The sequence below is a fragment of the Mytilus californianus genome, unplaced genomic scaffold, assembly GCF_021869535.1.
Source record: "Mytilus californianus isolate M0D057914Y unplaced genomic scaffold, xbMytCali1.0.p SCAF_15, whole genome shotgun sequence".
NCBI classification, from domain to species: Eukaryota; Metazoa; Mollusca; class Bivalvia; order Mytilida; family Mytilidae; genus Mytilus; species Mytilus californianus.
The window spans coordinates 6,545,626-6,824,180 of record NW_026262637.1 but is presented as its reverse complement, the minus strand read 5'-3'; the positions used below and the strand labels follow the sequence as shown (position 1 = coordinate 6,824,180).

At 32.3% G+C, this 278,555-nt stretch overlaps 10 protein-coding genes across 26 annotated transcripts; 2 read left to right on the top strand and 8 right to left on the bottom strand.

Moving 5' to 3' along the window:
* Nucleotides 1-15,019: 15,019 nt before the first annotated feature.
* Nucleotides 15,020-21,261, bottom strand: LOC127725289 (uncharacterized). The gene is made up of 4 exons (XM_052232210.1): nt 20,197-21,261; nt 19,363-19,460; nt 17,714-18,838; nt 15,020-16,922 (listed from the first exon to the last, which is right to left on the bottom strand). Exons 1-4 carry the CDS (start codon nt 20,355-20,357, stop codon nt 16,123-16,125), a joined length of 2,184 nt encoding a protein of 727 aa, XP_052088170.1. The 5' UTR covers nt 20,358-21,261; the 3' UTR covers nt 15,020-16,122.
* A 2,877-nt stretch (nt 21,262-24,138) lies between these two features.
* Nucleotides 24,139-56,309, bottom strand: LOC127725292 (uncharacterized). Of its 7 annotated transcripts, none has more exons than XM_052232216.1 (5): nt 56,181-56,309; nt 45,733-45,831; nt 44,591-44,725; nt 36,165-36,230; nt 24,139-26,853 (listed from the first exon to the last, which is right to left on the bottom strand). In XM_052232216.1, the coding sequence occupies exons 1-5, from the start codon at nt 56,206-56,208 to the stop codon at nt 26,669-26,671; spliced, it is 513 nt and encodes a 170-aa protein (XP_052088176.1). In that variant the 5' UTR covers nt 56,209-56,309; the 3' UTR covers nt 24,139-26,668. The 7 variants fall into 7 exon arrangements, with proteins under 7 accessions (XP_052088176.1, XP_052088177.1, XP_052088180.1 ...); XM_052232217.1 differs by having other exon boundaries at nt 45,733-45,828; XM_052232220.1 differs by having other exon boundaries at nt 56,150-56,293.
* An 8,049-nt stretch (nt 56,310-64,358) lies between these two features.
* Nucleotides 64,359-70,288, bottom strand: LOC127725288 (dentin sialophosphoprotein-like). Its single transcript, XM_052232209.1, has 2 exons — nt 69,697-70,288; nt 64,359-67,372 (listed from the first exon to the last, which is right to left on the bottom strand). The coding sequence occupies exons 1-2, from the start codon at nt 70,246-70,248 to the stop codon at nt 64,568-64,570; spliced, it is 3,357 nt and encodes a 1,118-aa protein (XP_052088169.1). The 5' UTR covers nt 70,249-70,288; the 3' UTR covers nt 64,359-64,567.
* Nucleotides 70,289-73,225: 2,937 nt separating this feature from the next.
* Nucleotides 73,226-81,587, top strand: LOC127725293 (uncharacterized). The gene is made up of 5 exons (XM_052232222.1): nt 73,226-73,304; nt 75,119-75,253; nt 75,674-75,754; nt 79,976-80,077; nt 80,953-81,587. The coding sequence occupies exons 1-5, from the start codon at nt 73,293-73,295 to the stop codon at nt 81,094-81,096; spliced, it is 474 nt and encodes a 157-aa protein (XP_052088182.1). The 5' UTR covers nt 73,226-73,292; the 3' UTR covers nt 81,097-81,587.
* An 11,825-nt stretch (nt 81,588-93,412) lies between these two features.
* Nucleotides 93,413-111,472, bottom strand: LOC127725290 (GATA zinc finger domain-containing protein 14-like). The gene is made up of 6 exons (XM_052232212.1): nt 110,892-111,472; nt 107,637-107,837; nt 104,135-104,178; nt 101,985-102,717; nt 101,631-101,735; nt 93,413-97,779 (listed from the first exon to the last, which is right to left on the bottom strand). Exons 1-6 carry the CDS (start codon nt 111,213-111,215, stop codon nt 97,687-97,689), a joined length of 1,500 nt encoding a protein of 499 aa, XP_052088172.1. The 5' UTR covers nt 111,216-111,472; the 3' UTR covers nt 93,413-97,686.
* Nucleotides 111,473-119,045: 7,573 nt separating this feature from the next.
* LOC127725284 (acetyl-CoA carboxylase-like) lies at nt 119,046-216,470 on the top strand. Of its 11 annotated transcripts, none has more exons than XM_052232180.1 (56): nt 119,046-119,154; nt 127,860-128,048; nt 129,044-129,061; nt 133,168-133,297; nt 134,431-134,569; nt 135,345-135,454; nt 137,065-137,146; nt 138,491-138,589; nt 139,147-139,358; nt 139,658-139,867; nt 140,474-140,647; nt 141,412-141,573; nt 142,041-142,204; nt 142,820-143,074; nt 143,447-143,528; nt 144,207-144,277; nt 145,523-145,663; nt 146,128-146,256; nt 147,117-147,423; nt 148,379-148,498; nt 153,850-153,950; nt 154,826-154,914; nt 155,818-155,942; nt 157,829-157,942; nt 160,759-160,872; nt 162,924-163,013; nt 165,574-165,692; nt 170,348-170,368; nt 175,545-175,694; nt 176,148-176,265; nt 177,143-177,256; nt 177,667-177,723; nt 179,864-179,905; nt 180,275-180,412; nt 182,571-182,648; nt 188,949-189,038; nt 189,397-189,468; nt 191,328-191,419; nt 191,710-191,821; nt 192,399-192,554; nt 192,840-192,986; nt 194,110-194,241; nt 197,555-197,692; nt 199,353-199,473; nt 199,867-199,964; nt 200,542-200,652; nt 201,963-202,106; nt 202,584-202,707; nt 205,386-205,482; nt 205,831-205,927; nt 206,168-206,303; nt 207,235-207,412; nt 208,631-208,898; nt 211,016-211,186; nt 212,798-212,928; nt 213,280-216,470. In XM_052232180.1, exons 2-56 carry the CDS (start codon nt 127,870-127,872, stop codon nt 213,392-213,394), a joined length of 6,984 nt encoding a protein of 2,327 aa, XP_052088140.1. In that variant the 5' UTR covers nt 119,046-119,154; nt 127,860-127,869; the 3' UTR covers nt 213,395-216,470. The 11 variants fall into 11 exon arrangements, with proteins under 11 accessions (XP_052088140.1, XP_052088137.1, XP_052088139.1 ...); XM_052232177.1 differs by lacking the exon at nt 170,348-170,368 and adding an exon at nt 166,539-166,583; XM_052232178.1 differs by lacking the exons at nt 119,046-119,154; nt 170,348-170,368 and adding exons at nt 125,312-125,349; nt 166,539-166,583.
* Nucleotides 216,471-236,268: 19,798 nt separating this feature from the next.
* Nucleotides 236,269-237,756, bottom strand: LOC127725294 (uncharacterized). Its single transcript, XM_052232223.1, has 3 exons — nt 237,686-237,756; nt 236,878-236,946; nt 236,269-236,576 (listed from the first exon to the last, which is right to left on the bottom strand). Exons 1-3 carry the CDS (start codon nt 237,725-237,727, stop codon nt 236,337-236,339), a joined length of 351 nt encoding a protein of 116 aa, XP_052088183.1. The 5' UTR covers nt 237,728-237,756; the 3' UTR covers nt 236,269-236,336.
* Nucleotides 237,757-245,241: 7,485 nt separating this feature from the next.
* LOC127725291 (uncharacterized) lies at nt 245,242-255,518 on the bottom strand. Its single transcript, XM_052232213.1, has 8 exons — nt 255,398-255,518; nt 255,179-255,214; nt 254,612-254,688; nt 252,488-252,559; nt 248,449-248,545; nt 247,110-247,207; nt 246,311-246,376; nt 245,242-245,588 (listed from the first exon to the last, which is right to left on the bottom strand). The coding sequence occupies exons 1-8, from the start codon at nt 255,417-255,419 to the stop codon at nt 245,460-245,462; spliced, it is 597 nt and encodes a 198-aa protein (XP_052088173.1). The 5' UTR covers nt 255,420-255,518; the 3' UTR covers nt 245,242-245,459.
* A 4,248-nt stretch (nt 255,519-259,766) lies between these two features.
* Nucleotides 259,767-260,660, bottom strand: LOC127725949 (uncharacterized). The gene has a single exon (XM_052233254.1). It carries the CDS (start codon nt 260,646-260,648, stop codon nt 259,767-259,769), a length of 882 nt encoding a protein of 293 aa, XP_052089214.1. The 5' UTR covers nt 260,649-260,660.
* A 10,670-nt stretch (nt 260,661-271,330) lies between these two features.
* Nucleotides 271,331-275,789, bottom strand: LOC127725890 (uncharacterized). Its single transcript, XM_052233213.1, has 4 exons — nt 275,714-275,789; nt 274,623-274,805; nt 273,217-273,307; nt 271,331-271,765 (listed from the first exon to the last, which is right to left on the bottom strand). The coding sequence occupies exons 1-4, from the start codon at nt 275,778-275,780 to the stop codon at nt 271,564-271,566; spliced, it is 543 nt and encodes a 180-aa protein (XP_052089173.1). The 5' UTR covers nt 275,781-275,789; the 3' UTR covers nt 271,331-271,563.
* Nucleotides 275,790-278,555: the final 2,766 nt, after the last annotated feature.

The following is a 278,555-nucleotide window of genomic DNA, read 5'->3' as shown; positions in this document are numbered from 1 at the left end:
TACGTGTTGAATTTGCTTTTTTATAGTATGAACTTGTTGTATGTCATTTAGTTATAACAGTCACTTGTTGAATGTCCTTTATTTATAGCAAGTACTTGTTGAAAATCCTATTGGTATAGTAGGTTCTTGTTGAATGGCCTATAGATTTAGGAGTTACGTGTTGAATATCCTATAGATATAGCAGGTACTTGTTGAATGTCTTATAGTCATAGCAGGTACTTGTTAAATGTCCTATAGTTAAAGCAGGTACTTGTTGAATGTCTTATAGCTATAGCAGGTACTTGTTGAATATCCTATCGGTATACTAGGTTCTTATTGAATGTCCTACAGATATAGTTGGTACTTGTTGAATGTCCTATAGTTATATCAGGTATTTGTTGAATGTCCTATAGTAATAACAGGTATTTGTTGAATATCCTATTGGTATTGTAGGTTCTTGTTGAATGTCCTACAGATAAAGCAGGTACTTGTTGAATGTTCTATAACTATAATAGGTAATTGATGAATATCCTATTGGTATAGAAGGTTCATGTTAAATGTCCTATAGTTGTAGAAGGTACTTGTTGAATGTCCTATAGTCATAACAGGTACTCGTTGAATGTCCTATTGCTATAGCAGGTACTTGTTGAATATCCTAAAGCTTTAGCAGGTACCTGTTGAATATCCTATCGGTAAAGTAGGTACTCATTGAATGTCCTATATATATAGCAGGTACGTGTTGAATTTCCTTTTTTACAGTAGGAACTTGTTGAATATCATAGTTATAGCTGGGAGTTGATGAATGTCCAATATAATTACTAGGTAGTTGATGAATGTTCTTTACGTATAGCAGGTACCTGTTGATTATACTATACCTGTAGCAGGTACTTGTTGAATTTCCTATATCTATAGCAGGTACTTTTTGAATATCGGTATAGTAGGCTCTTGTTGAATGTTCTAAACATATAGCAGTTACGTGTTGAATTTGCTTTTTTATAGTATGAACTTGTTGAATGTCCTATATTTAAATCAAGTACTTGTCGAAAATCCTATTGGTGTAGTAGGTTCTTGTTGAATGGCCTATAGATTTAGGAGTTACGTGTTGAATATCCTATAGCAGGTACTTGTTGAATGTCTTATAGTCATAGCAGGTACTTTTTGAATGTTCTATAGTAATAGCAGGTACTTGTTGAATGTCCTATAGTTATAGCATGTACTTGTTGAATGTCCTAAAGTTATAGCAGGTACTTGTTGAATTTCCTATATCTATAGCAGGTACTTTTTGAATATCGGTATAGTAGGCTCTTGTTGAATGTCCTAAACATATAGCAGTTACGTGTTGAATTTGCTTTTTTTTTAGTATGAACTTGTTGAATGTCATTTAGTTATAACAGGTACTTGTTAAATGATCTATATTTATAGCAAGTACTTGTTGAGAATCCTATTGGTATAGTAAGTTCTTGTTGAATGGCCTATAGATTTAGGAGTTACGTGTTGAATATCCTATAGATAAAGCAGGTACTTGTTGAATGTCTTGTAGTCATAGCAGGTACTTTTTGAATGTCCTAAACATATAACAGGTGCTTGCTGAATGTAATATAGTTATAGCAGTTACTTGTTGAATGTCCTAAAGTTATAGCAGGTACTCGATGAATTTCCTATATCTATAGCAGGTACTTTTTGAATATCCTATCGGTTAAGTAGGCTCTTGTTGAATGTCTTAGACACATAGCAGTTACGTGTTGAATTTGCTTTTTTATAGTATGAACTTGTTGTATGTCATTTAGTTATAACAGTCACTTGTTGAATGTCCTATATTTATAGCAAGTACTTGTTGAAAATCCTATTGGTATAGTAGGTTCTTGTTGAATGGCCTATAGATTTAGGAGTTACGTGTTGAATATCCTATAGATATAGCAAGTACTTGTTGAATGTCTTATAGTCATAGCAAGTACTTTTGGAATGTCCTGTAGTTATAGCAGGTACTTGTTGAATGTCCTTTAGTTATAGCAGTTACTTGTTGAATGTCCTAAAGTTATAGCAGGTACTCGATGAATTTCCTATATCTTTAGCAGGTACTTTTTGAATATCCTATCGGTATAGTAAGCTCTTGTTGAATGTCCTAGACATATAGTAGTTACGTGTTGAATTTGTTTTTTATAGTATGAACTTGTTGAATGTCATTTAGTTATAAAAGGTACTTGTTGAATGTCCTATATTTATAGCAAGTACTTGTTGAAAATCCTATTGATATAGTAGGTTCTTGTAAAATGGCCTATAGATTTAGGAGTCACGTGTTGAATATCCTATAGATATAGCAGTTACTTGTTTAATGTCTTGTCTTATAGTCATAGCAGGTACTTGTTGAATGTCCTATAGTTATAGCAGGTACTTTTTGAATATCCTATCGGTTAATTAGGCTCTTGTTGAATGTCTTAGACACATAGCAGTTACGTGTTGAATTTGCTTTTTTATAGTATGAACTTGTTGAATGTTATTTAGTTATAAAAGGTACTTGTTGAATGTCCTATATTTATAGCAAGTACTTGTTGAAAATCCTATTGATATAGTAGGTTCTTGTTGAATTTATTAATATTAAAAAATATTTATTAATATTAAAAAATGATTTATTAATATTAAAAAATGATTTATTAATATTAAAAAATGATTTTTTAATATTAATAAATAGGATCTATTTTTTAATATTACAAATTATTTTTTAATATTAATAAATCGAATATTTAATATTAAAAATTGAATATTTAATATTAATAAATAAAACCCATTTATTAATATTAAAAATTACCTATTTATTAATATTAAAAAATATTTATTAATATTAAAAAATCGATTTATTAATATTAAAAAATAATATTTAATATTAATAAATGATTTTTTAATATTAATAAATAGGGAATAAATTCCACAACGGCTTGCCATACTATTGGGACGAATTGCAATGCATGCGAAGAGACGTGCAATAATAACTGGAAATCCTTTACAATAATTTTATTTCTCTCTTCAAAGAAGATAAATATATATATACCTGTACAACATTGTGTACTACAGGATGATGTACTGGAGTCCGTATACCTCGACCCAAAAAGACAAAACCCCAAAAAATACCAGCTACTACAGCATCTCCTTGTCTTTGTCCTTGTACCTGAACCACATGACCTTGAGCAGGAACTCCAGCCTGTCCAGCCTGAAACTTCACTGCATCCTTCAACTTGAACTTATTAAATAAAGAGAAAGCTTTAAGAATGATCTGAACTATTCTGTTACATTTATTTGTATATGCAAACCTTTTTTTTCATATTTCAAGAATAATTCAGAGAATATTTTTTTTTTAAACATGACATTTTTCATGCTGGTCCTGGTATCGTTTCGAATCTCACAAAAATACTCATATCGGATTGAGAGCATCAACTCAATAGAAATTATATTGTTTCAGTAAGTCTTGCAAATTATACATGGCTTGTACAGATATGGATTTTGCTCGGTCTTCGTCAAAACGTAACTGTGACGATATAAACATAGAGCATGATAACCAGTTATTTTCCCGCGGCAGTAATATGACTAAGGCAATCTGAGGTTATTACTAATGCAAAATCAAAGGATTCCTAGACAAATATGTAATCACATCATGTTTCTATGAAATGGAAAATTTTTTCTGTTTTAAACGTTTGATGAGTATTTTGTGTATAAGTTGCTAAATTATAGAAGAAAACATATTTTGTTTTTCTGCAAAAAAAAACCACACAGGGTATATTGGAATATATCATTTTCGTCATTAAGTGTTTACTTTTGACGTAAAAAAAAGATTCTTCTAGATTCATTAAAATAAAACTAATTTTAAAACTTTCGTATAAGTATATAACTCGTAGCCAGTTATGATAACTAGGAGAGGTCACGTTCCCGGCAAAGTGCAAAGACCGTCATGAAATCTCGTTTGACTAAACAATCTTTAAATCGAACATTAAAGGGGCATTAGCTACGAGATATAAAAAAAATTAAGATATGATTTTGTTTCGGTTCAATCATTAATGAAAGTGAAATAGTGAAATAATAATTCGCTTTTAGCAGCCAGTTTGGTTCAATTTTGTCAAATTAAGCTAAGAAACATCGCTGTTGAATTATTTACTTTCAACCTCATTGAATCCGTATTCATGTGACCTTCAGTTTAACTCCTTATCGAAAGATGGGTTACACAAAAAAGGCGTGTTCAGCTATTAAAACGAAAAGAATGTCAACATTGAAAGTGAAAACAGGGTCAACCATTTTTGTTGGCTGATTCGATCCACAAAACTCATTCTTATACAGGTAAAAACGATGATTAACATATTAGTCTAACCTTTGATATGAAATCAAACAGATCTAGAAAAATCCATTTGCACGTGTTCGCTATCTCAATATTTATGTTTTTATTGGGTTATATGACCGTCGGCAGTCTTCGGAGGTCAACTCGATGGTTAACTAAATGACGTCTAGACAAAAATACACACAAAATGTTGACACATAGTATCGAGTCCATGCATTGTTGATTGTTTATTTTAGACTTTTTGAAATCTGGATATACGAGAAAAGTTTTTAAAACAGCGAGCCGGTGTCCTTTAATCTTTTTGAAAGCTATATTTGATTTGCATCATATTTCAATGAACTGTTGTACATCGGAGAAGAATAGGGAGGTACATGTAAATTTCTTTAATCTGTAAATCCTGAATTTAATTATTTAATGTACATTTTTTTGGCAATTTATTCCTTTGAACGTCCCGTTACATATATCTCCTAAAGCATTTATACATACTTTTTTTTTTCATTATTGTTTTTTTCTTTTTTTTCAGCGTTCCCTTTAAAGGTAAATCTAGGCATGCATTTCGGACGCACTTGTTTCTTTACTATCACAAAGTAAGTACCGCTGCTGTAAGAATCACGAGTATAATTGGCCGGTAGTCAGTGCCTCGTCACTGACATGATTTATTAAGACAACAGTAATTTACCTATGTTCAAATTTCGTGACTCGCTAACGAAAAGACGAAGATACCAAACAAAAACCGAGAGAATCGCATTGACTCAAAAAGGAGCGAGACCTGGTATATCTACATATCACATACATGTTTTCGTTGATAGATTTTTTAAAATATATAAATGAGTAAAACTAAGGTTCCAACTCCCTCAGGCAAAGATGAAATTTTTTCGAGAAATAATTCACGACAAATATGCTTATATTTCATTATATCAATTCAAATCAGATTTATGTAAACTTACCATTAAATATAACAAAAACAACTATAACACTGCACAGGTGGCAAAATAGTGTCGTCATTGCGAAAACAATACTTGAAATAAATGCTAAAACTTAAACCAGCATGTACTTATATATCTATTAGAACTTATCAGTTGACCAAAATAAATTAACTTAGTTGTTGTTACATAATCATGGTAATAAAGAATCCAAGCAATATTTTCGAAGGTAAAGTATTGTCATTTTTTATCAATCTTTGTAATCGCACATACAGCGGTAATTAAAAATTGTTATGATTATATTTCTAAGACTAATTAGTGAGAGAAAACCCCTTTCTTGCCTTTCATTGTATTACTACAAATTAAAATAAGTTAATTTTTATAAATCAAAAATCATGCATTTTAGAAACCCTTCTGTGATAAGATCAGATTTTGTTTTTAATATAAATGGTGAAGTCATTGATTATGTTTCTAGCTATCAATATTTAGGATTAGTATTAAATGAATTTTTAGATTATAAAGTTATGGCAAAGGCAGTTGCAAAGTCAGCAAGTCGGGCATTAGGCCTTCTTATAGTAAAATGTAAAGCACATGGTGGCTTTCAACACAATATTTTTACCAAATTGTTTGACACTGTAGTTTGGTCAGTCATCAATTACGGCTCAGCTATTTGGGGTACAAGTGAGTTCTCCTGCATCTCAGCAGTTCAGAACCGAGCCATGAGATTTTATATGGGAGTTGGAAAGTATACCCCCAATGATGCTGTTACAGGTGACAGGGGTTGGAAGCTTCCATATGTTAAACAGTGGTCTAACATTTTAAGACACTGGGCAAGATGTACAAAAAATGGATAAAAACAGGATAAATTATAAAGTATTTATATGGTCAATTAGAAAAAGCAGTTATAAAATTAAAAATTGGAGTTATAAAGTTATAGATATGTTGAAACTTTACAATATGGACAGATTTTGTAATGTAGATGATTATATACTGGATAAAAATATAATTTATCAGTTAGAAGTTAATATTTTTGATAATTATAAAACTGAATGGAGTACAAGGCTTGATTCTTATGGTCAAGGAAATAAGTTGAGAACTTATAAATTGTTTAAATTTTCATACTCTACTGAACAATATTTGTTGCAAAATATACCTATTCGATATCGCAGTGCATATGCGAAATTTAGATGTGGAGTAGCACCTTTAAAAATTGAAACTGGTCGTTACGAAAGATTAGATTTAGATAAAAGATTATGTTTCAATTGTGATGATATAGAAGATGAAAAACATGTACTGTTAACATGTCCATTATATGAAGATTTAAGGCAGTCTTTATTTATTGATATAATTCAACATAATAATATGTTTTTAACTTTGTCAGATGATGAAAAATTTATATTTTGTTCAAAAATGAAAATGTTTGTAGTTCTGTTGCCAAAACCTGCCATAATATTTTATTGCGACGAAATAGTATCTTATACTGTTAAAAAATCATTGTTATTTTTTATGTACATGTAACAGGTTTTATCCTTGAATGTGCATGGTGATATTGCACTTTTATGTTTTGTGTAAATAACAAAATTATGTTTTAATTCTGTTGTTTTATAATTGTATATAACAGTCTCTCATAGTTCTTTTAAGAATGGCACATGCATTCTAAATTTTTATATTGTGTACTTGATATTATAATGTGTTTATACTTGTATGTATGTGGTGAGACTTTAATAAACAATTGAATCTTGAATCTATATTTTTCAAAAATTTCAGAAAACGCCACATGCTAAGAATTTGCAGATCAGCATGGGAACTTTATAAATGCTCTTAAATTTTTAGAATATTATAGTCTATCTAACCTTGAACGTCTTGAGGATTTGCATTAATTTGGACAAGTTTTACGTGATTTCATTTACTTTTACTTCATTGTCCCTACACGGGTGTCATTCGGTTTATCGAGAGAAGTGATCGTGAAAGAATACCTAACGGTGGTCAAGCATTGCGATTGGATCGTAAAAGATCTGATATCGGATCGTGAATGTAATTAAATGTAATTTCTACTTGAAAATCTGTGAAAAAAATCGCTGAATTTTCAAAACGCGGAACAAATCCGAAAAAACAAATATGTCTGTCAAATTGATTCAACTTTCTCAACAATACAGTGTAATAAGATAAAGAAAATATGCAGTACTTTATGAGGAAATACAAAAGGCGCAATACATGTCTATTGGATTAATTAAAAAAAACACGCTTTTTGTACCTATAATGGTCACATTCCAATATACCATGATATATTTGAAACTTAATCTTTGGTTTGTCTGATAGAATAGTAAAATAAAAGTATGCTCTTCCCTTGAAACCGTTGACTTGTTTATGAAAACCTTGAATTTTGTTGATTTTTCATCAAACTTGATCGTGAAAGATTAGGCAACGCATTATTTTGATCGTGAAAGATAAGGCGTGACCAGACTTAATAATCAGAAAACAATATTTCTTTTACCAATTGATATACTTGCAGCTGATGGAAGCGTGTAACTTTTTTGATAAAAACCAACATTAAAGCTTTCATTTTTTTATTATTATTTTTTTTGTGGCCTGCACCGACACAAACTAACAAGGTACAAAGATAACGTTATTTCTAATTAATTGTTTGTTAAGTCATTTCACAATAGCTAAACGTCATTGTACCAAACTTAGTGGGTAAATTTTCATTCAACGTACTTCAACTGGGATGCCCAACTTGAACTGTAATTTAACCGATTAAGTTCTATTCTCAATCGTGACAACTTTTACTGAATCTGAACTGATATGTCTAGCGATATCATACCTTTGTCAGTTCGGGTGTGAAAAATTCAGCTCTAAGAATCGGTCTAGTACAATTCAGACAGACCTGTCTGCTTATCGCCACTATTTAGACAATACTATGGGTATGCAACGTTTAATCGCAAAAAGTTAACCATCAACCATATCTAATAGCGAAAACAGCATATTTCACTAACAATATGAGATTGAACGATACCCATACAACCTTTTGTGTTACAGTACTTTCTTAAGTTCTATATATGTATTTTTATATACAACGTAGCAGATGTGAAATGATTGCCAATGAGATAACAATTTATTACAGAGTAAAGAATACCAGAGCACAAATGCTGAAATGTCTTGTCTGCTTTAATTATGATAGTATTACGTTGAACGTCTGTAATAGTAAGGGTTTTACTAGAAGTGTCACATACGCTTAAGATTATCAATGATCCATAAAAAAGAGGCCAAAGTAAGATGAACCATGCCATACAGACCGGTACAAACATCCCGTACACCAAATATAGTGGTTCTGATGCTTACACCTACCTTAAAAACTGACAAATCTAAATTTAATGTTTGGCCAATGAATTCGGAACATAAGGTCGAAAGTATATGAACCCTGACCGACAGTCAGACATAGACATCTTACTATCATTCAATATATCAAATACAATTAAACTATTGCTTTTAGTATCTGATAAACTGACAAAACCATGAAAACTTATCAAAGACCAATGAACCATGAAAATGAGGCCAACGTCATATATAAAACATGCAGACAGACATATACACCATACAAAAAATACAGTGGCCCTATAGCATACAGGTATATAAGCAAAAGACCAAAGTCCACAAAATAAACATTGCCCAGTGATGCATGATAATGAGGTCAAGGTTAGTTGAAACCTTTCTAGTCGAAAATGTACACCTTACAATCATAACTTACATCAAATACAGTTAACCTATAGGTAAACGAATCCGCGATACAGACTTGACCACAAAACTAAAACCTTGATCTATGAAATAAGGCACAGTCGAGGTCTGAATATATTAATACTTTGAAATGCTTAAATTTATTGAGGATCTTCGCTTTATAAATACAATGGGCATAAAAATGAGAAATGAAAATTATTAAATTTGTATAAGAAAATAAAACTTATGAAGGTCGGACAAATAGACTGATATTGCTATAATTCACCTAGTCTGTGTGGTATTATAAGATAATTGGATCAAATGGCATTGCACGATTATAGCCATATTCACCAACAAAAGAGACCCGGGTTAGTCATGCAAATCTAGTTTTTTCTATACCAATAACAAATATAAATTATCATATAATTGAAGAATGATTTGAACGTCTTCGTAGCATCAGATCTTTCACGATCCTTTTCACGATCTTCAAAATGCGGTACGTGATCTTTCACGATCCGAAATATCAATTTTGTGTAAACATTTCTTTTGTTACAATTTTTTTTATTATGCTTTCACAAACTCACTTTGAGAACCATTTGATTCATTCAAATGAAATGACCTTTTTTGTAGAAAAGTAGTTTAGTCATTCGATTTATGAAAAAAATCATGTTTGTTTACATTTTTAAACTCATTGAAATGTCGAGGAGCAATCTGCCTTTTGTAGTTTTGTAAACACGATGTACTTTTAAACCTGGATTTTCTCACATACTGGTCATAATGTTGAACCATTTTGACAGACCGTTTTATTTTGTTGTAAATTTGTCCGTGTAATTAATTGAATTAGATTAATAATTGACCTTGTATATTTCTTCTCGATAAGATTGAATTCACGATCCTATACAAGAGCTTTCACGATCCAATCGCAATACTTGACCACCGTTAGGTATTCTTTCACGATCATTTCTCTCGATAAACCGAATAACACCCGTGCCCTAGGTTCATCCCGAAATGTTGGTTTACAAGCAAAGGAAATATTAATGACACTTTATTACATGGAACACGACAAAATATATACGCGGTTCATCCGAATAACGCACCACATTAATACATTATATTCCTGAAATTTTCCTCTGTCGTTGTTCAAATGTTTGTAAATGCTTTGTATTTTAATGATATTGTCTACTACAAATAATTGACGGTGCACAGTGAATTTGAGATGAAATATAGCAATGAGTTTTGCTTTGCTTTGGGTTTCTTCAAACCGGTAAGAATTTGTCATTTGCAATTTATGCTAAGTAACTTTATTTGTCATTCCTGTTTTCAGGGTGGAGAGACAGGGGATTGGTGTAATGTTATCCGCCAGAGATTTTGTTGCGTTACAATAATAAATTCGACTGGGCGTTCTGGAAGTAACCTCATTTGCTTGAAATCAAATTTGTATCCCCCAACAGTAACCCGCTTAACACCTGTACCGTATACATATATGTTTTGTAAATAAAGATACCTTTATAAATCCGTACGATCTACTAAAACATACTACAGTTAGTACATTTCTGAATATCCCAATTTCTACTAGTAGATATTTGAAATTTTGATTTGTACTGGATTTTAATTAGTATGACACATAATTCTAATTTCTACAACTAGAAATTATAATTGCAATTTGTATAATTTGTACTAGGATTCTGGATCTCCATGAATTCCAATTTTTACTGTAAAATTGAGAATGGAAATGGGGAATGTGTCAAAGAGACAACAACCCGACCATAGAGCAGACAACAGCCGAAGGCCACCAATGGGTCTTCAATGCAGCGAGAAACTCCCGCACCCGGAGGCGTCCATATATGTAGCATATATATAACGATTCAAAACCATGACCTTGGCAAAGCTCAATAATCTAGGTCTGATCTGACCCAATATATAACAAGAGGCTCCTATGAGCCTGAATCGCTCACCTGTAATTTATTGGTATATCTTGTATCAATGATTATTTTGCTATGTAATGTATATTAATGCACGTTTAAAAAGGCCTTTAACAGATCATCATAAAATTATAAAACATTGGTAAAAATCATCTATAAGGAATCATTTAACATTTTCGGTCATGTTGACTTATTCGCAGGTCTTACTTTACTGAACATTTGCGCTGTTTGAAGTTATTCTCTATCTATCAGTTTCTCCGAAAACAAAAAAAAATATTTCAAAAATCATCTTTCAAGGCCAATAACTCATATAAGGTATGATTGACATTTTAGGTCAAGTTGACTTATTTGTAGGTTTTACTTTGCTGAACATTTTGCTATTTGAAGTTTCAGTTTATATATCATAGTTTCTGAGCGAGAGAAAAAACTTTAAAATTTAAGAAAAAGTCTTTCAAGGGTAATAACTCATATAAAGGATTAATTGACGAATTCCGTTCTTTGCTTTATTGTTAGAACTTACTTGGCTGAACATTTTTTGCTGTTTTAAAATTTCTCTTTATCAATAATAGTTTTCAAAATAACAACCAAAAACTGAGAAATTTCATAAAAACTATTATTTCAGGGGCAATAACTTCAAATTGGGTTGTCCAACATCTTCAATAATAAATCTTAACTAATTGATTAACTTAAATAATTTTTGCTCTGACTGCTTTAGTTTTTTATATATAAGCTAATACTGCATTTTACCCCCATATTTTTATTTTTAATCACGGCAGACATGTTTGTTGACTGAATAAAATACACAAACGTTATAGATACTAGATACCATAAGGGTCATTCACCCCAAGTTTGGTTGAAATTTGTTCAATAGTTTCAGAGGAGAAGTTCTTTGAAAAAAAATACGGTGACAGACAACGACAATGGACGGCAAGTGACGATAATAACTCGCATATCCAAAAGGGTCAGGTGAGCTTAAACAAAGTTCAACTTCCTTACAGTCTAAATCGTCTCTATCATAGTACTTCGGTACTGGCATGGAAAAGACAGAAATATTGTTATAAAAATGTGTCGAAATTTACATCTGGTGGAAAAAATTGGTACCGTTAATGTTATTAATACCACTAGGTTGATACCTCTGCTGGTGGACTGTTAGTCCCCGAAGTATCACCAGCCCGATAGCAAATACTTCGATACTGCCATGAAAATACAGATATTGTGTTATAAAAATTTGTACAAAATTTATTAAACTATTTTCCATAAATGAATATATCTCCCCCATACAAAGCTCTGATTTCTTGCCAGACTTTGGCTATTCTTTTTTTCCTTTTATAAGCTCTTCATATTTTAATAAGTTTTAGATTTTCAAATATTTTGGCCTCGAGCATCACTGAAGAGACATGTTTGTCGAAATGCGCATTTGGTGCAGAAAAATTGGTACCGTTAATGTTATTACTATCACAATGTCATTACCTCTGTTGGTGGACTGATAGTCCCCGTTGGTATCACCAGCCCAGTGTCCAGTAATTCGGTACTGGCATGAAAATACGGATAGTGTGACAGTGTTATACATTTTTTCTGTTGATATAAGAATAAAGAGATGTGGTATGATTGCCAATGAGACAACTATCCACCAAAGATCAAATGGAGTGGATGTAGCAATTATAGGCAACAAAATGGCCTTAAACAATGAGAAAACCCCATACCGAATAGTCGGCTATAAAAGGCCACGACTTTGTCGTATTTGAACAAGACCCTCTTGGGTAGTCAAGGTCGTTAAAAAAAACCCTCGTCGTCGTATTTGAAACACAATCACATTTTTACTCTTTTTCATTTAATCGATGTTTAAGCTTATTAAACATGTAACATACTTCTGGTGGTAAGAGTTGTGTATTGAGTTCTGTAATAAGTATTTATTACAGATAAATGATAAGTATGGTAAAAATACACTGTTAGAACAAACATATATACTTAAAATTTTGTTAATTGACATAATTGAGAAGTTTGGTTATTTGGTCAATTGAGATTGGCATGAAAAAGGAAAAGTTTCAAGTTACAAACTCCACCTTTGTTTTCTATTGTTTATTGATTACAGACGACAAGTTATATGTAAAATAAAAATAAATGAATAAGAAATAAATAATCATTTTATTATAGTGTCACATATTTGATCAAACAATATATATATATATATACAACATTCATAATAAAAACAGAGATAAAATATCCAGCCTTAGAATAGATTTATGAGACACTTTAAAACATATTATAACATAAGCGGGATTGGAGAGTGAAATAACTAAAAAATCATTCAGTTAATGCACTCCTCTAAAATAACCGAAGTGAACTCACTCTAAGATCAAAGGAAATATTACCATTCATATTACAATCTAAATTGTATTTTTAGTACTCTTACTAAACAACATTTAACAAAGACAAAACTAGCAAGCAAATTAACTAAGCTAATGGCAAATTTACTTGAGTATAACAGTTCAAAAGATATTACTCATTTTTTCAGTTCTTTTTGTGCATATATTCATACACTTCGGACGTTCTGGGAACTTTTATTCAGTGGCGAACACATCTACATACATTTTATACTAGTTTGTGCGGTGTTGCCAAAGGAAAGAATATGAACATTTAAAATCTTAACCATGCTTGCTCCCATTGTTCCAATTTATGTAAGTCTGTTGAAGGGTGTGGCAGTCAGTAAGTGATGATACTGATAAATACACAATGTATCATCTGCAAAGAGGCGAACATTACTTTTGAGGTTGTCTGGCATGTCATTAATGTAAATAAAGAAAAGACATGGACCAAGAACAGAGCTTTGAGGAACGCTACTTGATGTGTGACTGTCAACTACCACTTTTTGAAATCTGTAAGATAACCATGCCTTAATCCAGTCTGATGTTTTATTGTTTATACCCATGCATTTTAGCTTTAAGATAAGTCTTTGGTGGTCTACTCTATCGAATGCTTTTGAGAAGTCCATAACAACTATGTCAGTTTGTTTACCGTTTGCCATATAATCGAGTATTTGTTGTGTGAATGTTAGTAGTTGTGTTTCACAGCTAACTTTTGATCTGAACCTATGCTGCAGTGGGTATGGTAAACATGGTAAATTATAATTATCTAGATGTTTCATTATAGATGATTCAATAATGTGTTCTAACGATTTACTAAGAATACAGGTTGGGGAGATAGGCCTATAATTTCGGGTTCAGATTTTGCTCCTTTTTTGAATACTGTAACCAACCATGGCCTCTCTCCAGTTGTTTGGTACTGTGCCTGTATTTACTGATGAATTAAACAAGTCAGATATTACAGGTGCAGAGATTTCATGGTGTACTTCTTTTAAAAAATGAGGTGATATGTTGTCTGGACCAATTGCTTTAGATGGGTTTAAGTTTTTTAGTAATTTGGATGTTCCTTCTGAAGTGATATTATTGATTTGCTTCATTTCAAATGTGTGTGTTGTTGTTGATTCTAATTATTTCAGTTCACAAATGTGTGATAATTTTAAAGGTTTAGGTATGGTAAGTGCTGAGTGAAACTGAGAGTCAATGCTTCAGCCTGATCTTGAGGGTTTGTTTTTGTTATACCATTTACCTTTAGTGGTGATACATCTATGTTTTCACTTTTCTGTTTTTTATGAATTATCAAAATTTCTTGCTGGGTTTATCTTCCAGTTTACTGTCTTCAATTATAATATTTTCTATATATTTCTTGTATGATTTTCTTAGCTTTTAGTGCACTAGGTGTTTTAAAGATCTGTAATTTTTGATAATATCTGATTTATGCTCTGCTTTTGTTGATTTTAATTTCTGATATATTCTGTCTCTTTTTCTTAGTAGTCTCTTTATTTCTAGTGTTAGCCAAGGAATATTTAGTTTTTGTTTCAATATTTTAGATGGAATATTTTTGTCTGCTATATGTTGTATTTTTTTTTATCAGCAGCCCCTTTTCTTCTGTAGTGGTGTTTGTTATTCCCAGAGAAAAGTATTCATCTTGGAAGTTCTTCACTTCTGTACCTATTTTGTCCCAGTCTGCTTTTTTGAATTGATTTATTTTTCTACCCATTTTATGTTCATTTCATGAAAGACAATGTCATGGTCTGATGTTCCAAGACTAGGTAGTGTTTTTATGTTTTGTACAAGTTAAGGTAACAGGTACGTAAATGGCTTGTCCACCGATTTTTTTAAGAAATTGTATGCACGTAGAACTTCTAAAAATAAACAGAAAAATTGAAAAATTTGAGTGGGTAACCGTTCTAATTTAAAAGTTACAGTCATTTGAAAATGTTAGAATAACACCATGAAGTACATAGACATAACGTCAAATTTACGCAAAAAATAAGAAATTTCAAGCTTAATTTAATCTGCAGTTAAAACCATTCCTACAATTTTTCTATAAAAATTAAATGTTTTTATGATAGAATTTTCCTTTCCATTGATATATAATTTTCCTATGGTTACCGGACTCTCTTTTTATATATCAGCCGTTGAAAGGGTGTTGCTGACTGAAAAAAGATAGAAATTACATGACGTCGCCGAAAAGGATTACGCAACGTCAAGTCTCAATCAGCAGAATCGTCACCAACATAGAAATCTTGTCAAATAAAGACAACGACCGCTACATCAAGGTGTCTCTTTGATTATAATGACGATATACATTCATTGATTATATTTTCGACCCGAAAATACATGAAATATTTGCTGCTGCACAATAAGGGAAACGAAATGTACCAAAGTCGAAAACAAACTGACAATGCCACGGAAAAACTGTAAAAAAAAAACAAAAGACAAACAGTAGTAAACAAAACAAACATTTCTTTTACCTGATCGTTGCAGAATAATTGAATAGTCATCAATGTGCCGATGGACCGTCGTACGACGTAGATGTAGGTCACATATATGTATTGATAATTATGTTTTCAATGGCACATGAACACAACACAAAAAAATAAACACATACATCGAGCCCAATAGTACTGATTTAATTTTTCATCCTAAAATTAAATGGTGTGTTTAATATTATAAAAGCAAAGGGGATACACGTAATTGATAGGTAAAAACCCAACACAAAAGATATTTTGGAAGTTTGATGCAAATTATCATTTCTCTTTTCTCTTATCCGTGGTTTTGTTCAATTAATCTTAGTGAAAATTGTGAATTGATGCAAATATTTTAAAATTGTAATGTGTTTCGTCTAGAAACTAAACGTGTAATACAATAACAAAAGTATATGCGTTCAGACAATGTTTTTTCTAGTTTTTCAATGACATAATGTGTTCTGAAATCGAGTCTAGTATCTTCTTGTCTTTAGTAACTCGGGGCTTCCCGTCAAACTGTTCGGTTAGCAATTCGCGTATGCCATCAACACCTCCTCTATTTCCTGCAAGGATAAGATGGTTTAACCGTAAACCAGATCTGGCAATTTTGTTCAGCATTGTCTTTGAACAAAAAGTAGATGGCATGTTGCTAAATGTATCCAGTCTAGATTTAGTTAGCTGCAGCTTACTGATCATGTTTACTGTGTACTGAACAGAGAAGCTGTGTTTTTCTAGAATTCTTGGAGAGACTTTTAGCGTGTTGATCAGCTGTTGCAGGGATTGCACATCGCCAATGGCATTGTGTGCATCATAATTTATGCCAACAATATCTTTTACAAGTGATTCCTGGTTGTATGACTGCTTATTTGTCTTTCTGTCTGGTAGTAGTTCTTTAGTCAATGATAAGGTGTCAATAAATCCACCGCATTTTAATTCAAAATCTTTCATGATATTATAATTTTGTAAAGCCTTAGTCAAAATTCTGGAATCAAAAATTTTTGAATTGTGACCAATCAAAATGCATTTTTTGGGAAGCCAAGAAATAAACTGTTTAAAAATTTCACTTTCTTCGTCCGTCTGCATTATTTCCCCGTTTTTATACAAAATTAAACCACTTTTTGAAAATCCGGTTACTTTAGAAGCAGATGGCGAGATACGCTGACCGGGTACCATATACCGATTATAATTTTGGTTGTCATATGCTGCAGCTAATTGAATAATATCACAATCAGTACCTGAAAACGAAACAATTCAAAATAAGTCTTTGATATTAATACTTACAAAATTGCCGTCCTTTCATTCATCTTACGATGCACACAGTAACAAACTACAATCGTTTATATTACTTAGCAATACAAACGGAAACGCATACAGTCCCATGCAGGAAAAAAAAAACATTTGTTGTTTCCCGTTATACATGATAGCGATTCCGGTTGTGAAGGGTTTTTTTTTTTCATCTTGTAGTCTCCTCTGAATTTCTGTATTTCAGTTAATTTCTCTATTTATTCTTTGTTTTTAATTTATTTCTTCTAAATACTGTAACTATATATATAAAATCAGAAATAAGATAAATTGATTTATTGAAGAGACAAGTGTTATTAAACGTGCAGAGGTGCATACATGTATGCATAATGTTAAAGACATGTGATATTATTACTATATTCAAACTCCTAAGTATTGATATATAAAAAAAAACACTAAGAAATTTCATATACTGTGATACTATAAAGATTTCTAGTAATATACTCAGGTCGTATAGAAACGCAACACATTTTATTCCAAGTTGTCTTTTGTCCCTTTTTGAATGACAATACGAAATATAAAATATTATGCCTACATGTAACGTTAACAGACTGGTCTCGCTTGTTTATAAATTTCCGATTAGTCACCTTAGATTCAAATCAAAGAAGATCTGGCTGTTTAAATTCTTAATAAATAAGAAAATAACCTGTAGCCGAAAAGGGATAACGATTCTATTGACAATATAATAAAAGAAAGCCAACAACAAAAACAATTAATTTCTTACCGAACCCTGTAGTTTCAAGGTCAAAGTAAACAAATGTTTCGTCTTTCAAAGACATAGGATCTTCCGTCACTTCTGGTTCAGGATCAGGAATGTGTGAAATATCTTCAGCATTCTCACTCGATTTTGCTGGTGCAGAAATAGAGGTAGCATATGTTACGCCTTCTCGTATTTCTTTGGCCTTTAGATTCAAGTTGAATTTTCCCTTTTTGACAAGTCTTTTTCTCTTCGCCTCCCGGGTACTTGCATTTACTTTGTCATGCTTGCGCTTTTTGTCTATTTTTGCCGTATGCATTACTGTAAATTTTCCAGGTGACAATTTATGAGCTTCATATACTTGTGGTATATAAGAACGACCTTCGTTTTTCTGAATTACTCCCACGCATACTCGGAAAGGAAGGGATTCACTACTCCCAAAATGCTTTGCTTTTGGTGCCTTTAACGCGATTATTTGATTTAAGGATTCGTTTCCTTGCGAGCTGCCACAGTTAGCTAATTTATCTGAATTCTTTGCGTAAGTATCAAACAATTTTGACAAATCGGCAAACATTTCCTCTCCGTTTAAATTTTTGCCATATGGAAGACTTTTATGTTTGTAATTTTCTGGATCTTTATGGTAGTTACACCACGATAAGTCACATTTAGAATGGTCACCAAAAGAATGGGGAATGATTGAATAAATATTCTGGCTCAATTGTTCTGCACGGTTCTTGTTTTGGGCTATTGCATAGTCTAAATCTTTTGTCAAGTAGCTTATAGTACTAGTTGACAATTTACCTTTGTGTTTTTTATGTAAGCGGTATAAGTCACTAACAATATTTTTTCTTTGGTGATTTCTGTCTGATCTTTTAACAATGTCAGAATTAATGTTTTCTTTTAGTCTAGCCAGAGTAGTGGTATCGTCATCCATTATTATACAGGAAACTTTGCATCCTTTGCACTGCAGCTCCTGCACCATCTCAACGGCTAAGTTTGACTCCATCGACTTTGCACTTCCAGTATGATTTTTCCTACAATCGTGATGTCCATCTCCCTTTTCATCCACATACATACATTTTCTGCAGTCTGCTGATTTAGTTCCTTGACTCACACATTTTCCAGTTTTTTCACCTATCATTGTAGCATGACCTACCAATATAATTATAAGATTAATTTAAAATCGATAAGAATTTATAACAGCATTCTTATTGAAAAATATATATCAAAAATGAAAAGAAGAATTTGTCTGGGTACACAAATGCCCCCACCCAAAGCTTTGAAATATTTGTGGTTCTCAGTAATGTTTATGAGATTCATAAAATTTACATGAGGCAAACGTAAGATAGAGTGGGGAAACGAAAACATTTACAATTTTCCCATTTAAAAGGGGGCATAACTCTAGAATAGTAAGCGGCTCACTGCCTAAATTTGAACCCTGCATGTCTGCAAATTGTTGTGTTCAACATTGAGGATTACTTTTATTAAATGTGGGTGAGAAGATTGTGAAAACAAAAATGGGACGGACGGAAGGACGGTCAAGGGTAACACTTAATTCCCCCTTTGGCTAGCCTCTAGGCATAAAAAATCATTAACCAAATAAGAAGCGTTTTTTCGGGTGTGAGGAGTGGGCTCTGTTTTAGCTATTTATCGTTTTCCAGTGCATATAGGTATACCTGTCAAGCTACTGTAGCTTCTTCCACTTCCTCTTTTCTGCCAAGCACCATCAAAAGAAACTGTTATTGAAGTTCCATTTGAATGATCATCTTCATCTCTAAAAATATATGATTCTTGTTAATGGGCCGTTTATATAAACAAGGTTTATTTAATCTTACAAGCTGGCAATCAGATTAACTTTGTTTTCAATATATCTATAAACTATCATCCATTTTATATATTATTGATTGTGAGGAGATGCCTGGATCCATTATATATATTATTGATTGTAAGGAGATGCCTGGATCCATTATATATATTATTGATTGTGAGGAGAAGCCTGAATTTCGTTTGATTTTTTCATAATACTGAACCATTGACACTTCAAGATTTAATTTTAGATGTTCACCATTTGCAATGATTTATTTCTTCATAAAGACATTTTCTAAAATTGGTTAATTACTATAAACTAGAGACACCACTATCCCAAGTTTTGGGAAGGGTAAGTGCCTTCAAACAAGTTTAACCCCGCCACCTTCTGTATGTGCTTGTCCCAGGTCAGAAGCCTGTAATTCAGTGGTTGTCGTGTGTTGCTGTGTTACATATTTGTTTTTCGTCTATTATTTTGTACATAAATCAGACCGTTAGTTTTTCTCGTTTGAATTGTTTAACAGTATTTCGGGGCCTTTTGAGGCTGACTATTCGATATGGGTTTTTCTCATTATTGAAGGACTTACGGTCTTATACATGCAGTTGTTATTTTGTGCTATTATGTCTATCGTGGAGAGTTGTCTTAGTGCATGTCAATCATACCACATCTTCTTATTTTTAATAGATATAAAATTTTGAATTACCTGCTTAAATCTATTTCTTCTTGTAGAGCTTTCTGACAAGACATTTCAGCACATTTTTCTATGGATTTGCCGATTTCTCTTTCTCTTATCTTTAAATTCTTAACTGCTATTGGGGGGATGTTAATGCCAGCAAGGAAATTGACTGTCTGGTGTGGACCCATTCCTGCATCTAAATAGGCTAAACAAAGATTTCTTTCATAAATATCCGATTTATGTAATAAAATTTAAGTTTATTGGAAAGACATTTTAATAAAATGTTCGTACTTAAAAAATACGTATCGCAAAAAAAATAAAACCTCTAATTCTAAATTCTAATTGCTACATTTGTATACATTTTTTACTGAAATCGCAATAACTAGTGACATAACTTTTCCTATTTCAAAATAAATTAATCAATGCACGCACAAATTTCTGAATTTTCTGTATACTATATGAACTTGGCTTATCATTTTATTTTTGAAGCGGCGGTAAGGGATAATTTTCGTGCAGCGGAATCGTAATTTTCCCTTCTCGTATTTTCATGCTTGAAACTCATTATTCATCATATTTCTTTCAAATTGAATTAAAAGAAACGTGTAAACTTTTTTGTAATAAATTTTTGTTTATTTTGAAAGACCATTTTACTTCCCGTTTGTCCGTGCACAATGTCATCCCAATTTCGATTCGCATTCAATTTTCTTTTCCTTTTCTCTTGCTCAATTACCCTTCGGAAGTAATTTCCGACATTACATTTTGTAAATTTCATTTCACGCAACAATTTAAAATTCTTGTTCAATATTTTTAGTAAAAATTATTTGTTTTAATCCTATTTTTTTCACTCTCGGTACTAGCACTTTCCACTTCTATTTATAGACCATATTGCGGACGTGAAAGAAAGCACTGTAAACAACGGTTTTTTATTTGTATGAACATCCAAATGTTTATATTTGTGTGAGAAAATGATTGTCTAACACGAATGTCAAATCAAGAATAATAATTATTAAGCATATAAAAGAGTATTTCCTCTTTTTTGTTAAGAGTTGAATACCTTCAACCGTTGACAGTTGTTTTACTTTTGAGAAACGAATTTATCTCTTTGACTTTGTATGCAATATTGTAAGTGTGAGTCTTCGACTTCAAAAATTAGAATGAAAATAAAAAAAGTCAACGTATTAGTGTGAGCTTTAATTTGTTATTGTGTGTATATGCAAGTGTTTGTAATATTCTTACCCATACTACACTTTGTATTCACGTCCCATATCAACATTCCCTTTTTTGAAGTCTCTGATCTGTGCCGTTTACCAGTGTTTATTAAGTTTGTGTAGGGACAGCTACCACAAGGTATATACAAAATACTTCCGAGACCGTATCTTTGTTCTTTTGAGCAGTTGTGTAAAAATAATGGTGCATAGCAGTCCTTGCAAGCTTTAAGTTGGTCAGCTAGTAACCCCAACTCAACCACTCTTCGACCATCACGCCATGCCAAGTTACTTTCATTTTCTTGGGAGGGAAGCAATGTTTCACTCGGACAAGACATTTCACTTACAATAACTACACTTTTTGTTATATTTTGATGAGAAGAATTGAATACTTTTCCACCGAATTGACCATTTTTCCGACGAAGCGGAATATCTTCCGACATCTTGGAAATATTTTTCTGGTGTAAGGGGGATAACTCTCATAACAACGAACGCAAATTTTCCCGTTTTCCGTTAGAGGCGTTCATTTACGTACCTCTCACCTTAAGGCTGATTTAGGTACAACAGATCTAGTGTGTTTTCCTGTCTTGTTGGTATATGTACCACCTGTTCAAGATTATGGTCATTCATGATATAAAAAAAGTTGTTGTATGTATTTGTGAATTTGCAATTGGGTTTTAGTTCTTGTTTGACCAAGTCATATTTAGGGAGGTTGAAATCTCAAAGTAGTCAAATATTACTGTGTGTTGGTATTCTCTGTAATAATCTACTTATTTCATTGATACTATCAGTATCGTTTTCTTGTGGTTTGTAATAAGCCCTAATATAGATAGCTTTTACTCAGATTATATCTACTTTTGCACATAATAGTTCACAGTTTGTGTCTTGTTCTGATGACAAGATATCAACTGATATTACTAAGAAAACTTTCTGCATTGTGAGTGCCTTATTGATTGTTTTACTCTTTCTGATTGGATAACCTTAGTCGATCTTACGTTTAGCTTGATTCGAGCGTCACTGATGAGTCTTTTGAAGATGAAATGCGTGACTGGTTTACAAAATCATCAAACTGGTATCTTTGATGAGTTTTTTAATCCTAATAGAAGGAAAAGCTTAGTACTTAGCAAAGTTATCAAAACACAAAACTTATAAAGTATGATGTCGATAACAATGAACATAATTGTGCTTGATCGACGCTCATATACAATTGTATAAAAGACATGAATTATTGGAGACTTGAACATTCTAAAACGAAAAGTTTTATACAAATAGTATACAAATTTGCCTTTTTAATTTGGAAGGTAGCATGAGGATTCAGTTTTGTTTGTAGATTGTTTAGAATGACTGCAGTTAAATGTTTGAGTCATATTTTTACTTCTGGATTTTAAACCCATATCTGCTATTGTTACAGTACTCTGCTTGTAGTCTTTTCATTATCTTCTCATCCTAAAAATGCATGAAACATTTACCACTAGACATAAGCAAACAATCAATCTTTATCTTCTTTTTTTCTCACATAAAACAAAATTGTATTGTATCATTTTATTCAGAAATGAGGCCTAATTATTTCCCAGTTTAAAATATCAAATAGTGCTAAGCTTTGGAAACATAACTGTCAGGCAAAAAAAAGAGCATTGAATTATCAAAGTAATGAATTTTCAAATCCTTATTAACCAAGGGGAAGGTGATCTTAAGCTATAGATTCTTTACAGTTTGAGGTCCAGTCCATCCTATCTGGGTAAATATAGATTGTGATGAAGAGTTTGTACCAGCAAAAAGCTTTCATTTCAAATGTTAGCTGTTCAGATACTTTTTTCCTTGTTTTCTGTACTATTCTATGCATTTTGATTTTTTCTTATTCTTTTTTCTTGAAATGGACACTGATAAGGAAGTCCTTACTTCATAAATTCCAATATTGAGGTCACAAACTGGTTGATTATTCACGTAACATCTTTCAATTAAGAAGTTTTTGTGACATTTATATTATTGTGAAAAAATTGTGACAGGAAGTTTCACTAAAGAAGAAACTCACATTTCAAATTTTGATGGTATTATTTATATGCAACATTTCCTGAAATTGTAACAATAAATCAAGTAGTTTATGAAAGCTGTGGCTATTTCAATAAAAATATCATAACCTTCTTTACCCTTTAAAGCTGTTTGAATCCGAAAAAGTTTTTACTATGTTCCTGGCAACTTTTCAATAGAATGATAGTCATTTGAATTATCTCCCCTTCCCTGTTTATACCAAGCTAAATTGTCTCAATATTAAACAATTATATCAATAATAAAAGATACAGTCCTTATGGTAAAGGTCTTATTATGGCTCAAGTTACTGTTAAATAGGACTGATGAAATGCTCAAAAAACTTATTTGGCCTGGACAATAAATCTTTAATATCAAGATGAAATGTGAATCACATATGGGTTTAAATAAAGATAAAATAAATCATCTCCAACAATACTTCTATGAAAATTGGTATAAAACTAATGCTGAGAGAAAGTTTCATTGTAAACCATTACATTTGCAAAACTACAAGCTCCATGCATGAAATGATCATGCCATGTTCTGAGTAAATCAACGATTGTTCTGATATATTGGTAACAGTACTGTACTATAGGACATCTTCATCTTAAATAATTCATAGATATTGCTAACGTTTAATAGCAGTGCATAAAGCTAGAAATTATCATAAAACAAGAAATAATAAAAGAAAATGGTCTCATTATAGGAACTAAATGCAACTAAAATAAAATAACTAAAATTTGACTGAAAATTCTGTTTTATTTTCTTTTTACTACTCATGCAAAAATTACAACAGAACTTTAATTAAGTTTAATACAACAAATTAAGACTCAACAAATGCAACTAAATTATGCAAAAAATCTTTTGTCAGAGTAAAATTGCTCTGAAGTCATGAAAATTTTAGAATGACTTATCAGTTTTTTTGGTGAAAGGAACGGGACCACTGATTCGTAAATATATATCGTGAAATAAACCACCTAAACACAAAACTAATGTAAAGCAACATAAGTTTGACATTGTTGAAAAGAAGAAAATTATTTGAAGGTCACTATATGTAAAATTTTACACATTTGCACTTGGATATCTTTTTTTCTAAATATCTGATCAGTAAATCTACTAGATTTAACATCATTCAGCAATATTTTTAACACATTTCGATATCTTTATATTTATTTTAATACTTTTGAAAAATCATGATTTAAAAACAAAAATTTAAACAAGATTTAAATTCATCTTTCTGAAAATTGTTCCTGTGAAATAAAAAGATTTAATATTAATAAAAAAATATTTTTAAAAATATTTTAAATCAATAAATTACAACTTTTATTCTCAGACACAAGAAATAAATGCAAAAAAGCAGAAATAACAACATTATGCACGTAAAATAATTGCAACTATTACAGATAATTGCAAGTCATGAGTAGTATATTTCACATCAAGTGAATGTCTACTGAGAAGAAAAATAAATGCACTATAGTTATTCATAATTTATTCATTACAATAAAAATAATCATCTACCTACACTATCATCATATCAAATACAATATTTTTATTCATTATATAACCAGATTTCCAGTGACTATTGAAGACAAACTTTAAAACTTAACTTGCAAACTTTGAACAATTGTAACTTATGTTTCAAAATCTTGTCTTACATGACAAAGTTAGAACAAAGATAATGAATAAAGTTTTGTTTTTATTGAGCACTTCAACATGTAAAGAAGTTTCTTAATTTATACTCATTTTAAATATTAACAATATAGGACTGATACATTAAAAACACACATGTCAACAGATAACATCAAATATTGGGTACACAAACTTTATATTTTTTTCATTTGATATACCAGGGCTGACTATTTTTGTAAAACATGGTCTTTTGAAACAAAAACGAACTAGCCATTAGTTTCAAAAATATTTTTTTTATGAATCAGTCCCATGTCTTGAGCATAGCACTTTCAATCATAGCAATGGAGTTTTGGCAAGGGTGGGTAGTTATTGTTGAAAGACATTAAAATTGTCCTCTGTAAAATATTAAGAATGAATGTAACAAACATTGTACACAAAAATCAGATCTCTTTCCTAATATCTAGATGCATATCAATCCTCAAATAAAAAATATCAATTTTATCTAAAGTAAAAACATGAAAATTATTATCCTTATTTAAGCAGAACCCAGGTAATGAAGAATTGAAGCTTAACTAAATGAAAAGCATATAATACAGCTAATAGGGACTTCAGTCCACTACAGGTCAGCTAAATAAATAGATGGGCAATATGTAACGAAGCAAACATCACGTCCAAGACTTGGAATCACTACTTAAAATTTGACAATACATCTTATTGAACATTTGATTTTAAACTACTATAATTGTGTATCTTTTCTATTTTAACAAAGCTTTTATCAAAAAACCCCAAAAAAAATTAAATCTTAAAAACACCTAATACACATGTATAATTAGGGTTGGTGATTTTCTAGTCATGGTTCAGGCAAAATTTCTTGGTGAGTGCTTCATTTTATGATTTTAACTTTTTTTGTTGCTTATCAAAATGAATCATATCACCATCATAACTCATATAACCAAAAAATTACATGTTTTTCATAGGACATTCATTTGTGGATTGCCTCTTTAATGTGGAACTCATAAAAATAAGTACCCTAAAATATATTCAAGATAGATGAAAATGAAGCAATTCAAAAGGGGTATTACATTATGGGATTGGCATTGTCTCAGACATAACTGATTAATACTGGCAACATCTGAAAGGAGGTTGAAACTTTGCAATACAATGTATACAGATTAAAGTTGACTTTCTGTGTTAGTTCATTTAATCATTGATCTATCACAGCTTTCTATTTTCTAAAATAAAAATTGAATGTGTAAAATAACTGGAAATAGGCTACTGAAACTTTCAATTTTCAATTTATTGCAGGTTTTATCTGCATAAAAATATTATTATCCTGTAAGACAGTAACTGTTACCCATCATGTGTAACTACAAACAGGGAAGAAGTTAACATATTGCCTTTCAAACCAATGCCCATTCAACTATTCTGTGTTTTACCTCCAGTCATTAAGCCAGTTCTTAAATAGCACATGTTTTAAAAAAAAACACTTTTTTACGACTAGCACAGTGAATAGTAGTAGTAATGTCAAGGCAGAAACCTGCCAACATGACTCGGTACACTTGGTGTCAGAAGTACACTGAAGTATGTTTAAGTAAACCGAAATGATTATCTGACAATATTAAAGCTACTAAATGTATGGTTCACCATAATGAACTATCTTGGTTGCCCCTTGCATTGCCGAACGGACTAAATGGTGGAGAGTTTTTAGTACTGTTTGGGGTACCATTATAAGAGTTCATGCCATTGTTTGCTGTTCCAAATGAAGAATAACTAAATCCTCTCTTCTCATAATTCCATGATTTGTTTGTTGAGTTTGCTGTAGATCCTGTAAAGATAAAATCATAATTATTGCAAATACCTTTGGTCAACAAGATTATGATGTAGTCATTTATAATACCCTTTTATGGGAGAAAGGTAGTTGCAATTTGAAATTAATTTCAAGGTATATATATATATATATATAAACGCCTAAAAAGTGTACACAACAACACCAATAACAAAAAAAGGAACTATAAATGTAATTATTTATAAATATTTCGGATAACAGATATCCTTCATCAGTAAATATGATTGTGATGTTGAATGAATCATATATCAGTCTACTTAGATTAAACTATACAAATCTTGAAATTTATACAATAAAAATGTCAAACCGAACATCAGGTAAGACGCTTGCACAATTCTAAATATGTGTTAAACACGACATAGGTTATATGACTAATTACAACAGAGAGTTCAAATATATGCTTTAAATAAAAATAATAATGTGCGATATGAACTAGCACAATTCTAAAGCTTTAACGGTGACGACAGTTATGATGTTACAAGAACGATTGCGTCAATAAGAATTCCAAATAAACAGCACTGAACGATCTAAATTTGTAAATATTTCAAATTTGACAACGGTAGAGTAGTTGCAACAGAGTCTGCGTATTTAAACATCGCAAACAAACGGCCGTTAAAATATAATAATAAATTTTGACTAAGGTTAACTAGTTGAACGTGGCTTGGTACTTTTACATCCCTCAAAAAATTAAGCAATTTAAATTGGTATATTCAACAGATTTATTTTAGAGATGAGTAAGGTAAAGAAATAGAAACAGAGACTGTAATAAAAAGTAATACAACCCAAATGTGAAGCACTGCATGGAGTCGAACTACATCTTTTCATTTATCCCATTTGGTGCCAAAGTTGTTAATTTTCTTATCCAAAATCTTTCCCGAGTGAGTCTATCCTCCCTAGACCAAGCAGAGTTGTGGTCAATGATTGTAATGGTCAGTCGATTGAGATCTGCCTTAGTGTGGCCAGGGGATCTCAAATGTCGACTGAGAGGGAGGTCTGGCTTGCATTGGTAGTCGCTACGATGACCATTCATTCGTTTGTGAAACGGCTGTTCTGACTCGCCAACATACTGTTTACCACATTTACACTGTAGGAGATACACAACATTTGTAGTCTTGCAATTTACATTGCAAAATATGGTGTATTCTGTACCAGTGGAGTGACTGTTAAAAGTCTGGGTAACCAGTATTTGTTTGCAAGTCAGACATCGTTTGTTTCCGCAACCCTTGCAAGAGCCCACAGACGAAGAGCCTGCTTGAGAGGATAAATCAGCTCTCACCAGCAAGTCTTTAAGGCTTTTGGGCCTACGGAAAGCCAGTACAGGTGGCTCGGGAAAGATCTTGGATAGTTTAGGATGTTTTTCGATTTCTTTCCAATTTTCGCGGATTAGGTGAGATAAGTTGTCAAATTTTGGATGGTAAGTCAACACAAAAGGCACCCTCCTGTTGACCTTTTTGACTTTATATTGTAAAAGTTCATCTCGGCTGATGTTGTTAGCACGAGAAAAACCTTTATCAATGTCTTTTCTTTTGTAGCCCCGATGTTTTAGGTGACCGCGAAGTTCTTGTAGTCGTTTTTTTGCAATATCGTTGGTGGAGCAAATCCTTTTTATTCGTATGGCCTGGCTGTAGGGAATGCTCTTGGTGCAATGTTTAGGGTGACAACTCAAAGGAGATAGATATTGATGTTTGTCTGTGGGCTTGCAATACAGATCTGTAAATATGTTTCCATCCCTCACTTGCGTTGTAGTGTCAAGAAATGTGATCTTAGAGTCAGAGATTTCATATGTGAATTTTATTGAGGGATGGGCATCGTTGGCATGTTGAATGAACAAATTTAGTTCTTGTTCAGTATTATCCCACTTCATGTCAATATCATCGATAAATCGGAACCAAGAGAGGGGTTGATAAAGAGAAGAATTGAGAATTCTCTGTTCTAATTTCCCCATAAAAATATTGGCATAAGACGGGGCCATCTTTGTTCCCATTGCTGTTCCATTAACTTGGAGAAAGTGTTCACCATTGAATGTGAAGTTATTGCATTGTAATACCAAAGTTAGAAGCTGGATGAGACATTCAGTCGGTGGATGTAAGGTGTTACGAGAGTTCCAGACTTCCCTACAGGCTTCAATACCATCGTCATGGGGGATGTTAGTATAGAGGGAGGTAACATCAAGCGAGACAAGGATCGTTTCAGGTGGGAGAGGGTTCAAAGATTCCATTTTCTTAAGATAATGTGTTGTGTCTTGTATATAGGATGGTAAATTTTCCACATATGGTCTCAGATGAAAGTCAATAAATTCTGATATTTTCTCTGTAGGGTGGTCATTGGCGGAAACAATTGGTCTACCTGGATTATTGACTTTATGTATTTTGGGCAGAAGATAGAAACGCCCAGGCTTTGATTTTTCAGGTTTTAGATATTCAAATGTGTTTTCATCAATATGTCCCTCTTCACACATGTTTTTCAGGTTTGTGGTGATCTCTTTGTTGAATTGAGGGGTGGGGTCAGAGTCTAATTTCTTATAAAATCTCTCATCAGAGAGTTGACGTTCTGCCTCTTGAATGTAGTCACATTTGTCCATGACGACAACAGCGCTACCTTTATCTGCTGGTTTTATTATAATGTCGTCTCTGTTTTTAAGTAGCCGCACAGCTTCATTTTCTTCAGACGATAAATTGTTGAATGTTTGGGAAGTGGCAGTGGACAGATGTGTTACGTCGGATTTAATTTTGTCAATAATATGTTCTAAAGTAGCACATTTACTGGGTTTAGGAATCCATGAACTTTTTTTCCTGAATCTGGGAATATCGACATCCTCTTGGTCGTCATCTGAGTCGAGATCACTTGTGTCACTATCAGTGGTACTTTTTGTGGTGTCCTTAGAAAAATATTCCTTGATTCTGAGGGATCTTGCTAAATTGTCTAGGTCATCCTCCAAAAGTATAGAATCTATTTTGCCCGGCGTGGGACAAAAATTAAGACCTTTTGACAGTACCTTAGTCTCGGTCTCCGACAAAGCAACTGAAGACAAATTGACTACAGTGTTTGTAGAGTTCATGCAACTTTGTTTTTTTCTCCTGAATCGGCGATTCCGGGATTTTTTTCCGGTTATGATGGTACGATTGAGAGTTAAAGTGGTCTGCTCTCTTACAACAGTGTCTAAAAGTACGCCGTCTCGTTTAAATTTATTAATTTGTTTTTTGTGTAATTTCCGGGATTCAATGCGCAAGATGTCATGGAGGCGCTCGTTGATGGTGAGCAATTCAGGACCGGAAAGTTCTTGGCATGATTTGTTGTAAAGATGGTTATAACTAGTTTGTAAATTTAAATGTTTATGAGACGCTTCAGCGTGTAATAGATCCATCAATTTCACGGAACTACTGTGGAGAATATTATTCCATCTATCCATAAATCTGATAGATTTTTCACCGGTGGTAAGGGGTGAAGCTTTCAAAATAAGCCCCATCGGAACAATACCCTGAGACAGATAAGTTTTTAAATTTGATACATGATGTTCGGTTTTAACTATTTTAAGACTCAAAGCTCTAAGCTTTTTAAAAAAAGACATAGTTTGCCTGGTGGTAAGGCTGTAAGAAAAATCGGATCGCGTGATAAATCACTCGATACAGACTAAGAATAAAAATATATATAAAACGTCTGAATAATAGTCAACGATTTTTCCCACGAGGGCGCTGGATCGTTACGAGTAACGATACACGTACACAATAAATAAATTATATAAACGCCTAAAAAGTGTACACAACAACACCAATAACAAAAAAAGGAACTATAAATGTAATTATTTATAAATATTTCGGATAACAGATATCCTTCATCAGTAAATATGATTGTGATGTTGAATGAATCATATATCAGTCTACTTAGATTAAACTATACAAATCTTGAAATTTATACAATAAAAATGTCAAACCGAACATCAGGTAAGACGCTTGCACAATTCTAAATATGTGTTAAACACGACATAGGTTATATGACTAATTACAACAGAGAGTTCAAATATATGCTTTAAATAAAAATAATAATGTGCGATATGAACTAGCACAATTCTAAAGCTTTAACGGTGACGACAGTTATGATGTTACAAGAACGATTGCGTCAATAAGAATTCCAAATAAACAGCACTGAACGATCTAAATTTGTAAATATTTCAAATTTGACAACGGTAGAGTAGTTGCAACAGAGTCTGCGTATTTAAACATCGCAAACAAACGGCCGTTAAAATATAATAATAAATTTTGACTAAGGTTAACTAGTTGAACGTGGCTTGGTACTTTTACATCCCTCAAAAAATTAAGCAATTTAAATTGGTATATTCAACAGATTTATTTTAGAGATGAGTAAGGTAAAGAAATAGAAACAGAGACTGTAATAAAAAGTAATACAACCCAAATGTGAAGCACTGCATGGAGTCGAACTACATCTTTTCATTTATCCCATTTGGTGCCAAAGTTGTTAATTTTCTTATCCAAAATCTTTCCCGAGTGAGTCTATCCTCCCTAGACCAAGCAGAGTTGTGGTCAATGATTGTAATGGTCAGTCGATTGAGATCTGCCTTAGTGTGGCCAGGGGATCTCAAATGTCGACTGAGAGGGAGGTCTGGCTTGCATTGGTAGTCGCTACGATGACCATTCATTCGTTTGTGAAACGGCTGTTCTGACTCGCCAACATACTGTTTACCACATTTACACTGTAGGAGATACACAACATTTGTAGTCTTGCAATTTACATTGCAAAATATGGTGTATTCTGTACCAGTGGAGTGACTGTTAAAAGTCTGGGTAACCAGTATTTGTTTGCAAGTCAGACATCGTTTGTTTCCGCAACCCTTGCAAGAGCCCACAGACGAAGAGCCTGCTTGAGAGGATAAATCAGCTCTCACCAGCAAGTCTTTAAGGCTTTTGGGCCTACGGAAAGCCAGTACAGGTGGCTCGGGAAAGATCTTGGATAGTTTAGGATGTTTTTCGATTTCTTTCCAATTTTCACGGATTAGGTGAGATAAGTTGTCAAATTTTGGATGGTAAGTCAACACAAAAGGCACCCTCCTGTTGACCTTTTTGACTTTATATTGTAAAAGTTCATCTCGGCTGATGTTGTTAGCACGAGAAAAACCTTTATCAATGTCTTTTCTTTTGTAGCCCCGATGTTTTAGGTGACCGCGAAGTTCTTGTAGTCGTTTTTTTGCAATATCGTTGGTGGAGCAAATCCTTTTTATTCGTATGGCCTGGCTGTAGGGAATGCTCTTGGTGCAATGTTTAGGGTGACAACTCAAAGGAGATAGATATTGATGTTTGTCTGTGGGCTTGCAATACAGATCTGTAAATATGTTTCCATCCCTCACTTGCGTTGTAGTGTCAAGAAATGTGATCTTAGAGTCAGAGATTTCATATGTGACTACATTCAAGAGGCAGAACGTCAACTCTCTGATGAGAGATTTTATAAGAAATTAGACTCTGACCCCACCCCTCAATTCAACAAAGAGATCACCACAAACCTGAAAAACATGTGTGAAGAGGGACATATTGATGAAAACACATTTGAATATCTAAAACCTGAAAAATCAAAGCCTGGGCGTTTCTATCTTCTGCCCAAAATACATAAAGTCAATAATCCAGGTAGACCAATTGTTTCCGCCAATGACCACCCTACAGAGAAAATATCAGAATTTATTGACTTTCATCTGAGACCATATGTGGAAAATTTACCATCCTATATACAAGACACAACACATTATCTTAAGAAAATGGAATCTTTGAACCCTCTCCCACCTGAAACGATCCTTGTCTCGCTTGATGTTACCTCCCTCTATACTAACATCCCCCATGACGATGGTATTGAAGCCTGTAGGGAAGTCTGGAACTCTCGTAACACCTTACATCCACCGACTGAATGTCTCATCCAGCTTCTAACTTTGGTATTACAATGCAATAACTTCACATTCAATGGTGAACACTTTCTCCAAGTTAATGGAACAGCAATGGGAACAAAGATGGCCCCGTCTTATGCCAATATTTTTATGGGGAAATTAGAACAGAGAATTCTCAATTCTTCTCTTTATCAACCCCTCTCTTGGTTCCGATTTATCGATGATATTGACATGAAGTGGGATAATACTGAACAAGAACTAAATTTGTTCATTCAACATGCCAACGATGCCCATCCCTCAATAAAATTCACATATGAAATCTCTGACTCTAAGATCACATTTCTTGACACTACAACGCAAGTGAGGGATGGAAACATATTTACAGATCTGTATTGCAAGCCCACAGACAAACATCAATATCTATCTCCTTTGAGTTGTCACCCTAAACATTGCACCAAGAGCATTCCCTACAGCCAGGCCATACGAATAAAAAGGATTTGCTCCACCAACGATATTGCAAAAAAACGACTACAAGAACTTCGCGGTCACCTAAAACATCGGGGCTACAAAAGAAAAGACATTGATAAAGGTTTTTCTCGTGCTAACAACATCAGCCGAGATGAACTTTTACAATATAAAGTCAAAAAGGTCAACAGGAGGGTGCCTTTTGTGTTGACTTACCATCCAAAATTTGACAACTTATCTCACCTAATCCGCGAAAATTGGAAAGAAATCGAAAAACATCCTAAACTATCCAAGATCTTTCCCGAGCCACCTGTACTGGCTTTCCGTAGGCCCAAAAGCCTTAAAGACTTGCTGGTGAGAGCTGATTTATCCTCTCAAGCAGGCTCTTCGTCTGTGGGCTCTTGCAAGGGTTGCGGAAACAAACGATGTCTGACTTGCAAACAAATACTGGTTACCCAGACTTTTAACAGTCACTCCACTGGTACAGAATACACCATATTTTGCAATGTAAATTGCAAGACTACAAATGTTGTGTATCTCCTACAGTGTAAATGTGGTAAACAGTATGTTGGCGAGTCAGAACAGCCGTTTCACAAACGAATGAATGGTCATCGTAGCGACTACCAATGCAAGCCAGACCTCCCTCTCAGTCGACATTTGAGATCCCCTGGCCACACTAAGGCAGATCTCAATCGACTGACCATTACAATCATTGACCACAACTCTGCTTGGTCTAGGGAGGATAGACTCACTCGGGAAAGATTTTGGATAAGAAAATTAACAACTTTGGCACCAAATGGGATAAATGAAAAGATGTAGTTCGACTCCATGCAGTGCTTCACATTTGGGTTGTATTACTTTTTATTACAGTCTCTGTTTCTATTTCTTTACCTTACTCATCTCTAAAATAAATCTGTTGAATATACCAATTTAAATTGCTTAATTTTTTGAGGGATGTAAAAGTACCAAGCCACGTTCAACTAGTTAACCTTAGTCAAAATTTATTATTATATTTTAACGGCCGTTTGTTTGCGATGTTTAAATACGCAGACTCTGTTGCAACTACTCTACCGTTGTCAAATTTGAAATATTTACAAATTTAGATCGTTCAGTGCTGTTTATTTGGAATTCTTATTGACGCAATCGTTCTTGTAACATCATAACTGTCGTCACCGTTAAAGCTTTAGAATTGTGCTAGTTCATATCGCACATTATTATTTTTATTTAAAGCATATATTTGAACTCTCTGTTGTAATTAGTCATATAACCTATGTCGTGTTTAACACATATTTAGAATTGTGCAAGCGTCTTACCTGATGTTCGGTTTGACATTTTTATTGTATAAATTTCAAGATTTGTATAGTTTAATCTAAGTAGACTGATATATGATTCATTCAACATCACAATCATATTTACTGATGAAGGATATCTGTTATCCGAAATATTTATAAATAATTACATTTATAGTTCCTTTTTTTGTTATTGGTGTTGTTGTGTACACTTTTTAGGCGTTTATATAATTTATTTATTGTGTACGTGTATCGTTACTCGTAACGATCCAGCGCCCTCGTGGGAAAAATCGTTGACTATTATTCAGACGTTTTATATATATATATATATATATATATATTGCCATGTATTATAATTTTTACTGCACCAGGGGCCCATTTTGACAATTAATGTCTCTTCAGTGGTGCTCAAAGCCTAAATAATTGAAAATCAAATTCCACCAAAAATTTGAAGAGTGATAAAACCAAAAATTACCTAAATAATAGCCAAATGCGGACAAGAAATCAGAGCTTTGCCTGAGGGAGATATATTCTTGAATTTAAAATGAGTTTTAAAAATTTCATAACAGGAACAATATCATTTAAACAATTAGGTCATGAATATTAATATATAAATATGAAATATATACACAATAATTTATTGAACTTTAGTAGATAATTGTCTCATTGGCAGTCATACCACATCTCCTTATTTTTATACAAAGAAATATTAAGGTAAACGTGATTTCAAATTATTAACACAGTGCCATTTTGTGAACCAAGATAGTCCTCTGTTTTGTTTTCAGATATCCTCATGATATAATATTGAACTGCCTTATGCAGTATTCAAAATACAGATATAAAATCAATGACTACAAGGTATTGTTTATACTTGACAGTTTATCAAATTTTGGATTTTTTATCCTGTCTTTCACATAGAAGTTTCAATGGAAATCTTATATACAATACATAGAAGATTATCAAATATCCTGTTCACTATAATGAAACTGCTATGCATGACAAATATAGAAGTTTAATTATATGAAGCATATATAATCTTCATTGAACTTTCTAAACAGGGAAAAGAGGGGAATTTTAATAATTAGCTATAAATAGAGGACATAATACTTATTTAGATAAAGAACAGATCAACTTTGAATTGAAACATTCCTCATACATACATGTGTTAAGCTTAGTAAATTTGTTTCAACAAGTGTTGCTGAGGAGTAACAGTTTAATTGTGGAAATGTATATATTGAAGTATATATATTGTCTGGGTTCGGTTTTTACAGGTTTCACTGTACCTTGAAGTTTAATACATTGGTTGTCCCTATTGATTATGAAGAACCTATACATACAAATTTATTTTCCTTATAGATACAAATTAGCCAGGTACATAATGTATATATATATATATACCTAATACTATTCATAAAGCCAAGGTCTATTATTTACCTGTAATTAGCTGATTTTATTTCTTATCTTGTAAATATCATAACATTATGGTGAATGAAACACTGGTTTATCTCCAGTAGAATGACAATTAAATGCAATGAAAACACCTGACACAAGCTTTCTTTCTCTGTTACAATTTCTATACATTCCATTCATTTCTAATGAAACACAATACATCATATAAATTATAAATTACATAGTTGTATCATTTCACTCACCAAATTGGTTTTCATTTCCAACTTTGAAGTTTGATCCCCCAAAGTTTGATGTCAAGTCATCTTTACCTAAAAAAAATTTAAATTATAAATAGTTTTGAAAAGGTACGTCTTAAAATATTTGCAGCTTCAGCATTAGTTTACTGAGATATTTTTTTAATAACAAGATGGATACACCTGTGCTTGTACCACTCATCTAGTGAAAAAAATAGCTAGTCTGCTAATGAGAACCTTGATATGCACCTACTCGTCATTCTTTGTGTTGCTGATCATTTTTACAATTTATATGTTAAAATCTAACTCCTGTTGTTTTTGTGATTAGTCAAAACTGCAAAAAGTAGTAAAAATCAACATTTCAGGGAAAATAACTTCAAAACAAATTGTCAAATTTTCAGGGTAGACAGATCTCATCATGCTGATTACAATTCACACTTTTCACCTAGCATCTCTAGTTAAAAAGATAACATAAAAAAACAACAAAATTCGAAAAAAAATATATTTCAGGGGCAATCACATTGCTCATTAACAGTTTCGGTATTTGCCTATAGAATACATATTAAATTTAAGGGATCATCATTTTCAGATAGGATTATAGCTAATATTTCTCATATATGTAATATTAGTTTAACTTTCTATATTTACAACACCTGTATTTATACAAACTACTTACTATAAAACCTTTTTTCTTCTTAACGTTTTGTAATCAAATTAAAATCTAATTAAAGGATAAAAAGTACCCAGCAGGGATCAATAAAATATATTTCTTATAAAATTGTAATACCATAGTTTGTTTAGGATTATTCTACTGATAAAATGCTGACTAATAATGCAGATTAAAATTTGTTTTTGACTAATCCTTTCTATTGAGTTTCTTCCACACACATAAAGTAAAATTGAGAATGGAAATGGGGAATGTGTCAAAGAGACAACAACCCGACCATAAAACAGACAACAGCAGACAGTCAAGGATATAACTCTATAGGGTTATTAGAGAAAAATAACATATGTTTGTTACTGTGGACTAAAAAATCAAAGACCTGTGATAACTTATGCATGTATGTTACATGTTTCAAAGGGACAATACACATCATTAGTTTTGTTAAAATGTTTACAGGTTCTATTGATATTGCTATTGTCTTTATGTATACTTAACTATAGAAAGATATAACAGTTCATATTTTGACAATCATGCATAGTTAACACCTATGTTATTACAGAAAAAATTGGCCTGTAATAACTAAAGGGTGTTATTACAGCTTCTCTATATCACTCCAAAGCATTTGCTCAGACATACCTCATGCTTAATTACAATTTATTTTAATTCATTGTAAGAAATAATAACCAGAGCATGTAATGAGGTTCTGCGCAAGCTTCCCAGTAATTCCCAAGTGTCTCATATAATAAGTTGCATGCCTTTAATAACTAAGCCTTGTTATTACAGCTAAGTTTATCACTTAAAAGCCTTGTCTTATTGATTTACCATGGTTAATGATAAATGTATTAATTTAATTCAAAAATTAGTTATCAAGGCTATGCATTTAGTTTCTGCGCAAAGTTTCCAGAGTTCCCTAGAGCCCACTAAAAATTAAAATGTTGATGATTTATTTTACAAATAACAAACATATGTTATTACAGATTTAGAAAATTTTAGATTTAAAGAGTAGACAACTCATAAAAATATCTGTAATAACACATGCAAGTTATTTCCTGTAATAACCCGATAGAGTTATATCCCTGACTGGCAGAAGGTCACCAACAGGTCTTCAACGCAGCGAGAAATTCCTGCACCTTCAGCTGGCCCCTAAACAAATATATATACTAGTTCAGTGATAATGAACTCCATACTAAACTCCAAATTGTACACAAGAAACTAAAATTTAAAATAATACAAGACTAACAAAGGCTAGAGGCTCCTGACTTGGGACAGGCGCAAAAATGCGGCGGGGTTAAACGTTTTCTTCACATTTGTATGTAGTGGAAACTAAAATGAAATGTTATTCAGCATTATACTTTTAACTACATATATTTTTTTTTCAAACCAGATAACGTAGTAATTAAGTCATGATGACACAAATAGCAATTAAATAAAACACTAATATATCAGAAAGGGCCTCACTTGCACGTGAGGCACATTTAAGGGATGACTAAAAAATGTGGTGCACACTTTTAAATGTTCACCACATTTTTTATGACAGAAAAAATATTACAGTCATTCCTTATAATTCAATTCCAAATTCCTTTTTTAAGGAGTAAATCATGAAAAAAAATGTTGATGACGTCACAGTCACATGACAAAATTATGTCTATGAGATGATAGACAAAAAACTTTCAGCCAATCAGTAGACGTGTTACATCCAAAATTAAATTATAAACAAATAATTAGCATTAATGCAAACAAAGCAATTTAGCAAATATTCTGTATAGCATATGTCCACTAGCAAAAGACTGGCACATCCAAGTCATTGTGGGTAGTTTAATTACATGATCAGTTTGTAATATATGAATAGCAAAATAATAAGTTGTCAAAATTTCATCCAAGTTCTATAAATAACATGAAGAAATTTTATGTTATGTTAGAGAAATGTTGTTTCCCCAAAATCTGATTTTAGATATGGTGGCCAAGAGATCTTTTTTAAACAGGAGTAGAGGGATATTTGTTTACATCAGAAATCATTTCATAATATATTCTATTGAGATTTCAAGTTTCCTTGAAATCTGATAACTATTTTTGGCAGCCATTTTGAAAATGTTGGCAGAAGAATAAATTTTGACAACCTGAAGTAATTAATGATATCTTGTTCTATGTCCTAGTTCTATGAACTTTTCTGATGTTTTTGGCATCCATTTTAAAGATGGCAGCTGACAGATGATTTATCAGTTTGACATCAATAAATTTGGAAAATATATAAAAATATATAGCATATAACTTCTATATATGATTCTACCACTGCATTGAGTGTGATATGATATTTCTCCACTCAAGCCACTTAAATTTTCAAAATTAAAATTGCAAGGCTCGCAGAGAGTTTTAAATATTTAACTAGATATGGACACAGTGTTTTCTATTTGGCATTTAAGCTGGGTGTGCCAACCACCTTCTTTTGAAAGCCAACCACCTTTCCATTTTAGGAGGTGGTCGGCTTTTTTTTTCAAATTTCGGATATTTTTAGGTTCTGCACTGTAAAAATTTGAATACTAATCGCGCCTCGCTGATTTGTTTTCATTGACAAAAATGGCGGATCGTCAAATTTCAATGTTTTCTATTATTATTCGAGGGAAGAGAAAGGCAGATGACGATGGTGATAAGAAAAACTTTAGGCAAAATAAGTCAACTAAAATGGATAGTTGTATTGAAATTGTTAAAATTGAAAAAAAAGTATCAAAACAACGGAAAAGACACGCGAGCGATCGAGAAGGTAAACAGGTTGGGAACAATCCCCTAATGAGGGATATTCCTTAAATGAGTGACAAGATGTCGTCTTATTGTTGAAGAAAAGAAAAAAGAAAAACTAAGATTTTTTAACTTAAAAGGGGGAAAACTCGTTATAAAATCCAATCAAATCAAACTGTTTATTATTCCAATCAGGGTCCCACAGGGGGCATTTACAATTAACAATAATTTATGATAGTATAACTATAAGCAACAAACATGAGACATTATACAGTTATGTAATATTTGGAACAACTTTTCTAAAAGAGGGTCCCTTTTTTTTAATGATAAAGTAGATATAAGTCCAGGATTATTACAAAAATCTTGGATATGTTTTGACCATATAATACCAAATAGATGTATAGTTCTTTGGAAAAAGTTTCTGTAAATGAAATAAATATGTGCTCATTTGTATCTCTTGAAAAGTATCCTTCATAAAAGGGATAGTCATTACATTGAGGGGTTGTTCCCAAGCTGAGAAATATGAACAGGACTTTAAATGGCTAATCGTCACAGAAGAAGGATGTTACTGTTCTGTGTACCAAAAATACAGCACTAAAGCAAGGAATAGGACAGAAACTTGGCAGGAGAAGGGAGTCCTGCAAAAGCCATCTGCTATTCAATTCCATTAAATGTGAATACAATACTAACCATTCTTTTTGTGACAACACCCACAGTAAAAAAAAAAACGGTTGGAAAAGTATAAAAAAAATAATACGACCGGTTGCAAGTGATTTTTTCAAAACATCCATCTGACCTTAGTGAAAAATGGAGAACACTGATGGACAATGCCCCCCGCATATTTTAGATTTGACAAACAGTGATGTTGGCATACAACTTGAAATTGTTACGCTGTCTGTAAGACACAAATGATGCCCCCACCTGACCATAGGAAATTATAAATTTAACACTATGTATGATGATGTAACTGTAGGAGGAGATAGCCGGACAAACCATGATCTCTTTATGCAGCTAGTACCAAAACTAGAGGCTCTCAAGAGCCTGTGTCGCTCACCTGACTCTACTTTGGTTTTAGAAATCATGTAAAGATAGATAAAAATCATAACAGATACCCAAATAATGATTGAGGCCAAATTTTGATTAATATTGGTCCCGTTATTTAATAAAATATCCTGGTGGCCATCTTGAACAGTAAATCGGCAACAAAGTAGCAACACTTGGTCAGCACTTCATAAGGAACATTCATGCCATGTTTGGTTTCATTCCATTCAGTGGTACTCTAAAAGAAGACATTTGTATGTATTTCCCATAGGGTCCTATGTTAAACTAAGCCCCCCCCCCCCCCCCCCCCCCCCCCCCTAGCGGCCATCTTGGATGATGGATCAACTGCAAAGTAACAACACTTGGTCAGCAACTCATAAGGAACATTCATGCCATGTTTGGTTCAATTCCATTCAGTGGTTCTCTAAAAGAAGACAATTGTATGTATTTCCCATAGGGTCCTATGTTAAACTAAGTCCCCCGCTGTCGGCCATCTTGGATGATGGATCGGCTACAAAGTAACAACACTTGGTCAGCATCTCATAAGGAAGATTCATAACATGTTTGGTTTCATTCCATTCAGTGGTTCTCTAAAAGATGACATTTGTATGTATTTCCCATAGGTCCTTTGTTAAACTAAGTCCCCTGCTGTCGGCCATCTTGGATGATGGACCGACTGCAAAGTAACAACACTTGGTCAGTACCTCATAAGGAACATTCATGCCATGTTTGGTTTCATTCCATTCAGTGGTTCGCTAAAAGAAGACATTTGTATGTATTTCCCATAGGTCCTTTGTTAAACTAAGTCCCCTGCTGTCGGCCATCTTGGATGATGGACCGACTGTAAAGTAACAACACTTGGTCAGCACCTCATAAGGAACATTCATGCCATGTTTGGTTTCATTCCATTCAGTGGTTCTCTAAAAGAAGACATTTGTATGTATTTCCCATAGGGTCCTATGTTAAACTAAGTCCCCTGCTGGCGGCCATCTTGGATGATGGACCAACTGCAAAGTAACAACACTTGGTCAGCATCTCATAAGGAACATTCATGCCATGTTTGGTTCCATTCCATTCAGTGGTTCTCTAAAAGAAGACATTTGTATGTATTTCCCATAGGGTCCTATGTTAAACTAAGTCCCCCGCTGGCGGCCATCTTGGATAATGGATCGGCTACAAAGTAACAACACTTGGTCAGCACCTCATAAGGAACATTCATGCCATGTTTGGTTTCATTCCATTCAGTGGTTCTCTAAAAGAAGACATTTGTATGTATTTCCCATAGGGTCCTATGTTAAACTAAGTTCCCCGATGGTGGCCATCTTGGATGATGGATCGGCTACAAAGTAACAACACATGGTCAGCACCTCATAAGGAACATTCATGCCATGTTTGGTTTTATTCCATTCAGTGGTTCTCTAAAAGAAGTCATTTGTATGCATTTCCCATAGGGTCCTATGTTAAACTAAGTCCCCCGCTGGCGGCCATCTTGGATGATGGATCGGCTACAAAGTAACAACACTTGGTGAGCACCTCATAAGGAACATTCATGCCATGTTTGGTTTCATTCCATTCAGTGGTTCTCTAAAAGAAGTCATTTGTATGCATTTCCCATAGGGTCCTATGTTAAACTAAGTCCCCTGCTGGCGGCCATCTTGGATGATGGATCGGCTACAAAGTAACAACACTTGGTGAGCACCTCATAAGGAACATTCATGCCATGTTTGGTTTCATTCCATTCAGTGGTTCTCTAAAAGAAGTCATTTGTATGCATTTCCCATAGGGTCCTATGTAAAACTAAGTCCCCCGCTGGCAGCCATCTTGGATGATGGATCGGCTACAAAGTAACAACACTTGGTCAACACCTCATAAGGAACATTCATGCCATGTTTGGTTTCATTCCATTCAGTGGTTCTCTAGAAGAAGTTCAAAATGTAAAAAGTTAACGCCGACGACGGACGACGCCGGACGCCGGACGACGGACGCCAAGTGATGAGAAAAGCTCACTTGGCCCTTCGGGCCAGGTGAGCTAAAAATGACTAAGTCCAACTACCTGTCCTTTTTAGCATATTTAAAAGAAATCAAAATCCTGTGGCCATGCACACCTCCATTATGAATATCCTACAAAATATTAAAGCTATGTACCTCCAAAACTGTAGGAGGAGATACATGAGATAGCTGGACAAACCATGATCTCTTTATGCAGCTAGTACCAAAAAAATAAATATGCCCTCCCGACATTTTGTGGCAGGGGCATCAACATTTAACTGTTGAGAGTGGAGAAATATCATACATGTCATATAGCACAAAATTTGGTGGTGGAATCATTTTTTCTAAAGATAATGCAGACAAACTTAATCTTTCTTTTTTAATGATCTGCAAAAAGATGTGTTTTTTCAATGTGACAACATCAGGCATAGTTGCCTTTTTTCGTGATGTCACAATAGGAAATTTAGTGGTTCCAAGCAAGAAAATTGACATCATAACTCAATGAAGAACTGAGATCAAATGAACCACGTGTTGATTAAAAAAAAAATTAATCAACAGGTTAGAAAAAAGCATAAATCAGCTAAGAATAAGAGAAGTATTTATATATCAATTGGTAAATCCTAGCTCATAAATATGTTTTTCAGCATTTGTGAAGTTTTTACCTCAAATTTTTGAGAATGGTGACCGACAGAAACAATTTAATCAATATGGAATAGCAAGTTTAACCTCATTATCAATTTACATAGAAATCTTATTCTTTGCACAAAAAATTGTTTCTTAAAATTTTAGATTGTTTAACAAAATCTCAGTTTATACCGCAAATTTAAGGATATGGCATGCTGACCATCTGGATGGTAAGACAGAGTTATAGGGCCCCTTATTCTTTCACTGTTCCTTTTCATAGTTTTAATCAGTATGAATTAATACTTCATATCCCTTCTTCCCATTACATTTATTATTTTAAGTGTAACAGTGCAATGTATTTATTGCTTCTTTAACCTTTTCATGGTGGTGAATTGTATATTTATGCTATTGGGAATCCCCTATCTGATACAAAAAACATCAAATATAAAATTTTATTGTCTTATTTTAATACCAAACAATATAAATTGTTTGGTTGTAATAAGCTTTAACTTCTATATGTGTCATGACAGTATTATCATGATTATATTTCACATGATAAAATTAAAATAAACCTCATCTTCAGATCTGTAGATTTGATATTCACACCATACAGTATGATCAATAAGTTCACATTAATGTTCAGAATTTAAATCTTGGTCTATAGTTTGGTAAATATTGAGATTTAGGACAGTGAATCTTTATGAGTACTAAGTATAATGTATGGTTTGTAGCATGAAAGTAAAATTGACATTAAAGATAACCTTTATAGCATACAATAAGTAGGAGAAATATATTTTACTTTTGATTTAAAAAAACATGCAGTCAATAATATTTATACAAACTTTAAAGTTGTCTTTAAATGATTTGTATCTTGTAAATTACTGATTAAGGATAAGAAATAATTCAACACATGAATGTCCAAATGTTTGCTTTAAACATTTGAAGTAATTCCAAAGGGAAATTATAAACAAATATTGTTCTCATGTAAAGAAAATCAGTCAAAATAGATCTTTTCAAGGACTGTTTACTTAGTTGTCCTAACAAAGCCTATGATATACCTTTTCATATATACAAAAAAAGTTTATGTTTGTATATTAATAAATTGCCTTTTCACATGCACCAATCCAGGAACTTTAGAAAGGGGTTTCCTACTAGAGAAAAAAAAAGAAGCAGTTTAAATCTTGCATTGCAAAAGGCCACCACCAAGACGCTGCAGAGAGTTGTTGAATGTGTTCTTTAACATGCCTAGACCACAGCACTCTCCATACATAGAACAGACAACAGTTGAACCAAACATCACACTGAAAATTAAATCTTGAACTCACGTGTTACTAAAATACCACAAATGGTTATTTTCAGAAATAACCACAGTGAAAATTCATACCTTTTACATTCCCGTATCTAGAGTAATAAGTATTGTTTGCTTTCAGATTAAGTCCATCTGTAGAAGGCTTTATATTTTTTCCTAAAGAAACATTTTTCTGTATACTCCATACATCGTCTACACCAAACTGTGTTTCTGAAATAAATGAGCACAGCTTATACATACAAGTTATTATTCCTTACGCTGAAAGTAAAAAAACTTAGCAAAGACTGAATAAGAATAATTAACTTAAAATAGGCCATCAGTCTTTGCTCTTACTTCTAAATGCAATGTGCTAAGCAGAGAAGCAGCAAATACCAAGTCTTTGGTTTGACCATGCTGGGATTGAACCCAGGACCTAAGTTTTGGAAAGTATTTGGTCTACGTGAACAGAATATAACAACTATTCTTTTTTTCTTCCTTTTTTTTTTGCAAATAGTTAATTTGCTTCATGAAAAAAATCCTTTACAGACATCGAACTCAAAGACAAAATCCCTCAGATAAGTAGCTATTATAAGGTGGCAGGTCTGTTCAAAATATCCATAATTTTACTAGGCATTCTCTTTCTTGTGACAACTCCTAATCAGAAAAATGTTGATGTTTTTAATGCTTATGGACTAAAACATGTCAGTGATTTTTTTCATAACTTTTGTCTTTTAAAATCATAACTCAAACATTTCGTTATCCATTTCTTTTTTTTTTTTTTTTTTTTTTAAATAAATGATTAGAAAGTGACATTTGGCATTTTCAATTGTTTTGTTATTTGAAATATATATATATATATATGCTGTCTCTTTTTGTTGTTTTTTCACATATACCAGTATGTGTGTCGAATGAAGTGTTAACGGTAAATTGTCAGTTTTGGGTAAACTTGTGTAGGTGGGTTACTGGCATGACTGGCTCATTTATGTCTACATCTCCTTTTTCATTATTTCAAATACTGATCTACTGTGGTCATGGATATTTTAACAGCTTATCACTTCTATAACTTATGGGGCAATGTAAGGGGCATTAAGAGCTAAGCTGCCTTTTTAGAATGAGTTCCTACTAATGACTTAAAAGAGGTCATCACTGAATAGCTGTCTCATTGATATAACTCCATATTTAATTTAATTCATGTAAATAAGTATGTCAACCATCAATATATGACTTATTTAAAGTACCTCTAGGAGAGGCCTGTTGTTTACGTGGAGAAAATGTCCATTGTTCCTCTTGGTCTTCTTTCTTTGGACCACTATACAGAAACTTCTTTGTATTACCTGCTAAGTAAAAAAACACGTTAAAGAATCTGGGACTTCTGACCACGTCAATCACCATTTGTCATTATACATGTACCTTCCAAACAGTCTGTCTGAAGAAAATTATGTTCGACAAGGTTTTTTTTTAACAACCTGGACTACCCATGAGGGTCTTGCACGGTGGGTGCAAAGTTGACAACTAAAAATAATGTTGATGATGGGAGTTTTTAACGACCTTGACTGGCTATACAGCCCTTGCATTGTCTGAACATAATGTTGCAATATTGACAGAATATCTTAAATGACAGCTAATGTAAAGACTTTCTATTTGAAGACAAAGCTTGAAAGAAAACTGAGTTACAATGCTTATCCACTATCATCAATTCACAAAGTTATTTTAAGAAAACCTAATTTGACAAATATATCAGAAAACCTGTCTGCAAGGAAGACAACTCTGTCTGTGTGTAAATCACATATTGGGAATTGTAATGATAAATGTATTCAAATTTTGTTTTTTTTATCACAAGTCGGTGAAGATACATGTGTTCACATTAATAGAATGGAAAAGAAAAAACTCGACCAAAAATCTCAAAGCAGGCTAAGCAAACACATAACCAAATATGTTGGCCCTATTTGTTTGGTAGTATGTAGCTAAAGCTAATTTAACCACATGAACATAATATAATTGTATGCTTTGTCACTGAATCAATATCAGTTGTATTCCTTATACAGTATAAAACTGATAACATTATTTTGGTTCATCATTGATTTTACCTCTTGACATAAAATCTATATTCTATACTTTATAAAGTTGTTATTGAGTGGTTATGAAAACACTCACTTCCAATATCTACATTCTTTCTTTGATTATAAAAACAATCATTATTTTTCTTTTCCCTTATACATGTACATAGTTAAATTTAACCCTCTTAATGAAATCAATATATTTTATTATGAGAACTTCTTAAATTTAGAGTACAGCAATGCAAAACTAAGACCCCAACATGTGAAAAACAAAATGAAGTGTATACAAGATGAAATTTTTCAAACATTTCTAAAAGATAAACTTTGTTGACCTTAAGATTATTGGTTTTCCATGTCCTGTTCTTGCTAACTCATTAATTAGTCATTAACAATTCCTAGAATTCATACTTATTTGAATTATTTCAAGTATTTAGTTCAAAATAAAGGACCAATTAAAGGCAGAATAATTTTTTTCTACATTTGAACATATTTCATGATAAATTATAAATATATCAGTACAACCACATCAACCTTTTATATGAAAAAACAAGGAACAACTAGATGCAAATTATATGTTTAACAAAAGGAAGGGCGCTTGCTTCTTTTGAAACATCACAAGGACTTAATGGGAAACATTTCATTTTAAAATAATGACATTCATTGTACATTTATACACATATTCACTAATCATTTTTGTTTTAACTGAGGTTGGATTGTAGGTCTTGGACTTTCAAGGTTCGTAAAATACTCTGCAAGGCTCAAGCACTTTTAAAAGGAAGCAAATCAAAAAGGCTGCCCGAAAAGGACATACATAATTAACAAATACAATTTTTTTTTTTAAATGAAATATGTTAACATGAAGTACATATTGGTTTTAAATTTCTGACTATAAAAGCTTAATTACCAATGTATAGATCTTCAATACAAGAAGGAAATGGCCATTGTACGGACTGAAGCTCATAAAAAAGAATTAGCAACAGTAATTTCATGATAAAAATCTTTGACTGATAATGAGAACTATAACAATGTTAACTTTTTTCGATAATGAGTTTTTAAGAAATCAATTTACCTTTATTATATCCTGAGCTAACAGTCATTATCGACATAACTAGTTTGACAGGAACTATTTTGCTAAACCATGTCCGTCTTTTTAAATTATTACTTCAAACTTTATAACAAAACCCTATTTATAATTCCTTCTCAACATTTAAATGTTTATGGATTAAATCAATTTAATACCTATAACCTGTGACTAAACAATTGCAAATATTGCCAAAAACATTCAACAAAGCCTGTTGTCTTCAAACATGAACATGAGGGATCAAGTGCAGCTAAACTTCCTTTACAGTTTGTCCAATAAGATTTCTATAAATGACTTTGTTGAAAGCAGATAGTACATATGACATGTCTCTAATATATTTTTTACAATTTTATAATTAGGACTAATGCCAGGCCTCGCAGTCATAAAAATTTGGAATATGATTATCATACTCAGAATTCAACCTGCCAAAATGTTGGATTTGATGTTTCGAACACAAATTTTGTACTTTGATTACTGAGTAAAGGTTTATGACTGTAGGCCCAGATCTATAAGTTCATTTGGCTCCAAATAGTAGGAGAGATCACAGGCACTTATCCCTGTAGCTAACTATTAATGCACTAGAACTAGAATTGAAGTTCAGAAGATCCACATTGTCTACACTGGGAACAAGTCCCTATATCGAAGCATCAAAATTAAAATTCATTTTACAAAAGCAATTTGAAGTGTAATTTTCTTTTGAGACCCCAAGGACTGGCAGGTAATGGAAATCTAAAGCCTATAAAGAAGTTTATGTATTCAGATAATTTTTCTGTCTAATTTATGCACATTTTTTAAACATTTCATAGCCATAGTAAAGAATTTCAGAGGGTTTGTCTAAACCCTAATGTGAGATCACAAGCTAAGTTGACGTTGCAAGCTGAGAAGAAAAATATGTATAAATGTAAATGCTTAATAATGTACTTTTAAAAAATTGATGGTGAAATAAGCTACAATAAAGTTGATCTCTATTTCAAGGCATACAACATGTTTCTGAAATATTTTACTTTGGTCACAGTATGGATTTATTGATTGATGGTGTTTAATGCCACTTTCAGCACTATGGACTATATGGCGGAGGAAGTCCTAGTGCCCAGAGAGAACCACTGACCTTTGGCAGTATGAAAGTTCATCAGATAAGTAAAAGGAACTGTATACATAACATATACATGCATGCATGTATGTATGCATGAATTCAAAGGATAAAAAACAAAACAAACCATTGATGGCTTTAATTCCTCTTTCTAAAATATTTTCTTTATATGTTATTACATATTTTAAGTTAGAACCCTTATAATAACTATTAGAACTACTGTAAACTGTGTCATCGTAGTCAAATGCTAGAGTTCCTAATGCTGACTGGAACCATTTACAATAAGGATATTTACTGAATTTGAGAGGGTGAGCATCAAATTAATAATACTTTACCTACTTTTGAAATTAAAGTACAAATATGTGCAAGATAGTAATTTCTGTTTAATTTTAATTTCAGTTAAATTTATAACATTGTTGTAAATATTTATGACATGTTTACTATTCTGGTACATTGTAGGTGTTGACTGTCTATATACAATAAGGTTCAGGCTATTGTCAATAATCATAATGGTTTTACAACAATACTAGTACATTTTGTGTGTTGTAAATACATTGTATGTAAGAATTGACAGTACAGACACATACAAGATTTTACATTCATGTAAAATTTTGTATCCTCATTCAAATTTACATTGTTCTAAACATATTTATTATTAAAGTTATACAATCAAATTTCAGACAACTTTTACTGTAACCATGACCACATCCTTATACATAATTTGTAAGTCCAAAGATTATGCATGACACCTTGTAAGCATTACGTATCATTCCTATTAAATTGTTGAGTTTCTGTCTGAGGGGCAAACATTTGTAAACTATCCACAATTAAGTGCTAAACTACATGTATCTGATATTTATAAAAGATCAATTAGTTTAAATACATGTTCTTTAGCTTTCTATTCTTATTTAACAGAAGCTTAATATTTCAATATTTTCTTCACAACTAAGAGCTTTGACATCTGACCTAACAGTTCAGAGTTCTCATCATTGTTGAACACTATAATGACCTATATATACATGATAGATGTGGTCATTCTGTCATTTGGTATTAGCTGGATATATTGTTGACATTCACATAACATATCTTTATTTCAGCTATAAAAATAAGCATTTAGGAGATGTGGTATGATAGCCAAAGAAACAAATATCCATCAGAGACCAAAGATGAAACAGTTTACAATTTGATCCAAATACTTTCTCTCCTATTTTACAATCAAAACCTATACCAACACCATAGATGTACATCTATGCTATAATATACTAGAGAATATGACAACCATTTGAGGACTAGTGGAGAGGGTTGTATCTCTAGTCCACACTATTAACTAGTAAACTATTTATACTTGCATTAATACCATTTAAGTTTAATTATTTTAATAGTATTAAATCTCAATATTTAATCTGTAAATCATTTCAAGACAAACATTGTTTTTGAATTCTGTTTATACAACAATTCATGAGCTAAAGTCTGTAGATCTAGATGTTGCACTTTAATAATTATAAATGCTTTGACTTGGATCATTTTTGATTATTTTTTTTCGAAAAATCGATATAGACATTCCAATTAAATCACTTTTTCACTTAATTATAAAATCATTGGTTTTCTATTAGATAGGCTGAATCTAAGGTCAGACAAAAAAAATTGAACTATTATAATACCTTCATAAACACAACATAACATTTATTGTTAATCCAGTAATTTTTTTTTAAATGAAACATTGAATACATCAAATTCATATAAAGCATAATTATAATTCTTAATGAAGCTCGAAACTTATTATTTTTTTCCAAAGGCTTCACTCAACATTGAAGAACAAATGAAATAATTTGCTTTTCTGTTGAAGGAAATCAATCAGAAACTGATTCTAAGATTTTTACATTAAAATTGATCAATAAAAATACTGACATTGTAATTATATCAATTAAAGCCAGAAATTGTTAACTTTACCTTCAGGATCCATCATAAGATGAGTTTAAACATGTTAAAATTATTCCCTTTTCTCCAATTATATATATATATATCCTTTGTGACAACTATCTATTTTCATTTAACACATTACATTGTACCAGATTTAATATGATTAATACAACACAAAATACACAGTTCTGAAATCCAGGTGTTTGGATACTTCCTATAAGAATTTCTTCTAATCAGTGAAGCACAAATGGATGGACACACTGTGACGTTTCTGTTCCGATCAATAAAACACGCTTACTTTTGTCATATATAAGTATATAGGTAAATAGACCGTTTATATCAACAACTTTAGAGAATTTATAACATTTAAATTTCATACAGGTAAAATGATCAAATGGTCTATTTCAACATGTTGCTTTGAAATTTGTGTAATTAAATTACAACATTATACAAGGGTCTATAAACTTTGATATGAATTATAGTTAAATGATAGGGAAAACAGGATGTCAAACCAAAGTTCATCCTCACAGTCTTCAATGTTTTTATTAATCAATTATTAGTTTGATGTTGAATAGATATAATGTTTTCATTGTTTGATGATATAATAATTATGGATTTTCATTTTGTCAACAAAATTTCAACATAATTGAAATCCAATCTAATTAAAATTAGTTCCCCACACTTATGGCACTTAATTGCTCCTCATTTTCGTTCAGTTGGTTATACATTTGTACGTCACACGACATATAAACAACCAAACGAAAATGAGGAGCAAGTGCGGAGAACTAATTCTATTAATTAGATTGATTGAAAACCTGTGATTAAAATAGACAAAAAAGGTCAATCTCAAATTAAAACTTTAAATTTTAGTCCAAAGTAAGGCCAAATAAATTTAATAGAAAAACAAAGGATATGGGGTATCCATCCATGACACAAAAATCAGTACATCAGAGGCGGATCCAGAAGGGGGGGGTTTCCGGGGTTTGGAACTCCCCTTTTTTTTGACAAACAATGCTTTTGAATGGGGACATACAATGTAGTGTTGGAACCCTACTTTATCCTGGGTTGAAACTTCCCCTTTTAAAAATGGCTGGATCCACCCCTATACATGCACAGCAAAAACACACAAAAAGCAAGGCCATTATCACATTCCTTCCTTTTCTAAGTCATTATAGGGCAAACATGTAACAAAATTTACAAGTAGGACACACCTCACAAATTAGTTGATGTCTCTAGTTTAGATTGGCAACAGCTTTACGTATAAGTTTTGTCCAAGTCTGATGAGAATAAAATTAAAAGTGCTTATCAAACCATTTTAACCTGTTATTAAGGTGTTTAATTGTCAACATTACATGAGAAGGATTATCACTAAACTTGAGATTCCCCGCCTTGTCATACAGTAGGAGGGACAAAATAAGTTGGAAAATGGGATATCACTACAAACACCTGAAATTTTAATTATAAATGAACAAAGTAAAGATACATGTACTGCTCAAAATGCTTCAAGTAACTGCAATGTCTTCAATGGTAAGAACTCTCACAACTTCATATTGACAAAATAACAGGAGTATGTTCATTGGAAACCATGCCCTGTTTAAAAAAAAGTTCACAAAGTTGATGTGACCATAAATTCATAGTAAACTAAAACATCAACCTGATATGTGACCTGATATGCGACAGATGAACAGACATACAGACTAGAAAACAATATGCCCCCTACTATCGTAATTGGGGCATAAAAATTATTTCATCCCAAAGGACTTTTATCTTGAACAGATCACCATAAAATTAAAGAGATACAAATTACAATACTGCATACTCCAACAACAAAAGTCACTGTTATATTTTAGCAGGGTACATAAGGGGTGACAAGGCCAGTCACGATATGTTGCTGTCAGCAATGTCCATTTATTTGTTCAATAGCAGGAGTACTTTAAGGTAAGATAAAGCCTGACCTCTTGTCTGTCCCATGATATATGTTTTCTGCTATATTTTCCCAACTTATTAAATTTCAAAAACAATAAATAAGTCAACAAGCTAAGAATCACATGGTTGACTGGTCTATTTTTCTTTTTATAACTTTCTAACATTCATATTTTGTTATTTTACATTACTGCAATTTTATTTGAAGAAACAAGCTTTAAAGATTTTCATATCAATATAATCTAAGAAGATGTGGTATGATTGCTAATGAGACAACATTCCACCAGAGACCAAATGACATAAAGCTTAGCAAACTATAGGTCACTGTATGGCCTTCAACAATACACCTTATTGCTATTTGTCCGTTATCATTGGCCATAACAGATATATTCCTGTTAAATCATGACGTCACAAGACAAAATGTTTGACCCAACAATGCAAAAGTGATTGTTGTATGACGTCAATAGTTCAAATGTCGCAGATTCCAAGATAGCGATAAGTTCTATCAGCAAAACCATTCATGTATACACTGTTATATTTCACATTTAATTTATAGAAAGAATTTGGGAAACTTACATAGAAATAATCCTTTATTCCTTGCATATCAATGAATATTGTATATTTTAACATTTATTTATTTATTTTTACAGTAAATCAAAATTATTAATTACATGAATTAACTTAGTCTAAGTCCAAAGTACAGGAATACAATTCAAAATTTATATAACATATTATGACTAAACTGTGAGGTATCATTGCATTAAATACTAGTGTTAAATTCTACCGTTAGATATATCTCTCTGATTAGAACTTGTCAGGTGAATAACACCAGGTCTAGTCAGAAATTCAATCAGACTGAATACAATAAAAATTATCAATTTAGATCTGTAACATTAAATGGTTCTTTTGAAATGACAGGGATAATTGTGTTTGATAAAAAGACCTATCTGTTTACAAATCTTCATTTAAGACTTAATGGTCATTTAAACTAAACCACACAATTTATCTGTTTAAATTTATATAAATATGCATTGCATTAGATATCAAAATCAGAATGTATAAGCTAGTGTTAACAGCTCAAACTCCTAAGTTCATACTATACCTATTTTTTTTTAATTAGATCACCAGAGCAGAATCCAAACATTAATACATTAAAGGATTGTGATGAAAAAGGCTAGTGTAATTTACTCATCGAATTGCACAGATAAAGCAATCACCCGCGGGCCGTGTGCATGAAATTGAAATTTCAAAAGTAATAAATAGAAGAGCCTTTGTCCCTCACCCAGGTCTATGTGAATCTTGAACAATGAACACTCTCTAACATTGTGGACTAGCATAAAATTCATGACTGTCAAAAACACAAAAAAAGGGCAATCACTCCTTTAAAGAGTTTACTAACGATTACTGCAAAATTTAACTTAAAAGTAGATCTTGTCTTGCTGATCATTTTTGCTTTTTATAGTGTCTATCTATCTCTTTAAGTTTTCAAGATAATAGGCCAAAATGTAACAGTAAATTTGGTCCAGTAGACTTTTTTTCCTAGGTAATCAAGTCTATGACCATGATTTTACTAGGAATGTAAGTCCCAGGACAAAATTTCCTAGAAAAATAAGTCCCTAGCCAGTAAAATATGTCTGGCACTTTTATTCCTAGGAAAATTGTCCTAATACTTGTTTTTCCAGTAAAATTATGATCATGGACTTGATTACCTAGGAAAAAAGTCTGGGACACGTTTACATTCAGGAAGCAAAAAAACATATTTTCTTAGTTAAGATTGGAAAGTTTCATTAATTTTTTCCTATTAAAATATACATGTAGGGCATGGACGTTTTTACCTAGGAATATTAATGACATAGACATGTATTCCTAGGAAAATTAGTCTGGTGACATGAATTTTATTAAAATATTAATGCACAACTCTTGAACAATATTAAAACATAAAAATTGAATTTCCATTGTTTACATGTAAATAATTTATTTCATTAAATTTTACCTTTTAAAATAAAGGACATGGACGTTTTTATCTAGGAATATTAATGACATGGACATGATTTCCTAGGAAAATTAATCTGGGGACATAAATTTTATTAAAATATTGATAGATATGGAACCTTGTGGTACAATGTCAGAGAGATCCATACACTAACACACAAGTTATGTCTGGAAGTTACAAAAATGCTTATTTTTGGCCCCTTTTTGGCCCCTAATTCCTTAACTGTTGGTACCATAACCCCCAAAATCAATCCCAACCTTTCTTTTGTGGTATTCAACCTTATGGTAAAATTTCATAGAGATCCATTCACTTAAACTAAAGTTAGAGTGCGAAAACCAATGTGTCTTTAAACGACAACGCCAACGTCATACCAATATGACTTTGCGGTCGTATAAAAATTGGAATAGGCATGACATTTTGAAGTTAAAAAATAGTTTTCAATGTTAAAATACAAATATTTTCACATTTTTCATATTTTGAAATGCTATAGTCTGTTTCAAAAATGTACTTTTATACGAAAATGGTTTCTTTTAAAACTGTTGTATAAAATTCACCGTAGCAGTTACATATTGAATCGGTTTTGGTATCAATATAATCAGTACTTGATGACATATAAAGAATCATTGGAGTAAATGGACATTATCTTCAGATCTATCCTTTTTAGCAGTACCACATTTACTAAAAAAGAAACAGGATTTTTTTTTTCATTTTTAGACTGGGGTCTGCACCTCAAATAAAAAATTGTGAAAATTCATAGAGTAATGAGAAAAAGTTTTGAGGTTGATATATCTGTGGCATATATGTTTGTGCATCTTATGGACCATAAATTGCATGATTTTAGAAAATATTAAATACTGTATAGGTTACAATCAACCATTAAATATTATGGGCGCAGCCATTTTATGAAGATAGATAACATGGTATTCAGAATTAAGGGTATGGCTAATCCTGATTGGTCGATATGTGCACCCGTTATTTTTTATTAATAGAGACTTTCTGCATTATACCAAAGGCAAAATAATATATTTTCCTTAGCCATAACGGAACTGAGATGTCTTTTCTACGCTAAGATGAGACACATGTTTTTAAGTGCAGAATTGATAGGCAAGGGAGATAAGTACAAATTACGTTAAGAAAAGCCACGGAAACCTATATTTTTTGGACCAAAAAATACTGTCCGAATAACTTTTCTTTAATTGTAGTAAGGTTTCGTTAAAAAAATTAACTTTCTAAAGTCTCTATCTCAAAAAAGGCTATCATTGTCACCTATGGGGAAATTAATAGTTTATGTATTGTAATCTTATTAAAAGTTTTTCCAAATATAATGAATTTCCCCCTTTAATCATTCATGGCTTTATAAGTTAAAAAGGCAATTTTTTCTTTTTCTTTTCTACAACAGAATATATCTCTCAATTGGTTGTTTCCAACCTGTATTATATCAGAATCAAAATATTTTTCTTTGAAGAAATTTAAAAATGATGGTGACCCCTGTTTTTACAGAAACAAGTGCCTGTGACTGTGTATCATAAGACATAATCATAATCATATGGTGACTTATTTTGGTGTATTTCATAGACGTATAGTGTATTACTGTGACAAAACATTCCGTAAATTGATCATACTATTCGAGGGGTTGCCGTCGTTCCTCATTTATGGTATAAAGGTCTTTCGTTAATCTGTTAATTTGACATCATCACCAATATACCAATCGTCTGCCAAAGAAATCTGCCCTTGTCATGAGAACGAGGCAAATGGAGTTACTTACCTTTACTTAATCGCGGTTCTCTTCCTATATAAAAGTATACAGAGACGTCCTGTTGGTATGGGTAACTTTTTTGAAATGTCAAATATTTCAATGGGGTGCAATTTCAGGGAGGTAGAAATTTATAATAATAATAATAATAATAATAATAATAATAAATTCTTTATTTTCAGAAGGTTACACAGTTAACAAAACAGTTAATCCACCCCGTGGTGTTCTAATCTACATATAAGAATACACAATTTCTAAAAGATAATAATACATAAACAAAAGGGTAATAAAGCAAAAACATACTACACTGCATACAAGAGCAAATATATAGTACGGGTAGACAATTACAATTTACTTAAATAAAAAGTATATTTGTAGTAAAATTGTTACATTAAAACTGCGAAAAGTTCTCTTCTTGTATTTTCAAGAGATAAGCTTGACATTTTGTTTTAAAAACATTTATACTTTTACTTTCTTTCAAAGTCAAAGGCAAGGAATTCCCCAACAAGGTTCCAGAATACATAGATGTTCTTTTACCATTATTAGCTTCATATCGTTGAACAAATATATTATTTTGGGAAGATGATCTAAATGCGTATTTATTAACAACTGAACAACTTGAAAATAGTTCAGATAAATATTCAGGTGCTAGATTATTCATACACTTATAAACCATCACTATCATAAAATATTTAATTCTATTATAAATGGTAAGCCATCCTAACTTTTTAAACATATCTGATGAAGAGATATCAAAACTTGCATTAAAAACGATTCTTGCTGCCCTCTTTTGTAACTTGTATAATTTGTCAATATTAGTTTTGAAGCATTTCCCCATACAACACAGCAGTAGTCCATAATTGAAAGTATGTATATCTATTATAATATAGTTTGAGATTACTTACTGGAAGATATGCTTTTAGTCGGCCCATAAGATGCAGTCTGCTTACGATTACTGCACAAAGTTTGTCAATTTGATTTTCCCACGAAAGAGATTTGTCAATATGGATTCCTAGCCGTTTTTGATTATGAACGACGTCTATTATATGTTCATCATCAAATTTGATACTTAATTCTGTTTCTAAGATGTTTTGTCTATTAGAACGAATTAACATGAACTTAGTCTTATCTCTATTGAATATCATATCATTATCATTACACCAATTCATAACATTACAAAAATCTACATTCATAAATGCATTCAAATCTGTTACTGATGGAGATGACTTATATAATGTTGTATCATCAGCATAAAGTTCAGAAGAAACATTTCCAAGCACAAGAGATATATCATTGATAAATATTATAAAAAGTGTAGGTCCTAGTATGGAACCCTGTGGAATTCCTGACTGAACTTCTCTGAAATGAGATTCAATATCATTGATCATTACCTTTTGAAATCTTCCTAATCAATGAGATTTAAACCAAATTGAATCAATAGCATGATCATCAGTGATACATTTGTAATTTGCTCAGTAAAATATGATGATTAACAATATCAAATGCTTTTCTAAAGTCTAGAAAAAGAGCACAAGTTAAATATTCCCTTGCATTTAAATAAGCCATGCATCAATTAATTTAAGGAGGGCAGTGTTACATGAATGTCCAGATCTAAAGCCCGATTGCAGCCTTAAAGAAGCTTTAATTTTGAGAAATATGCATATAGTTGCTTAAATACCAATTTTTCAAAAATTTTGGAAACGGTTGGGAGTATGGATATTGGTCTATAATTGTTCATATCAGGTGCATCCCCACCCTTGTGGAGAGATATAAACCTATAGCTTCCTTTAGCTTATCAGGAAAAATACCTGTACAGAGACTTAAGTTAACAATATGTGCAAACGACTCAGATACAATTGGTGAAGATAGTTTAAGGATACGCGGTCCAACTTCATCAAGCCCTGTTGACTTATTTACATCTAGTTTAACAAGTTCATTGATTACTTCAGATATTGAAACAGAATAGAGGGAAAAGCAGACATTTTCTCTTATCATGCTCTTCACAAACGATATGCTAAACTTACTATCTGAAGAGAAAGTGGTTTTGGGATTAGGCACTAATTTATGACCTATAGAACTAAAGTGATCATTAAGATGTTCAACAATATCTGTCAAATTCGTAATATAATCATTATCTGTTTTAAGACTGGTGATGTATTATTTTTGCCCGAGTGATTTAGATCTTTGAGGTGTTTCCATATCTGTTTGCAGTTGCGATCGGTTTTAATCGCATTTTTAAAGTATGCTCTTTTAGCAATGTTTAGATGACCATATTTTTGAAGAGGTCAAATTTCTGTAGGTTTTGTAGTTTTCCATATCTTTAATCTCTGTTTATTCTAACTTATTATATGTCAATGGGTCATACATGTTCATCTGTTAAGATGTCTGCTAAAAAAAACTGTGTTCTGATTTTTTTTATCTCATATTATGAATCATGGGTCCCATGAGGTTAACATCTCATTGAAATAAGATGTCACGATAGCCGGGAAATATATATAAATGGGTTGTGATTCTCTTATGAAATATATAAATGGGTAGGGATTATTGCATAATTCAATATATAAATGGCGTGGGGGGATTACAAAACCCAGTCGGACATCTGCGCCCGAATTTGTAGGTTGAGACCCCCACGTGATAAAAAGGTAACATATTTAACTCATCAACAGGAAGATACGGAAAAGTAATTCCTGGACAGATTACAATTCAACTCATTACAAGGTAACTGGGACTATTATACTAATAATATATTATTTCCCAGAACGTAATAAGAACTTTATTGTTACAATTGATACGATTGATCACAGCTGATAACCAGCTGTCAACTAAGTCAACTCATATCAATTCCTCGATCTTTACAATAGATACGATTAATCAAAATGGATAACCACAAATCAACTTAATCAACTCAATTAAAATTGAAAACTCTCAATCGTTACGATATATACAACTGATCGCGATTGATTAACAAATATCAACTAAATAAACTCAGTAAAATGCAAACCTCGATGGTTAAGATATAGAAAAGATCGAACACAATTGATTACCAAACATCAACTCAATATAAATTGCAAACCCTCGATCATCACGAAATTTACGATTAAGCACGATTGATTATCAAATATCAACTCAATCAACTCAATCAAATTTGCAAACCCTCGATCGTTACGATTGATCACGATTGATTAACACATATCTATTCAATCAACTCAATAAAAATTGCAAACTTTCGATTTATACGATTGATTACCAAATATCAACTGAATTAACTGAATTAAATTTGAAAACCCCCGATCGTTACGACAGATACGATTGATCATGATTGAAAATTAAATATCAACTCTATCAAAGCAATTAAAAATTGCTAACCCGCGATTGTTACGATAGATACGATTGATTTACAAATACCAACTCAATCAACTCAGTAAAAACGTGCAAACCCTCGATCGTTATGATAAATACGATTGAACGCGATTTTTCAACAAATGTCAACTCAATCACCTCAATAAAAAGCGCAAACCCTCGATAGTTACGATAGATTCGATTGAACAAGATTGATTAACAAGTATTAACTCAGTCAACTCAATCAAAATGTTGGTAACACAATTTAGTTTTACAATTTTACTAACAAATATTTCTTTCCTGTACCTTTTTCGAAAATGTATTACAATATTCATTTGTCTTCACATAACCTTTGAATTGAAACTGATCGTAATGTTGGTACTTTAATAAGAAGAAAGCAATGGTATTTTTTTTTGTGATTTAAGGGCATACGATACAGTTACAGGGGAGGTAATGACATTGCTAACGTAATATGTTATTTTTCGCGACGTCAAATGGCGACATATGGGGAAAAGATGCATTTTTTTTTATTAATTTATTTCCTTTTTTTTTGTGTTCTATTATTTTAATTTTTTCTCTCTCTACTACTTTTTTGCCACTTAATTTTTCTGTCCAATTTATACAAATGTTGAAATAATATGTAATGTATGCATGCTCTTATATATTGTATTGTTAAATATGTTAAATGGAGAAGACTTCATAAGTCTGTTTGACTTGTGTCTCATCCAATTTGTGTTTATGCAAATAAAATATGTTTAAACTTAAACTAAGAATCCAGATGCATTTAATCATTAACTTGAAAACGAGTACATGGACCCTTCTTCTTAAAAAGGACATTCGATTTGATACTGTACGAAGATTATTCGTTCCAATTTTTATGAAAAAACAACGATGAACTTTTTTTAAATTAGATAAATATGTAGCAAAAAATACCGTCTTTTACAAAAATCATGAAATTTTAATAAAAATGAATTATTTTCAAAGAATTATTACACAAATTAAGAGCATGTATATATACCTTTGTAAAGCAAATATTCCAAATCTTTTTACAAAATTCTGCATGTGTTTATCTTTTGAAACAAAAAAGTTAAATATGTTAGTCCAAAGGATAGAAATTTCCAACAAACCGAAATTTTAAGAAAGTTTCTAAAATTTCGACCCCATTTATCTTTAGATTTAGCACTCGAAGGTATAATTCTTTTTTGAATTGAATTGAATTGACTAAGCAATGAATAGAATTAAAAGTTAAACTCCTTAATCATTATGAAAAATTATATAAATATAAATTTGAGAAAATAGATAATAGCAGTAAACTTCTATTATATAAAACATTAAAACAAAGTAATAAAATAGAAACATATCTGAATTCTAATATATTTGAAAATAGACGTAATATCACTTAATTAAGATTAAGTCATCATAATTTATTAATAGAAAAAGGGAGAAACCTAAAAATCCCTACGGAAAACCGGTTGTGTCAGTCCTGCAATACAATTGAGGATGAAAAACATTTTCTTTTGTATTGCAGGAAAAACGCTTCCATTAGACCAGTTTGTATTGAAAAATTAACAAAGGCTAAAAGTATAGAAATTTTAATAGCCTCAATGAAAATGAAAAAATGATAAATATTCTTTGCCCATCAACACAAAAACAGGTAGAAAGCATAGGTTCCTTTATAAAAAAGTCATTGGCACTAAGGATAGGGGACTCATATTTGAATTTTGAACTATTTTCATTAGTTTGTTTAATATGATTATACATGCTTTTTTTTGTCATTATGTTAATGTTGTTTTTGTCACAAATCGTATAAGTTGGTTAAAAATAAAAGTTTGATTGATTGATTGAGTAATTTATTCAAAAAGTCTATGCAATCGATTATCGAAAACTGTATATATATACGTGTTCCCTCTTGCGGCCAATAGCCTTTCGGATGAAACGCTTGATGTAGCGAGCGGAATATAACGACTGGTTTATTCTGTCGCTATTGGTTACATTTTTACTAGACGTGTAAATATTGTTTGTTCGTTTTCATCGTGACGGCCACTAATTTCTGTTGGCGTCCGTAAAACATCAAACAGATGATGAGTGAATTAGAGCTTGAAATTTGTATAGAACCCCGTCTATTGTTAAAAACTGTGTGTTAATTGCACTCTATATTTTGGTTTTTCTTGTCGTTGGTTTACTGTTAAACTGGCGTATATCCCTAATCTCCTTTTATTCATATTCAACTTTGTCGTTAGGAACACTTGGTTTTTGTTGCTTCCTTTTAAGCAACATTATGGATCGCAAACTCTGAAATATCCGAAAATCAACATGAAATAGTGAAAAATGGAGAGTACACAGTGAGAACAGTTATCTCATCTCTTTTTTGTAAAGTTTAATTCTTCAACGAGACTCAAAATGTTTTTTAAGTCGAGGTATGAAGCAGACACACTCTATATTGGTGGTATCTTTTATTTCAAGTTTAATGGGATAGATGCAATTATCAACCCGTACGAATAAATGGACAAGTCTACAAACAGAGGATCACATAATGTTCCCTTAGGAATGCATACGTCTTTACACTAAATCCATTGGGTGTTGGATGTGTACTGATTGATATTTTAGTCTTAGATGCATGTTTTTTTTATTAGTTGTTATTGGCTTAAACATTGTTAAACTAGCTGTCAGTAACTGCGAGTACTCCCAGATCTGTACTGACTTGGTTTCTTTCTTGTTGTGGGAGGTATACGTACCCTGCCACAACCGGTCTGTGTTTTTGTTAGATGTATTTCTGCTTTGTATCGATCGGATGAGCTAAGCCCTTTTCAACTGATTTTTATAGTTTGTTCCTATGTTTTACTGTTACACCACTGTCCCAGGTTCGGGGAGGGTTAGCGCCTTCAAACTAGTTTAACCCCGCCACATTCTGTATGTGCCTGTCCCAAGTCAGGAGCCTGTTATTCAGTAGTTGTCGTTTGTTGCTATATATCATATTTGTTTTTCGTTCTTTATTTTGTACACAAATCAGGCCGTTAGTTTTCTCGTTTGAAATTTTTTACATTTGTCATTTTGAGGCCATTTATAACTAACTATGCGATATGGGTTTTGCTCATTGTTGAAGGCCGTACGGTGACCTATTATTAATAATTTCTATGTCATTTGGTCTCTTCTGGAGAGTTGTCTCATTGGTAATGATACCACATCTTCTTATTTTTATATCTACTGATTAAGTTTATTTTCCAGTGAAACCGGTGCTGGAGTAGTCTAACATTGGATGCCACATACATTATTTGACATACCAATACTTCCGGACAACCTGATATTCCATTTCAAGAGGATTTAATGATTATTTAATTTTGAGTTTTAACTTACATGCATACTTTTTAGGGGTTCAGTCTTGTATCAATCATCCACATTTGTATCAATCATCCACATTTGCTCCTATTTAGTCGTGCAATCCACATACCCGTCAATGTGATCATATAGAAAATTATATTAGGTTCTAATGATATAGGACTTATATAGAGACTCGTGGTATTTTGGGTTAGAATTATGACATTGGTAATACGACAGCTTGTACTTTTCAAATTTGGAGCGATATAACTAAGAACATCGAAAATGCAGCAACTAGTAAGAACTGGTGCATGTATATTCTTGTTACACCTCCACTACACTATCTAATTAATTTTCATCATTAAAGCCAGCGGTGGATCAAGAGGGGAGCGAACACTTTTCAGTGCCAGTTTTAAGTACATTTTTCTGAATGTGTACTACTCTTTTTTTTTCAGATGGCCCCTGCGATCCTACTTTTTAACCTCCTTGGTTTACCTGGGTTATATTTTTATTGTAACTCATATCACCGCCAAGTTATACCAGCTACTAACACTACTAACAGCAACAACAATTAGTGCCATACCCCGGTATTGGTTTTTGTATTATTAATCTATTTATAGAATTTTCAATACAGAAATAACAGTGCTTGCACAACTGCAGAACATTGGGAAGAAGTGATACTTAATGTATTCAGTACCTTTCTCGACTTCTCAAATTAGATATTAAATTGAAATATTATATAGACATATATTTTGTAAAAGACCGTAGGCTTTTTGGCTTTTGCTGTCTAGTTGACGTATACTCAAATAGTCTTTTATTTATAGTTTAAGTGAAGTTTATTGTGATCTAGGTAGATTTGCTCAACTGGAGTATATGGATATGTAGCTGCTCACGGGTCAGAGTAAACGGATATGTAGCTCATCACGGGTCATTTAGTTGGAATAAAATATAATTGAGAGTGAATTTTCCCCTTAAGGATTGTATGTCTTAAAGATAAGTCAAACTTTTAACAGGTTGATGTGTATGTCTTAAAGATGAGTTAAAACTTTTAACAGGTTTATGTGTATGTCTTAAAGATGAGTTAAAACTTTTAACAGGTGGATGTGTATGTCTTAAAGATGAGTTAAAACTTTTAACAGGTTGATGTGTATGTCTTAAAGATGAGTTAAACTTTAAACAGGTTGATGTGTATGTCTTAAAGATGAGTTAAACTTTTAACAGGTTGATGTGTATGTCTCAAGTCATATTCGGTCAGTGATCGTCTTCAGTATTGTTTTTCCATAAAAGGAATATGTTTTATAAATTCAATCGTCCCTTCAACTTGTCTAAACTTGTGGAATGTAGTCTACACCGTATGTTTTTGGTATTTTTTTATGGTTGAAAACTCAAAATGTATCAGTCAATAGATGTTTATTTCTTCTGTGAGCTTGAGTTGGTTGATTGCTGTCTCATTGAACTTTTCCTGTATGGTGTCATTATAGTCACCAATGCACTACATTAACATGAGTTTAAGTGTTGTTTTTACCGCGAGTTTTTGGATGCATGATTTACAAAACGATTTTAGATAAATAACTATTATTATTAATATATGAAATTTAAAATTTACACTGAAGACTCGCTATCAGTATCACTCTTTTCGTTGTATGAATCAGTGTCATCAAAGTTTATTTTAGGACTAGCGATAACTTTTGTATTGGTTTCAGCGTCATAAAAGTTTATTTTGGGACTACTAATAACTTTGGAAAATCTTTGCTCTACCTCAGCATTTACGGCAGAACTAGATAACGCGGTATCTGTCTGTTTTTCATATTCACCGGGTTCGCTATTAGTATCCGAGATAGAAATGACATCGGACCCAACATCTGATTCCTCTGGTAACTCTTCAATATTTGTAATCAGCTGAGGATTTGCAGATGTATTGGTAACGTAGGACTCATGCATGAGTTCATCTGGATCTGATGAAACTGATATCAAGTCATCATTAGTGAGAACATCATATTCATCATCCATATCATCCATAGACGAGCCTAATTGCTTATTTTGAGATTGGTCCTCAGTATGGATTCCACCTGGCTTCGTCATTACTGTAAACGAATCGTAAGGAAATTCTGTTTGGTTCTGCTGAAATATTGGCGGCGGGGATGCTGGAATCGGAGGTGTCGGGTGATTTTCACTCATGTCAGATTTGTTTTCGCTGTCGCTGTCAACGTTTGATATCGAATGGTCTTCGAAAACATTATAACTATCATTTGAATTTTGTTCAAATGTTGGGGGAGGTTTTGTTAACGGTAATGGAGGTATTGAGGTGGCTTCAAAGGTGGAATCAGCATTTATATGTTCTTGCCTGCCATTGGAAAATGACGCAGATTCATCGCCTGAACTGGCATCTGCTACGTCTATTGGTGTCTCTGTCATAACAAAATCTGAAGAAATCATCGATTGAAAATTTTGTAAATCTGGAGGTTGTATATTTGGCAATGGCGGTATAGATGTTAGTTCTTTATTGTCATTTTCTTTGTTGCCGTGTTGTCCAATAGTCTCATTCATATTATTTAGATTTTCAAATTCATCCATAGAACCGTTTTCCGATGAATCAGAAGTACTAACCGATTTTACAATGGGTTCCCTGGAATCTTCTTGAGTATGCAAATATGTTTGATCGATACCTGTATCGTTAATCTTGGTAAATTCGTCCGATTTGTGACTATCTGTATCTTTTTCTGATTCGCTATCATCGGAAAAGATCCTAGATTTATTTTGATTCACGGCAATTTTCTCATGGACGTCCAATTGATCAGAAGCAATCGTTCTTTTTTCTTTATTTGCGCTAGCCATAACTACTGCACGTGATTCAGATTTGGCCAACGCTTGAAGCAATGAAGGCATTTCACTTACTTTGATGACTTTCTTAGTTTCAACAAAATCATTTTCATTGTTTTCCGACCGACGAATTCCAGAATTGTTTGAGTGTGTTTCAACAAAATTTTCATCTTTGACGTCAGACGAATTAATACTAGCAATGCTTTCCTCATCTGACCCAAGTATTTCGTTTTCCTCAAATGTAACCTTAACCTTTTTCTTCTTTCCTCCTTCATCAAATGAACCGTGAATTTCTTTGCCATCAATTTCGTCTAACTGTATTCCTTCAATATCGATGCCCTCTTCGATGATTTCATTGTTTTCTGATCTCATTTCAAAATTTTCGTAATCAGCATCCGAATTGTCTGAATTGTCAACCTGATCTGTTGTTTCAACGATGATTTTGGTTGCATTATTTGTGTCCGATTCATCAACAGTAACAATATCGTATTCGTCATTTTCATCTGACAACTTTTTTTCGGTTTTTATTGTTTCCATTTCCTCATAATTTTCTTCGTCATCTCTTGATTTCGTTTCCACGTAAGATTGGTCTGGTACCGAATTTTCTTTTCCTTTCTTACTTGAAATAGTAATGTTTTCATAAGTTCGTTCATCGTTGCTTTCATCATCGCTGGTGTGCAAATCGTTTTCACTTTCAACGCTTTCTACAGAAACTCGAGAAATATTCTTTCTCATATCAACATCTACTGATATTTTCTTCTTAGTTTTATTGCTTTCATTTGTGTTCTCGCTCTCTGAATCTGCCTCACTTAATGCTTCTTGTAAAAACGCAGACATGACTCTACTGTCTGTAGACTCCGTTGACATCACGGAAATTCTTTTCTTCGATCGTGGAGGTTTCTTTGGAACTTCGTTTATTTCTGTTAAAGACTCGGCATTTTCATAACTTGTACTAAAATTTACAGGCTGTAGATCTCTATATTCCATATCCAATGATGGGTTATCATGGCCACCATCTTGTTCACCACCTGAATACGGGGCATCATATGGAACACTCCTGACCAATGATAAGGTCGATGTCTTTTTGTTATACACCGGATTTTGAAATTTAGAAAAGTTTTTACCAAGAACCATACGAACGGGATATTTTCGCCTGTACCATTTATAAACTACAACTCCGATTAATGTCAAAATTAGAATAGGAACGACAACCCCGACTGCAATAGCGGCTGGAGATCCGCCTTTCTTGTTTTTCGGTAGTGCGGCGCCTATCTGCTTCGTTGTGTTTTCCGTTTCACTTGTAAAGTATGACTCTGTCGACAAAACCTGGTGATTAGTTATTGTATGTATGGTGTTGTGTTGACTTGCTTGAGCCTTATGACTGGTTACAGTTAGTTTATTGTCTGTTATTGTAATATATTGACCTGTTGTTGCTGTAAGATGTGATAATGTAACAGTACGTCCCTGCTTACTCGTTTGTGTTGTACTAGCAATTGTGTCTGTTTCGGTTGAACCCTTTGAGAGTATGGAGGTCGTCAGCTTTGTTGTCATTTTATTATTCTGTGCTGATGTGTTTTCAACTGAAATCTAAAAAACAAAATAGAAAATGTAAAGGGGCATTAACTACGAAATATAAAAAAAATATGATTTTTTTTGTTCAATCATTAATGAAAGTGAAATAGTGAATAATAATAATAATTCGCTTTTAGCATTCAGTTTGGTTCTATTTGGACAAAATAATCTAAGAAACATCGCTGATAAATTATTTACTTGCAAGTGAATAATTCGACCTCATTGAATCCGTATTCATATGACCTTTTGATTCGATCCACAAAAACTCATTCTTATACAGATAAAAACGATGATTAACATATTTATTTAACCTATAATATGAAATCAAACAGACCTAGAAAAATCCAATTGCACGTGTTCGCTATCTATTCATATCTATATTTATGTTTATATCGGGTTACATGACCGTCGGCAGTCTACGGAGGTCACCTCGATGGTTATCTAGATGGCGTTTAGACAAAAATACACACGAAATGTTGATATATAGTATCGAGTAAATTCATCGTAAATTGTTAACTTTAAACTTTTTAGAATTTGGTTATACGTTTTAGTATGTTATAAATCAAATATGAGAATTTGAGTGAAATAGGGGAACATGAATTTGACAGCTAATGTCCCTTTAATATTCATGAAATTTTCTAAAAGTTCATAGCTTCTTACTGTTAGAAACTATTGTCACACGAAGGATATGAGCAAAAATATAATCGCTTCATCTATATTAAATTGATCCTAAAATTATCAGAAACAACATTTATTTTGATGACAATTGGCCATGATTTATAATCAATTTTTAGTGCAATATACGTGATATAATGAGATAAAAAACTTTTTATTTTGCTATCCGTTTACCTTTATGCGAGCTATATGACAATTGAGTAACAACGCTTTCAATAGAAAATGAAATTTGTCAATCCAATGTACAATTTTCAATATTTTTGTTTTATTTGAAATATTTATCTTCTGTCTGTTCTATAATAATAAGCCTGTCGAGACTTCTGTCAATTCACATTTTAAGGGGAGGCCAGGGGGGTGTGTATTTGAAAATTATCACGATTTAGAAAATGTGGCATTTGAAGTTACAAGATTAAATTAACAGTATTTGGAATATTTCTGGTCATTAAACTTTTCTATTCAGTAAACGGTATACTATATTGTATAGACATTTGTCCATTGTTGAAAACCATTCGTTGACATACATGTCTGTTGGTGTTTTGTGTCGTTGTGTTGCCCTTTGATTGGAAAATATATGATTCTTTAGCATAAAATCGACCAAAAGATATTCGCCTTGCTCCGCTCGCCGGTATATATACCGTTTCCTTGAAGTACGCCCCCTTTCATAAATCATGGATCTGCCCCTGGGTGTTGACTCACTGACGTATAACCAAGACCTTCTTTTATTCACGGTTTTTCGTACAACATTTTTGTGGTTCTTTTTCTGTGTGTTTTCACTGATCGAAGTACTCTACTATACTCCTAGACCTGCATTAAAGAAATTTACAATGAATATCTGTTGTACTTTTATCTATTAATCTCTTTACTGGTTGATATGGCAAATACGGGTAGGCGTATAAATTATAGATATCTGTCTGCTATCTTTCATATCAAACATGAACGGATTGCTCCCTTATATTAAGTATATCTTGTTAAGTTCGAATCTGCCCATTCTTGTCAATATGGATTTTATCTAATGATTTTTTTGTAAATACAAGGAAGTGAGGTAAACGTCAATGAGACAGCAACCAAACAACACAAAGGATAAAGAGTTAAAGTCCCGTATTTATGGCACCTGTCTGTAGTCGAAAACTGTATGTTGGTGTAATGTGTGTCTTATGGTTTTTTGTGTAGTTGGGTTGCTGTCTCGTTGATATTTACCCAAGAAATCTTTTTATTCATATAAAATAGTTTCAGAGCATCTATTCCAAGATCGATAAAACTGTATGGACCAGTTACTGTTACAGACTGACAATTATGATGTATGTTTAGTTTTTTCATAGCTAAAAATGTTGGAATTATAATTTGTTTTGTCAGGTTAATGCATATTAAATGTTTTTTCGTGTTGTTACGAAATCAGTGTAATAATAAAACATGTTATGACTGATTTATTTTATCCGAAGTTAGTTTTTCAACCAGGCCTCGTCAAGTCAAAAGAAAAAAAACATTGAAATACCGCTAAACTGAACAGGTTAAATAAGAAAAAATACCGGGGCCAGGGAAAGGGGGAGTCAAGACGTATAAAATTTCCACTACGTTTTCTTTATGGAAAGCATAGCTGCACTAGCAATCAATTTCCACGTTAATGGATAAGATAATTAGTCCACATATATGTAATCAATATTTACCTGAGTAGTATTAACAACATCATCAACATCTCTCTTATCTCTGTCATTCCATGACATCAATGGAGAATCCTGGTTTCCATTGTCACTTAATGATAAATCCTTTGAACTTACTGTATGCCCAAGTTCATTGTCCACTGGAACATTACACTTACATTTCACACCGAGCCCATTTCCTCTACAGAACAATTTTATTCTATACTTTAGTAATCCCTTACTGAAAATCAAAGAGATGCAAGAACGGTTTAAATAAACTTCGATCGTGCTTTTTGTATTTTCCAAAAGAATTGTGTTTAATTTACTGGCTGTACTGGAGGAACGTGTGCAAACAAAATCCATCCAAACATTGCGATTAGTTCCATCACTGACACATTTGCATTTTAATGATTTAGTTGTTTTTATTTCATTTGAAGTTATGCATAAGCAATTATCTGTTATTTGGTTCCTGGTAATATTTTTATTCATGCATTGAAAACTGTAACAATCCTTACATCCATGGTTTTCAGATATAACTAAAGTCTTTAGAAACAAAAGAAACAACCATTTCGGGTTCATTTCTGAGGTTCGTCCAATTCATCAACCATCCTATGTACAGTATGCGCTGACGAGCAGTGTAAAGTTCGAATGATATCATGTTTAAAGTGATAATGTTAATTTTATTATCAATTAAGACCACATTTTACTTATATTTGGTGGTGTGTATACGCGCATGTATTCGGACGTAATGTAAGAAATAATTTGATTGCATATGGCACTTTTTCTACAACCTTATTGCAGTTTTCTTCTGACTCCTGTTTCCCTATAGACATCTGATTGTCCCATCACAGGTGACCATATTGCATATCGAATCCTAGTGGTATTTTTGTGTTATTTGTCATGTAGTCTAATTACGATGATAAATAATGTTTACTATATTTAGTTTGAAACATGCTGTGACAGAACAAATAACAAGCAACAACCAATCTGTCAAATTGGAATTGAAGATTGTTGTATATATGGGGCTAACATTCTGCCTTACAACAGGTTCACGTTATACACTATGGACTCCCGTAGAGTTGTTCAAGGTGTCCGAGAGGCATTCACTTGCGGAGACTTGAGCACTCTCCCTACACGAGGTGACGGATTAAGCGTCATCATTCTGACCATACATGGCTGTGTATTTGTATATCCCGCCCAGCCTGAACATGCATGAAATATTTGCCACTGGACGTTAAACAACCAACAATCAATCAATCAACCCCGCCCAGCCAAAACGAGCGCCTTTATTCATCATGCCCTTTTTAAATTGGACGACGCAAACCACCGTCTACAAGTAAAACATATCTTAAATAATTTGCACGGCCCAGCTACCAAGAAGATGCCCAATAACTTAACCAAGGACACAAAAAGACAGCACATAATTTGGAAAGCATGAACAAAAGGTACTCGTTACTATAGGAAACTCATTAGGTAACCAAAACAATTGTTTGAACACTGACGCAAAAGGAAAGAACAAAAACCCACTCAAAACAGGTTTCATGAAGTTTATCCATAAACATTTACTTGATACCAGCATTCATGATTTGTTGAAGGCCAGGTAATCTGTATCTGTATATGGTTACGTAGTGCATGAACCGTTCGCAGTTGTCTGAAAAGAGAGCAGCGAGATGTAATCCATCTGTTTGATGTCTCCGGAGAGCCCTCTGTTGTCTACTATCCTCCAGGTGGTTTCCCCACAGAGCCCCCTGTTGTCTACTATCTTCCAGGTGGTTTCCCCACAGAGCCATCTGCTGTCTACTATCCTCCAGGTGGTTTCCCCACAGAGCCCTCTGTGGTATACTATCCTCCAGGTGGTTTCTCCACAGAGCCCTCTGTATAATACTATCCTCCAGGTGGTTTCCCCACAGAGGCCTCTGTAGTCTACTATCCTCCAGGTGGTTTCTTCAGAGAGCCCTCTGTAGTATACTATCATCCAGGTGGTTTCTACACAGAACCCTCTGTAGTATACTATCCTCCAGGTGGTTTCCCCACAGAGCCCTCTGTATAATACTATCCTCTAGGTGGTTTCTCCGGAGAGCCCTCTGTAGTCTACTATCCTCCAGGTGGTTTCTCCAGAGAGCCCTCTGTAGTATACTATCCTCCAGGTGGTTTCTCCACAGAGCCCTCTGTAGTATACTATCCTCCAGGTGGTTTCCCCACAGAGCCATCTGTAGTATACTATCCTGCAGGTGGTTTCCCCACAGAGCCATCTGCTGTCTACTATCCTCCAGGTGGTTTCCCCACAGAGCCCGATGCTGTCTACTATCCTCCAGGTGGTTTCCCCACAGAGCCATCTGCTTGTCTACTATCCTCCAGGTGGTTTCCCCACAAAGCCATCTCATGGCTGTCTACTATCCTCCAGGTGGTTTCCCCAAAAGCCCTCTGCTGTCTACTATCCTCCAGATGGTTTCTCCAGAGAGCCCTCTGCTGTCTACGATCCTCCAGGTGGTTTCAATCTATTAGAGTTCTTGTATGCAATGCAAACAACGAGTGATTCTTTGTTTCGATTTGGTACTGAATAGTGTGACAAGCCTTCGAATGTTTTGTTTCTTGCCGTTCTACAATGTTTGAGCTTATATAGACACCAAAATATTTTTATATGATCTGTCTCTTATTCAAAATTGATCGTAAGTTTAGTAAAATGTTTTATTCTACAACCTTTTCGTTGTTGGGTTCTCGGGGAAAACACTGTTAGCTCTCAGACCACTTCTGAGTCACTTGTCTAATTTAATTGAGCAACCAACGACAACCACTGAATTACAGGCACCTGATCTGGGACAGAACCATAAAGAAAGTGGCGATTTTAAACATGTTTGTTACCACTCAATCCCTCCAAACGTAGGACGGTGGGTTATCAGCACAACATAATACCAGAAGTATTCGTTACCTATTTTTTGTTTTACTGTTGTTCATATAATAACATATTTTTTTAACAATTAATTATTCCGGGCCGAAGGCATTTATTGTTGAATTTTATTATTATTTTTTGATGATGTTGTACCCTTTTAGACTTGTAAAAATTATATTTTGTAGTGTACTGTATCATAATTATATGATCCATTGCCCCGTAAGATTTATCGTTGGCTATTATTCAATCATTTAATATTCCTGGATTAATATATATCGTAGCCTAGCTGTATACATTACAATGTGTTTATTCCAATTAACGTCCTTCAGGGAGGCAATGACAAAGATACAATCATAATTCAGTTATACAAACAATACAGTAAAAGAATACAATAGAAATCCTTGTTTATTTTTTTTTCTAAATTATTTTTTTCATTGTGTTTTACATTTTCGCACGCAATCTAATTAAAATTTTATTAAAGCAGCAACCAAGCATAAAAAAGAGCGACTGCGAGGATTTTATTTTATTGATATTTTTGTTGATATTGTATTACTTGCTTGGTCTTATCTTGAGTAATCTCAGTTTGGTCTATCGTCTAAAAAGTGGGCGCGTTTTTGTCTATGAATTTTTAAAACTACCACCAAATTACTACATGTATGCGCATGACAGAAACTCATGATTTAACTTCCTGTAATTTGAAAACAAAAACATCATGTTTTTTAACTTCTAAAACATGCCGAAGCAGGTGAACACAGCTAATCTTACTCAATACTTACACAAACATTCACAATTTAGAACATGTTTACTTTAAATGATCGAACCGAATCTTCCTTCCCTAGAAAATAAAATCGGTGTCAGAAGAGAATTTTGAGAAAAAAAGGAGAGGAGGCTGAAAGTATAGATTATAACATGCCCTTTCCATATTGGCCCTGGTATCATCCCGAGACTCCCATATCGGCCAGAGGCTTTAGCAGTGCCAATATGGAAAAGACATGTTATAATCTATTTATCACATATTTAAGTTCTGCAGAAAAAAGAAAAAAATGTTCAATTATAACAATTTAATGAAACATAACAGGTAAAATCTTAAACGTTTTATCACAAAAGTGTTATCAATAGACCACTTTCGAGTTCATCCTTCACCGGAAAAAACTCGTCAATTATGCGCGCCTTTATGATGTCATTTACCAGATAGAGGGGATCGCCTGTATCCCTGCACTATTAACGTTCATCAAGCGTCTTAGTGATCGTCATTGTGCAGGATAAACTAGAAATAATGTTTGTTTTGTAAGTACTTAATCACAATTCCCTAATGACAGTAGTGCTGATTGTCAATTATGAGAATTTAATTTGCCGAATAATTCGTGCAATATAGCATTATAGTTTTCCAGCCACTTGCTCAACATTGGAACGGAAGTGACGATGCCCCTAAACGCACGAATGATGTTCACTAAAACCAGAGTTTTTGACGGAAATGCATCGAACTCGAAAGTTGTCTATTGTTGTTGAGGATGCAATGACGTCACGTCATTTGGAGACAGGGCACAATAACCAATAACCTCTTAATTGCCCAGTGCAATTTTGAGGTTATTACATATGCAAAACCCAACGTATTCGTAACAAATATGTGATAAAATATGCTACAATGTCACTGATCAGTATGGCACCTGGGGAATGTGTTTGTGTAATGAAGGGGGCCTACCATAAAACCTTAGTTGGTGATTATAGTGTTTTTCAATACACAAGATTCATCTTCAGCTGGTATGCTTTCACAAGTTCCAGTTGTACAGTAAATTATACTCCACCCATGGCATAATCTGGAAAAAGAAATATCTATATACATCCTAAATTAAAAAATATCATAAGGACATAAGAGCTACTGTTCCGCAGATAACCTTTGGTAACAACATAGACAACTTTCAAATGTGTGCACTTTCCCATGAATTTCCTATGTCACTATGCTTATGGGCCTAACTTATGCTATTATGTCACAGTAAGAGCCGATTGTTCGATGACATCATTTAAGCTGATTGACCTCAGGTCTACACATGTAATCATTCAAAAAAATAACTCTTAGTTTATGGGACTCTTGACACATTTGGCCTTCATTCTACTACATGTGTACAGTAATTGAGCTAACTTAGGACAGTCATAAATCTTCTTTGTCAGGAGAGGCACCCATACTCTTCACAAAGTCAAGAAGCATACAATATCAAACGTCTAACCCTTAGTAAACTCCTTTTCTCTCTTTTAATTCACCTCATGGTTTTCAGTGTAAGTGTCCAAAATTACCACTGTATCAGAGTTCTTAACTTAACCTTTATACAGTCAATAATCACTCTTTGGATTTGGATCTGGGTATAAAGATAATTAAGATAGGATATAATTGCCAGTTTTTTATTGTTGATTATTCTGTTTAACTTCCTACATTTTAGTCTTCAATTTGAAGTTTTAAACAAATGAATGTTTTATTTAGATTTGTACTTTACATTACACATTTACATTTGTCATTTTACGTTGCACACATTTGTTATTTTACATTACACATTTACATTTTAGGACCCCATTGGAGATTTGTGGGCAGAGAATGCATTACATAGAGTTGTAACAGTAGGTCAGAATGTCTATCTCAGAGCTGCTTCAAGGAAGGTTGATTGGCCCGAAAATAAACCAAGTTGTCACAGACCTATTGAGGTAAAAAGTGTAACAAAAAAAATGTTTGTCTTTTTTCATACCTTTATGTTTTCAGAGGAGCAGGATATTGGTTTTTTGTACAGGATGTATCTTGTTGAGTTTGCCTGAAAAACACAGAATGTATTACATATTAAGCAGTCTAATATTTCATCAACAACTCCTCTACCTTTTGGGAATATTTTGAATTGAAAGCAGAACATTGGACATTTTTACAAAAGTGTTTCACTTCATAATGATAAAATCTACAAACACATGACAAAATGAAATTATGGACATTTTCTTCTTGCAATTCAACTTGTTTCAAAGGACGGTATAGTTGATTAGCCTACATTTAAGGAAAATAACACATTCATAATTGATTACATGTTTCAAAGAAATTTGCTTAAAGTAAGTTAATCCTGCATTGACTTGATTTTGTAGGAATCGTCCTCATACACCAGTATAGATGACGCCTTTAGTACTATCATACAATTCATGTCACAAACCTCAAGGCAGTGTAAGGTGAGTCATACACCAGTATAGATGATGCCTTTAGTAATATCATACAATTCATGTCACAAACCTCAAGGCAGTGTAAGGTGAGTCATCATTTTTCTCTTCTTTCTTTTGAGACCATGCTTAAATGATTATAAATACATCATCATAGTTTTAAATGGAAGAACCAAAATAAGTATGTTTTTGGTATAAACCTAAAAATGGTTTCATCTTGCCGCAATGACTTTAGTGAGATCATTTATTTATGAAATTTGTTACAAAATGTATATTGTCCTGTTTAAGAATGTATGCATTTAAGGGTTTGATGCTATGTTCTCTGAAAACTGGAAAAGGAATGAAATTTTATTTCAGTTGACAGCTTGTTTGTGGACAAGAAATACCATTCAAAGGTGTGCAATTAATCAGAAGTTGCTTAAAAATGTTCAAAGAAATAGAATGAGTCTGATTAGTACCTTTGAGTATGTTTTTACATTTTTGGTAATTTTGTAGTGTAAATTAAAACTCAATGTGACCATTTTCAATTATCTATGGGTTAAATTCAACCATTATATGCTTTAATACCACACATATATATATATACATTTATTTCAAAATTGAACAGTGTCAGGTGTAACATTGAATGTTTCCTAGATGACATTTACTTTAAGAATTTCTCAATACAATGACAAGAATTACAATTTTAAGTATACTTTCTACCACTTAAGAACAGTCTTAAACATTATATTCTGTTTTAGTAAGTATATCTATGTAATAGGACTTGATTTACACTAGAATTTCCTCAGAGGTTGCAAATTAATAGGTTTGCAAGATGAAAAATAAATTGAATGTCTCTATCAAAATATTTATATATATTTTATATTTGCTATCCACTCACCAACCCAACCCATATACTTACCATGCATACTGGTTGTGTCATTGTGACTAATCTCTATATGATACATTATTTTAGATTTCATTTTCAGAGATGCTATGATACCAGATATTCCTTATATATATATATATGGTACATGTACTGAGATGATTTTTAGTCCCCTACCAACAAAGTCGAAGGGGACTTTAGGTTTGCACTCCGTCCGTCCGTCTGTCTGTCTGTCCTTCTGTCAGTCCGGCAAATCAGCTTTCCACACTTTTTAGCTCACCTGGCCCGAAGGGCCAAGTGAGCTTTTCTCATCACTTGGCGTCCGTCGTCGTCCGTCGTCGGCGTAAACTTTTTACATTTTGAACTTCTTCTAGAGAACCACTGAATGGAATGAAACCAAACATGGCATGAATGTTCCTTATGAGGTGCTGACCAAGTGTTGTTACTTTGTAGCCGATCCATCATCCAAGATGGCCGCCAGCGGGGGACTTAGTTTAACATAGGACCCTATGGGAAATGCATACAAATGACTTCTTTTAGAGAACCACTGAATGGAATGAAACCAAACATGGCATGAATGTTTCTTATGAGGTGCTGACCGAGTGTTGTTACTTTGAAGCCGATCCATAATCCAAGATGGCAGCCAGCGGGGGACTTAGTTTAACATAGGACCCTATGGGAAATGCATACAAATGTCTTCTTTTAGAGAACCACTGAATGGAATGAAACAAAACATAGCATGAATGTTCATTAGGAGGTGCTGACCAAGTGTTGTTACTTTGTAGTTGATCCATCATCCAAGATGGCTGCCAGCAGGGGACTTAGTTTAACATAGGACCCTATGGGAAATGCATACAAATGACTTCTTTTAGAGAACCACTGAATGGAATGAAACAAAACATAGCATGAATGTTCCTTACAAGGTGCTGACCAAGTGTTGTTACTTTGTAGCCATTCCATCATCCAAAATGGCCGCCAGCGAGGGACATAGTTTAACATAGGACCCTATGGGAAAGGCATACAAATGACTTCTTTTAGAGAACCACTGAATGGAATGAAACAAAACATAGCATGAATGTTCATTAGGAGGTGCTGACCAAGTGTTGTTACTTTGTAGCCGATCCATCATCCAAGATGGCCGCCAGCGGGGGACTTAGTTTAACATAGGACCCTATGGGAAATGCATACAAATGACTTCTTTTAGAGAACCACTGAATGGAATGAAACAAAACATAGCATGAATGTTACTTACAAGGTGCTGACCAAGTGTTGTTACTTTGTAGCCGTTCCATCATCCAAAATGGCCGCCAGTGAGGGACTTAGTTTAACATAGGACCCTATGAGAAATACATACAAATGTCTTCTTTTAGAGAACCACTGAATGGAATGAAACCAAACATGGCAAGAATGTTCCTTATGAGGTGCTGACCAAGTGTTGTTACTTTGAAGCCGATCCATCATCCAAGATGGCAACCAGCGGGGGACTTAGTTTAACATAGGATCATATGGGAAATACATACAAATGTTTTCTTTTAGAGAACCACTGAATGCAATGAAACCAAACATGGCATGAATGTTCCTTATGAGGTGCTGACCGAGTGTTGTTACTTTGAAGCCGATCCATAATCCAAGATGGCCGCCAGCGGGGGACTTAGTTTAACATGGGACCCTATGGGAAATACATACAAACGTCTTCTTTTAGAGAACCACTGAATGGAATGAAACCAAACATGGCAAGAATGTTCCTTATGAGGTGCTGACCAAGTGTTGTTACTTTGAAGCCGATCCATCATCCAAGATGGCAGCCAGCGGGGGACTTAGTTTAACATAGGATCCTATGGGAAATACATACAAATGTTTTCTTTTAGAGAACCACTGAATGGAATGAAACCAAACATGGCATGAATGTTCCTTATGAGGTGCTGACCAAGTGTTGTTACTATGAAGCCGATCCATAATCTAAGATGGCCGCCAGCGGAGGACTTAGTTTAACATAGGACCCTATGAGAAATACGTACAAATGTTTTCTTTTAGAGAACCATTGAATGGAATGAAACCAAACATGGCATGCATGTTCCTTTTGAGGTGCTGACCAAGTGTTGTTACTTTGAAGCTGATCCTTCATCTATGATGGCTGCCAGATGGGGACAATGTTTAACAAAGGACCCTATGGACAATACATACAAATGTCTTCTTTTAGAGAACCACATACTGAATGGATTGAACCAAACATGGCATGAATGTTCCTTATGAGGTGCTGACTAATTTTTGTTACTTTGAAGCTGATCCTTCATCCATGATGGCCGCCAATGGGGGGACTTGCTTTAACATAAGACCCTATGGGAAATACATACAAATGCTTCTTCTAGAGGTGCACTGAATGGAATGAAACCAAAACATGGCATAAATGTTTCTTATGAGGTGCTGATTAAGTGTTGCTACTTTGTTGCTGATTTACTGTTCAAGATGGCCACCAGGATTTTTTATTAAATTACAGGACCAATATTAAACCAAATTTGGCCTCACTCATTATTAGGGTATCTGTTATGATTTTAATCTATTTTTACATGATTTCCAAAACCAAAGTAGAATCAGGTGAGCGACACAGGCTCTTGAGAGCCTCTAGTTTTCTTCATGCTTGAAGATATTGATTTGATATTTGGTATATTGTTTTATCATGACAAGTTACAGATCAAGTTCGAATTTTGTTCCAGTCTGATAATTTAGTCCAGACTTATGGACCATAACTCTGGACCATATCTAATGTTAGAGTACTATGTTAAACCATATTTTTTGTACAAAGGGAGATAACCTTTTTTAAAAGACATTCATTGTTAAATTATTTGAAGAATTTTTTAGCAGGTTTGTTTGTTATTTAGTATAAACTAATTTTCTGAATGCTATATATATATAAAGAAAAATTTATTAAGAGAAATCCTTTAATTAGATAATAATCTATTTTTATTAATGTATATATTTCAATACATTACATTGTGTAGATAAATGTTGTTGACATTTTATAGATAAGTTACAAATCTATATTAGTTTGTGACAAATGAAAGAAAAATATTTGAAACTATTAATTATATTTAATTATAATTTGAAAATAGATAAACACTGTATTACATCATATCTAATTTTAGAGAACTATTAAACATATCTAATGTTTTTTTTCACTCATATAATCAGTTTTCCACACTGTTTTTAGTCATGCTTGAAGATATTGACATGATATTTACTTTTTGTTTACACCATGACAAGTTATAGAACAAGTAAGCATTTTGTTCCAGTGAAACGAATTTTTACCCGGTAGGGGACTATGTATTGCCATGCAATACTCTCAGAATGCTTGTTCGTTTTGTTTTCAGAAATACTATGATACTAACAAACCAGTAAGAAATAGCTGTGATTCACAACACTGTAGAAGATTCCATAATCCAGGATATAGTGCAATACAGAACAGTAACCCTGTATGTCACAATAGGTTATAATGCTTACAGAAAGTGTACAGGAGTTAATAGTAAAATATAAAAAGTTTGGCAATAAAAAAAGATTTAAAGAATGGTAGCCATTTCATGTAATCATATCTTTTTTTCAGGCCAAATCTTTCAACATAATTATTAACTTAAATTTGAAACTTAGAAATTGAATCCTAGCAGTTCAAAAGGAGGACATATAAACTTAATCAATATGTACCAAACCATATTCAAAAAGTAAAAACACAAAAAAACTACATGAAAAACTAAAACTAAATCAACATGAATCTGAATAATGGAACTGATATTTTTGAAGTGTAAGCAGTTTGTATTCCACTAATGACACCGTTTGTTTCACATTAAAGTCAGGTGATAAAACTAGTTTTCAGATTAAAGTCATGAGGAATACCCCAGCAAAAGAATTATCATAGGCGGATCCAGGGGGGGGGGGGGGGGGGCCTGGGGGGCCCGGGCCCCCCTTATGTAGGAAAAATTTGGTTGATTATATAGGGAATCACTGAAGCATGACTGGAGCGGCCCCCCCTTATGAAAAGTTCTGGATCCGCCACTGATTATAGAGCATTTGAAGGAAGAACCCCAAATAGCCACAGAGTGTTTTTTGCTATATATATATATATATATATATATTTGGTCTTTTGGAAAATGTTGTTTGTGCTGTATTTAGACACCTCTACCAAGAAATTTGTTTTGCATGCACACGTATAAAAATTGCGGTTTTTATCCAACGCAATCATAGGTTTGAATGTTGTTTTCAATTTAGACTTGTATATATATATATATATATATATAAATACTTATTGTTGTATTATGTTATTGACCAAATAAATAAATTTGTGTTTATTTTTCAGCTGCAAAGAACAGAAGATGTACATGTAGTTGTTCAGCCTGGCACTTACTCTGTTACTGCAGGATGTTGGGGTCAAGGTCAACATCAAAAACATGTAGTGCATGTCAACAAAGGACAATCAGTTGACCTTGACTTTTGCTTGTGATAATATTTTCCTTATTTTTAGATATATTTTAAACCATTGTCTACAAGAAAGAAACTCTTTTCTCCCATTAGTACTATTTAATGGTAATATGAAATTTAAATCTTTAACGTTATGAACTGTTTGAAAATTGTGCTATGGTGGAAGGGTTTAACATTAGATATTCATTCAACGTACTCTCTAAAGCAAATAATCAATGCATTTTTATCTAAAATTCTTACTTGCAATATATGTGTGTTCATTCTTCTAGTCATATGGGTTTTGCACAACACTATAACACTACCAAAGTTTGTTTATTAGCTTTTACCAGTTAAACTAACTTGGAATGTTTATCTTCTCTGCGTTGAACCATATATTTTTTTATATGTATATAAATGTATGTGTTCAGTGAAAGGATAATCTTTTTGAAAAGTTTTATATATTTTATGTGGTTTTCAAGTTTATTGTTTTTATATACATTTAAATGAGATTGAAATAAAAACGTTTGTCTATTATTTGAATGTTATTTTTCAGTCCTTTGTTTATAGAATAAGTGTATTCTACAGACAAGGTGTGTAACCTTACACATTTCTAATTTACTTGTATCAAGATTAAAAGTGGGATGGTTAGGGGCTTAAAAAATAGTTAACACTGTCAAATATTCATGTGTTAGTCCCAAGTCAGGAACCTTGTTTTAGATTGACTTTTGTCAAATTTCAAGGTTTTTTTATCCTTTAGGGAATTTGTTGTGGCAGTCTCTGTTAAATTTTTTCACAACTGTTCTATATTTGGATCTTTTTTGATGAGTCTGCGACATTTATGTTGTAAAAGCGAGACATAGCAATCCTAGATTCCACCAACATTTAGGTTCAATCTGTGATTAAAGTTTTTTTAGATATCAATAACTTTGTCAAACCTACATGGAATTTTATGAAATTTGGACAGAAGCTTGTTTATGATCAAAATACAGTATCCAGAGCAAAATTTTTGAAATATTTATTTTTCATTTTTCTGTATTTTACTAATAAATGGACTTTAATAGTTTTTTTTACAGTTTACATTCAGACTCAGTCTGAGGTAAAAGTTTTAAAGTCATCAGTAACTTTGTCAAACCTTCATCGAATTTTATGAAATTTGGACAGAAGCTTGTTTAACCAACAGACAGTATCCAGAGCTAAATTATTAAAATATTTATTTTCCATTTTTGCTGTATTTTAATGATAAATGAACTTGGATTTTTTTTTTACAGTTAACAAGTAGATACACACTGGAGTCAAAGTTTGTTACACATCAATTACTTTGTCAAACATTCATAGAATTTTATGAAACTTTGGCAGAAGCTTTTTTATGATTAAGAAATTATGTCTGAAGCAAACTTTTGAAAATGTATTTTTTTTCATTTTCAGTATTTTTCTGATAGATGGACTTTGTTTCTTACAGTTAACATTTAGACAGTCTGGGATTAAATTTATTTGACATGATGAATTTGTAAACCTTCATGGATTGTTAACTTGGGCAGAAGCTAATCTTCAAAACCAAGAAATAGCCTCTTAAGAAAAAGCTTGAATTTTTGTTTTTAATTCTGTATTTTACTGATAAATGAACTCACTTTTTAAGTCAACATTAAACTTTTACACTGACAGCAGCAATCGCAGGCAAGACATAGAGATTACAATCCAGCGATGCGACAGTGTTAACTATTTGTATAAAGCATTATGTTTCAGAAGGTAGAAGACTTGGATGCTTCACACCTTGTTTCCAGCTGTCATATATGTCCATTGACCTTAACTCAATTTCATAGTTCAGAGACTGCTTTAAATAAAAATTCGAGTTTTTTTGCCATGTGAAGTACTCACATATTCTGAGTAACAGAATAACAATATTTTGTATTTGGGATTCTTGCAAAGTTTACATGTCTGCTAAAAGGGTTCACCTGACCTCCATTTAATTTCATGGATCAGTGATCAAGGTTGAGTTTCACTGTCAAAAGACGGTATCTCAGATACTATAAGCTATAGGTCAACTATATTTGGTGTGTAGACTGATTGCAAGGTGTACTTCATTTGCATCGTTCATTGATCAATGTTAATTTTTTGTTGTTTAGTCAGTTTCTTAGATACTAAAGGCAATAGATCAGCTGTATTTAGAGGAAAGAATTATAGTAAGGTGTACATGTCTGTCTTGCAGGTTTCATCTGACCTTGACCTTTTTTATGGTTCATTGGACAATGGTAAGTTTTTGTCTGGCCTGTGACAAGACATAGGGATTACAATCTGGCGGCAGAGGCAAAGGCGTAAACTATTTGTCTAAAGCTCTATATTTCAGAAGCTAGAACACTTGGATGCTTCATAGATATAAGAAGATGTGGTATGCGTGCAAATGAGACAACTCTCCATCCAAGTCAAAATCTATAAAAGTAAACCATTAAAGGTCAAAGTACGGTCTTCAACACGGAGCCTTGGCTCACACCAAACAGCAAGCTATAAAGGGCCCCAAAATTACTAGTGTAAAACCATTCAAACAGGAAAACCAATGATCTAATCTATATAAAAAACGAGAAACACTTATGAACCACATCAACAAACGACAACTACTGAACATCAGATTCCTGACTTAGGACAGGCGCAAACAATTGCAGCGGGTTTAAACGTTTTAATGGTACCAAACCTTCACCCTTTTTCCGAAACAATAGTGTAACATCACAACATAGAAAGACACACTATAAAATATCAACTGAAATAACTAACTCACTCAAAGGACATATTAACACCAGTGAACATACACTGAACAAATAATTTTGATGTATGCAGATACCTTATGTTATGAAGTTTCTGCCTGTTATGTGATCATTGTCCTTGACCTCATTTTCATGGTTCAGCCACCTTCTGTTTTTTTTAGAAAGTGAAATACTCTCTTATTATGAGTAATAGGATATATTTGGTATATAGGTTCCTTGCATGGTCTACATATCTGTCAGGTAGGGTTCATAGGACCTCAACCTTATTTTATTGATACATGATCAAGATTAAATTTATGTGGTTAAGTCCATACCTCAGATACTTTAAGCAGTAGGTCAACTATATCTGGTGTATGGAATGATTGTAAGGTGTACATATCTGACCGGTAGATTTCATCTGACCTTGACCTCAATAGGATGAAATTTGAAAAAAATAGGCAGGACAGGAGTTTTGAGAAAAAAAAAAGGCAGGATGAGATTATTTGCAAAAAAAAAAGGCAGGATGACAATTTATGTAACAATTTATGTAAAAAAAAAAGTCAGGATAAACTAAAAAAAAAAGGCAGGACCGAATAGAGTGAAAAATAAAAAGGCAGGACCGAATAGAGGGGAAATAAATGGGCAGGACAAAATTTTTCTTCCTAGCCCCCCCCCCCCCCCCCCCCCCCCCCCCCCCCCCCCCCCATAAAAATCAAATGGTAGCTCCCTTATGTGATACTTGTAGTAAAACCTTTATATTACAGACTTTCAACATGAATTCAATCATCAGTAAATTGGGCGAGACATTTCAGCGTGTCCACTCTTATTTCAATTTGGTCTATTTCACTTATAATATAAGCAAAAGGGCCACTACATTTGTTCTATGTAATGATTGTTAGGTGAACGTCTGTCGGGCAGATTTCACTTGACCTCAACCTCATTTTTCATGGTTTATTGGGCAGTGTTAAGAAGTTTTCATGGTTTATGTTTATCAGTTACTATAGGCAATAGGTCAACTATAATTGGTTTATGGAATGATCGTTAGATGAACATGTCTCAGTCTGTCTGGCAGGTTTCATCTGCCCTTGACCTCATTTTGATGATTCATTTGTCAATGTTAAGTTTTCAGGTTCTTATATACTACCGGTATAAGCAAAAAGTCTACCATATTTTTGTGTATGGAATGATTGCATGGTGTTAATGTTGTCTGGCAGGGTTAATTTGACCTTAACCTTATTTTTATGGTTTATTGGTCAATTCTCACAATTAGATCGGTTTCTCAGATACTGTAGGAAGCAATAGTACTCTGTATTCTACCCAAAGGGTGACTTGGGAAAAGAAATATGGTCTCCATTGGTCTTCCTCCGACCGGCAGTAAAACCATCGCCAAAGTGGGGCGTCCGTTTGGCTGTGCGGGATGTACAAGTTTGCAGCCACGTCCGGTCAGAATGGGGACGTTAACTCCGATGCCTCGTGTAAAGAGAGTGCCACGCTCTTTGTCCGTAAAGAACCCTTGCAACAACTCTTTGAAGGGTCCGTAGGTGGCCTGATGCAAGGCTAAATTTCTGTCCCTATCCAATATACCATCATGGTAGTCCAAATTTCCCAGACCTTCATCCCGGACGACTTATATTGCAGGACCTACCTATTGTATGTATTGTTATAGTAAATTTGTTCTCGTTCTAAATATGCATGAAATATTTGCCACTGGACGTTAAGCAACCAACAATCAATCAATCTATATTCCATGTATTGTATTTAATTCAAACATGGTCAGTAAAGCAGGCGAGATATTTCAGCATGTGCATTTTTGCATTATTATTTTTAGAGATTTCTGTATATTGTTGAAGACCTTAAGTTTTACCTCTAGATGTCCTTTATTTTTTTGTGCGTAGTTGCTGTCTCATTGACGTATTCCACACATCTTCGAAATCTACATCGCATTTGATTCCCTTATTGAGGGCATGAATTCTCCCTCAAATTGTTAAACCTGTGGTTCAGTATGTCACCATTACAATATTTTTTGTCGAGCCTGCGACTTCTGTTGCAGAAACTGAGACATAGTGATAGTGATCCGGCGGCGTTAACAAACTTCTTTAAAGCTTAATATTTCAGAAGGTAGGATATCTGGATCCTTCATACTTTGTATATAGATGCCTTATGTTATGAAGTTTCCGTCTGTCATATGTCCATGACCTTGACCTCGATCATTTTCATGGTCCAGCGACTATTGAAAAAAAAGTTTTTAGTATTCTTAATTTCTCTCTTATTATGAGTAATATAATAACTATATTTGGTATGTCATACCTTGCAAGGTCCTCATGCCTGTCAGACAGTTTTCGCCTGACCTTCATTGATCAGTGAACAAGGTTGTGTTTTTGTGGTCAAGTCCATATCTCAGATACTATAAGCAGTAGGTCTACTATATTTGGTGTATGGAATGATTGTAAGGTGTACATGTCCAACTGGCAAGTGTCATCTGACCTTGACCTCATTTTCATGGTCCAGTAGTTAAAATTAATTTTTTGTCTCGCCTGCGACGAAAGTCGCGGAAAGCGAGACATAGGGATTGCTTTTCCGGCGGTTACGGTGACAGCGTTAACAATTGTTAAGTTTTCTGCTTAAGTTTGTTTGATAGGAACTACTTGTGACAGATCATTGATATTTAATATAAAGTTGCATTACTATCAGGACATATCAGTTTGACAACTATTTTGAGGCCCTACCCCCTAGGACATGGTCCAGTGACTTTGAATTAATAAGTAATTTTCAATGTTAAGTTTTCTGCTTAACTTAGTTTGATAGGATCTACTTGTGACAGATCAATGATATTTTGTATGAAGCTGCATTTCTATCAGTTCATATCAGTTTGGTGACTATTTCGAGGCCCTGCCCCTAGGTCATGGTCCAGTGACTTTGAATTAATAAGCAATTTTCAATGTTAAGTTTGTCTGCTTAAGTCAGTTTGATAAGAACTACTTGTGATAGATCAATGATATTTTGTATAAAGTTGCATTACAGGCAGTACATACCAGTTTAATGAATAATTTGAGGCCCTGCCCCCTAGGACATGGTCCAGTGAGTTTGAATTAATTAGCAATTTTCAATGTTAAGTTTTTCTGCATAAGTTATTTTGATAGGCTCTACTTACAATAAACAACAATATTTTCTCTAAAGTTACATTACTGTCTGTACATCTCAATTTATTGACCATTGTCAGGCCCTGTCTACTAGATCATGGTCCAGTGACTGAATTAATAAGCAATGTTGCTGTCCATCAGATTGTATTTTTCTGAATTTTATGCCGACAGGCAAGACATATCTCTGTGTCAACATATTATTGTTTTGGTTTGTTTTTCTAATACTGTATGCAGTAGGTGAACTATATTTGGTGTATGAAAACATTTTACGATGTATAGTCAGTCTGGCAGGCTTCATTTGACCTTGACCTCATTTTTAAGGTTCATTGGTCAATGTTAAGATTTTGTGTTTTGGTCTGTTTTTCTTAAACTATGAGTTATCGGTCAACTATATTTGGTGTGTGGAATGATTGTAAGGTGTACATGTCTGTCTGGCAGGGTTCATCTGCCCTTGTCTCATTTTCATGGGTCATTGATTAATGTTAAGAATTCCTGGTTAAGTTTGTTTCTTAGATACTATATGCAATAGGTAAACTATATTTAACGCATAGAATGATTGTAAGGTGTACATGTATTTCTCCTTGATCTTGACCTCATTTTCTTTGATCATGTTAAGTTTATGTGATACTTATAGTAAAATTTCATATTTAGGAATATAGCATAAAATCAATGGTCAGTAAAGCAGGTGAGACATTTCAGCGTGTGCACTTTGTTTATAATTCAACACATTTCTGCAATATTTGAGTCACATTGACCTACTAGTACATTTTTCATGGTTTGAATTATATGAGATTCTTTTTTTTTTGTTAGGACATAGTAGTTTGTTAAGACACCAGTGTGGCACAGGATTCTTCTATTCAATATCACTGTTATATAGTTTAACACTCTACCAATGGACCCCAGAACAGTTATTTCGAAGTGCATTTCTTTTAGATAAAAAACGCAAATCAAACAAGAATGTATCCTTAGTACACGGATGCCCTACTCGCACTATCATTTTCTATGTTCCGTGGACCGTGAAATTGGGATCAAAACTCTAATTTGGCATTAGAATTAGAAAGATCATACCATAGGGAACATGTGTACTAAGTTTCAATTTGATTGGACTTCAACTTCATCAAAAACTACATTGACCAAAACTTTAACCTGAAGCGGGACAGACGGACGGACGAACGAACGAACGGACGCACAGGCCGAAAAACATAATGCACCTGCTCTATCCCAATAAGATGAGTTGGTTGACCGTTATGGAATATCCGTTTCACAGACGACAACGCATATGTTCCTATTGTCGTAACTACAATCCAGTCCCCTTTTCACAGAATATGACCTACCGAATAAGACTTATCAATGGGTTTGTACTAACATGAGCACCATGACGGGTGCCATATGTGGAGCAGGATCTGCTTACCCTTCCCAAGCACCTGAGACCACCTCCCGTTTTTGGTGGGGTTTGTGCTGCTCAGTCTTCAGTTTTCTATGTTGTGTCTTGTGTACTGTTGTTTGTCTGTTGGTCTTTTTCTTTTTTAGCCATGTCGCTGTCAGTTTGTTTTCGACTTTTGAGTTTGAATGTCCCTTTGTTTTCCTTCGCCTCTCTTTAACAGTGTAGTGTACTACTTTTTGGACAAATTATATCGGCTCTAAATCAAAATATGGACAATTTTGCATATTTCACAGGTCAACGAGATGTCAATCAAATTGACCTATATATACGAAACTGGATACAGGTAGTTGAAAAAACCTTTACACAAACATCTTTCAAGCCAAATTATAGAAAATAAAGCAAAAACCCGATTTCATGTCAGGTCTCCTTTAAGGGGGTTAATAACGCAGTTTTGCAGCTTCAGACAAATTGTTAACTATTTTTTTTCCTTTTTAAACTGGACCAAATCACTACTTTAAATTCATGCCTCAAATTTTTTTTACATGTAATTGAATCCCCCCACGATATAAAGAAATTTATTTCGAAGGTGTATGAAAAAAAATTACAAATTAAACAGACTATTTTTAGACTACGAAAATTAAGTGATGATAACTGTGTCCCCGGACCTACTACATGAAGGTAACTGATACCCTATGTACGGCTTGAGTGATTGGTTATATTTTGTGTAAAATATGCTACTGATTGTAGTGATGATAACTGTGTCCCCGGACCTATTACACGAAGGTAACTGATACCCTATTTACAGCTTGAGTGATTAGTTATGTTTTGTGTAAAATATGCTACTGATTGTAGTGATGATAACTGTGTCCCCGGACCTATTACACGAAGGTCACTGATACCCTATATACAGCTTGGGTGATTGGTTATGTTTTGTGTAAAATATGCTACTGATTGTAGTGATGATAACTGTGTCCCCGGACCTATTACATGAAGGTCACTGATACCCTATTTACAGCTTGAGTTATGTTTTATGTAAAATATGCTTCTGATTGTAGAATATCAATCTTTCACAACAACTATTAAATATCTCCTCATAAAGTATAACACATTTGTAACATTTAAACGACTATAAAAATGAGGAGATGAGGTATGATTGCCAATTAGACAACTATCCACCAAACCATGCACTTGGCAGGTGTGTTTGACTAGGATTGCTAGTTTTCCTGCGGAAGGTCATTAGTCCTCTCTGGATATTCAGGCTTCCATCACCAATACAAACTGGCAATCATGATATTGCCAATAGAGATTATTTGTGGAGTTAAACACCAACAATTAATCAATCATCAGAATGGTTGACACATACATGTTTGCCAGATGTTGTTACAGCCACTATAGGGAGTTGATGTATCAATAAAAACTAGAGAAGATAAAATGAGTTTTATTAAATTACTACAGCCACTATAGGGAGTTGATGGACCAATAAAAACAAAAGAAGATAAAATGAGTTTTATTGTGTTACTACAGCTGCTATAGAGAGTTGATGGACCAATAAAAACAAGAGAAGATAAAATGAGTTTTATTGTGTCATTACAGCCACTATAGGGAGTTGATGGATCAATAAAAACAAGAGAAGATAAAATGAGTTTTATTGTGTCATAACAGCCGTTATAGGGAGTTGATGGACCAAAAATTCGTAAGGGTTTGATTGTAAGAAGCTTCTATCCAAGTTTGGTAAAAATCCAGGATGGTTTATGAATCTAATAAATGTTTTAAAACTTAAACTGCAGACTGTATGTAATGTTAACTGGAAGAAACACTAAGTCCATTTATAAGTAATATATGGAAAGACAGGAAATAAATTTTTTACAAAATTTCCTTCTAGATACTAGCTTTTGATCATAAACAAGCTTCTGTCCAAGTTTGGTACAAATCCAGGACAGTTCAAGAAAGTTATTAAAATTTCAAAAACTTTAACCACGGAGTGAATATTTGTGGCCGCTGCCGCCGACGGAATGCAGGATCGCTATGTCTCGCTTTTGCGACAAAAATCGCTGGCTCAACAATAAAAACAAGAGAAGATAAAATGAGTTTTATTGTGCCATTACAGCCACTATAGGGAGTTGATGGACCAATTAAAACAAGAGAAGATAAAACGAGTTTTATTGTGTCACTACAGCCTCTATAGAGAGTTGATGGACCAATAAAAACAAGAGAAGATAAAATGAGTTTTATTGTGTTACTACAGCTGCTATAGAGAGTTGATGGATCAATAAAAACAAGAGAAGATAAAATGAGTTTTATTGTGCCATTACAGCCACTATAGGGAGTTGATGGATCAATAAAAACAAGAGAAGATAAAATGAGTTTTATTGTGTTACTACAGCTGCTATAGAGAGTTGATGGACCAATAAAAACAACAGAAGATAAAATGAGTTTTATAGTGTTGTTACAGCTGTTATAGGGAGTTGATGGACCAATAAAAACAAGAAAAGCTAAAATGAGTTTTATTGTGTTATTACAGCAGCTATAGGGAGATGATCTACTAATAAAAACAAGAGAAGATAAAATGAGTTTTATTGTGTTGTTACAGCTGTTTTACAACTCGAACACATTCTGTTTCACAACCATCATTTATCACAAACATTAAGTGCTACACAACATCGTCTATATATCTATATATAGTGATTCACATTAATTGTTTGAACACAACTAAAAATTGTTATAAACTCCTTTTTTCACATGTATCATATACTACATTTATGCCATTAAATACACTAATTGCCCACAGATGTTAGCATATGAAGCTACATGAATAAAACCTTGTTTTATCTGAAATATTTAAGAAATATTATGTTTGTACAACAAGACTGTTGCCGAATCAAATTCTGCAGACTTTTGGGTAGTTATGATTTAAATTTGGTTAAACCTCACAGTACAGCATTATGTAAATATTATTTCATTTTACTGATATTAGGATTCAATTTTGTGTTCTCTTCAAAATTTGTAACATATCCAAACAAGCATGAAAAAAGTGTCACTGCAACATGTCGACACTTGAACCTTCACAGTGTAAATATCAAAAGAAACTGGATACAGTACTGTGCTTGACATAGCAATTAGCTGGATTTAGTAATATGATTCTCTGTTCAATGCAAAAAGTCTGATTTTCAGCACCTTAAGCCCTTTATAATTGTGTTTGAAAACTGTAAGACATAAGAAAAAATTTACTGTCAAACTCATTACATTTCTCACAAAAGAAAATTTTAGTTTAAAAATTATTTTCCAAATTGGTTGAACAATAAAATTTCACTGTACTGACTAGAGAAGTATACAACATCAGCAATGATATTTCTGTTATAAAAGGAGTCTTGTCTTCCATTATAAGAGAATGATAAACAACAGCCTTAAATTATAGTACAAAATCTTAAATACTGAATGTTAACAAGTCATGGATAAATAATACCAATAGTTCCACATTGATTAACATATAAATATAATTCTGATTACATCACAGATTCTGACTGGTTATTGATGGAATGATTTGTATGGAATTCTGTACCAATAATTTCTCTGTACAAATAAATCACTATCTATAATCAATTCCTACCTTTTTATTCATTCAACACAATCTGAGCATATCCATACATCAGGAAGATTTGTATATTTTTTTAAATTTTTTTATACTCAAGAAAGAATGTGTCTAATAAGCACATTAATAAAACTTGAACTGCAATAGACGCCAATATGAAGGGTAGATAAAAGGGAGACTATAATCTTAAGACCAATAAGTATTTAAAAATACATTAAAACATAGATTATTTTACTGGTCTTATGTTTCACTTGCATTGGGAATTTCTGAAACAAATAATATTAAAAGCATTTTAAGAAAGGACTGAGCTATTGGTAACATAGATCTTCATATAAATTCCACTAACATCCTTAAATTCCTTAGAATGACAGATTTTAGATGACTAAAACAGAGAGTTATGCTTTATTTAGAATTCTGTTAGTGGACTGCTGTCTTTGTAATCAGGTATATTCCACATATCTTTAATCACAAACATAAGAAGTTAATCCCCAAAAAAAACTCTTATCCAGTTGATTTGACCATTTCCAGGGTCATAAATTTAATTATATTTGTTGGCCAATAGTTTGTATGCCAATACAGTTGGATATAAAGCAGAGAAAAATTATCATCTAAAACGGAAAGATAAAGAGGAACCTATTGACTATATGCTGCACTGAAATTTTTCCTCCCAAAAGATTCATTATATCAAAGTAGCAACTTTATCTAAGTCAATAACTACACAATGCAATAAAATGTCATTCCAGAGGTACACAATGTACCAACTTTCATTGATTCTGATGAAATAATTACCCTTCCAAAATATACATCTACCCATTGACTGGTTTTCTTCTTGGTCGAAAAACAAGGATTAAGAGTAAAACAAAATTTAGATCCTTAAATAAAAGTGTTTTTACAGAACTACGTTTTATCAGCAAATTGTACATTATCCCTTTGAAATTACTGCCTAATGTTTTTAAGATCATGGACAGGATTTGATACTTGAAAATAATAGGCAATAACGTCATGTATCAGTGCAGCAACATCTCTTGCACAAGTCCATCCGCATCAATTTATCAATGAAATGAATGCGACTTCATTCATACAACCGAACAACTATCCCAACGTTATTTTCTACGCGTAAAAGTAGTTTTACTAGTTGTTTAATTCTACTTCATATTCTCAACCAAAAAACATACAGTTAAGACAAATTGCTGATTAAAAGAATAATGGCATTTTATTTCTTGATACTGACTTCATCAGTTCGAATATCAGCTCAACCTAGCGCTCTCGTTTGATATTCCAGCTGACCAGGTCAGTATCAAAATCAAAATAGCCATTATTCTATATAAAGTAAGTAGATGGTAAGTGAGTTGGATTTGATATCGGACATTTTACACACTATCACAACTATTATAATCACAGTGCTTGTACATCATGTTAATCATGTAAATGTTCAACAAAAACAAGCAAACTTAACATATAAACAATAATTACTATAGATAGAAAAAATTGCATCATTCAAGAACACATACTACTTGCGTTAATCATTTCTTTATTAAAGAAATTTTAGATTAAAAAAAAAATCAATTTAAAATCATATGCTGGTATACGACTTATACTAAATTTTTCAATATCAAATGTTCAATTTACACACTGTTAAGGTTTTATTATTTGTCAAGTGCTAATTGCTTTTGTCATTCACTGAAAATCTGTGCAAGGTATGAAAATATGGAAATGAACACCAAGGACTGTACAAAGAAATTACAAAACAAATTAAGTATACAGAAAAGTACTTTCACAGCAGACTGACACTCAAATAGCCATATGTTACATTAAAAATAACAGCAGTTCAGGTTTAATGTAACACTTTTTTTTAAAATCTCAGATCAACACCAAAACTGTTTCTTTTAATAATTTAAATTTTAAGTTGTATTTGGACTAAAATCTGTGTATTTGGAGTTACTCTCCATTGTATGATCAAATAATTGTAGTTTAACTTACACTTTCCAAATATTGTTTTGGAAATGGTCCTATTAATAACAATATATTAACTTTTTTTAAAACAATACCTCAGCTTGTTGATGATGATGGGGGTTTTTGACTACCCATGAGGGTCTTGCACGGTCGGTATCTCAGCTTTCACTGTTTTACCAAAGTAAACCAAAAAGTACAATCATATTGTGTAGATAAATAAATACTTTTATATTTTGCTGAAAAACATTTGAAAAATAAGAAATACATTGTAAATTCATTCTTTCAGTTTCACAAAAGGAAACAACATAAAATACTATCTAATACTAAGAAGGTTAATTAAACAAGCAAACAAAACAAAATAGCACTCAATTCTGAACAAATTTTATATGTAAAATCAAAGTAAACAATAAGAAAATCTAACACTGAGTAAAATGTCTAATTCCTACTTCTATTTATTAAATGAAAATTGCTAAGCATCTGATGAGCAGATTATAGACCCTGAAAGCTACTAGGTAGCAAACTCTCTAAAGGCAGTTCTAGAGCTAATAACCCTACAGGAGTTATGTCCCCTTGATATGTAATGTTACCTAAGGCTTAAAGCCAAATAATGAAAAATATCTTAACTACAAATTAGAATGAAAACAAAAAAGAATAATGCTCCGAATGTTTTTGGTAAAATGTTATAGGCATTTTGTCATGCCTAAAATATAAATGAACAACCCTATTTTTATATTTTTTGTAGATGGAGGGGTTAATATGGAAAAATGGTACGTTTTATGTAAAATATGCACAGATAAATATTGACAAACATTTCTATATAATAAACAGTGTGATACCGGCGTATCCACAATTGTGTTTTACAGAGCTTCCTCTATAAATCTCTGTTCAATCTACAGGTATTTATTTAGCTTCCTCTTAAATACTCTTATTCTGATTAAAAGGTGTAAATACTTACTGACCAACTCTATTGTTATTAATAAAAATATGATCAATGTAATTAATTAGATGCATGTATATTGATTTTATAAATAAACCTAAAAAAGTTAATACTGTAGATTCATTTATTTTCAATGGTATCAATTTTCGTGGTCTGGGGAAAAAAATGATTATTTGGAGGGTTTTTAAATGATAGTTGTTAAATCATTTCCAAATCAAAGTAACTGAACATTAGTATTTTGTGGAGTGTTTAAATTTATGGTTTTCCCCCCATTACCCACCAAATCCACAAGAATTGATATACCACATATCATGATGAACCACAGTTATTAATATATATGTTTTTGGAATGTGTATAGGAACATCTTATTGGTCCCCATCTGTTCACGATAAAATGAAAATATGATTGTTTTAAATCAAAACAAATAAAATGCATTTTCCACCTCTTTGTTAATAACAAATACATGTATAGCAATCAACTGAACCCTTAAAATACAATACAATAGAAAATATGTTTAATAATACAAGATGGTTTGATAGAGCAGAATGACTATAATCTGACTGTACAGGAGACAGTTACAATGACTAGTCAAAGATTACAAAATAAGGGTTCATTCAACCCTTACAAAATTATCTTCTGACAACACAAAAATTAATTTCATACTGCCTCTTCACTCAATTCTGATTAATAAAAACAAAATCGTAAAATATTTGTAGGTTTTGATGTAAATGTATTCAAAAATGATATTGAATCTTAATATCATTTTATAAAACACAAAAAAAAAAACTGGCCTGCACAAGTAGATAAATGTCCTAATCCAAAAAGATTTTGCTTGATTAAATGTCGAAGATGTATCAAGTCTGCCAAAATGTGATGACAAATAAAAATAAATAAAAAGAATGATATGCTGAAATCTTGCCTGATTACCAATAACAACTGAATTTTATGTTCAAAAGTTTAAGGATCAAAGCCTTTTCACAGATATAACAAAACAGTAATAACTGACCAATGAAAATAAGGTCTAGGTCAATTGAACCTGTCCGATTGAAATTTACACCTTACCTTTATTCAATACACCAAATATAGTAGACATGTCTATTACTTTTAGCATCTGAAAAGCCAACATAATCACAAAAACTTCCCATCAAACAATGAACCAGGTAAAACAAATTGTGTTAGTGAGTTATTAATACCTTACAACCATTAAAGACTGATCAAATATGGTTGATCTATCACTTAGAAATAATTCAGATTTTGCCAAGTAAATCATTATTGATTACTGCACCATAAAATACGGACATGCATACCTTGAAATGCATTTATAAGTTACTGCCATAAAATATCAAACAATATTACAAAATAGAAATAAAACAGCATAATAGAGATTCATGATAGAGATTAAAATCATTCAAAAATATCATTCAAAAATGAATCAATTGATTTTAGTTATTATATTTGAAAAAAGACAGGTTAATAAGCTATCTTCCCTTTCTTCATGGAAGTTATGATATGATGCTTTGAGTTCGTAAGAGAAAGAATGGAAATATTTTGCTCACATGCTGAAAACCTTTCATTTATTTAATTGATCTATCAATGAGATACTCATTAGCACAATATTAATTGAAAGCCTAAGGCTGTTGGACTGTTTCTCCACCAGTAAGACAATAGTTTGGTAACATGCTAAAATCTATGATTGACATTATCATATACATGATACATGTATAACTAGTCATAACTAGAGGCTCTAAAGAGCCTGTGTCGCTCGCCTTGGTCTATGTGCATATTCAACAAAGGGCACTATACAACATTGAAGACGAGAATAGAATTCATGACAAAAATCTCTGTCTTGTTGATCTTGAATTGCTGATCATTTAGTCTGTTTAGTTTCTCTGTATCTTCTTTAATTTTTGCTCAAAACAAAAAAGAGGGTACAAAAAATCTAAGGGCAATCACTCCTATAAAGAGTAACAGTCTACTAACTATATCGTCAAAATTTGACTTGTTAGTAGATCTTGATTTGCTGATCAATTTTGTGATTTAAAGTGTCTATCTATCTATTATAATTTTTATGATAAAAGGCAAAACGAAAAAAAAAATGGTGAAAATCGTCATTAAAGGGCAATAACTCTAATAAGGAAACGTCGGATGATTTCCTCCATAGTTTCTTAATTGTAGATCTTGTCTTGCTGATCATTTTTCCTCATTCAAGTTTCTATTTATCTATTATAATTTTTAAGATATAAGGCAAAAACACAAAAAATTGGTAAAAATCGTCATCAAAGGGCAATAACTCTAATAAGGAATTGACTGACGATTTCAACCATAAGACTTATTATAAGAACTGGTCTTGCTGATCATTTTTGCTATTTAAAGTTTCTCTCTATCTATTATAGTTTTCAAGATAATAGGTAAAAAGGAAAAAAAAAGGTAAAATTTGTCATTTAAGGGCAATAACTCCTGAAAGAAGTCGTCTGACAGTTTTGACATATGTGAACAATTGGTAGAGCTGAACATTCTGAGCATTTTTGCTCCGTTAAGATTTTCTCTATTTATAACGGTTTTCAAAATATAGACAAAACTTGTATTTTACCCCTATGTTCTATTTTTTGCCATGTCGGCCATCTCGGTTGGCAGGCGGAGTCATCAGACACATTTTTAAAACTAAATACCCCAACCAATGATGATTGTGGCCCAGTAGTTCCAAAGGAGATTTTTGTAAAAGTTAAGAGACGATGATGGACGCCAAGTGATGAGAAAAGCTCACTTGGCACTTTGGGCCAGGTGAACTAAAAAGCAAATATCTTAAAATAGCTGACAGACACTGATTCATAATAAAGAGGAAAAAAAGTCTATGCTTTGTAAACTGATATCTATCTACTGATTCCTCAACTGGTATCAAACTCTTGTACTAAGCTGTGAAACTGTTCTAATCAATGCATGATTCTCTACTTGTAGTTTCTGATAGTCCTCGTCTAAGTCCTCAAGATCCTAAAAAAAATTTGTTTTCTATTTAGTATGTTTATAAATAAATGAAAGAACCTTTGTGAGCATGCTCACATTAAACTCCACGCCCCTAAATTGTCACTCGGCAAACAACATCTCACTATAGATTCCTAAGTTCAAAGACACATAACTCTTACAAAAGTCAACTGATAAAAACTTCTTGTGGATATGCACAAATCCATATTATGTCCTCATTAACTACAAAGTTTCATGAAATTCTGTTGTGTGCTTTCAGAGAGTTGCAATAACAAACTGTTGCAGTAGTATATTAAGGTCAAATTCTAATTTCAAAGGGGCGTAACCCCTAGAAAAAAAATTGAATCATAATTTCCTATGTACAGACAGACAGATGGACGGACGGACAGACAGACAGGTCAAAAACATTATACCCTACCTAACTTTGTTACATGGGGTATAATAATCAATTATTATTCCTCAGTTAACTACAGCTTCAGAGTGACTACTTCAGTGGCGGATCCAGAAATTTTCATAAGTGGGGCCCACTGACTGCCTAAGAGGGGGCCCGCTCCAGTCACGCTTCAGTGATTCCTTATATAATCAACCAAATTTTTCCCCAAAAAAAAGATGGCCCCCCCCCTAAATCCGCCTCTGTACTTTGTGGAACTGTCCAAATATATTATTCATTAAGAAGAGTTATCATTCACATGTCCTGAGGAAATGTAGCATAACTGATTAAGTATCTATAGTAACCTTGAACAGGCAGAGCTAAAAAAAGAACAGTAATCATAAATATGTCCTTGTGGAAAATAAAACTAGAATATAAGACTAGCTATACAGAAGTACAATTGTTTTTTTTTTCTCTATTGAATTGATTCAAATTTTGTTATGCCAGGGACTCTTATAGCTTACTAAAGGTATGGGTTTTGCACATTGTTTAAAGGCCGTACAGTGACCTATATTTATTTTCATCCTCATCCTTTGGTTTCTGGTGGACAGCTGTCTAATGTGCGATCATACCAGATCTGTTTATTTTACCCCGTATGATGGTTGCAGGGGACATAGAAATTCCGGTCTTGTTAGCACTCCCACAAGTACAATTCTTGTCAGATTTATATAAAAATTATATAGGTTAATATAGGTTTATATCAACAATGTCTACGACAAGTTAGAAAATCAGTGCTGTTCAACTATTTTTAAAAGAGTTATGGCCCTAGGAAATATAAATTTTATGGAAAATTGCATTAAACACTCTCACTGTACAATTTTTGCCAGAATTTTTTCAAATTTATATCAAAGGTATATATCAGCAATGTCTGACATTTACAAAAATCAGTGCTGATCAATTATTTTAACATGAGTTATTCCCTTTGGAAATATTAATTATATCAGAAACTACATTGCATTTGCTCTCAAGCCTTCATTTCTCAAAGATATTTATAAAAGTTTAAAAGAACAAAAAAAATATTTTATTTTAGTTATTCCCTTTAGACAGATAAAATATGTGCAATGCAGGGAGTATTGGAACTCTGTTCTTTTATTTATACTATTTATTTGTATGATGATTCTGCTTGTAATGTTTCCTTTTATCCAGCAAAACCACAACTCTGTTTGACCTTTATTAATGCCTGATTTACATTAACTTATAATTGAAAGGTCAGTTGTTTTACCACATGACAGGGTACAATTAATTACTTCTCTTGATTGACAAAAGAAAGGCCCAGCCTGATTCCAATTTCAATTTTCATTCATATTATTGAATAATTCATCTTGATCTGTACTAATCTTAACTGACAATGTAATCATGAGGTTTTTACAATTTCCAGTGGCATGGCTGCAGTGTAGCATTGTAAGCATGTGCTTACAATTATTTTAAGCAATATTTTTTCCCATAAAAATTTTAACGAAATCATTCAGCTTCTGCTGCTCACAATTTATTTTCTAGTGGCTATGCCATTGATTTCAGCATACAACATGTATAAGCTTAAATGAAACAAGCATTCGGAGAGTGTTGCATGGCAACAGATACCGGCAGTCCTCTACAGGTTAAAAGTTCATTGTACTGCAACAAAATGCTAACTTGATCTATAACTTGTCATGGTGTAAACTATATAACAATTATCAAATCAATATCTTCAAGCATGACAAAAAAAGAAGGGAAAAACTGATTATTTGGGTGAATTTTCTTAGTCAAAGGACCATAACTCTGCACAAAATCATCAGACCAGAACAAAATTCTAAATTGATTTGTAAATTGTCATGATAAAACTATATACCAATTATTAAATCAATATCTTCAAGCATGACGAAAAAAAGGGTGGAAAACTGATAATTTTGAGTGAATGTTTTAAGTCCAAGGACCATAACTCTGGAAAAATCATCAGACCGGAATAAAATTTGAACTTGATCTGTAACTTGTGATGATAAAACTATATACCAAATATCAAATCAATATCTTCAAGCACGAAGAAAAAAAGAGTGGAAAACTGATTTGCCGGTCTGACAGATGGACAGAGTGCAAACTTAAAGTCCCCTTTGACTTGATCGGTAGGGGACTATAGTTAGGAGAAAAACTATCCCTCAAGTTTTTTTTGCAGCCACAAAATCCAAGACAATAAAGTACAAATGATTTACATGCTATATGTAATAAGGAATTTATAGTAACTGCAATTTTATTTCTTATTTTAAAATGATTTTTTTTTTTTGCACATCAGTGTAACTCAGGTAACTATATTATAACATACTATAAACATGCTGGGTAATGGGTTTAAATTCTTAAGGCAAATTAAGATACACAAATGATCATTTATAAAAGTAAATGGTGACATATTCAACCCAAATTCACAAAAATAAGCGTTTTCATAAAATAAGGAACAAACTGAAGATTAAACAAGAATTTATATGTAAAATAAAATATCATGAAATAAATTCTTTGAGGAGTAAGTTAAAATTCAGCCTTTTATTTTTAGATTTTATGGCTATACTTATGAATGGAGTTTAAATTCATGCCAAGACACTCTATCTTTTAAACTGCATCACAATTAAAATCAATGTCAAAAACTTTTCGTCTATTAAAATCCATGACAAAGAGATGTTTACTGTTAAAATCCATGACAAAAGATGTTCACCTATTAATATTCATGACAAGCGATGATAAAAATGTTTTGTTTTTGTGTGTTTTCCTGGCATATATTTCCACAGCAGGTCCTCTTGCAAACAATTCTATACTTATATAGACACCTATGCTATTCTATCTACTTTTGAAATCGTGTGATTCGTGTTAGTTTATCATCTCATTGGACTACAACACTCAAAATGTTGTCACGTTTTTTTTTTTCCTTTAAAGATTTGGTAAAACCATTTAGACTTTTCAAGCAAATTAAAAACATATACTTCTGAAATTTTCTTTAAGAATGCCGGACAGCATTATTTCAATATACAGGTGTAGCTTGAATAATAATTGTTTTTCAAATGATCTTTTAGATCCTCTTGCAATTTAAAAATTAAAAAAACATAATTTAAATAATAACAGGTCATGCTAAAGCTGACAACAGACTAGCTTACCCATTTACATCCTCTGGAATTTAAAAACAACAAAAACTTAATTTGAATTTGTTGAGAAAATTGATAATCACAAACTGTCAAGTTTTTCCTTATTTTAATCAAATAAAATTTTGTATTTAAAGATTAATTAGGATGTTTTATTTCCTGCACCACTAACGTCAGGTTATTCTCCATTAGTTAATGCTGATGGTGTGCTGACATTTGAATTCTGTATTATTGCAGCATTTCCTATATTTTATTTCAATCGACAAAATCTTATAAATAGATGCAAGTATTAAAATAACATTACAAAGTAAGAATTGAATACATGTTACCTTGTTCAGACAATAAATTTCTCGTTCTAACTCAACAATTTTCTGATCTCTGTTTTCTAACATAGATTTCAACTGTCTGTTTTCTTCTCTTTCATCATCAAGTTTCTAAAAAATAATATTGACATAAGTTAATATTCAGTTAACATGGTTAATAAAATAGATAGTTACATTTTCAATGGATTAAAGGTATAGATATACATTGTGTATGTTCAATGGATTAGAGGGGATAGATATACATTGTTTATTTCAATGGATTAAATGATATAAATATATTTTCAATGGAACAGAAACTTGCTTCTGTAAATTAAGCCAAAAAGAATATCAAATGTAATGCAGTATTCCTTGCAAACAAACCTTTTCTAACTTAGTCTTTTCGTCTTTGAACTTTGCTCTTTCCTCGTCCAATTTGGAAGAAGAGTCCTCAAAATTATGTCGAGGATATCGTCGTTGATTAGAACTATTCAAATTCTCCATGAACTTTTCACGGTGATGAGATCCTGTTTGGTTTTCTGTGTTACCATGGTTACTACGATATGAAGGTGGAGATTTGGTTTTAGTCTCCACATCATGTGTCCTTGATTTGCCATCAAGGTCACGATACGTGGAACGAAACTGACTGGAATCATGATATGACTGTTTTTGACTGTCCTTTTCTACATTTGACTGTAACTTGTTCTCTTGGTCATGATTTGACTGTGGAAATCGTGAAAGCACCGAGGGAAATGATTTAGGTTTATTTGATTGCTCTGAATCTTTGTTCTGGTTTTGATTAGCCGCAAATGGGAATCGATTTAACACAGTATGAGTTGTTCGAGTGTCATGATCACTTGAAGGAGATGATTGTTTATTCGTCCGTGGTGACTCCCATAGAAGATTGTTCCTTGGTGAACTTGGTTTATAAGACAAGGTTGGATCAGAGGGGGAAATCCTAGAATATACAGAATTTGGAGGACGAGAGGTTTTTGGACTATAGGTGTTTGAATCTGTTGATTCTGATTTTCCAATGACAGATAAGTTGGTTTCTGAATGACTGACTGTACTGTCGTAGTCCTGGTTATCTTCTAAATCTGCCTCAAGATCTGAAGGACTGAAAAATAAAAGGTAATTAAAACTACAAATTAAAAAAAAAAAGATCATGGATCTGTCAAACAGCAAACTTGCAAAACAGGTCCTGAGGACAGAAAGATACAAGAAACTATCACAAATAACTAGACATCATTGAGATGGGAGCCATCTCTGTGGGCCCCCTGTGAATAACGTGTGGAAAACAATTTGTATCTTTACCATAGGACATGGGGTTGTCATATGAAACCAAAGTTTTTGACCTCGACCTTTGACCTAGGAAGTTGTACATACATTATGACACACCCTCTGGTGTTGGTTCATATACATATCAAGTATAAACTTTGAAATCATAACAGTTCTCAAGATAGAGAGCAGACCCGATCTTTACCATAAGACATGGGGTTGTCAACTGAAACCAAAGTTTATGACCTTGACCTTTGACCTAGGAAGTTGTACATACATTATAACAAACCCTCTGGTGTTGGTTAATATACATGTCAAGAATAAACTTTGAAATCATAAAGGTTCTCAAGACATAGAGTGGACACGATCTTTACCATAGGACATGGGGTTGTCAACTGAAACCAAAGTTTTTGACCTTGACCTTTGACCTAGGAAGTTGTACAAACATTATGACACACCCTTTGGTGTTGGTTAATATACATGTCAAGTATAAAGTGTGAAACCATAACGGTTCTCTAGATATAGAGCGGACATAATTTTTTACAGACGGACGGACAGACTTATCACTATAGGGCGACCCGCCATTCAGCGGGGCCCCAATTAGTTTAGAGTATTGTTGGTGCCTAACTATAAAACTGTATGCTTTTTACTGACATTTCATATTTATATAAATGAAAAGCATTTTTTTGTAATTGAACATATATTAATTGTTTGCCTAGCTAAAAAAAGATTATCAGACAGCTGAACAAATATAATATAGTTACCGTAATCAATCTGATTACGTAGTGTAACTTCTTTATCATCCTGCCGACCAAATGTAAAAACAAGTTTGCTGAACATGTGTTTATCTGTTTTTCTAGACAGCTGACCAACAATGACCAAGATTAAAATTCTTTTTTCAGACCCCTGACTCAATGTCAAATTCTTGAATCAAACAGCTGTCCAAGTGTTAAACTTTTTATTAGTATTAGACTACTGTTTGTAGAATTCTCTATCAATCCCCTGACCAAGTGTAAATTTATTCCTAATGTGCATCATGAACCATGACAAGTAGATCACAGTGTTCAACTTTCAAGTAGATGTTCATCAAGTTGAAATGATATCACAGTTTAATTTATATTGTAGATACCACTTTTAAATAATTTGCATCACTTGTGTGTGAAGTCGGGTCATGTTGCCCTACAAATAGACTATAAAACCATATATTGAGTCAAACTTAAAATTACAATAAGAATGCTCTAGTAAAGAAACTATACCTTTTATTTCTCACCACATTATATGCACTTCTGCCACCAAATCTCTGTAAAAACAAGTTCATATGTTATAAATATGACATACAATCAAAAACCTAAATTTTATTTTCCTCAATGTTTATGATAAATTGACGTTCATTTCATCTTCCTTTGTGGCAAAGTGAAAATAGGTACTGAAAGTGACTGATTCTTTGTAATCTTCAACAAGTTTTCATTTCTTGCTGTTTTGCTTGATTGTACTTTATGCTAAAATGCTATATTTTGATTGGTTAATATGAGGGAGACATTTTACTCTATCTCATAGCTCAGCCAAAGACCATTTTTTAGTGTCATTTACGGTGCAGACCAAAAATGGCTGATATAAAAGACAATGAATTGAATTTACATCGATAAAGACAATGCTCAAGTTTAAGCCTTTTTCATAGGCTATCAACATTAAATAATAAATGTGGATTGTGTCCATGCATGGACACAGATGATGACCCCGCTTGCATATCATATAAAGATATAAAGGGACACAACTGAAGAACGGTAAAAGTGACTCTACTTAAATTACAAATCTCTAGAACAGTAATCAAAGTGCTTGTAAGCACTGAATGGTAAAGATTGCTTTAATTTATCAGTAGGAAGTAAAATTGAATATTGCATTGTATAAAGCATTGGTTGTAGTTGATTCAACTACCATCATGCACAACGAAAGATAACTCCAATTTTCAAAGAAGACTTTAAAATATTTTTAGAAATGATGGGTAAAAATTGCTTTAATTTATCAGTGGAAGGTAAAATTAAGCATTGCATTGTATAAAGCATTGATTGTAGTTGATTCAACTGTAATCATGGACAAAGAAAGATAACTCCAATTTTAAAAATATTTGATATTTAGAAAAAAAAAATGAAAAATTCAGCAATTTTTCCATTTGTAAAGGGCATAACTCTAGAACAGTAAAAGTTACGGCACCAAAATTCAAACTTGATCTGTATATTGTGGTAATAAGCAATGTGTATAAGTTTCATAACATTTGGTTGAGGCAAACTTAAGTTAGAGAACGGAAACCAAAAATTTAGCAATTTTTCCATTTGTAAAGGGGCATAACTCTAGAACAGTAAAAGTGACGCCACCAAAATTCAAACTTGATCTGTATTAAGTGGTAATAAGCATTGTCTTTAAGTTTCATAACATTTGGTTGAGGCAAACTAAAGTTAGAGAACGGAAACCAACTTTGGGACATACGTACGGACAGACAAGGGTAAAAATTAATGCCCCCTCCGCTATGGCGGGGGCATAAAAATGCATCTTTCTTTACCTTGTTACTTTTCTAATGACTGTACTGGACATTGTTATGTAATGAAGTCTTATTCAATTATTTTCAATATAAAATTTAAGAGACAATAATGACAGAAAAATTAAATAAAACATAACTGAGAGAGTTTTAGAGCAGATTGCTTCCCCTTGAAAAAAACATTGTTTACCTTGGCTTTGACTCGGTTGACAACATTTTCTCTGGGTAGATCCTTGTCCAATGACTGGCACATTTGAGATAGTTAACTGAGCCAATATTATAAGGCAAGTCCAATGATGACAATATAAGTCACTTCAGATAGAAGGGAAATTACAGCAACTACCAAATAAATTCAGAATGGAAACAGGGAATGTGTCAAAGAGATAACAACCCAACCAAAGAGCAGAAACAGCCCAAGGCCATCAATGGGTCTTCAACACAGTGAAAAAATCATGCACTCGGAGACGGGCTCCAGCTGGCCCCTAAACAGTAATGTTTACTAGTTCAGCGAAACTGTACGTCATCCTAAATATTTCTATTATTAAATCCGCCCACTTTTACAGGACATTTTACTTGTCAATTTTTTGCGACCAAATAAGATATATATTTCAGGACACTTTATCCCTACAAACATATCGGTATGTAACACAATAAGGGACTGGGAAAGCCTTGTATTCACAATGGTGATAACAACACAATAAGTGACTGGGACAGATTTGTATTTACAATGGTGATGACAACCTTAAAGATCCTGATGTACTAAAAATTGAACACTTCTGACCTGATTTTATCAATGACCATTTAAAATGTTTAACATATGGACAGTTTTGAATGATTACTTCATTACAGGTAGCCTGATACAGGTAAACACACCTTCATCTGTTGTTTCACTCAGATAATAGTATTAGTCACACTTGTTTAACATCATTTAAATCCATCAATTTCTGGCTATTCAAAGTATAACTTACTTTAAAGGCATCAACAAAAATTATTGATATAGAGGTCATGACAACAACTTTCATACTTATTCTTTACATTACATTACCAGGATTATAATCCGATAGAAATCAACCTTATATATGCAAATGAATATCAATACATCTGTTAACTTATTTCGGGTTGAAAAAATCTTTATGCAAAGTCTGTACAGTAACTGTTTGAAATTTGTGTTGATATAAGAACTTTACAAAACAGACTAAAATTCATCTTTAATTTCGTATTTGAATGTTCCAAAATCAATCAAAGTCTTATTCGTGTACATTTATACCTGCACTTGCATAAGGTCTATTTCTATCCGACGCAGCTAATATAACTTGTATAGTTTTGTTTTGATGTTGTATTTGTCATTTATAATCTTGGTATTTCAGTGGGGCTGCTTTTTCTGGACTGATTTTAATTGTAAAAGTAAATGGTCTTCATTGCTACAAATTTTATGCCTTAGCAATAATATACATGCTCAATTTCCTTTTCAAATGCTTTCAAATTCATGTAACCAATTTGATGATGTTCATAAATTTACTATGAATTTTGGACGCTTATCTTTAGTAACGTTGGAAAACAATGTGATTAATAAGGATGTGTTATTATAAATTTGCCTCTGTTTCTGTTTTGTATAATAAAAAATAAGAAGATGTAGTATAAAATTTTGCCAATGAGACAGCTCTCCACCAGAGACCAATTGACGTAGAATGTTAGCAACTACACTGAGGTCACCATGTTTTTTTTTCCTTTAAAAACTGAATAATAATCACACTAACCTTGACTAAACAAGCATGCATCATGTACATGTAATACAAGTTATAAGTTTTATCTGAAAATATATCTAGATACTTTAAATACATTCTGAGTGTATATTATATAGCTTGCTGTTCGGTGTGAGACAAGGCTCCGTGTTGAAGGCCGTACTTTGACCTATAATTGTTTACTTATTTTACACATTGTGACTTGGATGGATAGTCGTCTCATAGTCACTCATACCACATCTTCTTATTTATATCCAAATTGATATAAATTGTGCAATGCATATTATTTGCTGTCATTTTTTATTGTTCGATACTAATTATACCTGTTTAACATGTGTATGATGTGCATAGGGAGATAATCAAGTCATATAAAAAGAAAGCATAAAGCAAGTTCAGGAATTTGTACAACATGCTCACATATATATCCGTAAATTCTATTCTTATATCAAATTACCATGATTACTATCTCCAAAAAAAACTTACATCAGAGGGAGATTGAGGCTGATTATCATCTACTCTTTCATTGTACAATGCCGCCTTACGTGCCACATCATTAGTTCTGTGTCGTCTTCCCTCGACTGAGAAAGCCTCATTATATGAAGTATTTTTTTTAGTTTCTGATACAGTTTTAAGTTCAGTTCCCTCTTCCACTATATCCTCATCATCTAATGAATCACCAGTGCTCTGTAATAACAATCAGACAAAACAAATGATAAACAGTTGGTAAGGTATACAAAAGGTCAAACTGAGCTGTTTTTTCCTGGATAATGAACTACTTAGCTATGTCAAACCATATGCAAGTTATGTCATACCTACAATACCCTTCCCTTTTCACGAATGTGACTTACCAAATTAGACTATTTACCGGATTTGTAATAACATAAGCAACACGACGGGTGCCACATGTGGAGCAGGATCTGCTTACCCTTCTGGAGCACCTGAGATCACCCCCAGTTTTTGGTGGGGTTCGTATTGCTTAGTCTTTAGTTTTCTATGTTGTGTCATCTGTACTATTATTTGTCTGTTTGTCTTTTTATTTTTGGCCATGGCGTTGTCAGTTTGTTTTCGATCTATGAGTTTGACAGTCCCTCTGGTATCTTTCGTCCCTTTTTTATGGGGTAAGGGAAACAGACTTTGATTATGGTAAAGTTACAGGTGCATAAGGCTTTCTACAGTTAAGTTTTCATCAAAGGAGAACCCTGGCCCGGCAAATATCAAAATTCTGAAGTCTCTGCCCCAGACAACATACAAATGACTAAATTAGGTTATTGATATGACAATTTTTAACATGTCTATCATAAACAGGGGTGGATTCAGGATTTTAAAAGGGGTGGCACATTTCCAGAAAATTGAATATATACCACCAAGCAGAGTGAGATGATTTTTTTTTACCATCTAAGGCTAAAAATTATATATTTCCGAAATTAAAGGGGGTATACACCCTCCGTGCTCCCCCTGAATCTGCCACTGATAAAGAGGAAATGGTTTCATGGACATTTTTCTGACAGCATCATTTCCAAACTCAATGTATCACAAATAACAATATATATATATATACATGTATAGCTATAGGTACCTTATGTACCACCCATGTTGAACCTATAAAGTATAGACCACAACATTCTTAAGAAAAACCAATAAATCATCTAATTAGCATAGTTAATTGTATATTCTATGATCAAAGAATATATCAATATCAAGACAATAAATGTCCATCAATTCTAATAAGAATGCTGTGTAAATCAAATTTTCATTTCCCATGAGTAACTGCAGGCCAAAGACCAGTATGTTATGCAATAATGGATGATCTGAAATAGTTGTGAGTTTTAAGAGAGCTGCTTTGAAATATATTTATGAAAGAAATTTAAGGGCTGTCTCTGAAAACAATTTGTTCAGCATATTCAGGCCAAGCACATTTTTTTTTATAAACAGTTCAGCAATAGTAATACTTATGGAACAAATTACCAACACATTACCAACAGATTACCAATAAATATATATACAAACATCTACATCATGTACATTTGTATGTTTATTCAAATATTGTTATAAATAAATATTTTTCAGATATCTCTGTCAAGTCTTGCAGACACACAGATTATTAATTAGCATAAACATTATGCATGACCTAGCTATCCTACATGTATATATTTGCTGCTTGTTTTAATATTCATTTATATTAAATCACATTTAATGATGTCTTTTATGTACTGAATTGAATAGAGCCTCACGTAAGATTGGTTAAAATTAATTTTTGTAGTCCAGCTATGTAAGGGGAGTTGGTGGAAACTAACATTTCCAATGTGGATTATGTCATTTGCTACAATTGAGTACCTACATTTTTGTAAATTGAAATACATTTTTTTGGAACCTATGCCCCAAAATTTCTTTTACAGGAAACCCACATACACAGCTAGACTTTAAAGGGAAACTTTCTACCCATAAAATTGTAGAACTTGTAATTGCCTAGTCTGAGGTTCAAAGTAGGGTATAGTTTTATTACATTGTCAACAAATAGGGAAAATTCTTTCATAGTCAAATCTTTCAAGTTTGTTGTTTTTAACTGCTATATGCAAATTTTCATATTATTAAGATCTTGACGTATATTTGTGACTGCTTGTGCAGATAAATTTCATGGACATATTCTGTGTGAAATACAGTATTAATAAAGACAGATAAATATCAAGTTACAAACCAAATGTTCATAACTAAGTCAAAAGTAGGTCAACAGAACACAACTAATGTGACTGTGTGATCTGTCAGTATTCAAGCACAAAGTAGGTTATCTTTTTACCATCAAAATCCAAATATAATCTCAATAGTTGCAAAGAAGGCCTGAAAATGGAGAAAAAGGTTTACTTTCAAGTTTTTTTAGTACAATGTCTGAAAGCAGAGAAGTAGGCACAAAGGCTGTTATTAAGTCAAAAGAAGGTTGATTGATTATTGATTGTTGCTTTCTTAGTGTCCAGTAGCAAATATTTCATGCATGTTCAGAATGAAGGGCATGAAATTTTAACTGCATGCCTGTGGAAAAAAAGTGTATATTGAACATGTTGGGTAGAGACAGAACTTTAGCAGGTCCACCAGGCCACTCAAATAGTTGCTGCATGGGTTCTTAAAAGTGCAGAGAAAATGGCACTGTCTCTACAGGAGGCATCACATGTAACACCCTCCATTCTCTCTGGCTGTGGCTACGTATTGATACATCCTGTACAACCCAAACAGAAGTCCCGCTTTGGCAAGGGTTTTACTGCCAGTTGGAAGAAGACCAAAAGTGACCATATTTCTATTCCCCAGTCACCCCTGGGGGGTCAAAAGTAGGCCAATTAGAACAATATTTACTTTATCTGTAACTACACATTGTTATCAAAATCTGTTAATTGAAAATCAGATAAATTTACTTAGAAAATCCCTTTACCTGTTTTTAATGGTCATCATGAGAGTGAGAGAAATCACATTTGAATATCTTAAACACCCTTCATGTAATAGCTTCATTCATCAGCCGACAGTGGCGCATTTAGGGGGAAGCCAAGGGGCCCCCTTTTTGTGGGAAAAATTTGGTATATTATTTAGGGAATCACTGAAGTATGACTGGAGCGGGGCCCCCCTCTTATGCAATCAGTGCCCCCTCCCCCCTTTATGAAAATTTCTGGATCCACCACTGGTCAAAAGTTTTACAGTCGCACCCAACCTACCCTAACCTCAAATGCTGGATTGTACCCTCTGTTGTCACCTTACCTCTGTTGACTGGAGGTGTACAACACCTGTACTTCTTCTCTTTTCACGTAATTTTCTTTTGTCTTTAAGGCCCATCTTTCCTTTCAAATGACTGGGTCTGGTCCTTTTGTCTTTTGCCCGACCCACCCCACCACGAGAGGGAGATTCATGTTCACCACTGAAACCTTCATCTCCGTTCTGGTCCTTATCATTTGGGTCAGCTTCTCTTTCACTGCTTCGTGGAAGGACACCTTTTGCCCGCATAGACCGGATTTTACTTTTTCGAGCACTCTGTTCATAGTCGACGGTGTCCAGACTTTCCTGACTGACTGAACTTGAAGCCATGTTATGTAAACAAACTGTCACTACTTATGTCCGATACACAAACATTTTCACTGTGTATTACGTTTTCCAAATGACCGGGTACCTACTAATTAAACTCCTTCCCTCATGCTGTGTATTGCATGCCTCGTTTTGGGTAAATTACACCTGTAATGTGACAGCACAATTACGTCATAACAACACATACATGTATATTAAAAGGGAAATACACAAATTCCTTGTTTATAATCTCACAATCGTTTAAAATCCCGACACTGTTTGTGTATTAACATTTTTATTGATCAATAATCAATAAACCAGCTACTGCGAGGGAGGATGACACATCGTTCTCCTAACTGTGACATAGTAATTATTTTTAGACATTTTCATTCACAAGTTTCTTTTATAGATACACAGTGTATATTTTTTTTATTTTGTAGGAATAATACTTCAAATTATATACAATTAACACTTTGAATTTATTTTAATATTATTTCTCAGCCAACAGTGAATTTAACAACCGATTTAGCATGTTTAGGAAAAAAAAATCACAATATCAATTTAATTATAATTACTCATTTGTGTGGATAGTATACACATTGGAACCACAGGCACTTGTCTCTGAATTTATAGGGGATTGGGACCCAGGATTTTAATACTAATTATACTATAAAAATCCTTATTTGAAACCATCTACAGGATGTTGTCTTGCATACTATCACATTTATGATAGAGCCATTCAAGATTTATACAAACCAAAATTTGGATTCTTCAACGAATGTACAGATAAAAAACAAAACGAACTCTTAAAAAAAAACACCAACAACGAAAAACTATAAAAAAAAAGACCATGTTATGAAAAAAAATTAACTTCGTATAAAGATAAAGATTGAGATTATATTTTCAAAATTAGGTCCCTAGGCGGCATACACATATAACAAATATAATCTTTAAAACAAACAGTATTTTACATGACATTCACATACTACACCTAAAATATTGATATGTCAAGTTAATTAAAAAAAAAATATTTAAGGGTTGCTTCGATCTACAGAGATGTGGCAAATGTTCTCTCACTTGATTTTATTTGCAGTTATTTTTATTTCGTTTATGTAACATGTGTAAATGCCGTTGAGACTTTCAATTGGATGTTTTAATACTGATATTTTTCGTGTTAAAGACTAGGAAAATCAATAAGAAATTCTTCCTTAACTATGAAAGTATTGTTTATCAACAGGCTCATATAACGTATTAAACGACAAAAAGGCAAATTGGGACCAATTTGCAAATAGAAAAAGACCTCACTGAAACCTTATAACAGCTAAAAAAAGATCAAAATAAAATGAGTCTCGATGAACTTTGGAACACTTTCAAAGCCAGCATCCAAAAATCTACTGATAAGCATATTCCAACAAAAAGGATTGGTAACAAATCAAAACTACCTTGGGTAAATAACCAACTAAAAAAGCTGATCAACAAGAAAAACAAACTATATAAAAAGAAAAGGGAAAATCCCAAGTATAAAAAACAATGGTACTGGCAATACATATAATTTTTGATATTGAAATAAAGGAGCCAGATCAACCATGCTTCAAAAATACACCTAAAAAACTCTATTCTTACATCAAAAGCCAGAAAAATGAAAACACTGGCATAGATCCTCTGCGAAGTGAAGGTACACTGCACTCAAGTCCGTCTGTGAAAGCAAACATACTAAACAAACAATTTCAATCTGCTTTTGCATCTGAGCAGTATGATGCAACATCTAGAAACCAATAACACACTATATGAATTACAACATGGATTTAGGGCAAAACGAGCATGTGAGCCCCAAGTTATCTCTAATACATGAATTATCACAAAACAATGACAAGAATATAAAAACAGATCTTATAATCCTGGGTTTTGCTAAAGCTTTTGACAAGGTACCACACAAAAGATTACTATACAAAATGAAATACTTTTGGCATATCAGGACAAATCATAAACTGGATTGAATCATTTCTTTCAAACAGAACTCAAACAGTACTTTTAGAAAACATGTCATCTTAAAAAAAATTCCAGTCACATCAGGTGTCCCACAGGGTACAGTGCTAGGACCGATACTTTTCCTAATTTACATAAATGACCTTCCAGAATACACCCAACATAGCCAAATAAGGCTCTTCGCAGATGACAGTATAATCTACCGACAAATGAAATCTCAAAACGACTGCCTCAAGCTTCAAGAAGATCTAGAAACTGCTATACAATGGAAACAAGACTGGCTTATGTCTTTCTATCCAGACAAGTGTAACATCATGAACATAACAACCAAGAGAAATCCCATCCACTTTTTACTACAAGATGTATGAACACATTTTAGAATCAGTTAAACGTGCAAAATACTTAGCTATCACAATTTCTGAAGACCTAAAATGGAACGCACACATGCATTCAGAAAACTGCCGCTAAAGCAAATAAATCCTTATGTGTCATTTGAAGAAATCTCAAAGTCCAATCACACACAATTAAAGAAAGAGCATACCAAACACTTATAAGACTCAAATTAGAATACTGTTGTACTGTATGGGACCCATTTACAAATGAAAATATACGGTCTCTAGAAAAAGTACAGGGACGAGCGGCAAGGTATGCGTGCAACAGATGTTAGACACCATGAATTGGCAAACATTACAAGAACGTCGACTAAGAACAAGGCTAATAATGTTTCACAAAATTGTAAATCAAAATATTGCCATTCCATTGCAAAATTTATTACAGCAGAGTCAGGTCTACTACAAGATCCACCAACAAAGACTCCCACAAACAAATTCAATGTAATAAAGACAGCTACAAATTTACTTTCTCTTGTCAAACCATTAAAAACAGGAACAAATTACCCCCTGACATTACTAAAAACGCTACTACAGAAACCTTCAAGGGTGCACTCACTCACGATGTGCTCCTTGATACTTACCCACATCTGAAATAAACAGGCAATCATGTTTTATCTTAAGGATGTATTTAGGTGAAATTGAAAATATCTAGAATTTAGAATTGATACTATAAGTCAGAAGAGCATTAGTTACATGGAGTAAAGTGACCTTTTTAGACTGGGAAGTTTAGTTTGTATTGCAAAACGAAACCACTTAGGATTCTTTTAATAGTAAGGTTAGAATTTCCATCCGTGGATGATAAATGGGTACTATTTTGTAAGACATATCTATTCTTCTAAACAGTCGGATTGCGATTTTGGTAACTGAATAAAAAGGGTTTATTTAGGCCAGAGACATAGAATACATTATTATTGTATTTTATGTCTCTGTTTAGGCATTTTTACCGTTGAGTAAGAGTTCTTTTGAAACCACAATAACATTTTGTTTTATTTAAAATTTCTATGTATCCTATTTTCATCACGGATACTTGTTTCACTGGCACTATGATCAGTAATCTCCTTTTTGTATGTAAATATAGATTACTAGTATCTTACGTACTTCCGAAAATGCCTTTACAGCAAAATGCATTGGGTGTGTAGGTAAAGGTAATATCTTTGACTAGCTTGCTTGCTAGCTGAACTGTGAAGTCATTATTAGGTAAGGTATACTACCCCCCTTTCGCTTCGGACGCATGAAATTATTAAACGTGTTGTTTTCAATTTTTTACATCACTGGGTCGATTCAGTACCCGAGGGTATCATCAGCTCAGTAGTCAGTACTTCGGTACTGACATGATTTATAACAAACCTTTATAAAATTGTCCGTTTATAAATTTAGAAATTATAGAAACTAAGGTTTCAACTCCCTCAGGCAAAGTTGACCTTAGATGAATTTGGCTATTTGTTTTATGTATTTTTGTCATATAGATCTTCAACTGTTTCGGTACTTATACATCCCTCGGATTTCAAATGTTTGGCTTTGAGCGTTCCTGATGAAGGTAAATCCAGAAAAGCGCTTCGGACACATGAAATTATTAAACGTGTTGTTTTCAATTTTTTCGAGTAGTCTAGTCCTACAGACAGATAGATCGGTTATCTGTCGGACTAGTCTACTCTTAAAGGAGGGTAGTATACCTAACTTAATAATGACTTCATGGTTCAGCTAGCAAGCAAGCTAACCAAACATATTACCTTTACCTACACACTCAATGCATTTTGCTGTAAATTTAAAAGAAGCTTTGTTACACTGGTGTTCCACTTCGATTTAATCGTTGCTGCATATCAACAGAGATCAGTGATCAAAATAAAAATCATATTCATACAAAATCTAAGATTCTAAAATCTTTCCATACACAAAATTTCACAAAGTATTACTTGTCATCGACTCGTAAGACTTAGGATGATAGATACACCGATCGTCTCATTTTCGTGGATCGTTTCAATTTAAAACAAAATTTTGTGTGAATACAAACATACTGTTATGTTTTGTTCAGATTCTAAATAAAACGAAAGGAACAGATATTTATTTTATGTTTGCAATTCTCTGATATATGCCGACTGTACTCAAAGTCTTTATGCATCTATAATATAACCTTGATATTAGTTGTTAATTATTTTCATTATGGCTATTTTACTAGAGTTTTACTTGTGAACTTAAAGTATACGCTTTTGGGAAACCGTTCGTGCCAAACATTGGAGAATTCTTTTAGGAAGGGCGGTTATTTTTTCTTGAGTGTCCCCACTTTTACAGTTAGGGGTTTTTGCTTGTGAGAGAGCTGTCTACATGTTCCATGATATCAATGTTCTATTTCTTTTATGGATGTAATTTCGGGGCCTTTTGTGTCTGAATGTGCGGTATGGGTTTTGCTCATTGTTGAGGGCTGTACGGTGACCTGTAGTTGTTAATTTCTATGTCATTTGGTCTCTGGTGGAGAGTTGTCTCATTGGCAATCATACCACACCTTCTTATTTTATATATCAACTAGTACGCAATACTTATTCAAAATACCAATTTTCTCAATGTCAACTGATCATTTAAAGTTCCAGGTGTTTAACATGATCAATTTAAAATCATGTGCATGATTTAAAAAAAAATATATTTTCAATACTATAAATAGAAACTCACTCAACATCTTCCAGTCACTAAATATCCGGGCCGGTAACTTCAAAAGTAAACACTAATCGACTTATAAAATACCCAATGTTGTCGGAAATTCAAATCATTGTACGGTTTAGTATTCAAAAAATTGTTAGTCCTAAATCTAAAACCGAGGTCTGCAAACATTCCTAATATGACAAATAAGGTCCAATGTTGCCATCATTGTAAAGATTAACCAAGTAAAAAAATCAAATGTCTTATATTAACGAAAGAAGATATTGCTGAATACAGATAGAAAGTGACAACAAATGCATATTTCTATAGATAAATTTAAATTGGTTTGAATTATTAGATGGATTAAGATTTTTTTCGCGCTAATGATCCAAAACAAGGCAAAAGATTTGTCTTTTAACTCCTCGTCACTGTATTAAAGAGAAAAAAGTTAAACAAAAGCATTTGTCTATGAGTTTGTCTACAGTAACTTTGTCAAAATTGTGTGATGCATTCGGGAGTGATTTAAAAAATATATATATATACGGATAGAGCTTAAACGACGAAAGCAAAATTTTGCTGAACACTTTTCGTTGGCTTTATATAGATATAAGAAGATGTGGTATGAGTGCCAATGAGACAACTCTCCATCCAAGTAAAAATTTATAAAAGTAAACCATTATAGGTCAAAGTACGGCCTTCAACACGGAGCCTTGGCTCACACCGAACAGCAAGCTATAAAGGGCCCAAAATATGACTAGTGTAAAACCATTCAAACAGGATTAAACCATTTTCAAATCTTTTCAGATTTTCCTTTTTCTCGTTTAACCAATTGCAATTCGCAAAGTAAATCCCCTCTTGTATGACGTCCGCCTTTTTATCATTAACAACTATAATTCGATATCAATATCTATGGTAATGTCGCAGTACCGTCTGTGTTCTTATTTATCTTATATGCATGTATAAAAACAAAAAAGATAAGAAGATGCGATATAATTGCCAATGAGACAACTCTCCACCAGAGACCAAATAGCATAGAAGTTTACAACTATGGGTCTACGTACAGCCTTCAACAATGAGCAAAACCCATACCGCATAGTCAGCTATAAAAGACCACGAAATGACAAATGTAAATCAATTCAAACAAGAAAACTAACGGCCTGATTTATGACAAAACAAAATGATGAACGAAAACAAATATGATATATAGTAACAAATGACAACCACTGACTTACAGGTTCCTGACTTGGAACAGGCACACACAGAATGTGGCGGGGTTAAACTAGTTTGTTGGCACCAAACCTTTCCCTAACCTGGGACAGTCGTGTAACAGTACAACATAAAACAAACATAATCCTTTTTACTAGTACTCCGATAAAATGCGGAGAACTTCTAGTTTTTCACCCTTACCAAAGACACAATTTTAATAATACCTGTATATATTTAGATGACAAATTCTAGTTTATTTTCGGTCATTAAATAGGGATAGAGGATTTAATTGTATCGACAGTTTTTAAATTTGAAATTTCTAAGGGTTAACGCGGAGTAGCATCCAATAACTCGTTATTGTGTGATGTCCTATCGCCGGAGATGTTTCATCAACAGATTATAAAAGGAGTAGCAAGACGAGACGACTAGTTGGGAGGAGTGTCCCAATCTGTAGTTTTTTTTTATATTTTCTTTTGGCCATGGTTGTGTCTGTCCTTTTTGGAATTGTGTTTTTATTATCCCCTTTTCATCATTCTCTCCATGTTTAGCTCACCGTAAGGCCATATAAGCTCATGGCATCACGTGGCGTCCGTCGTACGTCCTTCTTAAACCTTGAAAAAATCTTATAAAACAATATAGCCAAATGTTTTTTTTCAAATTTGTCAGAAAGGATATATGACATGTTCTCTACAAATGTCCATTGGGTGAAAAAACAAGACTGTATATAGGAAAATGTAAAACATAGGATTTTTCTTCATGTCTCAAAGAGAAAACTGACATGATAAAATATGATCAGCGAGTAAAGATACTGCGATTTTTATTTATTTATTTAAGTAACGGATAACCTTTTTTTGGATATTTACATTTGTTGCCATTGAATTTCTACATAAGGAAATGCCTGTACCAAATCTGGAATATGACAGTTGTTTACCATTCGTTTGATGTGTTTGATCTTTTGATTTTGCCATTTGATAAATGACTATCCGTTTTGAATTTTCCTTGGAATTCGGTATTTTTGTTATTTTACTTTTTGCCCACTGGGAGTTAAGCAAACCAACAATCAATCAATATGTAGGACATAGTTTTGATAAGCTGGCATTCAAGGTAGCGCCTTCCTCATATTATCCAAGCTGAGACTACTATAATAGTAGTCTCAGATCCAAGTTACAATATCTTCACATTTCAATGTTTAGGTTATGTGAGCTTACTCTAAATTGAGTTAAGAATCTTCTTTCATTTTCATTACCACAACTTGAATATTTTTCTAATTTGAAAATGTTTTTTAAATTTACGATATCAGTGTTCTTAACTTGTTCCCAACGCATGAAATTATTAAAAGTGTTGTTTTCAATTTTTTGAACATATAGTTATGAAGAACTTCGTAAATGTGAAATGATTTGCTATGAAGTCACGTGACATCAGCGACGGCACAGTTCTGTCTGCACATTTGTATAGACATTGCTATAAGTGACCAGTCCCGTTAGTATAGACTGTCCCTACCCAATCTAATTAAAATATAGTTCTTTTTGATTTCATTATACTCATATGTCTGTACGGAAAAGACGAGCTTAATTTAGCAGGTTTTATCTTTTGGAATCCTCTTGACTTTTCGTTTAGATTCCTTAAGAGAGATCCGAAAATAACTACTCACGCCACTGATCAGCCGATGCCATGGAACTTTATTGGAAAACATAATTTTTCTCAAGAATAACCAAAATATATACAAAAGACACGAACAGCTGATCTTGGTAGGTAAACGATAAGACATGCTGGCCCTTTCACATACTTTCTAAATACAAAAATGATTGTATCTGGGCATAACATCTTGACTTTACACTAAATTTTAGTTTTCAGAGCTCCAGATAAGAATTTAATATAAGATGAGGCAGGCGCTTTCAAGACGTTTCGGCCAAACAAACCCAGTTCGGCTACAAGTCGTTTCGGGCATTAATATTAGGCAGGCATTACCTGTGAAAGGGGACGAAGTCGGTATGAATTATTTTTTTAATGATTCAAACATAATTTAACTTCAAAATCTGTTAAAAAACAAACGGCAAATTATACCGTAACGTTTCCGATTTCGGTTCTGTTGTTAGGGATTTTAGTTGTGACGTTATTTATGTTTTGACGTCATATTCACTGTAAACAAAGTAAAAAAAACGCTATCATCAAGTAACGTTTTTTCATATCAAGCCATTCAAGGAATTATTAAAAATGAAATTGGTATTGCGTTCCTTCCTATATTTTACTAGACTGATAAATATATATTTTACTCAAAGACTCATGCAAACGAGACCGGAAAAGGGAAGTAGATTTCTGCGCAAACGAGGGAAAACAAGAAAGTCTGAAAATAAAAAAGTTAACGATTTTGAGTTCATTAGTAGAATGAAAATTTCAGGAATTTTTCCTGATTTTTTTTTTTTTTTTTTTTTATTTTATTGATTTTTCTACCGTAATAGGGGACTTCGTCCCCTTATCAATTCGGCCACACCATTTCATAATGTTTTTAACATATATTCCCGTTTGAATGGTTTTACACTAGTAATTTTTTTTGGGGCCCTTTATAGCTTACTGTTCGGTGTGAGCCAAGGTTCCGTTTTTAAGACCGTACTGTGACCTATAATGGTTTACTTTTATAAATTTTGACTTGGATGGAGAGTTGTCTCATTGGCACTCATACCACATCTTCTTATATCTATATTCTGTATTCTGTAGGTGTCGCTGTTGACACTGGATAATTTTGTCTCTCTTGTAATATAAGTCTCGCAAGTACAATTTTCACTCTGGTAAACAACTCACTTGTACTTTAATTATACATATACAGTGGCAACTGTATTAAAATATTAAGGTTCATCTATACACTTCATCAAAAATGGCTGTGTTTACACCATGAAATTTTCTCTGATTGCAGACAAAACTGTGTAATTTTAATAGTTTTAAATCCTGGCAGCACCTAGATATATACAAGTTGTATTCATTTTGTGTTTTAAGAAGATAAAAACCTTTGTGATTTTTGCTAAACATTTTCTTTCCTTGCCACAGGTGGTTTTAAAATAAACTAAGTCATGTAAAATCTTTGAGATGGTCCCCCTCTGGTAATGATTGTATTGTATCATATTGATTGAAATGGACAATAGAAATCTACTCACAACAAAGGTGATTTGAATAGCGTAAATGAGTGGACTGTATCAAAGAAAACTCAGGTGTTTGTTTATTTCACCATCTTATTTGGCAAGGAAAGAAAATGTTCATCAAAATCCATAAAGTGTTTTTACTTTTTAGAACATAAATTGGATGTAACATTTATATATCTAGGTGCTGCCAGGATTAAAAACTTAAAAAATTACACAGTTTTGACTGTACTCAGAGAAAATTTCATGGAGTAAACACAGCCATTTTTGTTAAAGTGTATAGATGAACCTTAAGAAAAAAAAATGAAAAAAAAATGTGATTAAACATTTGTAGTAAAAAAAAACTAAAAAAATATCTTAATCAAAAACGATGTGACTCGCAGATAAAATCAACCAACAACTGCATTAGTGTTTCTCTAGAGACGGAGGAGTTATATATATATATATATACATGTATATGCATTAAATGTTTGACAGAAATTTATTTTAAAAGGGATTTTACTTAAAAAAAGTTATTTTGTCAAGTGTGAATCTGCTGTGAAATATGCATACACAAGACTATTTCTTTTTTATATATCACAGCAGAGACATATATATACCAGAGAACAGAAGAGGGAAAAACAGTGTAAGAGTACATGTATATATAAACAAAAGCACTATTTGTTTTTAATAATAAATGACCATGAGCCCAAAATACCTCAACTACCAGAACATGTTCTGCAGCATTAATGGAGCTAATTTTTTAACCGTTCTCATGTTGAAATTGAGATCAATTTTGTTCTCATTTTTTTTATAATTAGAATAATAGAATAAAAAATGTATTTTAAAAAAATTCTTATGTTTGTGTTCGTACCGGCAGACAAAGCAGCAAATAATGTAGTGGTGGTGTGACGCATATACTACACGGAAGTTCTCCAAAACGAAATTACAAATTCATCTACATTCAGGTCCGTACGCTCCACAGAGAGTCAAATTGGAAACAAGCATATCACTGCCACTACCCAGCTTAAGGCCTCTTCCGAACATTTGAAAGTCCCTACTATGTACTGGTTACCTAAATTGCACAAAAAACCATTTAAATTCCGTTTCATCTCCGCATCTAGTAAGTGTTCTACTACTAATCTATCAGTGCTTCTAACTACCTCCCTTACTACTATCAAAGAACTTGTTATTAACTTTTGTAATAAAGCTTATGAAAATAATGGTATTAATTATTTTTGGAGTGTTAAAAATTCTTTAGAGGTTTTAGATAAAATACATGCTTTTGATGGTCCTTTTAATTCTGTTGACAGTTATGATTTTTCTACTCTCTATACTACACTTCCACACAATCTTATCAAGAAAAAGTTTTCATATTTAATTAAATGGTCTTTTGAAAAATCTCATTACAAATTTATTTGCTGTAACTCGTTTAAAGCCTTTTTCTGTAACGAAAAAGGAAAGTATGCTAGATACACTTACTGGAAATGTGAAGATATGATTGAAGCTTTAAATTTTCTCCTGGACAACATATATGTACGTTTCGGCGATAGAATGTATCGACAGGTAGTAGGTATTCCTATGGGCACTAACTGCGCCCCTTTAATAGCAGATTTATTCCTGTATTGCTATGAATCTCAGTTTATGACCAAACTCAGTAAAGACACGTCATTGTTACATTTGGTTGATACATTCAACAATACCTTCCGTTATCTAGATGATATTTTTTCGTTAGATAATCCAGAGTTCTCTAAATATACTACTGAAATTTACCCAATTGAACTTACTTTAACTAAATCTAACATAAACAGCAGTAGTTGTCCTTTTCTGGATTTGGACATTTCAATCTCTAAAGGAAAACTTCATACGAAAATTTACGACAAAAGAGACGATTTTTCTTTCCCTTTTGTTAATTTTCCTTTTTTAGACGGCGATGTTCCTTTGGCTCCATCATACGGTGTATATATATCCCAACTCGTTCGTTATGCCCGTGTGTGTAGTGATGTCATAGATTTTAACGAACGTAATCAATGCATCACTAGTAAATTATTAAATTAAGGATTTCGTTACCATAAATTACGTAAAACTTTTGCTAAGTTCTTTCATAGATACAAAGATTTGATTAGTAAATTTGGCTGTACTTGTAGAAAACTGATTAAAAACGGTATTTCACATCCTAAATTTTACGGTAATATTGTACTTAAAGCGCGGAAATCACTATGTGATCCGTGTAAACTCATTGAACCTTTAAACAGGCTTATTAGTAAAGGTTATCTTACCAATGTTGTAATTAGATCTTTGAATATAGTTTACATTGGCACTAATAACGATTTTGTCATCAGCAAATTAAAACATAACTAAATTTGTATTTTTTTCAAGTGGGATGTATATAGACACACCCACGTTCGTTTAGATCTATAAAGAGGTTAAACTCCTAACTATCCTACTGTCTGTCGATACATTTATTTTTGGCATTGCACTAGTCATGTCTTCTTTGACTGTCCATGACGTTAAAATACTAAATCCCTGGGATGTGTTTTAGTTGATTTTAGTCTCTGATGCATGATTTTTTATTATTAATTGTTTTGGCTTTTAACTAGCTGTCAGTAACTGCGAGTACTCTCAAAATCGTACTTTCTTGTTTATTTGACCTGTTGATACTAATTGTATTGCTTTTTTGTTATTTAATGTTATTCAGGGTTATATCTGGTCTATATACCAGCTTTTATAAGTGTTTGGTATAACTATAAATTTTCACTTCGTACTATGAACATCAAAATTATTTATTTTGTAATAATATTTCCTTTCTCTATTGGTACTGTACACGTATACCTGACAACAAAATTATTTTCATTTACCTGTGTTTAAAGTTATTACAAATGGATGGTATTTTTGTTCGAGCATATTGTTTTTCTTTAATTGTTTAACATTTCTTACCGATATAACATGTTACTTTTATTATTCTTCCCTTAGTTTATTTATTTTGTATTTACATTGTGTCATAGGTCAAATTTATTTGTTCAGTGTATGTTCAATGGTGTTAATATGTCCTTTGATTGAGTTAAGCTATTTCAGTTGATATTTTATAGTGTGTCTTTCTATGTTGTGATGTTACACTATTGTTTCAGAAAAAGGGTGAAGGTTTGGTACCATTAAAACGTTTAAACCCGCTGCATTTGTTTGCACCTGTCCTCAGTCAGGAATCTGATGTTCAGTAGTTGTCGTTTGTTGATGTGGTTCTTAAGTGTTTCTCTTTTTTTATATAGATTAGACCGTTGGTTTTCCCGTTTGAATGGTTTTACACTAGTAATTTTTTGGGGCCCTTTATAGCTTACTGTTCGGTGTGAGCCAAGGCTCCGTGTTGAAGACCGTACTGTGACCTATAATGGTTTACTTTTATAAATTTTGACTTGGATGGAGAGTTGTCTCATTGGCACTCATACCACATCTTCTTATATCTATATTATGTACAGGTTTCAGAATGATTAAATCAGGCATTTTGGGTTCCATTTTTGCTGCAAGGTCAGGACTTCAAAGGGCTACTCAAGCATTTGTCAAAACGACTATGGCCAAACTGTTAGTGTGGCCAAAACATCTTCCATCGTTAGTACTACCCGTGAAAGAGGAAGAAGTCCATAAAAATATAATTTTAATATTGAATGTTTATACAAAACACGCAAAATTAAAACTACTGTACGTAGCCCAAATAATTATGATGTCTTGAACAGTCAGAGCTCAGACACTTACAAGTCAAAACATGTTTTGATTTATACAAGTCAAAATAAGTAAAGGACAAGAGTTATCTCTTTTTTTTCATGAACCGCAATTCGACTTAAAACAAGTTGATATTAGGCAAACCTCAATTCAAATATAAAATGACTTCTGCAAGACAATTTTTGTACAGCTGAAAATTCACATAGATTAGTTATTTTTCAGTAGGGTTATGTCCCCTTATTACAAGAATCGACCTGAAGGAGTAATTTTTAGTCTTCAGACTAGAACAAGTCTGTTCTGGTAAAAGCTGCTTCAGATGAATAGACTATTAATAATGATTATGAAGGGACAATTGATAATTAATATTTTCAATGAATAAAATCATAAAATTTCGACTTGCATAAAAACAAAAATATATCAGTATTTGACTGTTTTTATGCCTCCGCCGTAGCGGTGGGGGCATTAAGTTTTACCCTTGTGGACCGTCTGTACGTTCGTACATACGTACCAAAATTGGTTTCCGTTCTCTAACTTGAGTTTGCCTCAACCAAATGTTATGAAACTTATACACAATGCTTATTACCACAAAACACAGATTAAGTTTGAACTTTTTTGGTGTCACTTCAACCGTTCTAGAGTTATGCCCCTTTATAAATGGAAAAATTGCAAAAAGCATTGATTGTAGTTGATTCAACTAATATGGATGGACAGAAACTGTACACAACTGCAATGATCATCCATACAATTCCTATAAAACAACCATCAATTAAATCTTTTATTATGTATGAATGAAAACTGATGAAGGGTAAGGCTGAAGTGACCTGGGGTAGGGACATTCTCCAAATAATACTGGTCAAAGCAGTTCATCTCATATCCCCTCTATTCCAAAGAAACATATTACATAAAATACATTTAGTATGCATACTATACATCTTTGTAAACATCCTGATCTATATCTTACCAAAGACATTATAAAGGCATAAATCCTTCACACTGACACTTTTTACTATTTACCTTTTTACATAACACAAACTAGGTATATATTTAGAATACAAGTGGAATTATATAAGTATATGTTTGTGGCATATGGACTGATGTGAAATTGGAAGGGTACTATTTGTAAGTATGTGATATTTGGACTGTTTTTGTACCTTAGAAATTAAGGTAATATTTATCATGTTAATGAATATGTGATATATGGACAAAGTTTAGTTTTTAAAAGGGTAGTATTTACAAGTAGTGTTGTTTGAATTAAAAAGGTAATATTTACGAGTGGATATACATGTGATATATACATGTATGTACTTTTTTGTGGTTTACATTTATAAGTATGTGGTAAATGGACTTTGTATGATTTAGAAGGTCAATATTAACATAATTATCAACAATCTGTACACATATTTATCCCTCATTAACTTGCTGTACATCATGAAAACTTATTAGTTTTTTCAGGAAAATTCAGGAAAAGGTATATATTTTTTTATTTCAATTTTTTATCATTTGAAAATGCCACAAAAATATTTAGTCTGTCAGCTTTGAATTGAGTGAAAGGTTTAAATCATGCTCATTTTGTTTTGGCATTTAATTCCAAAGACTGAATAAAATGTCACACTTTGCAAAGCATTAACTTAAATGTTAAAGTTCTAATTTAAACAATGATGTAATATTATTCATACAGAAATCTATACTGCATTAAGTACCTAGCATTTCATTACAAAATTGAAAGGTTCCATATGGTCAGATATTTTAATTTGTTTCAATGTATTATATGTAGAACACACTAGGGGTTTAGGAACAAGAAAAAGACCAACAGGTTTATTTCCTTTCTCAACCATGAGATTCACACACTGAGTTGTTCTCTTACACAGCCTTTTATATTTTTTGTCTTAAAAATCTCAATTGCTGTAAATTCAGAAATTATTGCGATGTTTTTATTATTGCGAAAAATGCGACAGGGTTATAATTGCAATAATTTAAACTCGCATTTTGAATTTTTTTATATGAATTATATGAATTAAACAGGATTTTTCTCAATATCACAAAAGTTAAAATTGCATTTTAGTCTTAAATGACAAAATCGCAATAATAAATGCACGCAATAATTTCTGAGTTTACAGTATAACATTATTTACAATAAACAGACTTGCAAACTTGAAAATCCGAAAAATGAAAGTTTATACTTGAATAAGTAATTGCAGAAAAATGTTTATATATATAATACACATCTTAAACTTTTAACTGATTATTTAAAACTACAATATTTCAATAACCATTACAAAAGTTATTCTTTTTTTGTAAAATGAAGTTTGCTTTATGTACTCTTTATTAATGAAGTATATCTTTTGTTTTGTAGTTTTCTTTGGTATTGTCAAATAAATGTTTAAAGGTTTGGCTGATAAATTTTATAAAACTTGATTTGTCATAGTTTGAGATATACATCATTTGCTTTATAATATTTGAGATTATTCAACTTAGTATACAAGTGTGTTAAGAAAGAGCTGTTTCAGGTGTCTTTTGGTATTTAAAAAATGTTGTATGGGTTTTTAATTGCCTGCAACAAAAGCATCAGGCTCAAATTTCACCTATTCATGTATGTCATTGATTTCAAATATAACAATTGATTATCTCAAATTTTTATGCCCCCACTATAGCGGAGGGGGCATTAAGTGTTACCCTTGTCCGTCCCGTCCCATCTGGTTTCTGTTCTCGAACTTTAGTTTGCCTCAACCAAATGTTATAAAACTTATACAAAATGCTTATTTCCACAAAACACAGATCCAGTTCGAAATTGGGTGGCATCACTTTTACCGTTCGTGAGTTGTGCCCTTTGTAAACAGAAAAATTGCTGATTTTTTTTTTCCTGTTCTCTTTTTTGTAAACTGGACTCATTTTTTTTCTTATTAATTCCTTTTTGAGAAAACTTTTTTTAATCAAATATCCAAATTATTATTACAGATATAGCAGAGACTCCAGATTTTTTTAAATCTTATTTAAATTTTTATACCTAAAATAAACAACTTTTTACATACACGTTTGGTACATAATTATAAGATTGTTATTTTAACTTGGCATTTTGATTAATAAAATATACTTATGTACTCATGCACACTAATTATTGTGTATTATTCATGGATGTGCATTAAACTTCCACACAATAAAATAATCATTGAGTATAAATATTTGCTCCATCAATCTGGCTCCTGTTAAGCTCATAACATTTTCATGCCATGGAAGTGGTCAGTGATACATTGTCCAAATAATTCATTGTTTAAGCTTGGCCACAGGCCCACCAGCACCAACTTGTAAAATTTCTACATGTTCTATAAGGCCTGTAAAAATTTCTTCTACATGTCAATAGAATTTATATATTTCCAAATTATGAGTGAGAGCTTGTGGCTGCTAAATTTTACTGTGAAAAGCTTGTATAATTTTTGTTAACCACCACAGGTTTTGTATTGAGTGAAGTTTGAATGTGGAGGACAGCCATATACTAGTTTATCCTTTGATATCCACCAATTTTCATTTCTTTTCCTTTTAAATTTAAGAATCTTAAAACATTTTAAAGGAGCATTTAGTTATAAACGTTAAATCTTTGACAATTGTCAGTTTATTTTCATTTATTTTCATAGATTGAATGGTATGGCGAACAATGAAAAAAATAAGGTGAAGTTTGAGGTTGGTGATGACGAAGATAAATCTGAGTCTGAGAGGATGGAAACTAAGCAGCCTGAAAGTCGACTAGACATTGATGAAGAGAAAACTCCAATCAACTCCCCATTGGCACATGACAATCGCCAGCAGTCTCCAGCCAGATTAAAGTATGGTTCAAGTCTGAGTGATCTTTGTTTGTCACCAAAACGACAGTTGTTTCAGCCTCGTCTGATATGCAGCATGTCCTCGACCATGAGAAACTCAGAAACCGATTTCTCTGAAAGCTTAGTGCAAGTCATCAAATTCTGGTTTATGTTGCATTGTTTTAATTGGGATGTTGGTTTTGCAAAACAAAATTGATGAAGGTTTTCATTAACAAATTACACAAAATGTCATAAATGTTAGAATTTGATTTAAGTTAGATATAGGACATGGTTTTAAAATTTTCTTATCGTCGAAAAGTGAAATAATTCTATGACTGAAGGATTGAATAATTGACAAAAATAGAAGTGGTCCTCAACAGTAATCTCTATTACGTAAATTCTTGGAAAATTATGTCTCACTCTTAACAAATTTGACATTCTATATTCAATCTTGATTTATGCTATTATACAATATACTTCAAAATAATGCTGAAATGAAGGATATAGTTTTAAAAAGTAATGCAAGTTACAGTTACCTAAGGTTGACCTGGAGACAGCTTTATTTTCTTTATAAATCTGTAATGGCTAAAATATTATAATTGACTGATGTCTGTCAATCACGTGTCTTTCACACAGTTTTTTACACCTTTGCTGTTATACTTGTCATATTTATTTGGGTTAATATATTATGATTACATTATAGTATTTATACAGTAAATTCATTTCCAATTGTGAACAAAAAGTACAAATTTTTCGATGCATCGATAAGAACTAGGTCAAATGCATGTCACATTTTAGATTGATTAATGATTGCTTAACGTTGCGTCAGCGCCAAAAAGAATTTTAAGATATACCCTTTTTACTATATTACTGAGAGAATATAATTGATAAATATGATTGAATTCACTTATACTTGATAAGATCCTCTTGGTTCAATATCATAACACATTCTTATTATCCATGGATACAAAAAAAAGTAAGATCTTGGTGCACCTCGTGAATTATATAATTCATTTTAGGATCTACATAAACAAACAGTAAGTGTTATCATTATGTTTTGATCTGCTTGTAGATAATGATTAGGAACTTTACATATATATATATATATATATATATTTATATCAAGACTTATCTTGCTTGTTGTACCTTGATAGTCACTATAACATTTATATTCATTATCAGTGTATTTTAAAAGGAAGAAAAATACTAAAGGTAAATTAATTAAATAAGCCTTGACTTTATAATATCAATATTTATTTGTAAAGTTGATTTTAAGTTCAAGTTCTGAGCATGATAAAAAGTATAAAGATATCTGCACTCAAATGATATCACTACATATTGTGACCATTTATTGAAATGCAAGTTTGAATGACATTAATATACTCCTGCTCCATACTGTTTCACCCATGAAATTTCTGTGCATTTTTCTATGGAACTGAAAATCATAGCTTCCTAGATTTTAGTTTCAAGCTTCATGTGAGCATGCTATACAGTGTGATGTGCTTTCCCATTCAGAGCTCACAGTTAAAACTTGTTTGTATCTGATTATTTCTTCAAATTGTGTTTACTTCAATGAGGAGAAATGGGTTAAAATGTCCATGATCTGAGAAGCTGAGAAGCTAAACTTGTTTTGTTTGGCCTTAATCATGTTAATATAAGCAAAATTTTATAGTTTTGGTTGTTATTGCAAAATTTCAAAAAATTAATTAATCAAATAGTTTATAACAGAAAAATGTATTCTTAACTCTTTAAGTGAATATCATTACATGCTTCTATGTCATTTGGTCTCTGTTGGGTAGTTGTCTCATTGACAATCACACCACATCTTCTTATTTTGTTATTAAAGGTATTATCTATTAAAAGTTAAGCTAGAATTGCATACATTGAAACAGATTGCACAATTTAGAATTTAGAATTGATCATGTTCTAAGGCATGAACACTGGACGTTAAGCAACCAACAATCAATCAATCTAAGGCATGAACACTGGACGTTAAGCAACCAACAATCAATCAATCTAAGGCGTGAAAGCAGATGCTTATTGTTGTCACATTTGTATTGTTATTTGATTTTGTACAGAGTTTTGATTTTGTACAGAGTATTTGATTTGTACAGAGTATTTGATTTGTACAGAGTTTTGATTTTGTACAGAGTTTTGGTTTTGTACAGTGTTTTTGATTTTGTACAGTGCTTTTGTTTTGTACAGAGTTTTTGATTTTGTACAGAGTTTTTGATTTTGTACAGTGTTTTTGTTTTGTACAGAGTTTTTGATTTTGTACAGAGTTTTTGATTTTGTACAGTGTTTTTGTTTTGTACAGAGTTTTTGATTTTGTACAGAGTTTTTGATTTTGTACAGAGTTTTGGATTTTGTACAGAGTTTTGGTTTTGTACAGAGTTTTTGATTTTGTACAGTGTTTTTGTTTTGTACAGAGTTTTTGATTTTGTACAAAGTTTTTGATTTTATACAGAGTTTTGATTTGTACAGGGTTTTTTCTCATCACTTGTCGTCCGTCGTCTGTAAACTTTTACAAAAATCTTCTCCTCTGAAACTACTGGGCCAAATTTAACCAAACTTAGCCACAATCATCATTAGGGTATCTAGTTTAAAAAATGTGTCTGGTGACCCGGCCAACCAACCAAAATGGCCGACATGGCTAAAAATAGAACATAGGGGTAAAATGTAGATTTTGGCTTATATCTCTGAAACCAAAGCATTGAGAGCAAATCTGACATGAGGTAAAAATGTTTATCAGGTCAAGATCTATCTGCCCTGAAATTTTCAGATAAATCGGACAACCCGTTGTTAGGTTGCTGCCTCTGAATTAGTAATTTTAAGGAATTTTTGCCGTATTTGGTTATTATCTTGAATATTATTATAGATAGAGATAAACTGTAAACAGCAATAATGTTCAGCAAAGTAAGTTCTACAAATAAGTCAACATGACCAAAATGGTCAGTTGACCCCTTAAGGAGTTATTGCCCTTTTATAGTCAATTTTTAACAATTTTTAGTAAATTTTTGTTACCTTTTACAAAAATCTTCTCCTCTGAAACTACTAAGATGAATTTAACCAAAGTTGTAAACAATCATCATTAGGGTATGAAGTTTAAAAATTGTGTCTGATGACCCCGCCCGCGAACCAAGATGGCCGACATGGCTAATAATAGTACATAGGGTAAAATGCAGTTTTTGGCTCATATATCTAAACACAAAACATTTCGAGCAAATCTTTCAAAAACAAAATTGTTCATTAGGTCAAGATCTATCTGCCCTTAAATTTTCAGACCATTCAGGCAACCCGTTGTTGGGTTGCTGCCCCTGAATTGGTAATTTTTAGAAATTTTTTCAGCTTTTGGTTATTATCTTGAATATTATTATAGATAGAGATAAACTGTAAACAGCAATAATGTACAGCAAAGATAGACCTACAAATAAGTCAACATGACCAAAATGGTCAATTGACCCCTTAAGGAGTTATTGCCCTTTATAATCAATTTTTAACAATTTTCATAAATTTTGTAAATTTTTACAAAATAATTTCCACTGAAACTACTGGGCCAAGTTCATTATAGATAAAGCATCAAGAATGTTCAGTAAAGTAAGATCTACAAACACATCACCATCACCAAAACACAATTCTGTCATGAATCCATCTGTGTCCTTTGTTTAATATGCACATAGACCAAGGTGAGCGACACAGGCTCTTTAGAGCCTCTAGTTTATTTAGTACAGAGTTTTTGAAGTAATAGTTTACAAAACCTTCATCAGTCTCAAGCTTTGTTCAACTAAAACTTGCATGAAAATTATCTTTCTTTTAATATTTGCTAACGTTACTGACATGAACATGCCTCAAAATTGGCAGAATAAATTTTATATTAGCCAAATTTTTTTGTAGAAGTTTCCAAAAACAAAATGGGAATGACTCTATTATGATTGATAATATCTTTAGATGAACTTATTTCATGGTAACCATGGTAAAATTTACTTGAAAGTTATTATCGATGAAAGAAAGTATTATACTGTTAATTTGAGAAAAGCATCTTTGAATTTCAATCATAAGTTTTCTTCTCATGTTTTAAAGGTAGTGATGTTTTTAAATCTTGGTCACAGAGATAAAAGTTCAGAATAAAATTCATCAAAAATGACAGGCACTGTCTTGAACTTGTAGTGAGGTGTGAGATTAAGCTCCCCCTTGAAGGCCTCACTGTGACTTTAAGATGAAAAACTACAATATATATTTTTTTAGTGCCTGTTTTTGGATTTTGGTGCATAATTTAATGCACTATTTTCTTTCTTTTTCATTATGATAATGTGCTTATGTGATTAGAACTTAAAAGAAAAACAACCCACTACAGTTCCTATTTAACCCAACAGGGGAATGTTCATGTCAGAAAAATATTGTTATTTCCTCTTTGGCTTAATTAGTTTAAATACTTTGCACTTTGCTTATTGGTTTGACATTGCTTTTTTCTTTTACAGGTTTTTGGTTGACAGATATTTTGTATGTGTGATTATGATGTACTCTAAGTTTAGTAGTGGGAAACAAATATTACAATTTTAAAACTTGAATTTAGTCGTTTATTTATGACTAGGCCCTTACAGGTAGAAAAAGTGAAAGAAAAACACAAAAAAAATAAATAAGATCAAAATTAAAAAGAATGATCTCACATTATCTGTAAGATAATTCAGTATATCTTACTCTAGTAAGTATTCATGGTATTCTTTTCACAAACTGCCCATAATGGATTATTGTAAAAGTAATATTTGAACACTTATGCCTTCTGTTGATTATTTTTATTTTGCTACATATGAAAAGTCCAATATAAACAGAATAGGTAGTATTGAATGCAATGAGGTGAAATATTTCTCAGTCAAAATTTTAAGTAACCATCAATTTTAGATATGTTCTGGAATAAATATTATGTTTAGAATTTAACTTTAAAGATTGTTCTTAAATCATATGTGTCTTGAACCATTGCTTAATGACCAGTGACTACACTCAATGTATTACATTTATTTCATTTTGGTTACAAAATTGTTTATGCTATTATTATTTTCCTTTGATAAGGATACACCTGATGTCAAGGAGATATTCATTTTAAATATTGTACAAATTTTAATAACTAAATTGATTTTATAAACAGGCATTCAATGTCGGGAGCTACCAACTTGGACACCAAAGGGAAAAAGTTGAGTCTGTCACCTAAAGATTGTGTGGTTGCAACACCAGAGGAATTTGTCAAGAGATTTGGAGGGAATCATGTTATAAATAAGGTTAGTTGTCATAGCAACACCTGAGAAATTTGTCTAGAGATTTGGAGGGAATGATGTTATGAATAAGGTTAGTTGTTATAGCAACACCGGAGGAATTTGTCAACAGATTTTTAGAATGTCTTGTTATTGATAGTGTGTCTGTCCGTCCAGTCTTGTACGTTTTCTCACAATCCAGCAAGTTTTTATCAAATTTGTATCATAGTTTGTATCAGCAATGTCTCTGCTAATTATGAATATCAGTGCAGATCAACTTTAAAAAAAAAGTGTTTATATGCTTCTTGAAATCTTAATTATATGGAAAATTGCATTGTAAGTACTATCAAATGTACAATTCTAATCAAATTTATATCAAATTTATATCAAAGATCTATATCAGCAACAGGTTTGAAAATCAGTGCAGATCAACTTTTATTTTAAGAGTGATGCCCTTGGAAATATTAGTTATATGAAAAATTGCATAGTAAGCACTCTCACACGTACAATTCTTGCCAGATTTTTAGTTTTTGTCAGCAAGATTGATAATAATTAGGTTAGTTGCCATGGTTGAAAATAGCTTTGACATGTGAGTTTGAGGGGGACAGGGGTGGGGAGGATGTTAAGGACACCATAAGAACAGCAAATAGAGGTAAAGCAATTAAGGGTATTTACGTTATTAACTTCAGATCAACAAGTGTAGGAATCTTGACATTTACTTAAGTTGGTGTTATATCTGATGTTAGTAACTATAGCAACAACCAACAAATCTGTAAAGAGATTTCTTGTTGTCATGTGAAAAATAAACTATAATGTCATAGCAACGTTAGAATAATTTGCACAGAGATATGTACTACACTGTAATTATAGTAGTTTATTCTCAATCATCATTTGCAGAATAATACATCTTTGACCAAATAATATATTCATTGGAAGTTTCCTAAATATACCACAAATATAGATACCACAATTGGGAAATCAAATTTAGCAAAACAAAAAAGTTGACTGATTTATTCTGCCTCTGAGAAATCTGACAGGATGTATAAAGCAGATACCTTTATAAAACAAATTGATTGTTATCATGTTTTACTAGTTTATTATTTAACAAGGAACAATAGTTCATAGTTTTTAAATTGATAAAGACATTTTTCTCTCTCTAGGTATTGATAGCCAACAATGGTATAGCTGCTGTAAAGTGTATGAGATCCATCAGGAGATGGTCTTATGAGATGTTCCGTAACGAGAAGGCTGTCAGATTTGTTGTCATGGTTACACCAGAAGATTTAAAAGCAAATGCTGGTAAATGTTTAGTATGCTTAAATCAGTGACAATACTGTACCCTTGAATGATGATATGATATAAGCTGGTTTGTATCCAAATAATGATACCGCTCCACCAAAGGAGGGGGTATACTGGTTATCCCCTGTCAGTCTGGCTGTCTATGTTTCTGTTCGTTCTATGACATTTTTGTAGCATCTTTGTGAGGAACTACAAACAAGTGATTCCTTTAGTTTGGTAAAAAGCTTTATGTGAGTATGTTATGATGTATTTTCACATTCATAACTCGATCAACTTCCTGTTTACCGAATACTTATATATTCTTACAAGTAATTGACATTTATGAAAATTTCATCTCGTTTATCTCAGGAATTGAAAATCACAGCTTCCTGAAATTTGGTGTCTAGCTATGTGCAATCACGCTTTATTGTGTGATGCATTGTCATCAATCACTTATCAACTTCTTGTTAACCGATTACTGATAAAAGGGATAATATAAGTGAACAGTATTTCACAGTTCAACTTATTCTATCCATAATGATTTAGTTTGTCAAAGCAATTCTAAACTGATAAGATTAAAAAGTGTTTTGAGCCAAAAAATGGAAACCCTTATAAATAGATGCTAATCACTTCTATACTTTCAGATAGAATTTCCTTGTGAAAGACAGCACCTCTGACTCGAGCATTCCATGTTAATATAAGAAGAGAGAATAATGGCCCTTATTTATTTTCAGATATAACTCCATAGTTTCAAAATTTCACAGAAAATCTCAAATTTTTAATTATTTTTTTCCAGAATACATTAGGATGGCAGACCAGTATGCACAAGTACCAGGGGGATCTAATAATAATAACTATGCTAATGTGGACCTGATTCTGGACATTGCTAAACGAACACAAGTACAGGTATGGTATTGTATACACACACTTACAGTATGACAGTCACAATGTCTAGGTTGCAATTCTGTAAATATAGACAATGCAGTTTCCCATAGGAACTCCCTTTGCGGCTAAAACTGTGACACTTTTACTATGAAGTTTCGTGAAAAATAATATCCTAGAACGGAAAGTTTATATGCACTACTATTTTATTCAAAGGTCAAAATATAGGGCTGTGCGGCATATTTTCAACATTTATATGCCCTGAACTTCTAAGAGTTTAAACTTATACTAAAATTCTATACTACCCTTACCTCCATTTTTGGACCTCCTAAGAATTAAGATTTAGGCGTTACCATGTTTTTCTATACTGGTTACATTCCCAAGTGATGTCTCTATGAGATGAAACACAGAGATCATAAATGGGAACCAGTACATTAACAAATTAGCATATCTATGAATATTATATATCTCCCCAAAAGAGGCGTGGTTTGAGAAACAGCTGTATTTACAAAGTGCAACCTCTAATAATAATAACTATGCTAATGTGGGCCTGATTCTGGACATTGCTAAACAAACACAAGTACAGGTATGGTATTGTATACACACACTTACAGTGTGACAGTCACAATGTCTAATAATAATAACTATGCTAATGTGGGCCTGATTCTGGACATTGCTAAACGAACACAAGTACAGGTATGGTATTGTATACACACACTTACAGTGTGACAGTCACAATGTCTAATAATAATAACTATGCTAATGTGGACCTGATTCTGGACATCGTGAAACAAACACAAGTACAGGTATTGTATTGTATACACACACTTACAGTGTGACAGTCACAATGTCTAATAATAATAACTATGCTAATGTGGGCCTGATTCTGGACATTGCTAAACGAACACAAGTACAGGTATGGTATTGTATACACACACTTACAGTATGACAGTCACAATGTCTAATGATAATAACTATGCTAATGTGGACCTGATTCTGGACATCGCGAAATGAACACAAGTACAGGTATGGTATTGTATACACACACTTACAGTGTGACAGTCACAATGTCTAATAATAATAACTATGCTAATGTGGGCCTGATTCTGGACATTGCTAAACGAACACAAGTACAGGTATGGTATTGTATACACACACTTACAGTATGACAGTCACAATGTCTAATAATAATAACTATGCTAATGTGGGCCTGATTCTGGACATTGCTAAATGAACACAAGTACAGGTATGGTATTGTATACACACACTTGAAGTGTCTCACCAAATCTCACGTCAAATGTGGCAGATTATGATATTACAATAAAATCTAAAGAAAATTAGTTTTTTTTAAACCATTAGCAAATATGTTTCATAAATAGGCCATTTTATTCAATCTTTTCATCATCAGCTACACCATAGATGGTCTGATCTGCTTTTTGTACAGGGTGCACAATGAGATCATTCTAGTCACATAAAATCTTTGATTTTTTTAGACTGCAAGCAACATTTAGTCTCTCAGAATATAACTGAATTTATATGACTAATTCATTTTTATCAGCTGATAATTATTTACATAGTATTACTTCCCTTTGCATGTTGAAGTATTGTTTGATCTATAAATAACATATTTCCAGGCTGTATGGGCAGGATGGGGACATTCATCAGAGAATCCCAAACTACCAGAACTTCTACATAAAAACAATATTATATTTATTGGTAAGTGATATTTAAACAATATCTCACAAGAAAAGAAACACCTTGGTTATACAATTTAGTCACTTAGCATGTCAGTGAATAATTTGATGAGTCAGTGTTTACATATGTATCATAGAACACCGGTTAAATGCATGTATGCTCAGTAAAAATGAATAATGAAATAAATTTCATATATCACTTGTAATTATGGTTTATAATCTAGTAATTTTTTATGAATTTCATTGATATATAAGAAAACCTATTGGAACACCACAAGTTTAAATGTCCCGATAAATATCAAACTCAGAAATCACAAAACCATGAAGTTACTCTTATGTATGAAATTACATATTTCCTATAACCCCAAAATTAGTTAACTATAAACCTAGACACAGAGAAAATTTCTTAAAAAACTAAATGTTATAAGCATTCAAAATTATATAATAAAGTTATAGGTCGCAGGAGGAAATCATTCTTTGGTGAATAAGACAATAGGTTACCTATAGACATTCATATTATTTTTTGGATGAGATTTTCAACAACTTTCAGGAAATATAAAGAAAAATGAGTGTACCCTCCTTGATATTTTTATATCTTACAGAATAATGTAAAAAATAGTAAATTTGCAGTAATTATGAATTGCCAGTTAAGTTATCTGCTAATTTTAATTTACATATGTTCAAATATTACTCCTTTGTCAAATAATTGATTGGTTGAATTGGGTTAAAATATTTAAAGGATATCCTTCAGAAGAAGGGAGATGTTTTAAGGATATCCTTCAGAACTAGGGAGATGTTTAAAGGATATCCTTCAGAAGAAGGGAGATGTTTTAAGGATATCCTTCAGAACTAGGGAGATGTTTAAAGGATATCCTTCAGAAGAAGGGAGATGTTTTAAGGATATCCTTCAGAAGAAGGGAGATGTTTGAAGGATATCCTTCAGAAGAAGGGAGATGTTTGAAGGATATCCTTCAGAACAAGGGAGATGTTTTAAGGATATCCTTCAGAAGAAGGGAGATGTTTGAAGGATATCCTTCAGAACAAGGGAGATGTTTTAAGGATATCCTTCAGAAGAAGGGAGATGTTTAAAGGATATCCTTCAGAAGAAGGGAGATGTTTTACGGAAATTAAATCCAAGGTTAAATTAATGAATTCTTGATTTAATTTAAGTGTTTGATAATCACAAATTGAACTCACAAATTAAACAAGCAAAATATTTGAAGATTTCAGCCTTCTAAATAATCATGCTTTACCATACTGAAGGCTATTTCTGAAACATTGACACAACTTGAAAACTAAATTGAGCTCGGAAAGATAGGATGAAATGTATATCTGTATACTGAAAAATTATTTATTTACCATACAGGACCACCAGAGTATGCCATGTGGGCATTAGGAGATAAGATAGCTTCATCAATAGTGGCCCAAACAGCCAATGTACCAACACTGCCATGGAGTGGTTCAGGTTTGTACAGAATAGAAGCCCAGATAGATAATGTACACACACTGCCTTTGTATAGATCAGATTTGTAGATGCATCCTTTATTTTAAAAACAGAAAAAACAGAAATTATTTTTTATATAAAGAACTTAATTTTTGTTTTTAAAATATTGTTATATCCTCATCTCATGGGTTTTCGTGCTATTAAGAATGCATTGTAACGTCACGATTTCCATTGAAAAAAGCATGCATAGTACAAATTCATATGATGTAGGAAAACATATGATCTGACCGTATATATATATTTTCCTGATGATGTAAATAAATGACTTTATTTCTTTTATGATATTAGTTTTCGCTTCTCCTTTTTACCACATAGCCCAAAACCAGTAGCTTATCATGCTTATATATATTTTCTAGGGTTAACAAGTACCTGTTAAGGGTTTTTAGAATTGAATTGCAAAATATAGATCATTTATCATTTACATCTTTCTGAATGTGTCTGAAACATTTGTCACTTGATGTGAGGCAATAATCAATCATCAGGTTATTTACTGTAAGACTTATGTAAATATTTTGCAGGTTTGACTGTAGACTGGAATGAGAACAAAGGTCAGCGTGTAACAGTTCCAAATGATGTCTTTAAGAAAGCTTGTGTAAAAGATGCTGAAGAAGGATTAAAGGCTGCCAAGAAGATAGGATTCCCAGTAATGATCAAAGCCTCCGAGGGAGGAGGAGGGAAGGGAATAAGGAAGGCTGAAAGTGAAGTGGATTTCCATAACTTATTTAGACAGGTAAGTAATGTTATATCCCATTAGATATATTCTGAAACTACAAAAAAAGCAGATTTTTTTTATTGTTCAGACATATATCTATCTTGGAGACTGAAAATGAATATATTTATTTGCTATGCTACAATGGTGATTGGCTTTTTTATGACCTGAATGAATAAAAAGAGATTTGTGGTATTCATCAGTGTGGCAGCAACACCATTGGCATAAAAAACTAAGACATCCAATTTCATTATTAAAATATAACACAAGATTTTTACCTTACTTTTAAGTATAGCAGATTTATCTTTTTATTATTTCAGGTACAAACAGAAATTCCAGGTTCTCCAATCTTTATCATGAAGATGGCATTATCAGCCAGACATTTAGAAGTACAGATTTTAGCAGATAATTATGGGAATGCTGTATCCCTGTTTGGTCGTGACTGTTCTATACAGAGAAGACACCAGAAGATTATAGAGGAGGCACCAACAGCTATTGCTAGTCCTGACGTGTTTGAAATGATGGAAAAGGTAGGAAAAATTGATTAATTGTTCCTTGTTTAACGTCCAGTGGCAAATAATTAATGCATATTCTGGATGAGAACAAATTAACAATAAATACAATAAGTAAGTTCTGTAATAGAGGCCAATTGGGATGAAGGTCAGGGAAATTTGGACTGTAACGGGAAAATGAGGGTACTTGGAAAGGGACAGAAATTTAGCCTTGCAACAGTCCACCTATGGATTCCTAAAAGAGTTGTTGCAAGGGTTCTTAACATGCAAAGAGTATGGCACTCTTTTTACACGAGAAATCGGAATTAATGTCTTCAGTCTGTCCGGGGTTAGCTGGGTACTTGTACATTCTGCACAGCCAAACAGACACCCAACTGTGGCAAGGGTTTTACTGCTGGTCAGAAGAAGACCTGTCGTGACCATATTTCTATTCCCCAGTCACCCTTGGGCTGAATTACAAAAGAAAATATTTATATTTTAATTGTTAAAACAATGAAAAATTCTTAGCTGAACCTGTTAAAAGTATGTTTTCATTTTTCTTATTTTTTCCTCCTGATTTCAATTGCTAAGATATTATTCCAAGCTGAACATATAGAAAATTTTATATTATCTGTCTTATTTCAGGCAGCTGTCACTTTAGCTAAGATGGTTGGTTATGTCAGTGCTGGGACAGTAGAATATCTGTACAACTCTGAAGATGACACTTTCCATTTTCTGGAATTAAATCCCAGATTACAAGTGGAACATCCATGTACAGAAATGGTGGCCGATATCAACCTCCCTGCTGCTCAGTTACAGGTAGGTCAGGGTTCAGATAGATTGTCTCTCCATAGAAATGGTGGCTGATATCAATCTCCCTGCTGCTCAGTTACAGGTAAGTAAGACTTCAGATAGACTGTTCCTCCATAGAAATGGTGGCTGATATCAATCTCCCTGCTGCTCAGTTACAGGTAAGTCAGGGTTCAGATAGATTGTCCCTCCGTAGAAATGGTGACTGATATCAATCTCCTTGCTGCTCAGTTACAGGTAAGTAAGGCTTCAGATAGAAGATCCCCCATAGAAATGGTGGCTGATATTAATCTCCTTGCTGCTCAGTTTATACAGGTAAGTAAGGCTTCAGATAGAAGATCCCCCCATAGAAATGGTGGCTGATATTAATCTCCCTGCTGCTCAGTTACAGGTAAGTAAGGTTTCAGATAGAATGTCCCTCCATAGAAATGATGGCTGTTATTGGTCTTCTTACTGTTCAATCATACAAAATAAAGTTTTGATTTTCAAAATCAATATGAAATAAGTAAGAAAACCAAATTGTAACCAGCTCTAAACCAAAAATCAAATTAAAAAGATTGCAATTGACCAAATAGTTGTACCTCAAAGGTCTTTTATCAAGGAAAAATAATGTCAAATAGAGAAACATGAGATGATTGACATTAAGTTTAGAATTAGAAATGAAGAAAAAAAAATAATGGTGTTGGAATTTCAAAAACAAGAGATTGTGTTTCAAATTATAGAAAACTTCCATGGATGCAAGATATTTTCATTGAATACATATATTTTTACAGATTGCTATGGGTTTACCTCTATACAGATTGAAAGACATCAGAAATATGTACAGCCTGGATCCCTGGGAACCAACTATAATAGATTTTGAGCAACCCACCTATAAACCAAGCCCCAGGGGTCATGTGATAGCAGCAAGGATAACCAGTGAAAACCCGGATGAGGTAAGGAATATTTTGACAATTTGCTGTTATTTTAAAATATTAAAAAAGTATGAATATACTCAGAGACTATGGAAATTATTTAGAATATTTTTAGAATTTTTTTTGTGTCTTTCTCTTTGAAACTGATTCTTTGAACCTTTCAACAATTATGGTCATGCATTTCATATTTTTCACTTATAATATACATGATACAGGTGAATACCTAATTGCTGTTTGCCTTCCATTTCTGGACATCACAAATAGTCCAGTCAAATTCAGACTTCAAAAGAAAAGAGATCTAATGCCATGGTGCTTTAGTGATTGTTGCATGATGTCAAAAGATCATGTGTCACAAAATCTCAGATTAAATGTTGCAGAATCCATAAATCCAATAAGGTCTATTGACTGGAATGTTTAGCGAGTTTTATGTCACTAGGATTAGGTAAAATGTAATTTGTCATTTGAAATATACCTTTGTTTTATTATAGGGATTTAAACCAAGCTCTGGAACAGTACAAGAACTGAATTTTAGAAGCAGTAAAAATGTCTGGGGATATTTCAGTGTCGTAGCATCAGGAGGGCTCCATGAGTTTGCTGACTCACAATTTGGACATTGTTTCTCTTGGGGAGAGGACAGAGAAGACGCTAGAGAGTAAGTATGTTTCTCTTGTGGAGAGGACAGAAAAGACGCTAGAGAGTAAATAATGAGTAGGACAGGAGGTGTCTGTTTCCCAGGGGGATATTTCAGTGTGGTAGCATCAGGAGGGCTCCATGAGTTTGCTGACTCATAATTTGGACATTGTTTCTCTTGTGGAGAGGACAGAGAAGACGCTAGAGAGTAAGTATGTTTCTCTTGTGGAGAGAACAGAGAAGATGCTAGAGAGTAAGTATGTTTCTCTTGTGGAGAGAACAGAGAAGATGCTAGAGAGTAAGTAATGAGTAGGACAGGAGGTGTCTGTTTCCATGGGGATATTTCAGTGTGGTAGCATAAGGAGGGCTCCATGAGTTTGCTAGAGAGTTAGTTCCTATAAAGGGGAACCATATAGGGGATTTGAGGCCTTTCTTTTCTAGGGGGATATTTTTCCATTTCCCTGCAAGGAGAACTTTTAACATGAAATGTTAATTTTTCTAATGAAAGATAAAGAATGTTGTTGCTAGTACTATTTGTATGGCCTGCAACCAGAATAAGTGACATAAGACCTGACAAACACACGATGTCCATTTGCATCTCCTATTTTTTGAAAATAAAAAAAAATCTTCTTTTCAGAAATTTGGTTGTAGCATTGAAGGAACTGTCCATCAGAGGTGATTTCAGGACAACAGTAGAATATTTGATCAAACTTTTAGAGACGGAAGAATATCAAAACAATAGGATATCTACTGCCTGGTTAGACAAACTGATCTCAGAGAAAGTTCAAGCTGAGAAACCACCAACCATGCTAGGGGTGATCTGTGGAGCATTGCATATCGGAGATCAAACTATTACATCTAGCTTCCAGAACTTTCAGGCTTCTTTAGAAAAGTTAGTTCACCTTTTATATTATAATATATTATATTTTGTAATTCAATATCTATGAATTACTTATAAGGTTAGTTTTTATAGGAAATTTAAAAAGAAAGATATTTTTAATGTGAAAAAAAAAAAAAAAAATGAAGAATACCATTAATGCAAACATAAAGATTGTAGAAAAGTAAAAGTACAATTTTATTCTAAGAATTTGTTTGTTTGTTCTATTTAGTTTGCATGTTATTCAAGTATTTTGTATCAAATTGATTAAAAGAATTAAATCTGTAAAGAAAGAGTAAGAGGAAAAATTCAACGTAAAATATTAATGAGATGTTTTGCAGACATAAGTTCTTGAATCATATATATGATAATTATTGAACATTACAGAGGACAGATCTTACCAACACATTCCCTGAACAACAAAGTGGACGTAGAATTTAACTATGACTGTATCAAATATTGTTCACAGGTATGAATAATCACTGTATGTTAGACAGTAAATGTTAATCTATAAAGTTAAACTGCCCTATAATGCCTGACTAGATTTTGTGAGGTAGACAAATCCTGATAGAGTAAAATAATGTTGATAAATGGTATTGAACCAACAGTAATAAAGCAAATGTTTAAATCTGTCACAAAATCTTATTACGCCCTAAAAAACTAACAAGCATAATGAAAATGCATACAAAAATGGAATTGGTAAATAAGTATCATATTAACCTAGAATTCAACTGATTATGTAATAATTACACAAAGCAAAAATTCACTGTGCATTTTTAAGTTGTCCTGTATATGCTTGTAGCTTTGTGTATTGAGTTTGGGAAAACATCACTAAATAAGTATATTAGATAAAACACTTTAAACTGTACTCTTTTAAGAAAGATTTGATTGTCAAATGTAAGAAAAAATTAATAAAATAGTCAGTTCCATCAAAATTCCAGAAAGTTTTGATACTAGTATACGAAAATAAGAAGATCTGGTATGATTGTGAATGAGACAACTATCCACCAAAGACCAATTGAAGTTATAAAATGTGAAAAATAACTAACATTGCAAGCAAAAAACAACAAGTACTTTTTTTAAAATGATCTAGTTTACTTATTAGTCTTTTGCTTAAAGGATGTGAAAAGTTCACCTTATGTTTCAGGTTGTGAAAACAGGAGTTAGTACTTATTTCATCAGTATGAATAAATCCTTCATCGATATTGAAGCTCACAGGTATATTAAAAGTATTTAAAATCTGATACACTCTATTTCAGAGTCCACCTTGTCCAACGTGAATGCAAAATCTTACAAAAATAGAGGCATAGCCCATTTTTTGTTCTGTGACCTTATTGTTTGGCTGCAATTGACTGGTTTATCATGCAGTTATGCATTGATCAACAATATCAATCTGCAGAATTAGAATTGGAACTATTATATATATAAGTTGACACTTTGATACTCATACATGTGAACCTCCCGACAGGAGTACAATAATCCCATTTTCAGGGGTCTCCTCCCGACCTCCCGTTGAAGAGAAAAAAATCCCGTGAATGAAATATTTCATGAATGAAAAAATTCAGCCCAACAACTGCCTAATCTGGTGTAACTGACATTACCTGAAGTTATATTTTACCTGTAAATCAATTAACATGCATAATTATATGGCTTCACTTGTCAGCTTGGGTGTCAAACATACTGGTAATCAACAATTATTATCTCAGGCTAACTGCCGTTGTGTATTAAAAACTTTGTGTATTTAAAAATGAATTTTAGGTTACTTCCCTTGATTTATCCTGTTTTAAGTTACTTTCCTTTAAATAATGTAAATTTTTAAAAGAATATAAATAAAATATAAATTGAACAAATAATCATTAAAGGATGGTAATTAAATGATTTTAAGGACTTACAAAAAAATAATAATTTGAAAATTATTTGAGGGTTCTATACTTTCTTTCAAGGCTTAAATTTAAATTTATATAACTATGACCATTCTATGCAGTTTGAAAGTGTTTCTTAACATGCAAAAAAGATCTATTTCCAGATAATTAATCAAATGATCTGATTGCAGTGATTGTTCTATAGAATAATGATACAGAAGATATAAAATAAAGATTTTAAAGAACATACTAAAAAAAAGAATGTTGGATTGAACTTGTTGAATAAAGATAGAAAAAATTTATAAGTACAAGGGTACTATAAAAATACATTCGGATGGAAAGTTGAAGAAAAAAAAACACTTTAAAAAACAATTTCTATAGCACACGGTTACATTTACGACAAAATTTATGTAGATTAAAAACCTCCTGATCTGAGTCCTAATCTCCTGACCAAAATTTCCCAATCTCCTGATCTGAGTTTCACAGTCCATCACATGTATGGATACTAAAGTTAGTTTCTCTAAACTTGATATCAACCTATTTATGAAGTTTTACCAAAAATTTTGTTGTCAGAATTTGACCATCCTTAAATGATTTACAGATTGAGTGATGGAGGGTTGCTGATATCATTTGATGGGTCCAGTCACACCACTTATATGAAGGAGGAAGTGGATAGTTACAGGATAACTATTGGTAACAGGACTTGTGATCTACATAAAGAAAATGATCCTACAGTCCTCAGGTAACTATTGGTAACAGGACTTGTGTTCTACATAAAGAAAATGATCCAACAGTCCTCAGGTAACTATTGGTAACAGGACTTGTGTTCTACATAAAGAAAAATATCCTACAGTCCTCAGGTAACTGTTGGTAACTGAAATTGGGTTTTACATAAAGAAAATGATCCTACAGTCCTCAGGTAAATATTAGGAACTGAAATTGACCCTATAAATCTTTGGTATCTTTTGGAAAGTTGTCAATCATACCACATCTTCATATTCTTGTATATTACAAAATGAAGATTTTCATAACTAACAAAAATCATTTGAGGTTTTAACTTTGAAACAGGAAATACTTGTTCCTTCATTCATCAAGTAGCCTCTTACTCATACTATGTGTTACTAACTAAACCATGTGATAGGAGACTTTGGATCATTGTTCTTTTACTTGTACATGTTCACATTTTGTTGTAATGTTTTTGTACAGGTCACCATCAGCAGGAAAGTTACTAAGCTACACTGTAGATGATGGTGGACATGTTTTTGCTGGTGCTACATATGCTGAGATGGAAGTGATGAAGATGGTCATGGAATTACGGGTGTCAGAGAATGGCTGGTAAGTGTGATCCATAACATATAAAATTGAGAATGGAAATGGGAAATATGTCAAAGAGACAACAACCCGACCAAAGAGCAGATGCGTGTATATACTGTAAATTCAGAAATTTGTGCATGGATTTATTATTGCGATTTTTGTCAAATGGACAACAATGAGAGATTTATTATTGCAAGGGATGGAAATGCTGTTTATGAGTAATTCAGTCAAAATTCTAAATGCGAATTAATTTTTGTGAAACCTTTCCTGTCTGTAATTTCGCAATAATAAAAAAATGGTAAATTTTTTTGAATTTTCAGTGTTTAAACCGTATATAATAATTTAGACTGATGTAGTTATCTTGGAATACATGTATGTATTTATTAATGTGAAATAGCTTTTATTTTCTAAGCACAAAAGACTTCAATAAAATCAAGTAACTATGGTCTCTATATTAGATGAAGTTATTCAGACATCCATCAGAAAATATTATGACATCAGATTGAAAAAGGAAGTTGATTTGAGACCAGACATACATTTTATTCTCAAATGAAAATATATTTACATTATATCAAGCTTCATACTAGAGTCTATTGCCAGTAATATAAAATGTGTAATCTTGTTGTGCCTGCTTTTCCCACAGCCCAAAAGGCAGGCAACAATTAGCATTTTATTTGAACGATCTCTATGTAATAGGAATTTAACTTGTGAAGAAGATTATTTGTAATTGGACAAAAAATGGTGTTCTATGTGAATACATACATTACATAACTATAGTATTTACTCTTAAAGAATGAAAACCAACCTACACATGAATAAAAAGGCTTAATTCAACTGGAATAAAAGGCCTAATTTACCTGTATAAATTTTGATCTTTATAGTGTACACTTTGTCAAGCGGCCAGGAGCAGTACTAGATGCAGGTAGTTATGTAGCAAGGTTAGATCTTGATGATCCCAGTCGTGTACAACAGGCTGAACTGTTTACTGGATCATTACCTACATTACAAAACCCACTGAACCATGGCGAAAGGTTACATCAGGTTTTCCAGAGAACACGTACTGAGTTAGAGAACTTATTAGCAGGATATGTACTGCCTGAACCTTTCTTTAGTACCAGGGTGAAGAAATCAGTAGAAACTTTAATGAAATGTCTCAGGGATCCTTCATTACCACTACTTGAAATGCAGGTACTTGTTATTTGTTTAAGAAATAACTCAGGGATCCTTCATTACCACTACTTGCAATACAGGTTGATTTGTTTAAGAAATAACTCAGGGATCCTTCATTACCACTACTTGAAATGCAGGTACTTGTTATTTGTTTAAGAAATAACTCAGGGATCCTTCATTACCACTACTTGCAATGCAGGTTAATTTGTTTAAGAAATAACTCAGGGATCCTTCATTACCACTACTTGAAATGCAGGTACTTGTAATTTGTTGTAGAATTAAATCAAGTATCCTTCATTACCACTACTTGAAATGCAGGTACTTGTAATTTGTTTTAAAAAAAATAACTTGGTTAGCCTTCATTGCCTCTAGTTGAAATGCAGGTATTTATATTTTGTTTCATATTTGTTGTCCTATGTTAAGGGGAGGAGCTATGATAACAATAAAGTGCAGGTATTTATATTTTGTTTCATGTTTGTTGTCCTATGGGAGGAGCTATGATCAATAAAGTGCAGGTATTTTAAAAAAAATCATACTTGTTATCTACAGCTACTTGAAAAGAAAATATTTTTTTCATGTTTGTTTTCAAAAGTTAAATGAACTTTAAACTTACAAAAAACGAACAACTGATTTTCTTTGTAGCTGAATGGTTCTTATTTGAAAATTTATCCACTAGATTAAAATTTTTATTAGCTTTTATTTTCATAAAAATGTTTAAAATATTTTTTCCACAATGAATCACATTTTAGTGACAAAAACTTAAGCTTTGACTACATGTTTGAATTCAGAAATTGTCCATTCAACAATTAAAATATGGAAAATAAATGATCATTAGAAGTTCACATGTTTTATAATTTATCTTGAAAGCGCCAATAAGATATGTTCATGCTATAAAATCCTAGTATTATATAAAATACTGTATAGACAAAAACATTATATTGAAAATTTACAATTATTTTTTTCTGCTCAACAGGAATTGATTTCAATTATCTCTGGAAGAGTACCAACACATGTAGAGAGAGCAATCAAAAAGTTACTACAGACATACGCCAGTAATATAACATCAGTACTCAATCAATTTCCTAGCCAACAGGTAAGCAATATTACGTCAGTACTGAATTTATTCCCTCATCAACAAGAACAAATTGAGTTTTATTATATAACTAATGAATCAGTTCTCTAGCCAATAGGTAAGTAAAATGTAACATTACATCAGTATAAATATAAAGTTTCTTTACATAAGTACTGGATCCTTACTGAATTTCAAACAGGTATCACATTATTTACTAGTAATTAATAAACATGTTGAAATGACAGTGGAATGTTTTAAGCATCAGAAATACAAGGTAATCTGAAAGACCTGAAACAACCAGGAAAGAAGGCAGAGGAGCCCACATACAACATATACACAACATGTCTGGTTTGGTATTTGTCACGCCGTGACAAAGTCTGGAACTAAGACTAACGCTTACTGTTTCCTGCATCGGCTGTTTCAGCAGCATTATCAACAATTCAAAAATGTAAACATTTGTCATAGGATCAGTTTAAAGGAGACGTGACACGATTTTTTAATTTTTTAATTTTTTTTTTATAAAATCAGTAAATATTAGTCTTAAAACATGTCTTGTACAATTTTGCTGGTAAAAACCTGATCAATCGGCATTTTTTAGGTCAAAGAATACAGCGGTTGTCATAATGAATGATTTTTAATTAGATAACAATCACGTGATCATGCTTACGTCACTGGTTACAAGCTGAAAAATTGTCTCAAACTGGATGATCACTTTTCTGCACAATTACACTATGGACGGTATTGACAGCAATTTTCTCGATTACTGCAAAACTACACAGACAATTGACCTTATCAATTTGAGCCATTGTGTGTGGAAAATAACCAAGAAATAGACATTAATTCTTCATGCGAAGAGTCCAACAACGACGATTTTTCAGACAATACCGATCGGATTGTTACCATACATATGGGTTCGTCTGATGAATGAATTTAATAAACTGCTTTCTGCATTTTTTTATTTAAATAAAACTACTTTTTATCATGATTGAAAATATAAATTTCTAATTATTGATGATCAAATTGTTCTTTTTTTCTCTCTGTTATGGTAATGTTATAATTATGTGTGCGCCAGAAGCAGAAAGAAAAAAAACGATAGTAAAAGTCAAATTAGGCGCTCGTTAAGGGTACTTTTTTTTGTTGTTTTTTTTTGTTTTGTTACTTAGAGACTTTTAATAGGTATAAATTATCATCAAAAGTTATGCTTATAATTTTTTTGGTTGGAAACCATACATCACTCTATTTCTGCATTAGGAAAATTATTCAATTTACCATTTTATTACTTTCCCCCCTTTTATGTAAACATTTATTTGAGCCGTTGTTTAAGTAATTAAATTTTGACACCTATAGCATACATTTTAAAGAAAAAATATCTTATGTTGAAATAATTAATATAGTAATACTACACTTCTAAAGTATGTAATTCCATCCAGACCCTTATAAATCTAACTTCAAATTTAAGGAATTTCAAAAAGTAAATTCAAATTCACATATTTCCACCTCCCTCTCCCAGATCAGGAGCATGTAGATTAGTGGTTGTCGTTGGTTCATGTCTCATATTTTTTCTTCGGAAATTATTTTGTTATAAATAAGGTCGTTAGTTTTCTCGTTTAAATTGTTTCACATTTTTTATGTTGAGACCTTTTATAGCCAAATATACAGTATGGGGTTTTCTCATTGTGGAGGCCGTACGGTTATACCAAATAATTTGTTCAAAAGACACTTTCTTCATTTACTATTAAGTTTCCATTTTAAAAAGGAATGTTTTTCGTCATCTAATTGATTCTTTTCAAACTAGATAGTTGTCAATAATTATATTCGATGTTCAATATAAGAATATAAAAGACTTATGATTCTCATTCTCGTATCATTTCCTTGTTTGCTTTTTATGCTCTTTATGAAAATAATATGTGTGTGTTTGTGTGTGTGTGGTGGTGGTCTGTAAATTAATGAGAGTGACAAGCTCAAAGCTTGGATTTTTAATTTTAAAAATTGTCAGCAATAGGGGTATGTGGCAAAACAGAGTTTTGGCACACCGCTGTTGAAAAGTGGGAGGGGGTCCGGGGGGTTGTGTATCTTTTCTATTAATTTATCGAGCTTTATGCCTTACAATTTCTTATGAAGTTGCAAGCATACAGGAATATTACTTTTCCATCTCAAGAAGTCAATTAAAAACATGCATCTGTAATATACCTTTTTATATCTGCATATTCTTAAAAGCAATAAAAATAAGATATATATACAGGTTGTGGTTATCAACACTGCATAGGTTATGGTACTACAGGTATTCATTAAAAATCAGGTAGTTGTACCTGTATTACTGTAACAATAATATATTCCAATCTCACCTGTGCCCTTGGCAAAACCAACATCCAGGATGTACACAAAGAGCTTATGAAGTAATATTGCATAATAACTATGTCTTATCAATCCCCCATGTGGCGTGACACCTGAAGCGGACAACTTCAAACGAGACCTGAAATAGCGAAACTCAATCACCTGTACCACACACCTGTGATCTATGATGAACTCATGGCATGGCACCCGAGACCCCAACTCTGGATTCCTTATGAAATTGGGTTGAAAGAAGTGTAGTTTGGGGTTGTTAAAAAGTCTTATCTTTACACCTTCTAAGTCTGTGTGTCATTCGAAAAACAGAAAATATCATGTCATTATTCTCTTTAATTATGTTGTTGAATCCTTCGGCATCACACATAATCATTGTTTATCACTGTCATGCGTTTTGTTGGATAATAATCGAAACAAAATTTGCGCTGTAACCATATGTCAATATGAATGAAAGTAACCACTGACGTAGTAGCCTCGTTTTGAGTGACTTCCGGGATGGAAATATGCATATTTGACAGGTCTATAAATTGTTGCATTAAAATACATATTTTACCAAATATTTGACACTTATATTGCTATCGATGTATTTTTGGGCAAAGTTATGTATAAATAAACATTTTGAAACAAAAATTGAAAATCGTGTCATCCTTTAAGGGGAACCACTAGTGGTAGACCAAGGATATTTGGTATGCAGTTGTATTAGCATTTGCACATCTTACAGGTGTAATACCACCAAATCATAGTATGTCACATCCGGTTGCATACGAAAAAGGGTCGAAAAAAATATACCCTTGAATTTGACAGTTGTAGGAAATTAATCCTACATTTCAGTGCAGTAAAAAATTTCTGAGTCATAAACATATATCTTGGGTGTTTCAAAGCACCATTCTTTTTTTATTAGGTGTTTCTATAGAATATTTTGGAAACTTGAGGTTACATGGTTACTAAAGCTTGTACACAGGCAAAAAAGGGGTGAAAATTTGATTGGTTAACTTCCAGTGATGGTTATTATCTTATATGCAATGAAATATTATGTGAAATTTTGACTGTAGTACTGTACAGGATAAAACTTTACTCATGCCAAGTATTTCTTTATTTGAAACAAAAATAAATTCTGCACAATTTTTGGAAAGATTGGAACTTGTTCCAATTCTTTCCTAAGGCACTGGCCTCCAAACAGAAAGTGGACAGATTAGCTACTAAATCTATACACACTGACATATTGTTCCCAAATGTTCTCATGTCTGTGTACATATGCACAAGTGAACTGGAAAAAAATTTGGTTACATCTTAATTTAGAGTATTTTAAATAATAGTCATTACTTTTTTCAATTACTGGCTTAGTTTTTTCTTTTTACTTAAGTGTATTGATACATTAACAGTATGATTGACAACTGTCATGACCAAGGTACAATTAAACACTATGGGTGGGATAATAATTGGAATTCTATATAGACTCCTCCTCCTTAATGCCAATCATAATTGACCAAATGACATAACTTGAGTTTATACATAACATGGCAGACCACTCAATACACAAACTTTGACCTCATTAGTATCTGATATAATTTGATCTATATAGGTCAATCTCTGTCTTCATGTTTAATTGAAACTAACAAATACTAAATGGGGATTTCTTTGATAAAACTTTATACAGATGATAGATTTTTTCCTTTACCTATATATATCTTTTGATTTACACTGCATTAACAAATGATCTGTAAATCATGTTTGAAAGATGACTATGTAAGGAAGGATGCATACAAAATGTAATTGAGATAAGACCAAAATGAAAATCTGTATGAGCAAAGAATCCAAGTGTTGTTGTTTTTCTTGCAAAATCTGTAAATAATTATCTGTAATTAATCCATAGTTTTAATAGGTTACATTTATCAGAGAAGGTCTTGGTATATTTGAATACTGTGAGGTAATATATTTTTTCAATGAAATGAATAAGAATTTGCCTCGAAAGTTAAAAGTCTCCATCTTTGGACAATAGAATAAAAACATCGTATTAAGTTTATTGATGTGAAAATTACCTTTGTCAACCATGCATCTTTATTGTTTTAAGAGTAACAGACATGCCCTCAAACAACCATTCCCAGGTTAATTTTGGGAGATAAAAAAAAGGACTTTTAAGTTTCAAGTCACTTTAACCATTGATCCAAGGTTTACTGAGTCTACAATGATATTTTTTTTAGTAGGTAATTTCTTCTGTTTCAAAAAAATATAAATATTAAGTTGCAATCTAAAAGAAGTTATTATGCAAATTTAGTGACCCACTGACATAGCTCTAATAAGCTAACTTTATTCACTGAAGAATTGTTTATCATTCTAAAAATCTGCAGTAATATAACTAACAAATATGCAATAGTGCTATAGCAAGTTTTTGTTGTCCACCACTACTGCTATGGAAGTGTAAAATATGGTTGAAATTATACACACAATTCTTCCAATCTTTCCATTAGTGATTTTAGATCACTTTGATTTGAAAAGTGTCAATTTAACATAGACTAATAGGGGGAAAACAATGGTGGTATTACACCTTATATCCTTGGAGATTATGGCTTTTTTACTTTGAATATGATACATAGTTAACATGTAAAGCATTGCCATTATAGTTTCAATGTTTGCTTTATACTACAATGTATTAAATTAATGTACAGGTGAGACATATCTCTGAGTCAGCAGTTTATATAACATTGTTGGGAAGCTGTCTCATTGATAAATTTCTCCCTTTTCCTTTTATTTATATTAGTAAATGTGAAATACAAAACTATTATACAATATGATATTTAACATGCCATGATCAGAACAAAAGATGACATGTTTTCTTGGCTGTTATACTTCATACAACTTATAATGTCATTATATTACCATTCTCATATGTTTAAGGTTAGTTAATTTAATGTGTTCACATATAAATATATTTTCTACAACAAAAACAAGAAGCTTTTTTAATGATTTTACTGATTCATTGAAATTGTATCAATCTTTTCTTATCAGTTTTATTTACTGTTTCATAGATAGCTACTGTGATAGATGGCCATGCTGCTACACTTACAAAGAAAACAGAACGAGAAAACTTCTTCATGACAACTCAGGGCATTGTACAGCTAGTGCAAAGGTAATTATTGAAAAGTCGTCATGACAACAAAATACACCATAGACATAGGTAAGTGGTTGTTATTGATAAGTTTTCAGGACAAAACGGCAATTTCTCTACTTTTCACATGCATTCTTCAAGTTTTTTACAGAGATTATACAGTAGCACCTCTAATTTTCTCCCTTTAAGTAACTCTTCAGTTTTTTTGATGGATGCTTTTTGTAAATGTGATTGCTTTTTCCTCATGCATTTTATTTTTAGATTTCTCGAAATGTTGTGATAATTTTGATTATAGAAAGATGAAGGATAGATTTTTAAAGTGTTCTGGATGTTCAAATAAGATAAAAATGCTCTGAGACCATGACAAGTGCTCTCAGTGTAATGTTTGCAAGTAATAGACGAAAGATCATGGTTTTCCAGTAATCAGGAGATACTGTTGATTTGTCTTCAGTTAATATCATTTTATATCTTCAGTTAATATCATTTTATATCTTCAGTTAATATCATTTTATATCTTCAGTTAATATCATTTTATTTCTTCAGTTAATATCATTTTATGTCTTCAGTTAACATCATTTTATGTTCCATGTTTGATTATCATCTACCACGGACATTAGGAACCCTTTTCACAAAAAAATCTTACAAATAAAAAGTTATATTGAAATGTTTATGACTTACGACTGTTTCTACTCATAAGATTTTTGCGAAAAGAGTCGCAGGGCGTTTCTAGTTAATGAGGATGACAAAAATCGTGCAACCTACTGTATTGATTTGTATAATATGTATCGCCTTCACTCACATAGAGTTAATGCATTCTATCTATAACTTAGTGCTCTCAGATATTCTAAAACAGCTGTTATGTGGAACAGTTTTTTAGTTCATTCTAACCATTACAGATACAGAAATGGTATCCGTGGACACATGAAGACAGTTGTTCAGGATTTATTGAAACAGTATCTTAGAGTAGAACAACAGTTCCAACAAGGTTTGTAATGACATATGTAATCTTCAAGTAGCATCAGTAGAGTTTACTGTAAAATAAAATAAGAGCTAGGGACAAGAGATGTGGACATTTGGTCATTAAAAAGTTATCTATTTGCATGGTTACTTTTTTTTTATGAAAAGATGTGACATAAATCTGTTTCAACCGTTTATATATATAACATTGTTGGATAGCTGTTTCATTGATAAACATCTCCCCTTTCCATTTATTTGTGAAAAAGAGATGGGGTATTTTTATGCCCCCGCAACTGAAAGGTGGGGGGCATATTGTTTTATGCCCCGCAACTGAAAGTTGGGGGGCATATTGTTTTACCCCTGTCCGTCCGTCCGTCCTTCCGTCCGTCTGTCCGTCCATCCCTCCCATTATGGGTATATATCTTTTCCAGATAACTCCTACAGTTTGAATGCTAGTAAGTTTTCACTTTGCTGGCTGTTTGTACATATATTGAAGGTGTGCATGTGGTCAGGCTTTTGATTTTTATTAATATTTGCTCTTTTGTGAGATAGTTGAACTTTATCATTTTTGGAGTATATACTTGCATAAGAGGTGCATAGCGTTTCCCAATAACTCCTCCTACAGTGAACCATAGACCTATGTGCTTCCATGCTCAACTTTGTGTATTTTAAAATAACACTTTGCATGGGGGGGGGGGCATCATTTGTGTCTCCCAGACACAATAATATCTCAAAGAAAGTCCTACATTGACTTTGTTATAATACAGTTACTTCAGAGTCGAGTGGGGGAGGGCATCACTTTGTCTAGTTTAAATTCATCTGTATGCTATAGACTTTTCTCAGATAAGTTATCAAATTTTTGTTCAGATAGATTCTTTACAGCCATTGGATACCAGTTTTTTAACTATATAAAACATGTTTACCCTTGTAGGTCATTACGATAAATGTATCACCAAGTTGATGGAGAAGAAAACTGATGACATGTCTGCTGTAGCTGCTAGTATTATATCTCACCTGGCTGTCAGACCTAAAAATAAACTGATAATCCTACTGATTGTAAGTCAACACTTCATGCTAGTTTTATATCTCACCTGGCTGTCAGACCTAAAAATAAACTGATAATCCTACTGATTGTAAGTCAACACTTCATGCTAGTATTATATCTCACTTGGCTGTCAGACCTAAAAATAAACTGATAATCCTACTGATTGTAAGTCAACACTTCATGCTAGTATTATATCTCACTTGGCTGTCAGACCTAAAAATAAACTGATAATCCTACTGATTGTAAGTCAACACTTCATGCTTGTATTATATCTCACTTGGCTGTCAGACCTAAAAATAAACTGATAATCCTACTGATTGTAAGTCAACACTTCATGCTAGTATTATATCTCACCTGGCTGTCAGACCTAAAAATAAACTGATAATCCTACTGATTGTAAGTCAACACTTCATGCTAGTATTATATCTCACCTGGCTGTCAGACCTAAAAATAAACTGATAATCCTACTGATTGTAAGTCAACACTTCATGACAGTGTTATATATTTGGCTGTCAGACCTAAAAATAAACTGATAATCCTACTGATTGTAAGTCAACACTTCATGCTAGTATTATATCTCACTTGGCTGTCAGACCTAAAAATAAACTGATAATCCTACTGATTGTAAGTCAACACTTCATGCTTGTATTATATCTCACTTGGCTGTCAGACCTAAAAATAAACTGATAATCCTACTGATTGTAAGTCAACACTTCATGCTAGTATTATATCTCACCTGGCTGTCAGACCTAAAAATAAACTGATAATCCTACTGATTGTAAGTCAACACTTCATGCTAGTATTATATCTCACCTGGCTGTCAGACCTAAAAATAAACTGATAATCCTACTGATTGTAAGTCAACACTTCATGCTAGTATTATATCTCACCTGGCTGTCAGACCTAAAAATAAACTGATAATCCTACTGATTATAAGTCAACACTTCATGCTAGTATTATATCTCACCTGGCTGTCAGACCTAAAAATAAACTGATAATCCTACTGATTGTAAGTCAACACTTCATGCTAGTATTATATCTCACCTGGCTGTCAGACCTAAAAATAAACTGATAATCCTACTGATTATAAGTCAACACTTCATGCTAGTATTATATCTCACCTGGCTGCCAGACCTAAAAATAAACTGATAATCCTACTGATTGTAACATGTGTAAGTCAACACTTCATGACAGTGTTATATATTTGGCTGTCAGACCTAAAATAAACTGATAATCCTACTGATTATAAGTCAACACTTCATGCTAGTATTATATCTCACTTGGCTGTCAGACCTTTGATAGAAATAGAGCTACCAGATGATAAGCTCCATTCACTCAGAACATGCCAATCAAAACCCATAGCCTGGATTTGTGACATTTTGTAATTGTATAAAGAGTTACGGCTCTAGCGAATTGGCAAGTTTGATTATGGGGAGGCCCTGAATTAATCGTGTTATGTCAGACCTTTAAATAGACCAAATAATGCCAGTTGTAAGTAATCACTTTATGACAGTATCAGATCACATCTGTGTGTCAAAGTTGAAGATAAACCAGTCATCATGCTAATAGTTAGTCAACACTTCATGACGGTATTACTTGATTGTCAAACCTATAGAATGAATTAACAAGTTGATTGAAGTTAACACAAATTTCACAAAGACCTTTTAAAGAATAGTCTGATGAACATGCTAATTGTAAGTCCACAGAAAATTCACAGAGACCTTTCAATAAATGTTTAGACAAGCAATAAAGAGACAGCTCAAAATGTGATTATATCAAGTATTTTAAAAACTGGTTATTTCCTTGATATTTCCACCACATGAGCCTTAAACCTTTTGGTGTACATATATCTAGATGCCAAGGAAGAATTAAAACATCATTTGAATTTGTTTTTAAGGAACATTTATTTGGCAAAGAACCAGGCTTGACAGATGACTTGGCTTCCATCTTAACAGAACTGACCACCCTTAACAGACAAGACAATAGCAGTGTAGCACTCAGAGCCAGACAGGTACATATAGTTCAGATTTGTTGTCTGTGAGATACTTTTGCAGATACAACAGGCGTTAGATGTGAGATAGATTATGTTATTGTGGAATGGTTTTCACACTGATAGCTGTATCTTATCAGATGCATTCCGCACACTGCATGTGAAGAAACATCTTCGCTAGCCAAGGGTTACGATCCAGTCCCCTCCTCTCCACCCTTGGCAGATTAAGATAAAATATAGGATCCATGAGATAATGACTTCCATTGGTCTCAGTTGTAACTGGCTGCATCAAATCAAAAAGCACCTTTAAGATGGTAGAAAATGTAATAGCCACATGCTGAATGTGCAACATAGTTTTACCCCCAAAACACGACGACATTTAGTGACAATTTAACAGGCCATAATCTTGCCGGCGAAATGACGATTTAAGTCGCCAAAGAATTTTGAAAATCGCTAAATCTCGCCAGCCGACTGACTTCATAGCGAAGTCAAATCGCTATCAAAATCGGTAAAAGGGAGACAACTTGTGATTGACAAGTCTCACAGGTAAAAAAAATGGCGGCTGACAAGGAAAATCGAGATTTTCGAAACGACCCAGGACTAATACTGTCAACGATCAAATTAAATAAATACAACGGCGACTTTGAACATCCTCGGATATAACTTTCAAAACTGTTCAAACGGAAAACTGACCGTATGTTTAAGTTATCATTATACGATGATTTTCATCTGAGGATGTTGCGTAATCACTCAGCTGATTTGTTTTATTTTTATTACTTACACGAGTCGATCAATTTTACTATTCGGTAGGTTAAAGGTGGGAATTAACGGTAGATTTATTATATTCATTGAATAAAAATTGAAATATAAAAGGTAGAAAGACAGCTGATGGATAATGTGATTGCAAACGTATGACACTCGACCAGATTGTGATCAGCAGTGGATTTTTTCTCATGACCACTTCGTTGATATGGATGATATTTCAAAAAAATTATAGAAATTAGCTCTTTATCGGATAATTAATATGCGATTGAAAGATATTTTCATTCATAGACTTACAATCTTTAACGATAATCTCAATTTACAACTAACACAATGTCCTGGACATTCAATAATGATTTACAAAATAATGACAAGTGGTGATGTAAATTAAATTCCCAGTCATGTAAAATTCATCAGGTAAACTGGGGATCATATTTTTCTGAAGTTTTAAAAATAAATTGAGGCAGATGCACATGAATTTAATGCATCAAAATCATGATAATATTACTAGGCTACTCCCTCATGTCCCAATCAACAAATTTTATTTAGAACAGTTCAACACAATGGTATCAATAAATAAATAACAACTATAAATTGTCTAAACCTTTTTATTAAGAACTTTCTATATATACATGGTGTACAATAACATATGAAAAAACTGCAAGTATATCTTTTATTGAAGTTAAAACAATTTCCTTAGTGATAATCATGAAAACACGATGCAACCGAAACGGTAATGGAATCTCACTTCTCCAAGAAATTGACCACTTCTCCCGTCTCTCTCATGGAAGGAGAAGTCACTTCTCCCTCTTCAAAATCCTAGATTAGGCCCTGCAATTTAATAGAAGTTCTTGGGTATGTTTCTTGCGCAAATGTTGGAATGTGAACGTATATTTTCGGTTCCAGCTTTACGAAGTTTGTAAATACTAGACACAACCATTTTTACACCTCCACACTAAAGAGAGTTCAAGTGTTGCCATTGGTCAAGAATGATGTAGTAGGAATAGGTGTGACTTTTATCTACCGGTAGAAAGCGCAACATTGTGATAACAAATGTTGGCTTAATCTGCCAAAGGTGGATAGAAGAGGACTGGATCGTAACCCTTGGCTAGAGAAGATGGTGAACAAAGAAAAGAAAAATAAAGAGAATTTTATTTTAGTTTGGACTGTATGAAGGAGTATGACTAGTGGTCTGTAAATATATCAACAACTATAATTTTCTTATACTTTGCCAAAATGTAGAATTAACCATGCTTTAAAAATAAATATGATAAAAATTATGGGTCACCATGCTATTTTTCAAGGCTCAGGTCATGCAAAATTCATAGATTATTCATGAAAAAGCACTTTTTTTGTAAATAAAAGAAATCTATGAGATAGAATTTTGAAATAGAATATGAGAAGATAGGTTTTATGATATGCTTTAAAAATTTGTAATAAAAAAAAAATGATGTCACCAAAACTTGTCTTTTTGCTATAATTAAAAAATGAAAATTTCATTAACATTCCTTTATAAATTCCTTTATAAACATTACCTATAAGAGTTATCTCCCCTTAAATAGATAAGCTGATAAATTGCTTGGAACAAAACAAATATTTGGTATTTGTTAAAAGAGTGATAATAATGCAATAAATCACTTATTTTTCTCTTTATTTCAATAAACAGTCATACACATTAATTGCCAATCTGTCTCAAAACTAGCAGATTGAAGCAAAGAACTAGACCGACTGTGTACTACTATTTTACATTCCAAGATGGCGTATACAAGTAATTTACCTTAAATGAAATGAAACAATACAGTTACTTTAAGTGGTTTAGTTGTGCATTTGTATGTTTTGTTACTTTTATTAATCTTCTCTGTAACTTTATAGAAAATCTGTATTGGACACCTAGAAGATGGCTCACATGTTTTTATATTGTATCAACAAACATAATTTTTTATTTTAATATAATTTTGATAATTCCATTCAATCTTGATTTCTACCCAAGAAGGCAGAGAGTTTTTGAGTGAACCACCAATACTTATAAAACTTGATGTTATAAACTAATTTAATTTTTATTCTGTATTTTGTAGGTACTGATAGCAGCACATCTTCCACCTTATGAACTGAGACACAATCAGATGGAGTCGATTTTCCTGTCCGCTATTGACATGTATGGTCCAGAATACAACCCTGATAACTTACAGGTATTCATACAGTACTTTCAAATTTAAAGTTTTTTTCAAACTTGTAATTAGACTGTTGTAGACTCGTTATTGTGAAAATTTAGCAGGAAGATATTTGAAAACAAATAATTTTGATGTAGGAAGATGCAGTAAATAGTTAAATTAACTCATTGAAAGATATATTTGTCTCAAAATCAAGATTATTTAGCAAGTTCTTTTTTTTCTCCATTTATGAAACTCATATGTGACCTCAAAAGACTTTTAAAAAAACAAAAATTTACCTCGAATACTGTGAAAATGTATATCAATATAAAAATAAATGTTGGGTCAACATAAAAATTCTAATATGACTACCTATATATTGTCAACCAGTATAATCACAGTATATCTACTTTTATACAAAATTGGCTGTTCCGCTTTACACCCACATTATTTGTACGAAAATGAAAACAAATCTATGGCTGCCATGAATTATTTCTTAATCAGTCTGACAACAACCAAAAGATACAACCAGACAAGGAATGCTCAGTACACAATATTTACTATAGGTTTCTATTACAGTTTTCTTGTTACTCTACTTCAAGTGAATCATACTTTTAATTTCAGTGTACGAATCTACTGCAAAACAATGACATATATGATGTAATCAGTTTATTTGTTCAGTTTTTATATATACAGTAAAACCTAATTAAAAAAACGTTTTTTTTTCTGCCTGCTACTTTCTCTTTTTATTAAATTAGATGACAAACAGTTCAAATCACAGACAGTGATAATTTATCATGAGTGAAATTTTACATTGTCAAATTTTATTTGGCTGTTATTTGTCATTAAAGATAAATTACAAAAAAATCAAATCTCAGCTACGATTGTTTTAATTTATCATAAGTAAAATTTTCACAAATATATTTTGATTGAATTTTACTGTATATTTATTCTAACAGAAAATTTTATTTTAAATAGTTGTGTTTCTGTTAAAAGATTTGTATGTTATCTTTCTATTTTCTGAATTTTTAGAAAGCATAGCTTTTTTTTATCAAGGGCTGGTCAACAAATAAATGTATGGGGTCAGAAGACACTTTAGTATAGCCTGCCATGCACAGAGTAATTGATGATACCATTTTATTGTTCAGGCTGTTGGTCTGAAATAACCATAACCCATCAAATTTTGATAGAATTGTCTTCAGATCCTTGTAAGCAAAGGGTGGACACAGAATATGTATCTGTATCAGATTGCATGTATAGATAATACATTTGTACATGTATTAGACTGTTAAATACAACCACAAGGCAAAAAAGCGCTTCGGACGCACGAAATTATTAAACGTGTTGTTTTCAATTTCTTAAAGTGTTTTCTGATGATTTTGTGGTGTCAAAGTTGAATAAAAAAACCAGCATGTGCATGCCTATTCTGTTCAGAAAAAGGAAATATAGAATTAACAAGGGGTATTTCTAGATTTAAGTTTTATTTAGTCATTTCAGGATTTAAGATACGAAACCATAAAAACTGTAATAATGGAAGAGTTTTAATGTCCCATGTTAATTATGTGGGGAATGTGAGCTTGCTCTGTAAAAGTTCTTTTGTTTATAAATAATTTGAATTAAAATATTATAAGTTTTAGCTTTCGATGATTAAGTGAATGAGGTCTCAGCTGTTAATATCATCAATGATATATTTTCAATGACTACTATGCTATTTAGGGTTAAAAGGTGCAAGTTCTAGAATTAAATGTATAGATTTGATGATACACATTATGTACAATGTTGTTTTTTTTCGGTAAAAGGAAATTTAAAAGCAAAAAAGGGAATGAATATTCTAATTTGAACTAAAACAAACAATCAAAATTATGTCTCTATTAATTTTTCCTGAGAAGTGGAAGAAGTAAGTGTATTTTTATGGAACAAAATAAAAGGAATACAATAATGTTTCAGCCATTCTGAAATTTTGGTAGAAAAAGTTTGATACAACGGCAGTTAAGTGAATGTGCAATTTTAAAATGGTCAGATGTACACATATGTATAACATTGATTATTTAATCAAACCAGAATGATGTAGAGCTATGTTTTTGTTTCAGAAAATAATTTATGCTGAGACTGCAATCTATGATGTTCTACAGGATTTTTTCTGGCATTCTAACTCCCTTGTCAGAATGGCAGCTTTAGAAGTAAGTAAATGTAGATTTATTAGGAATAAATTATGTGTTACTGGTAGATTAGGACAGTTGAGACTAAATTACTAAAGTACTCTTATTCTACAGAATATTAAACATAACACTATACAAATTGGTGGCTTAGTTATCTGACTGATGTAGCCATTTTCACCAAATATGTGTGACCAGGTGGAATAAAAGGAATAACCAGCTTTTGATGAATTGAATACAAACTTTTAAATAGTTTATTAATTATACTAAAGAAGGCAATGACAGATCTTTTACTGCTGGCTACGGCTCATAATGTTGCTTTTGACCTGACCTATGCCTCATAGATAATAGAGATAAAAATCACAGTATAAATAATCAAAATACAAGGTCAAACTAGCCAGTTCCAGATAAAACAACTATTGAGAAAAGTAGTTTGTCCAATAGCCTATAGCGAGACAAAATCAAATATTTTACATACTTTTTTGTATATTTCAGTTAATTAACCAACCCAATCTCTTTCTTTAATTTAAGTCTATCTAAAGCAGGAAGTGTTACAAAGGTGTTTTAACATCCTCAGATTTTGGAAGTTCAATTAATATTTTATCGTGCGTAAGTGATCAAGCATCTGCATTGTTTTTATATTTGGCTTGTCTATATTTCACATCAGAATTAAAAACTGCTAATTTTGACAACCATTTTTGTTCATGTGCACTTAGTTTTGATGTTTGTAGATAACACAATGGCTATTTTCTGTGTACACTGTAAATTTTGATCCAAGCTAATAATCTATAAATTTCTACTATAATTGTCCATTTTACACTCATTTGGTCTGAAGGCACAACTTGTGTATGCAACAAAACGCAATTGTCAATTGACATAATAAAATTGAGATAAAGCTGCACCCAATCCTTGCATACTTACATAACTTAATATTGGAGTGGTTACTAAGTGTTCTTTCAGGGTATCGAAAGCAGTCTGACAATCACTATTTCATTCCTTGCCAATTAATTTTCATGAATGAGGAGTAAATTTTTCAGCCAATTTATGCAAAGGTGCAGCAATTTTGCTGAATCCCTGTGTAAATCGACGATAATATTTCCTAAACCCAAGAAAAACTTTAACTTCCTCACCATTTTAGGTATTTCAAAATCTTGAACTGCACTTATCTTATCTGGATCTGTATGAATTCCTTCATCTGAAACAATGTGACCCAAATAGTGGACTTCTCGTTTGAAAAAATGTCATTTTGAATGATTGAGCTTTAAACCATGTACTCTTAATCTTTTGGAAACAACTTCTTATTATTTCAAATTCTCTTCTATTTTTGCATAGTTTATAATAATGTTACTAAGAAGACTGATAAAATGTTAAGAATCTTTTCTCGAAAAACAATGTTGCATCAAATGCTGGAATGTTGCAGTTGCATTGCATGATCCGAACAGCATTCGAAGATATTTGTAATTCCAAGCGGTGTTGTAAAAGCAGTTTTCTCGATATCATCTTCATGCATTGCCATGATTTGTAACCACTGGGAAAATCCACTGTGGAAAATAACTTTGCTCCACTTAAAGCATCGAATGATTCCTCAACACGTGAAATAATTGTAAAATAATGATAGGGTCATCGAATTCGTTTTTACGGTAAGCATCATTCAAAGTGGTGTTCTATGCGAAAAAATACCACAAAACGTCGAAATAATCATAACATCATCGACTTGCAGGCCGTAAATCGTTAATTTTTTATTTTTTTCACTACCACCTTGGTAACAGATTGATTATTGGACAAAAAACGAAGTCAGTGACCATATAATTATTTTATATCATTAAAACGGAAATTTATGTATCAACAACATATAGTTTTTTAAGAAAAATCTATGTATTAGAAATTAGAGATTTGATGATTTTAAGACAAATTTAAGAAGATTTTCACCGATTTTATATGCTTTCTTTACAAATGTTCACCTATTTTGAAAGAATTCAATCAGTAAAATTTCAGATAATATTTAAAGAGATAAATGCATTATTTTTCAAATTTCAGTAATAGTCCAAGGTTGTATACAAAATTTTAGCAAAATCTGTGACATAGCCCATTTACTGTTCCTTGACCTTATCTCAAAAGATTGGTATGAGGCACAAAAATAACTAACATAAAACAATAGACATCAAGCATCGAAATAAGAGTAGTCACAGTTACTGAAAGCTAGTTCAAGGTCAATTACAACTAAAAAATAAATCATGTTCCCCAGACTTACATATCAATCAGGACACATCCAACAGATTTAGTGTAAAGTCGTCTTAAACAGTCTGAGAAATGCATTTCCTTGTGCAATACCAAAATATAAGTGACCAGTATTGACAGGATGAAGGATATTGAGTTCTCATAACTGTAAATAAATAGCAATATATATTTAGTTTTGTTTTAATTTTTTTTTAACAAAATCATTGTAAGTACCAATAAAGACAGTATTTAAAGATTTCACTACCATGTTAAATTGATAACTTTTAAGAATAAGCTTATTCAAAGGTGTGTATATTTTAGGTGTATATAAGAAGAGCTTACATTACCTATGATGTGTATATTTTAGGTGTATATAAGAAGAGCTTACATTGCCTATGATGTAAATTGTGTACAGCATTGTGAAATAGATGAGGATTTATGTATAGTTGAGTTTAAGTTTTTACTTCCCCGATCTCATCCTAACAGGTTAGTAGTTCTTGAGTATTGGTATTGATTTATATGCACATTGTACTGATTTGTTTAAGCATAGTAAATTTCAAATATTTACATAATGTTTTAGAACTTCAGTATCTAGATAACAAGGAAGTTATGTAGTCTATAAATAGCTCCCCACAAATTCTATTTATTGTGATATTTTATCAAAATTCACTGTTTCACCTCTCCAATCCTTTTTCCGTGTTAAGCAAACTTTATATTTTTTAAACTCATGAATTCAAAGTACATCTCTGACAAAACAGATTTTATAACTTTTGCTATTTATTCTACAACTTATGTTTTTAGGTCTTTCAACTCGTACAAAAATCCAGAGATAATATTTCCAAACAAAACATATTTTTCAAATGATTTAAAGATAAAAGATGTATAGATCTGTATATTTCTGTCATTTTAGATGTGATACACACTTTCTCTTTAGAAGGAAAATTGCTAAAAAAAAAACCAGCAGAACTTATTTTTGAATCCAACAAACTGATGTTCTAAGATTATCTTTTTAATTTATGTAATCTACCATTATGCACATTCTATACTAATGCTAAGAAGAGACTTGTTATTTCTAGAATACTTACTTTTAGCTATTCTATACTCAGGAAGTTTAAGTTACAATGTTTAAGCCCTACTGTAGCTGATATGTACAAGAATATTTACCTAGCTTTTTATTTAGGAGCTCTCAAATTCCAAAAATTCTTTGTTTGATTCAAAATAATATGCCTGATTAGAAACATGAGCCACATCAACACAGACTATATATTTTTATATGGAGATACAGCATGTTGCATTAAAATGTCTCCTACTAACTTTACTAAAACATTTCAGACATGACAGTTTATTATTTGAGGGATACTTTTATCCACCAGCTAGGTTTGTACTTCTCTGTCAGGGTTTGTTCAGGCAAAACACTTTTCCTTAGCATGGCTGCTTTGTATGTTTATTATTTTTTTGAAGCAATATTCCACTTGATTTTTCTCAATCAGATCTATCTGTTACTTAAAGTATTCTTTAAAGGATTTTCCATTTCTTGTTGTTTTTCAACATAGGTTATTCTGTTACTTCACATATATTTGGAATTTTCTTGATTGAAACACAATCCAGTTTGATACATTTATTGAAAGGGGTCTTTGTATTCATTACAGTAAGTCTTTTCCCCTTTAATTTTTTTAGTTATAATTTAGCCCTAAGGAGTGTTGAAAAAGGGGGGACAGAAGGGGGCAGTAGAAAATAGGGAGCTTTCTGATAAGAATATGATAAATACAATGTCTGTCTTAAAGCAGAAATATGTTTAGATATATAATTATTGTGAATGGAAATATTGTAGTTCATAGGATATACTATAAAGTATAAATACTGTATTGGGTTTAAATTAATGGCATTTATACATGAAATGGAGTTATTTGTAAGTTTTAAAGGAAAATTGTCTTGCATGAGTAGATCCTTTATGTTGCTTTCATTAATTGCTAAATTAATTTCATCAAATTCATTTTTCATTTTGTTTCCTGTGAATAAGAAATGAAACAAATTAGGAATTTATTTTTAGGGTTTTTCATTTTTATTAAAATGTTCTAAGATAACTGTCAATGAAGTTAAAATTCTTCATGAAATTGAAGGGGATGTCCCTTATGAACATAGTTCTTTGAAATTAACGTACTCAAACTTAAACTAAACCCAAATCATATGGCATCTCAGTAAATTTTGAATTGGCAAGTTTTTTAAAGGGGTACTAGCTACATATTAGATAAAAAAAATAAAATATGACAGTGTTATTGATATACAGACAGTTCTTTATGACCATGCAATCTACAGTCCGTCTATAATGACTGACAGTGTAATTGATATACATCCAGTTCTTTATGACCATGTAATCTACAGTCTGTCTACAATGACTGACAGTGTAATTGATATACAGCCAGTTCTTTATGACCATGCAATCTACAGTCCGTCTATAATGACTGACAGTGTAATTGATATACAGCCAGTTCTTTATGACCATGCAATCTACAGTCTGTCTTTAATGATTGACAGTGTAATTAATACACAGACAATTCTTTATGACCATGCAATCTACAATCTGTCTTTAATGACTAACTGTGTAATTAATACACAGGCAATTCTTTATGACTGTGTAATCTACTATCTGTCTTTAATGACTGACAGTGTAATTAATATACAGACAATTCTTTATGACTGTGTAATCTACAATCTGTCTTTAATGACTGACAGTGTAATTAATATACAGACAATTCTTTATGACAGTGTAATCTACAATCTGTCTTTAATGACTGACAGTGTAATTAATATACAGACAATTCTTTATGACTGTGTAATCTACAATCTGTCTTTAATGACTGACAGTGTAATTAATATACAGACAATTCTTTATGACTGTGTAATCTACAGTTTGTTTATAATGACTGACAGTGTAATTGATATACATCCAGTTCTTTATGACCATGTAATCTACAGTCTGTCTATAATGACTGACAGTGTAATTAATATACATGCAGTTCTTTATGACCATGCAATCTACAGTCCGTCTATAATGACTGACAGTGTAATTGATATACAGCCAGTTCTTTATGACCATGCAATCTACAGTCTGTCTATAATGATTGACAGTGTAATTAATACACAGACAATTCTTTATGACCATGCAATCTACAATCTGTCTTTAATGACTAACTGTGTAATTAATACACAGGCAATTCTCTATGACTGTGTAATCTACTATCTGTCTTTAATGACTGACAGTGTAATTAATATACAGACAATTCTTTATGACTGTGTAATCTACAATCTGTCTTTAATGACTGACAGTGTAATTAATATACAGACAATTCTTTATGACAGTATAATCTACAATCTGTCTTTAATGACTGACAGTGTAATTAATATACAGACAATTCTTTATGACTGTGTAATCTACAGTTTGTTTATAATGACTGACAGTGTAATTGATATACATCCAGTTCTTTATGACCATGTAATCTACAGTCTGTCTATAATGACTGACAGTGTAATTAATATACATGCAGTTCTTTATGACCATGCAATCTACAGTCCGTCTATAATGACTGACAGTGTAATTGATATACAGCCAGTTCTTTATGACCATGCAATCTACAGTCTGTCTATAATGATTGACAGTGTAATTAATACACAGACAATTCTTTATGACCATGCAATCTACAATCTGTCTTTAATGACTAACTGTGTAATTAATACACAGGCAATTCTCTATGACTGTGTAATCTACTATCTGTCTTTAATGACTGACAGTGTAATTAATATACAGACAATTCTTTATGACTGTGTAATCTACAATCTGTCTTTAATGACTGACAGTGTAATTAATATACAGACAATTCTTTATGACAGTATAATCTACAATCTGTCTTTAATGACTGACAGTGTAATTAATATACAGACAATTCTTTATGACTGTGTAATCTACAATCTGTCTTTAATGACTGACAGTGTAATTAATATACAGACAATTCTTTATGACTGTGTAATCTACAGTTTGTTTATAATGACTGACAGTGTAAATAATATACAGACAGTTCTTTATGACAGTGCAATCTACAGTCTGTCTATAGTGACTGACAGTGTAATTAATATACAGACAATTCTTTATGACCGTGCAATCTACAGTCTGTCTATAATGACTGACAGTGTAATTACTATACAGGCAATTCTTTATGGCTGGGCAATCTACAGTCTGTCTATAATGACTGACAGTGTACTTAATATACAGCAAGTTCTTTATGACCATGTAATCTACAATCTGTCTATAATGACTGACTGTAATTAATATACAGCCAGTTCTTTATGACAACGCAATCTAAAATCTGTCTATATTGACTGACAGTGTAATTGATATGCAGACAATTCTTATGACCGTGCAATCTACAATCTGTCTTTTATGATGTCATGATCACTCATCTGAACTATGCATGTAATACAATAACCTGCATGATGTGGCTATCAGCATACAGATGTGGCTATCAGTATACCGACGTGGCTATCAGTATACGGATGTGGCTACTCATTAGTTTGGAAACTTGTTGTATATAAAGTGGATGTTCTGTTGTACATTTGCATGCTCAGTTTACTTGTTAATTTAGTTCAGAATCTATATTAGCTTTAATCTGTTTGATATGTATTGTAGTTATTGTTAAACTTATCAATAATAATTGTGGAATAAAGGTCATTGTATTTATTTATTTCTCACTATGAAGGAGAATTTATTAAATGTGAAGATCAGACTTGGTCAGCAGTTAACTAGTTTTAAAATGCTAGAATACAGAATTGTGTGTAAATAATTCTGCATATGAGAAAAGTAATTGATATCATTGGATAAAGATTGATATTACAATGTGTATATGTACAGGGGATGTTTACAGTTTGGAAATGTAAGATAGTTGGTACTCAATTAATCATAAAGAACTACTAAACTAATCTCTCTGACAAGTTCACGTCATTTGGACTGGTGCCTATTTGTCTCATTTGCAATCATACCACATTTCCTTTTTTATAAGGTTAACAATTTGATGGTAACTATATATATGCACCAATATAATAAGTTAATCTCATCAGCATTTATGTTAATGGCATGCTACTTTTACTAGAGATATGGCTGCATTATCAAGGTAAGAAAAGCATTGTGGAGGAAAATCAACACTTTATTCTCATGCACTGCTATAAAGTTTGTTGCTGTTATTGATATGAAAATCAACTTTGTGCATCAGCTAGTTATCTGCAGCTGTTATCCAAAAGATTTGAAATGAATACTTTAGAATGTGAATTTTCTAGTGTGTATTGTGATTGCTTTAAAGAAATTTTGAATATCTTTTCTTTCATGAAAAATGCCAAAATCAAATGAAACTTGCAAAAAGGGTTCTCCTGTCTGGCTTAGTTAGCAGTTACCATCACCTGTCATTTTATTGTCGAGCCTGCGACTTTTGTCGCAGAAAGCTCGACATAGGGATAGCGATCCGGCGGCGGCGGCGGCGGCGTTAGCTAACTTCTTAAAAGCTTTATATTTTAGAAGATGGAAGACCTGGATGCTTCATACTTTGTATATGGATGCCTCATGTTACGAAGTTTCCGTCAGTCACATGTCCAATGTCCTTGACCTCATTTTCATGGTTCAGTGACTACTTGAAAAAAAAGTTCAGATTTTTTGTAATGTTAAATTCTCTCTTATTATAAGTAATAGGATAACTTTATTTGGTATGTGCGTACCTTGCAAGGTCCTCATGCCCGTCAGACAGTTTTCACTTGACCTCGACCTCATTTCATGGATCAGTGAACAAGGTTAAGTTTTGGTGGTCAAGTCCATATCTCAGATACTATAAGCAATAGGTCTAGTATATTCGGTGTATGGAAGGACTGTAAGGTGTACATGTCCAACTGGCAGGTGTCATCTGACCTTGACCTCATTTTCATGGTTCAGTGGTTATAGTTAAGTTTTTGTGTTTTGGTCTGTTTTTCTTATACTGTATGCAATAGGTCTACTATATTTGGTGTATGGAATGATTGTAAGGTGTACATGTCTAGCTGGCAGGTGTCATCTGACCTTGACCTCATTTTCATGGTTCAGTGGTCAAAGTTAAGTTTTTGAGTTTTGGTCTTTTTTTCTAATACTGCATGCAATAGGTCAGCTATATTTGGTGTATGGAATGATTGTAAGGTGTACATGTCTAGCTGGCAGGTGTCATCTTACCTTGACCTCATTTTCATGGTTCAGTGGTCAAAGTTAAGTTTTTGAGTTTTGGTCTTTTTTTCTAATACTATATGCAATAGTTCAACTATATTTGGAAATATCTGTGTATGGAAATATTTTATGATCTATATGTCAGTCACGCAGGTTTTATTTGACCTTGACCTCATTTTCAAGGTTCATTGCTCAGTGTTAAGTTTTTGTGTTTTCGTCTGTTTTTCTTAAACTATAAGCAATAGGTCAACTATATTTGTTGTATGGAAGAATTGTTAGCTGTACATGCCTGCCTAGCATGGTTCATCTGACCTTGACCTCATTTTCATGGTTCATTGGTCAATGTTTAGTTTACTTGGTTAATGTTAAGTTTATGTGACAGTTGTAATAAAGCTTTATATTTAGGACTATCAACATAATATCAATGATTAGTAAAGAAGGCGAGACATTTCAGCGTGTGCACTCTTGTTTAATAATGGAGGCATTGCACAAAAACAATGTACTGCTTTAGACAAATATGTTTACTTCATTTGTAAAAACTCTGTTTTGTTTGATCCGATTGAGATTGGAATATGTCTAAATTTCTGTTAATTGAATGTGGAAAGGTACTCATGTGGGGACATGACGTCATTGCTTAAAGACCAAACAGACTATTGTTTATGCGCATTAGCTAACGCAACTTGATTGTGACATGAAAGCTCTATGTTGTTTTGTCCAGCTCTGCAAAATGCGGCAGATAAGAACATCCCATATCCCGTATTTCACTGATTCCAATATGATGTACGCGTCAAAATATGTTTTGTCAAGAAAAATGAAATTTAGCAGCCACAAATATTTAGTAAAAATCAAACAAAAAAGAACACAAAATACTAACGTTTAGAATTTTAACTTTTGTGATTTGCACAATTGAGCTTTTAAAAGTTTAGGCCAACAAAAATAGTTCTAGTAGTTTCGATCTACTGGCACCAATTTTGACTTTACCTGATTCCCATAAAACATTGTTCGATCTTGTAATGAAGTTCAATTTTATTTATACTAGTAAATTGACAAAATCTTTTAAAAACAAAAACAGATGCATTGTATTTTTCCATTACCGAATATTGGTATCATTTAAAATTGTCTTAAGGGAAAAAACTATAAAGATTTCGCTTGCTCTCGCCATGTATCATACCATATATATAAATCTTTGCTCTCGCTAATGGTTAAGGCAAAATTTAAGGTTTATTAAACAAAACTGTTATTTAATAACTTATTAGAAAAAAATTGCTCTGTGATAAAATTAACATTAAATGTCACTTTTAAGAAGCTACAATGACTGGAAAGATTCAAAACAAATTTCGATACGTTGTAATTTTTTTTAATTTCCGAAAGGACATTTAAATTCATAAGACTATAATCTTTTACATTTATTCTGTTTTGAGAAATACTCTATAGTTTCCAACTGAAAATTAGTTCTTTCTGTTCAAACAAAAATTGTTAAATTCTCAACTAGACGTCTTTTCCAGCTTATTTGTACTTTGTATTTACTGTATTCAAGACCCAGGAAAGAATAATAACATTAATCGTATTTTATATTAGGCCATATACATGTTACATTTTAGTATTAATTATCTAATTCTACCTATCATTTCAAGTTCCTTAGATTTTAATATTCAGAAATTATGAATCTACAAATAAGTTGGAATAGTTTTATACGCCCTACTAAGTTGGAACGTTGTGTGGTATATACTAGTCCGTCCATCAACACTCTATAGTCTAGTATAAAAATAAGAAGATGTAGTATGATTGCCAATGAGACAACTCTCCACCAGAGACCAGATGACATAGAAGTAAACTGTACGGCCTTCAACATGTAACAAAACTACTAATAGTCTATAAGTTAGTCAGTGTCGTCTTTCAATTTTTTATTTTCAATAATTCTGTCAAAGAGAGGGAGGGAAACCCAAACTTTCTTTTTTATAGAGGAGTAGAAGGTGATTACATTCCACTGGAGGTGTTTCTGAAAGCTTATTTTTAAAACTGAGATTCTCGGTTTAGTAAGGCAACAGAATGAGATTTGACAAATACCCTATGCATAAATGTGATCTCTTGTATTATAGATAATAAAGTAGGTGTATATTGTTGCTATCATTGGAAATTTGAATGTGTATTTCATTTTATAGTGTTCTATAGAAAGACAACTCTTTACTTAAGCACAAATGAGAAAAAAACATGAAAATTACTCATAACTTTTTTGAAAGGTCGGTGACATATAGTTTTGGGGTCTTTAAATGAAAGAGAACACAAAGCACTTTCTTTCTTGAAATTTTTAAGCAGAAATCACTGGTGGATATTTTTTAATACTGGAAACTTTTTTCTTTCTTATGTATTATTTATGACGGGAATGAAATAAATCATACTTTTTAAGATCAAATCACCAAGAATCTTTAACTCTAGAATCTTAAATTGAAAAATACAAATCTACTGTTTAATGTGAAAAAAAAATTATGCTCCTAGGTTTGGTATTATTTGAAATTTTAAATAACAAACAAATAATGTTCTTATTCCGGTAAAAAAACAAAATTGTGGTTGCTATAGTGACGAAACGAAGTCAGTGACCCCCAATTTTTTATATTTTATTTCCGAAATCATGAAATACCTTTGCTCAAAATTTTAAGAAAAAATCACTGGTAGAAATTAAGAGGCTGTTTGGTCTTTAATCACGTCCTAGATTGTGGAAAACTAACTGTTTTAAGACAAACTAATATCTAGCCTTGCTATATGATATACAATTTCTTTAAAAAAAAATGAAAAAGATGTATAGATTTCAAAATTGAAGTCTGTAAGTCTCTTTAATACAGTTAAAGTAGGGGATTTCTTCAAGTGACATAAAGTACACATTCTGAACAGGAAAGTGACTGTAGAAATTTCCCAAATTAAATGGTCAGAATGAAGATGTGTTTTGTTCAATAGACATAGCTTCTACTCTTTTTGCTACACAAAAGGAAAATGCATCATTAATGTCCCAGTTAAATGTGAATTCTATCATTTAATGACAAAATCAAAAGTGACAGTAACTGGTCATAGTACCTATAAAATTTCTCACACAAATTGGCTTTAATGAATTAAAGTACTAGTCTACAATGTTAAACCAAACTTTGGGTAATTGTTTGTATGGTGAAAGAATTTGTTCCCCTTGAGTAATTTGAGAAAAACTGAATTTCTTGCAGTAACTGGTTCTCAAACTGAGATAAAGTTGTTTAGAGCTTTTTTGATATGAGTAATTTTGATATAAGCATCTAACAGTTTCTCATATATCTTATGTAGCAATCTCGTATATTTGATTTTCTTGAAATATGCATTAAAACTAACACTATTCCATTGGACTTTTTATTGGTGATTGGAATCAAATTTTTATTTGATTATAAAAAAGAAAATTCCTTTAACTAACAAATTCTGTTCATCTTTTTTCCCTTTTTCAATTGTTATATCATATTAAAACTTATATTAAAGATAGATTGTATAAAGTTAGTTGTATATTGATACATTTAGGATATAGTTAAGGCATAAACAAGGCAGAACATTGTCTGGAGGAGAGACCTCAATTTTAATTTCTGATAATTTAAAACTTTTTGTTTGACAAAAGACATCAATGGAATGTTATTACAAACAATTTTCCTTTCTAGTCTCAAAAAGTGATCATGTTCCCCGGAATAGTGTAAGCTTAGATTTGCCTATGTTTGCTTACTTATCCTGTGAATGTTTAAAGTCAGAAATTTTATCTGCAATGAGGACTAAGTCTTATAAAATTGTCCTCTATAACATAACAAGCTTGATTTTGGATCTTAGTTGGTTATTTTTGGAGATGACATCTTTTCCTTACACTGCTTTCTTCACTTACAATGGATTGTCTTTATTTTTAATTGACAAAATGAAATCTCAAGCAGAGGAATTAGTGATCTTTAAATGTATTAATTTGAATGTTTCTCTTCCAGAAAATGTTGACCAGATATTTTGAATTGAAATTTCTTCTTAATTTTATTTTATTAATGTGGTATTGGATCTTTAACCAGTTTAAAAAAAAACAAAATGAAGAGTTCCTTGTCATTTTGAGTGTTGTAATGTTTCAGAATGATGGTAATGAGGTTTGATAGTTCCGATAAGATGACCGAGATAAAGGATGACCCTACTGCGGCCCACATTGACCAGTTACATGATACACCAGTATGTCAGAGGACAGGAATCATGGCATCATTTAATTCTCTAGAGGACTTTGATAAGTAGGATTGCTTGTTTGATCATGTATAATTCCATTATTTCATGCCTACAATCATCAGTTTGAAAAAGTGCTGAATTGTTCATAGGGCATTTGGACCAGTGAACAGTTGATAATTACAATTCCACACACAAAAAATCACTAGACAATCAATATTATTTCAATTTAAAAATTTGAAAGTAAAACAAATTTGCATGAAATTGTGTAATTTCACATTGAAATTAAAAGTATCTAATAATTTATAGAGTACACCATGTAAATTAAACCCACAGTAATTTTTAGATCCTGAATTGTAAGGATATGTTTTTAAAGATAACTTATCTGCACTAAATCACAAAAAAAATATTCGTTAAAGAAAGTCTTATAACTGATAGAATTAACATGTACACTGTTGTTGATTATCATGCATGAAATATCCTTGAAATATGATGTTTAATGATTCTTAAACTTTTTCCAGTAAATTTGACAAGATAATGGAGAGGTTTTCCATGGATGGTAGCCCTTCAGACAGTCCTAACTTGTTCACAGATATAGGATCTCCTCCCACAAAAGGAGAAGATACAATTTCAATACATGTAGGTAGTCCGTAGTAAAGTGAGAACTTTTTATGGTAGGGGCATTAAGTGTTACCCTTGTCTGTCTTAACATTCAAAAATGAATTTTGGTGGCATCACTTTAACCGTTCTAGAGTTATGCCCTTTACAAATGGAAAAATTGCTGAATTTTTCGTTTCCGTTCTCTAACTTTAGTTAGCCTCAACCAAATGTTATGAAACTTATACTCAATGCTTATTACCACAAAACACAGATCTAGTTCGAATTTGGGTTGCGTCACTTTTACTGTTCTAGAGTTATGTCCCTTTATAACGTTATATGCAAGCGGGGGAATCGTCTGTGTCCCATGAACACATTCTCCATTTATTTCTCTATGAAATACTTTTTTTTCGTTTTATGTGAATACTTTTTTAAGTCCAATAATTGATGATGTCAGGCTAGATTTATAATTGTAACTAATAATATGTTTATTGAAATGACAAATTGTATTTACTGTATCCACATTTGTGATATACAATCACTGACCTTATAAAACCTTGTTTGTGAAGTGAACAATATGTTTCTGTAGAAAGTATTTAGTGACATTACATGTCAATACATTTTCACAGAATTTTTACTTCTTCTCTGCATGTCCAGAATTCAAGATGTTCATCAAATTATTTTTGAACATTGTAGTGTAAAGGTAATAACCATATACCCTTGATATAACTTTGATTTGTTCTAACCATGAAACAGGATACAAGTTATCAGCAAGCATCACATTTCTACCTGGTTCTAGGCCAAATACAAATAAATTATATAGTCTGAGACAATGTATGGATATTATTTATTTATTGTATAAAAATTAAATACAATGTGTATTAAATCATTGACATTGTTATATTTTACACATTTACAGAGTCTGTCAGATGTAGATGAACCTATTCATATCATTAATGTGGCTATCAGATCATCAGAGGTCTATGAAGATAACGTACTGTCCACCATGTTTGAGAACTTCTGTAAATCAAAGGTAATAACAATGATCACTCATTTAAAACATTTTATGTTATATTTCACATTTCATAGGAAAATATTACTGTAAGATGTATTTTTGTTAAATGATAAACTTATGATGTAACTTATAGGGCAAACACTTGTTGTAGTGAACTGAAGTTCACAAATGACAAAGTAAAACAAATTGCAAAGAAAAGCTTAAAATGTTAGAAATAAAAGGAAAAGTCAGAGAACAGTGTCTTACTAGAAGTTCAAGTACCAAGTTATAAGATGTGATAAAGTGTCCATGGTAAAATAGATCCAAGCAAATAAATGGCTGAATGTTAGTATCAACATTCCCACTACTAAAGCTTTGAGCAGATTTAGTTATGCTTTTTGTTTAAATATTTGAAAATAACATATTTGGTATACATCTTGTATTTTTAGAGAGAAATGATGAATGAGAGAGGCATTAGAAGGATTACATTCTTTATATCATCTAAGGTAAATATATCATCTAAGGTAAATATATCATCTAAGGTAATTATATCATCTAAGGTAATTATATCATCTAAGGTAATAAATATATCATCTAAGGTAAATATATCATCTAAGGTAAATATATCATCTAAGGTAAATATATCATCTATAAAGGTAAATATATCATCTAAGGTAAATATATCATCTAAGGTAAATATATCATCTAAGGTAATTATATCATCTAAGGTAATTATATCATCTAAGGTAAATATATCATCTAAGGTAAATATATCATCTAAGGTAAATATATCATCTATAAAGGTAAATATATCATCTAAGGTAAATATATCATCTAAGGTAATTATATCATCTAAGGTAAATATATCATCTAAGGTAAATATATCATCTAAGGTAATTATATCATCTAAGGTAAATATATCATCTAAGGTAAATATATCATCTAAGGTAATTATATCATCTAAGGTAAATATATCATCTAAGGTAAATATATCATCTAAGGTAATTATATCATCTAAGGTAAATATATCATCTAAGGTAAATATATCATCTAAGGTAATTATATCATCTAAGGTAAATATATCATCTAAGGTAAATATATCATCTAAGGTATAAGGTAATTATATCATCTAAGGTAATTATATCATCTAAGGTAATTATATCATCTAAGGTAAATATATCATCTAAGGTAAATATATCATCTAAGGTAAATATATCATCTAAGGTAATTATATCATCTAAGGTAATTATATCATCTAAGGTAATTATATCATCTAAGGTAAATATATCATCTAAGGTAATTATATCATCTAAGGTAAAGGAACTATCACATTTTGTTATACTGTGGCACAAGTAGAATGGTGAGTTTTGCATTTGAAATTTTATTTAACCCTTGAACATGAAATGTTTTGTCCATCTTAACTTTCCTTTTAGATACTGAATGATCATTATTTGTTAAAGAGCTAGATAATGTATGTATTGAGTTGTACTGTCAAAGTAATTCTTAGGTCCTCAGTTCATGTACTTTATGTTCATTGGTTGTGTAAATGATGGGGGCACACTATGCATGATATTGTTACAACTTTATATAAAAAAAGTAAAAAAAAATAGACAAAACAAAATATCAACAATTTCTTTTTAAGGTGGATCATCGGTATATATGTCCTCAGATAGAATTTTCTTATACTTTGCCAAAATGGAGATTTTGCCATGCTTTTTATGCCCCCGCCATAACGGAGGGGGCATTAAGTGTTATCCATGTACGTCCGTCCCGTCTGTCCCCGTCTGTTCGTCCCCCAAAAAAATGTTCTCTAACTTTAGTTTGCCTCAACCAAATATTATAAAACTTATACACAATGCATATTACCACAAAGCACAGATCAAGTTTAAAATGGGGTGGCGTCACTTTTACCGTTCATTAGTTATGCCCCTTTATAAATGGAAAAATTGCTAAATCTATCATTTCTTTAGTTTGCCTCAACCAAATGTTATGAAACTTATGCTTATAATCACAAAACAGTCTTAATTACGTGAATCCTGCATCTGTATGTGGAAGTTGACTGGTGTGTTTTTACAAGGGGCATCTGTGGCCCATTGACACATTCTCCATTTATTTTAAAAATATAATAATAAGCTTTCATAAGCTTTTTCAAGCTACAAGTCGTCCTAAATTGCCCAATTTTTCATAGATTATTCATGAAAAACACTTTTTTGTGAATAAAAAGAAATCAATGAGCATTTTGAAAGGAACAATGAGAAGATAGGTTTTATAATATGCCTTTAGAAAATAAAAAGAAAAAATGGTGTCTCCAAACTTGTTTTTCTTGCTACAAGTAAAAAATGTTTACTATAATAGTTATCTCCCCTTACATGGCTAAGTTGAAAAATTGAATAGAACAAAAACAAATATTTAGTATTTGTTAAAACAGTCTGAATAATACAATAAATCACTTATTTTTCTTTATTTAAACGAACAGTCTTACACAATAATTGCCAGTCTGTCTCGATATTTGCAGATTTAAGCAAAGAACTAGACCAATTGTGTACTGCTATTTTACAATCCAAGATGGCAGTACACAGTTGATCTACCTTAAAGGTTTGTGTTGTATCTTATATTATTAAGAGTTATTTTCTTTTTCACTTTCAGAAAAAATTTCCAAAATATTTCACTTACAGAGCCAAATTCAATGTAAGTATATCAATGCTTAAGAAATTTTTTAGCCAGGTTTATTAAATAGATGATCATATTATCTTTTGAGGGTGAATATTTGAACTTTGAGAAATGTAACATTAAACCTCTGTTTAAGATATTCATTGTTCCCTAAAAATGAGTAAAAACTACCTCTGCAATTTATTTTATAGAAATTAGTTTTATAAACTATTTAATCCATTTTTAAAGCAGAGTATTCATTATTTTTTTTACTGGTAAAAGAGAGGAGAAAGATACCAAAGGAAAATTCAAAACAATGTAAATCATGATGAGAAAATATAATTGACAACTACAACAAAACATTTGAATTGAAGAGTCATTAATTATGTAAACATATTTATTTTTCAGTTTTCGGAAGACTCAATTTACCGTCACTTAGAACCAGCTTTAGCTTTTCAGTTGGAGATTAACAGAATGAGAAACTTTGATTTAGAGGCTATTCCTGTTTCTAATCACAAGATGCATTTATATCTTGGTAAAGCTAAGGTATGACATTTGATGTTTGACTTTTATAAAGCTGCAAAAGAAGCTGGCAAATTTTGGCACAAATCACGTTTTTTTTTTTTTTTTAACTTTAATACCAATAAAGTATGAGAAGTTATTTGCAATATTTATACCCCTGCTTTCAAAAAGGGGGGTATACTGTTTTACCTCTGTCTGTCCTTCCGTCATTCCATCAGTCCATCCGTCCGTCCCATGAATATTTTTGTCATATTTTTCTCAGCAGAACTGCTTGACAAGGATTTCTGAAATTTGGTTTCAGGGTTTATATAAGTAAGTTACACCGTGTGATTTGTTTTCAGATTCATCACTCAACAACTTCCTGTTTACCGAACACTTGTATTATTTTACACATGATAGCCAAGTTGAAAATTTTCGTCACATTTTTCTCAGGAACTACTTGACAAGGATTTCTGAAATTTGGTTTCAGTGTTTATATAAGTAAGTTACACTGTGTGATGCGTTTTCAGATTCATCACTTAACAACTGCCTGTTTACCGAACGCTTGTATTATTTTACACATGATAGCCAAGTTGAAAATTTTCGTCGCATGATAGCCAAGTTGAAAATTTTTGTCGCATTCTTCTCAGGAACTACTTGACAAGGATTTCTGAAATTTTGTTTCAGGGTTTATATAAGTAAGTTACACCGTGTGATATGTTTTCAGATTCATCACTCAACAACTTCCTGTTTACCGAACACTTGTATTATTTTACACATGATAGCCAAGTTGAAAATTTTCGTCACATTTTTCTCAGGAACTATTTGACAAGGATTTCTGAAATTTGGTTTCAGTGTTTATATAAGTAAGTTACACCGTGTGATGCGTTTTCAGATTCATCACTTAACAACTGCCTGTTTACCGAACACTTGTATTATTTTACACATGATAGCCAAGTTGAAAATTTTCGTCACATTTTTCTCAGGAACTACTTCACAAGGATTTCTGAAATTTGGTTTCAGGGTTTATATAAGTCAGCTTTACTGTGTGATGCGATTTCAGATTCATCACTCAACAACTTCCTGTTTACCAAAATATTATGGCGGGGGTATTATCAGTGAGCAGTAGCTCACAGTTTTACTTGTTACATGTATCTTTACGTTAAGCAGCTAGAACTCTATTTGAATACTGTCAATTCAGAAATTATTGCGAGGTTTTAATTATTGCGACTAGATGAGTATCGCAATAATTAGAACTCGCATTCAGATATCTGATACATACATTCGTATGTAGATTTTCCTGAATTCACAATAATTAAGTCTTGCATTTTTCTCCATTCTTAAGAAAATCGCAATAATAAATGCCTGTAAAAATTTCTGAATTTACAGTATGCAGAGATGATTATTATGTTTGTAAATATTTGACCACTGCATCTCGTGAGATACAATATTTTTGTACAATAGAGGTTGAATTTTAAAGAACATTATTATTGCCAAGGATTTCATTTGATATCAACTGTTTAGGTAGGGCAAACTACATGTACCTCATTCCTCTTCTTGAGCTTGAAACTGGTCTCTGTACTGAACAAAGAGACTGCTTTATGTTGATCATGTCTGACCCTCAGAATGCCATCTTTCATACTGTATTCCCATGGCCTAAAGAAGTTTGTTGTTGAATACTTTTCTACAGTGCTTTGTAGGCAATATGTTGTCAAAATTTAGTATTTTAACTGGTGACCTGTCAAAAAATATCTGAGATAGTGTCAATCTTTCTTGTATCATGATAATTGCCAAAACACAGAACAACATTAAAAATTTACATTATGAAATATATTTCAGCAAAGGAATATAAACTGAAGACAAGAGACCCTCACATTTTTGTTCAAGCCAATGTAGAATTAGAACAAAATATCATATAATGGTGATTTGATAATTATACTAGTTTAGAAGTGAAAAGTTGTATTAAATCATAGAAAGGTGATTTGATTATTATACTAGTTTAGAAGTGAAAAGTTGTATTAAATCATAGAAAGGTGATTTAGTAAAAAAAATAATATCATATTCTCCAGTATACAGGAAATGGTTCCAAACACAGTCTGTAAAACATATACATATTACTGTTCTATTCACATTTGTTTCATTTTGAATTTCAGACAAATTATAGTTTAACTTATACAATACATGATATTTACATTTTGTTCAGGTTGCTAAAGGTCAGGAGGTCACAGACTACAGATTTTTTGTCAGAGCTATTATACGACACTCAGATCTTGTAACCAAGGTAATTTCTTTCCTAAAATTCATTGTATGTTTATCAATCAGTAAAGATCGCCTTTCAATCTGAATACTAGTCATATAAAATTAGTTTAGTAGCTGGTAGCTGGTAGCTGATATAGAAAGATATGAATAAAATTTATCGTATTTATCTCTATCAAACCAACAAATTATTGGAAAATGACGCTATCAGCGGCATGTTTCCGATACCATTGACCAGAACTAACGGAAGTCGATTATTGCCTCCGCCTACCGCACTCGGTTTCATATTTACTATTTTACATACTAGCAGGAATCTGCTTGTATTCCGCTACACTCGAACAAAGTGTTGTAGTCGGACGGAAACCAGTTTACATACTTTATTTTATTTACCAAAAAGATATCTTGACCTGTCCATATTTTTTTTGTTATTAAATGGTATTTGGAGCTATCCCTTTGTTATATTTTTCATATTTATTCGAGCTTTCACTTTTATGCACATGTCTTACAACCGTAAACAATCGGTATGTGTACATGATAAATAGATCCGTTTTGTTATGGTGTTGGACTTTTTACCCTCCAATGATCAGCAAACGCTAGACAAAATAGTTCTCCTAAATAATGTCAGCCTTTCATGCCATTTCAACTTTACAATCATTAAAAAAAGTGAAAATCGGAATCATTTTGATATCCATTGGATAGAAACTGGTCTTTATCCAGATTTACGAAGATTTTAAAAATCGGAAATTAGTAATACGGTTATACCCACGCGGTGCGTATGAATCTTTGTTTACAAAACAGGATTTCGGAACGTCTCTAGTTTTTAGATCGTAAGTCACGATAAACTCAAACTGAAAGTAAACAGTTGTTTGTAAGACGCATGTTGACTCACCATAAACAAGCTGAAACGTTCAGTATGGCATATATTTTAGGTTAAAGACGGTCCCATTCATTTAAAAAGCATTTTGAAAGTAGACGATGGGATTATTTCAGGTTTGGGGAACGAGTAAATTATCACAATTTAGACACAAAGTTCATTTCTTGACGACCTCATAATTTCATCATGTCATTGGTACAAATCGATATTTACTGTTTACTGTCGCTTCTCATGTTTTGTATTTAAACGGTCGTTTATTTTTAAACCCGAACCAGGCATATGCATTCTGTAATTGTGCAAATCTTCGTTCTTTGGTCAATTGGCTTATGGATAGTTGTATCAATTTCAACTCTTACATTATTTTTTTTAAAAATATATTTGCATTACACATGCAATGGCAGTACCTTTCCAATTACTATTTATGTGTTGTGTCTAAATTAAAGTTGTAACACTTTATAGTGACTGGAAAGGGTAGAAAAATTCATCAGATGAGAAAAGGCTGAAGATACTTCAAACGGCACCGAATCATTAGATATTGCATCTTATAAAAAGAAACTGAGATTTGGATAGTTCCACTTCAAGGTAAAAATGTTTATCTCTTGTGAAATGAAATAAAAAAATATTGTAACACTGCAGTTAATTAATAAAGATACTATTACGTGTATTTCTGTATTGGCCTTATTATTGGTTCTCGGCCAGCAGTCAAACGGCACGGAATCATTAGATATTGCATCTTTTAAAAGGAAACTGACATTTGGATAGTTCCACTTCAAGGTAAAAATGTTTATCTCTTGTGAAATGAAATAAAAAAAAATATTGTAACACTGTAGTTAATTAATAAAGATACTATTACGTGTATTTCTGTATTGGCCTTATTATTGGTCCTCGGCCAGCAGTATTGGGCTGGCCTTCCGCTTCGCCTCAGACCAAAACACCCAAGACATGGACCAATAACAAGGCCAATACAGAAATACTTACGCAATGATATTATAGAATGACAGTATGGTTCAATAGCGGGAATCAGCCCCTCAACTACTTTTTACATAAATATTAACTTCTGGCTTCAACGCTTTGTTCGTCTTGTCTGGAGATCTTGCTGTAGTTCCAGTTCAGCAAGCATTTTAGAGACGTATCCCGTCCATCCTCTTTTGACTTGTAATCTCTGGTGATAAATTTTGCCGCTTGACATTGTATCCTTTTAAGCTTGTTTTTTTTTGTTACCGTGTAGGGGTCCCATACTATGGCTCCATATTAAATTATAAGATCCATTACTAAAGATCTAGATCATTGTTCTAATCTGACACAAATTTCAATAACTGGAATGCTACCCAAGTTGAATATATGGTGACCCACGAGAACAGCATTATCACTATTGAAATTGTGTTTAATACAATGATTGTTCAATGTCATTAACTTAAATGGAGACAGACATTTGACCTGAAAGACATGAAAGGTGGAGTGGGAGTGCAAAATTAAATACTAACTGACTATGATATATGGTTAAAGAATGAATATCAATTACATGGGTCAACATGGTCAAGGGCAGAGTTGTTATAAAATAACAATATGGCAGAGAAGTGGTTTCAAATTTCATATAAAGCGACCTGACTGACATGAAATAAAAAATCGAAGGAGTATCCCTATTTGTCTAATCTTCAAGGTGAAATAAAACTAGTAAAACAATATTATACTATTGTCTAAATATACAGAAATATAATTTGCTTCAAGTAACAGAAATAACTAGGTCACTAGTAACTTATTTAATGAGTATGTGGGGTATAAGAGCTTGCTAACAACAGGCTCTTCATAATCATTTGGTTTGAAAAGGATACTAGTAGTCTATATTCTTGATTTAGAAAAATGTAATTGCAAGAACAAAATCACATTACTTAGAATACTTTAGATCATTCAGGCAGTCTTTATTTATATGTACAAAAGAACAGCCAGTAGTCATTGGATATTGTAGATCATTCAAATAGTCTTGACCTTTTTATTAGTACAAAAGAACAGCCAGTAGTCATTGGATATTGTAGATCATTCCGGTAGTCTTGACCTATTTATTTATACAAAAAAAAACAGCCAGTAGTAATTGGATACTGTAGATCATTCAGATAGTCTTGACCTATTCATTTGTACTGAAAAAAACAGACACATATACGAATATCAATAATATGCTTACGAGACATGTTGCAATGTTAAACTTATTACGGTACATGTATGTGAAAATCAAGACTTGCATAAAAAATATCACAATACTAGAGACAGTGGCGTCATTTTTCCTCAGAGCTTTCAGCTCTTTGATTTAATATCTTATTGACATCAAAATGCATTTTTTTATGCCCTGCCAATGATAGTTGGGGCTATTGTGTTTTCCAGCCTGTGCATCTGTCCATCCCATGTCAGGTCAAAGTTTTGGTTTAAAGTAGGTTACCATTAATTTGAAACTTGGTACAAATGGTCATAATGAAATTAACTTTCTAAAAAATATGTCCTAAATTAGGGTTTTGACCCAGATTTAAAGGTTCACTGAACATTGAAATGTGATAGTATGAGCAGGGCATGGTGTCCTATGTAAAGATATTCTTGTTTTTATACGACCGCAAAAAAATTTTGCGGTCGTATATTGGTATGATGTTGGCATCGTCGTCGTCGTCCGAAGATACATTGGTTTTCGCACCCACAGTTAAGGAATTAGGGGCCAAAAAGGGGCCAAAAATAAGCATTTTTGTAACTTCCAGACATAACTTGTGTGTAAGTGTATGGATCTCTCTGACATTGTACCACAAGGTTCCATATCACAAAGGGAATGCTGGGATTGATATTGGGGTAATTGCCTCCAAATTTTAGGAATTAGGGGCTAAAAAGGGGCAAAAAACAAGCATTTTTCTAGTTTCATGACAATAACTTGTGTGTAAGTGTATGGATCTCTCTGACATTGTTTCACAAGGTTCCATATCACAAAGGGAATGCTGGGATTGATTTTGGGGGTAATTGCCTCCAACTTTTAGGAATTAGGGGCCAAAAAGGGGCAAAAAACAAGCATTTTTCTAGTTTCATGACAATAACTTGTGTGTAAGTGTATGGATCTTTATGAAATTGTACTACAAGGTTCAATATCACAAAGGGAAAGCTGGAATCGCGTTTGGGGGTAATTGCCCAAAAAGTTTAGGAATAAGGGGCCAAAATGGGGCCAAAAATAAGCATTTTTCTAGTTTCCAGACAATTACTTGTGTTCAAATGTATGGATCTCTCTGAAACTGTACTGCAAGGTACCATACCACAAAGGGAAGGCTGGGATTGATTTTGGGGGTAATTGCCTCAAAAATTTTGGAATAAGGGGCAAAAAAGGGGCAAAAAACAAGCATTTTTCTAGTTTCATGACAATAACTTGTAAGTAAGTGTATGGATTTTTCAGAAATTGTACTACAAGGTTTCATATCACAAAGGGAAAGCTGGAATTGAGTTTGGGGGTAATTGCCCTAAACATTTAGGAATAAGGGGCCAAAAAGGGGCCAAAAAACACATTTTTCTAGTTTCCAGACAATAACTTGTGTTCAAGTGTATGGATCTCTCTGAAATTGTACTGCAGGATACCATACCACAAAGGGAAGGCTGGGATTGATTTTGGGGGTAATTGCCTCAAAAATTTTGGAATAAGGGGCAAAAAAGGGGCAAAAAACAAGCATTTTTAAACGACCGCAAAAAAATTTTTGTGGTCGTATATTGGTATGACGTTGGCTCGTCGTCGTCGTCGTCGTCGTCGTCGTCGGAAGACACATTAGTTTTCACACTCTTACTTTAGTTTAAGTGAATGGATCTCAATGAAATTTTACCATAAGGTTCAATACCACAAAAGAAAGGTGGGGATTGATTTTGGGGGTTATGGTACCCACAGTTAAGGAATTAGGGGCCAAAAAGGGGCCAAAAATAAGCATTTTTGTAACTTCCAGACATAACTTGTGTGTAAGTGTATGGATCTCTCTGACATTGTACCACAAGGTTCCATATCACAAAGGGAATGCTGGGATTGATTTTGGGGGTAATTGCCTCCAAATTTTAGGAATTAGGGGCCAAAAAGGGGCAAAAAACAAGCATTTTTCGAGTTTCATGACAATAACTTGTGTGTAAGTGAATGGATCTCTCTGACATTGTATCACAAGGTTCCATATCACAAAGGGAATGTTGGGATTGATTTTGGGGGTAATTGCCTCCAACTTTTAGGAATTAGGGGCCAAAAAGGGGCAAAAAACAAGCATTTTTCTAGTTTCATGACAATTACTTGTGTGTAAGTGTATGGATCTTTATGAAATTGTACTACAAGGTTCCATATCACAAAGGGAAAGCTGGAATCGCGTTTGGGGGTAATTGCCCAAAAAGTTTAGGAATAAGGGGCCAAAAAGAGGCAAAAAATAAGCATTTTTCTAGTTTCCAGACAATAACTTGTGTTCAAATGTATGGATCACTCTGAAACTGTACTGCAAGGTACCATACCACAAAGGGAAGGCTGGGATTGATTTTGGGGGTAATTCCCTCAAAACTTTAGTAATTAGGGACCATAAAAGGGCAAAAAACCCAGCATTTTTCTAGTTTCAGGACAATAACTTGTGTGTAAGTGTATGGATCTTTATGAAATTGTACTACAAGGTTCCATATCACAAAGGGAAAGCTGGGTTTGAGTTTGGGGGTAATTGCCCTAAACGTTTAGGAATTTGGGGCCAAAAAGGGGCCAAAAAACAAACATTTTTCTAGTTTCCAGACAATAACTTGTGTTCAACTGTATGGATCTCTCTGAAATTGTACTGCAAGGTACCATACAACAAAGGGAAAGCTGGGATTGAGTTTGGGGGTGATGAATCATAAGGGGGTTCAAAAAATTGGGGGGGATTTTTTTTTTCCTTTTTTTTTTTTTTTTTTCCTTTTTTCCTTTTTTTTTCTTTAAAATTTTCCATTTTAAGTTGGATATTTTTCATTTATATATAAAAGCGAATAATAATGATAAGGTTTGATTTCATCAAAAATTGAAATATTGGGGTTCTTTGATATGCTGAATCTAACCTTGTATTTAGATTCTTAATTTTTGGTCCCGTTTTCAAATTGGTCTACAAAGGTCCAAAGGGTCCAAAATAAAATTAGTTTGATTTTAACAAAAATTGAATTCTTGGGGTTCTTTGATATGCAGAATCTAACCGTGTATGTATTTAGATTTTGGATATTGGACTATAATAGGTAAATTAAAAATTTTTAAGTTCTTAGACCACATTCATTCTATGTCAGAAACCTATGCTGTGTCAAATATTAAATCACAATCCAAATTCAGAGCTGTATCAAGCTTGAATGTTGTGTCCATACTTGCCCCAACTGCATGGTTCGACCTCTGCGGTTGTATCAATCTGCGCCCAGCTGAGCATTTTATTGATAAATGTAACTAGTAATAATTATAACACATTACAGGAAGCCTCCTTTGAGTTTCTACAGAATGAAGCAGAGAGAACTTTGTTAGAGGCCATGGATTCACTGGAAGTGGCATTCTCTCATCCTACTGTGAGTATAGATCCCAAAATATTTCCCAGTAATTTTATAAGAACAACTGTATTTGTTAAAGTATTATTGTAAATCTTAAACTGTTCCAAACCAGGAAGTTGTCATAAGAAGATATGCAGTTGATGCAAAATTATTGTATTTCAAAATGGGATAATTGGCAAATTATTTGGAACCCAGCAGATTGGATATGTCAATTTGAAAAATCAGATTCAAAGGAGATAAGAAATTCGTACTTTTTAAAACTTGTAATAGTAACATATCTTATTTGGTGTAGTCGATTTTTGCAGTTTTCCTCAGAAATAATAAAGTATACAAATAAAATTATCGTGTTGACAGCAAATTTTTAATTTTTTTTCAGTCCAGGAAGACAGATTGTAATCATGTGTTTTTGAACTTTGCTCCAACATTGACATTAACAGAGCCAGGAAAGGTAATTTGGTTCTAAGTGTCTGTTATAAGTATCATAACTCAATAGAATCCACCTTGAATCACTTTAAAGGGGGAGACACTCCATTGGATGTCTGAATTTTCTTAACAAATTACTCATTTTGGTTAAGAACAAATGCAAGAAGACGATTGATAAGTTGTCGTTATCTTTAATTCTGCAAGAAAAAAAGATTTTTGTCTGTTTACCTCAACAAGAACAATATTGTATGTGTAAAAGTATTATTTTTTATCAGAATTTAGAATATTTCTTCATTTTTCAAAAACGCTTGTAATTAACTTTATAAGCGTTATGTATATGTAAGTTTCTTAGAATTGACTATTTATTACAAAATTAGAAAAGCAAAAAAAGGATTTCTTTGCCCCTGAGTGGCTGGTACTAAGCAACTGCACAAAAAGGTTTGATAATAGTATGGATGTTACACCTCAATATTAATTAAAAAGACAACATCGAGTTCATATACAATATTTATATATTGCAAACATGTAACCAACTTTTCACATCGAGCAACAACCTTAAAACTGACCAGAATATACATTAAATCAGTCTTTTTCTTTGAATGTTAAACATATTAAAATGATCAGAAACTTTAAGTGTTCTACAGTGGCGACTTTATGGCCATAGATAAATAGCACTAATTAATTGTGACAGTTCTATAGAGTTCATTCAGATGCTAAGAAAATATAACTATTTAACGGTTAACAGGTGTCACAGTTAAAGTTCTTGTAATGTCTATTACACAAATAATATTAAAATTAGCCTTTTAACAATGGAACAAAATGGTACATATGAAAATTATAAACTAGTTTCCAAGTTTGGTTTTATGAATGAATTGCTCCATTTGATCTTGGGTGATTCGTGGGGAAAGGCGTCATTGGACATTGTGACGTGATGATATTTGCTATGTGGCATCTAATTTTTCCTGGAAAAAAACCCAGTTGGAAGATCATGCATTGTCCCATTTTATAGATTATTGTGGAAAAGTTTGGAATATATTATTTGTTAGTTGGAATGTTAAAATCATGTAAAAGTAGAAATGAATATGAATATCAAGAGAACTAGACTGAGTAAAAAAGTTAAGCAACAAATCAAATTAACCTTATCTTTTAAAAATAAGCTATAGTTATATTATATAATGTAAATTCAGAAATTATTGCGATATTTTTATTATTGCGAAAAATGCGACAGGGTTATAATCGCAATAATTTAAACTCGCATTTTTGAAATATCTTATATGAATTAAACAGGATTGTTCTCAATATTGCAAAAAATAGAATCGCATTTTAGTCTAAAATGACAAAATCGCAATAATAAATGCACGCAATAATTTCTGAATTTACAGTACATAACAATAATTATAAAATTATCATAAAAATAAAATAAAATATTAGGTGCAATTTTTGCTTGACAAGAACATTTATTAAAGAATTATTTCTGCAACTTTGAAATTTGAAACAGCGGAGGGGACATTAAGTGTTACCCTTGTCCGTCTGTACGTCTGTACATCCGTATGTATGTACGTCCAGAAATTGGTTTCTGTTCTCTAACTTTAGTATGCCTCAACCAAATCTTATGAAACTTATACACAATGCTTATTACCACATCAGATCAAGTTCGAATTTGGGTGGCGTCACTTTTATCGTTCTTGAGTTATGTCCCTTTATAAAGTTATATGAAAGCAGGGGCATCATCTGTGTCCCATGGACACATTCTCCATTTATTTTATTTAAAGTTTTTTTAATTTAAAAATGTTGTGAAACTTTTTTTTACTCAGTCTATGTCTGTCAAAAAAAGTTGCATGTCAAAATAGATATGAATGAGATCTGATTTTTCTTCCCTCACAGTTAGAGGAGACAGTTAGAAGTATGGTAATGAGGTATGGTGCCAGGCTCTGGAAGATGAGAGTTTTACATGCAGAACTTAAATTTGTCATCAGGTATACTGTCACACTAAACTTAAGTTTACCTTCAGGTATACTGTCTCACACTGAACATAAATTTACCATCAGTTATCAAATAAAGTAATAGGTTAGGGAAAAAATAAGAATGATTTTCAAACGGTCAAATATATACTTTTTGAAAGATAACTTTTAACAGCCTATTTTAAACCATCTTATTTTCACATCATTTGCAATTCTGTGTTTCAAGCTATTATAGCAAAAATGTAATGATCATTTTGAGGAAGTTACTTCCAAGAGAAGATACATTACTATAACATTTGTTGTAGACTTTCACCTGGAGCACAGAGACTACCAATCAGATTGTTCCTTACAAATGAAAGTGGATACTACTTAGATATCAGTCTGTACAGGGAAGAAACAGATTCTAGGACAGGTCAGGTGGGTACCAGTTATTATCACTCTAGTCATGGAAATGCGTTATTTTATTTGTACAGTATGATCTGCACACACACATACAGTTTGTATTTTAATTATAAATTATCATGAATTACATTTTGGTTTCGTTTATGGTAAAACATCCTATTGTATTTGATTAATGCTTGTACTATTTAATAGGAAAACTGTATGAACATGATGAGGAAAGAGAAAACGAATGGATGTTTAAAAAAGATATTGTAAAAAATGCCTACCAGACTTTTAATATACAACAAAAGATCTTTTTCATGGTATATGACATTTATGAGTCAATCAGTGTTCTTCCAAATGGTCATTTTTTTCTAATTTAATCTATTCTTGAGCTATTTGAAAAAAAATAATTGTGATGTTGAAACCAAAACTTGCTAAATTAGCCACTGAATTCAAACAAAGTCACATGAGCAATATTGATTTTGATTACCTAGCAATTGTTTGAATTCTGACTAATTGGAAAAATTGGGTTAACCCATGAATGGTTTCTGTTGTAAAGGATAATACAGTGAAATACAGTATTATATTATTTATATTCTTATGTTAACAGATTATGTTCAAGGCCTATGGGACCAAACAGGGACCACTACATGGACTGTTAGTCAGTGCACCATATGTTACAAAGGACCATTTACAACTAAAGAGATTTCAGGCCCAGCAGTCGGGGACTACATATGTATATGATTTCCCAGAAATGTTCAAACAGGCAAGAACCATTCATTAACTTTTAAGATTGATTTGAAATGACGAGTGGTTATTAAACGGATTTTAACTCTATTATAACACCTTAAAACAAATGATTAGTTGGCAGTATGACATATCTTTATTTACAAAAGCTTGAACAAGAATTTTGCTGAATATATCAAACTATATATTACTTGAAGCAATTAGTCAATTAAAAAGTAGAACCTTTTAAAATGATGCTCTCTCTCGAACCTTTTAAAATGATACACTCTCTCGAACCTTTTAAAATGATGCACTCTCTTAACAGGCATTACTGAAGCAATGGAAAGAATATATCCAGCTTCATAAGTTAAAAGAGAGTGATATACCAGAGGATCCTTACTCCTGTACAGAACTGGTGTTAGATAACAGAGGCAACCTACTGATGCAAAACAGGCTACCAGGTCAAAATGAGGTAAGTGAAATAACAGCAAATCTTTAAAATGTCCACTTCGTGGATAAGATTGGCATGTGATCACACTCATGTAAGTTGCAATCTGTATAATATTCATTTGTTTATCAGAAGTCCACAGAATGCAATATATGTCCTACTTTTATTAAAGACTGGGTTTTGATGAAAAGAACACAAAATTAAAAAGTGAAATATGTTCAATAAAGTTAAATTAACAAGTAGAACTTGTGTGCTGAAGAAAATCTACATTTGTTCTGATGTCATTTGTTACCTCAAAAACAACTGAATATGTGAAGAATGAAAAATCGTGTATTCAAAGGGTTTTCAAAAGTTTAGAGCTTCAGTGTTTATAAATATATGGGAAAAGGAAAATTGAAGGTATAACTAATTTTCTTGGTGCCTCCAGTTTTCTGAAATTAAGGCTGTATTATCTTGTTTCAACCATCTCAGTTGTCCTTTGGTAGCATGCTTGCCATGATTGAAGGATGTCTTAAGTTCTATCCCTGTCTAGATCAAATTAAAGACATAAAAAATTGGTACTTGTTGGTTCTCTGCTAAGCACATGCTTTCAGAAGTAAGATCAAAGACTGGTCACCTCGGATTCAGAATAATGTTTCCTTGTAGAGTGACACGTCTATCTGCAGACGATTATTTCGTGAACTATGATATTACAAACATCTAGCTAAGCGTGTCTGTCTAGAATACAGTAGTGTTCTTAAACATATCACATTTTCATGTTCTCATCTTGATATGCATGTAATATTTGCCACTGGAGATTAAACACTTATCAATCAGCATATAACCTTACCGGTATTTGAGATGTGCATCCTGTCTATCATTAGATTATCATTTAACTTTGTATTGAATACATCTTATAGTCTGCCATCCTCCTATCAAAATAAGGTCACCTAGAGCAACATCTTATTAAAAAAAAAGATGGCTGTAAAAATATAAATATTTATTGAGTTCCATTTCAAATGGGTATTGTGGTTCACAGAATTTCATACAATTAGCGTATGTTTAGTTTGATTTCTTACAGGATTTGAATACAGGAAATCAAGAACAAAAATAAACAAAAGTTGTGTAAGAATTGAAAACATGCTAATTGATAATTTTTTTGTTACAGGTTGGTATGGTAGCCTGGCAGTTGACATTGAAGACCCCATTATATCCCAGTGGTAGAACGATTATTGTTATTTGCAATGATATCACATATAAGATTGGATCATTTGGACCACAAGAAGATGTATTGTTTAAGGTGAATTAACTTATGTCTTCTACCTTGAGTCAACAAATGATAGCATTGGATTCCTTTTTATTCAAATTATGCATGAATGATTTTTTGGGGTAAATAGTATGATTATTTTCAAAGTACTTTCCATCTATTACAAAGTTACTCTTTGAATCGGTCTTGTTTTAGGGATCATAGATTTATTCTTATGAGGAAGCTCCGAGCATGCTCGGAGGATGCTCAGAGCTTTTTCAGTAGGCTCTTCTCTGCAGTTTATGTGAAAATAATTATCATGATCCATTAAGATGTCAATCAAATCTACACCACTTCTATAATAAGGAAAGTAGAGCATTATAGAGGAAGCTCAATTAACACCTGTGTAAACATCTTATCTATTCAAATACATTTTGCCTGAAATTTTACAAAACTATAGAATAGATTAGAAATTCTTCAACAGTACTGTGTAATGCTTGGAAAGAAATCTCATGTCTCCACAAAAAGTGAAAGTCTTTAACAAAAAATATACAATTATTATATTTTTAAAATAATCATTTCTCTTTTTATAATAAAAAAAATTCTCAAATCTTATAATTAGATGATATGATTTAAATATAGTTTATATTATATAATATGCTACATAAAAGTTATCAAGACACAAACAACAGTCAGGGGGCGATACTTAACAAGTTATTTTTTTTAGTTACTTATATTAATAGGTATTTTTTGTTTTTTTAAATTATTTGATATAATCTCAATTGTTATTTTAAATGTCAAAAGTGGACTAAATGTAGTTTTTAAGAATTTTTATATCATTTCATTAAGTAAAATTAAGTATTTATCCAACTTGAGATGAGTATAGAGAGATTACTTTAAAAATAATGACAAAAATATTACTTTTATAAATTATTTTATACATCTTCGAAAAACTAAGTGAAAAACTAAGCACAATTATTTAAGGAACATATGTAATTGTTTTTGATAAATATTTCAAATTATAAATAACTTCAAGTCTTAATTAAATCACAAAGTTCCATCCATTTATATTTGTTCATCTCTAAGATTTTGAAGGAAAATGTTATTTTAATAGCCCCAAGAGACCAATCTATGACCAAGAAGTGTGGCATCAGAAAGGCAATTAGTGTTTCAGGAGGATTTAAATAGTTTTATACTGCATGGGGAAAATAACCAGATGTGAAAATTTGTTAAAGCTTGTAAAACCTGTATGAATGGACACCTATAGAAATAATATTAACAGAAGTTACTTATTCATGATATATAAGTAATATTTGAAACAACCTTGTTTTCAATATAACTTGTATAGGTTATTTTGAAAATTACTAGTTTAAGTAATGCCCTTAACTAAACAATGGTATTTTTTTTTATAAAATAGCAAAGTTAGTTTTTTATATAAAATATTTTTGCAATTTTAGGGGACATGGCTACTAAAGCTTGTAAACAGAGAAAAAAAAAAGAGGATAGAATTTGGTTGGTTAATTCTGGTGATGTCTTCTTTCTTATATGCACTGAAAAATTATGTTGTTTTATTACTATAGTACAGGACAAGAAAAAACTTTACTCATGTCAAGTATTTCTTTATTTAAAACATAGATAAATTCTGCACATATTTTTGGAAAAATACCAATTAAACAAAGACTGATAGGGGGAAACAATTTTATATTAGATTTTCATTCAAGTACAGGTCAGGATAAAACTTCACTTCTTTATTTAAAATAAAACCAAATCTGCACAATTATAAAAAAAATGACAATTAAAGTGAGACGTACTAGAGGGAAAACAATGGTGGTATTACCTCCTCAACCTTTCTTAGAGTAGCCATAATTTTTTTTATAAAAAACTAACTTTGCTATTTTATAAAAAAAAAAAATTATCATTGTTTTAATAGTTAGGGGCATTACTTAAACAAGTAATTTTCAAAATTACTTATACAAGTTATATTGAAAACAAGGTTGTTTCAAATATTACTTATATATCATGAATAAGTAACTTCTGTTAATATTATTTCTATAGGTGTCCATTCATACAGGTTTTACAAGCTTTAACAAATTTTCACATCTGGTTATTTTCCCCATGCAGTATAAAACTATTTAAATCCTCCTGAAACACTACCGGTAATTGCCTTTCTGATGCCACACTTCTTGGTCATAGATTGGTCTCTTGGGGCTATTAAAATAACATTTTCCTTTAAAATCTTATAGTTGAACAAATATAAATGGATGGAACTTTGTGATTTAATTAAGACTTGAAGTTATTTATAATTTGAAATCTTTATCAAAAACAATTACATATGTTCCTTAAATACATGTAATTGTAAGTATGCTTAGTTTTTCGAAGATGTATAAAATAATTTATAAAAGTAATATTTTTGTCATTATTTTTAAAGTAATCTCTCTATACTCATCTCAAGTTGGATAAATACTTAATTTTACTTAAAGAAATGATGAAAAAATTCTTAAAAACTACATTTAGTCCACTTTTGACATTTAAAATAACTATTGAGTTTATATCAAATAATTTTAAAAAACAAAAAATACCTATTAATATATATTAAGTAACTAAAAAAAATAACTTGTTTAGTATCGCCCCCTGACTGTTGTTTGTGTCTTGATAACTTTTATGTAGCATATTATATAATATAAACTATATTTAAATCATATCATCTAATTATAAGATTTGAGAATTTTTTTTATTATAAAAAAAGAAATGATTAATAATATAATAATTGTATATTTTTTGTTAAATGACTTTCACTTTTTTGTGGAGACTTGAGATTTCTTTCCAAGCATTACACAGTACTGTTGAAGAATTTCTTATCTTTTCTATAATTTGTAAAATGTCATGCAAAATGTATTTGAATAGATCAGTTGTTTACACAGGTGTTAATTGAGCTTCCTCTATAATGCTCAACTTTCCTTATTATAGAAGTGGTGTAGATTTGATTGACATCTTAATGGTTCATGATAATTATTTTCACATAAACTGCAGAGAAGAGCCTACTGAAAAAGCTCCGAGCATCCTCCAAGCATGCTCGGAGCTTCCTCGTAAGAATAAATCTATGATCCCTTACTAGATAGTAAAAAAAAAAAAAGGCTAAAAAAATACAGATTTCTGAATGAGGCTTGTCTTTGTGGTAATCCCATTCAACTGTCAATATTATACCATTTTTATTGTAATGCATGAAATTAGTAAAATGCAGTGGAAACTCAACACATTTTCAACAGATGTTCTTAAAATTGACACTCATTGCCGAAAAAATTACCATTCTTCAACTAACCTGAATCTAAAAGTTGTCTATGAATAGTTCTTTTTTCTTTTCTTACAGAGAGCATCTGAGCATTCAAGAACACATGGATATCCCAGGATTTATATATCGGCTAACAGTGGAGCCAGGATAGGTCTGGCAGAGGAGGTCAAACATCTATTTAAAGTAGCATGGGAGGATAACTCTGACCCTGATAAGGTAGGTCATGATAGGTCTGGCAGAGGAGGTCAAACATTTATTTAAAGTAGCATGGGAGGATAACACTGACCCTGATAAGGTAGGTCATGATAGGTCTGGCAGAGGAGGTCAAACATCTATTTAAAGTAGCATGGGAGGATAACACTGACCCTGATAAGGTAGGTCAAGTCATGCAAAGGTTACACATCTTTTAAATGACCTTGAAATATAATATTCTTCCTGATAGGTCAGGACATGTGGAGAAGGAGGTCAAAATTTGATTTAAAAATTATCTTTGTAAGTTATACAGTAGACTCCGGGAAATTGGATACCCAAAATGTCAGCTAAAAATATCCCATTACCCGATATATTTAATTAAACGATAAATATATATTCATTGAATATTCTGCAATAATGAGTTGACCGAATCCTGAGATGTTACTAACCCTGACCACTGTTATATATAAAAGGGCTGGAGTGATTTTTATCAGTTACATCACCACGATGTTTGTGTAAAAAATTATCAGCTTATTATGTAATTAAGTGTAATGCTCATATTTGTTTTCAGTTTTTAAATCCTTTATTTATTAAAATAAATCAAATTTCCTGAAATATTTATGTGAATTAATATCTACCATCCATAGTTTGTGTCTTTATTTGTTTTGTAAACAAATTGAAATATTCTTTATCAATTTTTATGCCCCTGCCGTAGCGGAGGGGGCATTAAGTTTTACCCTTGTCCGTCTGTACGTACGTCCTTCGTCCCAAAGTTGGTTTCCGTTCTCTAACTTTAGTTTGCCTCAACCAAATGTTATGAAACTTATACACAATGCTTATTACCACAAAACACAGATCAAGTTTGAAATTGGGTGTCGTCACAATAATGGTTCTTGAGTTATGCCCCTTTATAAACATAAAAATTGCTGAGTTTTTTGTTTCTGTTCTCTAACGTTAGTTTGCCTCAACCAAATGGTATGAAACTTATACACAATGCTCATTACCACATAATACAGATCAAGTTAAAAATTGGGTAGCGTCACTTTTACCGTTCTTTAGTTATGCCCCTTTATAAACATAAAAATTGCTGAATATTTTGTGTCCGGGCTCTAACTTTAGTTTACCTCAACCAAATGTTATGAAACTTTTATACAATGCTTATTACTACTTAATACAGATCAAGTTTGAAATTGGATGGTGTCGCTATTACTGTTCTTGAGTTATGCCCCTTTATAAACATAAAAATTGCTGAATTTTTCGTTTCCGTTCTCTAACTTTAGTTTGCCTCAACCAAATGTTATGAAACTTATACACAATGCTTATTACCAAAAAACTCAGATCAAGTACAAATTTGGGTAGCGTCACTTTTACCGTTCTTCAGTTATGTCCCATTATATCTTTATATGATATGCAAGCGGGGGGCATCATCTGTGTCCCATGGACACATTCCACATTTATTTTCATATCTAAGACTGTCATTGTCAAAAGATCTATTAAACCTTGCATAGAAATATGTGCAAGGAAATAAATAATACTATTTCTGAAAGTTGGAATTAGGCAAATACATTTAATGATTAGTAACATTCAAGAGAGACACTAATTTACAAATTTATGTGCATATATTTCTGTTGTATTTTGACCTTTAGCTCATCATCAATATATAGTAGAACATTTTATTTTTCAGGGGTTCAAATATTTGTATCTAAGTCCAGAAGATTTTAAGAAAGTGAGTGCTATGAACTCAGTCAGGGCTGAGTTAATACAAGATGGAGGAGAATCTAGATACAAAATTACAGACATCATAGGTAAGTTAGTACACATAATTACTGTTGGTGAACGTGGTATTGTACAGCTTTTCACAATTTATATACATTAAAGTGATACAATATTTTTTTTAGTTACAATTTCTTTGACAATTGGTGTTGGGGTAATACCATAGACTACGTAAAGACTTGTAGATGATTGACTTCTTAAAATCAAAAACAGTTTTAGGAGGTTATAATGTAAAAGGGAGATAGCACATGTATCTTTGTCAGGAATTCTTGAGTAATTATTACAATTCAACAGGTTTATTTATTGAGTTGACAAGCTTGTCATTTATTAAACAATTTATTAATGTATTTGATAACGGTTAACTTGATAACATTTCTATAGTATTTAAAACAGAAATAATTAATGAACTTATCAATGTTTAACAGGAAGAGATGATGGACTTGGTGTAGAGAATTTAAAAGGTTCTGGTATGATAGCTGGAGAGACATCTAAAGCCTATGATGAAATTGTTACCATAAATCTGGTAAGATAACCAATAAGTTAAAAAGGCTAATCTTTATTTTGACATAGTCATCTACATTTAGAGTCTGTAATGTCCTTTTTATATGCTAATCGAAATATTATAAATGTTTCTTGATCTCTTTTTCCTGTATAATAGCCTATTTTAAATGTAAAAGAAAAACTACAGTTTTTTAGAATTTTAAGTCACATTTGGTTCCAAATTTTGGAATAATTTCTGGTTAAAAGAGCATAGTATTCCTGCCTTGTATTAAACATTCTTAACTCACATCAGTTTAGTTAAAGATAAAGTTTTTATGGCCGTGGTTACAGTTATATACAGTTTTTAAATTTTTGTATTTTTGCATTGACATGTATTATTCAATTGTAGGATGACTAAATCTTTAACATTTATTTTTTGGCTGAAAGACATGTATGGAATTATTGTTCTTTATGTAAAATAAAAGAATATTTATTGATTCCTCATGATGGACAATGAAATATTTGAAAAGTTTCCTATAATCAATAGTTATACATCTAATAATAATTATATATTTTGACTGCTTTACACTATTCTTAAAATATATGTGTATATTTTGTAGGTGACTTGTAGAGCTATTGGTATAGGTGCATATTTAGTGAGACTAGGACAGAGAACGATCCAAGTAGAAAATTCTAACATCATCCTGACAGGTGCTAGTGCCCTTAATAAGGTAAGTTATTTAGCCATGAATAAATGAGGAAATGTGAGAGAAATATCAATGAGACAGCAACTAAACAACACAATAAATGAGTTGACATTTAACATTAGCTGTCTAGAGTTCTTAAGCATATTTAAACAATTCATTATATATGATTAGATTTAAACATGGGATTTATTACATATATGTCCCTTTTACATAAACAATTGATTAATCAAAGACGCAAGAGTAATAGATCTACTACTGATTTGTACAATTACAACATTGCCATCAGTTAAACACCTTTGAAACAAAATTTGGCATCAGCAGAGCTGTTTACTTGTATGGATTGTCCATATTTTATATGGAATTTATTGACAAATTTAAAAATTATATCAAACCTCATTTTTGTCTCGCCTGCAACAACAGTCGCAGTATGCGAGACATAGGGATTACTATCCAGTGGCAATGGCGGCAGTGGTGGCAATGAAACTATTTGTATGAAGCTTTATATTTCAGAAGGTAGAAGACCTGGAGGCCTCATACCTTGTATGCAGATACCATATATTACGAAGTTTCTGTCCGTCATATGTCCATTGTCCTAGACCTCATTTTCATGGTTCAGCGACTGCATGAAAAAAAAATTATAGTTTATTGTCATGAGAATTTCTCACTTATTATGAGTAATAAGATAACTATATTTGGTATATGGGTTCCTTGCAACGTCTACATGTCTGTCAGACACCAGAGTTCACCTGACCTTGACCTCATTATATGGATCATTGATCAAGGTTAAAGTTACGTGATTAGGTCTGTTTTTCAGATACTATAAGCAGTAGGTCCACTATATGTGGTGTATGGAATGATTGTAAGGGGTACATGTCAGTCTGGCAGGTTTCATCTGAACTTGACCTCATTTTCATGGTTCATTGGTCAATGTTCAGTTTTTGTGTTTTGGTCAGTTATTCAAATACTATAAGCAGTAGGTCAACTATATTTGGTGTATGGAATGAGTGTAAGGTGTTCATGTCAGTCTGGCAGGTTTCATCTGACCTTGACCTCATTTTCATGGTTCATTGGTCAATGTTAAGTTTTTGTGTTTTGGTCTTTTTACCATTACCATAAGCAATGTCTGTCTGATAGGATTTATCTGACCTTGACCTCATTGTCATGGATCTTTAAAAATGTTAAGTTTATGTGATACTTGTAGTAAAACCTTTATCTTTATAAGACTTTCAACATAAAATCAATGGTCAGTAAAACAGGCTAGACATTTGAGGGTGTGCATTCTTGTTGAAGAATGTCACTTGAAATGGTAGGTAATCACTTTGATGTGTTTGCAGGTCTTGGGTAAGGAAGTATACACCAGTAACAACCAGCTAGGTGGTGTACAGATCATGTATAATAATGGAGTGTCACATGACGTGGTAGCTAACGACTTTGATGGTGTTGTCCAAATATTACAGTACTTGTCTTATATGCCAGAGGTAATATAACAATAGCAAAATATATGACAAAGAAATGTATTATTATAAAAATAAGAAGATGTGGTATGATTGCCAATGAGACTTTTCACCATATGACGTAGAAGTTAGGAACTGTTGTTTAATTTTCATTGTTTTTGCTAACCTAGCTGTTGAATATTGATACATACATGTAAGCTGTGTATGGTGTTTATAAGCTAAGTGTTTACAGTACTTATATTTATTGTTTTTGTCTGAAAAAAAAAAAATAGATTTACAGATATATTTGATAAAGAATGAACAAAGAAAATGTGAGAAAGGGGACTAACTTTTTGAAATAAGTAAAAAAGTTTTAGTTTACTTTAAATTATTTTAACTTGAATGCTGAACAAATGCTAAAACTAAAAAACTTTATGATTTTATTGAAAACATATTTAATATTTTTGGTAAGTTCTCACAATTATCCTGATATAAGATGCTAATATCTTCTTCTGTTTACAGAGACATGGCAGTCCTTTACCATTAATGAGTTTATCACATGACCCTGTAGACAGAAATATAGAATTTGTACCTACAAAGACACCCTATGATCCTAGGTGGATGTTAGCAGGAAGGCCTCATCCAGGTGTGTATAAATAGATTGTACCATCCCATTGTGTAACCCTTAGAGGATGTAAGTAGTGAGACACTGTTCCTTTGTGTGTAACTGTTGTACCTTAGCTCTAATGGACTGTCCATTAAGGTGGATACAGTTGAATCTTCTATTATGGATTGTTAATAAGTTTGAATTCCATTAGTTGGATAATAAAATGGAGATGCTATTCAAGTTTTTATACGACCGCAAAAATTAAAAAATTTTTGGTCGTATATTGGTATGACGTTGGTGTCGTCGTCGTCGTCGTCGTCGTCGTCGTCTGGCGTCGTCCGGCGTCGTCCGAAGACACATTGGTTTTCGCACTCTAACTATAGTTTAAGTGAATAGATCTCCGTGAAATTTTACCATAGGGTTCAATACCACGAAAGGAAGGTTGGGATTGATTTTGGGGGTTATGGTACCAACAGTTAAGGAATTAGGGGCCAAAAAGGGGCCAAAAGTAAGCATTTTTTTATAAATAACTTGTGTGTAAGTGTATGGATCTCTCTGACATTGTACCACAATGTTCCATATCACAAAGGGAAGGCTGTAATTGATTTTGGGGGTAATTGCCTCAAAATTTTAGGAATTAGGGGCCAAAAAAAGGGGCAAAAAACAAGCATTTTTCTAGTTTCATGACAATAACTTGTGTGTAAGTGTTTGGATATTTCTGAAATTGTACTACAAGATTCCATATCAAAGGGAAAGCTGGAATTGAGTTTGGGGGTAATTGCCCGAAACGTTTAGGAATTGGGGGCCAAAAAGGGGCCAAAAATAAGCATTTTTCTAGTTTCCAGACAATAACTTGTGTTCAAGTGTATGGATCTCTCTGAAATTGTACTGCAAGGTACCATACCACAAAGGGAAGGCTGGGATTGAGTTTGGGGGTGATGAATCATAAGGGGGTTCAAAAAATTGGGGGGGGGGGGATTTTTTTTTTTTTCTTTTTTTTTCTTTTTTTCCTTTTTTTTTCTTTTAAAATTTTCCATTTTACGTTGGTTATTTCTGATTTATATTTAAAAGCAAATAATAATGATATGGTAGGAGATACACACCAAACAGTATGTGTAAATTATTATATAATAAGTATTGTGCAATAGCAAGAAATTTTCAATTGCACAGTATTGCACAATAGCAAGAAATCTTCAATTGCACAGTATTGCGCAATAGCAAGAAATCTTCAATTGCACAGTATTGCGCAATAGCAAGAAATATCCAATAGCACAATATTGCGCAATAGCAAGAAATTGTCAATTGTACAGTATTGCGCAATAGCAAGAAATATTCAATTGCACAGTATTGTGCAAAAGAAGATACTTCGTATAAATTGCTTATTTCTTGATCAATTTCAATGGGGTTTTATTCTTGAATTCTTGGGGTTCTTTAATATGCTGAATCTAACCGTGTATTAAGTTTTTGGATTTTGGGCCCCGTTTTTAAATTGGTCCACATTGAGGTCCAAAGGGTCCAAAATTTAACTTTGTTTGATTTCATCAAAAATTGAATTATTGGGGTTCTTTGATATGCCGAATCTAACCCTGTATTTAGATTCTTAATTTTTGGTTCCGTTTTCAAATTGGTCTACATAAAGGTCCAAAGGGTCCAAAATTAAACTTAGTTTGATTTTAACAAAAACTGAATTTTTAGGGTTCTTTGATATGCTGAATCTAAACATGTATTTAGATTTTTGATTATGGGCCCAGTTTTCAAGTTGGTCCAAATCGGGGTCCAAAATTAAACTTTGTTTGATTTCAACAAAAATTGAATATATTGGGTTCTTTGATATGCTGAATCTAACCATGTATTTAGATTTTTGATTTTTGGGCCCCGTTATCAACTTTGTCCACATTGAGATCAAAAGGGTCCAAAATTAAACATTGTTTGATTTCATCAAAAATTGAATTCTTGGGGTTCTTTGATATGCCGAATCTAACCATGTATTTAGATTTTGGATATTGGACCATAATAGGTGAATGTCCAATTTAAAATTTTTAAGTTCTTAGACCACATTCATTCTGTGTCAGAAACCTATGCTGTGTCAAATATTTAATCCACATCCAAATTCAGAGCTGTATCAAGCTTGAATGTTGTGTCCATACTTGCCCCAACTGTTCAGGGTTCGACCTATGCGGTCGTATCAAGCTGCGCCCTGCGGAGCATTTTATTATTCTATTTTGTGTTAAATTGAAACATATCTATTTAAAAGTATGTCTTTGTTTTTTGTGTCATTGGACTGCGTATTCATTTTTTCATTTTTTCGATATTCACTTTGTTTATTTATATTTGTCATGCTGAATATTACTTGTTAAATTTTCAAGAGAAAAAAGTTTGATTAAGTTATTGTACCATTTCTAATTTAGAAATAATAAAATATACAAAATATGATAACATTTTCTTGTACATTTATCAGTTACTATGCAAAAAACATACATTAGTTTTGGTGCATGAGATTTTAGCTCCACAAAAACTGGAGTATATAATGTATGTATGTCCTATCAACCCTTCTATACTTGTATCTGTTTAATATTTATACATGCAATAGTTATATAATTAAAATAGTGAATGCCAATTATCCTAATGACAAAGGATGGTACAATGACATATTTGTTTTATATGACTGTTTATGTCGAATCCATGAGTAAATTTTTTGATTTTTTTATGCAATACAGATCGGAAGACAGTTTGGCAGTCTGGTTTCTTTGACCAAGGATCGTTCAGTGAGATAATGGCAGGCTGGGCACAAACAGTGGTTGTTGGCAGGGCAAGGTATGCTTCATAAGAAAATAGATTAACAATATGAGTCAATACAGAGATGAACAACCATCATTGGATACATTTGCTGCAGTTATAACTTAACAAGCCATTATTTTGACTGTTATGATAAACTGTAATCAATTAATGACATGTTTACTGTCAGTGAAACAAATTCATTACAAACAACGGAATATTTAGTCATCTGCATATCTTACTTATGTCTATTTTTTCTTAGACAAACTGGGCTCAGCACATTAAATACAATCTTGCATCAAGCATATTTCAAAAAGCAAATAAAAGGGGAAAGCAGAAGAAATAAAATCCACTCATTAAAGATTAATGAAAACATTTTTGTTGCAGGTTAGGAGGTATTCCTATGGGAGTTGTTGCCGTAGAAACGAGAACTGTGGAAACTTCCACACCGGCAGATCCAGCCAATTTAGATTCAGAACTCAAGGTAACTCATTCAACTTAAAATATGCAAAACATCCCTCTATGACAGATATTCAGTTTACAATAGCCAAATCATTAAGTTTCATTTACTAAATGTGAATTAATGAATTTTCTGTTTTGTTGTTACAAGACAGAATATCTTTTTAATTATTTTCTGACTTGTTAGCTGAAGGATTTTCTCGTCCATTTTATATTGTGTAAGATCCTGTAATTGGAGTTTTAAATCCCTTTTCTGTCATTGTAGATTTTACAGCAAGCTGGACAGGTGTGGTTCCCAGACTCTGCCTATAAAACAGCGCAGGCCCTTAAAGATTTTAACAGAGAGGAATTACCAATAATGATATTTGCTAACTGGAGAGGATTTTCTGGTGGAATGAAAGGTAACATCAGTTTAATTTATTCCATACCTGTAATTCAATTTAACTTGATGAATTTGTATTTTTAAGTATGCCAGATAAAAGACTAAAAGAAAGTGGTTGTGAGAGAGATCCATGGGTGAGAGACCCAGTTTTCAGAATTATATGATGGTATAATCAGAATATTAACAGACAGAAATTATTTTTATTTAGGAAAAGGGTGGATATACATGAGACTTTTATTGCTGTTCTTCATAAGAAAGTCACAGTATGATCCTCAACAACACAGAGCAAAAGATCACACCTCACTACTAGTCATTAGCTTTAGCAAAATATTTTGCTAGATGTTGTTCACACTATATCTATGCATTGAAGGACACAATGCAGGGAAATATCATACACTTATTGACTGGTTATGAGGGTGATAGCAAGTTTGTTTCTCTAAGATGCCAACTATTGTCCAAGGCAAAGCCGAGGGCAATAGTTAGCTTGGAAGGGACAATAAACTTGCTATCACCCTCATAACCAGCCAAAAAGTGTTTGAGTAACTAAAGTAAATCACATGGCAAAATAAGTAGTCACAAACATGTATATATATGCACATGATGTATTGAATGCCTTTTCTTGTTCTTGTGTAATTTATAAATATTTTATTTACTATAATCAAAACCTGGGATCCATAGATGATGACAATAATTATCTGATGTATTGTAATATTGATTTCTTGTTTTGACATATCAGTGTTTTATCTTTTGATGCAAATAAGTCCAAGCAACACAATGCAAAACTATTAACTGGGGTAATGGTCTTTGAAACATAATTGACTGGCAGTTAGTCTGTGGAATGAAATAGCACAAATATTTCCTTCATTTTTATATAGAAAAAAACATACTGAGTTTTGATAACAACAAATAGAATGTCTATTTAAATGTTTATTTAATTATTTCTGTTTTAGACATGTATGACCAAGTGTTAAAGTTTGGATCCTATATTGTGGATGCTTTAGTAGAATACAAACAGCCAATCATGATTTATATTCCACCAAATGGAGAGTTGAGGGGTGGAGCTTGGGTTGTAGTAGATCCATCAATCAATCCTACCCACATGGAAATGTTTGCTGATCAATTGTCAAGGTATGTATCTGATGATCAATACCAATAAAGGGGTGGAGCTAGGGTTGTAGTAAATACATCAATCAATCCTACCCACATGGAAATTTTTGCTGATCAGTTGTCAAGGTATGTATATGATTGTCAATAACAATTAATTGGTTGGAGCTCGGGTTGTAGTACATACATCAATTAATCCTACCCACAGGGAAATGTTTGCTGATCAATTGTCAAGGTATGTAATGTCCAGAGGAATATTGCTCAATGAATATTGAAAAAACACAAATCAATCTTTGTAACAAATGTTCAATTGGAAGTCTCAAGTGATGGTGATATGTATGTATTTCACATTGTAATAAATTCTGATAATATCAAAGAACTCATTTATTTTTAAGCGCAAGACTTCCCCCATTTTTTAACAAACCCTCACTGGAGACTTCCAACTGAAGATTGGCACCTTGATACTTAAAACTAATTGATTAAGTGTGTCACAAATCAACTATAAATAGTCTGGGTACATTTAAAACAGCTTCTTCCTTCACAATAATTGCAAAATCTGAATCAATCTTCTCAAAGTGATGACCTGCTATTTTGACAACTGTGTGACATTCTATATGATAAAAAGTTTAACTAATCGCTGTATTTAAATATAAGAAATCAGACCACTTGTGATTGAACACTGCTATGGATTAAACTTGTGCTGCCCATTTGTCCATGCATCATTGGGTCAAGCTTTGTCTTACTTTCTTATATTTGAATACAAACAACTACATATAGAATAATGGCATTTTTGTTTTTGATACAGACTTTTATCGGCAAGAATTTTAAACGAGCCCGCTAGGTCGAGCTGATATTTTAGCTGATGAAGCCAGTATCAAAAAATTTAATGCCAATATTCCTTTTATCTGCAATTTGTTTTAACAATATATTTATATCTTCTTGTGGAGAATATGGAATAAGATGAAATAGTAAGTAAACTATTTTTACCTGTACAAAATGTTGTGATTGCTGTTCGGTTGTATGAATGAATCCATATGCATTTCATTGATAAAATAATGCAGATAGACATGAACATGTGACGTTGCTGCACTGATACTTGACATATTTTCTATTATCAGGTGCTATAAATGATCTTAAAAACATTAGGCAGTTAGATCAAAGGTAAAATGTACAAATAGCTGATAATAATTTCTATTAGAAGAAATGGTAAAATTCAATACTCGTTTGATTATATATTTGTAGGGGTGGTGTTCTTGAACCAGAAGGCACAGTTGAAATCAAATTCCGAGAGAAAGACTTGATAACAACAATGAAACGTATAGATCCTGTAACAAGGAAAATTGTAGAGAATTTAAACAGTCCTGAATTATCAGAGGAAGAAATAAAAACTTTGGAAGATAAGATGAAAAAGAGAAAGGATTTATTATTACCAATGTACCACCAGGTGGCAGTAGTGTTTGCTGACCTCCATGACACACCAGGTCGTATGGATGAGAAAGGAGTTATTAGTGTATGTATAACGATTTCTATTTGTTCAAATTGTGATTGCCCTGTTGAGGATAACCAGCATTTCTTTTTTATATGCCCTATGTACAATGATGTAAGACAGATCTTACTTGATTCCTTTCACTCAATAGTTGATCATAATGTTGACATAGATATATAGATTCTACCACTGCATCAAGTGTGTAACAATATTTATCCACTGGAGACAGTTAAATTTTCATTTTTATACGCCCGTCAATTGTTGACGGGACGTATTATGGTATACAAATGTCCGGTGTCCGTCCGTCCGTCTGTCTGTCCGGCGTAAACATGTCGCACCGTAACATCAGAACGACTTATCCAAATTTCATGAAACTTTAAATAGTTGTTTCTTATGATGGTCAAACAATCTGTATACTTTTTGGTGAAAATAAGATTACAACTTTTTCAGTTACAGGACTTTGTAACTAAAATAAGGGTGTGTTTTTTTCACATGTCGCGCCGTATCTCAAAAATAATTTATGATTATTGCTTAAAACTTTACATACTTCTTAGTTATATTAATCTTTAGATCTGTATACTTTTTGGTGATGATTCAAAATTTTATTTTTGAGTTATTGAGTATTTTGTAAAAAAAGGGGGAGGGGTTTTTCACATGTCGTGCGGTATCTCAAAAACGATTTATGATTATTGCTTAAAATTTTACACACTTCTTAGTTACATTAATCTTATGATGTGTATACTTTTTGGTTTTGATTCAAAATTTTATTTTAGAGATATTGAGTTTTTTGTAAAAAAAAAAGGGGCTTTTCGCATGTCAGGCCGTATGTCAGAAACTATTTATGATTATTGCATAAAAGTTCACACACAAGACGACAGGCATATCATGCGCTCATGGCACAGCTGTTTATTAAAATGCGAGCCTTGCCAAGCATTTTAAATATTTTAAATTTAACTGTCGAGAGTGGATAAATGTTGTATTGCTCGAGATTTGGTGGTGGAATCTGTTTCTCTAATGATTTTTAGACGATATGCAGACAAGCTTAATCCTTCTTTTTGAATGATCTGCAAAAAGATGTGTTCTTAATATGTGAAGTCATCAGGCAAGGTTGCCTTTTTTCATCACGTCACAATAGGAATTTCAGAGGAAAGCAAAAAACTTTGACGTCATAATCGAATTTTGACCAATGAAGAACTGAGATCAAACGAACCACACGTTGATTGAATAAAAGTAATCAACAGGTCAGGAAAAGGATAAATTGGGTAAGAATTGGAGAAATTGGTTTATTACTATTTGGAAACAGATTATTTTCATATGATATGAACATTACTATTCTTAAATCTATTCAGAAATGCATTCTTTAATCCTCTGTAGTTCTACTATTCATAATACAGTCAAACCTGCCTTAGTGGTCACCTGCTTCTAACAGTCACTTTCAGACCCTTCCAAACATTATTTCTATATAATTTAACTTGTTTCAGCGGTCACCTGTCTTACACGGTCAGTGGTCACCTAATTAGCACAACTAATTAACAACTGTCATTTTAACATTTTTAACTAACTAAATATTCATGACGAAAAATATATACATTCCGTATCGAAGTCAAAATGAAAATCATCCTGTTTGGAAAGGAGATCTCGCTATGGGAGGTGAATGAGTGAATGCCTTGTGTTCCACACCTTTCCGGTTCCATTAAAAACCATATCATGGACTTATTTCTCCACAAATATATAGATATTTCGAATGTTTTCTTCAATTTTATAGCACTAGAATCCACCATTTTTTTAATTCACTGCTGCCAGTAAGATAACTCTAGCAATTGAAAACACTAAAACACTTTGCCACAATCCTGGCCGCAGGTAATGTCGAAATCACAAAATTTTGGAACTTTGTTTTATAAGATCACCTCTCTTGAGCGGTCACTTTTGATACTTCCCAAGAATGGCTGCTTAATACAGGTTTGACTGTACCTTGTACATGGAATGTGAAGAGAGCTTTTATAGGCTTTGGTTGTTGCTCGAACCTTTTCATCTCCTAATTAATAAAATATGTTTAAAATCAAATCAATCTCATATATTTAGTTATTTTGATTCAGAATTACACCAAGAGCTAGCTTTTTATGTGCTCCTTTGTTTTTTAGGATGTTTTAGAATGGTCCAGAAGTAGAGAGTTTTTCTATTGGCATGTTAGACGAAGATTACTAGAGAATGAAGTTAAGAACAGGATTCGTCAAATCACAGACAGTCAGAGTGAAGGACAATTAAAGTCTATGATAGGCCGGTGGTTTGTGGAGGACCAGGGAGCTATTAATGTAGGTTTATCATTGTTTGTCACATCATAAAATTCAGTACAGAACATCTATGAAAATATTAAATGTTGGACACTTTTCTGATTTAATTTTACTTTCTTTTAGGCTGGTTATTGGTTATCATACACAGACTATAGACCTTATTGCTATTCAGTCCAATCCTAAAAAGTTACTTCCTGTTGAGGTCACGTTGCAAAAACAAACAAGTTTAGCAGCAATAAAAAACGCTGTTCCTTTCCTTATTGTGTGTTTTTTTGTTGTGCATGTACTGATTTTGTGTCATGGATGGATACCCATATCAGTCATAAAAATACTGTGTTTGGGGTCTCACTAATTAGCGACAAGAAGCATCAAGAAGATTAATTTAGTGACAAGAAAATAAATTAAGCGTCAAGATATCCAAATAATGATTATTTGAAATAAATAGATCTGCTTTACAGTGTGTGTGTGGTTTTGTGTTAAATATACACGAATTATCATTATATCATGATACTGAGAGAAGAAAATAAACATCTGTTCATTTGTTTTAGAAAGAGTTTTTTTTTTATCGAGGATATGTTTAAATAGATATATTTACAGTTTATAGTTTAGTGTACAAATCAATGAATCGATTATATGTAGAAGAATATGTTGGCATGGTTGATATATCAAATGCTCAAACCAAATTATAAGACAATCTAATCTTTATTTATTTCACTAAAAAGGTCCATATACATAAATATATATATATTTAAAAGATGGGACATTGGATTGATACTAAATGTTCAGATTGATACATACTTTAAAATAATGTAATAAAATAATTTTTACAAAATTTATTACAAGACTCTTGCACGTACGTAATGCTACTAAATATAAAAAAAATTGAAACTTTATAAAACAGCAAATAATCAACTGAATCTATAAATATATTGTTTTAATAGTATATAAACTTTGTTGTCGCTAAATTTGTCTTCTTGTTGCTAATTTTTTCTTCTTGTCTCTAATTAGTGAGACCGGTGTTTGCAGTGTTTACGACAGTTTAAACATGCCTCTTTGAAATGATATATGCACCATACATAGTTTTAAAAGGGCCCAAGTAAGCTTCAACTGGTTTGTGACATCATGATAAAGTTGTATACATTCAGAACTTATCCTGATTGGAATAAATAGCAATAAGGTTTATTAAACTGAATGTTATAAACACAAGGGGGAGGTAATATAAACAAAGTAGTGCCCAATTTTATATTTAAAGATTTTCCACACTGAATTATAGTGTTATAATATAGAGAATATCTGGCATCAGGAGAACTTTTCAGTCAGAAAGAAACAGGTAAGATTGATGAGGCCAACATCAAACACATATTTGTTTCTAGCCTCCTGATTGACCTTATGTTTGACTTTTGGCTGTTAATTAGAAAAAAATAGATGAAGTTAAAATAAATTATCAAAACTTTCAGACAAACCAACCTATTTTTGTGGCAGGAGACAGGAAATACATATAATTTTGTCACCTTAGTAAATGATATCTCTATTAAAATCTCATTGAATGATGTATTTTAACATTTAAATATGCAAAGGTATTATTTATGTTTGAGGAATTAGTTTTCTGAATAAAATAATTTTTAATTACAGGCTTATAAATGGGAGGACGACAAATCTGCTGTAGAATGGTTATTAGAACAAAAGAAAGATGGAGCTGACAATTCAATAGATGACAACATCAGATGTTTACACAGGGAACATGTGTTACAAAAAGTTAGAAGGTGAGTGAGGAGAAAGACAACATAAGAATGTATATGTATTATGAATAAGAAGTTAGCCTGTAATTTTTTTTTTAGCAGACAAAAATTTCAATTGGGCATGATAGCTTCAGTATAAACTTGGAAAGTAATTAAAGCTTTTAGTAGAAGTGCTGGAATATGTCTCGAGTAGAAGAAATTTTAAGAAGCAATTCTATTTATCTAAAAGGAAATGTAGAGGTATTGTTCAATGAGAGAGCAACACAACTACACTAGTAACTAAAGACATCATTAGTATTCATTAAAACAAAATAGAGGAGACATGAAAAATGAATTTATAACCACTGAAGTAATTGACTATTATTAATATTACAGCTTGTTACAAGATTATCCAGAGGTTGCCATGGACTCAATTGTACATATAACTCAACACATGACAGCAAGCCAACGAACAGAAGTGTCCAGAATTCTAGCCAGCATGGATTCTTGACCAGGGAGAAAAACTTAGACACTTAATTCTATGATTTACATTTATTAATTAGAAAAAAGAATTAATTATGTTGCCAGTACTTAATTAGAACATTCTTAGCAGTAAGCTGTGTTATCAGTGATATTGCTTGTCTGCTATAAATGATTAAATCAGATGATGCATTTTACATGGAATCTTATAGTGCTACTGACTAACATTGTGTCAATTAATGTTGTACAGATCAGATATTTATATTATAGTATAAGCATGCAATGTGTTAAATATGGGCATTTAAATTCAGAAAATAATTTTCAAACACTTTCAATAAACATGTTTAGAACATTGTGAATAATAGATTGACCTTGTCATACCTCTTTTGTGATTTTGAAATTATATTTTATATCATTATTGTGATAAAAGCCACCATGACCAATCAACTATTTTTTATATTTGTATGTTTTGTTATTGTTTTTGTACTAAAGTAATTATGTGTAAATATTTGTTTTTGTTTTTGTGTTGATTTTCACTACTGTCACTTTTGTTTTGAATAAATTCAATTTTATTGGATAGAAAACATCAAGCTTATTTGTGTCTTTGGGTAGCTATTTTATTATTAACCCACCATCTCCTTTTATTCATAAGAATTAAGATCCTTAAATAAATCAGGATAAAACAGTACTATTCAAATCAGTTGTAGTAAACAGTTAATTAAGATATGAAGGTATTTCTGTGTATTGTTTATTTAAATGTAGAAATATGAATGGAAGTGCATAAAGTGTGGCAGCACTTTAGTTTATGATTCTACTTACGTCCACATTTTCAAATGCTGAGAAAACTACAAAAAATGAATTTAATTCTAGTACTTACATCAATCTCATTCCAAAGTCAAAGTAGAAGCATAAATCCAATACAGAACAACACATAATTCATGTGTGTCAACAGATTTATGTTTAGGTTTTACAGGTTCTATGTACAGGATTGTTTATATACATATGACATCATGAAGGGGCATACATGTATGCCGCCATGATTCATACAGATATCAACAAAACATTTTTAGTCCCCTACCAAAGAAGTCGAAGGGGACTTTGGGTTTAATTCCTGTTCGTCTGTCCATCCGTCAGTCTGGCAAATCAGTTTTCCACACTTTTTTTCTTCGTTCTCGAAGATATTGTTTGATATTTGGTATATAGTTTTGCCATCACAAGTTATAGATCAAGTTCGAATTTTGTTCTGGTCTGATGATTTAGTACAGAGTTATGGACCATAACTCTGGACCATATCTAATGTTAGAGTACTATGTTAAACCATATTTCTGTACAAAGGGAGATAACTCATTTTTTAAAAGACATTCTTTGGTAAATTATTTGAAGAATTTTTTTTTTGGCAGGTTTGTTTGTTCTTTTGTATAAACTAATTTTATGAATGCTATATATATATATATATAAAAATATGAAGTGAAATCCTTTAATTAGATAATAATCTATTTTTGTTAATGTATGTATTACATTACATTGTGTATATAAAAATTGTTGACATTTTATAGATAACTTACAAATCTATATTACTTTGTGACAAATAAAAGAAAAAATATTTGGAACTATTAATTATATTTGATTATAATTTGAAAATAGATATACACTGTATTACATCATATCTAATTTTAGAGAACTATTAATCATATCTAATGTTAAAGTGTTTTCCACACTTTTTTTCATCATGCTTGAAGATATTGTTTGATAATTGGTATATAGTTTTATCATGACAAGTTATACAGATCAAGTTCAAAATTTTGTTTCGGTCTGATAATTTTGTGCAGAGTTATGGTCCTTGGACTTGAAAAATTCACTCATTTAATCAGTTTTCCTCACTGTTTTTAGTCATGCTTGAAGATATTGACTTGATATTTTCTTTTTGTTTACACCATGACAAGTTATAGAACAAGTTAGCTTTTTGTTCCAGTATAATGAATTTTTACCTGGTAGGGGACTATTTATTGCCATGCAATACTCTCAGAATGCTTGTTAAATCATGTGATGGCATCTTAAATTCAGTGAAAGCTATATTGTAATTATTGCACATTATATGATCTGTAGTAATATATGACACTGTATCCAATCTTAGGACATTTGTATGATTTCTGCTCTTTGTTGATCTTTTGTTTTATTATTGTTATTTGAATTGTCTCTTTGTTTATTTTTTCACATGTTCAAATATTAAGTGCTAAGTTTACCAAGCAGATAATGTCATCAATATTTACATGTTTTATAAATCTATAAATTTATATTTCTATTTATGTCTTATTTATTATTAATGTCTAAGTATTTATCTCGATTCTTGTTGATTTTTAGGCAGCAGCTAATTATTAATTTTATTATTATTAATATTCAAAAGATGTTATAGTTTCTGTTATGGGACCTGTGTACTAAAGGTGTCTTCGATAGGTGACTGTCTCTTTGACACTTTATCTCATTTTTTTTTTATAGAAGATATTAAGTATCTTTTATCATGAAGTTGAAATTAAGTATTAAAAGAAGGTTAGCTTTCAAAAAGCATTTTTCTGTCCTTATGGACTAATTAATCGATTATTAATATAGAACTATTCTTATGCAGTCTGAACATAATATATAATGTCATTTGATTGGAAGATGTGTGCTGCCAATTCTCAACTGATGGTTGGGGTCATTGCCAACAATGCTATGCAATCATCACAGTCTACATTTCTGTTTAATAATTTATTTTGCACATATACTTGTATTGCATTTGAATTGGAATAACAGTACTGGAATTGAAAAGTTCCTACCATCAAATCCCCAATTCATGTTGATAAAACTGTATTTTGATTCAGGAGTCCCTTCATTTTCCTAGTTAAGACTTTTTTGAGAATCAAACATTAATACACATGGGAGATTAGTAGTTTTTTTGTAAAATCAGTGTTTGAGAAACAATACTAAAATCTTTGATATCTTACAGATATTGTCGGGCAAGTATTAAATGTGAAAAGTTAATGGTAGGGGTACTATTACAGTAATATTGGCTGTTCTATATTGACTGGTAGAAATGTTCACAAATAAACAGACTATACAATCATGCTAAAGTTGTGTTTTATACTTTTATTTAATTTTGCTGTTGTATTTTATTTCCCCACTCTAGGAGTGAAGCTTTATTGCAATCACCTTGTCAGTTCCACTGTCTGTCCATCCTTTCGTCCAACAAATATTATCTATAAACATTTTTCTCAGCAGCTACTAAAGAGATTTAGCTATATTTCTTCATCAGCTTGACAGATCATTTTAAGGATCCATAAGATACCTAAATTCTTAATGCTGATACTTTGAACTTTAAATATTTTGTCTCACATTTCTTCAATGATACTGAACAAAAATTACTTCATATTTGCTAATGGTGATGATTTGTGGTAACAGTGCATTTTTAGGACCAGCCTGTTACCAGTGGGGGCATGGTTAGCACATCAATGTGTGTAGTTTTTATTAAAAAAAGGTGTGGCCAATAAACTCATCGTATATACCAGGCTTAAAATTTTGTAAGCTAGATGTGCATTTCCTCTACCAAAGACTCACCAGTAACACTCAAATGGCGTAGATGTTAGCAACAGTAGGTTATTGATGGCCTTTAACCATAAGCAGAACCTATACAGGAATGCAAGGCAGAAAAGGCCCTGACATAACAAAATGTAAATCAATTCAAATATGAAAATCAAAGGCCTGATTTATGTTCAAAACAACATACTAAAAACGAATATGACACATAGCAACAAATGCAACAATTGAATTACAGGCTTTGGACAGGCATAAAGAGAATGTGATGGGGTAATACATCATATTTGTGGGCACCCATCCATTCCATAACCTGGGACAGTGGTTTAACAGTACAACTCAAGAACAAAATATGAAAATCAGTTGAAAGGGCTTGACTCATCAGATCAAGACAATCTTGTCTGGCCTGCAACATTCCAAAATGTCCCGACACAAGATAACTAATCCAATGATGTAAGAAGCTTTCAGCTTTAACTTTTTGTATAAACTTTATATTTCAAATGCAAAAGAGCTGGTTTATCTTAAGTTGCAGAAGTCTTACAGTCTGAAATTTCCATCTGTTGTATTAACGTTCTTGGCCTCATTCTCAGGGTTCAAAGAATGTATAAAAAAATAAGTTTCTTTATCATGTGACGATTTCATTTATGAGTCAACTATACAATTACAGATAAGGTTCACCTTAGATATGAATTTCTTGTTTAAGGAAGGGATAAATCATACTTTGTTCAAACCAAGAGTGCACATGTTGAAATGACTCACCTGTTTTACTAACCATGCTTGATTTTATGTTGATGATCCTAAAGATAGATATTACTGCAAATATCATATAAATTAACATCAATTATCAATGAAAACGAGGTCAGGGTCGAATAAACTAAGCCAGACCGATATGCACACCTTACAACCATTCCATACACCAAATATAGTTGACCTATATGAAGTTCTCATTGTGACTTTGAGATGAAGAACAGCAATAAAAGCACTGTTCCTTTGCTTTTTGTGTGTTTTTGCTTTGCATGTACTGATTTTGTGTCATGGATGGATTTCCCAATCCATCCATATCCTTTGATTTTCTATTCTATTGCTTATAGTAAACAGGAAACAGACCAAACATGAAAACTTAACATAGACCAATGAACCATAAACATGAGGTTAAGGTCAAATGAACCCTGCTAGACCGACATGTACACATTACACTCATTTCTCTCTGGGCACTCCGGCTTCCTCCACCAATAAAAACTGACCGCCACGAAATAGCACAGTAGTGTTGAAAGTGGCGTTAAACACCAATCAATCCATCAATCTTGTACCAAATATAGTTGACCGTATTGCTTATAGTAACTAAGAAACAGACTAAAGCAGGAAAATTTAACATTGACCGCTGAACCATGAAAATAGGTCAAAGTCAGATGAACCCTACCAGACAGAAATGTTCATCTTACAATCATTCCATACATCAAACATAGTTGACCTATTGCGAATAGTATCTTAGAATAAGACATAAGTACACTTTACACTCAATTCCCTCCTGGCACTCTGGCTTCCTCCACCAATAAAAACTGACTGCCACGAAATAGCACAATAGTGTTGAAAGTGGTTTTAAACACCATTCAATCAATCAATCTTGTACCAAATATAGCTGACCGTGTTGCTTATAGTATCTTAGAAGAGAACCTAGCTACTATAACCTAACACTGACCAATTAACCTAGAAAATGAGGTCATGGACAAATGATACCTACCAGACAGACATGTACACTTTACACTCATTTCTCTCTGGGCACTCCGACTTCTTCCACCAATAAAAACTGACCGTCACGAAATAGCACAATAGTGTTAAAAGTGGCGTTTAACACCAATCAATCAATCAATTTTGTACAAGATATAGTTGACCGTATTGCTTATAGTAACTAAGAAACAGACTGAAGCAGGAAAAGGTAACATTGACCAATGAACCATGAAAATAGGTCAAAGTCAGATGAACCCTACCAGACAGAAATGTTCATCTTACAATCATTCCATACATCAAATATAGTTGACCTATTGCTAATAGTATTTAAGAAGAGGACTAACTACTGTAACTTAACACTGACAATCATCCATACATCAAGAATAGTGACTGATTGCTTATAGTATTAGAAAACAGACCAAAACACAAAAATTTAAAATTGACCAATAAACTGTGACAATGAGGTCAAGGTAAGATGAAACCTGACAGACTGACATGTACACCTTACAATCATTTCATACACCAAATACAGTTGACCTACTGCTAACAATATCTGAGAAACAGACCTAATCACCTAATTCTTACATAGCCTTGATCACTGATTCGATCTATGAAATGAGGTCGAGGTCAGATGAACCCTTTCTGACGGACATTAGATCTTGCAAAAACCCACACACCAATATATAAATAACACATAGCTGTGAGGGTAATAGAGCAAATTGTTACCCCAAGAAAACATTGTGAAACGAGGCGAAACCAAGGTTGACTATGTTTTTATCGAGGGGTAACACTCTGCTCTATCTCCCTCTTAGCTATGTGAAAATTATTCAATTTATTATACTGAATTTTCTGTCATTATTGTTTTTAAATTGTAAACTGAACGTAATTAACTATTACATCATGTACTTAACAGAGAGGCGAAAGATACCAATAGGGAAATTCAAACTTATAAGTCGAACATAAACTGACAACGTCATGACAAAAAAAAAGAAATAAAACCAAAAGACAAACAACAGTTCACAAAAAACAACATAGAAACGTTACAGTTATTTGGAAAAAAATATGAATCAAGGTGTATTTTTTTTTATGTTGACAGTCCATTAAAAAGGTATGATGCCGAAACGAAGAACTTGACCGTTGTCTTTAAAAATACTGTCCTTTAAATTATCAATTTTGATCGGTCTGCACGAGGGGGTGACATTCATAAAAATGTTTCCCGCTGAATCCTGGGAATGAGCAAATTGTCTCCCTCGTATTAACCTATAAAAAAAGTGATGATTTCAGCATTCAAATTATGAACATATCATTTCTATGAAGCAGCGCCTGCATATGGAGTACTAGTGTATATATACGATATTTCTGCTATATGACCCCTATATTTCAGAAATCTGACAAAAGTCTTTTTTAATGTAACATATCATCTCTTGAAATGTGATAGAAACAACGACACCGACATCAAACAACAGCGTGTTCAAACATTATTTCATTTTAAAAAGTCAAATTCAGATGACGAGTTTGATAAGCAAGCAAAATAAATTTTATAATAATACAACAGTAACTCTCAAGTACAAATAACAGCCTTTTATGGTCTGTTGAAGGCAAAAAACAACTAACACAAGTTATGATGATACAGGTCACAAATGTCACAGTAAATATTTAAATTTCTAATCAAAAGATACAGGCATTACAAATTTTCAAACACTACAATTATAACCACCAATTGTGATTTTCATATTAATATTCAACACTGTACAATCACAACCTATTAAAGCATAGTTTATTATGAGTGACAAATGTCAGCAATAACTTAAAAAAGTTTAGACTTAACCCCCCTCCCCCCTAACTATTAAATTTGCTTATAATAGTGTAACATCTCAATTTTTAGAGTAGATACCATGTTTGTTTAAATAACCAGTTCATAACATCTCAAACTCTGTATTCTAATATGACGACCTATATATCGTCAACCAGTATAAACACAGAATATCTACTTTAAGGGCTAACGCATTAAAATTGGCTGTCTCGCGTTACGCTAAACTTATTCATACGACCAGCTAAACTCAATTTGCGACAGTAAAACCCACTTTTTACATGGGCCACACTTCAAATACAATACGGTTATCTCTGTTCTGATGCAAAAAAAAAAAATAAATAAATCAGTCAATTTATGTTTTCATTTCGGTGTAAAATTTCATTTAACAAATATTCGGCGGCGAAATGATGTCATCGTCTTTGGCAACTTAATAAGGTGACGTCATATTTATGCTTCCGGCTTTTTGCACTCCCCAGAATGTAATACAATTGGATAAAAAGAACATTTTAAGGTGAAAAATGTGATTGTTGTTTTATTATTATTGAATAATATAATATTATCAATATTTTTATATGGGGGTAAAACGGAACAGCCAAATCAGTATCGTGGGTATAGAGCTTTTACAATTGACAAAATTGCCGTATTTGTCCTATTAAAATCGAAATAATTCATAATTCAGCCGTAGATTATTTCTTAAATGAATGAACTTTCTATTTTTCAGATAAAATTAATTTTAATTTACAAAATCACCTAATTTCTGTAGGTACTTCACTCAGCAGATACGTATATTCGAAACTGAGGCTGAATCTTAGAACATGTGTTCAAAGTACCGCCCCCAACATCTATTAAAAAAATTCCGCAAGTGTTCAATAAGGATTAAAACCCATCTTTTAGCATATTTTCTACATATTGCTAACATGTATCACCATGCATGATATAAAACACAACCATGCACAACTTAAGAAATAGAACATAGGATATTTCATTTGTACCATAAAGTCACTTATGACTTATGAGGATAATCATTATTGAACTGAAAACCTGGATGATATCCATACCCTTCATGCACTGATTTCCCATTTATAAGTTATCCAAACGGCACCTTGTTGACTTGGGTAATTGTATGTAAACCCTTGGATATTTCCACGATCAACACTGTGTATGATTCTCCTGACATCATGATGGATGACGTCTGTCTATAGCATAGCGTGGAAGACCAGTCAACTTGAAGTCCTCCGATATCATTTGATGATATTGTAACAGTTATATAAAAATGGTTTGGTTGGTAGGCTGGTGGGAAATCAGAAACGACAAAAAACTTGTAACTCGCTTTAACTTGAATGCTGCATGGCAGGCAGGGTTATCATACGGGAGTCGTATGATTTGCCTACTGTGTCGCAGTAAAGTTGTACAAGGATACCAGTGGATGATATAATGGTTGTAGGTTTGTAGTTTGTAACTTCTAGATACTGCCCTGTAGTCAGATGTTTTATATCAGTGTTATTGTTCCACTGTACTGTAAAACTGCAAGAACTGTCAACCATCACTCTGAAGTTGCATTGGGAATTGTACAACACAAGAAAAACAAAAGCCCTGCCAAAATGTTTTTTTTTGTAAAATCATCTCAATCATGTGGTTTGTAAATTCTTCGTTCATGACACTGAATCCAACGCCTGAAATGACAGCAGCTGGTCTTGTTGTTTCGATAGTAGTTCCAGTAAAATCACCAAAAAGAGAGATAGAATGATTCGTGTTTTGACATAGAAATATTAAAAGAATCGTTTGATTGATAATGTTATATTTTTTTTAATAAAAACGACCTGATTTCAATTTCAAAGTGACAGTTAAATTCAATTTGCTTGTTGCAACGATGTCAAATTGGGACGGACCATAATAATCGAAGGACGACACAATATCGCAGATGCGTAATACATTCCGTAAATAAATACAGGTACGTCGCAATTGACAGTTACTGCTTTGTTTTGGATTCTACTCTTCTTCATCAGTATTGTACTATTTATTATATATTGCATGTGTTGGTTGATATGTCAACTGACGTTGTTATGTTTAGGTATGGAATGTTAATTCTACATGCTCCGATGAGATCGGTGATTATACACAGTTGTACGTAATTTAGCTGTCCAGAATAGCTGTGTAGAAATGCTAAGTAAAATGATGTTCCAAAAGTATCTGAAGATGAAAATTAGGAAAAAGATCATATTCAAATGTTAGCAAAGAATACGTTTTACTGCATACGAATAATTATGATAAAATGTGTGGCATAATTGTTTACTCTCGTCTATTTTACAAGTGTTACCGGTACAAACAAATTGTTGTGCGATAATGGTTTCATTTATACTATACAGATACTTTAATAAATGTGTATGTTTTACTATAATTCGCAGTAGTGACTAACTTAGATAATACTATTACTTTATCCTTGGTTTTCAAATATTTTGCTTTGAGCGTTTGTGTTGAAGGTAAATCCAGAAAAGCACTTTGGACGCATGAAATTTATAAAGTTTTGTTTTCATGACTGACATGATTTATGACAAACTTTCATCAATTGTCCGTTTATAAATTTATGCATTATTAAGAAACTAAGGTTTCAACTCCCTCAAGCAAATTTGACCTAAGCTGGACTTTTTGGTCCTATAGCTCTTCAACTGTTTCGTTTCTTATACATCATTGGCTTTCAAATATTCGGCTTTGCTCGTTTTCGACGAAGGTAAATTCAGAAAAGCGCTTCGGACGCATGCAATTTATATATTGTTGTTTTTATTTTTTTTACAGTACTTTGACATTATTGGACGTTTTCAGTAAATTTATTTCACAGTCCTTTGATTTGTACTTCAAGTTGTAAGTAACAGTTTATACTTTAGAAATGTATTACATTTTAAGGTGGTACCCAACACCTTGACTAATATTAATTTGGCTCGTTTAATTTTCATAAAATTTTGACAAAATGTTTTCTTTGACTCTTTGACAAAAATATAAAAATTTCAAAAAATTTGAACCAACCACTTTATCGGAAAAATTTCATTGGTTATATAGCAGTTTGACAAACACTAATTTTGATCATTGAGAAGCTTAATATTTCCTTAACAATACAACGTAATTAAAACGTTTAGCTGATTTTTACAGAGTTATCTCCCTGTAGTGTTAGGTACCACCTTAAGTACAGAAACTGTTTTATACCAGTACAGTATTTTAAGTTATTCCACTTATAGTAACATTTTCTATCAAATTATGGTAAAACAAATTACTATGCATTTAATGTACATTAATTGAACTACACCATGTTGAAACAATACGTGTACCTCAAATTTGAAGTACAAATCTAATACTGTAAAATTACTGTACTAGTCTAACATAGTACAATGATTTGGAAGTACTTTATTATACAGATACATTTTCAGTACTGTTTTTAAAGTAATAACACTCAAAACGTTCATGTGCAAAACAATAGAAACATAAAAGTAGTTTTTAATTTTTAAAAAGACGGTTGATATGTGAATTTACTTAAAAAAAAGAATTTGATAATTTTGGCTTTCGGTGTGATTTTAACTTAGTTGCTTTACAAGACAAATAGCAATTTACACTATAATCCAATAATTCTCTGTTATATTGGCGAATACATATATTTTGAGATTTTATAATATACAGACATGTTTCTGCTTTGTATAAATTGGGTGAGTTAAGCCCTTTTCAACAGATTTTTATAGTTTGTTCATGTATTGTGCTGTTAAACCACTATCCCAGGTTAGGGGGTGGGTTGGGCACCCGCAAATATGTTTAACCCCACCATATTCTGTAGGTGCTTGTCCCAAGTAAGAAGCCTGTAATCAAGTGGTTGTCGTTTGTTGCTGTATATAATATTTGTTTTTCGTCATTGTTTTGTACATAATCAGGCCGTTAGTTTTCTCGTTTGAATTGTTTTACACTTGTCATTTCGAGGCCTTTCAAAGCTGACTATGCGGTATGAAATTGGCTCAATGTTGAAAGCCGTACAGGACCTATAACTGTTAACTTCTATGTCATTTGGTCTCTGGTGGAATGTTGTCTCATTGGTAATTATACTACATCTTCCTATTTTTATATTCATATAATCATGGGTATTGATAAAACAAATCTTACAAAAATTAGCTTAGAGAGAGGCGAAAGATACCAGAGGGACATTCAAACTCATAAGTCGAAAATAAACTGACAACGCCATGGCTAAAAAAGAAAAAGACCAATAGACAAACAAAAGTACACAAAACACAATATACAAAACTAAAGACTGAGCAACACGAACCCCAGTTTGGGGGTGGGGGGGGGGGGGGGGGTGGGGGGGGGAGGGGGAGTGATCTAAGGTGCTCCGGAAGTATAAGTAGTCCTGCTCCACATGTGACACCCGTCTAGAGGACTTTAGTCAAATCCCTTCGTATGCTCTTGCTCATTGTTCACATACAAATACAGTTGTGTGGGAGCAAGTTATCACTGATGATTTTGGCATTGTCATCAAAGAGACCGGGGCTTATACATTGGTACGTAAATCAAGACGTTCTTTTCGTTAAGACTCATTAGTGGCGCTCAAATCAATGCTGTTGAATCTCAAATGAAGCATTACATGTTTTGCTAAGACTGAACTTTTGTTGTATAAGAGAAACTGATAGAAGCAAAACTTTTGAAAACATTTTGTTGCGATCCATGTTTTCAGACCGTCACATTTAAACAATCAATGTCATAAGTGAAATCGAGATTTATTTGTTAACGTATACATCATAGGACTTTCACTGCCTCTAATTATGAAAATCTTTTTAACACAGGTGAAAAGCGTATAAATTTATTCAGATCAATATAATTACGGAGAAACTGGCGTCAGTTAAATGCTGATTACATAATGTAATTAATTGATATGATATATAATTGCATATCTTTTTGGTTCAGTTAATTAGCTTTTTTAACAGCCCTAGATTACAATTCTATTTGGATGGAATTTAACTATAATTGAGGTTTCACACCTTTAAGATATTGCATTTGCCTTTCCTAATAATAATATTAACCGTTGAATAACTCACAGTTTTTTGTTGACAAACAATCAATCTAAACAAGTGGGATCCAATACCAGACACTGAACACTTCTAAAACATTTATTTTCGTCTGAAGAACAGTCTGGTCGATTTTCAACTTTCTGGTTCGGATATTGTACCCTGAAATTAGCTTTTTTTATTCTTCTTATAACGTTGTTGAGTCCGTATACACCCGATATCTATTTAACAAATTCGTACAACAAAATTTGATCAATTAGTAAGCAATGAACGAGGTTGTTAAATGTGATATATGCTTTTTTGTGCTTCTTTGTTAAATATTTGTTTGTTTTTGTTGTGATTAAGATTGTGACACGGTGTTGACTGATGTACCCCTATTTTGACATTTTTACCTATTATGTCTGTTTGTTTTATTCACGTATCGTTGTCAATATAATGGAATTTGATGCGACTGTCATACAAGTGAGAGATTTAGCGCTATAAAACCAGGATCAATCCACCATTTTCTACATAAGAAAATGCCTGTACCAAGTCAGGAATATGACAGTTGTCCATTCGTTTGATGTGTTTGTGCTTTTGATTTTGCCATTTGATTAGGGACTTTCCGTTTTGAATTTTCCTCGGAGTTCAGTATTTTTGTAATTTAACTTTTTTCGATGTAAATTCAACCAATGAGAATGCCTGTTACAGAAAGTTCAGCCGACCCTATACCGAGAGAATCTAAAGAATGTACGAACTATGAATTTAGTATAACATTTTCTTTCAAATACTTTTCATGAATTAGGGGGATCTTGTTTGGTTTCGATATGAATTAAGTTAACAGTAGTTTAACTCTGTTTAAATATCATAAAACGATTAAGAAATCAAATCAAGGTAACACACAAAAACGGATCGAATCGCAAAAATATATATAAAAAGGTAATGATTATATAGTGCCAATTCATTTCAACTTTACAAATACCGAACTGCAAGGAAAATTCAAAACTTATAGTCCTTTATCCAATGGCAAAATCAAAGGCTCAAACACATCAAACGATATAAAAGTGAAAAAATCCAAATGATTATACATTGCTAATTCATTTGTTTAACTTTTGAAATTCTAAACTACAAACTAACAAAAGACAAATACCGAAAATAAAAGTAGATCACGCAACAAAGCATCATTAAAAACCGGGATAATTTTAAAATGTTCCGATCGGTATGCAGATAATGTTTCAACAGTGACACCAATCGTGTTACTCCTGGCATACACAATTCCGGTGATAGATCGCATCCGGCGATGACGTCATGGAAGGGATTTTTCGCTGCGGCAAAGTGGACATATCTATAGTAATCTATAACACAGATATTTAATAACGGTCAACCAACTCATGACAGCATCCATAAAATTTCAGGACTTTAACTTCACCGTTAGAAACATTACTTAAACATATTCCTTCCAAGCAGTAACTCTTAACAACGAAATCAGGATAGGAAATGCAAGTCCTAGGGACCAGCATCAACTGGGAGAAGTATACTGCATATATATGCTATTCTGGCAACAGTGGGTAAAATATTTGTATGAAGTTTTATATTTCCGTATTTGCAAGAGTTAGGCAGGCAATATCTGAAATGCAGATGGCATATAATTACTGCCTGACATTTCAATGTTACATATATTGGCTGTCCTTGACTTTATGTTTCATGGTTCAATGATTGATTACAGTTCTACTGAAAAAAAAACCAACTATATCTTGTTGAAATAATCATTGTAAGGTGTACATATTCGTCTGACAGGGGATATCTTCAATGGACCTTACAATGGCCAACATTAGTCTTTCCTGATAAGTGACCTGTTTAGTTTAGAAAGATATAAATTGATTATCCAAAGTTGGTCCGTAAAATCTCTGTAAAATGTAAAATAACAAAGATACTTAACTCAAAGGAAAATTCAAAATGGAAAGTCCTTTATCAAATGGCCAATGATAAAGCTCAAAAACATCAAACGAATGGAAAACAACTGTCATATTCCTGACTTGGTACATGCATTTCCTTATGTAGAAAATGATGGATTAAAACTTGTTTTATAACTAGCTAAATCTCTCACAGTCGCATAAAATTCCATTATATTGACAACAATGTGTGAGCAAAACAAACAGACATAATAGGTAAAAATGTCAAAAATTGGGGTACAGCAGTCAACATTATGTTACTATCTTAATCATAAGTGGTACATGACTGTCTAGGATTGTTTCTCCTGATCTTTAGTTCAAGTTTTTATTCTAAGGTCAATTAACAGTTAGTAGATGTACTTATTAATACACGAACTATTTTTGAAACGTAAAATAATTGTAAGGTCCACTTTCAATTTGACCGGGTTTAATTGGTTTTAACCTAACTTTCATAATTAATTAACGCTATGAATACGTGATAATAACAGTTGTGTAGATACTTTTAACTTCAGTCAAAACATATTCACATTGTATTGTAATTGTTTTTAAATATGTTTGAGATGGGAACGAGGTCTTTTACAATCATAAAATAAAACCTAGGATTTCGGTTTTGTTAAGGAGTGAAATGAATCTCAAAATGGGGAGATTTATTGTAATTTAGATAACATTTTCCGACTACTTTATATTTTTTCTGAAACTTGTATATTTGGCTATAAAATCACCAACTTCAATTTATTTAAAATCTTTGATAAATGTGTAGAGAATAAAAAAAAAAATAGGTAAACAGTTTTGTTCAATTTCAAAACTTGATTAATTATTATAAATTCATGATACTGATGTAATTGGAAATAACATTAGTATTATCTCCCCCTCATAAGTATTCACACCACCTATTGTGCTTTAAAACATGCAGAAAGCGCTCAGGTGTAACGACTCCACCACGCATGCGTGATTTCCCAATCTTCTTCTTCGTCGAAAAGTGTTCACACGATTTCTATTTTCCTCATGGAAAACGTTACTTTTAAAAAATGCATTCAAATGTATTTTCATAGTGATAAGTTTTGAGATAGACTCTTCTCATTATCAACATGGCAGAAGCTTTTATTACGGCCATACATTCGGCAAGTGAAGAGGAAAATTCTTCTCAGGTTACATCGTCTCGCTTTGAACGAGAAATCGTCAGTCAAACAGACCGGAAGTCGCAAAAAGTCAACGAGTAAATCTTCTCGTAAATCTTTTACTGCTAGCACGAATGCTAAAGAAGTGTCAGATGAAACGGTTACAATGTTGACAACAAGCCACGTTAAATGTAGAAAATAAACTGAGAGCAAAACTTTCAAGTATCAAAGAGACCGTGAATTCGGTGAATACTAGGATGACCATTTTCTACCTCTTTTCGAAAAGTTCGATTCTTAAACTGTCACTTTAGGTGGACGTGAAGAAATAGACAAAGAAATTGCTAAATCAGGTGGGCAGAATATTTCTCAGGATGCTAGAGATATTGCCACGTCAGGTGGGCAGAATTCTCTCAGACGTAGTGTTTCAAATCATGACAATGTCATTGATGATTCAATTTTCGTTCAACCAGATAGGGACGAAAAAGGTGGTCTAGATTTAGAGATTCTTGCAATGAATCACAACATTCTTCTGTGGATAAAAATATTCCACATGACCGTTTTCAGAGATATTTGGTAGCTGATAAAGACTCTATTAATACCGAAAAGACAGTAGAGATATTCTAGCTGATTTTTTTGGTGAATATGCCAAAACTAAACCATACAAATCTGAATGTGATATCGTTCTAGATCAGAGTCAAATTAGTATTTTGAAACAATCTTGGCACTGTGTTTTCCTTATTTTTTTAAATCGACAAAAATTTATAAAATGTATTTGATCCATAGAGTCAATGTAAAGTGTAAACGTTAGTCATTTTGGGAATCTGACCCGATTTCATTTTCCGGTTTATTGAACAACGTTTTTGTTTCGTTAATAGTTGATATTTCATTTACTATTAGTAATAGCTGAGATATACAAGTTTGATAGAATTCATCTAATCTTGACCAAATTTTTATTGTTCATTGATTCAGATTTAGTCTTAGTTGCTTATCAAGAAAAACATGATATCTGTATTCAGTGACTCCTAGTAACTTGTAACAATGAGATGGACTTAAAACGAAACTCTTTCAATATTTCACAAAGTTATAATTTTTAAGAGATTTCATCAGATTTCATCAATACCATCTTTCCATCTATTTGTTTGAATATCTGATAAAAATCCTCGCTTGCCATTGCAACCGTTTTGTTTTTAAAAGTATATTTTTCATGCCAATCATTGACAATTTACGGACGCTATCACTAGCTGTTTGATCGTTAGGGGATGTCTGTGTCACAAATGACCACGGAGGATATGTTCCAATTGTCGTAACTACAATCTCGTCCTCTTTTCTCGATTTTGATATCATTGAATGAGACTCCTCGCCAAATGTGTACTAACAATGAGCAATACGACGGGTGGCACTAGTAGAGCAGGATCATTTAACCAATTCGGAGCACCTGAAATCACCCCAAATTTATGGTGGGGTTCGTGTCGCTCAGTCTTTAGTACTAGTATTACATCTAGTGATTGTGCACGTGTTTGTCTCTTTCGTCGTCTTTCGTTTTTTGCCATGACGTGTCAGTTTATCTCGACTAAACATTTAAATGTCCTCTTGGCATATTCCGCTTCTTAAGCTTGTTTAAACAAAATCTGTTACGATACTTTATAAATTTTGTTAGAAATGTTGTTTATATTTTGTAGTTTTCCTCAGTGGGAGTTTTGATCACTGCCGTAACTAATTACCAGCAGCACCAAGTCAACTTTGACCTGCTTTTGAAAGGTTTTTTGTCTTTTATTTACATTTTTATGTTTTTCATACCTTTTTGAACTTTTCTGACATGCTGTTTACACGAGTAAGAACAGAAGTAGGGTACAAACAAAACTAGTTTAAATTTCCTATTCTGCTCAATACTTAGTTATACTGTATTTTATATCAATTTTTCTTATTCGTATCTGTAAGTATGCTTTTGTTGGTTGTACTAAATATAATACATGCTCACGCTAGAATACATCGCTTCAAGTGAAAAATCATTTATTGAAATGTAACTATTCATTTTAACAATAAGTTTAAATAATAAAACATTCAAACATTATGCGGAAATGTTTATTTTTGCCATTGACTAAGAATACTCGAGGTGAAAATGATTTGGTGTGGACGTAGCTTATAAGCGATTAACGTATAGCGAATAATCATTGCAGAGCGAATTCCGTTGGGTTTTAGATTTATAGACCTAATTGTAGGATACATATAAAATGGAATTCATGTTAAACAATGCACTCCATGGTATGTTGGTAAGCAATTCATGCTTCTTTTAGCATATTAATCCTCTATATTTCAACAAAACAGTTCATATTTGAAGCATTGTTTATCGCGAATATAATGGAAAAGTTTCAGACAGTTACTACTCGGTTACATATAACTTAGTAATTGTACATATGGATAACATTGATATAAAGTTGTCATTATACCACAAGCAGTTCAAATTCTTAAGTGAGTAAGTATTCAAAAACAAGATTTAATAATAATTTAGCAGTGACTGGGCAACACAAACGTTCTAACTTGATGCTATGGAGCACCATTATTAAACTGGAATCCTGCTGGATACGCATAGCCCTGGTGTCTTGTCTTTCCATTTATAATTAATCCAAATGTTACGTTATTGACTTGTGTGAGTGTGTGTAAACCTTTTGATATTTCCTTAATCAAGATGCTATAGGATTGTCCTGACATTACGATGGATGATTTTTGTATGAAAGACACCCACAAATATCCGTCATATTTAAGTCCGTCGACAGCATTTGTTAGTATGATAACTGTCATGTAATAATTATTTGGTTGGTAACCTGGTGGAAAGTCGGAAACGGCTACAAACTGGTAGCCCGCTTTAAAATGCTGAATGGCAGGCAAAGTCACCATTACAGAGTCGTAGGATAGACCATTTGTATCACAGTAAAGTTGTACAAGGATACCAGTGGATGATCTAATGGTTGTTGATTTGTAGTTCTTAACCTCAAGATACTGTCCTGTAGTCAGATGCTTAATATCAGTTTTAGTGTTATTACCCTGCTGGATTGTTATACTGGAGGGACTGTCCGCGAATATCCTATAATTGCATTGCGAATTATACAACACAGGAACTATATAATTCCTGCCTAGGTGTCTATGGGGTAAAATCATTTCTGTCATATGGTTTGAGTATTCGTCGTTCATGAAACTTAATTTGACTCCAGACACAACAGCAACGGGTTTACTTGATGTAATTATTGTTCCACTCAGATCATTGTAGGAAAATAAATAAAATGTTTCATCTTTGAACATTGTTATATTTAATGAATCACCTGGATGGTATGTTTGTCCATTATACTTTAAGTCACCAGACTTCAATCTTAAGTTAATTGAAATAAATGTATCATTACTGGGTGCAATAATTCCAAACTCTGACAGATCTTGAGAGAAGGACGACACTATGTATCTGCGACCAAGTCCACTCTGCGGAATACCAAGATAGCCCTCTGTGACTACATTTGCATAATTCATTCCGTATATAGACACCGGAACGTCACAACTAACAAGTATTGCTTTATTTTGTATTCCTTGTGTCGTCATAAGAATGCTGCTGTTTATACGATATTGACTTACATTGTCGAATGTTACAGCCACTGATGTGTTTATATTTAGGTACGGAATACGTATCCTACATGTTCCGTTTTGATTCGAAATGACATACAGTTGTGCAAACGAAGGAGGACTACCAAAGCTCGCCAGAAAAGCCAAGTAAAATATCGTTCCAACTGAATCTATAATGTTTAAAGAAGATAAAGTTAGTTTTTCTTCATTATAGGTTAAATTTAACAAAAACAAAAAATAAAATATACAATTGCTTCTCTTGATATCAATATTCTTTCCACAAAATATTGACTTGAAAGAAGATATGATTTTGTCTTTGTCTGATTTTCTTTAAATATAATATACGATGGACGCCAAGTGATTGCAGTACACCAACTGTTCCATAGGGTCAGGTAAGCTAATAAATTTAAGCAACTGTGGTTTACTGATGTGTAAATCTCACAAATTGATTAGGAAGAAACTAAACAATGTTACAAACATAAAAATGAGAAAATCATATGCACTCCAAAAAGGAGCAAGACAGGGTGATTCGACAGCGTAGGAATCTCCTGTTATGTATGCATACCACGCCATGCGAAACCACACTCAATGTAATAATCCGGAATGGTAAATGAAAGTTACAAACCAGAATACTATCATCTGCATGATATAAGATATGAGACCGATTAAACGTGTCACTTGTGAGATACGTATACATTGTATTGGTATCAATTCGCGATAATGACCGTAAAACCTATGTGGTGTAGATTTCAGTCGTTCTTCCTGATAAATCTGTTGAAACTATTGCAGTATAGAACGCACGCCTTTAATACCCAGGTCCTTTTTATCTATTAAATTGTATTACGTAAAATGATTTTTTTTGATAAAAAAAAAGTTTAATGATTCTTCATAGTTAAGGATATAGTATATGATATTGCTATCTCTTAAACTCAATATTTCTCGATAATAAATATGTTGACCAATGGTTTTTTAAATGAGAAAATCATATGCACTCCAAAAAGGAGCAAGACAGGGTGATTCGACAGCGTAGGAATCTCCTGTTATGTATGCATACCACGCCATGCGAAACCACACTCAATGTAATAATCCGGAATGGTAAATGAAAGTTACAAACCAGAATACTATCATCTGCATGATATAAGATATGAGACCGATTAAACGTGTCACTTGTGAGATACGTATACATTGTATTGGTATCAATTCGCGATAATGACCGTAAAACCTATGTGGTGTAGATTTCAGTCGTTCTTCCTGATAAATCTGTTGAAACTATTGCAGTATAGAACGCACGCCTTTAATACCCAGGTCCTTTTTATCTATTAAATTGTATTACGTAAAATGATTTTTTTTGATAAAAAAAAAGTTTAATGATTCTTCATAGTTAAGGATATAGTATATGATATTGCTATCTCTTAAACTCAATATTTCTCGATAATAAATATGTTGACCAATGGTTTTTTTACAATTCAATTATGAATGTATATAGTTACAGTTATCTTTTTAAAGAGATATTTCAGGAAAAAAATCTATCGTATACAATGATTAGAGTCTATCAATTTAAGTGGTTTAGTAATACCTGTCTGCCAGTATTTGATATTTGCATTTTCGTATGACGGCAAAAGCTTTACATATCATGATTCTTTTTTACATGTACTTCGTTACAAGTATTTCTGCAGAATTATGAATTGTATATCTCATTATTCATTATGTATGTAATTTGTTATTTGAACTTTAAACTTGTAAAACTAGTTTGGCACCATCGACATAAATGTAAATTCAATTCTGACATCTCATATATTTAAATTTAAAGACAACATACCTGAATCCTGCTGTTCACAGTAATTTCCGTAATAACTATACAAACATTTACATTTGAGCCAAGAACCATCTTTATCACACCCACCATCATTTTTACAGGGGTTTTTTGACTGACAAAGGTCTGAAAAACACGGATTATACTTCAAACATACTACAATGGTCGAGGCAAATAAGAAAAGGCCTTATAAAATCTATGACAAGGGTTTGATAATCAAATATAAGGCCTTCAGAAAACTTTGTCATGTGTCTTTCGACATCTAAAACAGAGGTCTGCAAAAAAAAAAAAGAAGAAGGAATCTATAGAAGGAATCTACCAAACAAAGATAATGTATTCAGATATCTATTACAAGGGTAAAATAAACAAAAAAACAAAAACAAAAAAAATTTCCGATACCTTTGACATGAGTCTGCAAAAAAGATAGTCAGACAACTTAACGATGAAAGAACATTCAGTCCAAAACCTAATACAAACGTTGAAAAGGTTGATAAAACACAGATAAATCTATCATAAATTATTAAAGGGGTGTACAAAATCAAACACAAATTATACAGAAACACATGACGTGATCCTGCAGATAAAAACAATGTAAAACTTCAGTCATCTATTACAGGGGTAAACAAAACATCAATACAGTCTTCTCAGGTATCTACAACAGATATCTACGAAATAATTATGAAGTATTTCAGACAGTTATAAAGGGGTTTATAAACACAGACTGAGTTTTCAGACAACTACGAAAGTGGTCTACAATACCAAAGTTTTCAAATATCTTTGACAAGGGTCAGTCAATAAAAAACCGATAAAAACTTCAGACACCTATTATAGGGGTATACACAACAAAGATAACGTTTTAAGGCATCTATTACGTAGAGCCACAAATAAAGTTTTCCGACAATTATGAAATAAGTTATAAAACCAACATAAAGTCTTCAAACGAATATAAAAGGGCTTGCAAAAACCAACATAAGTCTTCAGATATCTACGACAGGGCTGTACAAAGTAATATGCAGTTTTCCAAAAATTATGAAAGGGATCTTTAAAACAAATTATCATAATCGGAAATCTTTGAGTTAATATGCAAAACAAGGATATAGTCTTCAAACAATATGACAAGAACAAAATAGACAAAAAAAATGTATAACAAAAATACCGAACTTCAAAGCAAATTAAAAAGGGGTAATCAATGAAACCAAAAGCAATCGCTATCAATCACGGAACAAGTGAAACACAAATGACATATTCCTGACTTGGTACAGGTATTTTTCGAGGAAAATGTTTGGTTAAACCTTATTTTATAGCTAGCTAAACCACCCACTTGTATGATAAAATATAGCCCTTTAACTGTTTCGGTTCTTATACATCATTTGCTTTGAAATCTTCGGCTTTGAGCGTTCTCGACGAAGATAAATCCAGAAAAGCGCTACGGACGCATTAGATTGATAAAGTATTTTTGTTTAATTCTAACAGCACTGAGTTGATACTGCTGCTAGTGGACTATCAGTCCCCGAGGTAGTAGTAGTAGTTGAGTAGAGGAGTAGTTAGCACAGACATTCTAATAGCAAATCTTTCTCAAATTGTTCGTTTATAAATTTATAAATTATCAAGAAACCAAAGTTTGAACACCTTAGGTCTAAATTGACCTTAGATGGATTTGGGTATTATTTTTAGGCACTTTTTGGTCATGTAGCTCTTCAACTGTTTCCGTTCTTATACATCCTTGGCTTTCAAATAGACGGTTTGAACGTTAAATTCAGAAAATTTACAAAGTATCGTTTTTCAGTTTTTATAAAAACCTTTTATAGAACCTTCGAATTCTATAAAGGGGGTTTACAAAAAAATCAAATGTCAAAGAATTTTACATAAAAGAAATAGCACACAACTATAAAAGTGTTCTACAAAAAAATAAAGTCTCCGGACAATAATGAAAAGTAAAATCACAAAAATACTGAACTCCGAAAATTCCAAAAGGAAAGTCCGCAATCAAATGGCAAAATCAAAAGAAGTCTACATAGATATCGTTTTTTTTTATTATGCCTTATTGGTATATTCCGCCTCCTTTTATCTAAACAAACGAAGTACACAAATAACTTTTGAACTTAAGTTTCGCCTTAACTGGATATGATAACCAGTATAAATAGATAAAAACGAATCTCTTGAAAAAAGGTTCATAACAAGGAATTAAATATGAACGTACGAACAAATATTTGATATTTTTATTTTCCCATATTTGCACGTTTAGAATTGTCCACTTCTGTCTCTCTAAAGAAGAAGAATTATATGAACAAATTGTCAATACATTATCTTGGTTACAATTCCATAAGATATCTTTTAGTTTTTTTTTTCATGATTACATATTGCTTATGACAATAAGGTAGACATAATAGCCCAACCCCAAACAAAAATAATACCAGTCGTCTTTGGTGTTGTGACTAATGTTGTCGTCTTTGTGGTTGTGACTAATGGGGTCGTTTTTAAATCTATGCTACATTTAGTATTACATAAATCTTCGGCACAACATCTTTTACAGTAACTTGGTCTTGTGTGGTTGATCTCACGTTTCCCAAAAATGTTTCCAGTTCCTGCTACCATGTCACAGGCCTAATATTTATAAGTTCTTTAAAGTAATTTGATAAAAAAAAATATCAAATGGCGATTAACCGATTTTTTTTGGCAAATGCAATTATTCGCAATCATTTAATCATTTAACTGGTGCTTAAAACATGCTGTTATAAATACTATTAGAACAGTGCGTCTATACAAGCCTTGATTACTGTCAAAAGGGAGATTATTTTCTCTAATAAGATAATAATAGTATTGAAATTTATACTCGTTTCGTGTAATCAATGTTTCAACATAATCATATGAAATATAAAGTTAAGTGCAGTTCGCCATAACTTACATATTTTGTCTGACATCCACTATTGAAATACATTTCACCATTTCTGTCATTAGATTCAATGATACAAAGCTAAAATGTAAAAATTGTAAGTGAATATATATATATATAAATATAATAGATTTATCTGATTCATTTTACATCGTGTTCATATTGATGAAGGATATCTGTTATCCGAAATATTTATAGTTACATTTGTTCGTTTATTGTCATTTTTTGGTGATGTTGTACCCTTTTAGACTGGTTATATATTATATTGTGTAGTGTACTGTATCATATTTATATGATCCATCGCCCCGTAAGATTTATCGTTGGCTATTACTCAGTCATTATATATATATATATATATATATATATATATATATAAAGCTCTATTATGTTACTTCTTCAGAATTATATATGGACAGTCTTGAACTTACAGTGATGTGTGAACTTTTGTTTTGTGTTGAAGACCTCATTGTGACTCTTTGACAATGAACAGTAATAGAGATCTTTTGCATTGGGTTTTTATGTAGTGTTTGTATGTGTTTTTCCAAATCTATAAAAGGAATAAAATATCATAAATATTATCAAAACTTGAAAAAAATAAACTTATGCCATGACGTAAATTAAAATGTAAAATGCTGTTATTCGTCACCATTTCTATGTGAAGTTTCGTACCCATCTATGAATGATTTTAAATACATTTGAAGTTTTGTATCTTTAAAACATGTTCGTATTTGTTTGGCAGAGTCATTGTAGTTTACCTCTATAGATTTTGTCTTATTGATTATAACCTTACAAATTATGTACATATATATATATATCTAACCTCATGTGATGGACACGTGGTTATTGTTTTACACTCAATCATGCTGGAAACTCCTGAACACTTATAACAGATAGGACCACTGTTGCGCACTATTCCTTTTGATTTGTAAAATAATTGAAAGAAATCAAATTAAGCAATAGTATGTTTAGTCATCTTTCAATCAAATTATCTACACTTAATTATTTATGGATGTGAATTAGAGAATTGTAAATTCATTATCTAAAATCTTTAAGTGTAATCGTTTAAAATCTACTACCGTTATGTCTCTGAACCTGCATATAAAGGACAACTTGCCAGTCAAATAAGATTTGATAGTTGAACTTGGTTTAAAGAAAATTAATACAAAGCAGACCATCTTGACTATATGCACACATTTGTATTTAATGCATTTATCTTGAACTGTTTTTCGTAAACACGACCTTTCAAATTATGAATATGATATCAGGTAACTTGTTGAAACTCTCTCAAGTATCTCTGAATCTTGAGATTTTGGCTGTTCTTTTTAGGCGCAAATTGGTTTTGACGCTCACAAATGAAAATAAAGTTTTATTTAAGCTTTCAAAGATTGAAATCTCGGACGCATCAGATAGATATTATGCCAGAAACACATTTCGTGCGCACAGAAATCGGTAACATGTGTTTTTTTTACGTTACATACCTTGCTCACCACAACCAGCATCATTACATACATTGAGTGAGCAACATGTATGACATTCTTCATGTCCCAAAGATCTCTTTGTACACGTCTGTTGACGAAAATAATATACAAAATAAGAAAGCAAAGTTTCTCTAAAATGAATATTTGCAAATTAATAGATTCTGGTCCGGTTATTTAGATTGTCTTTTATATACAGACATTCAAGCAAATGTGAGCTTTTCATTCAAGCAACACCTCATTTGAAGGATTTGTCACCTGAATGGTATGATTTTCCAGAGCTACTTTCCCGACCAAGAGTCCCATAATTAAGGGTCGTTGATAACAAGGAAGCTACTAAAACGAAATTACAGTCATCTCTACAAACGTTTGTTGTTATAACACCACCGAGTAATAATTAACAGTTACGAGAAATCTGCATCGGCTAATACACAATGCCGTCCCCCTCTCATATTTATGAATACTTATTTCTGGATTTTACTTGTCACAATTAACACAACGGCTGTCACTAGTTCAGCATCAACTATTTTCATATCAGAGCACCTGAGTTCGTCTTTGGATTTTGTGAGCTTCGTGTTCCTCAATACTTTGTCTTATATGCTGTATGATTTGTGGACTTTTTTTTCTTTGTTGTTTGTTTGGGAATTGTACAAAACATGGACAGAAACCTGTCAACGACTTAGGCATAGCTATACAAACAAGAGTACAGGAAAAAAACTTTCCACAAGAGACAAAAATGATGAAGATATGGGCAAATAATGGTCAACGTTCAGCCTTTAACAATGAGCAAATCCATACCGTATAGCAAGCTATATAATTCCTTGACATGGCAGAATATAAAAGAACTCAGACGAGAAAAACTAACATCCTGATTAATGTGCAAAAAAACATTTATGAAAATCAATCATGAAAGAAAGCAATCAACGACAATGATTGAAATACAAGATCTTGACATGGGACAGGCACATATACATAGTGAGGCTAGGTTAAAAGTGTTTTCGGGTGATTAACCCTCCCCTTACCAGTGGTGAAGCAGCACAACTTAAGAACAAACTGTAAAAATCAGTTGGAAAAGGCTTAACTCACCAGATCGATACACATAAAAACTACTATAAAATAAAACAGACATGAAGTACCGATCTAATTACTGAATGGTAGTTTAATGCCAATAAAAACTTATAAATAAATCTTATTTCCCAGACTAAAATATCCGAACACATCCAGTAGATTAAGCGTAAATGCACTATAACAGCCTAAGAAAAACAAACATGACCTTGTGCAATGCCAAACTATAAATATCGACAGGATGTAGGACCATAAATGTGCATAGCTGTATACCAATACATATTGAGTTATGTTTAAATATACTTTTAACAAAATCAATGTTGGTACCGATAAATACACTATTCAAAGATCTTGTTACAATGTTAAATTGATACTCTATGACAATAGTGTATTTAAAGGGTCGATAAGTTTACATGAATCGTTTCGTAATTCACGGGCTCTCTAAACAACATTCCCGAAAAAAGTAGGATGTGATATCCCTCTTTTCAATAATTTACCACAGGTACAACCATCTTCTGATCAAAGACTTTGTTTGTATTAAAGACTAAAGTAACGTTTTTAGATAATTTGTGGTAAGTAATTCCCTGGTTTAAAATATACCAGTGAAACACAGATTATGTTTCAATAACAATCATCTTTATTTTCATAAATTGTATAACTTACTGTTCTCAAATTAAATAGAAAAATGCAATTTCTTATTTAACATAGAATGCGAAAACGCAATGAATGAACGTTAAATAGATAAATCATATGCTTACTGTGTTAGAAGCGCAACTAAGATTGTAAGTGATCTCGCCCGATGTCTTCAAGTATTTTGTTACGGTACAATACTAAAAGAAAATATGTAACTCCATTATAGATCAATATTACCCATTAATCTACTAGTATTGAAAGTGTTTATCTATTTGTTGACGCTGACAAATAAAATATCTAAAGTTTTCTAATGACATATGTACTATTTGTGATAAAAGTTCAATTTTAAAAACTGACCCCCAATTTGGGAACAACATATACTGATAGATTGAAGAAATCAAATTGAAATTCGAAAACAAATTGTAGTACTATGTAAATAGACATTGTGTCAACTTCTTTTTTGTTTCTACGAGCAACGCAATACAATCTATACTGTGTCTTTCCTGGCAACTAAGAAACAAAACTTTCAAAAGTGTCAGACAAACAATAGTTTGAGTAGAAAACGTTATTGATAAATAAAATGATTGTTTAACACGATGAATTAATAACATGGAAATAAGTAGCCTAGCAAACGACATAATCCTTATCTAATTGTTTGGAGACATATACAACATGCAAAGTAGAAGACGTTCACCCTGTCGACGCACACAGTCTCGTTCCTTTTGGAGTTCATGTTATCCCATCAGTTTTTGTTTTATACCTTGCGCTTTACGATATTAATTTGAACAATGGTAAACTACTGTCGCCTTAATTTACCTGTCCATCATCACAGGTCTCTACATAGTCACAAAATCTCGGATGTGCAATATCTTTACAACTGAAGCATGTTAACCCTGCAAGTGAAAAGTATTAATAACCTTTGATTGTTAAGTTCTAAAACATTACCATTGAGATGAAACAATTTCAGAAAATGAAAAGAACACTTTATAAATTTGATGAGAAGATTTTCAATTTTGATTTAGCAATTCACATATCTGAATACATTTTAATTACAGAATTACAGACTAAATGAAGCCTAACAGCAGTAAGAAATACAACTTTGAAAATTATTCTCTTTTTACTTACCTGCTATTCCTTTGAAATAAACTGTCAAAAAACACACTACAAAAATAAAAAGCAAAGAAAAAGATTTAATATACAAAAATAGCACTACCCAGAAATGTAAGATATTTTTGTATTCACATTAACATTTACTAGAACTTTTTTTTCTATTGTTGTATGGTGTAGCGAAACATTTTACTACAATACAATAAAGTACGCACACTACGCAAAAGTCATTTGATGTCATTTATGCTTAATCATGCAATTTCCCTAATGGGTAGTCAAGGTCGATAAACGCCCCCTAGTAGTAGTTGCATTATCATAACCTAAGTCATCAATCGTGTTGTACTGTTTTGTATTTTTGTTGATATCAATCCTACATTTGAATCATTTTTACTTTTATTTCCATTATTCAATAGAGTGAATACTTCACCAAAATGATAGTCACAATCCCAATATAAAGTACCGTTATCTAGATTTACATTGTTGGATTTATTTACACATATTACTCATTGATCAGATCAGATTTGACTTTTTACAGAAATTGTATATTCATATCTCGTTGTTTACTTCCAAACATTGCACAAAAATCGAATTTCTAATTTGACGGTTTTCGTGTAGTTACAATGTATGAACTGCATCAGATCCAGTTGATATGTTAGTCTTTTAGCTATTTAGTTTGGAACAAATTTCATGTTTCATGCTTTAATCACGCGAAGTAATGCGTATTTACTTCAACAAAACATTCGTTTATATAATATTATATATTTACAAGTCTAAATTGAAAACAACGTTCAAACCTATGATTGCGTTGGATAAAAACCGCAATTTTTATACGTGTGCATGTAAAACAAATTTCTTTGTAGAGGGGTCTAAATACAGCACAAACAACATTTTCCAAAAAGACCAAAAAAGTGAAAAGTATATTTTAACAAATCGCATTTGACTAACAGGTCGAACAACTGATGTTCTTAAATTCTGCTGACTGCCATTTGCGATTGCCAAATAAATTGATCACGAGATGTTACATGGATCTTGATTATTAATTTTAATACCAAACAGAAAACAAACTTGCGGAGAAGATGGTATACCGCAAACATGAGGTGCAAAAATTTGTACACCATATCCGGATTTCGACAATTAATGTCTCTTCAGTGATGTTAGGGATCGAAACGGTATTTGGAAGGCCATATAATTTACCTCAATTCAGGATAGACTCTTGAATTTTAAAGAGTCGAAATAGGATGAACGGATCATATAAACCCGAAGGAAAATATAATACAAGCCCAAACGAAAAAATATAAACAAGTCTAAATTGAATACAACGTTCAAACCTATGATTGCGTTGGATAAAAACCGCAATTTTTATACGTGTGCATGTTAAACAAATTTCTTGGTAGAGGGGTCTAAATACAGCACAAACAACATTTTCCAAAAGACCAAAAAAGTGAAAAGTATATTCAAACAAATCGCATTTGACTAACAGGTCGAACAACTGATGTTCTTTGATATATTTATATATTCATGATATAAATGACTACAAAATAATCAACTCAGGGTTTTTGTCTATATAATATCGATTAGAAGTCTTTGTTTAGTCTGGTGAATTCTTCAAAAAAGAATGATTAAATACACGTAACAATTGGTAATGCCTCCCCTTAAAAAACTTTCTCGAAAAGTAGAACTTGTAAGGAATAAGTTGAAAAAGGGTACGTAAAAAAATCGAGTTTACTGCTTAATGTCACAATGACCTACAATCCACTGATTTCCCTTCCGAATTTTGAGTCCATTTGGAAGTTTATGGTTTTATGATAATAACAAATGATTTTGCAATGGTCTGCAATTCTGCGTGTTTGCTTTTGTTTGTTTGTATCATATTTTGTCCTACAAACATTCGATATTTGATTGTTCTTACATTTTGAAAAATTTTGTTCCATTTCCAAATATGTTCGATTCTATCATAGTCTTATGATTTTCATCTTATTTCAGGATCGACAGTAAAAGGAAAATATAGTCAACTTACATAATTTTATTGATATCATTCCACTGAAGATTTTGATTGAAATATTTATAAACAAAGGATTTTTATCTATTATAAATAAGATCTATGCAATTATGTGTCACTCCGATAAAATGACAGATTATTGTACTCAGCACTATACACAGTGGTCCAAATAGTAGATAAGTCACATTACAATGCTATAGATAAAGTAGTACTACAGTTTATTTTGATAAATTTATGGAGTTCCGATTTTGAATTTTAAAAAGCTAAGTCTGTCTCAAAGAAATTGAAATAAATGATACAGTGATAATTGTTTCTTTGTTTCTTCATACTTGATGATAGCATGTGACGATGCTATACTAATTATTCAAGTTTTTTTTGCAATAAACTTTACAGTTGTTGTTTTGGTAATTTTAGAAACTACTTGCAAACCGCCAGTAGAATTTTTTAATGATAACAAAATTAGTTACCTGCATTTCCTTGCAATACAAGCAGAATGAATTGACTTAACAACAATGTCTGTCAATTTTTGATTGGGAATAAAAGATTAAATTGTTTATATTTATTCTTGAATCGTAAGAGATGGTTTATTTTGGATTCAGACTTTGTACACATTGGTTTATACAAATTCTGTATATAGTGTTTTGCACCGTAAGTAAATTTAATCATTTGGCTATTTTTAAAGAGTTTTCTCCCGTAATAAGACATCATCTTAATAACATTTCAAGGCCCGCAACTATGCTCTACCATTTTAAAAACTACTTATCACTTATCACTCTTGAAATTATTTTAAAGCATGAAAACATTTGTTTCATCAAATGATTTTTGAAGTTATGCCCTTAATTGATATTTATTTTCATGAAATCTTATAACTACGAGTATAAAAAAGAAACAAAAATGCTCCTGTTTTGCTTTTGTACAAAAAAAAAGCGGAAGATACACAAAAGTCATAGGAAATTGACTACGCCACAAACGATAGATTCTCATTCAATGCCGACCATACTCTAACTTCATTATCGGAAGACGACCAAAAAGTTAAAATTTGTCAAGGAGATGTAAAAGAAAATATTAGCCGACGAAAGATGGTAAAAAATGGTAAAAAGAAAACAATGGGGGAAAAAACCCAATTGTCAACAAAAACTGAACGGAAAGATAAAGATAAAGCAATTACAACACCATGCCAACAAACAGTTGCGGAGAACTCAGGTGCTTCGGAAGGGCAATCAGTTCCTGCTCCATTTATGGTATTCGTCGTGTTGCACACGACTATAACATACCTGGTGATAAGTCGCATTTGATGATCGCTTGACGACGAACTAATTGAAAGTTAAAAATATCTAATTTTTGAAAGCATCTGGACTAAATGTAGTCAAAGTAATCTATCTGGAAAACACCGACTATTTTTAACAATGAAAAAGATGCTGAATTATTCATTAACGTAAACAGCAATCGTTATTGCATATCAAAATCGTAAAAATGAAAACGCATTGGCGGAAAACAATTAAAAACGTGCGTCCGAAGCGCTTTTCTGTATTCACCTTCACCAAGAACGCTCAAAGCCGAATATTTGAAAGCCGAGGATGAATAAGAACCGAAACAGTTGAAGAGCTATATGATAAAAAAAAATACCTGAAAAATAGCCAAATCCAACTAAGGTCAACTTTGCCTGATAGAGTTCAAACCTTAGTTTCTTTATAATTTCAAACTTTATAAACAGACAGTTTTAGAAAGGTTTGTTATAAATCATGTGAGTACCGAAGTCCTGACTACTGAGCTGATGATACCCTCATTGACTGAAGAGTTATCTTTTTGTAGTCTGACGACACCATCGATCAGTAGGCTGCAATGTCTTTAGTCAATGGTCACAGTGAAATGATTAAAAGTTCGATTGGTTATTATTTTAAGAAGTTTGTTCACTAATCAGGAACGACATGAAAAGTAACATAAACAATCGAATAATGCAACATTAAAACGACTTAATCATGGGCGTGTACATTTGTTTTTCTATGTTGATACCATAGCTTTAATGATAGGACAACAATTTTAAAAGATCATACAAAATCTTAATAGGCAAGAAAGCAGGAAACTAAAACTAAAGCACAATTTTAAATCAAATTTATTTTTCGAAAGATTTATTATATGTTTTCAGAAATTTTGCTTCAGTTACATTACATTTCATACATTACGTTACTAACAATTTGTCATAATTGCAATGTAGATACCTCTATTGTTTTAAAAAAATAAAATAGAAATAAAAAAAAAAACACACACACAATTAAAGACAAAAAATTAAGAAGCGAAAGAGAACGAAAGTTTTGTTAGTTGTTATCTGTACAATTCGAATTGCACAAGTTAGTCTCACAGCATCGGTTACACTCTTGTTTACTTCTTGTCTCATTACGACGTCTCCCAATAATGTTGTTGAATCCGCTATACTTTTGACATGACTGAAACATAATAATTGATACAAACTTTGAATATACTGAATGTCTTATTGGGAATTAATTTCTCACACTAATGATGTTATAGTTGCATTATTTGTTATTAGTTTCGATCATGATCAATTTATTATTCGTAAGCTAAAAGGTGTACCCATTTAAAAGATGTATTGGTTTATATATACTTTGAAGTAGATTTATTTTTATGTCTGGGTCTTTCATTACTGTGCATTATAAGTATGTGAAAGTACTTTCGAATACAGTAAACCTTGTTTTAAGATTTTACATTGAAAGTTAGATTAATGATTATCACTATATTACATATATTTTCTTGAATGCTATTTTTTGGTTGGAGAAACATGCCCGGTTGTTATATTACTCTTTTAATTGAAGGTGTTTGTTTGTATAAATAAATTTCAGTTGTGTATCCTTGTGATTTTGGCTTTAAAACAGCACTCAATTAATGAAAAGGTTCAATCAGTATCAAATTATATCAAATGTTACTCAAAAGAACATTAGCTTTGGAAACTGCAGATATTATTTTTGTAAAATTTACTGTTTGAACGGTTTCACAATTCATGATCACTAAATTATTAAATTTGACTCTTTTGTTGACGAAACGCGCGTCTGGCGTAATTACAAAATTTAATCCTGGTATCTATGATGAGTTTATATACATACATACATTATTAAAGAATTATAAGTTTGACGTACACTCATACATAACTTACAAGTCGTGTTCTACAGCCACTCATGTACACCTTTGTATATCGGCCAAATGAATAAATGAAGCAAATCTATAAATAAACATATGATTATAATGAAAAGTTTATATCAGCGTACAAAACTACTTTAAATCCCTTATGTAACTTTTCTGAATACTATTGTAAATTATATATCGATTTCGCATTAAAATCGATCTGTCGGTTCCATACGTACAGCTGTCTGGACACAGAAATGTTCGCCTATTATAAGATTTGTTGGTATCGTTGTACATCACACCCGTCTTATTATTAGACTTTCAAATAAATTTGAAGTAAAATTATGTTTCTTTTTCTTGATATGAATAACTGTCAGAATCAGTTTCATGTAATTTACACGATTGCATTAGTTAACAACTTATATACTGTCCTGCTTAGTTCTAAAATTGTCGAAGACATGAGGGACGTTGTCAACTAACTACGCAAAATATGAACGAATTCAATGAAATGAAAATGTTTTATCTATTGTTTTGGGAATTGCAAGGTGTATTGTCAGTATCTGTCTAAAAGGAAGCGACGCACATTTTATTTTGTGAGCTTACAATAATATATAAGTGTAAATGACTTTGTTTTTTTTTTTTTTATCTTTTGTGTATTTTTAAAATAAATTTTGATTACAATTTTTATCTTAGATCATAAGCCCATGTCATGAAATACTAATTAAAAGCTAGGTATGATATACATCTGCCTCAATTATTTCATTTTTTTACAACTGCATCTCTTGAGAATACTTGCTTGCCCATCAATAGAAGCTATGTAAAATCATTACCTCATTCGCTCGGCACAATGTCACAGTTTTACAATCTGCATGGTTTGGTATAGCTGTACACTGGTAACATATTGGACCAACTTGATTTATTGGTATTCCTAAACGGTACAATAAACATGTTCTGACATTATATCAACGTTTACAGAATGACGTTCTATACAAGCATGAACTATCACAGATGATTATAATTCGTACATGACTGTTACATCACTGTCCTTGTTTAGAAAAAGGAGTAAAGCTGAAATATAAGTTTAACCTCGCAACATCATTTACATGTGCTTGTCCCAAATCAGGAGCCTAAAATACAGTAACTGTCGATGGTTGCGCTGTGCAATATTTATTTTGAGTATTAATCTGGCCATCCGTTTTTTGAATTGTTTTACCTTTCGTCATACAAAGTCTTTTATAGCTTACTATACTGTATTGGTTTGTTCATTATTTGCAACATAATTCAAGCTATCGGTTTTTTTAGTTGTTCTATATAAACTCTTCATAGATACCAGGATAAAAATTGTATACGCCAAACGCGCGTTTTGCATAAAAAAAGCCCATCAGTGATGCTCGAATCAAAAAGTGAAAAAGGCCAAATAAAGAAAGAATTTAAGGAGCATTTAGAACCGAAAAAACAGAAAGATTTTGCCAAATACAGCTAAGGAAATCTGTTCCTGGAAAAAAAAAATCATTTCGTTTTTTGAAAAGTTCAAAGTTTTGTAAAAAGTTAATTTATAATTGTGACCATATCGTTGATAGTTCATGTCGACACATAATCAGAAGTACAGTAGTCAGAACATCGACAGGAAGCGCCGACATGATTAATAACATATCTTTCTAAAAATCATAAAGAATCCAAGGTTCCCTCTCTCTCATGCAAAGTAGACCAAAGTGGATTATGCTATTCTTTGTAGGTCCCTTTTAGCTCATCACGTATTCAAGCACGTGTATATATACATCACATGCTTTCAAATCTATTTATGTTTTGTTTTCATCGTATATGATGACGATAAACCGAGAAAAGCGCGTCCGACGCTCCAACTTTGTAAAATGTTGTGTTAATATTATACTAGTAATTCTATCATATTTTACCGATATTACTAGGGGGATTAAAACAAGTAAATTGTGTAACCTTTGCACTAACACACTATGACAACGAAAAATATTTTTCTTTAAACTACGATTTACAATGCATACAATGACCCAAAATTACCTATAATATACGGCGAAAAAGGAAGTAAAGGAATAGTTACATTAAGGAATTGTTTGAAAAAAATCTCCAAGGACGCAAATAAAAAGGCAATTTTAACATGTCGCATTGTTTTTCTCAGTAACGTCACAAACATACCATTATGGCCACATCCATTTTTATTGCAGACATCTGAAGTACAACAGCTATGACAATATGAGTGGATATCAGATCGGGGTTGTCTACTTTGACAATTCTGGATAGATAAAATACATTTACGTTCATGTCAAATACTTACCGCAAATTATATCAGGATTTAAAATAATATGAGGAAGGTTTTACCTGTGAAAAGGGGACGAAATTATTTTTTGAATTCAAGCACATTTTAACTTCAGAATCTGTTGAAAAAGAAACGGAAATACGGAAATGTTTCCGTTGTTGATCCTGTTGTTGGGAAGTTTAGTTGTGACGTCATTTCCAATGTAAACAAAGACAAGCTATCATCGGTTAACGCCTTTTTTCATGTCAAAGAATTATTAAAATAACATTGTTATAATTTATATCTTTAAACGACGAAGATACCAAATAGGCTTGTTATTCTTATCGGATACTGAAATCTGACTGATTGATCAGGTGAGTTTTACAAGAGAACACAATTTGTTTGCTATACAATCGTATATTAAATGTAAGGAATTTATATTAATTGTTTAACTGGCATTTTTCTTTCGGAAATCAAAAACTACAAATTTGCGGGATACAATATGATGCTCCTTTCTATCTTTTACTGAAATCCCCTTGACAAACGAGACCGGAAGAAAGAAAGAGATTTCTGCGCAAATACGGGTAATTGAAAAAGGTAGAAAAAAATTAACAATTTTGGTTTTATTAGTATATATATATATATGTAGGACTCGGAGGTGCGATGGGGACGATGAAGTGCGATGGTCACGCTGAATGAAGTGCGATGGTTTGGCATGCCGCTTGAATATTGTGACGTTTTCAAATACAGTGTTACTTTTAAAAATACAACATGGATTCGCAGGCAAGGAAAGAAAGGAATGAAAAAATAAAATGTAACGAACGATTCAAGTCCCGAACAGTTTTGAGCAGTACAGGCGGAGGTTACAAAACTATGTTAAACCATTTCAGGCAGCAAATCGTGGGAAGCAAAAAAACATAACCAGTGTTCGGAAGTATACCGCAAACTTCTTGCACAATAGATAAAATATATTGATTTAGATATAAATTTTGACTTCTCTTCAAGTATGCGTCAAGTGATTTTGTGTAGACAATTTAATGATAAAATTTATTATTACCTATGTTTTTGCTTTATCAAGTTGATATAATGTTGTTTTATTATCAAGATAAATCATGCTTTGTAAGAACACCGGCACTCTAGCATAATTTTATTGTGGTTACAGTGTGAATCTTCAACAACAGGTTTGGCCGAAATAAACCTGACTGGTCCCTACGTGTACTTCCAAATTTCTCCACCTCAGCGAAAAGCAGCTAATTTTAAAGTTTTTGATGGAATACGTGACACCTCACGCTATATGTCAAGCATAAATATAATTGGCTAATTTTCACTTCTTGGACACTGTTCCGACATAAGATAAATGTATGAATGATTGTTGGGAGAAATTTCTAAGTTTGTCATGACGTGAACAAATTATATTTTATAAAATGAGATGGACCCTGCTCAGTACTATATGCAGTATATTTTGCTTTTTACTCAATGTCACAGGAAGCGTAACCACCATCACACTTCAGCGTAGCTATCAACAAGTTAATGTCACAATGTCACCATCGCACTTCATAGTGTTAACCAACGCACTTCAGCGTGGTCCATCGCACTTCAGCGTGACCATCGCGGTTCGGAGTGCCATTGCGGTTTCGAGTCCTACATATATATTTTCATTTTATTGATTTTCTGACTGTAATTGGGGACCTTGTTCCAATAATATGAGGCAGGTGATACCTGTGAAATGGGACGAAGTCTGTATAAATTATTTTTTGAATTTTAGCATATTTTAACCCCAGAATCTGTTGAAAAAGAAACGGAAATACGGAAACGTTTCCGATGTTGGTCCTATAAGGGATTTTAGTTGTGACGTCATTTTCAATGTAAACAATGAAACGCTATAATTTCATTGGTATTTTGATATTTATATTGATTTTTATGTTTATTGATTTGCTTACTGCTATAAGGCACGTCCCCATGAAATTTTTCTCAAATCCCGAGATAAACGATACCGGAAAAGATTTCTGCGCAGATGCAGGAAAATAAAAAAAGTTAGAAAGAAAAGTTAACGATTTTGAGTTCATTAGTAGATTGATTTTTTTAAAATTTTTCTACTGTAATTGGGGACTTCGTCCACATATTAATAAATGATGGTTCTGTATGCAAATGACAAAATCAGAATAATGTTAACAAGGTTGATAATAATAGAAATTTTATTTTTCAAATTCATGTGAATATCATTAGGAAGGTTCGTGTGTAATGATGTCCCCAAACGCATAATACGAAAAATTATGTTAATTCGCCTAACCCGAAGAAGGAAATGCTCGGCAGCATATTTGCTTCTCTTTAAAATAAATGTGTGTGCCCGAAAATAATGTTAAACAAGAGATACTTACAATTTTGCTTTTGAATAAAGCTTACTCTCTTGATCATGTTGATTTTTGTCGCGACTAGAACAAACCTTTAATACCAGTCAACAACAACAATAATGTAAAGCACAATATTTGTTTGCATGTTCTTGTTTTATTTGTTTGTTATGTTTTTCTCTTTTCATGTTATGGCCTGAAATAATGAGGTAGTACCATAAATAAATTTGAGGGTACTTAATATACATGAGTGTGCTCCTTACGCAGAAACTGCTCCAACAGTGTTATAAGGAGGAAAGATTAAAAAATGCCACTCCGTAAATTTTATGGACACCATCACGAATTGGTTGATCTATACGATGTGTCTGTGTCTAAATTAACTAATGACATTTTCACCACGTCTTAGATTGTGGTTTAACATCTATGTCGTCTGTCTGCTAAGTATCGAACGTGACCTATTCCCGAATATGACTGTTCTACCGAGTGTGAATTTGCATTGATATATGACGTGTCTCGGTATTTTGTACATCCAACATTCATGTATTTATTTTTGAAGTTTTTGTTATGGCTTCGGTTGAATAATGTTTTATGTCTTATGGTTTGTTGTTCAAATAATTATAAAATTGCCTTTCGATACCATCATTGTCATATTCCAGAATATGACTATTATACCGAGTGTGAATTTGCATTGCTATACGACGTGTCTCGGTATTTTGTACATCCAACATTCATGTATTTATTTTTGATGTTTGATGGTTTCGGTTGGATAATGTGTTATGTGTTATCGTTTGTAGTTCAAATAATTATAAAATTGCCTTTGAATACCATCATTGTCATGAAAATTGTTTAAACGAGTATTGTGAAAACAATTGTATAAAGTTCGAGATTGCATGTTAGTTACGTAAGCGCGTTATTGTTCGTGATATCCTGGGGTGTTTGTCGTTGATGGAATATGTTCGCCGTTGTTCTGCGGTTTGCATGTTGTGTCGACTATTATAATTTTTTGTGCGTTTCTCTGTGATGAATGTTCTTGCGTGTGTTTGTGCTGTATTTCTGTCACGTAGTGCTGTCATTTTAGCGATATTTTTTAACATTGTCATAAAGCGTGAGGTTTGGCTAGCCATTAAACCAGGTTCAACCCACCATTTTTTCTTAAAATGTCCTGTACCAAGTCCGGAATATGGCAGTTGTTATCAAATAGTTCGTTTCTATGTATGTTGGCGTTTGTTTTTGTTGCACTTCGGTGTTCCTGTTGTTCCTTTGTTTTCCTCTTATAGTTGATGTGTTTCCCTCGGTTTAAGTTTGTAACCCGGATTTGTTTTCCCTCAATTGATTTACGACTTTTGAACACCGGAATACTACTGTTGCCTTTATTACTCATCTCCCATGAATTATATACATGTAGCAAGCCAATCTGAACTGTATTGTTCATTGTTGTTTGTAGTTGTTTTCGGTGTTGATGTTAGTCTGTTCAGTATTTTTGGTAACTGATGTTAATCTTTTTATGTAATTGAGATGTGAAGATATTTTTATCGCTATTTCTAACTTATCGTTTATTTTGTATTTATTTCATAAATTTATTACTGCTGACCGTGCTATTAACGCATCCAAGATGAAAGTTAGCTTCTCCCGACTTGGTTACAAACTTTGTCATACCACACGTCTAGAAAAAATAAAAATTAGAACTGAAATATAAATGTTTCCGACTCTGTTTCGCTCTATTAAGCGCGAAATTTCATAGGTATGCTCAAACCAAGGGGCCATACTTATAGGGTATTTGTCTAGGAACGTTCTATCGATATTTCTCGGTTAGTATAATATTTCTTGACTGTAGCACTGCTTGTGAGTTTGCGTATATCCTCCAGGGTTTTTCTCTTGCTTTGTGTATTTAAAATGAGTTTTGACATCAGTAAACTATTGCTGTGTCTTATTATCCAAACTTTTGGAATCGCTCCCCTGTCATATACTCTGCTGGTCAGTTAACGTTTCGTACTTATTTTGCAGGAAAATCACATTTTTATACAGATACTGTGGATTCAGTATTATAGACACAACGGATAAGCGTTGATTCTTGAAAAAGAAACCATGAGCCCGGATTGCGAATGATTTGTTTTTCATGGATCAACGCTTATCCATTGTGTCTCGAACTTAAAATATTGTTTGTTGCCTTTTCACAATTAAAGCCTTTCCTTAATTAGAAGGTATTGTAAATGAGTATAGTTAACATCAGTAAACTAACCTTGATTTCATATTCAACAATGCATTAATAAATCAAAGTTCACAATTAATTGGTAAGAGAAATACAAATACAACATCAAACATCTGTCTTTAAATTATTGTTCATCTGAATTTACAAATAAGACATAATCGAACTTATTTTTAAGTATATATAATTAGTATGTTACCGAAATTTCTAGCAAGAAACATAATTCTAGGCACATCACGATTTGCTCGCATAGGGATTTGCGAATAACCATTTATAAGTATATATAGTAGAACAGATGAAGTCATACTAATTTATAAAACAAAAAAGGGCAAATTAAATGTAATTATTTACTTTTCAAATACCTGAAATAACCAATAATAATCCAAAAATAAACGGAAAACCCGCTATTATTACAAAAATATCCACAATATTATACAAAATAATAAAACTATATATGAATAAAGACAACAAAGAGAAAATAGGGATTCGAACTTAAACCGACAAGTCTCTACTTCTAACTTAACTCTATAACTCATTGATCTTAACCTCGCGGCTACAAACTTATACTATACGATTGTCTATAACAATTGTCTATTATGTATGTATAAAGGTACACGCCCTGTGTGTCTGTTGTACCGATACATATCATATGTTCATTGATATATATATAAAATTAATTGCAACGCATTGGTAGCCGAGAAGAGGTTTCGTCGATGTGTTGATGTCAGTCACACATAACGAGGGGTTCGATTCCCAGTATAGGCATATACAAATTACAAAAGTTAAAGATAAGTTTTACATTAATTCCATTAGTGAACAGAAATCAGTAAATTAGCCAATTCAAACTTAACGAGACGCACAAAGGAAACAATTGAATATAATTTGGTTAGTCCATTTCAGCATTTAGAAAGCGTTGATAGCGTTGATTCTAGAAAAATAATCCACGGTAAATGAATAGGCTGACGTCACAGCAATTGATTTATTTATTTTCGTGGATTCCAATTTGCGTGCATTGAGGAAAATTAGTACTGGCGTGTTTATTTGCTTTTGTGGTTTTGCTAAAGTTTGTTAAAGTCTGCATATGACCTTACAGAAAAATTTGTATTACGATGAACATTTAAATTTGTAGTAAACCTTAACCCACGAAATCAACGAATATTGGTATCTCATGAATAATAATGAATTCCACAGTATGTAAAAAAGAATGTCTAAAAAGCTGGTTTACACTGACACAACAATTTTAATGGTGTTTCTGACATGTTATCAAATAAGGTCCGATGTTTTGTTTCAGTCCTTCTGGTTCTGATATCAGGCTCTCAATGTTCGATAGTTTCTCCTTCCTAGATTTGTTTTTACCTCAAGCGTTAGTCTAGAAATACGTTGGACACACCGAGGTAGACACTATATGTTTATTTGCTCTACAATTAGTTTGCTAAAGTTTAAGCTAATAATAAATATCCTAAATCAGATTAATGATATATTCTTCTTCATCTAAAATATCTTTCTAACCTGTCCCTCATAACAATGTTCAACTGTATTGCAATACCACGGATCATGAAGTCCACTACATGCAAAACATGTCAAACCTATGAAAATTAGACTGTCATATATACAAGTTATTTACGACCAAGGTGTCATAAAAAGGCCTTTACATCAACCTATAAAATCGAGTTTTAATCTAAATCTGATACTAAACGAAACAATTTTTCAGTACGTGTGTACTATCAAAGTTTCACATTACTATAACTGTTGTCACGAATTCACAAACGACATTTCTTTGTTATAGTTAAATCCGGATAGAGGTATTCACTAACTTGTAAATACATATGTAAAATAATGAGCAATTTAATCATATCGATATCATGTGTTCATTTACTGTACTGAATGATAAAAAATAGTAATGATAAAATTGAAAATTCGTCAGTAAATTTTAACGATCTTGGCAAATTATGAAAAGGTCATAATTAATCTACATTCATATATATGGATAATCACTGTGACATATTACACCACATGATGTAGTCAATGTGTCGTTTGATCATAAGTTTCTTACAAAAAAATGTACATTTGACTTACCTAAAATTGTTCTGACATAGCCCACTGAAAGTAAATCTGAAAAAATGATTAAAATAAAATCTAAAAACTCTCAATGCATTTTACCAAATAATATATACCATGATCAAATATAATCTTACAAATTGTCTTATACAGCTGTCGGCACAAAACAACATGAGTAGCACATTTCAAATTTACATGTATGTATGAATTTGGTACAAAGTCATTTCTATAACTTACATACAGTTATTAGCATCATCATTGCCTGTTCTGGATTGACGTGCAGGTAATTCTAATGTTAATATTGAGTCTGATAATGTTAAAGCGAAGATTGTGTCTGACCTTCCCATGTTTCCTTTGGTTCACCACAAGTTTATGCGTAGTAAATAAACACAGTTATATCATATTTTTACTTTATAAATGTTTCAAATTTTGTCATACGGATTAGTTCTTTTTTAAATTCTCACAACACTTATTTTGGTTCATATAGTGTTAATATTCTGTCTTTATGTTGGATAAATCATTTTTATCACTGGTATGGCTAATTAGACTTCCCAATGCATCTATATTTTATATATGTCCGTTGCCATGGACGAAATGTACATCGTCTTAACATTTGAAAGTCATCATTGACCTAACGAATAACCAATGGAAGTGCCGTGATATCGTCTTGTGATGCTGGATAAGACAATCAAATTAACGCAGATTTTCATATCACTTTTTCGTATCACACTCCGTTCAGTGTAATAATCTATTCATGCAAGAAATAGATAACAGGCCACAAAACCATAAGAGAAAACATATTACAAAATAAAAAGCGACGTATTTTAATATACAACTTGATCTTTACTCTACGGCTTGCGTCATTATTGTTTATATCATATAACATATGTGTAACGTCGCTTTATATCGTTAAAAGTCATGAAATCCTGTAAAGATTATTATTGTCTGTTCTTAAATATATTTATTTACTGCACGGAGTGTGATACGAAAATGTGATATGAAAATCTGCGTTAATTTGATTGTCTTACCCAGCATCACAAGACGATATCACGGCACTTCCATTGGTTATTCGTTAGGTCAATGATGACTTTCAAAGGTTAAGACAATGTACATTTAGTCCATGGCAACTCTCGCTATTTAATATAAATAGTAATAATAAACTCGCCGAAGTCTCGTTTATCATTATATTGATATTAAATAACTCGAGTTGATATCAAGCGATATCCCATTCTCACTCGTTATGAAACCTATATAACTTAGCTGTAAAATAACAGAATGATACACAAAATAATCATTATATCAGACCGATACAAAACATAATCGTAATTACTGGATACAAGCTCAAAGTTCGATTTGTTCATAAAAACAAAAATAAAGAAATTGAACTAACATAATTGTCTATTTTAAACAATCCTATTTTAGCGTATTTTGTATAGACATATATAAAAATATGAATATAGGGAAAAAAACTTAGGAAAGAAATGATCATGTGCCAAAACAGTATACAGAAAATCAAAAGTCACGCTTAGATATTTTTTCAAAGAACAAATAAGCGAAAAGAATGAATATGGTGTAGCAATTTATTATAGAAACTCCCTTTGCAAAATTTACACTTAGATACTTCTTCAAATAACACATAAGCGGAAAAGACTGAATATGGTGTAACAATTTATTATAGAAACTCCCTACGCACAAAATTCACTTAGTTGTTTTTTCAATTAACAAATATGCGGAAAAGAATGAGTATGGTATAACATTTCATTATGGAATCTCCCTACGAGCAAAATTCACACTTAGATATTTCTTCAAAGAACAAATAAGCGAAAAAAATGAATATGGTGTAACAATTCATTATAGAAACTCCCTACGCACAAAATTCACACTTAGATATTTCTTCAGATAACAAATAAGCGAAAAAGAATTAATATGGTGTAACAATTTATTATAGAAACTCCTTACGCACAAAATTCACTTAGTTATTTTTTCAATTAACAAATAAGCGGAAAAGAATGAATATGGTATAACATTTCATTATGGAATCCCCCTACGCGCAAAATTCAAACTTAGATATTTTTTCCAAATAACAAATAAGCGGAAAAGAAGGAACATGGTTTAACAGTTCATTATAGAAACTCCCTACACGCACATTGAAGGAACAAAAATCTAAAACAAAATAGACAGCGCTTTTAGTGCTATTCTGCATCTCAAAGTCACAGTGATGCCTTCAACAAGGACCAAATCTCTCACCTCACTGCACGTTCAAAGTGGCTCTTAGCTCTTATCCCCTAAACAGAAAGACATGAAGAATAATTTTTAAATTTGTTAGCTTTATGAAAAGTATAACCATAGACAGGAAAAGAGAGGCTAAAGATACGAAAGGGACATTCAAACTCATAAGTCGAAAATAAACTGACAACGTCATGGCTAAAAAAGAAAACGATCAACAGACAAACAATAGTACACAAAACACAACAAAGAAAACTAGAGAGTAAGCAACACGAACCCCACCAACAACTGGGGATGAATATGCGAAATACCACTTTTTATTAAATAACAGCGGAATCATACCACGATATATCTCTATATTTCTGATTAGAATTAATTATCATGTTTTGGTGATTTTCAACACTTTCGATTATTTTAGATAATCTTCTTTTGGTGATATCCAACACTGTTGATATTTTGAGATCACCCCAAGTGTTTGGTGGGGTACGTCTAGCTCAGTTTATGTAGATTTTGTGGGGTTGATATTTTATCTTTTCGGTGTCTATCGTTTATTTTCCTTGGCGTTGACAGTTTATATTGACAGTTTATATCGACATGAATTTTGAATGTCCCAAAGATATCTTCTGCTTCTTTTTTCTAATGATCTTCTTTTCGTAATGTCCATCATTGTTGGTAATTTCTAATAATATCAACGTTTTCTGTTATGGTATAGATACCTTAAACGACAGAAAAAAGAAATTGAATTATTAGAAGAAATATAGAATACTGTTTCCTACTGAACGAAATAACAAAATTATATGTTGTGTTTTATTACTATAATTATAATATAATAAATTTCGGAATTTTGGGTTCTCAATGCTCTTCAAAAAGTAAAATAACAAAAATACCGAACTCGAAGGAAAATGCAAACCGGAAAGTCCCTTTTCAAATGGCAAAATCTAAAGCTCAATAAAATTGAGAATGGAAATGGGGAATATGTCAAAGAGACAACAACCCGACTAAAGAGCAGACAAGACAAACACATCAAACGAATGGAAAACAACTGTCATATTTCTGACTTGGTACAGGCATTTCCTTATGTAGAAAATGGTGGATTAAACCTGGTTTGAAACTTCGTACTGTATTTGGCCTTTTTAAAATTTTAATTCGCGCGTACTGATGAGACTTTTGTAGACAAAAAGCGCGTCTGGCGTACAAAGTTGTAATTCTGGTATCTTTCATAATTGTATTTACATATATGATAATAAGCGAGGCATACTTATGAACAAGCAACATCAATCAGTAGATACTGTTTAACAGATGACCAAGGATCTATTTCATGCTATGAGAAACACAACTGGTGAAACGGGCATTGTTTAAGCGAGTTATGATAAGCTATTGCGTTCACAATTGGTTTTTGGTAGCCTTTATGTTGCTTCAGCGTGTTTTGTGATGATGTATTTCTGTTCGTCTTCGTATTTACTCAACTAAAAATACACCATTCAGGCAAAGGAGAAGAATTATTATTTCGTCGTTGTCAGTTGATCGTTACAATGTTTAAATTTCTTCATTCTCTTGTGACATTTTAACTCCGTCATAGATCCTATTTGCTCACTATGTAAAAGAATAGGCGGAAGATAGCAAAGGCCATTCAAACGTCATAATGTCGGAAACAAACTGACAACGACATTGCAAAAAAACGAAACGACGAAAAGACGAAAATTCCATACAACTTTACTTAGAAAACTAAAGATTGAGCAACACGAACCCTATCGAAAATCGTGGGTGAACTCATATGCTGCAGGAGGATAGACAATTCCTAATCCACATGTGGTACCCGTCTTGTTGATCATACAAGTACAAGCCCGGTCATAAGTCTCATTCGTTGCTGTCACAATAGAAGAAAGGAGGACGGGATTGTGGTTATGACAATTGGAACAATCTGATAATCTGTTTTGTCCCTGGCCTTCACACATACCTTTGGGTGTGACTTTGGAACCGTATGATGGGTATTGGATGGATAGTAAAAGACACTTATCCTGTCAACGCATATCGTCTCATTCCGATAGAATTCATGCAAATTTGATCATTTTGACTCCAATGTTAATGAATAAAACGACATATAGGACCATCGAGAAAGTAACTCAACAACACAAACAACATGTATGGGTAAAGCAAATATTATGATTCTGTGAATATAAGGGGATTGATGCTCACAAAGTTAAGCAGTTTATCTTACGAGTTATGGAATAGTTGTGTTGGGGCTAGGCAGTTTATCTTACGAGTTATGGGATAGTTGTGTTGGGGCTAGGCAGTTTATCTTACGAGTTATGGGATAGTTGTGTTGGGGCTATTTAAAGTAAACGTTTTGTTTATACTGAACACTTTCTGTTTAACGCTTTTATTGTGAATTCAATTTAAGTCCTGCAGGGTAAGCATATCCATCTAATGGATTTCGTCCATAAACGATAAGTCCGAATGGAACTCTACCGACATGCTCTATTTCATGAATTCCTACACTTAGTTCATGTGAAAGGATAGAGTATTTCTTTCCAACCAATTTAATTTTTGATTTTTCATTAAACACAATTCCTTTCTTGCCGTCTAAATTCAGATCATGTTTGTCGTCTGCTGTGATTATAATTGTGATATAAAAATTATCTGGCGGAAACCTGTCAAGAGGATAATTCGAAACAACGGCAAATCGATAACCAGTTTTAAAATGTTGAATACTTGGCACTGTGGTCATGGCATAATTACAAGTGGTGTGTAGTTTAGCACAGTATAACTGTACAAGAACACCCGTGGAAGATTCAACGGTTGATGCAGTAAAATTTGAAATTTCCAGAAACTCGCCTTTGACAAGACTTTTAGTACTTCTACTTGTTGAGTTCTGAATGGTTACAGTAGTATCGTCATCGGCTAGTACTCTGTAGAGACAAAATGAATCATATAACAATGGAACAACAAAATTTTTCCCAAGTTGTTCACTGGGTAGAATCATTTCCGTTGTATAGTCCGTATATTGGGAAGATTTGTTAATGCTTATATCGCCACCAGAAACAACCGCCACTGGTTTTGTCGATGTAATAAGAGTACCACTGAGGTCATGTGTATTTGAAAAATAAAATGTTTCATAGGCATTAAGATTGACAGTTAGAGAATCATTCGATTGATACGCATGTCCACCAAAATACAGTACACCATTTTTAATTTTCAGAAACAACGTTACCGTGGTGTTATCTTCTGTACATACAACTCCAACACTGACGTTATTTAGCATTATTATTGTGAAGTTAATATTGCTATACGTAGCTGCGATGTACTTTCGTCCCAAATTCTGGTACGGCATTGCCAGGTACCCTTCGGAATATGCCATATAGTAACTCATAGCATATATTGACACATCGATATCACAGCTAACTTTTACACCTTTCTTTTCTATTCCAGTGACATTCATTTCAATATCTTTACTGATATTGTAAATATTTTTATTGCTACCATTAATACCAATTGATTCGCTGATATTGAAGAATGGAATATTTATTTTACACGATCCAGAATCATATGCAACTACGCTTAGTTGGACATAACCATTTGGACCGTTGTTGTCTAAAAAGCCCAAATAAAAGTCCATCCATGCTGCTGAGTTATCAAACACGCGCTTATCTGAAATAAAATAAAATCAATCACAAAAACAAAACGCTAATGCAAAATAATAATAACTCTTACTGAAGACATTTGCATTTTTATTACTATCTTCTTGAGTTAATTTAACATATTTTCAATTTCGTTATTTAATTGTTATTTATGCTTTGAGTTATATCAAATATGTATATAATATAATTTTGACATTATTTATATATATTGTGCAACAAAGTTTGAATCATTGCTCATTTCCAAGATGAGGAAGACAGGGGATGTAAGGTTAAGTACAGGTTTTTGTCGAAATACAAAAATGAGCTTTGACAACTTAAAATTGAGAATGGAACTGAGGAATGTGTCAAAGAGACAACAACCCGACCAAAGAGCAGCCCAAGGCCACAATGGGTCTTCAACACAGCGAGAAAATCCCGCATCCGAATGCGGGCTTCAGCTGGCCCCTAAACAAAAATGTGTACTAGTTCAGTAAAAATGGACGTCACACTAATCTCCAAAACAAATAAATGAACTAAAATTAAAAAAACATACAAGACTAACAAAGGCCAGAGGCTCCTGACTTGGGACAGGCGCAAAAATGCGGCGGGGTTAAACATGTTTTGTGAGATCTCAACCCTCACCCTATACCTCTAGCCAATGGAGAATAAATAAACACACAGCAATACTCACAGTGAAACTCAGTTTAAAAGAAGTCCGAGTCCGATGTCAGAATAGGTAACAAAAGAAACTAAGCAAAATAACAATGATACATAAGTTAACAAAGGACTACTAGCAGTAACTGACATGCCAGCTCAAGACCTCAATTGATAATGTCTTCATCATATGAAAATCAAGCACAATTCCTCCCGTTAGGGGTTTAGTATCATATCATCATAAAATATATGAGAAGAAGATAACCCGTATCATGACAACAACTTGTTTTAGAATAAATGTTTTTATTTCCGATACAAAGACCCTATGAGTGAATCAATATTAATTCCAAAAAATGCAACCTTTAATGACCTAACAAAAGTATCGTAACTATATCCCTTCTGAATAAGTTTGTTTAAAGGTTTGGTTAGCTTTTGAGGTGAATGACGACATTTTTGTACTTTGTATAGAATATTACCATAAAAGATTGGAAGTGAAATACCTGAACGTATAAGATGTCTGCATTTTGATTTATATTTACGAATGATGTCCTTGTACCGATGATAAAATTTAGTAAATATTTTGACTAATTTGTGATATCGAAAACCCTAATGGAACTATTTTTAATACAGAGACAATAACTTACCATGTGCTGTACCAACATGACACAAGAAATATAGCACTGAAAAAATAAAACAAAACGATGTTATAATCATTCAACAAAAAAGATACAACACTCATAAAGAGTATCATAGCACTGAATAATGCGTCGTTGTAATCACACGATATGCAAAATAAAATTAAGCCACCTAATAAACAACGTAAAACTGACACAAAAAGCCAAATGTTTTATTTTACTCGCATAACAAACTAAACTGAGGGATAAAACAACTATGAAAGCAAGGTGTGAGTTTGGCATATAAATACAAAAGGAGTTTGGCATATAAATACAAAAGGGAATGATCTGCTATGATTGTCAATATGAGTCTATAATCTTTAAAAAAAATATGAATAAGGATATGAGTATCAAATCGAAATTTAATTTTATGCATAGATGAGATGAAATAGTATTGAATAGACGATAGTTTTTAATTAGTGATAATTCATATCTTTTATGAGCACAACATTAGCCGGTTTTCATTTTGTGTGACAGTTGATACAAATAAGCTCTAGCTTTTAGACTATGGTTGTTTCTGTTCGCACGATACTTTTGGGGTGAGGATAAAGAAATTCCATAGAAATTGATAATTAATAAACACAGATATTTAATCCTTTCAGGGTTCTCTCTATAGTTTTTTGTAGGAGAGTCCATAAACTCACCATATATGACCATGGCGAGAACAAAAGTGCGAAGAAAAAAATCCCAATGTTAATGCTATAGATTATTCTTTCAATACTAAGTCTCCATAACGAAATAAGAAAAAAAAAAACTATAACAAAGATACTGACCTACAAGGCAAATTCAAAAAGGGGAAGTCTTTAAAAACTGACAAAATCACACAATCAATTAACGGAACAAGTGAAAAACAACCGAAAGAAAGTAAATTTAATCAAATTCAGATTATCAATAAATATTGGCTACCACATTTTGATATTATGAAATATGAATTGTACATTCTTGATGAATCTTTTAATCACCAATTGAGAAAATGCTGAGTCCAGAGAAATTTTCATGAGTCCAAACTCATCTACTAGTTTCAGCGAGAAGTCTGTCTACGTTATTCTGGCTGATCTGTCAGTGGTAACGGTAATTTTTAAAAGGATGAAAAAATGGGGGTAAGATTGAAACAAACACAGAAAGGGGTATTTGATAAAATTTTAAATATCTCTTACTTTTACCATCAAAGGAAAAGCTTTGGTGTATTAAGATCTAAGACCGTGAAAACATGTCTTCAGTTCTTCCGTTGAGACAAAGACACGTCGTATCGGTAAACCAACTTATTCTTTTTGTAAGACCCGTCTGCATTAATTTTAGTATGATAGCTTACTTACTATGCAAAACAACCAACATTTTCAACAATGGTCAAGGACATCCAATGTTTGTGACTTTCTTAAACGATTCTTATCAATAGTTCGTATACGTGTGTGAAGTTAAAAGAAAATATCATAATTATAGTTATATCTCTATATAACTAAATCCCGTACAAACACCTAAATCATTACATTGAAATTCACTTTTAATAGATGTAGTATACAAAATTCAAAGAAATCAAAATTACTCTAACAATGATATAAACTAAAACCATTTAATTGAAATCAATATTTTGTGAGTAAAAGCATATGACCTTACTTGTTCCATTTGTTTCTTGGGTGCCAATTTCTACAAAATGATATCTTTATTGACTATAAATGACTGTAACATTTCTAACGGTAATTAGTTTGATGATACGGTTACTAAGTACCGAACGTGACCTATTCCCGAATATGACTGTTATACCGTGTGTGAATTTGCATTGCTATTCGACGTGTCTCGGTATTTTGTACATCCAACATTCATGTATTGATTTTTGATGTTTCTGTTATGGTTTCGGTTGGATAATATGTTATGTCTTATCGTTTGTAGTCCAAATAATTATACAATTGCCTTTCAATACCATCATTGTCATGAAAATTGTTTGGACTGGTATTGTGAAAATAATTGTATAAAATTCGTTATTGCATGTTTGCTACGTAAGTGCGTCACCGTTTATAATGTCCTGTGGTGTCTGTCGTTGATTGAAGATGTTCGTTGTTGTTCTGTGGTTTGCATGTTGTGTCGACTAATATATTATTTGTTTGTGCGTTTCTCTGTGATGAGTGTTCTTTCGTGTGTTTGTGCTGTATTTTGTCACGTAGTGTTGTCATTTTAACGATATTTTTTTAACATTGTCATATAAGCGGGAGGTTTGGCTAGCCATAAAACCAGGTTCAACCCAACATTTTTTCTTAAAATGTCTTGTACCAAGTCAGGAATATGGCAGTTGTTATCAAATATGTATGTTGGCGTTTGTTTTTGTTGCATTTCAGTGTTCCTGTTGTTCCTTTGTTTTCCTCTTATAGTTGATGTGTTTCCCTCGGTTTTAGTTTGTAACCCGGATTTGTTTTCTCTCAATCGATTTATGACTTTTGAACACCGGTATACTTCTGTTGCCTTAATTTACTTAAGTTCTGAAAGTAAGTCAATCATCAATAAAATGTGTTTTTTTACAGACGTAGCATTAGTACACTCAACAGTTTGAAGCCCTTATTCAAATATGTAAGGCAACATTCAAAAATAAAAAAAAAACTCTATCTTACAGACTAATGTTTTATTTACACCTGAAGGTAAATTCATAATACTTTTGATTTTGTAATTCAAGAGGTAAAAAAATGGGCTTAAGAATAACATCTCCTTTAAGTCTGACATTTATGCTGGTCTTTGCATAGACAAGATGTGTATGTGTCTTAGATTCTACTACTACAGCGAGTGTGAAACAATATTTCCCCACTCGAGACAGTTAAATTTTCAAATTAAAACTCGAGGCTTTCTGAGCGTTAAGTTAATTTTTGATCTGTATCTTAAATGATTTTTAGACGATATATACATGTACGCAAACTTTAACTTTCTTTTTCAATGATCTGCAAAAAGATTGATCGATTGATTGGTGTTTGCTTTACGACACCTCAGCACAAAAAATGCTATATCGCGGCGATCTGCAAAAAGACAATGAATAACTGAGATCGAACCGCACGTTGATAATAAAATAAAATAATCAACCGGTCGAGGAAAGTATAAATGGGTTAAGAGTTAGAGAAAATTTCTTTCACTATTCGATCGCAATACTTGACCATCATTGCTTTTTCTTTTACGATGATTTGTCTTTTGAAGACCGTGTATTTTGTTGTTGAAAGTAGTTGTGGGTGTAATTTGTAATGATCAAATACACAAATCATTCAACGTCGAAAGCTTTTAATTGTGAATAGAAAATACATTGCCTGAGAGGTCTGAAACTGTAGTCTTACAAAAAAAGTATAGTTTGCTGTTATATCTTGAAATATTAAATCGGCTAATGAAATGAACCAACACAGATATTCGATATTGATAAAAGCAATTATTTACATTTATAATCAGCATTTAACTGACACCACCTTCTCCGTAATTCGAATAATCTGAGTTAATAAAATTTGGTACATTTTTAATCTAGCTTACATAGATAGTTTATAATTTGGGGCCGTGAAAGTCTGGATAAATACTTGAACTTGCTACATTTACTTATTTCTTTTATCATAGCATTGGTTATTTTAGTCAGTGTTTGAAAAAAATGTATTGCAGAAAATTGATTTCAAATGTTTTGCTTATGTTTATTTTTGTTATACAGCAAAACATTGTTTTAAGCAAGCCATGTAAGGGTGCAAACTGTAATTCTGTAAAGTTGCCACTCTTGGATAATCAGAAAGCTTACCTTTTTGCAGAAATGGATGTTTCATCAATGAACGAACAGCTACAGGAATTTATTCAGAAAGAGATAAATTCAACATATAATGACAGAATAGAAGATACAAAGGATCAAATTGCTATTCATTCGTTGGAAGAATTTAAGAAAATACAGAATGAGTACAAAACTGAGTTGTATAATATGAACACATCAGTTGAGGAGAAATTGGAAACTATGTCAAAATCTTTTAAACAAGAAATTAAGGCTTTTATTCTAGAGGAAATAAAGCAAAAGGTTGGAGAAACAGAAAAAGGTAAGTTTATGAAAAAGAGTGAATGTATATTACTTATAGAAACAGCAAATTGTATGTTAACGAGTGGAGCTAGACGGATGCGTTAAAGAAGGTAACGATAAGAGGGAGAGTGAGAGAGTGTGTGTAATATTTCAGAAATAGAACTAGGTATATTAACGAGAAAAGAGAGGAAACAACAACAGGTAGGTTAACGAGATGACCGAGAATAAAAAAAGAAAAACCAACCAAAAGAGATGATGTAACACTGCCGAAATATAAACGAGAGGAGAAAATTAAGGGCATACGATACAGTTTTTATCCCACGGTGATTTTTTTTACGAAAGTTTGCGTACAAGCTGTTTTTCACCTAGTCAATTCAAATATGTAATAAAAATATACCTTCATGTGCTACTTTTAGAGATAAATGGGGTCGAAATTTAAGACAATTACTGGAAAAATCGTATTCTTGGACATTTCTATCATTTGGAAATGCATACTTTTTTTGTTTTAAAGGATAAGCGCAAACGGATTTTTGTAAAAACATTTGAAATATCTTTTCTTCATAAGAGTGCTTTGAATTTGTGAATCAATTCCAAACTTTGGAAATAATTATTTTTTTTTCAAATTTTCATGATTTTAGTTAAAAAAACGGTATTTTTTGCTGTATATTTATCAAATTAAAAAAAAATCATCGGTGATTTGTTCATAAAAATTGGCACACATAACCTTTCTACATAATCAAGGCTAATGTCATTTTTAAAAAGAGGGGTCAATGTACTCGTTTTCAAGTTAAATCAGTCTGAATGATAAAAAATAGTCGAAAAATGCATCTTCTCCCGAAATGTCACATTTTGACGTCGCGAAAATTACAATTTTACGTTAGCGACGTCATTACCTCCCCTGTAACTTTATCGTATGCCCTTAAAATCAATATGACATGTAAACAATGAGCCAGAGGAACATTATTTTATATTCATTTTTACTTAATTTCGCTGATTTTGTTTACTTTTTAGACGTTTTTTTCTATTTATCTATTGTGAACTGTGTGTTTTTTAACGATTTTACGAAATTTTACACTAAGGGAAACAAGCAGAAACCAGAGGAGAAAAAAAAGAACACCCAATTAATTGAAGGATTTCAATAATAAATGCACAAACAATCAAGGAGTGTTCGTCTGCATTACAAGACTCTAATAAGTATCATTTATTACATCTATTCCCTATAAATATAAGGAGATGAGGTATGATTGCCAATGAGACAACTATCCACCAAAGTTCAATTGAAGTGGATGTAAGCAATTATAGACAACCGTACGGCCTTCAACAATGAGAAAAACCCATGCAGTATGGTAGGCTATAAAAGACATCGACAAAAAAAAATATGTCCTTTGGATTTATATGAGAGCCCGATTGGACGCTATAAATCTTCAAAAATTTTGATTTAAACTCCTTATTAGCTCACCTGGCCCAAAGGGCCAACTGAACTTTTCTCATCACTTGGAGTCCGTCGTCCGTCGTCTGTCATCCGTCGTCCGTCGTTAACGTTTATAAAAATATTCTCCTCTTAAACTACTGGGCCAAAGTTTACCAAACTTGACCACAATCATCATTGGGGTATCTAGTTTAAAAAATGCGTCCGACGACCCGGCCCGCAAACCAAGATGGCCGCCATGGCTAAAAATAGAACTTAGGGATAAAATGTAGATTTTGGCTAATATCTCTAAAATCAAAGCATTTACAGCAAATCTGACAGGATAAAATTGTTCACCAGGTCAAGATCTATCTGCCCTGAAATTTTCAGACAAACCAGACAACCCGTTGTTTTGGTTGCTTCAACTGAATTGGTAATTTTAAGAAAATTTTGCAGTTTTTGGTTATTATCTTCAATATTATTATAGATAGAGATAAACTGTAAACAACAATAATGTACAGCAAAGTAAGATCTAAAAATAAGTCAACATGACCGAAATGGTCAATTGACTCCTTAATGGCCAAATAGAATCAAACTTGACCACAATCATTATTGAGGTATCTAGTTTAAAAAATGTGTCCGATGATCCCGCCCGCCGACCAAGATGGCCGACACGGCTAAAAATAGAACATAGGGGCAAAATGCAGTTTTTGGCTTATATCTCTGAAACTAAAGCAATAAGAGCAAATCTGACAATTGGTAAAAATCTTCATCAGGTTAAGTTCTATCTGCCCTGATATTTTCAGACAAATCAGACAACCCGTTGTTGGGTTGCTGCCCCTAAATTGGTAATTTTAAGGAAATTTTGCAGTTTTTTGTAATTATCTTGAATATTATTATAGATAGAGATAAACTGTTAACAGCAATAATGTTCAGCAAAGTAAGATCTACAAATAAGTTTACATGACAAAAATTATCAATTGACCCCTTAAGGAGTTATTGCCCTGTATAGTAAATTTTTAAAAAATTTTCATAAATTTTTGTAATCTTTCCTCTGAAACTACTGGGCCAAATAGAATCAAACTTGGCCACAATCATCATTAGGGTATTTAAAAATGTGTCCTATGATCCCGCCTGCCAACAAAGATGGCCGACGTGTCTAAAAATAGGGGTAAAATGCAAGTTTTGTCTATTATTGATAACCGTTACAAATAGAGGAAATCTGAAAAGGGTAAAATTGTTCAGAATGTTGAGCTCTACCAATTCTCCCTATACGTCAAAATTGTCAGACGATTTCCTGTAAGAGTTATTGCCCTTATATGACAAATTTAACCACTTTTTTCGATTTTTGCTTATTATCTTGAAAACTATAATAGATAGAGAGAAACTTTAAATTGCAAACATGATCAAAAGGACAAGGTCTACAAATAAATCTATAGTTGAAATCGTCAGTTGACTCCTTATTAGAGTTATTGCCCATTGATGACGATTTGTACAATTTTGATTGCGTTTTTGGCTTATATCTTAAAACTTATAATAGATAGAAAGAAACTTAAATATACAAAAATGATCAGCAAGACAAGATCTACAACTAAGACAAATGGAGGAAATTGTCCGACGACTCCTTGTTAGAATTATTGCCCTTTAATGACGATTTTTACCATTTTTTTGCGTTTTGCCTTATATGATAAAAATTATAATAGATAGATAAAAACTTAAATAATCAAAAATGATAAGCAAGACAAGACCTACTAACAAGTCAAATTTTGCTGATATAATTAGTAGACTGTTACTCTTTATAAGAGTTATTGCCCTAAAATAATGATTTTTTTTAACCCTCTTTTGTGTTTGGAGCAAGAGCTAAATAAGATAGAGAGAAACTAAACAAACTTCAATGATCAACAATATAAGATAAAAAAAAAAACAGATATTTTTGTCATTAATTCTATTCTCGTCTACAATGTTGGAGAGTGTCCTTTGTTGAATATGTATATAAACCAAGATGAGCGACACATGCTCTTTAGAGACTCTGGTTTCATATGTGGTACTAAAGTTGTTTAATTGATATCCAATCTTTAATATACTGTATTTCGAACAAATAGAATCGGACACTTGTTACTTATTATTTGAGGACACAAAGTTATGAAAAAAAGAAACAAGTATGTCTCCTTTTTATATTTTCTTCATAACAATGATAGTTCAATACGGAAACCCCATATATTTGTTGCAATTCAAAAAACATTTATTGTATAAAAATGATCAGTAATATAAATTTTGCAGTATAGTTTTCTCTTATTAAATAAAAAGCAATGTTATGAATAATTTGTCTGAATTATAATTATGTGTTTGTTTTATAGTTTCAATGACTGCTTGTACAGCAATTAAAGATCATGGTTTCAAATCAAGTGGATACGTAGTCAAGTTTGCTGATGTATCAACGTCGTCCTCTATAAATAATCTCCCAACATTTATAAATAATGGAAAGTTTGAAGTAGAAGTTGAAGGAATGTATTTAATTTCGGCTTGGATTTTTTCACGTGATATAAGTACTTTTTAAATTCGCAAAAACGGAAAGACGATTGCGAGTGGATACATGTCAGGACCTGTAGAAAATACTAATGCAGTTGCAACGGCTGTTGTTGCAATAGAGTTAAAAGGGCAGGATAAAATATGGGTGCAGACGGAATCGAGATTTTTTATACACAGTACTTGGCGAACTTCTTGCTTTACGTTAATAAAAGTGAAGTGAATTGGTACCGACTTTGAGTACCAAACAACACTTAACAGAATAATACATCAATTGTTAGTTGATAAGTACGATAGAATATTTGTCTGTATTCGTCAAGCATTGACAAAATGCTAATATAAAGAATCAATGAACTATCCTTTTCTTTTTTTTTGTTATTTAAGCATGTACTTAATGTAAATATTCAAAATTCAAATTTTACTTGCTAAGTAAGTTAAGTACACTTTCGTTTTACGGTTTGATTCGGTCAGAAAAAAGTCAAATTAGTCGGTATTATTATATTCTTTTGGTCATGATGATTGTGTTCCTTCGACTTAATGGTTTTCATCGACCCTCCATATGTTCGCCCCTTTTCAGGAATCTAGTCAGTGGTTGTCATTTGTAATATCTTTCTCTGTCTTTTTTCAGTAGTCTAATTTTGTGTTGGTGGCAGAATTTTAATAATCTGGAGTACAATTATTTAAACTCTTTTTTTAATCAGAACTATTTAGAGCTTGACAAGTTGTATGGAAACCTAATTGATGTTGAGCACCTATTTTTAACTCTAGAGGTCTTTTGGGATTTAATATTGCCGAAAACTATGTGTGTGGTCGAACATATTTATAACATCATGGTCAATCATGACAATTTTCCCATAATGTAAAACATTATAAATAAACATGATTTTGAAAAGTTTATACTGCCATTTCTTGTCTTGTATAAAAATTCTGCCTTTCAAAGGTACATCTCTAGTTTCAGAGTAAAATAACTGGAGTATTTAACACCCACTAAAAAATTCATAACACTTTAAAAATCTGAAACAAAGGATAATTTTGATTTTATAAATTCACGCCTTTGACTGAGTGATCGCAAGCAACCCTTTCTTTTTATTAAAAACCGATAACAACAGGTGACATTATGTTGTAAATAGAAAAACAACAACAACAAAATTTAAAACTGTTACATTTCTTATAACCCATAAGATTATTTTGTAAGATAATCAATACAACTTATTCAATTGTCATCAAACAAATTAAGTTGAAGGTTTTTTAATACATGTATATAAACACTGATAAAGTTATAACGTTCAGTAATAATGATTATTCTTTGAGTGAGGATAACCTGAGTAATTATCTTGAAGTGAGCTAAGTTTGTGTTTCCCTTTATCAGTTACTGGTGTTATTGGTTTATTGTTCCTCCATACTCCGGGCGGTTCACCACCTTTACCATGGTAACTACCTTTTTCCTTTGTCAGAGGTTTACGGTCATCAGCTTTACTCTTTCTTTTACTGCAATAAAATGGTAATTAATTGATTACATTCCTACGGAGCCTCTTTACGGACATATACACAAAAAAATCAAATGTTCCTTCCGTAATACTGATAAAGGAAAATGTATTATATTATTCGATTAAAAAAAATTTGTGCGCTCAATATTATTGTATTGTGTGCACAAATTATTATGTTGTGCGCTAAATAAACATATATTGTGGGAACAAATTATTATTTTTTTCGCTCAATATAGATATACTGTGCGGTCAATTCAATATCTTGTGCGCTTAATAGAAATATGTGTATATTTTGCACACGAATTAATATATTGTGCGCACAATTTAATATATTTTCCTTTATCAGTACTACTGAAGGAAAAACTCACTCAATATGTGAATATCCAGTAGTATATTTTACAAATTTTTACATAAATTTCATTTGCGCAGAAAACTATTTTTACAGTAATGTTTTCCTATTTAGTGCTTTAATTTATCAGATTTTTACCCAAGTGTGTTCATTTTATAATATTTTGTAGTTAACATATATTTTTATTATTTTTAGATTTATTTATTTTTTTACGTGACTTGTCCCATTCTAAGTTAAAAGTGTACATGATTATCAACAAGTTTAAATAGTATATTTTTGTATGCATTTTGGTTTTAAGGATCAGTGTCTCATAAGCTGTTTTTTTTGGCTGGATATTAATTGTTATTTTTGTGTATATAAATATTATGTGAATGTCTTGTTTCAATCAATATGTGACACTATAATAAACAAATTTCATTCTTTTTCTTTATTCTGTGAACAAGACTGTAATTTAAACCATTCTATCAATCATAAGGGAGACGATTAAGAATTCACTGCTAATTTCATCACTTATATATAATACATTTGTATAAATAAATGCTGACTAGTGGGTAAATAGCAGAATCACACTCTATAGAATTTACAAATGTTTGTACGTGTAAAAACATATCATTGTATTTTACGTTTTCCTTTAAACATCCTCTAGTTTTAACCATTCAATTCAATCATGTCCAATCAAATAAAATTAATGAGGTAATTTCTATCACTTAGTCGATCGTATTATGATTCTACTTAAAGCAAATTACAACTCCCTCAGGTAAAAATGATCATAGATTTATTTTAATCATTAGCATACCTGTTGAAGCCTGTCCCCTAGGGTACTCGGGAAAAAGAACTTATTTCAAATTTACTGAAATTCGTATACTACATATAATGCAATTTAATTGATTCCAAAGTTATCACCTTCATATTATTTCGATTGCATACATCTAGTAACGTGGCTGTGTGTAAAAAAAACCAACTGTATCATTGAAACACACGATGAAGGAACTAATAAAGAAGAAATTCCATTACTTTGTTTAAGTGATAGTTTTACCATTACAAAAAGTGACACAAATGGTTATAAAACATTGGCAAGATACAGGGAATCAGTATGTACGTACCATATACAAGCATATACCCTTGGTAGGATACAGGGAATCAGGATGATTGCAGCAACAACACAAACCAGATATACCCACCATTTTAACAGCTCTGTAAAGAAATACAAACCTTAATCTTAACTATATGGAAGTTTATATGTGGCGTTGTTTTGCAAAGAAGACCACATGTCACTTGCCCTTTACATATACTATATAAGATTGATTGGTTGATTAATTGGTGTTTAACGCCACTTTCAGCACGTGGCGGCCAGTTTTTTTCGGTGGGGGAAGCCGGAGTGCACGAAAAGAGCTACCGACCTTCGGTAGAAAAATTGACAATCCTACTTAATTTACATTGGAGTACAACGCACCTGCCACGTGCGGGTACTATATAAGATAAACAGAAAGGTTTGTTAAAGCAAATTACAAGACCGTCATAGATTACTCCAAAATCTTACTAGAATCAAATATTCTCCATTTGATGTTCTTAATCTTTTTTGGCTGTTTATCGTCAATAGAACCTTTAGAATGTTTCCGAATTTTGAATTCGTGAAAACAAAATGATAGAAATTTAATTAACAAACCAAAAGCAACAGTACACGCATACATTGTACCACACGCATATATTGTACCACACCCATACAATGCACCACATGCATGCATTGTACCACACACATACATTGTACCATACGCATACACTGTACCACACCCATACATTATACCATACGCATACACTGTACCACACCCATACATTGTACCACACGCATACATTTACCGCCAAAGACTTTACAATTGGGATTGAGGCTTCTACGCTAAGCACGCACCATCGAAGATTAAGAGCAAAGACTGGTCGGCTCTGAGTCAAAATAATGTGTCCGTGTATGCTGATATGTGCATTGTACCAGTTCAACACCAATACATTGTACCACACCTATAAATTCTACCAGACCCATACATTGTACCACACCTATACATTGTACCAGACCCATACATTGTACCACACCTATGCATTGTACCACATCCATACATTGTACCACACCTATTCATTGTACCACACTCTTACATTGTAACACACCAATACATTGTACCTCACCCATACATTGTACCACACCTATACAGTACCACACCTATGCATTGTACCACACCTATACATTGTACCACACCCATACATTGTACCACACCCATACATTGTACCACACCTATACATTGTACCAAACCCATACATTGTACCACACCTATACAGTGTACCTCACCTATAAATTGTACCACACCTATACAGTACCACACCAATGCATTTTACCAGACCTATACATTGTACCTCACCCATACATTGTACCAAAAATGCGACTGCAAATTGTTTTAAAGTCAAATAAAACTGGACACTAAAACAACAGTCCATTACATATATAACGAAGTGATTACAATACCTGCTGGAATACACGATGGTAGACCAGGGATCCAACTGGTACCGGAACATGTCAGGTTACCGCTCCCATCTAAAGTATAACCAGGTACACATAGAAACTCGTAGATCTCTCCTGATGTGTATGAGACTTGGGAAACTGTTAATGTGTAGGCATGTTCAGGTGGCGATGGTTCACTACATTGGCCTTAAATAATACAGATAACATGATCAAAGTCAGAACATACCGGTAGTACTGAAACATGTGGACAGAAGAATAAATTAATGTACGAGTTATCTGAACCAACAGATTTCTTCAAATAGAGATGAAACACCAAATATACAGACTTGAGTGGAAAGTTGAAGATGGTGAAAAAGATTTAGGGACATTTTTTTTTGTATTTGTTCCACTGAAAGGGTCAAACTATTTAAAATTTCAAATCCTACTGGAATGATACTATTAATTAGTCTATATCATAAAAACCAAAACACTTTTAAATATTTTACTTATGTCCTATCCTTAAAAATCAAAATAGTGTTCAGCGGTCAAAGCATATTTATACAAAATTGCTAATATCACACGTTTTTTGTAAAATTTTGTATTGAAAGATGTCTCTTTCCAGAAAAAATTAGTTTTTTTTTCTCCAAAAGACAAACTTTAATTTGTTTTATGCAAAGTGTTGGCCTTGGTTAAGAATGTCCTTCTTATACATTTCATTTTTGGTAATTACCCCAGTCAAAATCGTCGTTTTGAGTTATCTTTGGGAAATAAATGATCATGTCATCTGCTTAAAACCACCTTTAAAATTATTAGATACTCAAATATGAATCATACAATGAGATGTGAGGTAAACGTCAATGAGACAGTAATTCAACGTCAAAATTTAACACAAAGACATCTAGTGGGCATGATACAATCTTTAACAATAAACGTTCTATACAATATAGAGGTACACATATGGAGCTGTGATACTGTGAATTTAGTTAACATTGAAAGACTTTTTGAATTAGTCCTGGCGTAAAATGAATTCAGGGGAAATTGACTATACCTCTATAAATGAAATACCCTATAAACTAGTATCTTTTTTCTGGTGAGTAGAACATACAGTTACTTACCAGAGGTAGCTATGATAATGGCATTAAGAACAGCACAAAGCAATACTATTTTCAAATAAACTAACATTTTGTCTTCTATTCCTGAAGATAGAAAATTATTTCGTTAAAAATATGATATACATGTACCTTGATATTTCAAATGTTGAATTCATAATGTCGTAATAATTCAACTTATGTTTGTACATTAATATAAAACTGATGTATTGTACCATAGATATATGTGGAGTGGTCATTTTAATTACTGGTCAACTGTTTTCGTTAAATTAAAGGTGTAAAGCCCAGTAGATCTATGACAAAAACTCTTACAAACTTAGAATATAATTGTAAAGTGCTCAAGGCTCAAATTTCTCTTAATTGGTTGTATTCAAGAATTTGTTTCAATGTCAGTGCAAAGTTTATAATTAATGCATGACTTCCTCTTTATGCTTTTCATATATGGGTAAGTCGTAGTGATGTTAGGACTTCAGTCTATAATTAAGGAAGATTTAATAACTTGTGTTTTAGGACATTAGATGACACAACAGTACGATGAAATGATAGGAATTGTATAAATTTGTTATAGTGTGTATGAATGTATATCATGTAATATTTCAGTGAGGAATTATCTTTTTTTTTATATGGCATTCAAAAGTTAATTCAACTGCCTATTACAATTTTATTGGAATATTGGAAATTTATACTTTTTTTAACAACCGCGGATCCAGTAATCTAAGTTTTGGTAAGGTATTATCTTAATATACAGGATATATAAAATTCTAAAACTGTTTTTCATTTTAAAATTGCTTTGATTATATATATTTTTTTTAGAAATATTGAATATTCAAATAATAACATGAATGGTACAAATTTACTGCACCAGTAAAGTTCTTCTTATTTTGATTTTTTTTGTGTTTTTGTTTCAAAATTCAACTTTTTAGTCAGTTTCAAGCTGATAGACAGTCATTTATAGAAATTCTTTGTTTTGAACTGTAAGTAAGCCTAAACAATAGAGTATTCCCTTGCTCAGAACATGATTTACATGTACGTTCTTTCTTCACAATTAAGAAACATATAATCCTACTATTTCATTGGTCGAAAGCACGTTGCTATATATTTGATAAGAAGATACAATGCTCTATACAGATAATGTTTTCAACACTTTGAGCTATTTGCTTTTTATTTTATAAACATACTAAATTACGTGTGTAAATTCGCATTCATTCTTGTTTAATTTTTATGTGAAGCGAGTTAAAATATTTGTTTCGATTTACAAAATGGAAAGCTAAAAACAAAACTTTATTCGATTGCAGTTTCGAGAGCAAAAAAACTCGATGCCGATCTTCAATCATATATTAATTTAATTTAAAAGATCACAAAAGTTTTTTCTCCCGTTAATTTGATGTACGTGCATGATTTTTATATGTAATTTTTTCATCATTGCGTGTCTGAATAATGTTGAAAATCGATCTGTCGATTTGTTTTTGAACAAGGGTTAAACGTAAAACTCTTCTATAGAGTCCAAGGATTCCGAGAAGCAAAAGCTATGGTTAGCTTTTGACATGCCTACGTTTTATAATGATGCTAATGGATCGATATTTGACGTCCAATGGCAAATATCAGAAATATTAATATGATATGAATATTAACCCCGCTTTGTTTATACTAGACCGACAATACGGATTTGTAACGTGCTAGTTCATAAGGTAAAAGTCCACTGGAAGACATTTCACCTATCCGCGGAAACATTATAATTATGACTCTGGACCGACCAGTCTTTTCTCTAACTCAAAAATACTGCATCCTTGCACAAAGCAGCAAATACCAATTGTCAAGTCTTTTGACTGACGTATTATTATGAGTATTCTCTTTACAATAAAACGTAAAAACTTACCATATTTCTGTTTAATGGCGATGATATATTTAAAAAGTTATTTCTTTAGACATTATTTGTGTTTATATGACTTAAGATTAATCCCCTATAAGCTGGTCTTTACATATTTTAAATCGTCACAGTTTAAAACCTTAAGTAAATTCATATAAAAATTAGTAGCCACTTGTTGTTCAATATCAATTGTCTAACATAAACATTTGTAAACATACTGCATACGTATCGGACGTAAAGTGTATTATTCTGAAGAAAATATAATCTAGCAAAGCCTTTCGAAAGACGTTTCAAAAGCAGCCAGTAAACCGAAACTTAATAAAAGGTGTGTTTTATATCTAGAATACTGTAACAACAGTAACTGTTGTCTCATTTAGTAACTTTTACAAGCTAATGAATCTTTCTGAGTGCAATAAAAATATTTGTTAAATCTTATAGTGATACATATACATTCACGCAATATTGTTATACAGGCTAGCTTTATCTGGTGTGCAGCACGACTATGTGGAGGTTGATGTAAACTATTTCCGCCATTATAATGATCTTACATTTACACGTACAAGTAGATCACATTGCGCTGCTAACATATATCTTCTCAAGATTTATTCCGTTTCACAAACAAATTGCAGCTTGTAAATTCCACAAGTAAGATTTATTAACTATTTTCCGCTTAAAAGTTAGATGATATATTGATGTTGTACCACTGCATCGTTACTGTTCTAACGAAAGTGCTGTCTGCACTGACGCATGTGTGGTCTGTACTGACGAACGTGTACTGACGAGAGTGTTTTCTGTACTGACGAAAGTAGTGTCTGTACTGACAAAAGTGTTGTTTGCACTAACGAAAGTGTTGTCTGCACTGACGAAAGTGTTGTCCGTACTGACTAAAGTGTTGTATGTACTAACGAAAGTGTTGTCTGTACTGACGAAAGTTTTGTCTGTACTGACAAAAGTGTTGTCTGCACTGACAAAAGTGTTGTC

Coding starts and splice junctions, on each gene's coding strand:
- LOC127725949 (XM_052233254.1), bottom strand. CDS start 260,648: ATGCTAAATAACGTCAGTGTTGGAGTTGTATGTACAGAAGATAACACC.
- LOC127725288 (XM_052232209.1), bottom strand. CDS start 70,248: ATGAACCCGAAATGGTTGTTTCTTTTGTTTCTAAAGACTTTAGTTATA. Junction 67,373..69,696: donor ATGTTGTTAATACTACTCAG/GTAAATATTGAT, acceptor TTTGTTTTTTAG/ATTTCAGTTGAAAACACATC.
- LOC127725291 (XM_052232213.1), bottom strand. CDS start 255,419: ATGATGATGCTAATAACTGTAT. Junction 252,560..254,611: donor AACATTGTTATGAGGGACAG/GTTAGAAAGATA, acceptor TATTTTTTCTAG/ACGTGTGGTATGACAAAGTT. Junction 246,377..247,109: donor CATTGTGCCGAGCGAATGAG/GTAATGATTTTA, acceptor GTTTATTTATAG/ATTTGCTTCATTTATTCATT.
- LOC127725292 (XM_052232214.1), bottom strand. CDS start 47,657: ATGTCGATAATGACTGTTAGCTCAGGATATAATAAAG. Junction 36,231..44,590: donor TAGATACGGGAATGTAAAAG/GTATGAATTTTC, acceptor AATTTTTTTTAG/GTAAAGATGACTTGACATCA. Junction 26,854..36,164: donor TGGAAATGAAAACCAATTTG/GTGAGTGAAATG, acceptor TTATCTTTACAG/GATCTACAGCAAACTCAACA.
- LOC127725890 (XM_052233213.1), bottom strand. CDS start 275,780: ATGTTAGTTTATTTGAAAATAGTATTGCTTTGTGCTGTTCTTAATGCC. Junction 274,806..275,713: donor CATTATCATAGCTACCTCTG/GTAAGTAACTGT, acceptor GTATTATTTAAG/GCCAATGTAGTGAACCATCG. Junction 271,766..273,216: donor AGGGTATATGCTTGTATATG/GTACGTACATAC, acceptor ATTTTATTGCAG/TAAAAGAAAGAGTAAAGCTG.
- LOC127725289 (XM_052232210.1), bottom strand. CDS start 20,357: ATGGGTCCACACCAGACAGTCAATTTCCTTGCTGGCATTAACATCCCC. Junction 19,461..20,196: donor GAAGAAATAGATTTAAGCAG/GTAATTCAAAAT, acceptor ATATATTTTTAG/AGATGAAGATGATCATTCAA. Junction 16,923..17,713: donor CCTTGAAACTACAGGGTTCG/GTAAGAAATTAA, acceptor TTTCGTTTTCAG/GTACTGATTGTGATATTATT.
- LOC127725293 (XM_052232222.1), top strand. Junction 75,254..75,673: donor GTTGTCACAGACCTATTGAG/GTAAAAAGTGTA, acceptor TTGATTTTGTAG/GAATCGTCCTCATACACCAG. Junction 75,755..79,975: donor AAACCTCAAGGCAGTGTAAG/GTGAGTCATACA, acceptor TTTTGTTTTCAG/AAATACTATGATACTAACAA.
- LOC127725284 (XM_052232177.1), top strand. CDS start 127,870: ATGGCGAACAATGAAAAAAATAAGGTGAAGTTTGAGGTTGGTGATGAC. Junction 160,873..162,923: donor ACAACCCTGATAACTTACAG/GTATTCATACAG, acceptor TTTTTGTTTCAG/AAAATAATTTATGCTGAGAC. Junction 192,555..192,839: donor TCCCAGAAATGTTCAAACAG/GCAAGAACCATT, acceptor CTCTCTTAACAG/GCATTACTGAAGCAATGGAA.
- LOC127725294 (XM_052232223.1), bottom strand. CDS start 237,727: ATGATTGAGTGTAAAACAATAACCACGTGTCCATCACATGAG. Junction 236,947..237,685: donor CCACGTGTCCATCACATGAG/GTTAGATATATA, acceptor TTTACATTTTAG/CTTTGTATCATTGAATCTAA. Junction 236,577..236,877: donor GTGGATGTCAGACAAAATAT/GTAAGTTATGGC, acceptor TATAAATATTAG/GCCTGTGACATGGTAGCAGG.
- LOC127725290 (XM_052232212.1), bottom strand. CDS start 111,215: ATGGCTTCAAGTTCAGTCAGTCAGGAAAGTCTGGACACCGTCGACTAT. Junction 107,838..110,891: donor TACACCTCCAGTCAACAGAG/GTAAGGTGACAA, acceptor TTGTTATTACAG/AGCACTGGTGATTCATTAGA. Junction 97,780..101,630: donor AAATTTATTGTCTGAACAAG/GTAACATGTATT, acceptor AATTTTTTTTAG/GATCTTGAGGACTTAGACGA.